Source organism: Psittacula echo (genome assembly GCF_963264785.1).
Source record: "Psittacula echo genome assembly, chromosome: 4".
NCBI lineage: Eukaryota > Metazoa > Chordata > Aves > Psittaciformes > Psittacidae > Psittacula > Psittacula echo.
The window spans coordinates 48,527,434-48,815,791 of record NC_137738.1 but is presented as its reverse complement, the minus strand read 5'-3'; the positions used below and the strand labels follow the sequence as shown (position 1 = coordinate 48,815,791).

General features: G+C 39.1%; 1 protein-coding gene across 12 annotated transcripts; it reads left to right on the top strand.

Moving 5' to 3' along the window:
* Nucleotides 1-89,514: 89,514 nt before the first annotated feature.
* On the top strand, nucleotides 89,515-218,735 carry EYA4 (EYA transcriptional coactivator and phosphatase 4; the record flags this gene model as incomplete). Of its 12 annotated transcripts, none has more annotated exons than XM_080615543.1 (19): nucleotides 89,515-89,547; nucleotides 148,421-148,470; nucleotides 170,764-170,888; nucleotides 172,087-172,155; nucleotides 177,192-177,284; nucleotides 182,543-182,609; nucleotides 184,542-184,684; nucleotides 184,827-184,970; nucleotides 185,920-185,999; nucleotides 186,378-186,543; nucleotides 193,840-193,976; nucleotides 195,464-195,547; nucleotides 204,655-204,744; nucleotides 210,605-210,663; nucleotides 210,773-210,933; nucleotides 213,464-213,578; nucleotides 214,447-214,568; nucleotides 216,901-217,001; nucleotides 218,655-218,735. In XM_080615543.1, the coding sequence occupies 19 exons, from the start codon at nucleotides 89,515-89,517 to the stop codon at nucleotides 218,733-218,735; spliced, it is 1,920 nt and encodes a 639-aa protein (XP_080471669.1). The 12 variants fall into 12 exon arrangements, with proteins under 12 accessions (XP_080471669.1, XP_080471670.1, XP_080471667.1 ...); XM_080615544.1 differs by lacking the exon at nucleotides 216,901-217,001 and adding an exon at nucleotides 216,761-216,861; XM_080615541.1 differs by having other exon boundaries at nucleotides 186,378-186,561.
* Between the last annotated feature and the right edge of the window lie 69,623 nt (nucleotides 218,736-288,358).

The window sequence follows — 288,358 nt, the reverse complement described above, 5'->3', positions numbered from 1 at the left end:
TTACCATTTCCAAAAGGGTAAAAGAGATCTAGGATCTTGAAGCCAGTGGTATATGGTTCCCAAACCAAATCTGACCGTGTATTTCAGTAGCTTCCATTGAAAACCTGATGGTCTCAAGGAGGCAATCTGCAAGCTGGCTCTTGTCGCAGGAACACAGTGGGGACACGCTCACACTCTAAATCCAGTCCTCTGACAGTGCAGCGTCCTTGTAGCTGATATCATGTCCTGTAAGACCTTTTTGGATCTGACCAAGTTCCCTCTCTCAGGTGCTGGTGCTTCTTTGGCTTCGGATGTTCTGAGTCACTGCCAGCTCTGTTTGGCGTAAATGCTGGTGAGCTGAAATCATGGCATTAAAGCACTCTATTATGCCTATAGCTGGTCAGGTTCTTCCCTTTCTTTTTTTTCTCACAGTAAAAATATTTATGTATGCAGTCAATACCAGAGAGATTTTTACTGTCAAAGGCAAATACTGTGAATACACTCACAAGTCCCAGTATCTGAAAAGGAACATTTTCACCAATGAAGAAGTGAAAATATTGATCAGTCATGCAGACTGTTTTCCTAAGCAGGAAATCAATATAGATTTTGGAGCATGAGTGTTTTCATTTGTTTCATTTATTTTTGAACTGTTCCTCCTAAGGCCAGAAAGGGTAATGTCAAAATTAATAAAAGTTCTGTTGTTAACCCAAGAGCTGTTAGATACTGTATCTTACTATATTTGGCATGATCCTCCTTCTGCACGGAGAAATAGCACGTTGTGTAAGCAAGACTAGCAGACTTCCTATTAGGGCAAGAGTGACTTGCTTGTTTGCTTTTCACACCAAGTGTCCAAAGGTGAAAGGATCACACACTTCTCAGTGCTCAGCATTCTAGATTAAATGAGGTAGAGTCCAAAGTATGACAGAAAGCATTTCAACAGCAAAGAAACTGCAAGAGACCAAGTGGCAATGTGAACAGGAAGAATTTTGTTACCAAGCATGTAAATATTGTATGATTTAATAATCCGGCCACTTTATCATATATGATAGCATGTTTTTGAGTTAGAACAATAGTGCCATGTATGATTTAAAAGTGTATGTCATGAGACATACACTCCCATACATTGAAGAAAGTGCAATTGTCAAGTATGTTACATTTTGCAGTCAAAACCAAAATGCTTTTTTCTTTTGCCATCTTGACGTCATGTGGGGATTAGGAAAGGACAATATTAAAATCAAAGCTTTTCAATGCCTGGGTAACTGAACCAGTTAGAATTAAAATCTGCAAAATTTCAATATAATGAAATCAATTTTGATTCAAGTCAGAATAAAAATTAAAATACATACTGCAAACTAAGTTGTCAAAAATGTCTTTAGGTCAAAGAAACTGTAGATATCAATTTCTTTCACTTCAGATATTAATCTGTATATTCTGATATAGAAAGTGTAAAATCAAAGATGTATTTTTGTGGTAAAACTCAAATGCACATATATCTTGTCTTTCACTTTGGAAACAAAATGTTTTTAAAATCAGCACATTCCTCAGAAACTTTTGATCCTGACAGAGCAGCGTATCTATTAAAGAATTTATAGCCAGAACCAGTATGTATGTAGCAATGCATAGCCAGAACACAAATTCAGTTGGCTTCATCTTTTGTCATATATATAGATATTTCTCCTTTCCGTAGCATATGTTTATGCCACTTTCTTTAACTTTGCAAGTGTTACATCCCAGTCCTGCCACTTGTTCCTTGTGAACATGTTATTGCACCTCTGTATCCTTTGAAGTCATATCTGTTTAATAGATTAGTCAAGCATATGTGACAAATAGATTTTCTTTGTGAAATACATTATCTAATAAACCTTTGATAGATGACAAAATCATTTGTGTATTTCTGGTTGGCTTCAGCCTTCCTCTGAGATCAGAAAAGGAATGTTTTGATAAAATAATCAATCAAATATAACTTTTTCTATTAAACTTTAATGTTTAGAGTGTGTATTGACCCTTACCACAGTAAAAGATAACAAAAAGTCTTTTCCTGGATTTTAAAAAATACTTTCAGCACCAAAGAACTGCATCCATTCAAAACCTTACACGACCATTTCTCATGGGCAATGAAAGTGTAATTACTGAAAGATTTGCATATTTGACAACTGCTACTGTGAATTCTTAGATGACCAGAGAATGGATAATGTAGAAGTTATTAAACAGAACTACTTGTAGGATAAATTAAACTATAAAGCTACTTCTTTCAATCTGAAACATAGCAGTTAACTTCAAAGAAAAAAGAAATGAGAAATTTTATTCTGTACGATATCATGATATTTGTATAGAGTAGGTTCTATATAGCTTCTATGAATTTGGGTCTATCAATGCAGATAGTTTCTGTATGTCCTTGATTAGATAAAATGTTTGTTTCTTGGAGGGATTTCTTTTTCTTCTTTGAGTAAAATGTACAGCTGTAAGGAACTTGGAGAGAGAAGTGCAGTACCCCCTCTGAAGCTTACAAAAGTCCAGTGCACCAGGAATGGGCAGATCCTTTACAGTGCTAGAAACTGGGAAGTTCTTTCTTGTTCCCAGGTATATTCAGTTCTACAAGCAGTGCTCCAAGCTTGTATCACAGTTGTGTGTGGGGTCCCTGGCTCCCTTGAGGGCCATGTCCTCTCCTGCCATGCAGGGCTGCAGTATCATTCCTTCTGCGCACCATGTGCAAGTGGTCTGCAGCTGGTTCCTTACCTATTGCTAAGTATATCTAGAACTGTACATGCAGGACAGGCATTGACTGTCTTCACTCTCAACAACAAAGTTCACTGTGCACATCTAAGCTGGTTGTCCTTTCCATTTATCTCGTCCTGAGAGAGCTGTTGCAGATAAGGAAAATGATTTACCTCTGCTTATTTATTTCTACTGCCTTTATAAGGAGGCATGACATAGGCTGCTGAGGGTTGGGCTCTACCAGCATTAACAATGCAATTGGAACAGACCAGGAGGCCAAAGCAACTTTGATGCTCTGACAGCAACATCAGCACTGCATGCAGGCCAAGGAGGGTTGCTTGAGCTCATGTTGGTAGTTCAGAGCTGTCTAAAGGACCACTCTGGAACAGCACCCTTATGCCCTCACTAGAGGTTGGAAAGCATTTTGGTCTTGGAAGTACAGCTTCTGGCCTCATTTTCCTCTAGAGGAGTCAAGTTTCAACTCACTCAAGCTGTTCTGCAAACCAAACCAAACCAAACCAGCATGCTGCTGCCTGAAACCAAAAAGATGACGTAGGTGCAGACTTAGCCAACCAACTTTCACATGTTTAAAGTTATGTGAGGTAAATCTTGATCAACAAATATACATTTGGGCCTTATCTACTCATAGATGCATTTTGAGACAATCAAAATTAAAGAGCACCACATTTTTTTTACTGTGGCCTGTCCTTGCCATGCTCAGCTGAGGGGATCTACAAGCAGATGTTTTTGGGGGACATTCAGGACTAGCAATATTCCTGAGGGTGAAAGAAAAGCAACCCAGAATTGAACAGACAATGCAGAGACAGTGATCTATTAAAAATGCCCCATTATACTTCAAAATACCTGTTCTCAGAAATCATCTGAGGGGAGGGAAAAATTTATATTCATAAATATGTATGGCACAGGGGCACTTAATTTAAGGCACAGAGGATCTCTGAGTAAAACATGAAATTTAGCAGAAGTTACATAAATCCTTAAGTAGCAGTTTTAATTTCTCGTTCATCCTTCTCCACTAAATAAAACATCTTAATGTAATTACAGCGAAGCTGTGAAAATAGTTTCTTGGAAGAAACAGACAGTTAAGGTAGTGATCTGCAGCCTTTATGTAGCCAGACTGTACTTTCTAAGCTTCTACTTTCTAAGCTTCTACTACCAGAGACTTTCTTGGAAACTGTGCATACATTTGTGTGCATGCATGCATAGCTGTGTGTAACAGAGCCTTGGATATTAGATTACATCTGCATATCCTTATCTATGTGCTATGGTCTCTCCATCTTTAAAGTAGGAAGATATATTCTTGTATCTCTTTCTAGTATAATTTGCAGGGCTGCTCAGGCTTAGGAGAAGACTTTGGTTCCATTTGAATAATATTTTTTTAATTAGAAAAGAAATCTCTGAGCAGAGTTCATTCTCTCTAGCAGGCAGATCTGCTATTTATACACACACACATACATTTCCCTTTATCTAACAAGTATGCCATGTTGTGGTCTCCAGCCACATGGCCCAGCCCAAAATTTTTAGAAGCCAAGGAAAAGACATTCTTTCATTTGGCAGCAGCAGGCTCAGGCTAAGACATAAAAGAAATAGTGAAAAAAAGCATTTCTTGTAGAATTCCTGGTCTTGCCTAAAGAAAGAAGTGCTAAATATTTCACAAGAAAGCCTGATCCTGCAATCTAATTTTAGACATGATGTAATAGGAGCGTGTACTAAACAGGAGAGAAGGGGGGGAATTAAGGACAAGGATAATAGTAATGAGTGAAGGCATTTCTCCAGTCTTATTATTTGTGCACATTGGTAGCTCTGATGAAGATGTAGTTATACATTTATTTATTTAGTACTTATTTTGTCATACGTACAAATAACCCATAGAGGCTATGCCTGCCGTTCTGAAGCTTACTTTCTACTTTCCTAAAGGATGGGTTTTTTACAGGTATAGAGCAGTAGATGGGTATGATACGTAAGGTTTGCTGGACATTGATGCTGACTTCCTCTGCCAGATCCTGTCCAGTGCCCACCATCCAATGTCAGCTATGTGCATGTGGCAGATCTGAAGCAGGAGGCAGAATGGGGCCAAGTATTCAGGAGAGCCTTTTTCTCCTCTTATTTGTTAAGTTACAAAGCACAGCCTTCAGCTTAGTCCAGGAGATGAGTACTGTGAGCAGGGATTGCAGAGGACTTCATAATGGGGTTTGGCCACCATAAATAAGCTGGCCTGAAAGCAGACAGGGAGTGGAGATTGTACGCTTTTGCAGTGCAACATCAGCACAGTGCCACTAGGACCCTTAGCAACCAGTAAGAGCACCATTTTCACATTTCCACTCCTTGGAGTGAATAATATCAGTTTCCACCTGCAAAATAAACCAGTTCTCTCTTCAAATGAGCCTATGTCCCTGCCCACGCTTACAGGGAGTGTATGCAATGGACTATGGCCTCAGCATGGCTCTCACTCTGTGGGAGATGTTGATTTGCACAGAAATCCATGAAATGGCATTCATTCTTCAAGTGGGTTTTGCAGTTCTCTGCAAGCCAAATCAAACATTAATAACATTCAATTAACATTTCCATATGTAGATATTTTTGTCAAGCCACATTCTCTTTCATTGTTATTTTTCAGTACCACTTTGGTCTCTCACATGTATACATACGGAGCAAAGTAAATAGCACTGTAACTTTATGAAATGTTACTTAACATTTATGAGTGTTTTTTAAAGTTTCTGATTTTGTTACTCTTGCCAGTACCAGTAAATGTGTTTGAAGTCCTTCACATGTTGCTTTGTTTATAGTAGAAACACCAGATTCTGCTGAGGAGCACATCTCCCTGTTAAAGAAAAAGAAGCTGAAGTTTTATTAAATAAAAGCCTTCAGAAGAGTCAGTTGCTTCATAACAGTTGTGTGCAAGAAAAAAAGAAAAAGAAGTTTGTGTCCATTTTCGTTAATGACCTCATGAGTTTTGCTAGTTAAAACTGAAAGCAAAGAAACCAGGACTGATGCTTAACTGGCAAGAAGCCAGTACAATGAAATTAATAACATATGTTGAAGAACCCATTTGTAACAATTTTTCCATTTAAAAAAGAAAAAAAAGTGGCAGCTTAAAACCACTGACAGGACTGTCTTTTCTTTTTTCCTTTCTTTCTCTTCTTCCCTTCCCCCTTCCCCTTTACTACATGGGACACTTTGGATTACATCCAACTGTGCGGTACCAAACTTGTCTCAGAGTTCAGATTAATGCTTTATGCAATTTTAAGTGATCCTCTTGCAGCTGCTGCTCAGGGGAATATTGTAGTGAACGTGTTTGTTCTGAGGACTCAGTGGCAAAACCACAGATGCAGCAGCCTCCCCTTGGCAAATAACAGATGTGGCATATGCTGTGTTCAGCCTATCCTCAGCATTTACCATACTCCTGAGCAATGTGTGGGGCACTGCCCCAGCTTGTTGCCATCCAAACAAAAATTCAGCTATAAAGCACTTGGCTTGTGAGGTTTTTGGCTTGATTGTTCTCTGGTCACATGCAAGTGAATCTTATTTACTGATACCTGCATTTCTGATGGAGAAGTGACGACCTTGGCCCCAGGAAGGTTGTTTCTGCTATTACCCTCTGAGATATTCACGTCCCTGTATTTTAGTTTTCTCTCAAAGGACAAAGCAATTTCTCTTGCTCAAGTTACTCATCAGGTTTTCTTCTGGGCTTCTGGGCTCTGCTGGGATTCTCCCATTAAGAGGGTTAAGTTCCTACAATAGGATGCACAAACCAATGATGGTTTGGTCATTAGAGCTGATGGGAGGAGAGCGCTGTGTTTTGAGAAATCATTGCTTGGGATACAGGAGACACCTTGGGTTTTCAGAGTGCCCAGTGAGTTGGAAAGGTACTTTACTTGGTAATTTTTAGCTTGGCACACAGAATGACAGAAAAGTAGAGATTCCCAGCTGTGGGATTGCAGCAAAATGCCTGGTGGGGAAACAGTGCCTGAAGGTAACTAGATTGCATGTGGGGAAGTAAATGAGTGAGCAGGGGAAGGGCAGGGAAAGAGGGAAGGGAAGGGAAGGGAAAGGAAGGGAAGGGAAGGGAAGGGAAGGGAAGGGAAGGGAAGGGAAGGGAAGGGAAGGGAGTGGGTGTCTAATGGCTTGTGAGTATTGAATGGTGCTAAAGACGGTTCAGGAGGCAAAGAAGCACCACCCGTCACCAAACAAGCAGAATAAGGAAAAAGAGTTAAAGTTGCCAGATACTACAAATAAAATTAAAGTTTCATAGGCAATTAGGGCTCATAGGGAGCTGGGAAAAAAATTAAGTCTTTGTAACAGTGGGCTGAATTCCTCTTTGTGCCATCTCACTGACTTCAGTGGATCATACAGGGTGGTACTGTGCTGAATTTGGCCCAAAAAATAAAAATACAGTTAAGCGCAGCTATCATGCTATGCCCTGACTTGGAAAGAAGTTGCAAGGATTGTGGATAGGAAAATCTTCAGTCATCAGTTCATTGTATGACTTCAGTAGAAAAGGAAAACAGGTGGAGCAGAGTGGGGGAAGAAGACTGAGTGTATGAATGAGGAGAGAAATCCAAATTAGTTCCAGTGTTCGGAGACTGTATGAGGTGCTAGCACCATTTCCTCTGCAAAACTGGACACTTTGGGTCTCCTCACAGAAAGTATACCATTGCTCTGGAGATGGGACAACACTCGGGAAACGTTTGATAGCCTAAAGCTGTTTTCCACCAGAGAAGGAAAAACAAGATAATAATGTGCATTGTTTTTATAACCGGTGGCCTGCATGGGCTTAGTTGACAACTACAACTATAATTTCTGATAGAAGGTAATAGACACAGCAGGTGTTCAAAATATACTTAACACCAAGAAAAATGGAAACTTTTTAAAATGTTTGGATGGTGAGAGGGTGTCTAGATCACAGGATAATAACAGCAATGACTAACCCAGCCATCTAATATTGTTTAATACTTGCACTGCACCCTGATCAAGGTGCCAGTCAGTTACAGTAATACCGCCGCACTGAGCCCTGCATGCAGAATTACAGAACGTGCCTGTATAGGCTGTAGACTACATTTTATTAAAAAGTGGCTGAAAATTTGGTGCAAATATGACAACACAGAGAAAAAAATAAGTGCATACAGAAATGTTAGAGCATAAACTGGAGGGTGGGTGGAGGATATTTTGAGAAGGTGTTGCTTTTCAAAAGAGGTAGGTAAGCCAGCTCAGGGTTTTTAGTTATGATGTATTTACGATGGTACATGCTATAGTGCCTAGGCATGGGAGGTCACCTTGTCTTCACTGTGACTTACCCATGCATATTCAGGTTTAAGCCACACACATTAATTTTGAACCTCCTTCTTATGTTATTTCATGGGTTTATTACTGAATGCCTGTTATTCTGTCTCAATCAAAGATCTGACTTCAGGAGGCAGGTTTTGCAGTTTTCCTTAGTAAGTTGAAAAATGTATTTCTAGGTGCACACGCATTATTATGTATGAGTTCTATGAAGATCTGTGAAAAATGAACCTCCTTTTCTTCCTGCACCAAAAAGAAAAGGAGGTTCTGTCAAACTGAAATAGAAACTTTGGGTTAAAATGACAAACAGGAAATTAAATAAATGATCATTTGTGTAAACACAAAGGTTTCACAAACCACAGTGAAACATCTTCAGATTAGTAAGCCCATTATTTGATTTCAGTTTAACTTTCATTCAGACTTAGTAGAAAAAAGTGGGGTTTGAAGAAAATTCAGTGTCTTAAAATTTTTTAACAAACCCCTATTTTCCGGCCAAAACTATTAATGGAATTAAATCTTGATTTGCAAATAAACTCAGACCCTCAAACTTCTTTTTCTCCCCAACAATTACTTAGATTCCTTTTCTCTCTAATTTGACTTAGAGTTTTTTAAGATAAAAATGATTCAATTCCTGATCTCATTCAAGCCAATAGCCAAAACCCCACTGACTGCAACATAGTCAGAATTTTGTGTATGCAGTGAATTACTCACAAGAGCTCTGCTCAGTCATTGTCTGAGAAAATTGAAAAATATTCAGAGAAAATGCAGGAGCAGCACCTGACTCCTAGTACTCAACTTCCAAAGTTAAATTAATCCAACTTTTAAAAGGAACACTGTAGAACAGTGTTTTCATATTCAAGGTAGTTAATTGGATGAAAATGAAACTGAGACTCCATTATTCTGCATTTTACTTGGGCAATTTTTAGCCCCTCTTTTTTTCCCTTTACTTGAAAAATGCATAACGTTAACTTATATTCACAGATTTGCAAATCTCTTTTTTATATAACCATTAAAACAGTTTTTCTTAGACTTCTGCACATTACATAAAACTGTTTTTATAACGGTAATTTATTAGGTTAAGTTGGAGAGCTTTTACTGCTCTTTATAGAAAACGACTGGGCTGATTTTGGATCTCTTTAATGTGGCCCATTAGATGTAGTAGCTCTGACATTTGAACTTACTTGGAATGTATGCCCAGTAGCTTGGTAATGTGCGAAGTATGCCAAAGAAGCACCATTCCCTTCAGAAAAAAGGGCATTGTGCTCCCCTACATTCTTGTGCTACTCATAGACCAAGAAGTAAGAATGACATGCCCATGGAAGAAAGGTCTGATGCCACAGAAGACAGTTTTTGTGGCCTTCTGTGCCAAGATAGGTCTGCAGGCTGCAGTAAAAAGGCTGGGTCAAATTAGGAAATTATCTGCTAAGAAAGGCTAAATTTTGCTATATGCTCAAAAAGGCTAAGATGCAAACCTGTAATCAGCTGCTAGAGATACAGTGGCTGGAAGAAAGTTTATATAAAAGCATTTTGCCACCTTCCCATAGAAATCTCCTATGCAAGGTTATGTTCTTTCCACCCCATCTATGGGATATTCTGCAAGAGACAACTCTACATCTGTCACCATGTAATTAATCTCACTAGACCCATAAGAAATTACACACTGATCAGATTAGAAAAGTAATTTAGGTCTCGTAAGTCATTGGCAAGCACTCTGTGAAATGACCCAGTCTTCCTTTCTTAGCATACATAATTTTAAGGACAGAATCCTATCTTTGCCTCAAATAATCAAGCCTGGTTCTATATAAATCCAGAATGAGGAGACATTTCCAAATCTAATTTTATTATTATTGTTAATTAAAGACAAGCAGCAATGTAATATGGAATCTTCCCTTATGGCCAAATCTAAAATGAAATGTTGAGGTGAAAAACATAATTATATGCAACTATCCACGACAGCAGAAGTCTTGCTTTGTGCCTCCAGGCAGGCGGTTTGGCATAGAAGGTATGCGTTCCTTCATTTCCTTCCTTTCAGGATAGAAAAGGGCTGAGAAGATTACTCATTCAGCATCTTGGTGATGAATCCCAGCACAAGACTGTCACAGGAATTAGAGGTCAGACTGGGACTGAATGAAAATCCTAATATGATTAGAGCTAACTACATTCTCTTTAACAGCTTGCATAAAACTTTTCCCCTTCAGGAATTTCTACAGTTTTGCAGTTTCCAACTTTCCTTGTCCTCTTTCAGTTGCTTGTGTGGCTATGCTTTAAAGTTGAATCACTGAGGTGATACTAGTTAAAAAACAAGCCCTTAATTTTAATGTTTACTAAGCAGTACTTGACTGTAGTCATCCGCTGCTCTTACCTTTTTGGGATCTGTTTGACCTGGGTATCAAAGACACAATATGCCATCACTGCCTGTGGTAGAAAACCATTTCAGAGCTAAAATTGGACAGGGAGCTGGAAAATGCAAATGCATAGCTGTACTTTCAGCTTTTGATTCCATGTGTACTGTGTTTAATGAGATGTTTGTGGGTTACTTTAGCTAGAGCTGAATTCTGGCTTGCACTTCTTTGTGGTCGGTGTTGCAAATAAGGAACCAAGCTCTCCAGAAGCAAAAGTCAGCACTGTACAGCATGCATGATCTAGCACTAGGCTTAAGTAATTTTAACTTTTGCTGAACTCTGTTAACCAGCCAATTTAGGGCAAAAGTGCTATAAATAATACAATTTGCAAGACATAAATCAAAGTTGCAAATACTCACTTTAACCATTGGCCTAACAAGGAATCAACGCTGCATACTGTAGCTGCGATGAATACCTAAATTAATAGGAATGCCCCTACAGTTCAGCCTTACAGACCAAGTTGCTTGGCAGGAACTGTAAAGCAAAGTGAAAGACTGAGATAAAATATAAGTATATTCATTCTCTTTGGCTTTTAAAATTGCTGAAAATATAAAAAGTGATAATGAACTTTATAAGCACTTCCCACAGTATTTCACAGTCTGTATTTCATTTTTTGTGCTATAGTGAGTCTTTTCAGTACCAAAGACTTGACTGCTTTCCACTGGTGATTTATTTGTTTTTAACATGAAATTCAGGACTTGACTAATCACCTCACCACATTTATTTCTTTTTAAACGCAGGTACCCTTTAAAGAGGCACAGCAAAATTTATCATAGAAGTTGTGAGTTTTGCTGCCTTTTAAAAGTGAAGACATGGGGTGAGGGTTTTTTCTCTAGACTGAAATTAAATAAATGCTTCATAAAAATATGGCTATTAAAGTGGAAAAAATGCAAGATTGTTTTTGTTTTGGTTTTTTGTTTGTTTTTTTCTTTTTAGGTCAGGAAGTCCTTAATTAAACATCATTATGCATCCTCTGAATTCCTTTTGAACTGAAACAGTGAAGGACCAACCTGTGTGAATGAGGATTAACACTGTCACTTTAGTGCCTGAAATGTTCACTACAGTTTTGGATGGAAAAGTCCTCTACAGTTATGGCACGTAGCATCAGTTTGATTTGATTCAGTCTGTAAAAGTTTACACTAATAAAAGTTGTAGTTGTAGCACAGTATTTATTAATACTGTGTTCACTCAGGTAGGCAGAGCTAATCACATTTCTTAAAGCAGCATCTTGCCTCCCAGAAGGTAAGTCTCTTTCTGCTGTCACAGAAATGGCCTGTCCATACAACCCTCTAATGTACCTGGGATGAATTCTGAGAGTTCAGACTTGTCCTTAAACCCTACAGCAGGGAAAGAAGCCAGGAAGAAACAATGCTATTTGGCAGCTCTGTTGCACAGTAAACAATTTATGCGATGGAGGGAGAAAATGGTGAGCAAAAGAACAGCTTCTGAACAAAAAACTATGAAAAAACAAACGTGAGGGATTTTCTCATTTGCACCTCTGAAGATTTATAAGGACTTGTGGCACCATTTCAACAAACCACTTTGGCATGGGGTCTCTTATAAGATGATAAGTTACCCTTTACACAGCAAAGCACTTGAGCGCATGCTTAACTTCAACCATGTTAAAGGGCTCCACTGAAGTCAAATGAATGTAAAATGATTTAGAGCGAGACTTAAAGTTAAGTCCATGCTTCATAGATTGATAGCATTTAAGGCCAGGAAGAATGATAATAATCATGTATCCTGAACTCCTTCATAACAAGACCGAAGAATTTTGCCAAGCATTCCAAATATGAAATCTACTGCTGCTTTCTGAACTGTAGCTGTGCTTTCAGAAAGACAGCCAACTTTGATTTAGAGACTTCACAGGAGAGAGAATGCATTGTATTCTTAGACAATATTTCTTTTCAGCAGTTAAGATGCTTCACTGACAAGAGCTGAGTGCTTCCATTCCTAATGATCTTTTCTGCTAAGTTAAAAAATCAGATTCTCCAGTTTTCTTTCTGGAGAAGTATCCTCAGGCCATCATTATACCACTTCTTAATCTGCACTGTTTAGTGACTAAATTAAGATGCTTTTCACTCTTACTTCTGTTGGTGAAGTTGTGTTTTGTAGGTCTTTTCCAAATATTTTCCAAACTGTCAACATCCTATTTAAATGTGTACATCAGAAGTGGGCAGAGACATCTTACTACTTGTCAGTACTGGTATGCCTTCATCATTACTCATAACTACCAATTTTGGTGTCATTCACAATGATTTTGTGTCTTCTTCTATACCCTTCAATCTTACTTAGCAACAAATCTATGCTACAAATGTGCCTATTTAATCTTTATTTATTATGTATATTAACTTTTTTGAGATACATTGCAGAGGACAGGAAGAGAGAATAATGTATGCTATGTTGTTTTGCATAGAAATAAAATTAACCAGTCCTCAGTGTAAAAGAGTCGATAAAATACACAACAAAAAGTAAAAATAGACCATAAAAACTCTTTCTTATTAATTAACAGTGTTGGTGGCAAATTTTTCATCCTAGAGTTAGTTATTCATGTGAACTGCTTTAACAGTACCTATTTCCTATGGCTTTCATCACATGAGAAAGTGAACTGTGTGATTGTGGGTGAGTTTTCCAGATTTAGAGGCTTTAGTTAATATCATGGAGAAGGGCTCTTAAAAATACGTGGAGATTTGAGAATCAGTTGATTTCACTGCAGATCACTGATTGAAATGAAACAATGTGACAATGTAGCAGCAAGAGATTAATTTTAGCTTAAGAAATATCTATGTCACAAGTGGTTAGTTTTTAATTACCTTTCTTAAATGTGATTATTTCCCAGCTGGCTGCTTTCCCCTTTCACTTTCTTTCTAAATTAGAATTATTGTCATTAGAAATTAAATGGACTTTTACATCATATGTGAAAAACAGGCTCAAACCTGACTGATTCAAGCCCATTTATGCAATCTTTCTTTAACTGCTGAATCTCGTCAGCTTCGATATATGAACAGTAAAAGCTCATTACTGGGTGAGATATTAAGTAAAGCACCTTCTAAATACAACCCTGACACCTGAGAGAAAGGAGTTTTATAGTCCCCCAAATCAATTGCCTGCTTGCACAAGTTGCTTTTCCCTCTTGTGTCTGAATTTTCAATTTATAAAACAAGAATAATAATCTTACCTCCTTTTATAAAGTGCCTTGAGCTCTGCCATGGAAAAGTGCTTTCTGAGAAGCAGAGTTATTATGCAGACCCTCTGTAGCTTCAGTCTTTTTGGAAGGTGGGTTTTCTTTGGGTAAGGACACGTATGTGGAGACAGGTCACTTCATCTTCAATTGAGCAACTTCTGGATGCTCCTGTGCATGTATCTCAGCCATGCAGAGGAAAGGTGGTCTAGGAAACCAGTCTGTAATCTAAAAGATGAATTAAAACACAGAAACAGCCATTTAGTTCCTTTTCCAGAAGGTCCAAAGGTGACAATGAGGGACTATGACAAGTTTGGCTTAGTTTTTTCATTCAAACCCCCCTCCATATCTAAGCAGCTCTGTTTTCAAATAGCAATTATTATTCACTGTGGGTGAAGGAAGAGGTATGAAGTAGGTGAACACTGGAGACTCACACAATGTCCAGAGAACTTTTATTGCTGGAGGAGCACAGGGTGGAAAGCAATAAAGATTGAAATCCTCAACTCTTACACAAACTTTAACTTACCAAGCATTACCTTTGTCATAACCACATAACCCCAAACTCCCTTCCTGCTTCCTGCTGTTCCTACAGCCTCCAGGACTTACGTGGTGCACTTTTTTATTATTTTTTTTTTTTAGAAACATATATCATAATGTGTTCTCTTTCTTTTTTTAATAAAAATATCAAAGGAATACTTATCAATGACTGAAGAGGGAGAGCTGCAGTAGAGTCTATTTTTTAACTGGAACATGCACCATGCTGTGACACACTCATCCAGGAGCAGGAAAAGATTGATGGCTAGACATGTGGAGAGAACTGCCACTGATTGAAATCAGACAACTGCAAGCTGTGAGGGAGATCTAGGGGAAACCATTTTAACCACAGTAGTCCAGTCTTAGCACACTTGGACGGGGTCTTTCCTCTGTCTGAAGTCTGCACTGCGGGACACAAAGAAACTAGGCAGTACAGTGAGGCCAAAGACAAAATATAAAACTATGACAACTTCAAGATATATGCGTACATCTCTATCTATCTCACCTCTGTAAATTATTTCCTTCACTAACAGATAATAGATCAGAAATTTCATTCCTCAAGTACCAGTCATCTTCTTACACCCTTCAGATTCTTTTGCAAAGACCAGAAGAAAGAAAAAGAAAAAAAAAGCTTTCAAGTAGGAAAAAAAAAAAAAGAACTGGAACAGTACTAGAAACCTGATTTTCAGAAGTGCTGAGCACCTGGAGTGTCAATTACAGTTACTGGGAGCTGGAGCTGTTCACCACGTCTAAAGACATCAGACTTTCTGCAGCACAAAATCATAAAGTATTTACTTAATTCCATTTTGGAAAGGTATCTTTAATTTGCTGAAAAACAGGGAGAAGTGAACAAAGTGATGTGGAAGGGTGTGTTCCCAGCACCTATCAGTGCGGCTGCCGGGGTGGGTGTTGGTAGCAATTGCACAGCCATGCACTTGCATCGAGACATTTTTATTTCATTACGGGTGTCAGTTTACAGCCATTAGCTAAGCAGATCGGCCTGGATCAAAATGCCTTCTTTTTGTGTACGTGCATGTGTCTTATCAGTAGATCTTGCTTCCATTATTCAAGTCTTTTAAAAAAAAAGAGAAAGAAGGAAGGAAGGAAAAAAAAAAAAAAAAAAAGGAAAGACAAGAAGAGAAAGGCTTTACATGCATTACGTTTTGTGGCTTGTCTCTGTCCTTTAGCCAGAACAGTCTGAAATAGGTTTTATTGGAAATCATTACTTAAATTCCAGGGTGGAGGAGAATATTGATCTCTTGTGCGTAATGGTTACCAGACTGCAGAAAGTAGCAGAGAGGGCTCCAAGCAGACCGACATGTCAGTGACAATTCATTTTTTTTACCAGTTCGGGTGCTGGTTTAATATCCTGCAAAAGGCTCTTAATGCCAGCCCTTTCACAGCATCTGTCCAGCTGCAGTGGCGGCAGCAGTGTGGGACTGCTCCTGGGGCTGTGGGCTGGCAGGCAAGTCGAAGACCTGCACATCCAGAGGCTGCTGGCGGAGCCGTGGCATTCCCCCTTCACCCTGCACGCGCTCACCAGCTGTCCCAACTTTCCAAGGCGCTCCTCAATTTTCTAAATATGTGCCATATAAAAATACAGTTTTGGACAGCGATGTGCTGAGGAGCCCCGTGCCTGCAGTGCATAATTCATTCATAGTGTCCGTAGCCCATTATTCCCACATTCCTCCCGCAGAGCTATCAATTTCATCGCTGGCCAAACTGGAACTTGAATCTTGGGAGAGCAGCGAAGTGGCAGTGGTGTGGGTATGCTGCTTTCCTTTTCCTCCCCCACCTCCCCCCTGCAAGAAATGTTAGATTTGTTTTGTGTTCGCAGGCATGAGTGACTTGGAAAGAGCCACATGAGTAACTCCAGATTCCCAGATTTGATAGATTTTAGAAGAATAAAAATCTGCGACTGTCTGCTAGATGCTGAACCACACAGAGAAAACTGTGATCTTCTTCCTCCCAAAATAAAACTGCCAGTTGTTCAATGCATCTCTCACCCATCAACTCTCATGGGAAAACATGGGAAATCAGCATTTTGCTAATGAGTTCTGCTCATCTCATAAAATGCATGCTGATTTCTATAGGTTTCCCTGTGTTTGCTAGTTCAGTAAGCAGAAACACAAAACTTTCCACAGATATCTGTGGCATTTAATTAACATAGTGACTCGGACACCTGCGCTGCAATGAGCTGTGGAGAGCGGTTTGTACTGCATTTAATCAAGCCAGCAGCCAGCGTGCTTGAGCGCACCCAGAAGGGTACCAACAAACTACAGTGTGAATTTGGCTCAAACCTCCTAGCATTTTTTTACCTTCTGAGCCATTTTGAAACTACCCTCAGAAACTGTCAGAGAAAGGCTAATCCATTGCACTGCAACAGCAAAGCAACAAAAGTCTGCTCATATGAAGGAAATTATGACAGATAGAAAGAGCTTTTAGGGACTAATGAAGGAGCTGACAAAGCAGTGGTATCATGGACTTCCAAGTCCATTATCTGTATCCAGATCTACTATCTGCTTGCTATGCTTAGCAAATAAAATCCTTCCCCTTCCTTTCCCTCCCTTCTGTTAAAAGAAGTCTTGGTAACTTAAAATAAATATTAAGTGAACTATTATGTTTAGCCGGGATTGGAAAATGAGTAACAGCAAATCTCATGTATTCAAAACCCATCTGGACACAGTGCTGGGCAATCAGCTGTAGCTGGCCCTGCTTGGGCAGGCAAGTTGGACCAGATGACCTCCAGAGGTGCCTTCCAATCTCAATCATGGAGATTTAGTCCATGCAGAATCTAGAAAGGGGAGTGAAATGTCTTCTAGCTGCAGCATGATGAAGGACAGTGCCTAAGCAACTAGCTTAGAGCAGAAATTCCCCTTCTAGATGGTAAAGTTAGCTGAGATGGATCTGGTTCCTGATGCCTTGCTTAAGAAAGCCAATTGCATGGAAGGTCCAGAGCAGAAATAAAAGCTGAACAATGATTTCTAAATTTCAGTCTGGCAAGACAGACTTTCACTAACACTGATCATCCACTATGAATATCTATAGGTTCTTGCTTGTCATTTTCCAAACCAGAAATTCAGCAAGTTAATGAAGCCTTTCCTGCTTTCCCCTGGCTTTTCTTAATTTTCTTCCTGGAACTGGGAGGTGTATAGAACATGTAAATGATACAGTAATCTTGTGAGAAGTCATATGACATTTCCAGGAACAGACATGTTACAAATTCACTACACTATTAGCGTCTATCTGTAGTCCTCTAAAAATCATTACAGCTCCTAAAGAATTCTAATTAGGCATGTCTGAAGCGCCAAATCCAGGTGGATTTTCACCCACTTCCAATAATATGGCAGCTCTGAGCCCTTGCTGAAATAGATCATATCTCTGGAATCTAGCTGTAACAGAGATCAGGTTCTGAGTTATCCCATAACCTCCTAAAATAAAGTTAAGTTGCTCTGATGCAGCCTGTTTTAAAGCTCTGTGGGTCTCACAGCTGTGTGCCTGTTAACATACACTCTAGTCGCTTTCATTCACTAGTTATGAAACATTGCATTTAAGCAGAGAGGAGAATGATAAGATGGGTCATACTTCTCTCTTTACCCTGCAACTATTCTTTTAAGACTTTCTGGGTTGTTTTTGTATTAACATGGTACTTTCCTGCACATACCTGTGGAATAAAGCTATATATCTGCGGAATAAAGCTATATATCATCAGCATCGGCTTCTCACATGGTGCAGTATGGGACCTCAACACTAAGTGTGAAAAGAAAACATTTCTATTCATAATTCGGAACACACAGTCATTCTTTTCTAAACAACTGTTCTGAGATATGTGGATTTTGAGGTGAGAAAAGTGCCATTTCCATAAAAAGGCCGTGTTAATTTTATACTCTGACTTCCCAGTTTCAAAACTGGACTGTATGTTTATACTAGCCATAAATGATTTAACAGGAAGAATACAACAGTCTTGTTTCACAGTCAACTGGTATAAGGACTCATTGTATTGTATAGATCCAAGTTAATGTAAGAAGACCCAGACTCTACTTAGAAAGTGGTAGATAAAACCACAAATAACACTGAAGTCATTGAGCTCTCTGGGACTGGGATTTCACACAATATATTCCTGATCCTCCAATTCAATAGATTTCAAACAAAGACAAGAGGATAGTCTTATAGCTGAATTCATTCCTTTGGTTTTTTTTAAGCTTGAGTAATTTCAAAATCAAAATCACTGCTCACAAGCTTAAAGCTAGGTGAGTTCTAAATACCTAGCTGCTCAGTCACAGTCTGGAATGTTAAGCAGGCTCTCACTTAAAAAATTTGTGAAGACAAATGGAGTCAATTAAGACTCAATTTGAAAGATCATTATTATTGCTATTGTTATTATTAAGGCAAAATAATGCGAAATCTGTGAAGTTTTGGGTTCTGCAACCAAGAACATTTTTATATAGAAGTTCTCTCAGGTAGAATAAATTACATAGGGGACTTTTTTTAGAAGGTCGCTGTCTGATCTCATTCTGCTTTTGCCTTGCCACAAGACGAACTGGATGTAGGCAGAAGCAACTTTAGTTTCTCAGTTCGCCAAGGATTTTGCCATTTAGAAGAAGCCATAGTGTTTTTTCCAGACATTCCTAGATTTGAAGGACACACATTTTTAAAGCCCACATGTATTAAAACTGATGACAAATCTACATAGATATACTATGAACACACCCATCATTGCTTGATAAAAGCAATTCAAAACCTGAAAAAAAAAAAAAATTATATTGGTTCCAAATAGTTTTGGTCAGGCCATAACCACAAATATGATCATACCTCTTTTTTTTTTTTTTTAATGAGAAACTATCCATTATGCTGGTATATGACATTCATTGGAGGTGAATCTTGAAAATTAAATCTTCACTGAAGAAATCATTTAAAGGAATGAAAGCTTGTAAAATATCTTGTCGTAGCAGAACTGCCTAAGAAGTGACAAAGGTTGCATGATTGTTTACATGTGCTGTTCACAGTGCTTTAATGAGGAACTGCAAGTGTTTGGAGGCTGTCAAAACACATTAAGCTGGTGTCCATTCTATCAGCCTAAACTGCACACCCTGCAGGGCTTCACAGCATGTGAGCCATTGTTTTACTTTCAGCTCTGTAACCATGTTATTATAATCCAAATTCCAGTAGGAATGACAATAATTGCAACAGGAGAAATAATTTCTCAGTGATTCTACTAAAAGAAAAGTCTATGGTAGGGCAAGTTAATTAGCATTTCCTGATGATAAGGCTCAAGCAGTGAGAAAAAGATAGTCTCCAAAGGATAAGTGCTTGAATAGGTAGAAACAAGCCTGGTGACATATTACCTGGGGATTTGGTTTTCAACTGAGCTCAGTAATGATTGTTATGGCTGTAATGTCATCACTCCAAATACCATTAACCATTTGATACAAAAAAGTCAAAGCACCTGTTAAAATATGATTTTTAGTGTCTCTAAATATCCAGCTTTATTACTGCTTTGTTATTGCCATGTGACAACCACTAGTTGAATCTGCAGCATTGTATGTATTAGCCTTATGAGTGGACCATCTCATATTCCCTTTGCTGCATATAAAAGTGGCTTAGAAATTCTTAGAAGATCCACTGGACAGGATCAGACTGCTGGAGTTCGCTAATGAAGAGTATCAAGATGTAATAACCTGTTGGATTTGCTGTGGTTTAAAAGAGTTAGCCAGTGAACTGTGCCAACATGGCAGCTCAGAATGGGAATTTTGCAACAGGCTTTTAATGGTTTTGCAAACTAATGAAAAAGGATATTGTTGAAGGTTATGTTGATTGCCATTTGTACATGTCCACCTCCTGGTTTCTCTTTATACTTCAGATCCATTCAGAATCAAAAGCTCTTTCAAATCCAAGAGGAAAAAGGAAATATTGATGAAAGATTAAAAATGATACAGTTATGAAATTAATATATAATGGAGATACTATCTCTTTTAGTCTTCCTAGATGCTGTTTCTTCAGTGTTAAGCACCATACTGCTTTCTTTGACTTGCATGTTTCCAGTGACTTTTTAAAATGTATCATACCTCTTAAAATGCAGGGATAGTTCAAAACCACAAAAGGAATGTTATTGTTATAATTCTGTTAAGTTGTGTGAGTAGTGTTAAAACTCCTACCACCAATATAATTTCAAGGATTATATACAAGTAATTAATGTTGTTAAGGGCATTGTTTTCAAAAGTAGCTTCAGAATTTGAACCCGTATAGCATGTGCATGCAACTGGTTTCTTGTCTCTGAAACAGGAAATTCCAGATCCTGGATACCCATTCCATCCATCTAAGCTTCTCTCGAGGCACACCTCCAACTAACTTCTTCATCTTCCCATGTATGCAAGCTTCTACTCCTATAAATCTCATTGCAGTTTTGACCTTTTCTTGGCAGAAGAACAGCAGAAAATGCTATGCAGAATGGTCTGCTCTTTGAAGCCCATTTTAGTGTGGAAAAAAAAAAGAGAACAGTGAAAAAGCCCCTGCACAAAATTCTTGTTGGCGAGAGAGCTCAGCATAGAGAACTGCTAAAGATGATAGAGAGGGATCCAGCCTAAGGTGACCTCCTAAGTTGGAGATCAGTATCTGACAGCTGTAAGAGTCTGGATATACTCCTCATCTCCCTATATAAAAAGAATGAGAGCCATCCTGGCAATGACAACCAGCCATCTCAATGCAACTCACAGCTCTCTCATCACCATGACATGCAGGAGAGACAATGCGACAGAAAAGTGCTGTGAAAGGAAATTATTTTTGAAAATACTTTCAAAACACTACTTTTTTGTTTGATTTCTTTTGTAGTCCCAGGTCTGAACAATTGCAAAAAGATTTCTATTTCTCTCCCAAAATTGAGTTAGGCTTTTGCATATAATGAAGTCCAAAGGATGTCACATGGGTATTGGATCCATTTCCAATATGCCTTTGTTATGTCACAGCAAGAGGAAAAGTTACCGTAACCAAGTACCCTTAACCTGTTGTGTCCAAATGTTGCTCGAATGACAGCTCTCGTCCCTCACTGACAAATGTATACAGGCCATAGAACCTGACTGCTCATTCTGTTCATGGTGAACCATCTGTATCCCTGAGCTCTTATATTCAGGATAAGGAAGAAGATTCCTTGAGAGAAAACATTTAGAAGGTGTTATACTACCACTGGGGCTAATATCAATATACAAAGGCATGTGATACACTGCCACTAACATATTGCCGTAAGCATGCTTCCCATCACACCACTTTTGACAAGACTTTTAATATATAACACTTTTACCCAGCTTGTGAGATAACACAGAAGGAAACTGTTGCCCACATTAGCCTTTTTGACCTTTGGCACAGTCATTGAAGTCTAAAATCTTTTTTAAAATCATGGCCAGTGTTGGACATCCCACTTTGAAAAGGATCTAACAAGTAGGCAATGGTTATAAGTGGCAAGCAAAGATAAGTACAAATACGGAAACAGTTTTGCGTAACAAAAGACTAAAGTTTATGACTGCTTGAGAGGATTCACACTGAAGATTTACAATGCAATGAATACGGAAGAGAAGTAAATCAGAAACCTATGTATCTATTCTCAAGATGGCACAACACAAGGAGACATGCTATGAAATTGAAAGGTGCCAAAAGAGAAAAAGACTCATTCTTCCAGCACAAATAAATAGTTTTATCATTCTGTTCAGTGGGAATAGAGCTGGTGCTTTATTTCCCTGTTACTCTGATAGATACCTCATAAAACATTACTGTGCTTATGGTAAAAGAACACATGGTGAAGCACACTGTCTCTTCCCTTAATATTTCTTCCACTGAAAAGAATCATGTGAAGAAATGACAAAGCACCAACTTTCAGATATTTTACTTTACAGACTTTTTTTCTTAGAGAAAGTTGGATTAACATATTTTAAAATATTGGGTTTTCCACAAGATGGCAAATGAAACATTGAGATAAAACAGTGAAAATAGTGTTTTCTTCCCCCAAAATTGTCACTATAAGAGTCCCATGGGAACAAAAGCGTTAAGTGAAAGTTGTTACCTTTGAAATGAAGACCTGAATGAAACAAAAATGATTCAAAATGGTTTTTAATAGAACAAGTAAAAAATTAAATAAGCTTCAAATGGGGATGTACAGTTTAGTAAGAAAATCATATGTAATTGACACAGTTACATTAGATGAGATAAAATTTTTATGGAAACCCTTTACACTGTAGGGTATAATCTGGGTATTACCTTCTGCTCAAGGTTAGGGAAAAATATCTCCTGTGCATGGCTTCTTTTACAGTACATGGATGGAGTTTTGATGCTGTCCAGCACAACTCTCATTGCTGTTTTGCTGTCTCTTTGTGAGAAATCATTATGGGCTACTTCTCATAATCTCAACCACAAACACTATGGCAGCTTCAACTAAACCCCCTAATTAAACTAAACTAATAAACAACTAGCTTATGTTGCTGCCTTTGTATTGTTAACTCTTTTATAGTATTTAATGGGGAGAAATAAGCCAAGATCTATATTTACAAGTCTTTTAAATGGTAGAACTATATTTTATTGCAAAGTTCTGATCCAAAACCATCTTGCTTAAAGAGTTTAATCTATTTGCCAAACAGACATTTGACAATCATTAGTTTTAATTCCCCCAAATGGTTTCTTTTGCAAGAAATCACAAGCAAATAAGATGCAAATTTTTCCATCAATTACACAACCTTGAGGCTACTATCATAAATTGATACTTGTTTGAGTGCTTGATACAGATTTAATAAAGGAACACCAATGAGTACAATAAATCTTAAAAATCATGTTCTGAGCTACTTACACAGGAATTAAAGTGACAAAAAAGGAAAGAGGTTCTGTCCCAAATTACCTTTTGATGTAAAGTTGGCTAAGGATTTGTATAAGTCATTAATTTTCTTCTCTCTGTGTTTTGGTGTGCTAGATAGGAAAACCTGAGCTGTCACCAGAGCTGGAGGTATCCCCAGGAACCGGCATAGGCATGTTGTCTAGCACCATGATATTAAGCAGTCAGGTCAAGATCCTGACCAACCATAAAAATATGCGTGTATAACAGGTCCTTTGTATCCAGTGAACAGGCTGATCCAAAGCCTGTGGAAATCCACCTGGTTTACTTGAGAGCTTGAGACTGAATACATGAGAGCAAGTTCTCATGAGCTCCCTAAAATTTTGCCTTATAAAGCCTGTCTTGCAGGTGAGAATCTTTAGGGAATGATGCTTGGAGATTTGATCAGCAACAGCTTTCATCAGATTTCCTAGATGTCAAAAGATTCTCGTGTGTGAAGTGGAATATCAGGGATTATGGGTTTGAAGAGCTCTCACTGACATCCCTGTCCACTTCACTATACGCTACACACTTCCCATCAAGTGGGGTCTCAGGAGAGCAAGTCATTGAGCTTGGCAACAGCATCATACAGAGAACTTCCTATAAAATGTGAATTGAATACAACCAAGTGAGTGTTCTCAGGAGTGAGATGGCACATGCCAAATACTTCTCATTCCCTTGCTGTTATGTGTGAGAACATTTTACTCTATTTTGCCTTTTTAAATGTATTTTGTCTTCAAGTCAGAAAAACACATCAGTTTCTAGCACTTCTCTTCTAGTGTTTTTTCATCATGTGGATTTGAAACTTCTTTTCTGTTGTTTCTAAATGGAATTTTTTATTTTTAAGAGGACCACATTTGGAAGAGATTTTTTTAGACATCTGAATTGACACGCAAGTCTAAAACCAGCTCTGCCTGTTTCTAAATGGGCTCCAGGTTGGAGAAGGTACTCCATTGCCTGCCTATGAACAGAACAGTGAAAGAAACAAAGCACTTTCTGGCTCAGCTTTTTCAGCCGAATCTTGGGTGTCTCTCTATTGCATACAGCCCTGCAGCAGAAGTGTCTGTGTGTTAGAAAACATTTTTCATCTTATGCATCACTGCCATTTTGGTGCTGTGATTCCTGATAGTCATCTAATCTTCTTCTACATTCACATCAACACAAATAATTTAAAATAATAATTTGAGGTGTTGGGGTTTTTAATAATTCTTCTGCTCCACAACTCCTGCCTCTCCTTTCCTCCACAATAGATGAATAAAGCAGATGTGTCAGTGAGCATTTTTAGCCAAACTCCTTGCTGAGTTCAGCCCAGGTGTCTGCCTAACAACGAGCAGAGCATTCCTTGTAGTGGCCTTGGTGTATTAGAAAAGGATTTACTGTCACCACTTTCCAAGCCGCATACCAAATCCTTATAAAATATTACAGCAAATAATAAAGGGACTGTCTCCTACATATCTCAGCTCAAAAGCAGCCACACAAAAGTAGCAGAATGTCTGAAAACGGAAAAGCCACTTCAGAGAACAATAGTTTCTGAGATATTTTTAAAACATCAATCAATGTCCACTTGTCACTGTCCATGCACAAACTATTTCTTGAGGTTATCACTGAAAGAGGAAAGTTAAAATGAGAGCTGATGGCAAGAAAAATAGGGAAACAACTGGTGGCTACAGAAATCTGCTTAGGACTGAAAACAAAGGCTAGCATTTATCAGACTCCTGTAGTCAAATAGAGAGCAAAGAGGAAAGGATAGTTCTGTGTGGATGGTGAAAGAAGGACTGAAGAGCTGGCAGTAGGGAAGAGTATTCCTGGGTAGTTTATAGCTGAGAGGGGAGCTCTATGTTTCGGGGTATGGGTAGCATCAGGTTTAGCAGGCAGGCAGAGATGAACCTAGATGCTTGTAAGCAAAATACTAACAGAAGACTTTTGTAGCTGGTGAATCAATGATCTCAGCTGGGCAGGTTTAGGCAGTGAAGAGCTGGAGGAAGTGACCCAAGGATTCAGCAGGTCTGACAATGGCAAATGTTCTGTGAGGACTGTGGGAAAGTAAAACAAAAGGGTCTCAGGTCAGGCACTCGGGGGAATTATAGGAAGAAGGGGAAAATACATGAGTGGACTTCACTTAAGTAGAGTCCTCTGGGATCTTTGATGCCTAACACATAGCATCTGATTTCCAGAACCATGGTGTTTTGCTTTGAAAGCAGCATGCATTTCTAAATGGTACAAATTAAAAATGAAAGCTCAAACTTGCAAAGGAGCACCTAATTTGAATATTTTAAGAAAGGGGGACAGAACTAATAAGGATAAAGGGCTTTACTCTTGGAGACACTGAGGCTCCATCGTTGCTGCCCTAAAAGGCACGGTGGCTTTCAGGGTTACCTTTCTGCGTCCACTGTTGCAGAACAGTGTGGCTCTTTTGTACTTCAGAGCATGATAGGACTCCATTGCATATTGAACGGAGGGATGCCTTGTTCAGTTTGTGGCAATGTGACCTGAACTGACACCTTGATGATTAGTGAGGTTCATATTATTGAACTCCTCAAGTGCACTCTGCAGTGTGCAGGGGGTAGGGAGCGTTCAGGCTGCACACATCTGTCTAGGTGATCAGAATGACCAATCTACTTTTATGAGATTCTTTTAAAACAAAGAATGATCTTTGTTAGACCCTGGGGGGCCCTTACCAGCAGCGTGAAGAGTACTTATTAACCATAAAACCATGTTCAAACTGATAATATTCAATACTCCTGCAGGGGAATGAAATTCACCAGGCTTGCCTGGGTAAAGGTAACTCTGTGATACACAACCAACAGACAGACGCATACCAGAGACTGTGGCCCCAGACTTTCCAGACATGACCACTACTCCTATATTGCTAGACTGGATGCATCAGGAGTGGCCTCCCCATGCAGTTTAGGCTAAACCTAGGTTCTGAACATTCTGTCAGTTAATTCCTCAACTTCACGCCTGCAGAATTTCACTAAAGGTATAGCTGATTTCAAAATAACTTCCATATTTTTGTGTGGCCTCCACACAGATTACAGTTGTGTTGTACCACAAGGGCTGGACACCTTACATTGACCCCCCTATATATGAAGGGAAGAGGTTTGGTCCTCTTGGGCAGCTATCTTTTTCTTTTTTTTTTATCCTTAGCTTTCAATGGTATCAGCATTGAGACAAAACCAGACATTTTTGAAAGCAATATGAAAAATTATGGCTTTTCACTAATGTGGGACACCACTCCCTTTATTTCCATGTGATCAGAATATTATTCTTTAGCTTAGAAAGAAGTGATCTTCCAAAGCAGGATGAGACATCAGGAAAAATATGCAGAAGACATAATGTTGCATCAGGAGCAAGATGAAAACAAAATAAAAGGAGGTCAGAAAGGAAATAGGGACAAGGGAGCAAGATGAAATGATTTTCAAAACCTTTCTAAATGTGTATGTCTATTTCACGCCAATATCAATGTGCTGACACTGGCATCAGAATTGTTTCTGTGACTCAATTTCACAAGGCGCTTAAGCTAGAAATGCCACAAAAAAGACATTAAGAATCATAGAACCATAGAATAATTTGATTTGGAAAAGACCTTTAAGATCGAGTCCAACCATCAACCCAGCACTGCCAACTCCACCGCTAAACCATGGGCACCACTAAATACTTCTGTGATTTTGACTCCACCACTCCCCTGAGCAGCCTGTTCCAATGCCTGACAACGCTCTCAGTGAAGAGATTTTTCCTAATATCCAATCTAAACCTCTCCTGGTGCAGCTTGAACCCACTTTCTCTTGTCCTATCACTTGTTACTTGGGAGAAGACACAGATCCCCACCTCACTATAACCTTCTTTCAGGTAGTTGTAGAGAGCAATAAGGTCCCCCTGAGCCTTCTCTTCTCCAGGCTAAACAACCCCAGCTGCCTCAGATGCTCCGCATAGGATTTGTGCTCTGTACCCTTCACCAGTTTCATTGCCCATCTTTAGACATGCTTCAGCACCTCAATGTCTTTCTTGTAGTGAGGGACCCCAAACTGACCACAGTACTTGAGATGCAGCCATACCAGTGCCGAGTACAAAGGGGCAGACTTGTGTCTGTCGCACTCTGCATTTCCTTCAAAAGTGATACTAACTTGAATGCATAAACCTGGGTCTGGTTTAGAGGGAAGGAAGGTGCAGCAAGGTGCAAAAAATTATTTGACCCATCCTACTTCATTTCGGATTATCAAGCCTCTTACACCTCTGGAGGAAGTCTCATTGTAGTCCTACTGAATACAAATGGTCCCTGGAAGGGATTGAGAACCAGACTCCAGAAAAAGCACATGACTTATATATATAAATAGGAATAGAGAGAAGCCTCAGTAGCCATCCTCCACAAATCTGCATGGAAAATGGTATAACTCTTCTTTTTCATAAGCTCAGAATAAAAAGCATAATGATATAATTTTACAGCATCTGGGAAAGTTTTTGTTATAGACAGATCTGTATTAAATGATTCCATTCAATCTGAACCAAACTTCTCTGGTGGGTTGGCAGTCCCAGAGTAGATTTGTCTGGGAGTTTGAGCTGGTTTTAACATTTTCTTTCCACACTGAGGTCCATGAAGGTAGGCAGGAGATAACACCTACAAATTCTCAGAGAAGGAAGGCAAATGATAGTGAAATTTCCCCTGTTGTATAACACTAGCACTGATGAAGTATAAATGTATGGATATCTGTGAGCCCTCCCTGACAAATAAAGAATTTAATCTGTACCACAATAACTAGCAGCTTGCTTTTCTGGGCGACCACAATACATGTCACAGTCAGAGTTGGAGGTGTCATATATAGGTTCTGTAGTTTATCTGCAGGGTTTAAAGGGCTATTGAAGATACTTAACAGCCTACAGTACTTTTTAAAACATTATAGAAAGCTGAGCAGAGGTGCATGATAAAATAAAATTGTTAGCACTTAAGGCGCATGTTTGTATACGTGGAAGAGTGTCTTCACAATCTGATTACTTAAAAAATCATAGTTACTATCAAATGTAAAAGTACCTATAATCATAAAATCTAAAGTCAGATATTGGAAGCTGCAACAGAAGTCAGGAGTGAGTGCCTGAATCTTAAGCAGATAAAGTCATTGACAGCTACAAAAAATGATTTAAATAAGTCTAGGATACCTCATTTAGTTGCCTTTGTGCAACTAGGAGATATCCATTTCAGTCTCTGAAATACTGGCTACTCTTAAAGCCAATTTCTGCATCAGACCTTCTTCAAAATGTGGACAATGAGTGCTATTGTGCAGTAACGACACAAAGCACACAGAGGGTGAAGGTGCACTTTCTATTTGTGTAATTGCCAAACAAAGCAATGGCAGTGAAGTAGTATAAATTAAAGCTATGAAATACCAAGAGTGGCAAATATAAGTGAAATAATTTATTAGTAATCACCATAATTAAAAATAGATTTGTGATGTAGGTTCCTCAGGGGGACTGCTGTGGTTAAAACATAAAAAAGAAATCTCTTCATGCCTAGCCATGAATGCAGTTCAGCTTGACAATGATTGAAGACTGTCATGTCATTATAATCCTAACCACAAGCTTCCTCTCTTGGCTGCATTACAGAAATCACAACCAGGATAAGTATTAACTACCTCTTTCCTTCATTTACAGGTTCTGCAAAGAGTTCAGTCTGAAAGCAACATCTACATTGTATTTCTAGCTGCTGGAGCTGGAAACTGAAACGCATGAATAGGAGATGCCACCACTGTGGCATCTACTGTACTGCTCTAGGAAAGACTAGAAGATTTGTGGGATTTATTCGGAAGAGTTTCTGGCAGAAGATCCACAAAGCAAGGGCTTATCTGTGCTTTGTCATGCTGGAGACCTGATTTTGGCTGGGATGATGTGGCTGTGTTACCCTCCGTGTTAGGGCATGAGCAGCAGTGTGGGACAGGGTGGCCCTGCAGAGATGCTGGGCCAGAACCTGGAAAGCTTGATCAAGCTGCCAAGGGGCAATCATGGGCCAGAGTGTGGCGTCACCCTGGCACACCACTAGTCTTCATAGCTGCAGTTTAGGAAAGAGAAAGAGAATTGAGGAAAAGTGCACTCCTCAGAAATAATGGAGAAGACAAATGCTTCACTGATGGGTGAAGCCAAACCTTCACTGATGGGTTAATTCTGCATTTCGTTTCAATGAGACAGAATTCAGGTGAGGTCCTCATCAGCCCTGGATGATCATAAAATCTTTTCCACAGACCTCTCCTTTCCCTCCAGAGGACTTCCCTCCCTACCTCACTTGTGCCCACATCACATAAAATCCCACCTTCTTCAGTGTGGTATTTTCAGATACCTAAAAGGTACTTTCTCTTTGTAAATGATCAGTATTTGGGTTAAGAATAATGAGGATTAATAATTTTATTCCTAAAGCACTCCCCCTGCTGATAGACTCTGAAAGAACTGTACTATATATTTAAGTATATGACGAAATGTAGGAAAATGTAAGAATGTTCACTGAAAAAACCTTGATAATCTGTAAGATCAATAAGACAAAGAAAAGAGACTGAATCCCAAGAAAAAAGAGCAAGGAACATGGTAGGAAGACATAAATACAAAATAATCATATTAAGAATTTGCTAGGAGACAAAAGAAGCGGGTCACATTCCTCAGTTAGGAACAAAAAGGGACCTGTGACTTCAGTGAAGAGCAGCTCCGGCAGCTCAGGTCCACTGCAGCACACTGCTCGCCACAGGAGAATGTCATTCCCCAAAATAGCAGTGCTTGGTAGAGGCTGCTGTATGGAAAGGGCTCAGGCTGGGGTAATTCAACAGGTAGGAGCCTCAGGGAGGATACTTTGAATGCTGCCAGTGCTCAGACTGTTCCCAGCTCCTAAAAGCCCTTCCCTGCCTACTCAAATCAAGCTGCTGCTTCTTAAGCAGTCCATGTAAAACAATCCCGTATTGCACTAATGGCCCAAAATGGGGGCTTGAGCAAGCACGTATGTTGACAGCTCTGAAATACAGAGAAAAGAGTGGAGAGTATGGGAGAGGTGCAGAAGGGGGATGTACTGACAATCATGATAAATGTTTGTGGCTTTTCTTTCATGCTTGGAAGTGTAACAAACACCAGGCTAAGCATTAGCAGGTAAGAATTCAGGCAATCTTTATTTAATGTTAAACTCCATGTGTAATACTATTGTGTGGTTTTATTATTACAATCTGTTCCTACCTTTTCCTCTCCTTGCCCCTACTCTCCCCAACTCCCAATGCAGTAAGACATTGAAACCATGGATGCCCTGTTTCTAATGAAACCCTTCTCTCAAATCCTTAGAAACAATTGTGCATTTTTAAACAGTTGTAAAAAATAGTCCTGGTAGTGTTGCTGAAAAGTCTATCCAGCTTTTATTTTCATGAGAACTATTTGCCATGATACACAACAGTCCTTTCTGTTGGTAGCCTTTCCAAAAAATGGAAGTGTCATGATGGTAAGTCATCAGAAAAAGAGTGAGAAGGTTTTTCCAGGGCATTAACCAGATAATATAGTCCACATGTAGCTCCACACATGAGCAAGCAATCCCATGGACTGGAGCAGGTCTACACACATGTGTAAATCGGGGCAGAATTGTTCTGTTTGCAAGATCTGAGCTCTGCTTCAATTCTGAAACAGAGTAAGATTCACATGGTTGTGATTCACACTGAATTTGAGCCTCAAATTTGAACATGCCAGCTTGTCATCAAGCTAGCTGCCTTTATTTTATTTTTGGCTTTTCCTTTGTCAGTGCAAGCTTCTTATATTTCAGACATACATATATTTTGCGAGGCAGCTCAGCCTGCTGAGCCAGGATCTTTCATCAAGGAAAGAAAAGTGCATTGCTTGATTCTTAGAGAAAGAAGAAAACATTGCTTGCTTTTTGGATTACATCCAAACTGTCTGTGACACCTTTAGATACCATACAAGTAGTGCAATTGGTCATAAACTAAACTATAAATGGGCTTTAAAATGCACACAGTCTGATTAGCATATGACCAAGTATAGTAGTCAATAGCAGTCAATAACACATCTTTATATGATTCTACAGCTCTAGTGGTCTCCAAGGAATCTGTTCCTGAATCTTCAGTGTTTTAAAAAGTAACGCATTCACTAGGTTTTACAGTATAATTCACATTTGGAGTGCAATATCCTTCCAAATTCTGTCCCCAAAACTCCTGGAAGTCATGGTTTGATGCTTTTTCAGCTTTGTTCCTCAGATCTTCAGAGGCAACAACCCTGCCACCACCAAAAATACCCCCAACCCAAAACTTTGACTCTATCTTTAAGATATTAAAAACAAGGAAACAAACCCAACAACAAACAGAAGCAAAAAAACAAAACCAGGCAATCATTACATATTTTCTCATAAGAAAGCTAAAGCAGCTCAGGTATATATGTCCACAATGATAGGTGAGTAAAAAGAATTCTGCATTACTTCTGTACTTTATCCTCCCACTATGGCAGAGGTTAACAATTCAGGCACTGTGCCACACTGTTGTGACTGCATGGCTTGAGGACAAGAGTAGGATCACATTTGGACAATCAGGATTAGAAGCTGAGAAACTCGCTACCATCTGTGGCAGCTGTGGAGACATGACCAGTAAGAGAAGCTGTATTTCTACTTCTCTTCCCTATGACAGCCCTTTGGAAATAAGTTTCAGTTAAGGACTGTGAACTTAATGTGTGGCCTTGCTATATTCCAGAGCTCCAACCTCTGCTAGGAGAGCTGGCCCAGTTTCCTCCAGGTGGTTTCCCAAGCTATACTGATCATGCAGGATTAGCCCTGGGGACCATTTCAGTGAATAGGAGTCATACAGTAGGATGCAAACATACATTTTTAAAATCACTTAAAATCTGAGTGAGGAAAACTGAAAATTTCATATGAAGTTGCAAACTGCTTCTCTGCAAAACTACTTCTATTAAATTTGTCCATTTCTCACAATTACAGTAGAAATAAAGAAAAGATCATGACCATTACGCCTTATCTTATTTATTTGAAATTTTATGAACATTCTTCATTATCGCTAGTAAACAGAGAACTAAGATCTTCAGGATACACTAATGTATTGATGACCACAGAAAAATTGAATAATCGAGAGCAGAATCTGACCTCTATTTCTACTTGTCAATAAAAATAATACAATAGGTACATGATAAAATGATAGCAGTTTGCTAATTTAACAATATATATATGAAATGTCATATGTGCTCAGCATATTCTGAACTATAAAATATTTTTAAATGCTTAAAGATAGAACTGTACAAGGTATTTCATGTAGCATTTTATGGCATACAAATATATCTTTTAATACATTAGCCAGAGAACCAAAGAAGTCTTTTGGCTTCATACAATGTGATCTTTTCATTAGATGCTTTTATAACATGGCAGTGATATTAGAACTTATCTCACTATAGCATAGTCCATTGCATGGCTCTTTTTCTCAACAGCTTCCTTATGTCTAGGTAATGGTTTGAAAACTTGGGATTACTTCCAAAAAACGTGAGCACAAGAGAGTTGTTCTAACGGAAAACGATTTTGTTAAGTAAAAAAGAATGTTTTTATAAATGTATAGTAACTGTAGACTTCTATAATTTATTTGTGTGTATATTAGTTCTGCTTGTGTGTACTGGATACTGTAGTGCACTTGATGAAATTCAGCTCCTTTACTGAAATCAACACAATGGGATAATTGTGAAAAGTTTTCAGAAAATTATATCATCTTAAACTCAATAAAAAGAACACCAGGATAAATCCAGCTCCCAATTAGATAATCTAAACTCTTTTCTGCTTTTTTTTTTTCTTACCTATTTTTCTTTGCCTTCCTTTCACTTCCCTTCCCTTCTCTTTCTTTCCTGTGACCTGATGGTAAATAGATTCACCAGCTCTGCAATTCCAGAAGGCATGACTTTTGGTCTGCCTGATGACATACAACTCTGTGTAGATGATGGTGAAACCTAAAGAGTACTTGAGCCGTATGCAGACATAAGCACTGCCAGTTACGGCTGAGTTATGTGACCATGTCTAATTTAAAAACAATAATGTAAACAAGAGCATGATTTGAACAAAGGAAGAATCAACAAAAACACGAACACCTCACAACTTCTAACCACAGCCACAAGACAGAATACAAATAGCAAGTCTGTACTTGGTTTGCTTCGTGTTTTACATTGAGAGCTTCACAGACATCATTTAGATTTTTCCAACTAGGAGAACGTATACATTCTTTTTTTAAGTGTATGCTTAGGATATTTATGGATACCACTTCCATACCAAGTCATAACAATATAGATCTTCCTCTGGCATGAAATGCTGTTTCACTGATTAAATGCCAAGTAACACTGGTGATTTTAAAGTCAGATATGGGATCTCTGCCACTGGTCACACAGCTTTCACATTTATTGGTATTCCAAATCAAGAAAATACACATTTGCACATCTGTTTAAAGCACAAAAATAATTGTTTCGTCTTTTATTTTCTTGAAGACTAAGGCTCAAGACGCAGTTAAGGCTCTGTGTTTGAAGTGTTTTCAAGCCTAGAAGAGTTAAAAGTTCATCTGACAGTAAACTGAGGACAGGTTTATAAAGATGAAAAAATGGGACATCATTTTGGTCAAGTTTGTGCTTCAGAAAGCAGAAATCTATGATATATGGCCTGGAATACGAGCTTAAATTGTTGTTATTCAGTTATAAGTTTCACAGTTTTGGCATCTCTGTCATTCACTCTTCCTTACAAGTTTATAACCTATAGGTTACAGAATTTACTGGTAGGCTGTGGAAGCCCTTCACTATGAAGAGTCCGTTCATCACTATCTCTGGGGCTAGAGAGGGAGGTGTCTAACTTCAGAACATAGAGTTCTCCTTTGAGCAAAGCAGAGCACGTGCTGTTAACTATTTAACTGTTACCCAAGTGAAATTCATATATTACAGTCTTAGAGTAAAAATAAAACATAACAACACAGTTGTAATTGTTATTTCTACAATAAAATTGTGGCTTATTTATAAATTGGGATTTTATTACCTACTGCAATTTATACCCACTTTATCTGGATGCTCATGGTGAGCAACAAATGATTGCTCACAATTTTTTTGGTGATTTTTCCATGAAAACATAACTGCATCTTAAAATATGGAAAAGTAATTTATAAGCAAAATGAAAAAAGCTTACATGGAAGATTACATAAAATACATCTGTCTTTTCAAACCGCTGAGATATATAAACAACTCATTAAAAACTGAAGAAGCCAAAGAAAAGGACAAAAGATCTTTTAATGAGAAGACATTTTGAACAGATATTTTTCTGTGTATAAAAAGACAGGATGTTACTTCATTCCTAGGAAGACAATCTCAAATGAACAGGGAAAATACCAGAAATTTCAGCAAGCACTGCCCTGAGAGGGCTTATGTTAAAGCTTAAAAAAGTAAAAAAATAGTTGTAAGGGGAGATGTCATTTTAAATAGAATCCAGGCTCTTATTTTTCCATTGCAAAGAGTTTTCTTTTATGTCAGATGAAATTTTAAGATCACCTCTGAATTTGCAACTGAACCCTTTACTGCCAAATCTGATTCCAATCCTTGACAAATCTGTTTCTGTAATATGGCCAGCAACGCACTAACTTCTAAAGGTAGCCAGACATATTGGCAAAAAATATGTGTGGTTAATCAACTAAAACTATGTAGTACTTTGGGAACAATCAATCAACTTCCAGAACCTTTAAGGCATGCAGTTGCTGTGAGGATATCCATGAGCAATGGTAATACTAACAGCTAATGTACACAGATGTTTTTGAGATGGTCTTGTCTTTATTTTTTATTTTCAAGATACCTAAGTATAGGCTTTACTGTTAAACAAAAATAAACCCACCACAAATAAATACCAGATAATAATACAAATATGGAGGGACAGTAGGTGTCACTTTCACCAAGTTAAAATAAGCACTGTCAAACATGAGGTTTGTTTTCAACCAGTGGTGGTGTCTCATTCACATGAGGACTTGGAGACTTAAAGAAGGACTTAGGTAGAAATGTAGATACCTGCATGCAGTATTCGGATTCTTAAAACTCACCTTGAGTTACTCCATGAGGCGTCATAGCTGGTAATTTGCAAGATGCCTATGCATTTAAAAACATTTATTCTGTCTATACACGGAAAATGTCTCATTTTTAACAAGCAAAGCTGAGCTGCTCACTTCCACATTCACACTTCAGCCTGCCTGGCATCCAGGTACCCTCTACTAAATTCCTTGAGGGGCTCATTAAAATACATTGCATAAAGTCATCCCTAAAGCACAGCAGTAAGGAAGAGTCACCCATAAAACACAGTAGCACTTTCTGTACTTCTTTAGAATAGCTGGAGGAGGACTCTCACCGCTCCCGTGTTCCATTTATACCGCAACACTGTGGTCTGAGCACTGACTGAAGAAATTTGTGATCAAGGTTCAGTTCCTGGCTTTTTCTCATGGGATTTTAACCCACATTTCCCTCTTCCTAACTTGACTCTTTATCCATCTGGTTGCTGGCTTTCACCCTGAGAGAGGTTTATGTACATACACTACATTAAACTATTCTTGGATAAAGTAGAAATCTTAGCACAGGAACCAAGAGAAACACAACAGCAGCATCCACTTGGGGACAGTATCCAGTTCACTGAGTGTTCTACCGAAAATTATGGAATTGCCTTTAATCTCCTTAAAAATGCTTTCAGAAATCTGTGATCAAAATAGACGTAATAGACCTGCCACATGAAATGGAAGCTCACATTTTTGTATTTAAACTACCGAAGTCCTGTTTCGGTCATCTGAGAATGAAAAAGTGTTTGGGTTTTACAGTTTTGCTGCCACAGATGAAAATAGCTGCTTTACAAATCTAGAATCCTGATTCTGATGGGGGCTACTTGCTCCATTGGTGACAAAACCTCAGAGATGGTCATGTCTTGAACGAGCAACATCTAGTTATTTTGGGTTTTCTTTTTTATTGGGATTAGTGGGTACTAGATTGTGCCTTGCAGGCAGCTGAACTAAGATGAACTAAGTATTTCTGTAAAAAATCTGTAAGGAAAGTGTGCCAAATAAATAGCTTTAATTTAGTCCATAAATGTGACAAGTTAGCATCACTGTTAACATGATTATTTCTTTAAAATCAGTTTAGGATTTTTCGAAAGCTATAATGGTCACTTATATCAAGGTGGGAGGTTGGGTTAGGCTTAAACTGAGTGCATTTTGGAAACACAACTTTCAGGAGATAGAACCCAATTGTTCTTTTTCAAGCATTTTTTTGTGCCACAGCTCCACTTGTTTCAGAAGTAACAGTTATAAATTTTAAAGATTTTCAGGTTATTGTCATTCATATTTCCTTGATAAAATGTAATAAAGCAAATTGGATTAGTCTGCCCTATAGACAGCTAGCATATTCTACAACCAATGCACTCATATTTACTTAAGGAGCAGTTCTTGTTTTCAGATGTATAAAAGCATTTTATAACCTTGTCTATTTTTTTAATTTTCTGTTAAAGGTCAACAGCAATTCTCTTGTACACAGAACATTTTGTGATCCCAAACCATTAACAGAATCTGTGTCTAGACTAAATATTACATTTTAAAGTAAAATAGTTCAGAAAATAGATACTCCTCGATTTAAGTACCCAGGCTTAAATTTTAGGGGTTTGTTTCCACTGCAGCAGATGATGATGTCATTGACACCTAAATCAGGACAGAAAAATGCCCATTTTGAGGTGTCAGTGACATCATAACTAATTCAGGGAGCACACTGCACCCAGAACTCCTAGGCCTGGCAAGAGAAAAGAACTGATGTCAAAACACACTTGCTTGTACAAAATGTACTCATCTGTAAGACAAAAACTACCTAATATCTCACAGTGAAGATCTTAAAAACATAAAATAAATAAATAAATAAATAAATAAAAAGGTCAAAAGAAGATTTTGCTGTTCACACAGAAGAGAGTTGAAAATATGTGTAAAGTGTATGTTTTTGGTATTTTGAAATGGTTTGCTTTTAACAATAGAACTGCACACTCATCACTGGTAATAGAATAAGTGTGGTTTGGGGATCTGTGTTATGCCAAGACTCATAGCATTTAATAAGAACTTTGTTCTGAAGCAATGGCAACAGCAAAAGGGAGCTGACATGCAGACAGTGGCGACTTCAGGCTTCTGAAATTTATGTGATCGCTTAGGAGCCGATGCTCCAAAACTCCCTTGTGACATCAAAACATCTGACCCACTAACCAGCTGCAAGACTTTCCTGGATTCCCATCAGCAGATGTACCTTCACAAGCTCTGGAGACCCCAGAGGATAGTAAACTCCCTTCCTGCCCAAGTCTTTTGCCCCTCTTACTGGGCTATGCTTCAGCTCTTTGTATACCAACAGACTGGTTTATATCTGTTACTACGTTTGTTCCGCGTCTCCTGGGAGGAAAAAATTCAAAAGCTGCTGGTTCATACAGTGGCTAGCTGGGATAGTGTGCCAAGTGGCAAACCAGCAATAACGTAAAGCAAAGGCACTGTTTTTCACCACTTTTCCACTTTTTTCCAGATGAGACCATCAGCAGGTCTCAACTTTCTTCTGATACTGCTATTTAAGATGCTTCCTGATTTGGATTCCAGATTCCTCCTATCTTAAGGATCTGTAGAGGTTCAGCCATTCCCTGTGCATGGTCCTGGCAGCTCAGCATGGCAAGAGCCTATCTTCCCAGCTGGATTGTAGTCTAATAGTTAAAAACTAAGGATAGTAGGCAATTATTTTCCAAATGCAATGTGCATTTTATACAGACTTAAATATTGTGTGATTATGCATTTAAATCCAAACATTTAATGATGTATATTATATATATTTTATCTATTAATTAATATATATATATATTCTCTGGTTTATGTGCCCATGCATACATTCACACATTTGCAAAGCACATGTTATGCGCACACGGGATGCTACTGCTTTCCACATTCAGTTTTAACCTGTCAGTCCCCAAATCCTGTTTGCAGTGGGAGATGATTTTCTACACAGCCACCTAGCCCTCAAGAAGGCTTGACATCTCTTAATCCAGCCACATCATTTGCTTTGTAAGACTCCCTGCACCTTACCCTTATGCCTCAAAACACTGGAAAAATCCTATGGTCACAGCTATAAAGGTCAGAATAGACAAGGAGAAGAAATTTAGGGTAATCTGAGAAAATTAAATTAAAAGTTAAAAGAGCCTCAGAAAAGTTTCAAGAGTGCCCCTGCTACTATTCTGTATGACTTGAATGTAAGGAAAGGACCAATATTACTTTGTTTTGCATGAGACTTAGACTTTGCTTTACATGAAATCCAGATGAAAACAGTAGGACTGAAAAGACCAGCAAAAGCTCTCCCAGCAGAGACCCAAGTGCTTCACAAGTAAATAGTGAGGAGAGACGCGAAGAAGAGGAAATGTTCTGATGAAGCATGAATGGAAAAAGAGTGGCAACAGCATCAACTGTTGAAGTACCAATTATATTCATGATGTAAGACCATATCCATCTGTCATTTCATTTAATGGCAGAAGGTGGGGGCAGTCCCTTCATGTCCAGTATGCATATTTCCGTGACCTTTAAAACCACTTCCGCAACTTCTTATAAACATGGATTACCAAACTGGCAACAAACTATAAAAGTAAATGCATTTACAATATGCCCTCTAGATAGCTTTACTGCCACGGAAATAGTTTTGCTGTGACTATGGGCTGTAGGAGCTAAGGCTGGGGAAACCACCCTTTGTTATGATAAAATCCAGCAGGTTTTAGCAAAATATTTTGCTTCTAACCTACAGCCATCTCACCTGTGAAGTGTGCTTATTAAGTTCCTTTCATGACCATAGGACCTGCAATTTATAAATGCTACAGGTGTGAAGCTATTGTGTGGCACTTTTAGGTTAGTGAAAGAACATTGTTATTCATGGGTGAAATATTCCATTTATTCAGTGGAAGAGGAGTAACGTTTGTGGGGGTGGAGAGTGCAAAGCTGATGAGAGACATAAATAGAAACAGACATCTATGGAACACCTCAGCCATTCCATTGTATTGCAGCTTCAAGTGTTTAAATCTCCCAGTAATGGCTGGGTGCTGGGATTTTTCCTCTAATGATACAGGCTTGCTGTATCTCCTATCACTAAACTATTTTTGAAAGTTTACCTAATCTTACTTAATTTTTATTGTGTAAGCATGATGGTGCCAGACCATACTAAACCAATGACTGCTTTCAGTTAGAGACCCATGTTCCTGTCATTGTGGATACTGTATAGCCTAGCCTTTCGCTGTGTTTATATGCAGTGCTTTCCTGTGGTCATCAGAGATGTCTATTCCAGACAAAAATGTCCTTCAGAAGTGGGATACCGGGATTTCTTGAAGTTAAAGGCAGGGCTTAAACTATTTAATAACATGTTTTTTTTCAGAATTTACAATTGTTGTACATTACTGTTACTGGAGAACACGACAATATTTTCTTCATTCTCTGGACTGTTTTCCATTAGCTATTCCCATTTTAGTTTTAAAGGGCTGACAAGGAAGAATTTGAAAACTAGGTTATTTTAATGCAATTAATGGGCCTCTGAATTTTATGATAGTTAAAGATATTTTTTAAAGGATACACTTAATTAATGATTTTCACTCTGAAGAAAGTTAAATAAACAGCTAAGTCTAAGTTAATGCATTAGTGTGACCATAACATTTTATAGCTGAACCCATCATGATCAGATAACACGGAAGTGAAGGTAACTATCTGGCAGGAACTATGATTTCATCCTGTGTTCTAGCAACATCTGCAACATCCTTGTTCCCTCCATTGCAGAGGCACTGGTTTCCTTGCATTTCTGTATTTCTATAGATTTTTGTATGACTAGACCGTCAGCTGCTCTTATTCACATAGAAGTATATCTGCAGAGAACTTACACAAGTGACTGAGAGTAGGCTTTGTAAATATATTATTTTAGAGCTATATACTTGGAGGTTGGTAGAGGACTTTTGGTGGAGAAACATATTGTTCCTCTTTCAGTGAGACACTGACAGTGCCTCTGACATCAAAACTAAGCTGTTTAGATAGAATATACGAATGTTTGCTGAATTTTTTGTCAGACCAGCAAGGTAAGAAATATATGTAGCAAAGGATACTCAGTCCTGTCAAAAACACTGAAAAGTGATTTTTAAAAAAATAAATTATATTTAATACCTCATTCTTCTGTTTTCTAATTTAGCTACAGGCACTTAGGAGTCTAATTTTTCAGCTCCAAAGTATGCTGCATTTTTAACTCAGTTGGAGGAGGGGAAGCCATCCTTTGTCCTTGTCCCATTTGTAGCTGTAATAATAGCTGAAGTACTGATACATCCCTCTCCAAAAAAGAATCAAAAAAAAAAAATGCATGCCAAATTAGATATAAGCAAACTATAGACAAACATCTAAGATGACTTAAGATCTAAGACATTTTTTTCTTCAAAGATAAGTTCATAAAAGTTATGGGAACTGCTTACAAACTGAATAACTGTAACACAGAAGATTACTTTGCTTACATCTCTTGTACATTACTGGCAGCTGCTGAGTAGACAGTAATATTGCTTTCTCATTAAGAACATTTAATGGACAATATTTTATCCCTGTGAAGCTAAGAGAAACTTGAGCAACATCTGAATTCACCTAGAACTGAAACTAAAGGGGACCTTGAATTGGCCAGGGCGCCAGCATATTTTCTGCTACATCATGAAATCTTTACAATTGTCACAGCCTCAACACCCCATTCACAAGACAGGGACATGATTAAGTACCAACTCAGAGAGACTAATACCTTCCATTCAGTCACCAGCACACCCCTCACAGCATTTGTAAGATCCTTAGCACTGGCGGGAGCAAATATTACTGATCAGCTTGCAAGATTTCAGCAAATCATCTGCAATAGCTAGGAGTAATGTTGGAAGCTACCAGTTACTATAACAGAAACAACAATGGCACACACGTCTGTTTTTTCACATAGTTTTTTCTGAACATTTCAATATATTACAGTACATTGTAAGCCTGAATCAAAAGACAAATGGAAGAGAAATTTGAATTCAGCTATACCGTTTCTTTCAGACACACATTACTTCAGGCATTTGAAGAAAGTGTAGAACAGCTTCCCCACCCACTTTCTCAAAGTGTAGGAGAAATTGCTCTCAAATGTTGGTTATAAACGTGTAATCTGAACTCCAGCCACTCGGCAGGGCTGCAGAAGAATTTACGATGTGCTAAATATTTCCTTTGTTCTTCCCAGTGGTAGCCTGCTGTAGCAATTAGAAAGCAACTGGCTGCACATGTAAATGGTGGCTGTTTTCTAAAGAATTGTTGATAACTGTTAAAAGCCTTCTTAAACAGGACTTGCTCTGTTAATACTGCAATACTTTATTTTTAAATGTATGTCTATATTAATTCTCCATTTTTTTTTCTCATCTTTTAATCTTGGCCATGTCCTCTAGGTACCTTACTACTGGGATACAAAGCAGACACAACCGTCTACTATTGCTGTCATTTAGCCATTGCTAACCTTAAAATACAGCCTCCCAGATTTCTTTACTGGGCAGCTAGGTAGCTTCCATAGGAATGATGTGTTCATGTAAATGATCCAAGCCATGACAATAACATGGATTTCCATTTCTGCATGAAAACAATACAAAATAAAATCCAATGTCAGTCCAGTTCTTACTCTCAAAGTAGCATTGTCCTAAGCTACTCTGCAGCACACTGAGAGCACAAGGTATCAACCCCCAAGATGGGAAATTTGAAGTAAGCCTGCTATAAAGGAAATTGCAAATAAATATGCATAGGAAAGACTGCAGATTTTGCAAAGGGGAAAGATGGCTTTGGTACATATCCCCTACCAACATCCATTGCCTTAGCCATGGCTAAAAGAATGCAGCAAGCAGGGCAAAGTAGACAGGCTGGTATAGCTGCCATATGCAGGAGCATGGGCCATGCTGAAGGTGCAGCCCACTAGCAAGAGGAGGCACCAACAAACAAACACACTAACAAGTGAGACCACAGCTCTTATGAGAATGAAAGTTCAGAGTGAAGAATATGTTAGTTATGCTGGGAGTAGCTTTAGCGAGCCTTTTGTGGCCTGTCACCTCCAGCCCAAGGCTCAGCATGCAGGTGCTGGCCAGGAGCCAAGGGCAAACCAATGACCTTTCTGCCTGTGCTGCCTCTGCAAAACAGATTGAGAGCAGTGAGGAAGCCAGAGGGAAAGCTTTCTCCATGTGCCAGCACCAGGATCTGTGGAATTTGGCCTTGGAATTCCTCTAGAGTTCTAACCAATACATCAAAGTCAGCTCCTTGGCACGTGCGTGCTATTGCTTAGCCCCATGGTTTCCCTAATCCTTGGGAGGGTATGTCATTGTTTCCCCTCCAAAGCCTGAGGGAAACACAGTTACCTTGTCAGAAAACAATAAGCATCCATTGGCATGTCAGCAAAACACCACCTCTGGCAGGTGGCCTTCCACGTAAACCACTGGACACAGAAGTTGAAAGCAAGCTTTCAAATATGGGCTTTGAAGACAGCAGAGTCTCCTCTGTGGTGGCCTTCACTCCATGGCAGCACCTGGCAATGTCTGGAATTAAGTTATTTATAGTCTATACAATGAGAAGTCAAGTGAGTTGGGCAGTTCAGGGTTTTGGTAATCGGATACAGAGTTTTCTGCTTTGGGCTGGCTGGGTCAGCCTCAGGCCAGGCTGGTGCCAATGAGTGGAAGTCATTGCAATCCGGCTGTTTCTCAGCAATATGTGTGAAATGGGCTTGGTTTGGGCACCCTTTCTTTGAAGGTTCTGCAGACAAACCAAGGAAGAGGGCAGACTGAAGAGTCTCTTTCCTGATTTTGACCCTCACAAGGCAGAGTGGAGATAGTCTGTTAAAGCCACCTTCGTCACCTTCCAAACCTTTTGGTGAGATATGTTTTCCAGAGCAGACCCGAATTGTGCTGAAGTTGGTAGAATGAAACCCAGCTTGTGCTACTGCCTCCTATACTACTACATTTTAAATGAAATCATGACTCTCCAGACTGGTATTTGCACTCACAATTATATTTATCTGCTATAAGAAAAAGGCTCTGGTATTTCAGACACAGCCCTACCATCCCTTCTTTCATTCAGTACAACCACCAGTCTCCTGCTTCAACTCTGAGCTTCTCATCACTGTTTTAAACTTGTATTACTTTCAATTTCTAGGGAAAATGAATAGCTTCTCAGACTAAATCATCACCAGTGCCTGTGTGAATGCTGAATATTTTTGTGGTTAGTTCCGCACAGGACTAAATGATTCATCACCCTGAGACTCCAGTCTCACAAGATGCCTTGAAACACAACCCATTGCCAGCTGCCACGTTACATGGAGAATCCTGATGATTCCATCTTTTTGCAATTTTAATAGTGAAATGAACAAGAACTCACTATTTGCTTCCTTTGGTGTCACCAGCCAAACATTGGTATGTGTCCCGAATTCAGTTTAATATTCTGCAATGTTGCTTACTCTTATATATATTAAAAAAAGATACAGCAAGTAACATGATGGGAAGAAATGGGAACAGGGAACAAAATTCAATGGGAATTGAAGAGAAAGGTAGCACTTAGCAGGTATGCTCACAAAGCATGGAATCAACACAGGGATCCAACAGGGTCTACTTTGATGTTCTGAGTGTTCATTTATTACTTGTTTCTTGGAGACGTATGCTTCTGTCTCAGCTTTATATTACAGCAGCACTGACATCACCATACATTCCCTCACTTTTTTTTTCTTGCTTTGACCTACTGAGAGGAACACTTTTCTGCAGGCTCTGTCAGTGTAAGAGGATATCACTTGTCTCCTGGACTGTAAGTTTCCATCAGACTGTAGCTGTAAATCTAAACACTAAACTGATTAATTTTTAGCACTATGTGTTATTGCAGAGCCAGCAGGGCCAAAAAACGATTGACTCGTTAGGTACCACAGACACCTTACAATATTCCTTGCTGCAAAGATCTTCCGATTCAAGTAGATAATACAGACCACAGATGCAAGGGAAAACAGAAGCAAAGTGAACATAGATAACTCACCTAAATTATAAAAAGAGCTCAGACTAACATTATAACCTGTGAGGATACATATTCATATCGAAAAATCTAAATAAGATCCTACACTTGGACATTTTTAGCAGGACTGCACAAAGATGCTTGGAAGACATTCTGAGTAAAAGGAAATAAGAAAACAAAATCGTTATATTTCATGTTATTTATTCCCTCTTAGACTGACAAATGTCTTATTTATATAAGCACTTTCTTACCCAAGGATTTCCAACAACTACCATTTAGTGCAGCCTCCTCATTCTCCAATGCAATGGATAAATACTGTTCTCAATTTACAAACTGAAGCACAGAAAGTCAAGGGACTGGCTCAGCATTCTTCTAACAGATCCAAGCTGAGACAAGACTCCAGGAGGAAAGACATGCAGTCTTGACTATTAGTTAGGTGACATTTGCTTTTCATTCTGCTGACCTATTTTGCTGGGGTCATCACGCTAGTGACTTAAAGTATGTTTCTGTAGGCTCAGAGAGGCAGGAAGAGTAGATGGAGAGGCATAAGTTATTGTCTTTCAGAATAAAGATAGGGCAGTGAAGAGATGACACAGACAACATGGATTCATGTGACAGCAGTGATTTAACAGTTTGTGCAATGAAAGAAAATTCTTGCCCATCAGCATTTTGAGGTAGCTCTGATCAAACATGACCATATATATTTTTACCTCACTGATCACTGCATTTAGAACATTAACAAGACACACTGCAATAAAATTAAAGTTCTCAAAGTGCTGTTAAATTTCACTCACTTGTACATCAGCTAAAGTGTCAGTAACTTGTGCCATCAGTCTCTGATTATTTTTATACTTTGTTTGACAGACACTTCTGGAAATGTCTTCTTGTTTTACGTCGTCAGCAGAGCTCCCAGGCTAAGTTCCTTACGTATCTTTCAATGCTGTTAAGCTGATTGGCATTTACTTGTACCCCCCTCACTATAAGAATCATGGGGTCTGACTTGCCAAGAATCACCTCTTTTTTTTCTTCTTTTGCTTTTGAACAGAACAGCTGCCCTCCGAACTTAAGCCCATCTGGTCTTGTTTGAAAAACGAAGGGGGAAAAATTAAAATCAGATCTCACTAATTAGAGGAAAATTGGATGTAAACAATTGAAAGGTCTTTTCATACTTATGGCCTGACATTTCCACAAAGAGCTTAATTGCTTGCATGGGCCTAAAGGGTTATGTTCTTTTTTTAAGTTGCATATGCTGTCTGCCAAATACTAGCTTGGACATGCTGTGAGTGATTTTTGGATCACCAGCAGCTCTTGCTATTTTAGGCTCTGTCACAGCTTGAAGTTGTAATTAATTCTGAGTATCCTGACAATCATAATTATGACAGTACTGGTTTCTGATAAGGCTCACTTAGGGGCTTTTTTTTTTCCTGTAGGGAAAGCTTTGGGTTTAGCATTAGGAAAAGAATGTCATACTGCAGACTATCACACTGCAATAAATTCTCAATTTAAAGAATAAACACCTGCCATAGAGTTAGGCAGGAAACACACTTCTTGTCCCATGAAACTTGTCAAGTTTTCATAAATGCTTCCACCATGAAATCAAGATTCTTTGAAGCTCCATTCATAAAATCAGATAAAGGAAAAGCCAGTCAAAAGTGACCATTTTGGATGCTCAAAATACATATGACAGACACTTTCAGTTCCTTTTATACTGTCCTCTTTACCTGACAGTGAACAGCCCTAAAAAACAGGCCACTACTTGTTCCATAAGAGTTTCCTGCTGTAACCATCTAGATTTATGCAATAAGTAAATACTAAATGAAGCAGAGCCTCTAGTCAGCGTCTTTGCTCAAGTCAGTATCTGATTAAGTTCATCTTTGGTATTCTTGGTTTCCTATCATTTTCTCTTCGCATCACTTCCTTCACTTTTCTCTCTAGTTTTAATTAAAAAAATCAAGTTTTTGACTAGAGGGACGCCCAAAATACTGCACTGAACTGGTGTGTTCCTATGGAAAGTTTCCATTCCCCTGAATATTTTTCTGTGGGATAAAAAAAAAAAAAAAAAAAAAGTTTTGCAAATTTATCATTTGTTCCCTGAAACTTAAAACCCATTGAATTCTTTTATTACAGATGAAAAACATAATGCTTACAGCTTCCAGCATGGATTACCTTCAGCTTTCACATCACTGGTAATTTGTAATAGCAATAATGGCAGCAGTATTTTCTCTTTCAGGTTTTTTTGAGACATTGAACTAAAATTTCACTGGGGCTGGTAGGGAGACAAGTATACAGTGAAAAGAAAATGTTTGCTGGACCTTTGAATTCACTTCTGGTGGCCCTGGGAAATAATGTCTCCCTAAGCTCTTATAGCCCTTGAAGACAGAACTTCACACTCCACACTAAGCACATGTCATGCTGTAGTTGCTGTTTTCTGAGATTTATCCTCCCACTTTAGCAGCTCCCATTAATAGCAGAAGTAATTTCATGGTTACAGAAAGGAGAATGTCCCCTCTGAAAAATATTGGTGTGTGTTATTTGTAATACAACACTCAAGACCAGCTTGTACCTTACAGGTTTTGGCTGATACAGAGTAGTTCAGGGCCTCAATACAAGGAGGGAAGCAGCTGAAGCAGTTTCCTAGGGCACGTATTCCTAACCCAGGGAGCAACGCAGTTACGTAAGAGAAGACATGCAGTTCTGTGCCACCCGCTGTCCTGGGAACCACAGTCCCTGTGTACACAGACAGCTCAGCTGGCCCGGTCTCCAAGACAGAAAAGTGATGTCTGCCTTCTCATCTGCTCCAGGGGTATTCCTTCCATCACTGGCATCAGGAGAAAGCCTTCTTTGTGCTTCTCCAGCACAGCAATGACAATTTTACCTGCATTCATAGTATCCTTTTGCTTTCCCTTGAGAAAGAATTGCCAGCCTTAAAACTAAAAATATAGGTCTACATCAGTATTTGTGCTGTATTTAGAGAGATCTTAAGAGAGCCTAAACCCTAAAATAATGCAAGTTGAAGAGGATGTCTTTTTTTTATTATTATTAATCAATAACCATAGAATTGTTTAGGTTGGAAAAGATCCGTGGCCCTAAGCACCACCTCTACATGTCTTTTAAATACCTCCAGGGATGGTAACTTAACCACTTCTCTGGGCAGCCAGTTCCAGTGCTTCACAACCCTTTCAGTGAACTGGATATTAGGTGCAACTTCAGGCCATTTCCCCTTCTATGTGAGTTTCTGCCTCCTCTTTCTTTGGGAAGAAAAGTCTGACAGTGTAAACTAAGCAGGTACTAAATGTACGGGTACTAAGTCTGCTGTTGGATGTACCCAGAAACCGTTTTCCACAGGACTAAGCAATTTGGTAATTTACTCATTTTTGAAGCTCAATGGGATTTACAAATTAGTTGTTGTCTCACTGAGCTTTCAAATGAGCTTTGCTTTGGTAGCCAGTTTTTTAATACCCTTATATTTTCAAGCCCAGTACACCAATGGCCAGAAAAGGTCTTAGTAGTGGTTAAAATATTTATGCAACTTCAGTTCTATCCTTTATCTGCCTATCTCAGGGGACAAGGCTATTGGCTGTCCTGGACTATCTGATTCCCTTCTATCAAAACAGCTCCAGTCTTTCAAATTAAGTCATCACTAGTAGTAAGACTGAAATTCAGGGCTGCCTTACTTGTCTCAGGTGGCTTGCCACCATGTGTGATTGTACTCACGCTTTCCTTTTCTTTAGACCAGTAAATTAAAATATCATTTTTCTCTCCCAGTATAGCTTCTGATCTGCCTGTTGTAACATTTTCCTGAGGATGCAGAGGAAAATACTGAACCCAGAGTGGGGAGTGCTCAAACCACTGAGCGACTAGTAACAAAGACGGAATGAGATGCATGATAGCCATCAGCTCTAAGCCTGTACTTGTTGAAATGCCTCTTTGATTATTCCAGTTTATTTCACTTATACTTTTTAGAGTGTGCCCTTGGTTAAGAAGCAAAATAGTGAAATTTTATAGAGGTCCTTCTGGGCTTAGTTCTGGGTACTTGTTCTCTTCTCCTCTCCTTCCCCACAGCTGCCCAGGTCCACCCAGTGTAAATGGGGCATCAGCAACTCATTTCATTCTGTTGTATTTTTACTTCAGCCTCAAAGTACCCCACTTTAAAAAGCCTAATACATATTCTTAAATCTCTAAGAAGTTACTGGCATGCTAAATACAACACACTGTAGGTCTTCCTTGCATATCTGTTTCGTCAAGTCTACCGATCACGCAGACCCTGAATGTGACTGTGCAAACATGACAGTGTAAAGCCTTTGGAGGCACCTCGCAAGTAACAGCGACAGATGTAAGAAAGAAGGTACTATACAAACAGGGCTCTGAGGGCAAACTTCTTGCTCTTGCTCTTTCCAGTATGTTGCAGGGTTTTGGGATTCCTGAAACACAGGGATTACTCCCAGTTCCTTCAATGAAGTCTTCAGGAAGGATGAAACAACTAATACTTGGTTGTCAAAAGAGGAAAAAGAAACAAGAAAAGATATATAAATGCCTCACTCCAGGGGGCGAGACTACAAATCCTGCTGCCCTGCATCTAGTGTAAGGCATCTGAGCCTTAGAAAGTACTGACACCTAAGATACACCACGTCCCAAGGCTTGCCCTGGTGCCTGCTCAGCATGCCAGCTGCTGTGAATTCCTCTGGGCACTGAGGCAGGCAGGCACATTATGCTTCTGGAGTGAGGTGCCTGCCTTACAGGCACCACCATGGAAAGAATTACAAGGCCAAAGTTTCTTTTCTGGCTTTGCTGTAGGATGCTTGAGATTAGGCAGAGCACTGTCCAGTGTTGCCAAAGAGCCCTTTGCAGACTTAGTACAATTTCCCTCCAGATGTGAATGTATAACAGGCGACTTAGGAGGTAACAGCTTAATTGTTCTTTACCTAGTAACCCTCTGTCCTGATCATTAAAGCATTTTATGTACTGTTCAGGGTTTGTACATTGTAGTAGCAATTATACTGAAATAGATAAAATAAAGCAGGCTGATAAACTTGATTGTTTGTTTTCCCTTAGTTGTCTTTCCAGACCTACTATAATTGTAATAACAGAAAGAGTAACAATAATGCAAGTTAACAGGGTTGTTGTTAAGGCATGGAGTGGATTCTGCTCATAGCTCACTACTGAATTCCTGTGTGTCCTAGGGCAAGGCTCCTAGTGCTTCTGGTCTCCTTTTGTAAAGTGAGAAGAACATTCCAGCTTTTACCGATTTTATCCATGTCTTGTCTTTTGAGAGGTATTGTGTTTTAATCTTCAGACCTGCCATGAAAGTCTTCCTTAAAACATTATCAAGGTCTGTTAGAACTCCATTTTACAGTGAAAAACCCACCAGTACTCCACTGTGATTCCATTTTATGTCCAAAAGCCAGGTGGTACGGACCCAGGTGTAAAGCCTTCCTTCTTCTTTAGAAAGATTCTGCTAAGTACATCCCACACCCTGTAATTGGTTATCATTTCTGTCTAAATAATGTTCAATCTACATGCAAAGTTGTGGAGAGATGTTAGCCAAGTGAAAAACCATGAAAGCATTAAAAAGAATACCTATTTATTTTATTAAATAAGTTCAACATAAATAAGTGGCCCCTCCAAAAAAACAAAAGAAACCAAACAAAACCCCAAGCATCAGTTGTATTAAAATTTAAATTCTCACAGGAATCTAGCCAGTCAATGAACCATCAAATCATTATTAGCCACATTATCACAAGTGTGCAAGATTCATAGACTTTAAATCTAAAAGTGACAATGAGATGATGACCCAAAAAGGACATAAATTATATAATTCCACGCATTTATAATCCATAATCAAAATAATGGTTTTGAGTACAGCATCCAGACCCGTTTAGAAAGGCATAAGGAGACAGTGCAGGTATTATTTCCTGTCTGAACTGGTTCCAGTGGCAACATCCCATACATTTGAAAATACGTGGGTTTTGACTTAAATGGATTTAAATTTTACCCATTTTTTCTCCCCACTTTTTTTTTTAATTTTTTTTTTTTTTTTTCCTACGAGAAGCAGTCAGTATCTAGAATTTCTTATTTCCCCCTGTAAAAGTGCCCAGGCACTGAACATCGACAGTATGAAGCACATCATCTCTGGTCTCCACAAATACTGAAAAACCAGTTAGGTTTTCTGCTGTGTACCTGGAAGAAGATCTGTTTCACACTAGTTCAGACTGTGCTAAAGTCCAAGGCTCTTGCAGAAAATGCCTTACATGAAGTCAAGGATAACAAAACAGTTATAAGATTTGAAAAGCAAGCAATAAGGAGGATCAAAAAGCCACAACTAAATAGGAATTCATAACTTGAATTTTATTAATAAGAAAAAATAGAGTAGAAAAATATTGCAAAAGAACCTGTGAATTCATTATTAAGCTCCATACTCCATTTATTCCTAAAGAAACAAATGACGTTGCCCTAAATAATTAAAATTGGTCAAGTGCACTTGAATATTTGGTAAGAAAATTAAAAACTTATTCCTCACATAAAGCTGACACCAGAAGGCATCCAGTTTGTTCTGTGAGGAGGGATCAATTACATGTTTATTTATAGCTTGTGAACTGGGATTACAAAACATGGGCCCATGACTTGCATAGGCTCCTAGTGCTTGCTGCTGGAGTATTGCGCAATGCTTCCATACAGCACTTGGTTGCTGTGCTTTCAGGATGAGACTGCAACTCCTCTTCTACGGCTGCCTCAAACAATAAAGATGCCCAAGCAAACCTGGTGTAATGGAGCATTTCAACTTCTCTCATCTTCTGAGAGCTAAAGTTAAAGGTCTAACTCAGCAGTTATTTCATCTGTTTATTCAGTTAGATTTTTTAACTGACTCTGCTTTTCTTCCATCTCCTTTAGTTTCCTGCCAATACACATTTTTCTTTTGTTGCGCCATGTAACAACTACTTTCTGAATCACCTGTAGATCATGTAGTCACAGAGCAGCATGGGGTAACAGCTCTTGCTCAAGACCCAGGTTCCTGAAACTCCTTGCTGGCTTTCACATATGATTTGCTTCCTGTTTGCACTTGGGAAATAGAGTCATGAAGAAGATGAAAGGCTGTGACTTAGTAGGGATGGACTACCTAAATGAGACCCTCTACTAAAAAGGGTCTTGATAAAGGCAAATTCCCAAACAGCATCCTGGTCCCTCCCTCTCATGTAACTTGATGAGACAAGGAATATCTGTAGAAATCCTGAGTTGAGTTTATTTCTCACGTCACCTGATGCTACCTCACTTGGTGCCTAGGCTTCTGTTATCACTGTGGTCTTGGGACCAGAGTCAGGGCCCAGCCAGTTAACATTAAACAATGGCCTTACTAAAGCTGCTGCTTTCCAGGAAGAAAAGGTTTGAGATATCACTGTATGTTTGTAAGAACACTGTTTTGCTGAGCCATGGTTTATCTAATTGAATGAGGAACTAAATGAACTACTCATTTAGTAGTCCTCACATCAGCAAAAGCCACATATTAAGAATTACCAAAATATATTTAAATACCTACATAGCAGCAACTAAACATATAATAAAAATACAACTGTTAAATATCACAGAAAGGATATATTGGAAAAAAAAAAAAAAAGAAAAAAAGAACTTGAAATTTGAATGAGCTTATGCTGTTTTCTAACCCAGGAACAAAAAAAAAACAAAGTAGTAATGAATGATCTTTGCATTCAGCCATGAAATACTACACCATCATAGATGTTTTTTTAACTGCTTTAGTCAACTCAGACAATCCTTCTAGGGGGAAAAATGTGAAGGTCATAAAAAAGTGTGTACCAGAATATTACATGTAGGTATTTAGAGCTGAATGAACTAAAAGCTTTCCCACTGGATTCATTTCCTCTCCAAAGTAGACCCTCCTAAAAGATGAGCCTGTATGATTAAAATATGGCCCAAGATTTTATATAGTAAGTCTTTACCACTTTACAGTAGCTAGCTCCAGGGCATATTTCAATTCCCATTCAAATGAGTCTTCATATTTACTTTAAGGGGAGATGGATTGAGCCTTCGAACAGCAGTTTCTGGCTCCATGTACACTTCTGTAAATCTACGCTTCCTGGATTAGATGAATTCATGGAATCTTTTCTACCATAATTTTTAAGTTTCTTTTATACTAAAATGAGGTAGTTTAATTCTCATTACAACGTTTGATTTCTCAAACCTGACATTTCTGTTATGTAGAACAAAATTTCATTTGGAAAGTTTTTTATTGGGACAATTTATAAAATTTTATTTCTTTACTGAAATAGTACTGCATGAAACAGAAATTTAATTTCTTATTTGACTTCAGTGTTTATTTATATTTTGCTTTACAAGTGTATAGCAACTGAATAGTCTGAGAGCCTACAAGAACAGTACATTATCTTTTAATGCCTGTAAATGCTATCCAAATATTCAGCATGAAGGTTATAGCAAATTCAAGCAAGAAATGTGAATGAAGCCTTATGCTTTATTGAATCTCATTTTGAAATTAATAAAAGTTTGAGATAGTAAATTTCAGAGCAATATCTTTTAAAATAATTTAAAGATTCAGATTAATTCTTTATCTGCGTGTTGATATATTTTAATCTGCTGTAGATATAATAATTAATCCCATTTTATTTCTTTTAAATGTCAAATTGCATTAAGCAGCACAAATTGTATGCATCATAGAAAATACAGCAAGAAAGAGATGATTGCACCTCACGTTTTACAAATATCTGTGATATTTAGCACCCCCAGGTATAATCTGCTATCCAATACAGTCATATGTTGTCATTAATGGATTTTGACTATACAAGCAATTTAGGCAACGCTACAGACTATTAAACTATCAGTATAAACCAGACTGAGCCATTTTCAACAATATATCAAAACTCCACGTTGAGATAGCTCATGCTTGGATTATGTCAAGGAATGTCTGGGAAGAGCATAGGCATGTTGGGGAGAATCATCATGGTATCCCTAGCAGAGCTGCTTTCCCAGCAGCTTCATGAAAACCTGTATTTTCAAAGCTGTTTGGTTGTACTGAAATGTTCAGTAGATGCAGATCAGCCCAGGGAAGGGATGTCAAAGGGGTTTTACTCTTCTATTCCTGTTAGGACCAACTGCCTCTGCTTTGTGATGTACTTGCTGTAATACATTGGTACAGCTTTTTTGTCAGAGTGGAATATTGTAGCTGCTGTTCAATATTGTTCTAAACATTTCTGCTTCTATAAAATTTGAAGAAGTTTTCTGACGTGCTCTGCTTTTGATAATTGGAAAAAATATGCAAGACTGATTACAGTACTTAGTTTTTAGATAAAGAGGGAAGGAAAGAGCACATACATATTTCTTCTTCAATCAGAAGTGGGCAGAATGTGTGATGGTCCCAGCCAGGTTCTTAATAAAACGAATGATGTCTGTGTTCCCAAGAGGATTCATGACACCACTTTGGAGTTTGCAGTCAGCAAGAAGCAGCTCATGTTGCACACCGCATGACACTGGAATATGACTTACAAACATCAGGAAGTCCCCAACGGCTGCAAATTTGGCAGCGCTGTCTGAATTGGCCCGTCATGATGTTCCTGAACCTTGTGAGCATACTTGGGCCCAGTTTCAAGTGGATAGTAGATCCCTGACTTTTGATTTAAGGCACTTCGCTGTTTAAAAGTACCTGGCAACTGAAATAATAGAGGTGTTGCCTGTGATGAAGCCTGAGGTGCATCAGCTAAGCAACAGGGAACTGAAACTTGTGCAATGCCTATCTGGTTTAAATAAGGCTATTAACATTCTTCACTAGAATTCATATGCACCCATTCATATTAAAAATCTAATAAAAATATTCAAACCACATCTGGGAACCAGTATTCTAGGTCGGCACCGCCATTGTAAATTTTCACAGCTAACTCACCAACTTCTCAAAAAGAGTTTCTAATGGGAATGTTGATAGGCCATTAGCTAAGTACAGTGGTGAGAATTGCACCGCTATAGTAAGAATGACCATGAGTCAGTTTAACAAATAATAAAATTCTAGTAAACAGATGAGGCTTTAAGCCTATTCATTAGGCTCACTATCTGATGAGTTAAACCAGACTGCTTATTTCTTGTTCGTAAACATCCCCAGGCAGTGGAAATCTGTCACGGATAAGGCTGGTGTGACAAAGTTTGTTTAGTTCTAGAATACAGTAGTCAGAAATATGCAAGAAGCCACATATGGTGACATAGTGCCCTTAAGTTTGTAAAGTCAGAGGGGAAATTTTCTGGTTAAAAATTCTGATGTTATAATAATGTGTGTTATCCTACTAAAAACTAGATATCTGTGGGACCAGCTCAGAACAATGGGACTGCTAAGAATATCATTACTAAAAAAGTGAAACCACTGTCTGGAATGGTCTCCGGCTGGAGGGTTTTGTGGTGGGAAAATATTTTAACGGGGTTTCCTATTAGTGTGATTATTCTTGAGATGTAACACTGGTATTGAAATACAGTGGAATGTTCACCATGTGCGTCTTTCTAATGGATGGTAAGTACTTCATGGTGATTTTATTTTTAAAAACCCTTCTTCCAGATTTTTGCTCTGTGTTACAACTAATAAATGAACGGGCTAGTACGGTTCACGCTTACGTGACTAGGGTGGCAAACATGTTACAGCACTGGATAAGCAGATTTGGGGAAAGAGGAAGACATCAGAGCTTATGATACATTCTGAGCCAGCAGCCTGCATAGTAGCTTATGGCATTGAAACCCAAGTTTAACCTCTGCCAACAGTTCACAACCAAACCTTCTCAGCCTCCAAACCCTGATAATTTCTAACTACTCACACAGGAAAGCATTTGCAGTACTGCCCTGAAAACAGATAAAATAAAGGCAAAATCTGGCAAAAGTAGGAGGTGAAAGAAGTTAACCGGCACATTTTTAATAGTTTCATTCTTCCGTCATGTAGTAGATAAGCTCATAGCAAACATATTCCACTAACAGGTTCATTTACACAGTAGTGCATTTAAACCCAGTTTTAGATAGAGTGGATTTTTATACAGATAGTGGATTTGTGTACAACGTAAAAAGTATATGCTACGATTTAGTATTTGGTGTGTTAATGAATGCTAAGATATTTGCATGTTACAATACCTTAATAGTCCACTACAATAAGACACCTTGCATACAATTTTATAGAATCATAGAATCATAGAATAGTTAGGGTTGGAAAGGACCTTAAGATCATCTAGTTCCAACCCCCCTGCCATGGGCAGGGATACCTCACACTAAACCATGTCACCCAAGGCCTCATCCAACCTGACCTTGAACACCGCCAAGGATGGAGCATTCACAACCTCCCTGGGCAACCCATTCCAGTGCCTCACCACCCGCTCAGTAAAGAATTTCTTCCTTATATCCAGTCTGAACTCCTGTTTAAGTTTGAATCCGTTACCCCTTGTCCTGTCACTACAGTCCCTGATGAAGAGTCCCTCCCCAGCATCCTTGTAGGCCCCCTTCAGATACTGGAAGGCTGCTATGAGGTCTCCACGCAGCCTTCTCTTCTCCAGGCTGAACAGCCCCAACTTTCTCATCCTGTCTCCATACGGGAGGTGCTCCAGTCCCCTGATCATCCTCGTGGCCCTCCTCTGGACCTGTTCCAACAGTTCCATGTCCTTTTTATGTTGAGGACACCAGAACTGCACACAATACTCCAAGTGAGGTCTCACGAGAGCAGAGTAGCAGCGCAGGATCACCTCCTTCGACCTGCTGGTCATGCTCCTCTTGATACAGCCCAGGATACGGTTGGCTTTCTGGGCTGCGAGCGCACACTGAAGCCGGCTCATGTTCATTTTCTCATTGGCCAACACCCCCAAGTCCTTCTCCGCAGGGCTGCTCTGAATCTCTTCTCTGCCCAACCTGTAGCTGTTCCTGGGATTGCTGTGACCCAGGTGTAGGACCTTGCACTTGGCATGGTTAAACTTCATCAGGTTGGCATCAGCCCACCTCACAAGCGTGTCGAGGTCCCTCTGGATGGCATCCCTTCCCTTCAGTGTATCAACCAAACCACACAGCTTGGTGTCATCGGCAAACTTGCTGAGGGCACACTCAATCCCACTGTCCATGTCACCGACAAAGATGTTGAACAAGACCGGTCCCAACACTGATCCCTGAGGGACACCACTCGTTACTGGTCTCCAGCCGGACATCGAGCCATTGACCACAACTCTTTGCGTGCGGCCATCCAGCCAGTTCTTTATCCACCGAGTGGTCCACCCATCAAATTGATGTCTCTCCAATTTAGAGACAAGGATGTCATGTGGGACAGTGTTGAAGGCTTTGCACAAGTCCCGGTAGATGACGTCAACTGCCCTGCCCCTGTCCATCAATTCTGTAGCCCCATCGTAGAAGGCCACCAAATTGGTCAGGCAGGATTTCCCCTTAGTGAAGCCATGCTGGCTGTCACCAACCACCTCCTTGTTTTTCATGTGCCTTAGCATGCCTTCCAGGAGAATCTGCTCCAAGAGTTTGCCAGGCACAGAGGTGAGACTGACTGGTCTGTAATTCCCCAGGTCATCCATTTTCCCCTTCTTAAAAATGGGGGTTATATTTCCCTTTTTCCAGTCATCAGGAACTTCACCTGACTGCCATGATTTTTCAAATATGATGGCCAGGGGCTTAGCAACTTCATTCGCCAGCTCCTTCAGGACCCGCTGATGGCTTTCGTCAGGTCCCGTGAACTTGTGTATGTTTAGATTTATAAGATGGTCTCGAACCAGATCCTCTCCTACAGTGGGCCTAGGGTCTTCATTCTCACAGTCCCTGCATCTGCCTTCCAAGATTTGGGTGGTGTGGTCAGAGCCTTTGCCAGTGAAGACTGAGGCAAAGAAGTCATTAAGAACCTCAGCCTTCTCCAAATCCAGGGTAGCAGGTTCTCCCAATATCTTCCGGAGGGGGCCTACATTGTCCCTAATCTGTCTTTTATTCACTATGTACCTATAGAATCCCTTCCTGTTATCCTTAACATCCCTAGCCAAGTTCAATTCTAACTGGGCCTTAGCTTTCCTCACCGGGTCCCCAGCTTCCCGGACAACATCCCTGTATTCTTCCCAGGTTGCCTATCCCTGCTTCCACCTTTTATAAGCCTCTTTTTTCCTTTGAATTTTCCTGAGCCACTCCTTATCCATCCAAGGAGGTCTCCTGGCCCTCCTGCTGCACTTCCTTCTAGTTGGGATGCAACACTCCTGAGCTTGGAGCAGGTGATCCTTGAATAACAACCAACAATAATAATAACAACAATAATAACAACCCCCTGCCCTCTAGGGCTGTATCCCATAGAACCTTACTAAGCAGGTTTCTGAAGAGGCCAAAGTCTGCTCTCTTGAAGTCCAGGGCAGTGAGCTTGCTGCACGCTCTTCCCACTGTCCTGAGGATCTCCAATTCGACCATCTCGTGATCGCTGCATCCAAGGCTGCCCTGGAGCATCACATTTCCAACGAGCCCTTCCCTGTTGGTGAGCACGAGGTCAAGCATGGCACCTCTCCTTGTTGAGTCCTCTATTACTTGCAGAAGGAAGTTGTCTTCCACACAGTCGAGGAACCTCCTGGATTCTTTGTGCCGGGCCGTACTGTCGCTCCAACAGATGTCAGGGTGGTTGAAGTCCCCCATGAGAACAAGGGCCTGCGAGCGTGAGGCTGTTCCTATCTGTCTGTAAAGTGCTTCATCCGCAGATTCCTCTTGATCAGGCGGTCTGTAACAGATCCCCACAGTAATGTCTCCCATTGCTGTTCTCCCTTTAACCCTGACCCACAAACTCTCTGTCAACTGCTCACCCATCCCCAGACAGAGTTCCATACTCTCCAGCCTATCCCTAACATAAATGGCAACTCACCCTCCCCGTCTGCCGGGCCTGTCTTTTCTAAACAGCCTGTAACCTGCCATGGCATAGGAGCCATCCCACCATGTTTCTGTGATGCCTATTATATCATACCCCTGTAGACATGCATACATCTCTAATTCCTCTTGTTTGTTCCCCATGCTACGGGCATTTGTACAGAGGCATCTAAGCCGAGCTCCAAATGAAGCTGGCTCATTGGCTGGAGTGGCTGGAATATCTCTGCATCGCTCCGAGCATTTATTATAGGTGCTGGCAACTGACTGGGTGTGATGGGATGAAACAATGCCCCTCTCCCCCAACACATCTAGTTTAAAGCAACCTTGATCAGTCTGGCAAGCCTCCTACCAAAACCACTCTTCCCCTTCTTTATCAGAGCAGCTCCACCAGCCCTCAGTAGACTAAAGCTAAAGCTTTCTAAAGGCTAAAGCTTTTTAATAATCTTGTATTTTTTCTAGCCCTGTGCTAAATACTTTTTCCTTGGATGGGAATGGCAAACTCACAATTGCCTCAGTGGAGATCTTAAGTTAAGCTGTTGCCCACTTTTACCGCTTGTTCTTCTTATAAAACCAGTCATAATTGCAGGCTATCTTAAGTACACTTCCAAGTCAGGCAAAGTGAAGGTCCTTGATGAAAAGAAGGTCCTCTTCAAATTGGGGATACGTCTGAGACAATGAAGCTGAGGTGTTCTGTCATCTTATCTTAGTGTTGTGTTTATAAGTGGTCCTCCTAGACTTTGCCTGGCATGGAAGTATACTTAAGATAGCTCATGATTATGATGGGCTTCAAGTTGTCTCTTGTTCTTTAGATTATAAACATGTCAGTCAGATAAGAGGATGAAACTTCTCAGTTCAGTATTACACAAATGCCACATGTATACTGCAGTTCCACACTTCTTTGGAGAACACAGAATTCATGCTGTTTTGTGTGAGTATAATCAGTTTCTGTCCTACAGAAACAAACCTAGACTGAAGAAATGATTCATGCAGATATTTTGCTACAGCTCTGGCTTTATTTGCATTTGCCTTTGATTTCATTATGTATACAATGCATGGAAGTATCTACAGCTATGTTAACTGAAATACATATTGAATTTGCACTACACATATGCTGATGCATCAATGGCATGGCACTTTCACAGGAAACTTAAGAAATACATGTTCCCTGGAATGTAACTAAGATTCTCTTTCTGCACTCAATTCTCCCTCTGCAAGCACATATTAATGAAATTGCCAATCATTGTCACTAGAACTCGTCTTTGTGGCTTAAGTGCTGTTTTCTAATGCAGAATCTATCTCCCTTCAGAACTCTTAGCAGTTTCAGACTTGCTTACTAGAAAGAAAGAAGAGCAATCCATGAGTGGTGAACCTTAACAACGCTAAGGATATACCTTTGAAGTTTGTTTTCACAGTTCCATCATATCATGAAGCTTCCCTTAATATATACATAACCATATGGTATTAGAAGGTATGTGAGAAGAATAAGGAAGAGGCGTTTATCATTTGTGTGCTTTCTTTAGTTGCATGATTTCAGTAGAAAAGGAGATCTATCATAGGAGCAATCTAATGCTCTTAACACTGAAGTGTACTGTAGCACATGGCACAAGCCAGGAAGTGCTGGCTGGTTCATCTATGTGTATGTAGTCTTATCCAATATATTTATGCTAGTAGTTGATGGCGATTGTAAAAGCAAAGGAAGCCTGAAGGGCTATGAGGCTTCAAGAGGGAATACAGAACAGAAGATATTTTTGCATTTGGGAAAAGGGAGGACCCAGCTTATTCTCTGAGCCTGAAAATTAAAAAAAAATAACCTAATAATCTAAGAATGAAAATTGCTACTTACTATACTTCTTACACTTAAGACACTTAAGATGCAGGATGCACCACAGGGCAAATACTGAGGAATTGTTTTACCCTAAGAAAGTATTTTAACTAGTTTATGTTTGCTTTCCTACACCCTTAAATTTGAAGCTCTGCAGGAAAGTTCTTTCCTTTTCATTAGACAGTCATATAACACCCAGTATAAAAAAAGTCCTGGCCTGGACTGATGCGTTTTATTTCCCAAAGCAAGAATAAATCTGGAAGTCTCTATTGTTTTCCGAAAGCATTAATTTGAGTTGTATAAATCTCTGTAATACATCTAAAGCTTTGATAAGGAAGCTAGGGAAAGGCAGCATCATTGTTTAGCATCATTTTAGCTGCCTCTGCAGGATCATGCTATTATCCCTGTGGGGACTTTACTGCCCACCTTTGCTTTTCCTTTCTTTAAAAACCTTTCCTCAGGACTTATGTAATATGTCACATTATTCTAATTGATGGAGTCTGACAGGATTCTTTTTAGAGCTTCTCAGTGCTCCTCTTTAATTAGTCAGAAAGACCACTGGTAAGTGACAGCAGTGTATTCTTCCAACAGGTTCCCAACCCCAGCTACTACAGGGCATGTAAGATGGGAACTGAGGGTAGCAATCAGTTTCTGGTTTCCAGAATACCATTGTCAGATGATAAACACCATTAGGTCATGAAGCCTGTATTAGCTGATGGAAGTTTTTGTTTATGTTGCTGCAAACTTACCCTTTTCTGACAGTAATTAACACACAGAACGAAACAACCAGTAAACTTCTAGATGTTTGAAAGATAATTTTTTTCTACATATATGTGGTTTTCTTCTTCCTCTTTTCTTGACTTTTGATGTGTGTTTTTTCATATATTTGGTATTCACAACTTGCCCAAGCACTAGGGCAAATACTAGCTTAGGATTCCTGGGGAGGTGGAAGAAGCTTTGCTGACAACATTCCCCACCTGCAGCTTCTGTAGACAGAGGATTTGCTTACAGCCTTATGATATGAAGTACCTGGGTTAAACAAAGCTCTATACCTCTGCAAGGTCTGTCAAACCCAGACTTTGTACAGTTCCCTGGAAAGAATCATTCATGCTTTATTTCCTTGGTTTCTGTAAGATAGTGATAGAAATATCTATGCACATTACAAGGAGTAAACTTTACGTCACTGACGTATGACTAAATGCCAGAGAAATATAAAAAAACTGTGAAGTACTCTTTTAATAAAATGCAGCTTCTAAACTGCCTCAAAATTCTAACTTAACTGTAAATATATATATAATTTAGGGAATTAAACATAATATGGACAATAAATATCTCAAGTATTTGTGCACAACCTACAGATGCGGTATTTGAAATACAAATATGATACATATTGAGTCATTTCAAACAGAACATGATCACAAGGGGAAAAGATATGGGCCAATGTCAACACCTTGTTATCTCGACATTATAAATGTCGCCAAACTCAGCTGTAACAAGAGCATAATTCCTCCTTCTATGGACATTTCTTGCAGACAATAATACAAGCTGCAACTTCTACAGAACCTCAGAAGCATTCAGACCAAGAACTCTTGTCCACTGACAATCTCATTTAAGTCTGTTCTTTAGGCCTGTTTTTCCATCCTTAAAATCTGTAAGAATTTAAATTGACAAGTACTTCCCAGAATTAAGTATACTTAAAAATTCCCAGAGATTATTGTTCCTTACTCTAATTTTCATCAAAATACAGGGGGAAAAATCCAGCACATTTCTACCTATAAAGGCTGAGAAACCTATTTTTGTGGTTCTTTTTTCTGGTGGAGGAAATCTGTCTCCTCTGTAGAGAACCAGCAGCACTCATCTTCTCTGACTGTCATTTGGCTGTGTGTCAAGGCAATGCTGCTTTGCTTTTCTAGATTGTTCTACTTGAGAATAGTTGATGAAACAAACCCTGACTCACAAGTTTCTAGTTTTAAAAAAATAGTAGTTACTTCAGCAGTACCTCACTCTTCCAGAAATCCTGTTTCACATTATGGTTTATCTACAGCAGTATGCATGACACCAAACAGGACAAATAAGAAGCTTCATGAATACCTGAGCAAATTGCTATTTCACTTGCCCTATGGTAATCTTTTCCTTATGAAACCCTTTCATCATAGCAAAAAGGTTTTTAAACTTTCGAGGAGGTGAATCTGATTCAAGTACATTCCTGCTTTTCTCCTGGCACTCTGATACAGATGCTATTATCATTCATCTTAAGAAGTGATCGACCAGGAAGAAATGTGAAAAAACATTTCTGCCACATCACCCAGAATCTGGTGGAGTGAAGGGCTCCAGCACTGGACCCTTCTCCCTTTCCAATTCATCAAACTAAATTAATCTCTGACTTTGTATAATGAACCGCATATTCACACAACTGACAAAGCATCTCTGCTTGCCTTAACTACTACAATGTTAGAGCAAAGCCATAATGCCATATATCTGAGCATCATAACTGTGGTTTATATTACCTAAGATATGCTTAAGACATGGAATTATTAATTTATCAACCTCACTTAGTAAGTAATATTAAACTCTACCAATAATAGAGTGAAGTTATTTTCGAAGTTGCTGCCTGTTTGCAAAAACAAAACCTAAAGAAAATTGATGCATGTTTAAAAACCAAAACCAAACATAAACAAACCCAAACCAAAAATATTATTAGCAGAATTCATGATGATGAGCAGCACTATAAGGGGTTTACTATTTGTTTACAAAGGTTGAGTAAACTGCCTGAGAGTTAATGCAGTCTTCATAAGCTTTAAGCAGTAAAATTTTTATTACACTTTGCACACTGCATACCTCTAAGATCCAATCTGAAGTTCATTTATCAACAACCAGTCCTGTGTAAACAACCAGTGGGGAAATCTGACTTGTTTTCACTTGTTATTGATGATCTTCCAAAACTCAGAAATTGCCTACTCTTCAATTTCCTACCACCGAATTGTTAGGTAATCACCTCATCAACAGTTCTCAACAAAAATAATTGTTTCCAGAGCAAAACTCTCCCCAGATTTTAGGTCCCTCTCTCTACTCCAGAAGTGTGAAAAATAAACAAATAAGTAAGTAAGCAAGTAAATAAATACATGCTTAGAATTTTTATACGCTTTTAGTAAATCAGAAGTAGAGAAAAGTTCTCCCAGAACAGGATATGGAACAGGGAAAACAAAACGTGGGGTTTTTTTCCCCTTGACACGAAGCTCGATCTTCAGTCTCATTTACACAGCAGTACAGGTCATTCAAATGCTAATAAGGTACTCACATTCACAGCCAATCCCAAGTGTAGTCAACTAATGCAAAAGGTGAAGAGGAAGAGAACTTTGTGTGTCTTTTAAAGAGGAGCTGTACTACAGGGCAAGGAGTGGAGATTTACATTAGCTGCTTTGTTTTCATCTGTGGTCTGCATCCCTTGTGTCCCTTTCCTCCACCCTCTCCTTTTCACTGTAATAGCAAAGATGCCTGAAACCAGAGCTGAAGTAACCCCTTCTAGGTCTTGGAACAACTTAGGAGCTGTGGCAAAACCTACACCATTTAGGTTTAATTCTTAAAAAAAAAAATAAAATTAATGTATTTTCTACCAGGAAAAGAAGAATATAATGTGAGGGGGTGAAGAAGGACAAAGGCTCGAGAGAACATGTTTACCTTGATAATCTTCTGCCTCATGTTTTAAACCACTCATGACTGCTTTGGAGGCTGTCGTCAAAAATGTCCTTTTCCTGTCTCGGAACTGCTGTTGCCCAACTGCAAACTAATGAGAGAAAAATGTGCATGTACCACTGTATCAATATTCAATCACACAGTGGAAGCTCTGTCTGACAATCTCTTCTCCCCAAAAAATGGAACGGAGAAGGCATGTAATCTTTATCTGTCTGATTTGGGAAAATCAGCTGACTGCTGCCTAAGTAGCTCTCAAAGTGCCTGATGTATCAATATTGTTCAGTTAGCTGAAGCAAGGCTAACAAAGCTAAATTCACACTAGCATCTTCTTATATTGCTTAAAATTCAGAGATGGCATTTCAGAAAGTACATCAAACGATTAGCTGCTTCTCAGCTGACAATGTGTTTCATCATATATGGAAGAGCGCTGAGGTTCTTAATGACTTCTTTGCCTCAGTCTTCACTGGAAAGGCTCTGACCACACCACCCAAGTCTTGCAAGGTGGACGCAGGGACTGTAAGAATGAAGACCCTAGGCCCACTGTAGGAGAGGATCTGGTTCGAGACCATCTTAAAAACCTAAACATACACAAGTCCATGGGACCTGACGAAATCCATCCGCGGGTCCTTAAGGAGCTGGCGAATGAAGTTGCTAAGCCACTGGCCATCATATTTGAAAAATCATGGCAGTCAGGTGAAGTTCCTGATGACTGGAAAAAGGGAAATATAACCCCCATTTTTAAGAAGGGGAAAATGGATGACCTGGGGAATTTCAGACCAGTCAGTCTCACCTCTGTGCCTGGCAAACTCTTGGAGCAAATTCTCCTGGAAGGCATGCTAAGGCACATGAAAAACAAGGAGGTGGTTGGTGACAGCCAGCATGGCTTCACTAAGGGGAAATCCTGCCTGACCAATTTGGTGGCAGGATTTTGACCTTCTATGATGGGGCTATGAAACTGATGGACAGGGGCAGAGCAGCTGACGTCATCTACCGGGACTTGTGCAAAGCGTTCGACACTGTCCCACACGACATCCTTGTCTCTAAATTGGAGAGACATCAATTTGATAGGTGGACCACTCGGTGGATAAAGAACTGGCTGGATGGCCGCACGCAAAGAGTTGTGGTCAATGGCTCGATGTCCAGCTGGAGACCAGTAACGAGTGGTGTCCCTCAGGGATCGGTGTTGGGACCGGTCTTGTTCAACATCTTTGTCGGTGACATGGACAGTGGGATTGAGTGCGCCCTCAGCAAGTTTGCCGATGACACCAAGCTGTGTGGTTTGGTTGATACGCCGGAGGGAAGGGATGCCATCCAGAGGGACCTCGACATGCTTGTGAGGTGGGCTGATGGCCAACCTGATGAAGTTTAACCATGCCAAGTGCAAGGTCCTACACCTGGGTCGGAGCAATCCCAGGCACAGCTACAGGTTGGGCAGAGAAGAGATTCAGAGCAGCCCTGCGGAGAAGGACTTGGGGGTGTTGGTCAATGAGAAAATGAACATGAGCCAGCTTCAGTGTGCGCTCGCAGCCCAGAAAGCCAACCGTATCCTGGGCTGCATCAAAAGGAGCATGACCAGCAGGTCGAAGGAGGTGATCCTGCGCCGCTACTCTGCTCTCGTGAGACCTCACTTGGAGTATTGTGTGCAGTTCTGGTGTCCTCAACATAAAAAGGACATGGAACTGTTGGAACAGGTCCAGAGGAGGGCCACGAGGATGATCAGGGGACTGGAGCACCTCCCGTATGGAGACAGGATGAGAAAGTTGGGGCTGTTCAGCCTGGAGAAGAGAAGGCTGCGTGGAGACCTCATAGCAGCCTTCCAGTATCTGAAGGGGGCCTACAAGGATGCTGGGGATGGACTCTTCATCAGGGACTGTAGTGACAGGACAAGGGGTAACGGATTCAAACTTAAACAGGAGTTCAGATTGGATATAAGGAAGAAATTCTTTACTGAGAGGGTGGTGAGGCACTGGAATGGGTTGCCAAGGGAAGTTGTGAATGCTCCATCCTTGGCGGTGTTCAAGGTCAGGTTGGATGAGGCTTTGGGTGGCATGGTTTCGTGTGAGGTTTCCCTGACCATTGCAGGGGGCAGGGGGGTTGGAACTAGGTGATCTTAAGGTCCTTTCCAACCCTAACTATTCTATGATTCTATGATATATGTAGTCTTGTGTAATTACAGTAGTAACATCTGCATGAAAGCTCCAGATACGCATCAAGGTATGCTTCAGTTAATATGAAAACTGAGTGCTTTTTTCCATCAACTTCAACTGGCACGTGAACATGCCAGAGGTAATAATATTAGTAATTTCTTTTGTGCGTTATACATAGGGCTAGCAGGCAAGATCTCTGGGGCAGGGACCATGCCTGCCTCTGTGTTTACAGAGTGCAGTGAGACCCCCCCAAGCAAAATGTATAGACTATGAGTAAATATTAATATGTAACCAAACACAGTAACTACATTAATAACTAATAATACATTACATAAATGGGCTACACCCATTGGAAGAATGCATCTTGCTGGATATCTTAAGATTTCAGTGAACAAAGAATGATTTAATGAGTTTCTCACAGCTGAGTACAAAACAGACCTCTAGAACTGCTGTTTAATGTCCTTGAAGTAACCTAAACAGTTAATTTTGAATTGATATCTCTGAGATTTGGGATGAGGTCTTCACAGATACTAATACCTGAAGAGTAAGGAATATCCCAACACAAGACAACATTGCTATACTTGCTGAAAATGAAGGATAATCATCCCTAAATTCTACGCCCAGCTTTCTGCCTATTACCATACTTACAGTGCTGCAACTAAACTAGCAGCTTAAATCTGTATATATTTTGTACCTGTAATTTACACGTTCAGAAATGTCCAAAGTCTTTGAATAGAACAGTTTAACAGCAGAAAGGAATTTGTACTTTGAAATAAAACAGGTTTTCTGAAAACCCTCTGACAATTTTTTTGAATCTCTGCTTTTCATTTTATAGTTTTTCTGTGTTTCCTTCCTCTATGGCACACCACCTACAAATAAATGAGTGAAATTGCCCAAGCTTCATTTAATCATATACTACTAGGAGAATCTAATTCAGTCATGCTTCTGGAAGAAACAAAGTTCTTTTTAGTGTAATAGTAATACATAATGTCATTTGTAGTGTCATTTGGCAACAACATTTTTAGTTTTACAAAAGATATGAAAAAGCTCATGGCCAATTATTCTTTACTGAATATATGTTATTATAATATAATGCAATAAGTAACAATATGATGTTACAGTGTAGTAAAAAGTTCTTGGCATGAATCTGTATTTGAGTTTATTGCATAATGAGCTCAATCCTGCTGACAATGACACTGATGAATGCTTTGGCATTGGTTTCACTGGAAACCTCAACATACCTGATAGGTGACTAATAAACACAAGTATTCTCATACACAGACCATTTCTGATCAGTGACAGTAAAATTATTGTATCATGTCTTTTGTTTATGTTACCTATATATGTAATCAAAAACTATTTTCAAAATGCTGGGATTTATGTCTCACGAATTTGAGGATGCTTACATAGATTTATAGAAATAGTATGTTGACCATCTCAAAGCTTTTCCATTGAAGAATGTTGCAAATGGATACAGATATGCAGAGAGAAGTCTTAAAAGATGGTACTCAGAAAGTGAGGAAAATACATCTAACATAAAACTGATTAAAAAGCAAATACAAAGAAATTACACTAAGCAGCTGAACAGATTTAAATGTTCACATTTTTATAAATCATCTAAGGATTGCTCTTTATTTTATTTATGATGAAAGTGTTTAACGGACAGAATAAGCACAGATGGATGTGGGGCACACTCTCAACCCTGCCCCAGTGCCGGAGGCTCTGGGGGTGAAGTAACAGCAGCCCTGACATCTCTCCCACCTCCCCAACAACTTGATAAATGTTGTCTCTGGAACAGGTCTAAGAGTGACTTTCAGGCTACACCTGCACTAGGAAATGGTCCGGAGAGTGCTCTTCTACGCTGAGGCCATCTGCCAGGGCAGTGTTTCTATAAAGCTAACTCTCATTATTAACTCTCTTATTCTCCAGCATAGGATGCCTGGAACAGACAAAGCACCAGGAATGTTCCTGGGCCCTGAACCACACCCTGAACAGCACCAGGACATTTTTCAGGAGAACACTAACTGGTGAGAGTAAAACCATGCCAAGAAGTAAGCTAACAGATCTGTGTGCTAGCCTTAATTAGTGCAGACATAGTTTTTGTATCCCACACTGACAGGGAACATGTGGTCCATTAAGAAAAGAAAAAAGTATGTCCCAGCATCTTCTCTGGATAGGGTTCATAAATAACTTAAATGAAACTTCGTGTAACCTCCACGAAACATGAAGGAATGATATCTTGCTGGAAGCAGAGTGACTCTCTCCCAAGAAGGAAAAAAAAGATCCTTATGTAATTGCAGGATACAAATTAGAATTATCAAGCACACCTCATTCTGCCTGCACAGCCAACTGAAAAATGCAGGTTGTCCTTTGCACTCAGCTAGCTCCGTTTCAAGTAAGCTTTAAAGGCAAAACTCGCACTAATTTCAGTGGGACTTTTGCCTGTGTATGGGATGCAGAACAGAGCCCTCTCCTGGTAAGCGCTGAAGATAAGTGAGAACACCCCTGGCATCGTATTTGGCACTGTCCGCAGCACATATCTATGTGATGAAGTATTGAACGTAGGCACTCGAAATAAAATATTAGAAAAGCTCAGCTATTTGGAGCCATGGAACCTTATGATTGAGGTCAGACTTGTTTGGATTAAAAAAAATATATGGAAATCTAAATAACACTGAAATTATGACATATTGAAAACTGAAACTAAAAAATAGGTTATATAACATACTTAAAGGCACAGTTGGCATTTCAAGATCACAATGACTGGCCAGTTGTAACCTGCTTTTGAACCCACAGCTGAACCCTGCATGTCGAATTACTGAAAAGGGTGGGTCACCTTCTTTTTAAACCTGAAATTTGATAACCAGGGCAAAAGAACCCTCATTCATTCTTTCTTTTTATGACTATAAAGCTGTAAAGCACCAATAATAACCTTAAGTATCAAAAAAACTTTGCCAAATTAACACACTTTTGGATTTCATACTTGAATCTGAAAATCAGAAACCATAATTCAAAGCCCTGTTTTTGTAAAACAAAATTTACAACAGGTACCTAAGCTGGATGTGGCATATGGTAGGCACTTTAATAAATCATGATAATGACACATTGCCAAAATAGTGTATGTCATTAGATTTTCTTGGAATAACTATGTATAATCCCTTTGCTTAAGCAACAACAAAACCTTTTTGTCACTGAGATCCAATGTAAAATATATTGGTTTCATTTCAAAATTACTTATAAAGGTTCTAAAGCCCATGTTGTTTATAGTAACATATGCAAACATGATTATCTGGAACCATATTTATGCCTGTAATCTCACTGGTTTTCATACGGTAGGTAGGGTTGGGTCTATATTATTTGCATGGAAGACCTCCAAGGAAATTCCAAGTTACTGTATAGATTGGTATTTGTGCAGGGCAACATTCTTCTGCTGACTCAGTATTGAACCAGCATAAAGTATATGATCACAAGGGTGATCATATAAGAGGTAAAACTGAGGATACCAAGCACTTGGGGTCATTAAACACCCTATGGTAGTTTTTGCAAGTGTAGGAGTGTCTGGCCAAATACCAATCTAGATAATTACATCCTGCCTACTTACATTCCCCTGTTGCTTTAAATGGATAAGGTATTATTCTTCTATTCTTGTGTAAAAGTGGATCCTACAGCCCTTCCTTGGGCTCTGTTAGGACTATTTCTAGAATGACCTTCTACATGAAGGGCTGTATATGGCCACACAGAGTAGTTTATATGACTCAGTATATTGTACTAGATTTTGGATTTGCTGCCTTCTGAAATCACTTCCATTGAGCTCACTGGAATTTACTTCAACCCAAAGACACCAATTTAATCTAAGTCATTACTTAATTCCTACCTGTAAAAGTCATATTTACAATAAATCACTGTGAAAAATTAGTGCATAGTTATGAGATCAGTTTCTGTAAGACTTCCTTCAGTTCACGTGATCCAGGCCAAATGCTCATTATTTTTGTGCATGACCCTGCCCACTCTCACTGAAATCAATAGCAAAATAGCAACACGGGTCAGTGACACCAAGGCCAGTGCCTTTAATGGGAGGCAGACTTGCCTTGGGTCTGTACCATGTAACAGCTATGTGATTGTCCCATCACTCTTCAACTTGAAACATGCTACACCAAACAAAGAACATACATGGTCTTTTCAAGTCAGATGTATCTTACATTTTAGGAGCGGGTGCAGCAGATAGTTAAAAGCTTGCTTTAAAGTGGTATGTCCATTAAAACAACCTATGTTATGAGGGGACAGAAATTTGCTTCACTGAAGTAAAGTGGAAGAAAAACAGACTTCAGAAAACCTTCATTATCCTGTTCGAGTACTGCACATTAGACCTCTCCTGCTCAGAAAAGTCCTCTAGAAAGGAAGGAGTTGTTAGCACGTTTCCCTACAGAAGGAGCCTGTTAGCAAGATGGGTACTGGCGTTAGTCACGATTCTTACTCTGAGGTGGGGCTGTCAATCGCAATTATTCCTGCAAATCCCAGTTTTTCCCCCTGCCAGTTTACTCTATAAACTCTGTTTCAAAGTTCACTTCATATTTCTGGCTTGTCCTACACTATGTCAGTTTGAAGGCAGGCTTTTGGGGGCTTTTTTAGTTTAAATGTTTTTCTAGCTGTATTTTTGTAGGTCAAAAGGCTTTTCCAAGTCTGTTCTCTTTCTGAGTGGCGACTCTCCCAAGACAGCAAATACAGGGTTTTTACGGACTTGTTTTCATGAAGATTTAGTCATCTTAAGTCTGAAATTATTTAGGAGAAAGATGACCATCTTAATACAATTCGTTAAATGCAAATTCGAAGGCAGACAGCTTGAGTGAAGTTATGCTTTAAACAGTATCACTCGATACAAAGTAAGCAAATAGAAGGCAGGTAGGAAAGAATCTTCACAAATCCATACCTTTTTTTTTCTCCTCATTTCATGTGACTTGCCTACCTCAAAAACTTCTGACATTCTGTACTTCTGAAAACCAAGACCTGCCTCTTCTGTCTTTCTCCAGGGTCTCCCTTTTGCTTCCTCTTTTGACTTACACCCTTTGGAGAGTGAAGTCACCTTGACAGAAAGAGGGTGATGCAGCCGCTTCAAACAAGAGCCACCCAATCCACTCAGTGAAATAATACTTAAGAGATAATACAAGGTGAAGGGTAAGAGTGTGAAATGTGACTAAGCAGTTAGGGAATTTCTTCCACTTCCCTACACTAGGTAGCAAAGAAGACCAAATGCAGCTGCTGAATTTCCAGCAGAAGAGATCGTTCAGTTTGAAAGCAGGTAAGGACTTCATGTACATCCACACTGACCAGCTTGAGGAAGAGACAAATGCATCCTATAAAAGGGTGCAGCAACAGGTCCTGTCCTGTAGTGCCTGGTCATGCTTGATTGTATGCTCCCAACCTTCCCAAAAAATCAGCATTACTTTACAATGTCGGTTTATTATAGGAGAAACAAAAGGAGAAAGTGAGGTGTGGACTTTAGTGCCTGCACTCGAGTGGACCAGCGTTAGACCTATGCCTCTCAGGGCTTTCTCCTTCTTTGCTCCCATCACTGCTGGGTATGGCTGCCAGGGAGTAGAGAAGGTGAACGGTCCAGGCCGGATGCAGCGGGCCGGCCGGTGGGCAGGGGTGCTTTGGGGGTGCGTGATGGCCGGGCCAGCCGTCCGTCCGCGGTGTGCCGGGGCCGGGACGGCGGAAGCGCACGCGTGCTGAGCGGTGCTGAGCGGCGCTGAGCGGCGCGGTAGCGGGATAGCCGGTCTCCTGCACCGAGCAGGGGCCGCCACAGAGCGCAGTCCCGGCACAAGTGCAAAGCTTCGTGTCCCGGGGCTGCGCTGCCTCCTCTGCTCCTCGCCCCTTACCTCCCCGCTCCCGGGACGACTTTTTTGAGAGGGAGGAGGTTACCTTTTCTTAGCAAAGCCCCGTCCCTTGCCAGGGGAACTTTCTACGTGCCTGTGCGTGAGAGGCAACTAGTTGCACTCGCTCAACTGCGAGTGTTTGACTTTTCCCCTACCAGCCTCCTCCTCCATCTAACACCCCACACACACCCCCCGCGTCTCTCCTCCCGTTTTGCTTCGAGTTGCACTTTATTTGTGTGTGGAGAAAAGACGGGGGGAACACGACTTGTAGAGGGGATGTCCTGTTTTTACCAGAGGGACAGTGCAAGAGGGGAACCTCGGCTCGGAGAAGGTACGAGAATAAATAAATAAGGAGCAGCCCGTAAATTAAAGGTAGCGGCATATCCCGGCAGCGAGAAGGTGAGTCTCTGCCCGGCTTCCCCGTTCACGAGCCTCCCTCCCACCCCTTCTGCTCAGGGGTGGAGGAAACTGGCTCCCTGTCGCGAGTGCATGCGTCCGTGGAGATGGGGGTGTGTGTGCATGTGCTTGTGTTTAGGCTTTATGTAGCGTTGTTTTCCTGTCGGTCCGATGACCAGAAAACAGAAAGTTGCTGTAAAACAAACGTGATGGGAAGGAACAGCGGAGCCGTCCATCTCAAACCAGAGCTGGGCTTTCACCGCCGACCCTGCACAAGTTTAGCTGCAGAAATCCCACCGGTCTCCGGTGCGGACGGTGTGACTTTCTGCCTCTCTCCAGGTGACAGTCCCTGCCGTGTTGCCCTCACTCCGCTTCGGCCGGCTGTTACCGTAGCTGCTGGGGTGAGCCCCGAGGCGGGCTGAAGCCGTGCCGGCTGCCATCGCATTGTTCCCCGCTTGCGCCTCCCGCCGACCCGGGTAGCGGCGGAAATGGGGGCCCCGGGCTGCGCCCCGCGAGCAGCTGGGGGTGCCAGCCCTCCTGGGCGAGGCAGGAGGCAGGCTGGGGCTGGGAGGGCTCCCCAAGCCGCCCTGCGACCACCCGCCCCTGTTAGGGCCAGAGCTGGGACCGGCTCGATCGGAGGTTGGGAGGAAACAAGTTTTCTGGCAGCGGGGAACCCCTGCGGCCTGAAAACAAGCAGGGATGGTAGCAAGCCCCTTCCTGAAACTCTCTTCTGCCAGTGAGGTTAGGGTTTGGGCAGAGCGGGGAGTCAGGCAGCTCGTCGGGGAGCCGCAGGCACCAGTGGCAGAGGAGATTGGTTCCGCCGCCCGCTCTTAGGCCCCGGTTTGCCCTGGGGGTCTGCCGTTGCTGCCTCTATCCTGCCTTGGGGCGTCTCGGGCGTGCGGTGTTCGGGGTGCCGCTGGACGGGATGGGGCAGGCTGCCTCCCGGCCGGCAACCCCACGGGGCTTCGGCAGCCACTGTTCCCACTGTCCGCGGGAGCGAGGACAGAGCTGCTGATTGTTTTTGTTCTTCGCCGTTTCCTCTCCCTGAGGGATCCCTCCTGGCCTTCCCCTCCCCCGCCCCAACTTGTTTTTTTCTTGCGGCTAAAAGACAAAACAGCGCGTTTTCGGGTCGTCCAACCTCGGGTCCCGGTCCCCGCTGCGCAAGAGGACGGAGGCGCAGGAAAGCCCCGGCGTGGGGGTCCCGCCGGCGATACGGGGTCCTGTGTTTTGATTTAAAAGCGTTTCCACGTGGGGAAGCCTCTGTGTGTGTGTGCGTGCGTGCGTGTGTGTACTTGATCCGTGAGGAGGTAACAGGATTCTCCGTGTTCAAACGCAGTGGGCTGTTGGCCATTAATTTGCCTCTCCGGCTGTCATTACAGACACTTTCCAAATCAGATACTGGCGGAAAACCGCCGGCTGGGTTTCTCCAGGCTCCGGCGGCGGTTCTCCCTGGGCCGCAGGGGCTCCACGCCGTACCCGGGCGGCGAGGGGTGCCCCGGGGCCTCCGTCCGGCACTCATCCGCGAGGAGCGACCCCGCCGCGGAGCGAGAGCGGGACCCCGGGGCAGGGCTGCTGCCACTCAGTACTTGGCATCTAAAGTTTCATTTACGTTTATGAAGCTGTCGCTGAGAGCCAAGTAGGTACTGCGCTGCCTTCCCGTTATCCTGCGGGCGGGATTTAAAGCGCGCACACGGAGGTGCACCTTCATCTCGCGACTGGGGATGTGAAGTACATAGCTGGTATTTGCACAAATCGTGGGAGGCAAGCTGTAGCAGACAAGGGAGTGCCTTGGCCGATTCGGGTTTAAGCACGAAGCCATGCTAAAACAGTAAGAAACCAGTATTTTCAATATTCTGAGTTTTGTTTTGCGTGTTTCACTTGCTGAGACTAGAAAGTATGTCTGGGATAAACTAATCAGCAGTTTAGGTTTGGAGTGAAGTATACAAAGCAAGCATCTTTTCTGTATGGTAAATATTCTTTTGGTCTGACCTCATTGTTTGTTTGTTATTTGAAGGGTGTACTTTGCATCAAAGCTCAGCTCATATCATTGTTTTAGTTACTTAACACTCAAAAGAGAAGTTTTGCAAAATTACAGTGGGTTTGACTTCTCCTACTAGTGTTTCTGAAAACGCTGCTGAATAACAAATGTTTGCATACGTCCGACATGTGTCATACTGTGAGTAAAGTGGAAATACAAATTGACATTTCTCTTTCCTCCTCGTGATTCTTCCTGTATGTTTGACATCTGCCATTAGCTGGGCTGCGTCTGAAACAGCTTTTCTTGCTTTCTTTTGAAAATTCTAGTATTCATATTGCAGAATGTTCGTCAATCAAATATAATAAAAACGAAAGAGCAGTGTGGTGGCTAATCTTTTATGTATCTTTTTTCCAGGTAATTCATGTGCATTTAGAATTTGATATGTCTATGTGGTTATACTAATAAATCTAGTTGAAGATTACTCTTGTTGTATTTGTACTTATTAATGGCTTCAGAACACTTTGCAATAGAAATCTGTTCTGCTCTATGGATAATGCCAATAGGGTAGATAAATTTGAAACAAGGAATTTAATAAGTAGAGAACATGTTAATTGCTTTTCCCAGTTAAAATGTTTCAAATAAGACAACTAGAAATACAGCTATAGATAGTGTCCTATTGCATATTTTTAGACTCTGATGCAAGCTTTGAGAGCTTCTCGTTAAACTTTATGCAACTTTTACCTTTCAGTCCTAGAGTTAATCAGTGTTAAACACTGACATTTGGTATGGAAGAGGTACCTGTCTATTTCCTTCATGACCTGGTGGTATTGCATGACATTCAGTGCAATCCTCTGGTGTTGAAATTTAAACTCCTTTTTCCTCTTTTAAATATGAAAGCCAATACAGAAAGAAGAAAGAAATTCCTGGAATTTCTGTCAAATGCCCTAGGACACAGCTACTATTTTTTTTTCTGTGTTATCTTTTTCGTTCTTGAAAGTAGAGATTTTATGAACTCAGGGTAAAACAGGTCTCCCTTTTTATAAGGAGAGTTTATTCAGCATACTTTTATATTGCAGCTGCTGATCATATTTCATTGAGCTGTTAAAGCACTTAAAACCTAAAATTAGGTACTGTCTGGTAGTAAATATTTCAAATCACCCCTTGAAGAAATAAATGGAGAAGACGTTTTGAAATATATCATTGAGCACAAATAATCGTGCTTTGCTTTTTCTCAAAATAATGCAATTACAGTCTAAACCACTGATTTCAACACAGTGTGGGGTTTTTTCCTTAGGTTTTCTTCATCTCCTGCACTTTTATTGTGATTTTATACTGACTTTATTTGATATCATAACTTGGTACTCTGTTCAAGTTACATTTACTGCGGCACCACTTGCATTAACAGGTGTCGAATTAACTTCTAAAATACCTGTACTTTTAACAAGTATTCTTCAGGTACTAAGAACTTATGTTCTTACTAAGTAAGTCAGTAAGCTCCCTTGCTTCCTGGTATGCATGTGTCTATGTTTTTTAATTGCAGAAGCTTTAACTTGCTTTTTTCCCAGATTTAAGATGAGTAAATTTACAGATTAGTATTTTTAATTTGTGAGTTTTTTTGTTGTGTGGCAGTTTCATATTTGTTTTTTAGTTGAACATGAGAATAGGTTTATTTGCTCGTCATTCATTTTTAGTGTTGTCAGGGTTTGCAAAAAGAATGCAAACGCAGCGGCATCTGTCAAGCTGATCAAGTATTTTTAAAGCTTCTTGAAAGTTCAGCACTAAACCAAGTCTCATAGCAGAAACACTCAGATGTCTTTGATTTTTACTTTGTACGTGAGAATCCAGTGTTATATCTGCTACCTAATGTATCTATAATCTTTTTGCCATTTTCTGTTAGAAAAACGGTATTTATGTTATGCAAGTAGAAGAAGAGTTTTGAGATTTGGTCACCGATTGAGAGGTTTACAAGTAAACTTAATATGTGCTATTTTTCTATTTTGGATTTAAATATTGTGTAAATGTGTGTCCAACTTAACCTTTTCTGTCATTGAAAAGTGCTAATTGATCTTGCTGGCCCTGACATAATAGTATAGTTTGATATTTGAAACCTTTCAGCTTTGCCATGGCCCTTTAATCACCCCTGAGATTTCAGGGTATGGTTATACTGAAGGCATAAACTGCTGCTCTTTTTAAAAAATTAAATAAAAATGGTTATTAAAAATAGATTATCTTTATGGTCTTTTAAAGTCAGTAGATGTTTTACCTATCAAAACCCCAGTCTTTACAATATACTTTAAAAACTTTCTGCTTTACTCAGATGTATTAGTTGACATTTTAGATGTTGCTTTACAGAAATCAGGTTTTTATGCGGTAATTTTTTTGGCCAAGTCCACACTTCTGTGTTGCAATGCTATTAAATTTGTCATTAAATCTGAAGTGCTTAAAGGAACTTGGATGCACTTTGTAGTGTGAAAGCTCAGATACGAGGAATGCTTATCTGTCAAGGAAAGAATAAAATTTTCTTGCGAAGGCAGTAAAACTTACATTTTTAGTCCACACTGGAGGTTTTAATGCTGCCAATTGCTTTTGGGATGCTTGTAATGCAGGACCTTGGTGAAAACTATTTTTAAAGCAGTTTTTTCTTTTTGTCTCTAAGCCTGAGAAACGCTTTGAATAGCTGGCCCGCCTTTTGCTTTAATGTTAAGCAGTAAAATTACTTTGATGATTGATTATCCTATATCAAAATGCATCACTGGGCAGTCTCACTCACAGGATTGTATATAGGCTAGTTGTCAGACTTTTGAGCAGAATGTCAAATGCTAATGGCTGTCTGAGGAATACTAAAGTTAAGCGTTTTATTAACTTAAACTAAACTAAAGCGTTCAATTTGTTTAAATTTTCTTCATGATAAGGGAAGATTGTAATGAGGAGTGATTATCTTCAGAACTTTCAGAGGTCCACATACTAGTGAGACTAGTATTTGGTCTTAAGGTATTAGACTCAGTTACTAGGCACTAAACTTTGAATTAGACTTCAATTACCATGGATTTGAACAGAAGGATTTTGAAGGTTTTCTGTACCTGAATTTCTTTGGAGGTATACATCCTTTTCCTAGAACTAGAGAAATAAATAAAATTATGGCTATTTTTCATTAAGCAGCTGTCCATGGAAGTACATTTTAGCGAGTGATGTTGCAGGACTGTGTAGGGCTGTTTAATTAGATGTAATTTAAGTGCTGTCTCTGAAGAACTCAGCCTGTTTGGGCTGGCTGGATATTGTGTTTTTACGCCATGGTTGCCTCCTATTGTGGCTGGACTGTACAGTTTGGCTGATCTGGAGCAGCAGATTGCAGAAAGACCTCCCAAGGCAACCTCCAAAATATTCACATGCAGAAGACTAATTGAAGTTAATATGCACTAGATTTTTTGCAACATTAAAATTTATTGCTATTGTGACATGACCAGTGTAAGTTGACATTGTCAGCAGTGTAAAATTATTGCTGCCTTTTTTTTAATTGTGTAGATACAGCAAGTAACTGTTATGCTCTTGACACATATATAATTAAACCACAAAACTGTACATTAAAATACCATAAAGAGTCTGATTTAGACCACAAAAGTAAAAGAAATACAGAGCTGAGTTTGCAACTTTTCAAATAATTCTCCTCTATGGCTCTGTGTATATAACTATTGAAATCAATGCTGATGCATGAGGTAATTGGAAACGTAAGTCGATGTTTTGTGCCAGATCCTTAGCTGTTGCAAATTGGACTAGGAATGTTGAAGTTACTGGAGTGGTCTCACATTATGCCAGATGAGTATCTAGTCCTCTATTCTTAGTGCAGCTTTTTTTTTGGGGGGGCGATGTTGTAGTATACTTTATATGTGTGAGATCACATGCACAGAGAAGTGATCCTGCAATACTTAGGAATACTTAGAAAAAACAAAGAAGGGTTAAGTGTAAATGTCCAAATAATATATTTGTGTTTTCTTCCATTTTAAGACGTGTTCATACTCCTATGTTAGAATATATCTTTCTAATTTTTTTACAGCATTTTACAAATGACCACAGAAATGCCTTTTACAGTAATTGTGTTCCTGAAAATGCTGCAGTTAGTTAGAAATATTGTTAACTGACTGTATTCTTTTAATTCCTTTAAGGCAACTTTGTTGCTTACAGAAATGAACAGTCAGATTGCCTTTGCTCATGGACATTTTGTGAATGCCAAGCCTATTCAATGAAAGGTGTGAAGTCTTTTACCATGTTAAATCCCACCTGGATGTTCCTTTTTTATTTATTGTAGTATATTCCCAGTGAATCACAGAAAAATTACTCCCAAGTGAGAGCAGCTAAACCAGCCTCCGTATGCTCCAGTTTATGCATCCTGATACATGCTATATGTGAGGTCTTTCTTCCAGCTCTCCTGAGTATCCCAATGTAGACGTGGTTTCACAAAACCAAGCACAGCTCAGGCAGATTATGTACATTTCCTTTGCCAAGTTGCAATGCAACTCAGACGCAACCTAATGTTCCTGGTGGTCTTAACACAGAGAACTAGGGAGCTGCAAACTAATAGGGCCAAATGGTATAGAGGTTTTACAAATGGAATAATTATGTTCTGGGAGAGGGTCTCCAAAATAAAATTTCCAGGTTACCCCAAGGCAAGATTTGGAACTGTGGTAGGTTTTCTGAGTGGAAAGATTAAAGTACTTTTCCACTCAGCCACCTATTTTTATGTTTATTCTAATCTAGTGTGATAGAGGGAGTTGATGTGGTGTTCGTTCAGTTGATTGCCCTTCAGACAAGCAATTTTTTGTGTTCAAAGCACCATCTGAATGCTGAGCTCTCTGTTCAGTAGTATGGCTGGGAATCACCTGCAGTAAGAGGTCTTTCAGCTAAAAAGACCGGATAATGTGTTTCCTAGCCATTTCTGGTAGCTAATTAGCTATGATTCAGCTTGTTTTCCAATTTTGCAATTAAATGATAGTCTAATCTCTCCAAGGGCTGAATAGTCAGATTTTTGGCTTAAGATGAATGAAACAAAAGGAGTTGCTCCTCCATAGTTGTGAAACTACCCATCATTTTGAGGTCTTGATTAGATCTGCATTGAAGAAAGTCCAGGATTGGAACTGCAGCTCAAGAGATGCTGTCAAATCAGAACTAAACTTGTAGCAGTTTGATTGTAAGGTCTGTAGGAAGAGGTCCATCATTTTGCTCTGTTTTTGCGTCGTTTGCTAGGGGCATTCATTCATATAAGCAGTAATAGCAGTAATCTGTGTGTGACCAACCATGTCTGATGTTCCTACGCCCATCTGTTTTCTGTGGCAGTGGATGGAAGAACATGAAGCTATGGTTTCATATTTGATGGCAGTGCTTCTTAAGCAGCCCCTTACCCTTCCTCTGCTGGCCACTCATTCAAGCTGGATCTGTTCCTTGTTGTGGTTCATGAACAGCTGTGCTGGCAAGGAGGCAAAGGTCGGAATGAGTGGCAGCACCCGTGCTGCCCAGCCTGGCACCGGCACTGCAGAAATAGCTGCAGAACCACAGTCTCCATTACCTAATCTGCCACCTCTGTTAACTTAAGTGCAGGGTCAAGTCTGTGGGATAAGCGAAATTTTTCAGAATGAAAACATTGTCTACAAAAATGACCCCTCGATCTTTAACCAAAAGGTTTGGTTGATCTGTTTATTTTTTCAGTGAAAACTAAAGTGGATGCCAGTAATTTGCAGGTATATATGCAGCTTAAAACAGTAGGGAAAGTTATGATATCTTTGGAAGGGACAGCCATGATGTTCACAAAGGAAGGCAGGAGTTCAGGAATGATACCAGACCACAGAACTTCTCCAGATCTGTGCATCATTGTCCAAAAGCTGGGCTCACAGGGGATGGGCAGAGCATTCTCTTAGCACTATTACTGGGGAAAGAAGTGGAATACTTTCTCAAAATTGGCCATTACTTAGCTGTCACTGTAGACAGCTTAATTTATGACGACTATTTTTTTTATTAGTCTCCACTGTCTCAAAGTATTAACTTACATGCTGTTGTGTTCTAAATGCCTTTTGTATGTTGTTCCTATATAACACTGAAATATGAATGCTGTACCACATCACAGGTTTATGAACACTTGAGCATGCTGTTCTAGCGATACTACTTCTGATGTGAGTACTAGTTTGATTTCTGGAGATGAGAGTAGTGATGTAATAAAGTTTTGGTTTTGATTAATAAACTTGAAAGATACAATATCAACTTGGCACAAATGAAATGGATTAAATGGCAAACTAAAGCATGGATTTCAAAAATCCTTGTTAATGTGTCTTTAGAGGACAATATTATAAAGAGGTTTTCAGGGCCTAGTTGTCAAATAAAAAACTGCTAATTATTTTACCTGTGACACAAAGATTGGTAAGTTCTACAAGAAGTAATGCCTTTGATTAGATCAATGGCTGACCTGATGAAAGAGATCTTTCTTCTTACAAACCTTCTTGTAATTCTGTCAGACTGTAATGCCTATAGTACTGCTACTACAAAGGCTGAGAGACGAGTAAACAATGAAGAGCAGATTGCTGAGTAGTCTGGCTTGTTAAGCAAGCTGAGAGCAAGCAAAAAGTATGTGCTTCGCTACAAGCCAGCGGTTTATTTGAAAAAGAAAAAAAACCAAACAACTGGATGCCATAGCAAATGATCAGCACGGTATCATAGCCAAAGAAAGGAGTAGTAATTTAAACAAAGTACTAGGCAGAGTAAGAGAGATTACATTACCTGTAGAGATAGCATGGATGCACCTCCTACTGGAAAACTGTGCCTTCTTTTAGCTTTAGAAAGGAAACTTGAAAAATTGGAGGAGTTTCAGATGTAAGACCAGAGGAGTAATTAAACAATCGGAAAACATGTCTTCCAGGGCACGAGCAGATTTTAGTTTACCAAAGGAGAAAGTAGCATTGTTCAATCACAGCTAATAAATACCTAAATCAGGGCAAGGAAATCTGGTAAAGGATCCATTGTCACAGCAAAAGTTGTTATAATTAAAATCTGGGAATACCTGTTTTTTCATGACTGGCATGCCTTGTGTGGCATGCTTTGTGCTGCCTCTTGGTTGAAGAGACTCGCCTGTGGGATGGCAATCTGTTCCATGGACATCGTGGCACTTAATGTTGGCAGCTTTGGCTGCATGTAGGGACTGTTTATGGGCCAGGAACTGAAATGAGTGCAGGCACCTCTTGTGAGGATCAGCATCATAAAAAATGTGGACTACAGAGCACTTTTAGTACAGGTTTTAGTGCTTTCCTTGGGCTGGACAAAGGCGGCACATAGGAATTTTGCTATTTATGATTTGTTGTGTTCTGATGGTTTCAGTTTAACTTGACATCCGTGGTGCAGCAGCGTTAGGCTTTGTGGTTAGTAATTGTCCTTCTGTTCCATCAGAAACTGCTGGAGCTGCATGGTGGCACCAGCAGGAGTTCCTTATTCCGGGACGGTTTTGCATTCACATTTTTTGTTTCCTGTTGTTCAGTAATTCCTTTAGAATGGAAAACTTTCCCGAATACAACATTTGGGAGTTACTGTCAACTTCAATTAAGAACAAGGTTGCACTTCTGCTACGAAACCAGAACCAAAGTACCCGTGTTTATTTGCAGTGGCTTTACTTTTATATTTATTTCTGGCACTGAAGAATGTTCCACTGAAGAGCTGTATGAGAAATACTTGCAGTAACAGTGATGGCAGCTGACAGCCAGGGGTGGGCAATGACACTGACAGCTGAAAAGGAAGGGCAAGCTACAAGCTTCCTCCTTCATCAGGATGTTTCTAGGAATCTTAGTGAGTATTTGAACTTCATCGTTAACTATCATTGCATACTCATAGTGCTGAATACCCTCTTCAAACTGGCATGGCTTTTAAAAACAAACAGGATGTATACATTCTATGCTGTCACGGCTTTCATTTTAACATGGGATTGGATTCATTGGGTTAATTTATCCAGCCTTGTAAAACTGCTGTTTGCTTTCAGCTGGAGGATGTGCTCATTTTTAGGTTCTCCTGAATTCTAAAATGATAAGTAGGGTTTCTCTTTCGTAAATAACCTTTATGGTTACCTTATGCTATTTCTGTATCACAAGGTGATTTTTTTTTTTTTTTTTAATGTGTTGAAGGTAAATTTGACATGTCTTTGGGGGAGAAGAAATAATAAATAATATTTTCAAGTTGACACTGTTTCTTTAAGTATTCTGGCTAACAAAGTGTAGTCTTTCTGTTTTCAGTGGCTTGTTTATAAAAAACTGAAATGTTTTATTTGGTTTGTTTTCAGCTATTTTCTACAAAAAACAAAAACAAAAAACAAACCCCACCAAAACCAACCAAACAAACCAAAACAAAACAGAAAGAAAATATCTCTGAAATTGACCAGAATATGCTATGGAATAAAACCCAGAATCCTCCCCCCTTGAAAAATCTAGTTGTTCAAAACACTGAAATGGCCAGTTAGTAGGAAAATAAACCTAAAGTTTTTATTAACGTTCTAAAAGAGCATGCTTCTATCTGTGACATCTTTGCATTACTTCTCCCTACCCCCCAACCCAGAACCATCTCCCATTTTGGTAAGGGTTGTGTGGGTTTCATCGGTCATGAATTTGAAAGCACTGTGTTTAATTTTTTGCAAATCAATTTTCCTATATTTTTAGGGGAGCACAGTGGGATTCTAGTTTAGATTTGTTTACACATGCAAGCCAGAAACAGGCTCAGCATTTGTTTTATTTGTTTCTGGCTGGAATAATCTGTAATTGATTAATCTGGAATGAGTCAGAAGAGCTCTGTGTAGCTGCATGCCTTATCTAAGCGTGAGTGAAGTGGTCTCTCGTGGTTGTGAAGCCAGCAAGCATCAGTAAATTCACAGCTCTGGTTTCAATCTCTGCAATTTCATGGCATATTGTGGAATGTTAGGAGAAGGGAGGAATTGTTGAATTTACAATTCTGTACCCTGAAATTCTTAAAACTAATCCTTCTTATTTGTTGCACAGGTATTGGATGGGAGTGATAAGAAGAGTAGGGGAGTCGATTTTAACCATATTTGGGTACCTGTAAAATTGGTACCCATTTTTGCCAAGACGAGTGCTGCACTGAAGTATTATTTTGCCTACAGTATATGAGACACAGTGCTTGCAGCTGTTGATTATTTCCCAAGAAGTATTTCTGTTTTCCTACTTCTTTTATTGTATGATAGTAATGGGACAGGTTTTTTGTGTCTGACATTGCACCTTGAAACTTACTCATTTCAGATGCATCATTTCTATATACACTGGAATATACAGTGTTCACCCAGTTTACACATATGCATGTTCTTATGCATATGCATGCTGGATGCTGTGCTGTGCTGGGAATGCTGACCAGGTTCTGAAGCGTGCCCAGTGCAGCCCATTCCATCTAGCCGGTGCGCTGTCACTCATATATTTGCTGTGAGAGCAAGGGCTCTTGTTTATGGAGGAAGCAGCTAGATCTGTTTGCTTTTCAGTGTATCGTGGAAATTCCTCCTGTATTCCTTCCCTGTAAATGAGTAGCAGGAGTGTGCTTGATTGCAGTCAGCAGGAAATCTGTCTTTGCTCAGAAGCTTACAGAAGTTGCGTGAGTTGTGCGAACTCCTAGCATAATTCTGCTGATTCAAAAAACGGAATAATGTGTCTTCTCTATTTAACCAAACGGTCTGCAAATGCAAATTCATGTAGGCACAGCACAAACCCCAGCGAAGGTGGTTTCCTTCCACCAGGGGCCGCTGGCCGTGCTTGGAGCTGAAAGGAGCAGTGCAGGGAGGGGGGCGGCCTGCACCACCCCCCCCATCCCCGACGGCGGGGCAGCGGCTCCCTCCGGGTAAGGAAGGATGGAGCTCGGCATCCTGGAAGTCACTCCAATATGTGGAGAAGTGGGACCTGGATGGGCTACAGAAGGTTCCAGAAGGCACTAAGCTCCTCTAAGGGTAAAATGCCCATCCTCAACAAGCTAAAAGTGGGCTGAGACCCAACTGATCTGAAGAGAGCCATGTCTAACCCACTAGAGATGTGGGCCTGAGATTAAAAGAAGGTATTGGAAGAGGAGGAAGGGAAAGACAGGTATTCCATATTCCCATTAATTCTGTAATCGGTGGAGCAAGATTTATTTCTACTGTCCAATACTGAGTTTTTCAAGAGAATCATTTCACTTGTCTTGGTACCAGTAGGTAGACACCTCAGCTAAGCCTAAACATGCATGAGAGATTCCCAAGCCACTTCTATTTCCTGCAGGAATCCTTATGGTTAAAAGGAATGTGAAAAGAGAAATTTGAGAGCTGAAAGGAGGTAGAAATCCTGTATATGTCTCTCCACCTACCAGTTTTTATCAGGAAAACAGTACATGTCCCTGGCAAGGTCATACTGTCAGAATGGTGTTGCTTGCCTTTTTAAGTGCTTGTTATGTTTATGGTGTTTAAAAGTTGTCATTTGCTGTCCCTTCAAGTTAGATATAGATAATAATCTTTCTTACTGTTTTTTCCACTAGTGAATAATGGTTTTTATTAGGGTTGGTGCTCCCTTCAAGAAGATACAGTGCTTGTATAAGAGAAGACACAAAAGCCAATGAAAAATTAGTTAATACAAATATAAGTACAAATATAAATTATTTCTAAAATTAGTCAGAAATATATCAAGTACTAGATTTTCTGAAGTTAGATTGAGAACTGAGTTTTCATTTTGCCTTACAGTGTAAGAAAGCTGGCATCTTTTTCTACCAAAGCATGACAGTGACCTCCAGTTTCTAGAAAGCCCTATGATTATAATTTTGCTTATTTTAAAGTGTTAAATTAGAATATTTTTCTTATTGACTTGCCTGCTAATAGTTTCACTTGAGTTTTGAAGAAAGCTAGGTTATAAAGCACATCAGTCTTATTCCCCATCTGGGGCATCTATCTTTCTTCTTTTCCAAAAGTGATACTATTAGGGCCTGAGAAAGCAGTATGTGTCTACTGCCTGCAATACGATTTTGGACTGTAGATACAGGCTAAATTGCAATTCTAATAAATCAGCATTTGGTTTCCTTTTAATTTAGGTTATATTTTATCTTTTTCACATAAGACTGCACATGATATATGTGCAGACAATTAGCAGAATGCTTTCCTAAGTAAGAAATGATTGTTAGGTGGTGCCTGTTTGTTACTGCCTGTACCCTCTCCTGTTCTTTCGAAGAAATCAGTTTCATGAGAAACAGCTAGCATAAAATTGTATCAATTACTGAGATTGCAGTTCGTATGCACTGATTCTTGAGCAATTAATATTCTCATTACCTGCCTTGCATAACCTCAGATGTGCCTCACTCTCCTCGGATGCATGGTTCTTTAGGAACGCTGCAAACCCAGAGAGAAGCTTGCCTGAGGCTGGGTGAGTTTAGACCCTGGAACTGGTCCCCATTTGTTGGCACTTTACTGCTGCACCTCCTGCATTTATTCTGTTGCAGTTATAAGCACTAAGTACTACTACTATCACACATTTCTGAAGTAGAGCACTAGAAAATGGGAATTTGCTCTATTTGTGACGACTTCTCACTTTACATTTTGACTCTCAACCTGTGGCTGTGATAGAAATGAAATCTTCTTTGTAGCTATGAGTTAATTATGTTAACCACAGCAGCATTCTTTCAGTTTATTCTCTAGGCTATTTACTGACACATTTCAAAATGTAAAAAACGATACTGTAAATTTAGGATGGAAGATTTGGGAGGGATTTTCCACCTCCTGTACTATATGCCAGAGCATGACTCTGATATAGCCTCAGTAGAAGTAGATGTTCTTCAGATGAAACAGAATAAAAAGAACCTGACAGTGTGCTCAAGGGGATTAACATGAAAAAAATTGTGGTAGAATCAGAGGACCCCCCCCGCCCCCATATTTCACCTAAGAAGACCAATTCCTTGTGGATCGAGAGAGGAGTTTCTTCCTAAGATTTTGGGTTAAAGTGAAAGGGAGGAAAATTTTTGTCTGATGGCTGAACTCCTCTTCTAGACGATGGATTCTTCCTGGAGCTCCATCTCTCCATCTGGATGACTGGAGGGCCTCAAGCAGCCTCTGAAGTTACCCTTTGGGAAATGTCTGTGCTTTAGGGCTGTCTTGAGCTTGTGAAAGTTGCAGCACAGGATCTTGCTAGGCATCCCATAGAAAATGGAACTGCCTCAGTCTGTTTGTTGAAATCCTCATTTTCTGGAGGAGTCATGGAGAGGGAGAAGATCACATCCTTGCTGTCCTGCATTTTTGTTTACAAAGCAGCGTGCAGGAATCGTCAAGTAGTTTCCTTTTTTTCTTTTTAACTTATGGGTGTATCTCTGGGAGGAAACACATGTTTCTCCTCATGGTCAAGTCCTGGAAGTTGCAGTTTAAATTTGATGAAGTGTTTTATTCCCCTAGATAAAAATAAATAAATAAAAAATCAGATTTAAATGCATTTGTTGATGAGGAAAGTCAGGAATTCTCCTAATTAAGACATTTCTTAGAAAGGTAAAATTTTTATCTGGGAGCATAAAACACTTCATCAGTTTTAAAGCCACATCTGCAAGGACTGGATCAAGAGCAGAAACAGGTACTTTTCTTCATTCGGGCTTGTCTGTGAGTTTAAGACTTTTAACAACAGTTTTAAAAATATTTAAACCCAGTTAGAAACACTTGCAATATAATGAGGATAAGAGTGCCCTCCCTCCCTCTGTTTTTAATCTAGTTCTCTTGATGGGATAAACTACAAGGTTGTATTGGTAACTGGATTATTGCCTCATAAAACAGCACGAGGTTACAATTATCCTTTAATTTTATATCTTTATTAGGGAGTAATGTTGGTCTTATTTAAATCACTGACTTCTCTAATGGTTTTTCTCCTCTTTTACAAATTTATAAAACTAAACCCTAAAGGATTTGGTCTTAGTGCAATTGGCATAACTGCCATTATAAAAATCATTGTGTTAGCAGTTGGTTATAATCAGAAGCTTTCACTGGGCCCAAAATGTAGCAGGATTTAGCTGTTGATAGGTATAATACTGATAAAATATTAATTCTGAATTTTATTTTAAAAAGTTAAATTTCCAGTAAGGGTATTCAGATTTTGAGGTAGTGTGAAGATGAACAGCCGTGCCCTAGAAACTGTTATAATTTAGCATGTTAACGCAAAAGATATATTTAACACACTGGGTACTTCTGCAGAGATTAAAACAACCTTGTCTTTGTCCTAAAATTCAGTAAAGTAAGTTTGAAAATTTGTGAAGGTCAGTCTTTTTCAGAAGGGGACTAATACAAATGGCATATCTAATGATGCATTCCAGTGGATACATACACCTGAATTTTGGACAGCACACATACTGTGCATGAATCATATGCAGTTCTTTATAAAACACCTGTTGGACCTACATGGTCAGGATGTATTTCAAATATTGATACACTTTATTTTTTTTAATGAAAAATGTGACATCCATCTGTTGATTTCAGTATGCTTTGGTTAAGATCCTGATAAATATGGAAAGAAATGTGAATATGGTTCTGTCTGTTGTGGCTCCGTAGTTAAGTAGTAGTTGAGTTTTACACAGAAAGTGAGGGATTTGTCGCTTTCTGTCACTGACAGTCAGAATTAGGGCATTTAATGTTTGAATACAAACCAGGTACTGACTTTCAGTCAGTAAACTTAAAAACTAGTCAAACAATTCATTCCAAAGTTTGTATTTTACTACCAAGTACTTGACTCTTTCTTTCTATAGGCAGTCTTACTAATGCAATAACATGCACATACTTCAAACTTTAGATTAAATTAAAGAAGATTTTATGTTTAAGTTATTCATGGAATATTTTAGGAATAATTGTGAAAATTTGCCTTTATGTTTGGAATTGCCTCCTTTGGCAGGGGCTGCCTCAGGAAATGCAGTGTAGAGCTGCGTTTTGTCAAAATACCAATTGTTCTTGGTAGGCTCCTCTCTGAAATTTACCTATAGTGAGTGTTTTAGAAAAGCCTCTCAATTTCCCTTTTCTCTCCAGTGGATGAAGACTGCAGGAAATTTTTACAAATACAAGGGTGTGGACCCCAGATTGACTCAAAAACCGTGGGAGGTGGTTACTGTTTTGGTAAACGCCTCATGAGTGAAGTTGTCAATGTCTTGGGACGGAGAGGACACTAAAGCTAATTTGAAAAACAGGAATTATTTTCAGCTTTCTGGTAAGGTGAAATATGTGCCACATGATTTGCTTGCAACTGGTATTTTCCTTATGTAACATCGTGGCAAAAATTAATAGAATGCGAATAAAAATACTTTTGCTACTTAGAGGGAAGGAAAACAGGAGGATGTAGTCCGGTGGTAGGAAAAATCCAGGTGAGACTGGAAAGAAAGACTGGGGCTGCAAGCGTGCGTGTGTCTATGTTATAGGAAATACACGATGCAAAACACAAGGGAAATTGGGGATTTATATTTTTTGAGCTAACAGAGGTATGGCAAGTAAAAGGCACTGCACACTAAGGAGGTAGACACAGGGGAACATAGGGTGCAATAGGTTGTAGCTGTGGTTCTTTTCAAATGTTCTGTGAGTACCAACAGAATTATACATTGTTGAACCTCAGAAAAGTAATGGTAACATTTATGCAGGGTGGAGGTAGCATGAAGTGTGTTTGCAGGTCAGAACTTAAAACAAAGATCTGTAATATGTCCAAGTTGTTGGATATACTCCCAGGTAATGGTTTCTTGGGCTTCTTGTTGATAAACAGTTCCGTGGCAATATTGATAAACAACTCCCAGTTGTTTGGGTTCCTTAATTTATGTTTTTACATACTGTTATATATTTTGTTTTCTTTTAAATGTGACACAAGCTTTGATTAATAATATTACGATTATTACATATGTGAAATATCCCTGGCACATGCTTTGTTCTAAGTTATGCAAATATGTGTAAATCCAGAGTGGATCTTTTCTGAGAATGGCGATTGTAATATAATTGTGTGGCTCTATATATAGTTAAGGTCACCGTAATCGTTTGTACACAGAGCTCTTAGAATTCTTCCATTGAAGATCTCAATATTTGATGGGAGTGATTCATCCTAAGAGAGAAGGCATAGACATAGTAGGTAATTAGGGTAATGTCTGTCATTTAGCACTTTGTAGGGAGCTGCTTGTTATAAACCACTTTGTATATTTTATTTAATCCTAAAGGAATTTAATGGACTTTAGAGAGGGGACTTCATGCTGATAATTGCATAATAACCTTTTTCTGCTAGACATTTAATGACTAAGAGGTTATCATTAAATGTGTATCAAGCAGTTTTGTTCGACCTTTCATAATTGTCTTTCTAGTATGTTCTCCCAAGGGTTATCTTTGGTGTCTGCTTAAACAACTGCCTGCATTAAACATTTTAGCTTTTTTATTGTTTTATTTTCATAACTGTTTTTCCTTGCAGGACTTGAATAATTATTATTTAAGTACTCCTGCTTCTACTGGTATATTTTAGATACCTTCCTAAAATAATACTGGAGGTGTTGAAACATTTTTTTATAAAATTAGGCTTCACAGAATCCAATGGGACTTTTGCTGTAAATTATAGTAAAACCACTGCCTCAGTTACCGTGTTTGTTTGTTGCAGATTTGCCTTAGAAGTGAGGCCCACAGACTAACATATTAATTTTTTATCCTCTTTTTAATTTAGACTACTGAGCTATAAATTGAAGGGAAGATAATTTCTGCTTGTGGGGGAAAAAAAAAGGTGAATAACCTCCATGGAAGACTCTCAGGATCTAAGTGAACAGTCAGTAAGTACAAATGTTGCTAAACGGAATGGAATAAACTGAATTCTGTTCAAGTTGTGTTCAAAGGGATTTTACTTCGGATTTGAGAATTATAGTGAGATCTGGGGAAATCTTCTGAGCTTCTAGATTCAAACATTTCCTTAGCTCATACACGAAATGAGTGAGTTTAATCTTTTTTACTTGTTGGAAGGTGAAAGATCATAGTTGTATAGGATTTTGCAGAAATAGAATTGTTGGAGGGTTGATGCATACGATTAAGGTACACTGGAAGAATAAAACATCGAAAACTTGCACAGTAGTATACCTTGTTCAAATAACTGTATCAAAATGTATATCCATAATGGTCTGTCAGTTTTGCCGAAGTAAGAGTTACCAAAACACAAACAAGAAGTTTCAAATGGTCAGGCTGTGGCAGATGACATACGTGAATTGTTTCAGGACTTTCCTGGATTTCAAGGGGATTGTGAGAGTTGGCAGTGTATCTCTCTGACGGTCATTCCTCTTTTCATTGATGAAATAGCTGCAAAAAATGGGGTGAATATTTCATCTCCTTTTTCCTGTCTAATTTTTACTTTTCTTTAAGGGTACAGTCTTCAGACTTCCTTACCACCAGGCGGCAGTTCTGAGGAGGCAGCATGATCTGATCAAATTTATAGTTGGCTGGGCTTGCCATCCTAAGTATTGGCTTTGGTTTTAACATCTTAATTTCTAGTGGTCACAGTACTGGTAGATTTTGCAAGTACCATGATCCCCAGGAGTCTCAGCTTGGGCTCAGTGTACTAAAGATCAACAAAGGGATTTCATATTTCTATTTCTGACATGCTGAAAAAGGTTATCCATGTATTAAACTAGTTTTAATGTCTTTTTTTAATAGCAGAGGCTTTTATAGGTAACACAAGTGCAAGGAACTGAGAAGAGTTGTGTGTATTTTTAAAATGTAAGTAATCTTCTTTAATAAGGAGTACTTTGCTCCTGACTGGATAGCTCATATCTGAGACTTTATCTTGGACTAGAGTTTTATTGCTCATTTAAAATGGCACAGAATTGGAAAGTCTTAACAGTGTAAAAGCTACATGGCTTCATAATTTAATAAAATTTTATAAAGGTCATAAAAGATTAAGCAGGAGTTCTTCTCTCATAGTCTGTGAAATAATTACTCTGGGCAGCGTACATGATAGGTTATTAATAGGAAGTAGACGAGCCAGTTTAGCCTAGTGCAAAAATGTGTTTTCATAGTAGTTAAGATGTTTTTACACCACTGGATGCCTGATAAATGCGTGCCTTAGTAGCCATTTTACTACTTTATCGTAGTCTAATTTCTGTAGTATTTTTCATAGTTACTACATAGCTTTATACTAATATGTGAAAACAGTCCGAAGTGGTATCTGTGCCATGTTGCATATTGAGATAGGATTTGCTGTCCTTGCACTATTGTTAGTGTCACAGAAAACTCTGATTCAAGACAAGAGTTTATTCTTACTCTTTGCTGAACAGTGGCAGAACTTCAATGTAATGGGTGGGAAGATTCCTGTTTCATCACTCCTTTCATACAGGTGGGCATCCAGACTAAGATCTCACTAAGGGTTGAGCACTGTCCTGGGAAAAGGAATTGTGGTGTGAGGCCCATTTGCCTAAAGCAGATACTGAACCTTTATTTCTTCACTTCAGAAGCAAATTTAAAAAAAAAAAAAATTAAAAAAAATCAAAAGAAAATAGTGTTTCTTGTTTAGTTCTTTAAAAGCTGCAGGGCAGGACTGTAGGCTAGAGATCCCAGGTAGAAGGTGGCATTCTCTAGCCAAAGCTTTGGTGGTTTAAGCTCTAGAAAAATACCAGGTTTATCTCCTACAGCCCTTCTGCTCGTACTGCCCTGGTGTTCTGTACTGGGTAATGTGTTTTATACTGGTTAGCTCTAGGCAGTTTCTGCCATCATGCAGGACTTCTGGGTCTTGACATGTTCAAAGAGCCTAGGTACTTCATTCTGGCTTCAAGATTCTTGGCTGGGAGCTGGGTGCATAAGATTTAGATCATGGAAATTCAAGGAGCCTAAGGATCTAGCTGCTGCTGTGAGCGTATTAGATTGTGTGAATAAGCATGAATGCGAGACCTGTGCTCAAACTTGTGCTGGCACCTTGCCCCGAATATTCTAGTCCTTGGTTACTTGAAAGACTGCCTGTCTGCAACTGAGATGGGTTAGAAGGTGCTTGCTGTTGGATGGTATGTTTGATGGACAGTTGAGATTTTTGAGTAGAGAGATTCCTTCATTGAATTTCCTGGGTCTGTTAAGAGGCTTCAATCCTTGGTAAAGGAGTCCAGGCACAGTTACTTAGGACAGTGAACAGGGTTAATTTTAAAGTTTTATTTTAAAGAAAAGAAATGAGGCTAATTTCTGTAAGTAGGTCATCCTCCTGAAGTCTGATGGTCTGTAGTGTAACGTTTATTCTGGCAGTCTTCTCCATAAACCTGAGATCACTATTACTGTTCTAACTCAAGTTTTTGTTGTTTACCCTGTCTCCTCTTAGAACAAATAATTTCTTCTGAGTGTATTTTATGATTCCTCTTTTTAAACTATATCACAGTCAGGTGAAATTCGTATGATCACAGCTATGAACAATTCCACAGCATTCCAGTTGCCATATAAGAAATAAACTCTTCTACTTTTGTCTCAGAGCAGTGACTGCATGACCACATGCTGCTTCAGAAATCTAAGTGTGCCCTGTTTAGAGGCTGTTCTCCAAGCCTCTAAAGAATTACATTTGACTGAAATGAGCAGCTGCTGTGTTTTCTGAGCTGCAGGATTGATTAGATGTAATGTATTCATCCTTTATTGCATTATGTCAGTAATTCATTTATTTTTCCAATTTTTTTCTTCTAGCAAATTCCTTGCCCGGCCACATTTTTAAATACTTAATGCACTGACTGACCAGAAGGCAGTGTCCTTGCCTGTTTGTTGTACTGTACAGCCTCCATACTGAGAAATCTGTTGTGCTCCCTTTCCTTTGCTTCTCACTCCCAGTCCCATGTGGCAGAGGTGGGGAATAATCTAGATCTAGATCATAGTGGTAAAGAGTCAGAATTAGAGTTTGTTTTCCTTTGGTTTTCCTGTCTTTACACACAACCACATTGATAAATAGCTATATTTTGAAGATCAGCAGGAAAATGATGCAAGTTACTACCAAACACAGAGGAATGCTGGGATTCATCAGGTGCAGCTGAGATCCAGTGGGTTCCTGCAGCTAGCATGAACAGGCTGGTCTGGGATATATCATGGTACTGTACTTCTCGGGGGGGGGGGGGTGTCCTGAAGAGCTCACAACTCTCTTTTTCTGTCCAATTCAGATGGAGAATATGCTTGTACATCCATGCATAGGAAGGAAATCTTTTGTTCATTGATAAAAAGTTCAATTGATAGTATTCTGAAAGAAAACCAAGGAAACAGTAAGACACGTATTTCACAGACAGAAGAAAATAACCAAATGGTCCTTTTTTTATGTTCTAGTGTGATGTCTGTCCCCATGTGCAGGCTGCTACTTGTTAAGTAAAAGAATACTTAAAGCCGTGTGAATTGGTTTTATGTGGACAGATGTGGCTAGGTAAATATGTAGTTTTAGTAACTGTAGTTTCCATAGACTTTATATACACTAAATTAAAAAAAAAAAAAACAACAGATAAAACGTATTAGGATTTTATGTTACTATTATTGCTACCCTTCAAAATATGCTGATTTATGCTAAATTCTAACTAGAAACACTTTTTTCAGAAGATGCATATTAAAGATTTTTCTGTTGAATTTTGAAATGGGGAAGAATTTGTATTTATGAAGAATCTAGCAATCAGAAGACAAAAGTTTTCTAAGACTGGTCTTGAAGATGGTAAATAAAATGATAAATGTTTAGCACCTTAATGGTCTTCTGTTGTGCCTTGATATAATAAACACAGGATTTTGAGAACTACAGTTTTACACTTTTTATTTTTTCTTCTTTTAGTCATTCTTTGCTGTTCAATCTGTATTAGTAGAAGTAAAATAACTTGGCCACTAACTTGCTAGTTTAGGGTTTCAAACGGCTTTATTAGAAACTGGTGTAATTTCATCCCTTGGCCCTTTTATGGCAGCAAGCATATTTAGAGTACTTCATTTTAACTTAGAATTAAACAATAGATTGCAATGCTGTGGGACAGGACACTAGCAGATGTGAGGCTAAACCTCAATGGACAGGTTTTCATTTTTGTGACATTTGGACAATCATCCTCATTGTGCCCTTGGTAAATCATTTGTTTTTCATCACATTATACAGGCTATCATATCTGTTACTTGCATTTATGCCCTAATTGCAGCTGGTCAGTCCCTGGCAACCTTTTTGGACAGTGTTGTTTCCCCATTTTTGTTTTGTTTTAACATGTGAAGGTGTCAGATGTGATCCCTTGCAGGTCAGTTTTCAGCTGTAGCTACTTCTCTGTCGCGCAAGCCCTGCGCCTGCAGCATTTAGTCTTCTCCGCTCTCGGGTGGGCAGCCTGTTTGCATGCTGGAAAATTTGGCTGAAGCTCATTTCAATTAAATGAAAAGTAGTTTAGACTCTTTTACTGAGTTTTCAGTGTCAGTCGTTCTTTAAAAGACTGTTCTGTATCACAGCATAGCATGTTGTGGTTCCTACCTCTCTTATACCAGACTTGGTATAGGTAGGACTTGGAATATTGCAGGCAATTCATCTTGTCAAATAGGTGATGTTGGTTAAAAGACACCTCTAGAGGGACCACATATTGGGATTTTAGGGATAAAACTAGTTGGGAAAATTGTTACTTCCATCAGCTGCCTGAACTTCCCTCAAAGTAGATACTGTCTTCTACACAGAGGACTCTAGGATTCCTGGAGCATAGAATTCTGTATTAATAATGATGTAATAGCTCTGATGCTATAAGGATATCAGAGGCAACTTCTATTTTATTATAACAGATAATACCACTAGAAAAAACTTGAGGGTACGAAAACTTCTTTTAAGGCCTTAAAACTGGGCCAACATGTAGACCTTCTCTGAAGTTTCAACAAGAGCTAATTCACCTAAGAAAATGTGTGTGTATATGCATGTATACCTAGTATTTGGAACAAGTGAGCCAGTCTAATTAGAAGCATTGCCTCTCCCTATAAATGACGCATCATCAGAATCTGACAGGCACATTTCAAGCTCTGCAGATGGATTTTGCTTGTAAGAGATGATACTTGTTCAAGCATTTAAAATGCCAAATTTATAAATGCTATACATTTAATTGATTTTAATATTGCATTTTAACTTGGAATTACTCATGACATTTCCAAGGATGTCCATGTTGGTCCTATCTATGAATGCAGAAATCAGTATATAATAATTTCCTTAGCACAGTGATTGTGTATCAGCTTAAGCATCTGATTTTGAGATTGTGCAGGTGATTTTAACATGTCCAGAAATATTTGCTTCTTCAGTAAAAAGAGGTTGTAGTTTCATAATACACAGAAAATATTTGATAGTATGACAGTGAATCACTCTTCCCTAGCCTTTTCATTTTGTAAGGCTAAAAACTTTGTGCTTTCATGTCTATTAAACTAATTATTATGACTGTTAAACTCATGTCTACATTTTCATGCAAAAATTATGGATTACTCTGAACATATATTTGGTTTATTCTCATTAGATTATTGTAGAAAGTCCAGATGCAGTATTGTGCTAAAGAATGTGTGGGACGTGATTAAGACCACTACAGTCAATGGTATTTCTCATGTGCTTTAAGTTAGGCATGTGCTTAAATACTTTTATGGAAAAAGCTTGGAAATACAGTACAAAATAAAAGCAATCATTTCAGAAATATTTTATTAGCAAATACTTCTGAATGATTTGTGGCTATGGCTAGTATTTTTTCAGCATCATATAACAGTCATGGTTTCTTTCTTCTCCCTGTAGTAACTTTTCTCTGAGCTCTACCCCAGTATATGGATATTTGACATGCAAGTCAACTTGTATTAGAAAAGACAAGAATGACAGGGTGAAGTGTGAAAATTTTAAAGAATAAAATGATGAAGAATTTAATTTTATATTTTATAAAGTATATCTTAAACACATTGAGCACATGCAGAGCCATTAAACCACAATCACATCCTTGTCCTCTTTTATGTTATGTTAAATCTCTAGAAACTTAAAAGAGGAAATGTTAGAAGTGTTGAAATGTTATGGCTACAGTGAATGTGAGTATTTTTGCCATAATATAACTGAAGACCAGAGCTGACTGAACAAGCCTTTTCTTAAATGTGGCAACAGACCTAGTTTACCATATCTCTCTCTTTGTCTATATATGTTAGCTGCATCCTGACATTAGTTTCATGATATTTAAGGCAAAATAAAACCAGAATGTTGTTGAACAGAGTTACTAATAAGCTCAGTGTCATTTGTCAGCTAACTACAGTGCTGAGAAGGACTGTGAAAAGATGTATAGTCCTTCCTGTACAGTTTAAGTAGCTGTACTTGAAACTGAAGAGTTTTTACAGAAAATTTACTTACCCTGGAAAACCTAGGCCACCTATAGTAAAATTCTTGTGTTTCAGTGGAGTCAAGAGGTTTTCCCATTTTCCAGGTGCATTGCCTAAAGAAAAAAAGAAAAAAAAAAAAAAAAAAAAGAGGATAAAAAAGGGGAAAAGGGGTCAGTGGAAGTCTAATGGTTTGCACAGATGCTTTTGGATAAGCCTGAGTCTCAAATGCAGTAGGACTTGCTGGCTGACCCAGGAGTGTTTATTTGCTGACACCACGAGATGATAGACCTGTATCTGGGTGATAAGCAGAGAGGACATTTCTTTCTGTGTTTAAGACTGATACAAGTTCTAATCTGAGAAGTCTAATGTGCTTTCCTCTAGTGAAAAAAAAAAGGGGGTATACAGAAATCTGAGCAATATTGTGGTCAGATATTCTTTGTAACATGAATTGGCACTGGTATGCACTGGAAAAAGCAAATCTTTACAGTAAATAACTACATTATAATAGTATTTTTTTAAACTGCTTAACAGGAATAAAAATAGCACTGTAACAAGGCCCAACATATTGTGGTATTATATGTGTATTACCAATGTAATACTATATAATCTTTTATAGTGCAAATCTTTGGTTAGTCTTGATTCTGTAAAACCATGTTTGGCATTAAATTAAATAAATTTGGTTCTGGGCCATGTGAATTTTTTTGATTATGTGATTCAGTCAAAGCATACATGGGAAAGAGCTAAGGCAAATCACACTTATTTCTGAAATGAAAAGAAATGGTTATCTTATTTCAATTAGCAATGCTGTTAAAAAGTTAGCACAGGTTTCCTTCTTTAAAAAAGTCAAACTATGATTGTAGTTCAGAAATAAGCAATGAGTAATGCGTGCTTAAAACGTTTTTAGGAATGCATTCTGTTTACTGACTCTGAGTAAATTGGATTTGTGCATTTATCAGCCCAAATAGGATTAAGTGTGAGAAGGAACTTGTTCACTAAATGGTAATCCTCCTAGTGGCTTTTGAGCAGTTAGAAAAACCTCTGCTTGCTCTTTTTTTCCCACCCACTGAAAGATTCTTACTCTCTTGTTAAAATTCTTCCTGTAGCCTGTTCTTTGAGTGCAGTACGTGGCTTTCCAGCAGTTCAGCAGTTTGCTTGACTGTAATACACTGTCATTTCCTTTCCTCCTTTTCAGCTTTTCTTTCAGATATGAAGTGAATTTTATAGTATGACGATTTTTGAAACAATTAAATGAACATAATTCTGCAATTAAATCTGTGGAGTATTTCTGTCCTTTCAGTGGGTTTTACCATCAGAGGGAGCAATGTGTTCTATACTTAACAGAGTTAGTTAACTTGTTCTCCTGTGTTTTACACTAATGACTATTATTAATTGCATTTATTTAAACAGTGTGGCAAGTATTGACCTTGATGGACCCTGACACATTATGACTACCTGAACTTCACTTGCTTACCTCCTGGGCACCACGGGCTGTTCCAGGATGCTTTTTTCTGGAACCATACTCAGTCAGCCTTTACTGTGTTGGACATGTGTCTGTTCTCAGGGAAGCACAGCAGATAGCAAGAGCAAATGCTGTGCATTGTCAGTCAGATGCTATATGTTTTTATATGTTCAGGAGCTTGAATCCAACCACAGTTTCCCTTTATATACATTTGTTTTTTGTGCATTGAGCTGCTGGTTATCATCTTCCATTATGTATCTATTGTCTACTTTTCAAGTGATTAAGTACTCAAACCAAGCTCAAGTGCCAGTCACCAGCACATTCACATGTTCAGTTTATGTTAAATAATCTTAAAAGCTGTATTTGTTTCTTTCTCTGTACATTCTCTTCCATGTAGTTGTAATGGTTCTTGCAGTGGTGCTACAGCTTTGATGAACTATGGCAATCCAGACATCCTGCTCTTTATCCTGTTATTTAACTCCTTGTCTATCATGTTGTCAAATTCATTCCCCAAGTTAAACAGTTTTGATAATGAGTTTTCATGGATTTTTAGTACTTCATTATAAAAGTAAGGATTAACCTGTAGCCCCTCTAATGTGGCACCTGGATCTAGAAGATTCATAAAAATTAAACTAATTTTATCCTTTTTTCCCCTAGCTTTGAAGGTGTAAGGGGTCTCATATCATCAATTTATTATTTCAAATGGAATATATTTACATGTTTATTAGTAAATGTAGCAATGAGAATTTAAACCATACTCTTCAGGGCATCACAAGTGAAAATTACAGGCTTCCAAGGAGTTTATACCGTTCTGCGTTTCATGAATTACTTGCTTTTAAGTCAAGGAATCCAGTGTTTAATTAACTGAAGGAAATTTTTACATTTTTCTTGCATGATGCTAAATTTCATCTGGAGATAACTGCAAAATTAAATTTGTAGAGGAAACAGTCTTTGTAGGACCAAGGGCAGTTACGTAGTGCATCATTGATTGATTGTTCATAAACTTTTCAGTTCTTTCTTGTTAGTACTAGAGTTCAATAGTGCTTAATTTTGGTAAAAGCAAACACAACAACATTGACATGAGTTTTCCAGTTAGAAATAATATCTAATTGTAATTTAAACAGGGTAGAATTAACTAACATTTTGAGAACTTTATTCTGAACTACTTACTGAAAATCTCTAAGTTCATATATAATCAGGTTTGAAGTGACTTATTTGTCTGCAGTTGAGAGGTTTGGAAGGTCTACAGACATGTTCTATATTTTTATTAAAATGCCTGTATATTGATAAAAGAAGATATAGAATTATTTGGAATATTGGAGTTTTACACTTTCTGTAGCTATACAGTTACAGTTAACATATTGATACTTCTTTTTTATGCCTACAAAAATTGAATACATATATAGAGCTTGATCCCAGCATAATTATTTCTGTGTGATGCAGCTGTAAAATTTACCAGTTGTTGAAATAGGATGTCAATAGGTTGTCAATAGGATGTCAAGCAGAGCTACTGTTCAAAGAGCTTACGTGAGCAGTTAAAAAAGACAGGAGAAAAAGAGGTATGTTTAGATCATACTAATTGCTACTTTTTTCTTCTCTGGTGTATGGGAAATGGTATATTTTGTCAGACAAGGAAATCTTGGTGTGGCCTACATGCTAAAATACATAATGATAAAAAGCAGAATATAATAGTCAGCGAGCTTGTACCACATATTCCTTCATGGAAGAATGAATTTCTCATGTTTTTGAAGAGTCCACTGTGCATCAAAAAGACCACTGTAAAATTTTGCATCTAAATACACTTGAATTTATAACTAATCTTATAGTAATACTCAGTGCTGCAGATATGACCTGACTCTGCATCTGCAAATCATGCTGTGAAATTTATCTAGTCTACCTATAGGAGTGCGAAGCGAGCAAATAACTGTAATTACTCCAGGGGCAATGCTTTATTATTTGCTCTCTGGATTCACCTGACATGACATGCATTGAAGAAGGAGGATGACAGCTGGTTGTAAAAGGGCTGGAGTGTGGTTTCTTTAAAATCATCAGTTACAGAAATCCATCTGGGATGTCCTAAGAGCAGGAGTTGATCTACTAGCTGTCCTCCTCTGGCTTCCAGCAGCCTCCAGGGACACTCTTGAGGCTTTTAGTGAATATGGGATGCAGTGTCTAACCAGGAACAATGTAGTATTTTGAAACCTCTGAAATTTTCAGCTGGGTGCTTCACAGTGCTCTGAAATTATACTTGCTGCTAGCATAGTTTCAGAAAAAGATGAGAAAAAAAAAATCAAAATTCACAATCCAGTCTAATCAAGGATGTATTTTTTTAAAATTATCAATAATGATTACACCATAAAACTCAGGAAAAGGGGGGAAAAAAGAAGTGGCACAGCTGACAATCCCCACTGGAAATCCCCCCTTTATTATGCTATGGAAAGGAACATTTCCCTTATTGGAGTTTGAAACTTTATTGCCTTTATTTGTAGCCAGGATCTTTCTTTTGACTTTCTTTGTCTTCTACCAGTTCAGCCATTCCCTGGCTAGCGAGAGGAAGAAAATACGGTAAAGTTTATTTTTCTTCATGAGTAGTAATTTAAGCTATTTTTCAAATGAAGAGAATCAGTTTGTGAGGTTTGACTGTGTGTGGTTTGCACAGTTTCCTTTCTGTTTCTGCGCAGCACTAGTTACCTGTCCCCTTGGACTGGAAGGATATAACTGGAGCCGTCACTGCTTATACATGGTAACTTTAGAATTATTTCTAGGCTAGGCTGTCCTGTAACTCTTAGCTAAAGTGGAAAGCATCAACAAGGTTGTTTATTTTATTGAAATACTGTGACAGCTTTCAATTGCTGTGACTTTTCCTCACCTTCTCTTTAGCAGCTGGGCTGTAGTAGCAATGGCACATGTTAATTCCTCTGAAGAGAAGGATTGCAGTGGATAGATCAGAAAGTGCAGAAGAATAATGCTAACATTGCCAGTTTAATGTGGAGTATTTTTCTCAACATACAGGAGGTGTGTATTGTCCACACCCCCATCTGTGTATGAAAAATATTCTATATGCTGTACTGTTGAGACACAGTGTTGTTTCTTCATTAATTACATTGAGACATAGAACATGGCTAAGTTTCATAGGTGAAAGGTGTATTACGTTAATATAATGTTTTAGCATTATATTAACGTATAATACTCATACTATCTGTAATACCTAGCTCAGTTCTTCTGAGAGATTTACATTTTCCCTGAGAAAATTTTCAGTTGAGGTTATGTGTGATATTCAGGCAAATTTTTAATTCTGAAAGAGAGCAAAAGATAGAAAATAGCACCCATTGGTAAAAGAATAGCCAGATGATGACTGTGAGGGAAGGATGTACAGCGATAGTGTATAGAGCAATGTAGAAAAGTGAAATGCAGCATGGCTGCCTGCTGGTGTGAATAATACAGATGTGGCTCTTTGGCTGTTGGTTTTGTAAGCCACTGTGTTTTCTTTTGATGTTTTACAGTTTACAATGCTTCTGTTGTATCAAAAGATCAAAGTTTCATGACTGATTAACTACTTGAAAAATGAATAAATGTCATCTAGGGGAGGCTCATGGAACATCCTCTGATGTTTGGAGATAACCTGATTTGCTCCCACTGCTTACTCATCCTTTACTACTGGTTGCTGGGAGAGAATGGTAGAGTCAGTCCCTGCTATTCTGCTGCTGCTCAGTGGCAGCTTTTAAGCTTAATATTAATAAAAAATTATTTCGGACAATCAAACTTTTATGAAAGTCTTGAAACTCATTGGGGCACAGACATTAGATTGTGCAGGGAATATTTATTTATTTTTTTACTATCCTTGTAGTTTATGAGACTCTTCTCTCAGGGGAGTGTCAGTAGTTTCCCTTGAAATTTGACTTTAGAAAATAGTCTTTAGCAGATGCCACAGTACAAAGCAGGCAGCAAAAGTTTGCGTGTAAAATCTGTCCATAACAATAAGATTTTTATGATGGTGATGAAGGTATCTGCAGTAATCTTGTCTCTGTTATGATTACTGCTACAGAGATGAGGCACTTGCATTTGGCTTCAATAAAGAGGTTACTATCATGTAAAGTCCAAAACCATGTTTTTGCCATTGTCTTCCATTTCTTGGTTTACAGGAAGGGCAGTCCAGATGGAGGAAGAGACTAATCTGTCATCTTCTTTACAAGTGTTAGGAATGTCACTTGGCAAATTTGCATATATAACTGCTCTGCTTTCTTAGAAGAATATGCCTGCATTTAAATTCAAGAAACCCAACTAGTGAGTTACCCAAGGCCAAACTAAGGTATGCTCGTGAGTTTGACATCCATGAGTTCCACTGGAACTTGGCTTCATTCCCAGGGCTTCCCATTTGACGTCATCTCAAACATACTATGAGGTTATAATGCCTTCTAAGTCATAAACTTAATGATGTCATATTAAAGGGGGAAAATAGAGAAAATATTCATCTTAGAAGAAACAGAAACTGTGGCTGTCTTGTAGATGGAAAGAAAATAATGGGATAAATTATACTGTCATTTCTGTAACTGACAGGACTATCCTGTGTTAATAAAAAGCAAATACTAAAAATGTAATAAAGTGTAGTAAAGGTGTTGTATAGCATGTAGCATTTGGCACTGCTTTCCACTGCAAGGATACATAAATGGGTAGATGCTCTGTGGGCTTGCAGCCATCCTTCAGCTTTTTTGTGCTTGTACTTCTCTTAGTTGCTGGAAGGAAGCTATTAATCACACATTATTTTAATGACAAGATGTACTAGAACACAAGAGAGAACTGCTGTGCTTCCTTTACCCAGTACCCACACTAGTGACCTGTAATAAAGGAGATGTGCATTTTCAGTGCAAAGAAATAGGGTTCTGTTATAGGGGATAATAATAAAAAACAAGGGGAATGCTATGTCTACTCCAGACAACCATCTTTCTATCCCCATCTACCTTAAGGGAATAGAATACAGTCATGTATGTAGTGAATTTCTTTGGTATGTAGTATTTCTTTAGTGATGCATTTAGGCTAGTGGGGATGTGGTTTTCCTTCTTATTTTTCTTCATACAGTACATGCTCACTTTGCTTAAAATACATTTGAGTAAATCTTCTGAGAGAAGGCAAAAACTTTTCCAGAATCTAGTTTATGATGAATAGCAGTCCAAGGTTCATTAGTAGTCTCATTGTATGCCTGCATATCCTGGATCCTGTTTCCAGTCGGTACGTTTTGAAAAAAATCCAACATCTGTCTAACTAGGAAGAGATTTATCATATAATTCTAGTAGATCATGACATCCATTTTCTGCACCTACAAAGAATCAAGTCCTTGAATTTTGACAACAATTAGATACTGTAAAGACTTACATTTTATTCATATGTACAGTCATCTCTTTTTATAATTATGGATAAATGACTGAGTCTTTAGATGTACTGAATATGAGCGAACCAAACATATTTAGCAGGAAATGTGTATTAAGTGGGAAGCATAACTGTTATTATGGCAGCAAATGTCTTCTAGTTGTGACAACAGTAGCTGTCATAGGACAAGGGGTAAAGGGTTAAAACTTAAACAGGGGAAGTTTAGATTGGATATAAGGAAGAAATTCTTTACTGAGAGGGTGGTGAGGCACTGGAATGGGTTACCCAGGGAGGTTGTGAATGCTCCATCCTTGGCGGTGTTCAAGGCCAGGTTGGATGAGGCCTTGGGTGGCACGGTTTAGTGTGGGGTGTCCCTGCCCATGGCAGGGGGGTTGGAGCTAGATGATCTTAAGGTCCTTTCCAGCCCTAACTATTCTATGATTCTGTTTAATTAGGCATATTATGAACTATTTTACATTGCCTATTATGGTATTGTACATTTTAAATCATTAAAGTTCTAGAATTTAAAACTATCCTACTTATTATGCAACATATACAATTTGAAATTATTGTTTTAGAAAGAAGTATTTTATACATTCGCCTACCATAAGTTAAAGACCTCCCTCCATTCATACAACACTAGACTTCTGAATAGTTCTGGTCATCTTTATTAAAATGTTATTACAGTCTATACTGACTAGCAGACTAAGTGCCTAAGACCAGTATTACTTTTTGGCTTGTGAGTTGCTGCTTTCCGGGGACTTAAGTAATTTGCAGATACTTTTTAAAGGAAAGAAATAATAGATTAAATGTAGGACCACCACAGTTTTACAGCAGATGCTGCCCTTTCTTGGAGTTACCTGCTTCATTTACAGGTACCTTGACATTGTTTGCTTGTACTCAATGGAAGGCCTGGTTTGAGGATTAAAGCTTCCTATTATAATGTGAAGAAATTTCACACTCTTGCTATCAGTGTAAATATTTTAATGTCAAATTTTAATATTTTAACTGTAAGATAAATAGTTTGAAGATTCTTCTTTTTAACAACTCAGTTTTAAGACCTGTTACATCTCCAGCTGTTTAAATACTGAAATATGTTAATATTTTAAATAATGAATTTTGATAAGCCAGTAAAAATCTACTAATTCAGAAGAAACTACTTGTCTTCCAGAACAAGAGTAAACAAAGTAACAAAATGCCTGGTAACCAGAACAAACCCTACAGACCCTCCACTGTATTATGCAGTGGGATTAATAGATGTGTGTGCACTTCATCTACCAGTGTTTTGTAGCTCATATTGGAAATGTCTGTCATTTGAGCAAATTCAGTCTGAGCATGAGAGAAAATCTGGCAATTTTTTGGGAGATTTGTTCAAGCTTGTTTGAGTTGTAATGGGTGTGTGTGTGTGTGTGTGTGTGTGCCCAGCAAAAATCTGTAAATTCCCACTCTGTGGGTATATCAGTTACTGAGAGAAACTGATACTGTGAGAGTATTATAGAGAATTATGAAGAAAAACAAAAATCCAACCCAGCTAATTCTGTACTTTTAATTAGTATGGCTATAGAAGGTCCTATATTAAAACTATTGTTGTCTTGAAGTGAGGAAGATCCCAAATCTAGCCTTTATCTCTTTGATCAAAGCTCTTATGGGCAGAGTAGTATTTTTAAACTCCATGATTCTCAGTATTCTGAATGGTTCTGCTACTATATACTTTTATCCAACTTAGTATTTTTATAATTTTTAAGTGATAGAAGTGATACTAGCATTTTTAAGGCAGAATATTAATGTGAACTAGATGAAGCGAAGTAACCTTTTTTACCAAGACAGTTACATGAAACTAAAGAAGAGGTGTCTGGTATTCCCATGCATACACAGAATTACTGTTCTTAAACTAGGTGTGAGTGCAGACCACAGGGTTTTCCTGTTGGCTGACAATCACAGGCAGATATGACAGCATATCGAAACTTGGTATTTTTCAGAACTTGCTAGTGGCCCTCAGTCCATCTAGCCCACGTGTGCCCAGTGAGCTTCCTGCTTTTGCTCAAAGCAGCTGCTGAGCAGCCTCACTTGCTGGTGGCGACCTTTTTCAGCTCCAGGTTTGTCAGAGAGCAGCATTGAATGGAAGGGAAAACACAGTTTTTGCTCTGCGGTGCTGCTAGTGAAACTGAAGGAATGACTTTCTTGAAGTCATCTTTTCTATGCATGATTAACACATACAGAGATCTTTCCTTCCTTGCTGCCTGTTTTTGCTGAATCTAGCTAGGTATGTGTCAGTAGCTCAGAACTGTGACAAACAGCCCTTTGGCCACCTGCCATTTATCCCCATTACATCAATATGCACGAAGCTGCCCATCTGCTGGAAAATAAAATAATGCAAATAAACAGTACTCTGCACTCTTTGAAGCACTTTCTGCAGTGAACAAGGCAAGTGAGATACTGAATGGGTCCCGGAATATCGTTATGCCCAGGTCTCCTTCGAGCCACGCTGCATTTTACAGTTGAGTGTGCTAGCTGTGCTATGTTTTAAGCAGTGATTCATATCTTAAAACTACAGAAGTACATAAATGAAAGCTTACGCTATGGAGCTAAATTCTTAGTTACTTTTACTCATGCATTTTATATCTGTTACACCCATTTCCTACGGTACCATAGATCTGATTCAGAAAAGCATGTAAGCATGTGCTTAATTAAGTACTTTCCTGAATAAGTATGCTTTTCTGAATCGGGGCCCATTAGAGTAACTGGCATGTGGGCTGTAATTTCCCAACTGGGACAGTCTGGGAGTGGATATTAGTAGACAAGCTACAGGGTTTTTTTTTCTGCTATTCCTACTTTGTGGAAGTCTCCTACTGCTCTAGATGGTTTCAGTCTTTGATAAGATGCATTCATCTGTGAGCTGAGTCAGGCTTTTTATTTATGGTATTCATCACTTAAATGCCTTTGTTTTGAATAAATACAGGTTGTAATTTCTAGAAGGTGTATTTGCTTTTCACCCTAGACAGCTAGATGCCATGGCAGCTGTTAAAGAAGTCAGTCTGGAAAACACTTTTGTACCCCTTGGTTTTGATATTTAGTGGGGTTTAGTTTTTATTTTTACAACAAAATTAATTTAGTTATTTTGAAGATCATGTGATTGACTGCCCGAAGTGTGTTCTTTGGCACAGACCCAGATTCCTGTTCTCTTTTGGAAATGTTACAGCTGCAATAAATTTGATTTCACCCTTGATAATTTCTATAATGTGTAGTAATAATGTATTGCTGATTTAGTGTTGTTGCCTTTCTACTAAGGAGAAAAAGGTCACAAATCACAAAATCACAAATTTTATTATATTTAGCACACTTAAGTAGTTGTATATACATAAAATTCAAAAACTTTCCAAGATTTGTTTGGTGTCTAGTTTTGGGAGCTTATTCAAATAACATAAACTCTGCAGTTTGCATATTATTTGTCACTTCTGGGAATTCTGGTAGGTTCCAGTGTTTCCTCTGAGGTCTCTGTTGAGTATTTAATAGAAAAAAAGCACAGGCATCAAGAAGCTTTGTCTCTGTATTCACAAAACACAAAATATTCTTCAAACTTGGCAATGTACTAAAAGATTACAAAATACATATATCAAAAAGGATCTTTGGATGAGTGGAAAGAAGTTAGCTTCCTATTTTGGTAAAGTAATTTAATTTTTTGGTTTTTTTTTTTTTTTTTCTTTTAAAGATGTTCTGTGGTCTGTTGTAGTTATGCTCATTTCATAGTCATTCCATTTCTTCCAAACTGTCTTTCATTTGAATTGTTAATAGCCTTTTTAACTATTTCATTGATTGGACAGATGCATCTTAATATTGTAGGCTTGTTTTTCCTTTTTATTGAAGAATGCTTAATACTTCATAAACCTTGCTTAAGTGATTCTCTTAGGAGAAAAACATAGCCTGGGAGCAGAAGGGGATAATGTAAAAGGGAGAGTGACCAAAACCCCACACCCAGATGCCTGTGTTCTGTGTGTTATAACACGGGATGTTTTCTGTGAAGGCTGACAGTACTTGCTGATTGAACAATACCATCTCTGTGCTTAGTCTCATTAAAGTGCATTTTTGACAGGTAAGATGGAGTATATCCTCCCCTCATTAGCAGCTGTTAATGTATGTGTTCAGACAGTGCTTTCCAGCCCTGTGGAAAACACATAGTTCACAGGTTTGACACAATCACCGATCTGTCTGCCATGCACATGTTACCAGCCCTGTGTGGTCACTGATCCTTTCTTTTCATATTTAAATTTATCCCTTGCTTTGGTTCCTCCCTTTTCATGATATTTCCACATTTCTACCTGTTTTACAGCTTTCCCAAGGAGGTAACTGCAGAGAGGATAGATGCAGATTCCCTATACAACTGTTAGGGCATGTGATGCTGTGAGGACACTGGAGTAGTAGACTTAGTTTTGTAAACTACATCTTGAGGTGCAAGAGCACTGAATATGAAGATGATCATGGGACATTATGAATGAACAGAACCAAGGAAAATAATTACTTCCTGTTGGGAAGTAATTTATAGTGTGATGGTAACTCTGCTGCTATTATTGCACCAATTTTATTTCTTTATTTCCCTCTTATGTAAGTAGAAAAATAAGGCAAAAGGCATAAAACAAAACTTTGAAGGGCATCTTTCCTCAGCTGCCCATTCAACCCTGCAGGTTCTGTGAAACCAGAACTTTCTTTTGCTTCATTAGCTGCAAAGGAATATCCTTCTTTTCTTTGTTGTTCAGAGCATGTTTTAAATAATTTAATAAGCACAAGTGATTAAGGCATTAAGAATTAAAGTAGCTTTAGAATCAGACTGTGGTAATGGAGAAGAACTGTCTAAGTTCCCAGCTCAGTAAAAAATGGGAAAACGCCATATTTACTCACCTAACTCCTGTAAAACTGGCAAGGGTTTGTTAGAAAGAACCTGACTGAAAAACATTCCTTTTAGGAAAAAGATTTCCCAAAGTACTGTAGTGGCTCTTGAATGAAATTTTCATGCTTACTCCTCTTTAAGTTCATGCTTAGAAAGTGGCACATATTTTTGGCAGCACATAGTTTATAAAAAGATTCTAAAATAAAAATATTCATCCTTATTTTTTTAAGACTTTGAGTTACCAGCGTCGCCCTAACGTACTCCCAACTCTTCATGAATAACTAAGTTTTCAGGTCCTTCATAGAACACCACTAAATAAGTAACAGAAATACTGTTGATGAAAATGCTGGCTTTATTATTCAGTGTGTGCAAGAAAAAAATGTATTTTGAGGGGAAATTTTTTACACCAAAATTTGTTTCACTTGGTATACAATGGCTGCTGAGCTATGTTCGGCTTATAAGATGAAATGTAAAACTAGTAAATATATATTAACTTCTTAGACGACGATGAATTGAGGTAATTTGTACAATTTTATGAGGATGTAATTAGAACCATGGAATTCCAGAAAATAAGAATTTACCTGACTTTTTCTCCATTTTTTGTGGGTAGTTTCTTCAACTGAGAAATACTAATTTTGATAAGGAGGTACATATTATACTGCTCAAAAGGTGATGTGTTACAAAGACCATAGTTATCTTGAGGAAGGGTTTGAAGTGTGAGGCTTGGGTTTGTTTTTTTTTAACTTTCCCTTATAGCATTAAAATAATGTTACTTTTTAGTATACTATTTGGGGCCTTTAGTTTCCCCACAAATCACAGATCAAGATAGAAAAGCAATGAAAGAATGTTGCTCCTATATTATATTAAAATTTTGAATTAGAGCATGATATTGTGAATTTTTACACCTATAGCCCACATCCCACATATTTATGGATATAAACCAGTTAGCTCTAGGGCTATAATTTTTCAGATAATCTGTGTAGATTTGGAAGCAGAGCAAAGCAGCTATTGGAGGAAATGTATATTCCTCTTTACCTCCTGCCCTCTCCCCTGTCTAGTGGAGAGGAGGGACCAGAGGCAGGTAAGACATTAGAGAAAAGATGATGAGCTTCTTCCTGTAAATGCATATAGCCAGACTGCTGCTAAATCAGAGTTTTGTGATAAACACATAGAAATACTGTTGAATCATCCCTTAAAGTGTATATATGTGTACACATACCTAAATCATAGCTGTCTAAACTCATTGCAAAATATCTATTTTTAATTATGAGCTATTTAATAATTAAATGATTAGGAGAAACCAATGCTTCACAATAATTAAAATGTAGCTCTAGCAAAAGAAGATGTTTTGATGTGCGGTGGAACCATGGGACTGCCAAAAATAAACAGTAACTTTGTTTTTCACATTTCAGGTAGTGGTTTGTTGGTGGAAGGCTACTCATATGGTGTTGAAGGACTGGCATATTAATTTTGCAGATAGTAAGAGAAGGTTAGAAAAGATTTATTGAACAAAGATGTTTATTTCTGTAGTCTTTAAAAAAAAGCTATATGAATGCTTTAAAAATTCATACAGATATTCTATTAATAAGAACATTATTTAGTATTATATACATTCATATAAAAAGTGGTTTCTTAAATTGCACAATAATGTTGAAATTTACTTTTTTTTTTAAAGTGGAACAGTTGCTTATTTTCAACAGTTTGTATAAGGATTTAAGAAGAATCTGTGATAACTGCAAGAATACCAAAGAAGTACCATTCCATGATGCCACACAGAGATAAAGCAAGGAATAAGAGCTTTCAGTTTTTGAGTATTAGATATTTCTGGCTTTGTGCAGCAGAGATGCAATGTCAAGAAGAATTGCAGCTAATAAGTGGGGGTTTTGAGGAGTGAAATTTTAGATGTTGTCATGTACTGCACCAGTCTCACTTCAGGTATTTATCTCACTTTTGCATATTGTCCTCAGCATTGAGGTTTTAACAGGAATGTCTTGTATGACTTTATGGGACACAGGGAGTTAAGACATTTGGGGGATATGTCTGTATATGTGTCTGTCTGTGGGGGTGTTTTAATTCCTCTGGGACATGAGAATTGAGCACCCTTTATATTAAATTTCTTGGTGCATAACAGATTAAGAACTTAAATATGTATATATCTGTTGCAAGCCATCCATTTGCTTCTTTTATTAGAGAATACCCTTCCAATTGTAAAAAAAAAAAAAAAAAAAAAAAAGGAGGAAAAGAAAAAAGGAAAAAAAGCCAGCTTGCCTAGGCACGTAACTGGGACAGCATTTCCCACCAGGTAGAAGGATTACAGCACACTATGACTTTTTTGGAAGTGCTTTGCTCCCTCCATGTATGATATGTGAAGCCCAAAAAGTAAATTAGGGCTCAGGATTCTTAGTTGGTTCTAAATACCTAAATCTTCTCTTCTAGATTTAGCCCTTGGTGCGTGGTTGGTTATGGTTTTGGTAACACTGCTAACTATTCAATAAGATTATCTGGTGATGAAGACAGCTACCAGATTTATCACCTGTAAGTGGGTGCTACTTTGCTTGTTACTGAACAGAAACAGGAGCAATGATGTTTCTTCCACTGACGGCGTTATTAACAGCACTCCTGTGGCAGAGTTTGGATAGTTTGAATGGGTCAGAGATACCTAAGGGAGGTGCAGCTTCCACATTCAAAGTATTCTGTGTGGTTTTGTATTATTTTAATCAAAAGTATCAGTACTAAAGTGTTTCCATTCTGAAGGATAACTTGCACCTGTATTTGGAGCAATCTCAGGGGTCAACAGAATTCTGCTTGAAGTGGGCAGTTTGATTGTGCCACCTTCTGTCTGATACATTCAAAGATCATTTGATGATCATGAACTTCAATGGATGTGATGCTTTTCATACAGTGTTCCGGGAAAGTAACAATATGCAGCAGATAGAGAACAGGCTGCTGGTCATGTCTTAGGCATATGTAGCTGCCTAAAAGTAGCACCATTAGCCCACAAATGCACGTACTGGCATGGTGCAGCCTTATAATTCAGCTTTATGCTTCTCTCATTTTTTCCTTACACTGCATATTTTAAAAAGGTCTGTGAGGTTTTCTGGAATGTAATCTGTCACTGTGAGATACAGTACACTGGAGAAATACCAGAGAAAATGCCTCTCCTCTATTTTGAACCTTTTTGTCACAGTATTTTATGTTGCTGCTTGGCGTCCTTTCTGCTCTTTGTTCTGTTTGCTCTATGGCTTATGAAACACCCTCATTAGCTCTTACTTTCTGGACTGTTCTAATAGTGCTGATTCACTGGGAGCTGATATTCCACTGTTGGTTTGCTTTTGTTTTTTTGTTTTTGGTTTGGTTTTTTTTCTTAGTTAACTAGCAAGACAGAACTTACATGGCACTATGAAAAGGGTAGTTGGAAGTATGGTACAGCCAGGTTCATCTTCTCCTGCTCCCAGTGACATTTTTTCTTTTTATTCGTCTGTCTCCTGGTTCTTTCAAGTCTTGAGACCCTGAATATGCAAAATTAAATAAATTTTCTGTAAACCTATCTGATATTTTACTTTTTTTTTTTTTTTTTTTTCTCTTTTTTTTTTTTTTCTGCCTTAGCTGCTTGGTGCTACAAGGAGGAAGTTGTTTAAAATATCCAGTATGTAGGATCCTCACAAATATTGAAGTTAGAGTTCTTTTTAACAAATTTGAAGCTGACCTTCTCATCCTTCCTCATGACATACAGAAACAGAGCTATACCTCTGTTTATACTTGAAGGTGCCTGTCTTGCCTTATCTGAATTATATTTCAGGTTGTGTGCCTTGCTCATGAAAAACCGCTATAAATCTGTTAGTACAGCTTTTCAGGTTAGGACTAAAATCTTGTAAATCTGTGTCATCATCAGCATCTTTTAAAGATGGCACAAATGGTGACATCTGGGAGCCAATTCATCATTTAATTAAATTATCCTGTAATGAAATCTGCCTTAATGAGATTAATTTTAATTATTAATCAGGAGCTGACATGGGCACAAGGCACCATAAATAATAAATGGAAGCTGTGTCTGCTCTTTTTCTAAGGAAGGACCTACTTTAGAAGAGCAGTGCTTTTCATGAAGCTGTGTTGCTTTTTTTTTGTGCTATCATGATCTCTATTTTGTTGATTTGGTTTTTGTTTCAAACTTTCAGGCAGAATATTAGCCCTGTTTCTACGGGTGAGTAATTATAGATGTTTTAATATTGCATTAGATTCAGTCATTACATAATCTGTCACCTCCAAAATTCCAGAAATAAATTCTGGTTCTGTTTTCATCTATAGCAATTAATTATTGTAAGTATACTTAGAGGTAATAAATGTAGGTATAATTTATTGAGGCTTCACCCAAAATGTGACAAGTCTGTGCTGTCACACCTATGTTTATATGCACACATGTGCTCACAATGGTGCAGCTTCTCGTATGTTCTGCTGTAATGTCCATCTTCATGTGGATTACGTTAGTGTTTGTGTTACAAGTGCTGTTTATAAGGATCTTTATTGTTTGGCCATAACAGGCTTTGCCTCCATTAACAAGCTGAACACCACCCTGCTCTCACTTGCCAAATGCAGCCTGGTTCCACAAGGCTGGAGATGGTTATTTGCTGCTCACAGAGTGATTATTTCTTTGGGGTCTTGGGCCATCCACCTTACCAGCCATCTGCATTTGTTTTGAAGGAACTGCCATTCGGTTTAGTTCTCATATTCTGTGAATATTTGTTTTCCATTCATTGTAACTTGTTGGAAAATCATTTTGCTTCAGAAAGAATAAGACCAAAGTTAGAACAAGAGCTGTCAATGCTGAGGAGTGTCAGAAACAACCTGCCACATACTGGGGTTCCCAAATGAATGCGGGTTTTGTAGGTTACCATTAGCCTGTTGGCCTGATAGCACAGCCCGTGTTTGGGCCTCATTAGAGGAGAGAAGGAGTAAGTACGTGAACAGACTTCTCTCCCTAAGCTGAGGGAATTCCTTCTTCTGCAGCCATCATGGGCTGGACTCAAAGTCCTTTTCAGAAGAATAGCCTCTTCTTCCAGCTTGTTGCACTAGTGAAGGAGTTTGGCAGTACCTGTGGCCCTTAAGTGCTGAAGGGAAGCCACTGGCACAGGAGGTAGAAATAAAAGGCATGGAAAACCAAAATACCTTTAAAGCAAGATCTTACCTCTGGTGAAATTAATAGGAATTTGGCATACGTTTCAGCACAGCCCAGATTTAAGCTCTGGTGTCCCATCAAAAGCTGTGTCTCTTGTCAAGCCAAAATGCTGTACTGCTAGCAACTGTCATCTTCAGTGGCATTACAGTAGTTGTCTTCCCAAGATAGGGAATTCTAGTGTCACCTTTATGTAACCTTTCCTTCATGCAAAACTGCACATTTACATTAGAACTATGTGGCTTTACTAAAAAAAGGTAAAGGGATTTGTATTCCAGCTCTCTATGCTGCTAGTTATGTGATCGGAAGTTGCTTTGTTTCTTCATCCCTCCCAAACATACATAAACATACAGTTACAGCAATTGGACATTATAATGGCATCATATCACTTGTAAGAAACAGTAGTAAAAGCAGAAATATTTAGAAATCATAGACTGAAATGATTTACTCTCATTTACAGTTTTAAGACAGTTGAAAAATCTTTGTAATGAGAATTGTTTGCATCCCAGATACTTTCTTGTCTGTGCCCCATAATATTCTCAGGTGCCAAGGATTTTGGAAAGGGCAGTTTTCATACTTTCAATAAATTCTTATCAACTTTCCATAGTTTCTTAGGGGATATTGTTGTTTGCATAATACAGCAATGTCTGGAGTGGTCTTTAAAGCCTATGCTATATGATAGAAGTAGTTATAAGATCCATATGGGATAATTCTAGTAAGTACAGTATACGATATGACTCAGTAATTTTTTGTAAGATGTTAATAAAAAATAGAAATGTATCTCAGCCTAAAAGGGATTTTTGGCTCATTTAAAGTAAGTCCTAAAAATGCTGGAGGAAAAATCACCAAAGCTTGAGGCGTGCTAAACTCCTGATGTATTTCTTTGCTATTTTTTTACTAAAATGAGAAGATTCAAATTTGCTGTCATAATCTCACCAATTTTTTTCAGTATATGTGACATACAGTATCTGCTTTGGTATAAATAATTCAAAATGAGCTTTTGTTCCAGTATGGAGGGTCTTAGCCTCTTTTATGCAGTGGTAAGCAAGACAACAAAGGGTTCACATGCCTCACTGTTGTTGTAGAATTCTATGAAGAGATGCCGATCTGGCAGATCATAAGGCATGCTGTAATGTTCTGCATGAAACTGCTTTTGAGGGTACTTGACAGACTAGGAAGGAGAGGGTAGGTTCTCACATGAGTAAAGTTCTACTTAGAAGATAGGAAAAAATGCGTGAAATGGTCAAAAGGCATTTAATGATACAATAAAAAAAGGGGTTTTTTTTCTTTTTTTTTTTTTATTTCATTTTAATATCAGTTAGAAAAGTTAACATTTAAAGGTGAAAGGGTTGAAGAACGTTTTAGGAAATGTGTGTGATTTCCCTGTTCTTATATGTTTTCAGCATCTGCTGAAGGTGGGATATTATGCTCGATGTATTTTATTTTTTTTATCTTGAACATTTCTACTGATGTTTTTAAGCAAAGAATTACTGACTGTAGAAAAATCTATGTTATCTTGGATCATGTCTGTGAAGCTCATTGAGCTTAGTGCAGTAGTGTGACCTCAAAAACAGACTGCAGGGATGTTCTAGGACTGCAGTGTGACCCAGTCTGCTAGCACAGGGTGTACTAATGTGGGATCTGCATGTGCCTCCAAGCAGAATACCTGATGCCTTACTAAAGGGGCACATTTCACTTTGTTTTGAGCCACTGAGCTCAGTCCTGTAATCTCCCTGGTACTACTGGCCAGTCATTGTGTTCTTTTAAAATGCAGGATACTCCATTCTGTATTATCAGCCAGGTTTATTATTCTGCATTTGTTGGGTTCCTGCATACATCTCTGCCTTGCAATTAAACTTCAAGTTGGCTTTGTTCTTCAGGAGCTGATCCAAAGCGCACTGATGCTTAGAGGAGTCTTCCAAGTAACTGCTGTAGGCTTTGGAACAAGTTGAGTATTATAACACAGGCTGGAAACATTCAAAGAAGAGTCAGTATTTCATGCACGCACACACACACTTTTAGATGTGTTCAAAGGATTTATAATCCAAGGGCTATGGAGAATATTTTGCTCAACAGCTGCACATAAAATAATGCTCTTCAGTCAGAAAAGAGAAAACTCACTCCTGGTATGGTGGCCTGGCTGATAATTAAGAAATCTGGTTTTGGAGGTGGGTGTGCACCTGGGTGTGTATGTGTTTGAAAAGTTGTCTCCTGATCCAATGCATTTCGAGCTTTTGGGGAGAATTATTGCAAGATTTCAGTGATCTGTGGATTTATTTTAAACGTCTTACTTTTGTGTCCAGCTTCTCCCAGATGCATTCAATAGATGATGGATTTGAGGGTAATACTGGCTAGTTTTTATGTATTTAACAATCCATCCCATTCTTTCTTCAAGCACATACTGAGATCTGGACAAATGTTTAATATCATTATTAAGTTGCAAAATTAAACCTTGGCCAGTTGGACATTATCTGCTTGGAAGAGCACAGGTCTGTAGAACATTCTGGTAGTCTTGGGCAGGACAGTCATAATATTGTGTGGTCCCTTAATTGCTTTGGCTCGAAGTCAAAACAATCCCCATGGCATTAACTTGGCCTTTCCTTAACTCCTGAGAAGTGTCTACTCCCTACAGTTTGTGTGTGCATTCGGACTTGTCCCCATACACTTTTTTCCATGTTCCAAAGTCCCACTTGGCTCCCACTGAGTTTAAAATATGTCATTTGAAACCGTGTTTACATTAGGCTTGTCACCCTTGCATACTGATCTGCTTTTGATCTCATTGGGTCTGTGCCTGTTCCATAATTGGTTTGTCCACATTTCCTAATGTATAAATGGATAAGGAGATTTTAGGTGAGATATTTAACTTGCCAAGAAATTCAAATTTGTAAGTTCAGCCAATCTAGATATCCACCCACTTTCTGATGTATACATGTGAATGTAAATTGGTTTCTGTCACTTCAATTTGCATACCAAAGAGCCAGAAGAAGGTGTAAGTTACTATAGGATTGGATAACTAACTTATTAATGTGTGCTCCTTTCAGTTGCATTGCCTGTTTAGCCTTTCTCCTGACTGTTCAGTGTGTCAGCAACACCCTTAGAAGCTCACATACATTTAATAATTCAAATTCAGAGATCATACATATAAAGATGTAATCTACAATTTCTGAATGACTGTGGATATGAATTTGCCTATTTTATGATTCTAGATTCATTCATTTCAGTCATAAGGCCAGTTCCACCATCCCAAGAATCAAGAGACTAAAAATGAAGCTTAACAAGGACGAACATGTGCTAGAATCTTCAGAGCATTCTGAGTCTGGCCAGAGAGATCTTCTCTTGACTTTCGTGGTGAAAGATCAGCCCTTCAAATAATAGTCTTCTTGCTCTTGTTTCAGATTTCTTAGATTTAATTGAAGTCATTCTACTTCCCAGAGTTGCCTAGTCTCAGTCAAAGTGTTTTAAACACCAATTGTAACCATGATTTCAACCACCTGTCAGGAAAAACCTAACTCTCTATCTTGCTTTTTTTGAGGATTTTAAAATTTTATTCTGTTTAGAAACCTTGTTATTGACAGTATAACCATGAAGTGTGGATCTGCCTTGCATGACACCTGAAAACCCAGTAGTTTTATGGGCTTACTCCACTTCTGAATCTCAGTTTATATTTCATTAAAAATAAGGATACCACATTTGTTACTTCATAGAAATTCAAATTTGAGCTCATTATTTGGATCAACCTGCAGTTTGGATGCAAATCAGAATTCCACCCCAATTCAGAAAAACAACATTTAATTTCTTTTATTGAAATAAACCAGCTTTAAATAGTTTGAACACATACGAAAAATATATTCACACAAGTCCAAAGGTTTTATTATACAAGAGAATTATTAATCACAGTTACTAAGTGAACAAGTCATCACATGGGGAAAGATTTCCAAAGCGTCTGGATCATAAGCATGTTGAAAGGTATACAGGAAGATTTTCATGTGTTATAAATTAAATTAATTGCTAACCTCTGAAAAAATGAGCTTGAATTGACAATTAGGTTTCTTCCTGCTCAGACACCATTGAAGTTCTGTGTACCAGAAACCTTCAAAAATTAGTTTAACTAGTAAAGCTCAGCTTCTATTGTTTGATTAGTTATATGGATTGGAAAAGAGAAAATTTACTTCTTTTGCATTTGAATTCTTTTACATCAGAGGTAGAAAAACTTTATTTCCTTTGATAAGAAAATGGAAACTTAAAACATCTAGGAAAACTTGTTTCTGTGTGGTTAGAAACAAAATATTTATCTGAAAAACGTATCATAGAATCATAGAATAGTTAGGGTTGGAAAGGACCTTAAGATCATCTGGTTCCAGCCCCCCTGCAATGGGCAGGGACACTAAACCATGCCACCCAAGGCCTCATCCAACCTGGCCTTGAACACCGCCAAGGATGGAGCATTCACAACCTCCCTTGGCAACCCATTCCAGTGCCTCACCACCCTAACAGTAAAGAATTTCTTCCTTAGATCCAATCTAAACTTCCCCTGTTTAAGTTTTAACCCGTTACCCCTTGTCCTGTCACTAGAGTCCCTGGTGAATAGTCCATCCTAAGCATCCTTGTAGGCCCCTTTCAAATACTGGAAGGCTGCTATGAGGTCTCCATGCAGCCTTCTCTTCTCCAGGCTGAACAGCTCCAACTTTCTCAGCCTATCTTCATACAGGAGATGCTCTACTTCCCGATCATCCTCATGGCCCTCCTCTGGACCTGTTCCAACAGTTCCATGTCCTTTTTATGTTGAGGACACCAGAACTGCACACAATACTCCAAGTGAGGTCTCACAAGAGCAGAGTAGAGGGGCAGAATCACCTCCTTCGACCTGCTGGTCACACTCCTTTTGATGCAGCCCAGGATACGGTTGGCTTTCTGGGCTGCGAGTGCACACTGAAGCCAGCTCATGTTCATTTTCTCGTTGACCAACACCCCCAAGTCCTTCTCCGCAGGGCTGCTCTGAATCTCTTCTCTGCCCAACCTGTAGCTGTGCCTGGGATTGCTGTGACCCAGGTGTAGGACCTTGCACTTGGCATGGTTAAACTTCATCAGGTTGGCATCAGCCCACCTCACAAGCGTGTCGAGGTCCCTCTGGATGGCATCCCTTCCCTCCAGCATATCAACCGAACCACACAGCTTGGTGTCATCGGCAAACTTGCTGAGGGCGCACTCAATCCCACTGTCCATGTCACCGACAAAGATGTTGAACAAGACTGGTCCCAACACCGATCCCTGAGGGACACCACTCGTTACTGGTCTCCAGCTGGACATCGAGCCATTGACCACAACTCTTTGCGTGCGGCCATCCAGCCAGTTCAACACTTTATCCACTGTATATTATAAGCCAATTATCTATTGGGTAGAGTATGGTTTTGTAGTTCCCTTCTTAATCTTTCGTTACACTTAAAAAGTTTTTCTTCCTAGTTATATCTGAGATTAAAATAGAAGGTTTTGTTTATACATTTAATAATGACTCAATAACACTACTTTTAAAAAATCCTATTCACTCTAATTGTAGAAAACTTTGGTGTTACTATAGAGTCATATAATTACAATCTAAAAATGCTTAAAAGTGAATACAAATTATTTAAATAAAAGAAAATACCAGTCCTTTAAAATGTGGCTTCTCTGACAGTTTTTATATATGGTGGACACACGTATTTTGCAATGTTTTGGTGGTACCTGTAATTATTTCTGTATCTTTCCAGATACTATAATAACACTTCAGAGAAGCTGTCTCTTTAGCAAGACAATCTTGTAAAAGGATAGCCATATTCACCACATCTTCGAATAGTTTGCATGACTGATATCAAGGCCTGCTTTCCTCCTCAGCAGAATTTTCAGTGTTACCCTGGTAGGCTTTCAGACCATCTTTTTAAAGCTGGAGAGGCACTGAATCACATGAATCAGCTCGTGAGCCAGCTTTTCATAACCTGGTAACGTTAGAACCTTATGCAACTTAAACATCAAGTCAAAAGGTGAAAGATGCTTCTGGATAACTAGTTGTATGTCATAATGATTATCCTCATTTATGCTCAAGGTTAGTAGTCACAATCTTCGGTCCTAATTTTTCCATATAGATGAAATTAGTTGTATAACCTTGTATTTAACCTAGCAGTCACCACAAAAATTCTGTTTTAGTGACTGAAAAATCAAAAATTTGGAAGATTTTATGCCCAAAAATCCCAGCTAAATTTTAAAAACTTTGCAGACTATAACATTTTCGTGATATTCATGGTCTGCTTTTTTACTGTTAGCGCAGCTCCTTTTTATATGTATCCTTCTCATTTTAAAATCCATTTAAGTTGAATTAGCCATCTGAATTTGCTCTCTGACCTTCAGAAAATGGCTTTTGTTTAAACTTAATTTTGCTGAAGAACTCAGCTGATCTATTGAACTCTGAAATCTAAGTATTCATGTAATATTTTACCATAAAAATAGAGATGTAATGAAAAATTCCATTTTCCATCTTCACCATCAAGGGCCCCCATTTCCTCTTTATCTGTGCTGCTGAGGTTCAGGTGATAAAGATTCAGAAAAAGCAAGACATAGAGTTTGCTTCATGCAGAAGGAAGCTATGTGATCTTTCCACATAGTGTCAAATGGAAGGCATTAGTTAATGTTTTCCAAGTGCTCAAGGCTAATTGTTCATTCACGCATGTTCTTCTGAAACACACCATCAGATCTTTTTTATATTTGATTTCCTATATTTTGTCAAGACGGTAGCTTTCCAAGCTACTTGTCCCTGTCTCCACCCCACTCCCTGTTTTCTCGCTCCCCACTCCCCCCCCTCCCAAATTCCTCTTTGAGTTGCTTAGTTTATTCTTAAACTTGGTGCACCTCCAGGTCCTATTTGTATTCCTTTCCCAATAACCAACTTGGAGACAATGTGTCCCTCTGAGCTTGGAAACTGATTTAGTAATCTGTGATCATCACTCCCTTTTTGTCTATGTGGTAAATCTTATTACAGAAACAAGAAGTTTAGATTTCATTTAACTGAAAAACTGAAGTATCAGCCTCAAGGTTCCCAGTGTTAACTTTCTTTTTCACTAAAGCAAAATCTTTGGTTACACTACAAAACAGTCAGTTTGAATATGATAAAAGGAGAGTCCACACAACTGCATTGAGCATCTAACTTTACATAGGTATTTAGTGACTCAAAATTCAAGTTCATCCAACCTAATCATAATTCCCATTGAGGAAACAAAGAGGAACCCAAATTGGAAGTCAGTCTATGAAGAGATGTGGCCTCTGCAGCAGTGAATCAGGTCTTCTTTTGCTCATGCAGAAGTAGTCTCCTGCTGAAAGAGTCCTTGGAGTGAACTGGGAAGTGGATTAGTCAGAAGAAATGGTGTAGAGTTGTACTGTAGTTCCCTAAAATGTGAGTAGACCCCTCTGCCTTGCCCTCTCCTTCTCTTACACTGTTTACATAGGTAACAGCATTGGTACTCTAGAAGAGAGCATAAATGATCTCACACAAAATATACAGTAAGGTTACCTAGTGGTCAGTTTTGAGTCTCCCTCAATCTACCTGTGCTGACACAAGGAAGAAGGGAGGAAGGAAAATTCATGCTCTATGTTAATTTATGTCTGCTCAACCTGCCATGGATTTGGAAGAACTTCAGATATGAGAAATGGAAACTAATAAAGACATTTAAAACCCCAACCCTCCTTTATGGACTGCAACAAATACAGTTGACAGGCGAGTGTAGTAATGCATAAGCAGTAATGACTGGGATAGCGACTGTAAGTCAACTGCTGCAATTTAGGGAGTATTAAGAGAAATTGAAATATATTTCAAACTAATAAAAAGAATACTTTTCTACCAACACATAATAAAGATTTAGAGTTCATTGCCCCTGGAGGACACAGATGACTGTATGACTGAAATTATTTCATTAAAAATAAGACCATCGATAAATATTAAGTAGTTTTGCTTTGGTCAGATAGAAATATTTGTAATTTACACACTTAACAAATCCATATAGTATATAGGTATGGCTGAGCTCCCTATCCTGGCAGATTGTTCCATAACTTCATTGGACAGTGGAGTGACTGTTGAATCTACTTGAAAAACCATCAGTAATGTCCCCTTCCATAAATATGTCATTGTATCCTGTATAACCCAAATATTTAATCTGGTAATCTAATTCGTAGTAGAGACTGGAGGCAGAGATACCATGGCTGATATCTTCTAAACTGAGCTCTCAGCCAACCTTGCAGCGCAACACTCACTGGGAAAACAACAAACCAAACCAAACCAGATTCCCTCTTCTACTGCCAGTTGTCCCTGCTTCCCTCTCAAACAGACACTCTTCTCAGAAGGACTTCACTTGTGACTCTGTTTCTGCCCTGCCCTTCTGGACAGGCACAGCCAGGCACTTACTTAATTTTTAAAAATACCCTTGGGAGGTTGTTGGAAACTTCTTTTTATCCCTCAGTACTTCTAATGCAGAGCTCGTGCGCTCACAGGAGGGGCAGAAAGCAAAACTCGAGTTTGATATAGTAGCATGGTACTCTGTCTAGGGCTGGCACCTGCCTCTGTCCATATATGATGGTTTTGGGCCAAATCAGCATAAACCTTGCATACATGGTTTTGCCAGTCAGTAATGCCATGCACTCTGAATATGAGATGCAGTTTTTTCTTGTGGTGGAATAGTTGTGTTTTATTTTAGCTAGATATTTTAGTTACCAACTTGCATATTTCATCACTCTGCTGTGCACCTCAAGGTATTTAAAATACTCCTTAGTATTTTCCAAGATTCCTTTGAACTCTTGCTAAAACTGAAGATATTTATAACGGATTTATTTTGAATTAACATATGTGTGCTTGAATTGTTTCAAATCTCTGAAGCAATGTTTTCATCCACTATTTTTTTTTTCTTTAATACTATCTGAAGGTGTTGGTACATATCTAGAAATATGTGTGAGAAGTAAGCCTCATTTTTAATTGCACACATTACAGTGTGATGCTTTTTTCCTTGAAAACGATGCAGTATTAGAAATCTGGAAAAGACAATAGACCTGAAATCCCTGGCAGAAACTTAACAACGCTTTTTCGATTCAGGTTCCATCCGTGTGGTGATTTACACATATGCCTAACTCCACACTGTGAATTAAACACCTCTTAAAGCCGTGAAACATATCACATGTGAAGAAATAAGCACAAGCATATGCTTTTAAAAGGTTATGTTGAATACTTCTATTGGCATAGAAACTAATATTTGGAAAGAAATACCTTGCGTAAATGTGTTTCTCCAAAACACTTTTTTGCATCCTAACAATTATCAAAATACAGTTGTTTCTGTCCAAGAGAGAAGAAAATTGCTTTGGCATACTACAAGGAAATACCATTAATGGCTTTTTGTCTGTCTTCTATTAGGGTTTGGTGCTTGGTTCCCAGTTCAGACGGAAATTTTGTTTACCTGCAAAAGTTATTAGTTTGGATTCTTTCATTTTGTGTGTATTTCAGTTAACTTCTTTTTCCACAGAAAAAACATTGAAGCTCTTACATTTTATTCTGAGTTTTGAAAAGGTACTGTTTGATTATTGGAAATGATCAACAGCCCAGTTGGAGAAGCAGAATACAATGTTCCCTATTTAGGCCATAATGTAAATTTTTAGAGGTCTGTTTTAGGAAAATAAATCTATAGGTATACAAGCAAAAAACCCACCTCGCTATAGGCTTTTCAAATTACTGCTTTTTTTTGTTACCAGTTTTGAATCGCTGTTTAATCAATTTCTCATGACAGTGACAAAAACCTGATTCTATTAAAGCTTCTGAATCATGTTACAAAATACTTTGTGCTATTTTAGTCCTCATCTACATACGTAATTGTAAATATCATGTAAAACCAACCTATCTTCAGTTCTGTACTTCTGTCTAGGTAACAGAGATCATCACAATGTAAACCAAGTAAGTCTTCCAAATGCTTATGCTGATGCTGAGAAATTGGTTATGATGATGAAGGATGTTCGCTCTGCAGCACTAGTCACTTGTAAAATGATCCACCTTTGAAGTTGTGGTAAAAACTCTGAAACACTATATTTTTGAGTAAGGTGGTGTTGAAATCTATATCCTGATCCAAATTTTGCTCTCACAAGAGTGAAGCCTCATTGACTGTAGCAGAATTGCAAGTTTGATGACAAGAAAACCAGATGCAGTGAATTAAAACTTTATACATAGAAAATTAATTCTTTGCTCATAGTAAGTAAAAAAATACAGCAACTATGTTATGCATAGTTTTAGATTGCAGTAAAGGAGAGTATTGTCACAAGTGGACTTTAACACCATTGTATTTCCAATTGTAAATCTGCACATCAGAAAACCACTGAAGGATTCTTGCTTATGAAGAAATGTAGATTTTTAAAGTGTTTTACAGTTTTTGAAAGCTTGTAGAGTTTACTAAGTAATCAGTTTAATGCACTGATATTTTGGCAAAGCTATCTCTGGAAGCTAAAACCCACATTCTACTCTTGATTATTGTGGTGCGTTCTGCACACCTCTAGAGAACAGAACGTACCCCTATGATTTTCTGTGTTGCAGAGGACTACAAACATAACTTAGGCTTTGGGATGCAATAGCTTAAAGAAAAAGGTGAATTTAATGGAATTACAAGGAGGAAGGGCTGTATTTTGGTTAAGCAGTAAGCTGTCACTGGAGGAAAAAGGAATAAAAGCCTATAGTGTAGCAGAGCAGAAAAGGAGCGAGCTGCTGAAAGCTGGATAATTTGGAGATAAAGAGATGTCACTTCCTCCCTTTGCCAGGCTGTGAAATTCTCTGTAATTCCCATTGGTAAAGCTGCCAGCACAAACAAAGGAAAAAATGGAAACTTTTGTGCAAGTCCTCCTTTGATGAGTAGAAGAAAATACACATTCAAAGGAACAAATTTATCAGCACCATGTTTGATGCAAACATTTTGGAAGCATTATTTGGAAAAAGCACGGAGATCTTACCCACATCAGAAAGTACATAAGAAATTTGATAATTAATTATGGTAAAAGACTTTTAGAATTCTGTTTCTAAGGAATTATTTCAGCAACAGATGCATGCCGTAAAAATGTGGAATGCTGACTTGTCTAACAGTTACAGTGTCTGGCTGTGTGATACCTGAGGATTTTTGTTAACTAGCTGTTAGTCTCTTTAGATTAAGAGATCAAGAGATCAATAGTGTGGCACAGCAGTACTTTGAGCATATGGATACTTTATTAACACATTGGTGACACATTGCATAAAAGCAATTGTACAGAAAGAGCTATTAAAACCTTGTACAAAAAATATTTTTATTATTTTTTGATTTATCTTTTATTGCAAATGTTGAAGGGCATTGATAGTACAGTGTCTCAGAATGGCCTGAGAATAGCTGTTTCCAATAAAGGCTGAGCTAACTGACCCTGGTAAGCCTGGTATCTCCCTGCAATGTCCATAAGTAGGCACGGAGAAGCCCAAGAATTTTCACCATAATAACGTATGTAACTCACGTGTGCTGTTAATTTTTACTTATGGCTCCCTTTCAAGGTTTTTATACAGGGAAAACCATTTCTTTATGAAGTGGCTGGCTTCTCTAAATTTATGAAAGATACACTTCATTCACTCACAACCAGAGATTTTCTTTGGTTTTGTTTGAGGGAATTACTGTACAGGCAATTATAAGCTTAGAAATTTTGTTATTTCTGTTTATTTTGTAATTTCTTGTTTGTACCAGTGTATTTTTAATGCATGTGTAAAATTCATCATGTTGCATTGAAAGTTTATATTTTTTAAAAAAGGATGGTGGAATTTTTCTTACATACTTACGTATCAGTCTTAATAAAGGGGTCACCTCACTTAAACTGCTGATTTTGTTAATTCCTTAAAGTGATATCCTAAAAGAGATTATTTGCCAGAAAAAAACCCCCAAACTCTCATATATGGATTATCTTTTGGGGGGTAAGTCAGCTATTCCTTAATTCCCGTGTCTCACAAGTCAGAACCTAAACACCATCTTTTTCCCTCATGCAAAAAGCACGTCTACCACACTAAGTTTTGCTCCAGGCACAAATAAACAATATGAGTCCTATCCCTGTGCCCAGAAAGGTCAGGATCTGTTGCTGCTGATCCTGCTTTTGCCTGCCCCAGCACAAAAGTGCTGCCTTGAAGTGGTTTTCATACCACAGCTTAAGAATTCCTGCTTTGGTTGTCTTGGGCCTGATACTGCTCTAGCTTTCTGGTGAGGAGGTCCCTGGTAATTACAGAGGTGCTAGTCAGCTTCCAAAATAAACACTTAAGTTAAAGCAAGGATAGATTCCTTGTTTCATATGAAAAATCTAATATGCCATTCCTCAGAACATTGTTTCTGAGTATGTACAATGAAACAGCTACATGTGTACTAAGGGAGGTGGGAAGAGGGAGAAGAGTTGCAGAAGCAGAACAAAAGCAGAAAGCAGTGCTCAGTGCAAGCAGTGAGGAGTATTGCACCCGTATGAAAAAAAAAACCAGAAATATAAATGGACAGCATTTCCTTTACTCAAACTGGACGTTACCTGGAATAGGAGGCTTGACTAAGAGCAGTCACATGCTCAAACGCTCTTGCAGAGTGTTTTGAACACATAATAGCTAAAATGATTGAAATTGCTGTCTGCTAATCAGAAGTTCAAGTCAAAAACTCCCAATAGTTTGACCTCTTCTTTCCCTTGCAGTTTGCAAGGTCTGCTTCAAAAATTTAAATTCCTTCCCAACTTTCACAAAACTGTAATTCTCTCCTGTACTTATTTAAATAAACTTTTTATTTGGCCATAAAATAAACTTGGAAGATTATACTAGAGTAGATTCTCTGGAGCCATAAGTAAAACTAGATTTTAAGCTTTCAGTGTTAAGATCATATTTGTGCCTAGCACTGATCACTGACACATTACTCATGTTGACTGGAGCCCTAGAAAATGCAGTAATAAAAGTTCATAGTAATTAGCGAGGACTTGAATTAATATTGTTATAAATTATTTTTACCTTGGATGCCTTTGAAAGATATGGTGCTGCTTGACAACTTCTCTTTAAGCAGTAATTGTATGAAAACTCTTTTTGTAAAGGTTGTACCTTGAACTTGGTGTGCATTTTGAAAAGTTCATAATTTTATTTATTTGTTTTAAATCAGAATTAATATCAGAGACACTTAACATGGTAGGGGAAATAAGATGTAAATGAGTACTTCTTGGGGAAAAAAAAAATTCATTGAAACCAGTGGAAGAACTCAAGATGGAGATGTTAAGGCAGAAAATACTGTGTTGCCAGATATGACAATTTTAATGTGTTTATGGCATTAATATTTGAAGTGAAAGGCTTAGTATTTCAACTTAAAGGCATGAGGGTGTATACTTGCATTTTACGAAGTTACATGTAAGACTACAGAAATAAATTGGAAAATGTGACTGCTGAGAAAACACAAATGAAATTAAGAAGACCTCAAAACATAAAAAAAAAAGCAATTGATGTTTTAAAGCCTTTTCAGGAATGTGATTTGTGAGTATGTGTGTGTAGCTGTTATTTATATTTACAATGTGAAGTTCTTATTTATGTTTATAAGCTTTTTCAGTTTTCATTGTTTGAAAATCTGATATACTCAGATGTCTTTTTTTTTTTTTTGTTTACTTAGAATTTAGCCAGCTTCCATTCGGTTTTCAAATTTATTTCTTTTACTTGAGATTTAATCAAACAGTTTTTAGTTTTGGTAGCAGTTTCAGTAATGTAAAAAGTGCACATCCTGAAGCCCAGCTGTCCTCTGCTGTTTTGTTGTTGTCTGTATCTGAGAAGCTGCTCTCTGTGAGGCGGAGGGAGTAAGGAGAGGGAAGGTGATGGGAATTGCAATGAAACCGCAGACTGCTCAAAGGAGCTGCAGACTGGTGAATGCCTAGGCAGAACGTAACACAGCATTAGTGATGGCTGAAGAGTCTAATAAATACGGTATCACATATTGATGGAAGTATTATAATAGTAATGATTTTATTTGCCTCACTCCATTGATTCTACAGACAAGCGGTGGAACACATAGGACGCACTCATGAAGTGAAACTGAAGGATAGTTTGTCTTCCAATAAAGCCTAATGGATTAGATTCATCTCAGAGAAAACAAACAAAACAAACATTACCACACAACAAAGCCATCTTAGAAGGGGTTGTAATTTTAAATTCAATTTAAATTTATTGAAAAAGCACAGCAGTTCAGATCTGAGCATTTATTCCTTCTGGCAGTTTTGTAACTAAAAATGCAAACTAACAAAAAAAGGTAAAAGCAGTTGAGTGAGTTCTGGGACAAAAGCTGGTTTGGTTGCAGCACCATTATACCATTATCCATTACATAGATAAAGGTTGACACCCCCAGGGCCTGCCGTGACCTGCCAGAGCCAGTCAGCCAGCCAGGGTAATGCGAGGCCCCAGGGGGGAGAGTCACAGTCCTCTCGGATCAAAGCACCTCCAGACCCTCTTTGAATGCAAGATCAGAGTCCACTAAAACATCTATTTGGCATTGAATTTGATCTCCGGTTATGAAACTGTTGACCAACCCAAAATCTTACAGGCAGCCTTTTCTTAAAGTGTCTCTACCTCTTACATTCTTTTCTTCTTCTTTAGCCATTTTTATAACTGTATTGCTTGAAAAACAGACTGACTGAAAATGTGGAGTGGTTATGTTGGCTCTCCGAATGTATTAGACAAGGTTGCTCAATGGCAACAAAATGAGCTGCTACAGTTTGTTTTTCCTCTAAGGTACCTTGAGGAGTACTTCACATCGTATGGTGAAATCTGAAGGAACAGTAACAAAACCAGCAACTGTGAAAATGCGTTGAAGGGAAGTTTGTGTTCCCATTAGTATCCTAAAAAGAGATTACTGCTTATATAAATACAGCATTTTCCCCTTTTTCCAATTTTCTACATAGAGGCAAAAGAAAAGAAAGGTAGAGAAATCTTTCGTACCTCCACTTCTATCTTTATTAGTCAGCAAAGCTGTAGATATAAAGGTAGCTGTAGCTTATGTCCTGCGTAGTTTGTTAGTTTGTGGTGCTACTTAAAACGTAAAGGCATGCTGCCAAGCTTTTCTTTTTGGTTTAGTGTTTCTCAGTATTGCAGGCAAAGAGTGAACAACAGCATATAAAGAAAACTGTAGAATGTGAAAAATAACATCTGAATTAATTTGTTTTCAATACTGTGGGCCTAAACCAAACACTTCTGGTTGCATTTCATGCTTTCATATTTTCTCAAATGACTACAATTTTTATCACTAATGTCTGCTATTTTCCTTTCTGTCACATTTGTGTCCTTAGGACGATAGTGTAAATACAGGGCTGGAAGAAGCTTCTGATTCACGTGTCCATAGAAAACATCTCCTCCTTGGTAATCTCAGTTTGCAGACTGAGAAGTTCCATCAGTCACAGGGATGCTGTGGCAGTGGTTTCTCCTGTCAGCCTGAAAATGGAGCTGGTGCAGTAGATGTAATAATTTTCTGTGATCATCTCTTGACACCATTGCTGCATGCACAGAATTATGGCATGAAATTCTTTTTATCGCCACTATGCGATAAAGACCTTTGAAAGTGTATGGTACTGTACTCTGCCTCCAGGTATTCAGGCCTGAGAAACTATTAAACCGTCTTGTTTCACTGGGAAAAGGAGGAAGGCTGATGGTCATTTCTTTGGTCCTTGAATTTTTGGGAACAGAGATGTGTTAGTCTGTGACAGAAGACAGGAGGGCAAAGGTAAAGTGGTGGCAAGGGGTGGCAAACAATCTGCTCTGGTTAAGCTGCTGAACGAGGAGCTCCTGCGTATGGAGGTGTGCAAAGGGGGTGATGGCATGCTCCTTAACTGCTTGTGGAGTCTAGAACCAGGCTGGTTTTCTTCTCCCTGATACCTGGTAGAAGAAGAAACAAATTTTGTCCCTTATCTGTTAATGTGAAGATTCTCTGCAGTACACTGTGCAGTGTTTAAAGATTTGAGCCTTAAAGATCACTGTTCATATATTGTCCCATGGCTTTCAGTCTTCCCTTGGCAGCATTTTCTGCAATGGATTTTTCCTTTGTTTCCTTTTTTTTTTTTTTTTATTTTTGGTGGTGAAATACCAATTGCTTGCAAGCAGTCTCGCATTAGCAACCTTCCACATCTGACGTATTGGTTGTTTCAGCAGTTAAGAAAGAGGTTATACCTAATGCTAATGTCAAAACCAACATCTGAAAGCTGATTATGCTCTCTCCCCAGTACTTTATATATGCTTTAGTGGGTTTTCATTGTCAAAGAGGTGGGCCTTTATTGTGCCACATAATGCAGTAAAATGAGGATTACTTGGATTTCAGTGCATGAGATAATAGCAGCTGACGGGCACCTGTTCAGGGAAGTATATAGTATTTCTAAGCACAAGTATTTTATAAAAATTAAGTGAGACTTCATACAAAAAAACCCAACCCTTTTGTACTTAAGCTTTATAAACAGGTTTAAGAAAAAAAAAAAAAAAGGCTTCAGGGAATCTGGATGCTTGTGTTTGTTAGTGGCCCTTACAGTCCTGAGAGTCCATTCTAATAGTAAAGTGTGGGACCCATCAAATGATGGCACAAATGTCCTAATCTGAACTGACATGGCTTTCTAGCCCAGTTCATCAATCATGTTTTATTAGCTTTAACAGAGCCAAGCTGCTATCTGTCATTTCTATGCTGTAGTGGTGACAAAAACTGGTGCTGAAAATGTGCTGCAGGTGTAACTTTCACTCAAAGAGCATTTCTGAGCAGCAGTCAAGTTATTGTTTGCATGGGGAGAGAGTGCCATCTTCAGTTTCACCTCTCCACATGAAACAAGTCAGAACTTCCTAGTGCTACTCGGTGGCTAAGAAGTGAGGAAAAAGCATCAGAAACTGGGAAGCGGTTCTCAATTCTGATTTTTGTTAGGCTTTGGACTTACATATTAAAATGCTAAACACCATGTTCTTGTCTTCATTACAAGATAGCATAATTTAGGTATGTCTGTTGTGATGAGTAATTTCCAGTTAAAAAAAGTAAGGTTGGGGTCTGTTCTTTTGTTTTGTAGCGCTGTATGAAGAAAATAATAACTGCCAGTTGAATTGCAAACCTCTTGTAGCCAGTAGCACACTGGATGCATAAAAAATGAGTGCTAGGAGTCTGCTGTGTATTTACTGGGTTTTGTTAGAGCTGCCAATTCCATGGATTCTTTAAACCCTGAATTGCCTCGGTGTTTGCATTGGGGTCCTGGCAGTTGACCCTCATTTTTCTTGGCTCTGTGTCATTTTGCAGCAGAGCTCAAGGAGACTCCTCATCTCTTGTTTCCAACATGTTAACATATTCAAGTAAATATTATCTGGCATAGGCATATGCATTATCCTTTTGGGGAGTAATTTTAAAAGTTTTTAAGTACAGCTCAAACAATGGCATCCATCTTCCACCTGAATTTCTTTTATTCACAAGGTGAATGCTGCTGGCAAATTCTTTCTTTGATCTTTAAAAAGACTTTATTTAGTCAAAATTCACAGACAAGATTAGCACTTACAAGTATCCGTATTCCTTGCAGAATGTATGCCCAGGTACGTCTTTTCTGTATATTTTAACACTTAACAGGACTTCGCACAATAAGGAGCAGATGTGTCACAGCGACAGCAGGCGAGCAGGGACCAGGAAGGTGGTTTCATTAAAAGAGCCTTGGGATAAATGCAGCACATTAGATACCCACTGAAAGATAGGAGCTGTTGATGGGGTGACCTCTGAATGCAAGTCATCTTACTATAAACAGAAGGGTGTGGAAAGCCATTGGACAGAGCCAAGCTTGTTTACTACCCAGATCTCCTCTTAGTTAACTTAGGTAACCAGACTGTGCTAGGCTCTGTGTGACAGTTCAGGGAAGAACAAAGTGTCTTCAGTATTTCTCAGTTTAAAAACTCTTAGCTGACTGCTACAAAAGTATTTTGGTCCTGAAAATCTGTCTGCACACCTGAGCTGCTGTACATCGGAAGTTAATTTGTGTGAAACATAAGAGATCCTGGAAACTGACTTTGCACGCTTGGGGAATTCTGTTCTTCAGAGACAACTAAGGTAAGGTTCTGATGGATTTTAATTTGCAATAGTGATATAAATGTTGTTTAGTGATAAAACGGGAAATATAAGTGGATATTAATTCCACAGTTGGATTCTGCTCTGAAAAGGAGATTTGGTTTTCACTCCTGTAGTAGCAGTTTCAAACTTGGTTTTGGAACAACATATTTGTTCATAGTGGCTCTAGGGCACAGGAGTTTAGGTGGATCACAGGCCTGAATCCATCAAGTTCTTTCAGGAACAGCTTTTTCTTACCACAGGAGGTTGCTTGTTAAGAACTGTCAGAAATAAAATGCGTCATTCTGTAATTATCTGTGAGCGTCACGTTTTGTCAAATCTGTGAGCAGTTTGCTGTTGTGTTACTTAATAACATTTTTGTAAGAGACATCTAAGGCCCATATGCTGAGACAGGTGTCTAAACATAAACTGAGTTCAAATTAATTAGACCTAAAGTAAAAAATTGTGGATAGAAATAAAGTGAATTTGACTTATTAATACTTCATTTGAGTTCATTTAGTCCATTTCTAACTTGGTTAGACATAAGTTTGGAACAAATAACGCTAACCTGTAATTTCATTTAAGCATCAACCCCACCTCTTTAAAGTTCACTTTAACTTTCTCTGTAATGTTATCTCTCAGTTGGCAATATGAGTTTGTATTTGAGTCTTACTTCATTGTGAATTTGTTTCAAACTTTTTAATGCAATTTGCAATTGCATAGACCATTCTTTGAGAATAAATTCTGATTAAAACCTTACTTCTTCAGGGAGTTGGCACGTGTGTGCTGCTGAAATGTATTGTTTTCTTTACCTTGGGATCCGCATAGCAGGCAAGCGTAGCAATGCTGCTGCCGTGCTGCATTCAGAGGGCCACGATGGGAGCTGGCATAATGATTACTGCTTCTTAAATGTCTGCTTCATTCAGGGAAACTTGGAAGGGGTTGACTCTGGGAATGCTGTTTTATTATCCTAGCACAGCAAGCAAAGTCCCATGGAAGAAAGAGCAACTCAGTTTGATCCAGCTGTAAACTGCTATAGGGAACTATAGTGTGTAGGGAACCTGTTTGGAAGAAAGGTATGATAAATTATTACAGTCAATAAGTTCTTTGATTTTGTGTCTAGGGTATGGTGATCAGCAAGCAGCAGGATTCAGTTACATGTTTTTTTTCTTGGACTGTTCACTATTTTCTCAAATACATTTCAGCTAAACAGCTTTTAACTGTCTCACTACATTTTGTGCCATTGTAATTTCTTCTACAGTGAACCAAATGTAATTTCAAAAATGGTATATAAAGCAAGAATTAAATTTTAATCCTGGGATTAAATTAAATTGAATTCCTGAATTCGTGAATTAAAAAGATAATGCTTGCCAAAGCATTTTTCCAGGATAATTTCAGGTTTATTTAAGTGCTTAGTATAGCTTGCTAAATGGTAAGGAAAATTAAGTAGCATCAACCTTGTATGAAAGTGGTTAATATCAACTGAAAGAACTTGAATTTGTCTTTGGGGAAATAGCTGTATGTTTTTGTGGTCATGGAAGCATGTTAGAGTGTGCATACAGGAAAGCTAATTAATCTGTTACAGAAATCAGAAGCCAATGTTATTTTCTAGTAGCATTTTGATAAAATGTCTGAGTATACTGGAATATAAAGGAAGCAAAGGAAAAACCACTATGTACTGTCTCATTTACATGCTCACCTATCTTTTTAATCTCTTGGTTTCTGTTGTTTTCTTTGCAAGTAGCGATACTTTAATTTTATTGAAGTTATGTTTACTTAGGGAGATTATAGGAAATAAGTAGCACTTTAGTCAGTTTTAAACTTTAAATTGTAAAATTTCTTTAGTAAATATTATTTGCAAGGGATTAAAATTTTAACATGATGTATTATTTCAGTATTTTTCAATAAAATGAGCATGGGTCTATGACATTTATGTATAAAAGGCATTTGAGCAGTTTGTAGAATTTAATGCTGTAGTTAACATGCTGCTCACTTTCTAGTTTCATTTTATGAATTCTTTTAAGTTATTCTGCTGAAAAAAAAAAAAAAAGCACTTTTCCGTAATAGCTTAACAGGAAATATAACGTCTATGTGGTTTATTTCTCTGCTTTATGAAATATTTAATCATTACCCTGAATTATTAAGTGATTAAAAAGTATTCAATTAGAAATAAAGATCTGTGGGAAAATTAAGATTTTATTTAAAGCAAATTTTAAATGTAATCCCATTGTAGCCCCAAAACAATGTAGTTAAAAATACATATTGAAGAACCTGAATTGGTTTAAAAAAATATAATAATTTTATTGTTTGCATAGGATTCAACAAAAAGTGGTAGGTGGTATCCCAGAAGAGTAGAATTTACATGTTCTTTTAGCTAGAGATAATTCAAAATTTGCTTCCTAAATATTGAAGCAAAGCTCTTCGTGTATTCTCATAATAAATCTTCAATTGTTCTTCAAAATTAATTTCAGGAATATTTAAAGGTCATTAACTGAGCTTTACAATTATATAACTGTGGCTGATCATCTGGTATAACTGATAACCTTTGTAGGGTAAAATTATCTGAGGTGATTTAATACAAACAGGGATTCTGTATGTATTATATATCTTTATTTGCACACATGCACAAAAACATATTCTTGTGTATTTACATGCATGTTTGAATAGTTCTTTTTATCAAGGGTTTTCGCCTGGATAAAAAGAATTATCTCACAGGAGATTTTTGCTGTACTTAAAGTATTTGTACTGCTATTCCAGGTGAGCTCTGCATTCAATTAGAGTTGCAGCTAAGAACCAAACGTACATGTTGCTCTAAACGTTCAAAATGTTAGCTCCACTGAAGCACAATTTAACTTGATTGATACTTGGATTTTAAAGCAAATAAGGACTAATTTTTGCCTGTGGCAAAACATCTTTGAAGTTTCATGCCTGTGTTGAGGCTGGATTAGTTAAGCAGTGGGACTGGGGCTGGGACTGTGACCCTGTTGTGCTTGGCAGGTTGTGATAAATGGGGGAATCTTTCTTAACCTCATGGCCGAAACATTCCAGGATCAGGTTGGGGAGACGGGACAGAAGGGAGGAAGGGTCAAAAGATGCAGGAGACTGGGCACGTTAAAAAGAAGACAAAGGACACTTGCTTGTTTTTCTGAAATAGGGGCAAACACGCAGACTCTTGTAGGAGAAAGCACTGCAAATGTATTGCAATATTCTTTATTGTTATTTCTGACCATTGACCTTGGTAGATGAAATTCATCCTTCACTATGAAGCTGTCTTTTTTTTGTTTTGTTTTGAATGCTTTCAAAGTTTAGAGAATCTTGGTTCTTACATTTTCCTCAACTAAAGAATTTTTTTTATTTAATGCTTGAGATGTGTGTATAAAACCATCCAAAATAAATTGGAAGAATTCCTTATGCCAAGTAATTGCCTGTTAGCTAAAGAATTTACTGGAGGACTGCAAATATAAACAAAATGGTATGAATCTGAAAAAAACCAACAAACCCAACCCATCAGTTAATTGCCTCTGGAAAGCCAGTTCAACTGCTTTGTTTATAAAAATTGTAAAAAGTAAAAGATACTTTTAAATCTCTTTAAATTGTATATTTTAATATAGTAGTATTAGTAAAAACTCTGAAAAAGTACTTGGATATGCTAAAGTAGTATACTGGGATAAACCAGTGAAATTTTCAAACCTGAAAAAAGAGGCAAAATGGACTTATATGTGAGCTGAAATATGATCTGTCAAGAGGCACTTCCTTGTGGCATGTAAGGGCTGTACTGCCTCTGATATTGTCCCCATTGACTAATAACGAAAAAATATTGCTGGATGATGGTTTGAGATTTATTTACATACATTATACTGTAAATGCAGCTATGCTAGCTAATGTTAAGAATTAGAGCACAAAACAAATTTTAAAAAAAGGAAAATATTTTTAAAGTGTTTTCTAATTGTGGCTGGCTTTGGCATTAGTGTACAAACAAACATGCATCTCTGTGTATAGAAAAAATTAATGATTCATTCTTTTATGATAAATTTCTCTGACATTTTCACACTGTGTTATTAATAGGATTTTTATTGAATGCTGTGTTGCAAATGCTTGTGAGCTTTACCTGTTCAGTAATATTTCAATAATTAAATGTAAATCATACATATACAAACTAGTCTCACGAAATAGGATTTTGCTTCTGTGCTGCTTACTACTATATAGTAGCAATGTGTACATTATGTGTATTATACTTCCCTATGTATTTATTAAAAAGTATTTTACCTGTGGATTGCCTCAGATAAATTCTTCACTTTATTTGTACTCTGAAAAAAAGCTCAACCAAACCAAACCAAAAAACTCATTTCTTAGCAGCATTTTCTTCAATTTTATTGAACTGTTCTAGAGACACTGAAAACTAAATTAACTAGAAGCAAATTGAATTTGTTTACATGACATCACAAAAGCATGTGAAGAGGTCTTTAAATTGTATCTATTTGTGAGATTTTATACCGCAACATTGTGTGTCATTTTATCTTTCCTCTAACAAATTATTTTTTCATGAGCTAGACACCATCTGGGCCATAAAGAACTGATTATTTTATTTTGACCAGCAAGTAGTTTGAGCTACAAAGAATTTTTTGCATCCTTACTCTAATAGAAGTAGGTTGCCAGAGATGTTGGATGTCTGATGTAGTTTATTAATGTTACAACAGCTGCTAGAAATTATTCCTACAATGCTAAACAAATTAGCTTCAGTAATGAAGAAGAACAGAAATGTATGAAACTGAAGAAAAAGAACAGCTGTTCGCTGTAGATGTACAGGTGACTTACTTGGCAATTTTCAAGGTGGAATATAATGTGCAGCTGTTTATTACCTTCTGCTTCCACTTTTTTCCTCAGTTTTGCGCACACTTTTTATTTTTTTTTTTTTTTTTAATTTGTATGCTTAAGTAGGTGGTTTTATTGGAATAGCCTCAGTGCATTGTACAAAAAATACTAGTATTGTACAATTAGTGGATGACTTCATCTTGGGCCATTTTCATATACCAAGTTATTTGTTCATGTTCAGATTCATAGATGTTATCTGTCGAAACATCAGATGTTTATGGCTGAATATCTTCAATCTGCTACAAGGAGAAAAAATACCGTGGAATAGCAGAACAGGTTATTTTGTTGGTCGTTTGTGTGTTGGTTTTTTTTTGTTGTTGTTGGTTTGGTTTGATTTGGGTTTTTTGTGTGTTTTTTGTTTGTTTATTTGTCTTTAATTTAATTTAATACTGTTTTAACATGGCCTCCATCTAACTCCCATCTTCCGTAATGCCTACATTACTAGGACTCTGTGAGCTGATAATGGGTAGGCAGGTGCTGAGTTGAAATCGTGGTCATGTTACCTTCTCATATTACCTTGTTCATCCTCCCTTCAACCTGTCTTTTGCTCTGTCCACCTGTTGCTTTTTGGCATTTAATTGAGCCTCCTGTCCTAGAAAGACATATTCACATACTAATTTCATTCTGAATTGTTTAATTGAAGATAATGGGCCAAACCACCATGTTCTTATTTAGACTTAACCTTAGATCTTCGTAGGCTTCTCGTAGCGTGACAACTTCAGCTCAGGAAGTATCTTTTGGTAAAGAACTGGATACAGCATAACCTCAGATAGCTGTTGCTGTTAACCCTCAGTGCTGTTGAAGCATGACCATGGCACTGATGGAAGCCCCATGCAATCCTAGGCAGGACTGGATCATATTCTAAAGTTATTGCGTTAGTCACAAATTGCCTGTTTGCATTCCGAGACCTCAGTATATGTGCTCAGCATGGAGGTACGCTTACCTTTCCAGATTGTGAAAGGAGGGGAATGAATGACTGGTGTGCCCTCTGACCAAAAAAACCCCCAAAACAAACAAACAAACAAACAAAAACCCAAAACCATCAACATTTAGAGCAATAATTTTCCTTTTTCTTTCTGTCAAACATGCTGGACTTCAACTGGGGCTGAAAAAGCCCACAGTCTGGAGTGATCCTTGTCTGTAGCTACAGTCAAGTCTCCCCTTTTCTGAAGCCTGATCACAGCAAAACTACGCTGTGGACACTTGAAGATCATTTAATTGAAGTTGTCATTTTAGTCCACATACAGTCTGGATTCAGATCAGGATGTAGAACTGAATTGCTTTAACAGAGAAGTTAGATGATCTTTTTTGATCTGTGAATAAATCAGTTATATTTTATCATCTTGATGGTGCTCTCTTGCATACGGGACTATCCACTGAATACAGTTGTCTTTCCTGAGAGATGAAGGATCCAAAAGACGCAGAAGTGACATGAATCCTTCTTAATAGATAGTTTCATCATCTGTGGTGAGGATGAGGACTTGATGGATGGGTGATCATGTTGTTTACTGCTCTTGGGTATCAGTATACTCCTAAGTAGAAACTAGGAGAGCAGAACAGAAAGGAGGAGATGACCAACAGGGTGATTTGTATTTTCTCCAAGTGAGGGCTGGAAAAGCTGTGATGAGTGTTTTTAGATCTTAAAGGAGAAAGGTAATTTTTCTGATAAGGCAAATGTGTCAGGAGAGAAGTTGCCCTTTGTTACTGGGGAGATCTGTAGGTAAGCTCTTGGGTGAGCTAAGGGAGAGCTAGATCCCAGTAAGTCACCAGCATTTTCAGAACAGAGAAGCGTCTTGTGGCAGAGATACTTGACTTGTGGTAGAGAAATCAGCACTAGCAGTAGAAATGCACTGTACTTTTGCTTGTACAAGATGGTTTCCACATGAAAAGAAAACAGCATATTTTATTATGCTTTATGGCACAGTACTATATGCCTTTAACAAAATAGCTTGAAGTATTTGCATGATGTATTTGCAACATGGCCAAGTTAACACAGCCATAGGAACATTAACTTTTGAACTTCCTGACTTTCATTGCTTTAAATTTCAGCTTCAAAGTTTACTTTTTTTTTTCCCTTGCATTTGTTGGCCCTGGTTAGTTTTGAAAAGCGGGAGGAAAGAAAATCAGTTCAGGTTTTCTCAGGGGGCACTGAATTCTATGCATGGAATGGGAGATGACTTGCTGTTCCTTTGAATATTAAATGATAACTGCAGAGCAGTTTAGATAACACCTAATTTGCTTATGATTTTTCTGAGGAGCTGGGGGATCACAAGATTAATGCTAGAAATCGTTGCACAGTGTGGCTCTTTTCCTACATCCCTCTATGATTTTCTCCTGAAAAGAGATCAATGGTATCTGGGAATGCTGAGATTTTAAAAGCAAACACTTAAAACTAGTAACAGTTGTGTGATTGCAACAAATCTGGAGGAGATCATGGGACCATAACTGGAGTGAAAACAGTAAACATTTTTTCCATGTCTAGATTAAGAACAGTATCTCCTAAGTGATTTCCAGTTCGGAGATCCCAGGGAGGCACCAAGGGTATGCTTGCCGATTCAGATGCACTGAGACATACTGCTGACTTGAAAAGGCAAAAAAAGTGCCAAGAGCTTGTCTTTGGGAGGGGAAGGAAGGTGTGTGTGGGGAGGAAAGGGTATTAGAGAGAAAGGGAGGGAGAGAGAGAAAAAGAATGAGAGATTTCCAGTGCTTGTGCTTTAGTATTTCTTCCTGAATCTGACTTGGGCAATAAATGAGCTCCAGGCTGGTGGAGTTTCGCTGCCTTTGCAACTGCTGAATGGGGAGCTAACTCCTTTTCTTTCTTTCTTTCTGGGAAGTGAGCCAGGCTGATGGCCCATCCTCCCACCAAGGCAGGGGAAAGTGTTCTGTGAGCTCTGAGCTATTAGGTAACCCAGGCTGAAACAAAAAGTCCTATTGTGGTGTGGCATTTGCCCTGCCTGCCCCACCAGCTAAAGGAAAGCATATTTCCTTCTTGCATCGTACACAAACAAACAAAAAGAGAAAAAGAATGCCAATTTTTCCCACAGTGCATGTAAAAATGCATTTCAAAATGTAGCGCATAGTACCTTACAGGTTCCAGTTGCTTAAAATATGACTTGACTGTCATACCCTCCAATATTTTTAAAAGTACGCTTATGCCAAAGACAATTTAAAATGTGTTTTAAAAATGTTTGCAGGTATAAAGGACTTGAAAGAAGCTTAAAGCTCTGAACTGAGTGAACCCATGAATCACGCTGCAAAAACAAACATGTAGGAAACCCTTCCACTATCCAGAATGTACCAAGTTAAGTTTTGTCCCAAAAGATAGCATACAAATGAGAAGACAGAGGAGTTAAAGTTGTCTCAGATGTTATCAGTTTGTGTCATAGATACACCTTAATGCCACCTCCTTCTGTAAAACTTTTCAATAGAAACACAGCTTTATATTGGATAAATTTTTTCTGATTGAAGTAGCACAGAGGCTTGTGCCAATGATAAGACTGTGCAGTATTCCTGAAAGAAACAATCATTATGGTCTCCCTGTAAGTATCAAAAAGGCATTTACCTGGATTGATTAAACCCCCTGGTTACTTTACTGTTTGTGTACCGTGCACAGCGGCAAGAGCTCTAGAGTGTCACTGCTCGTCGTTCCAGCCTGGTGAGATAAGATCTAGGGAAACACGGGACTGCTTTGCAGCCTCTTGGCTTATCTGAAGGCTGGTTTCTGTCAAAGTTTCATCCACACTATTCTCTGCAAAGGTTTATGCAGAAAATGTAAGATGTTGTGGGAGTGATGAAGAGTGTCATCTCAAAAAGTGAAAGCATACATACTGGTATGTGCTTTATAAGTGATAGCAACTTCTGAAAATGAATAGTCAAAGACTGGTTCAAAGGAGCTGAAGCTCTAAAGCGTGAAACTTTAGCAGCAACCGTCTCTCCTCATGCTGTACTCAGTGTTGCAGACAAAGAGAATTTCATGGAAGATTTAGTGAGACTCACAGGCTGTGTGGTGGCAGTGGGCAGTCCCTCACTCTCTGGCAGCACCAGTTCCACTTCCTCAGTGTTTTCTCCACTACCTGTCCTCTTCAGCAGTCAGCAGAGAGTAGCAGTCATTATTCACAATTCATTTTGGCCTAATTCCTCTCTGTCTGAAGTAGATGCCTACTCCAGGCCTGGTGAAATACATCTGTAACTTTCTGTTAGATGTAAAGGAAGCCTGGGTGACAAGCCTATGTAGATTTAGATGCCTAAACTGAAGGTATTTCATACTGGATGTATCCCTTCTGGATTATTTTTCATTGGAAGTTAGATCCATGCCATGTAGTGTTGCAGCCCGGAGATACTCCTGTATTAGTCTGGGGAGAGGTGCAGAAGACAGGAGGGTAGCAGTGATACATTTCATCATGAATATGTCTATCTTAGGAAAGATGTGCATGGAAAACAGAACAAAATGATAATGGAATAGGAACGGCTTCCCCTGTTCCCATTCCTTCCCCTTACACCTGTGCTATGCTGTGTGGTTGAAGCCCTCACATAGTATCTGCAGTGTTGTTATTCCTTACATTTCTAAAGGCATGGAAAAATGTCTTGAAATATGAAGTCTCATCTACTGTGCTACATAAAACATAAACATCAACTTCAGCAATATGCTTCCATACTCAAAACTTGTAAAAAATTTGCATTTCAATTTCATTAAAAAATTTTAATATATTCAAAACTTGATCTGTTTTTATAAGAGTTGTCAATTTGAGTCGACGGCATAACAATTTCATTAATAAGAAAATAGAAGACTATTGAATAGCTAAACCTAGTGCAGGTGATGACTGGAAAACTTATTTTCACTGAAGATAAGTTCATATAAACTTATAAAAAAAACCCCAAAAAAACAAACGAAAAGCAAAACAACTTTAATAGTGAGTTTGAAATTAAGTTGATTCCTATAGCATGTTTTTCTTCATTCTTCCACTGTGATTAAAACTCACATATTCAGATCTGCCAAGATATGATAAATCTACTTCAGGATGTGATTCAGTTAAGATACAGCTATGTACAGTCTCTGCACTGTGAAAAATCAGGGGAAAAAATCAATTTGCTAGTGCTTCAAGGTCTTCACTCAACGGTAGCATCAGTGTTTGGATTTTTAGCTAAGTCAGAAACCTACTTAAAACTCGATGGTAACTATATAATATTACATTTTCATACTTATTTTAATTTCATTTCGTATTACATTTTCATGCAAACTGTTGATACATAATTATATATAAATTTACATAATTATATGTTTATTATTATTATTACTTTTAAGTAACTGAAACCCTTATGAGATCTATGGAAGTGTAGCATAATAATGATTCACTGGGAAGAATTTGGAATTTGGGATTATTTAGAATTCTTTTCAGATCTTTCTCTAGGTGTCTTCAGCATTTGTTTTATTTGCAGGATCTTCCCTGAGATTTTGTCTTGATGGGCCATATATAGCTATAGTATTATTTGAATTTAGCAATCAAAAACCTGCTTCATTCTCAATAATTTTTGTGTATTTTAAAAATAATCAGTTTAAAAGTATATGTATTTTCAGAATGGCTACAATTTTTTTACTAAATCCTGGCACTGTATCTTGAAACTATCCCTTGCCCTGTGTTTGTAGATCAAGATAACGTCATTATTTGTTTTATGGTAGCCATGAAAAGTGTCATGGTAGCAAAGAAAATCTTTATTATGCTAAGCATTGTGCAGGCAGTCTTGGTGCTAAGGTTTTTGTTGTCAAGATGGTTATAAAACTATGTAAACAGTGTCAAGGTCAGCATCTGAAAGATGTTTGAAGGAGAAGTTTTCTTTACTACTCGTAGCAGTGTTACAGACATCCTGAACCATATTCTTCTCATATATTTCCATCAAATTGTTCCACCAAATGCCCCGTCCTCTCCTGGGGCCACTACACAAACATGTCCCTTCTCTGTGCATCGAGTAGAAGCTTTCACCAGGGTAATTTGCTGTCATTTGCATCCAGGTTCTGCAGATCAATCAGAAGTGGTATTAGCACAGGCTGAGGAAGCACATAGACATGCTTTGAGATGTCTTAGTGTCTGCAAAATGTTCTCTTCCCTCTTCTTTCCCGTTTCATTCTTGTCTCCTTAGTGTTAGAGCTTCCATAGCTGCACCATGCAGAGCTACTTCCTCCAAGCCCAAAGCATTGCAGGCTGTACTCAACTCTGTTGCATGCCTACCAATCTGGGAGGGATGCCCAAGGCCATATTTGATGCAGTAGATGGGGGAGCTCAGAAAATTCATTGCCAGAATACTTTACTGATGATGTTGCAAGATTTTTCAGCTGTGCTTATTTTAAGTGTTAGAAGGGATTTCTCACCTGTGTTGCATTATGAGTTTAATACCATGAGCATGTGTACGATAACACCTCATAGAGCAGGACCAGTTCATGGTTTAGCATGTAGTGTAATAACGTCCAATAAAATCACGTTAAAATGATGTTAATGTTGCAAAGGAAAACATCAGAAGCAAGGAAATGCCAGAATTAATATGGCCTGTGGAAACCCAGTCTCTTACGCATTATGGTACAGATCGTATTGCATGACATACTAGGCTTTCGAGGGGACGTCTCCTTTTTTCAGTGAATGTGCAGTTAGATTTTTCTTTTAATGTTCCTCAGTCTATAGTTGTTAAACACGAAGCATCCAAAGTCCATAAAATCATTTGTCATGTAAATATTTCTAGTATACCTGAATCAAAGTTCTTTGGTGCTTAATAAATGCATCTTTTTCACAGTACCGTCATAGTATGACACTTATAACTGTGTTCATATTTGAAATCTGATGAACCAAGGCAAAGATTAAGGCATATGTTTAAAATGTTGACTATGTTTTTCCCAATTTGAGTCAAATCAGACCTTTCCATTTCTGGATAACCATAACATTTATACATCATCTTCTAAGTTCAAAGTATAGTTTCCCAGCTTGGGTCACTTGTTAGATGTCCAGTGCAGTGGAGTAGCAGAACTAGGCAATTACTCTGGGCAGACTGGTCACTGAAGACTTTACTAGTGAGTTTCACAGATACCTGATGCATGCTCAGGCTTGTGTTTGTGGTGTTGGTCCCAAATCTAATTAGAGGAGAGCAAACTGTGCTGTGCTGTCCCATCCCAGCCAGTCCCAGTACTCTTCCACTGTCTGCACCCCACCTGTACATCTGCCACATTTTTCTCACCTGGCTTCTGCTCTCCTCTAATTTTGCGGTGTTCAGATCCCATTCTTTTATCCCCAGTTTCTGTTCACAGTATCACAGTATGCTAGAGATTGGAAGGGACCTCAAAAGATCATCTAGTCCAGTCCCCCTGCCAGAGCAGGAACACCTAGATGACGTTACACAGGAATGTGTCCAGGCGGGTTTTGAATGTCTCCAGAGAAGGAGACTCCACAACCCCCCTGGGCAGCCTGTTCCAGTGTTCTGTCACCCTCACTGAGAAGAAGTTTCTTCTCAAGTTTAAGTGGAACCTCTTGTTTTCCAGTTTGTACCCATTACCCCTTGTCCTGTCATTGTTTGCCACTGAGAAGAGCCTGGCTCCATCCTCGTGACACTCCCCCTTTATATATTTATATACACTAATAAGGTCACCCCTCAGTCTCCTCTTCTCCAAACTATAGAGACCCAGCTCCCTCAGCCTTTCCTCATAAGGGAGATGCTCCACTCCCTTAATCATCTTAGTTGCCCTGCGCTGGACTCTCTCCAGCAGGTCCCTGTCCTTCTTGAACTGAGGGACAGGACACAATATTCCAGATGTGGTCTCACCAGGGCAGAGTAGAGGGGAAGGAGGACCTCTCTCAACCTACTGACCACGCTCCTTCTAATACACCCCAGGATGCCATTGGCCTTCTTGGCCACAAGGGCACAGTGTTGGCTCATGCTCATCCTGCCGTCCAATAGGACCCCCAGGTCCCTCTCCCCTACACTGCTCTCTTACAGGTCATTCCCCAACCTATACTGGAACCTGGGGTTGTTCCTGCCCAGATGCAGGACTCTACACTTTCCCTTGTTATATTTCATCAAGTTATTCCCTGCCCAACTCTCCAGCCAGTCCAGGTCCCGCTGGATGGCAGCACAGCCTTCTGGCGTGTCAGCCACTCCTCCCAGCTTAGTGTCATCAGCAAACTTGCTGATAGTACACTCAATTTCCTCATCTAAATCATTGATGAATATATTAAACAATACTGGTCCCAGTACTGACCCTTGAGGCACTCCACTAGATACAGGCCTCCAACTAGACTCCGTCCCATACACTACAACTCTCTGGCTTCTGTCCTTCAGCCAGTTTGCAGTCCACCTCACTACCTGATCATCCAGACCACACTTCCTCAATTTAGCTATGAGGATGCTGTGGGAGACTGTGTCAAATGCTTTGCTGAAGTCAAAGTAGACCACATCCACCGCTCTGCCATCATCCATCCACCGTGTTATTTCCTCATAAAAGGCTATGAGGTTGGTCAAGCATGACTTCCCCTTGGTAAAGCCATGTTGACTGCCCCTCATAACCCTCTTATCCTTGATATGCCTTAAGATGGCACCAAGGATAAGGTGTTCCATCACTTTCCCAGTGTTCCATCTTCCTGTTCCTGTTTTTCCGCTGTTCCTCTCTGCATTTGAGTTCAGAGGGCTGTTCTGTTTTGGGGTATTACCTGGGTACCTACAAGGTGGGAGATGAGGCTGACAATGCAAGGAGGGACGAATTCACTAATGCCACTCCCTTTCTTGATGTCCCTGGTGCTCCTGGCACTCAGAAGTAATCCTAAGTCTTACTCAGTGCCAGCCTCTTTGAGATGGAGAGTATTCAGTGCAGATAGGGTCTTCAAAAGTTCAGAAGCCAGAGTACAACAAGAGTCCTCTTGTTGGTGTGAAAACAGGGCTTTTAGAAGCTTATGAAGTGAAAAGATTTGGGCACCATTTCACAGAGATTGTGATTCCTGAGTATCAGTACAGCTTGGACTCCCTCCACTTCCAGCTTTGGAATTCTGCTTCCAGCAGCACAGTGGCATGACTTCTAAAATATGAACACAACAGCATGTTCTCTCAAAAATTTGGATCTAAGGACTTTAAGCTGAAGCATTTCAAACATTTTGGAGTAGGCAGCCAGGGTAGGGGATTCCAGTGCAGTCTGACAAAATTCAAACCCAACTGAAACTGATACCTTGCCACTCTTGTGGATGGTTCTCAACATACATATAAATAAAATGATGAGAAAACCTGTGCAAATAGAGGGGGGAAAAAGTAGAATAGAGCAAGAGTAAAGAAAAAGGTTCTTTTTATTGCATCTAACATGAGAATGTAAGTAAATGTGGTGTTTAAAGTATTTTGAAAACAGTCAGCAAGGCAGATTAAGAAGGAAAACAGCACATCTTAAGACAAAGGAAACAATATTTCATCTTTGATCAAAAGTTTTCGTAGTGATTTTCTGTTCCCCTTCAAGCGTGGTGTAATTTTAGGAATAACAAAATGTGTATTGCTACTTGAGTAGCCTTAAAGACCAGTGGTGTTCATTCCATATGCTGACTTGAAAGAAAATCACATGCCTGTTCCTCCTTTAAGAAATACCTTTTTTATTTATTAAATCTTTTCTCTCAAAGAGGGACCCTAAAGATACACAGTGAAGTTTACATTTAGTCTCAGAGGAAAAGACAAGTCTGTACCATGTGCTTATGCTGCACATTTCCTCAGAGAATGATCATCTATATACCAAGCTGAAAACCTGAAATATTCCTATTAAAAAAAAAAAAAAGCCAAACAAAACAACCAAACCTTGTTTTCATTGCAATATTCTTGACTACAGTACTTTTTCTTTTTTGTCCCAAGTTTGTAGCATTTCACAGGTGGTGAGTCTTTTTGGTACAATTGGTCCATGGCTTTTCTGCTACTCCCTGTTAAGGTATACCAAAATTTGTCTTTTTTTGCACAGGCAGAGTATAATCTTTCAGACCATTACTTTGTAAAGTTGGTAAAGGCAAGATGCAGTAGTAGTGGGAGTAGGGATAGGACAACTCATCTGTAAGTACTTAGCTATTGCATAACTGAGAGAACTCATCTTTGCCCATAAAAAAAAAAAGGCTCTTATATATTGTGTGTTAAAAGTACTGAGATAGCATTAGTATATGTTTGGATTATCTTTGGGCTTCTGTGGTAACTCCCACCACTGGCCCTGCCATCACTTTGCAAAATCAGGGTGTTGGGATGTGCTGGATCAGTGTCAGACTCTCCAGCATCTGGCTGAAGACAGTGGCTGAGCTTTCCTAACCTGAAAGTTCGTAACCTGAACTTTACTAATTTTCCTAACCAGCTTAAATGTGACAGGTAACATGTCTATTGGTGGCAAACACACAAATGGCAAAGGAATTGGAAAGAAAGGTATAAATGCCAGTAAATTTAACAGCAAAGAGATAACAGAAATAGCCTGGAAGTGAGTATATGCTAACGGGGCAAAGAAAAAGGAGCTTTCCTAGGATTTAAATAAGTTAGATGTATTTACATTTTTAATTAATTTTAATTATGTAATTTAATCATATGTAATGTCTTTATATTTTATAATTAGAGCTTATACTTCTAAATACATTATATTTTTAATTATTTTCAATTATATTTCATGTGTAAAATTGAAAGATTCTTTTTCTGGCCAAGTCCCCCTGTAACTCTGTTGAGACAATCTGCTTCTGAATGCACACTTCCTCTCAAGGAATGTTTCAATTCCAGTCTTTCTGAATGATTTTGAATTTGGTTTTTGAACAGTTGCCTGTGATGTTGACACTTGGTATACTAATTTGAATGAGTATTTCTCCTGTTTGTATATTAACAGACACTGTGGGAGTTTTTCTTGATATTTGATCATTTGCTTGGATCTCAAGGATTTTACTGTATTTCAGATCTAATATTACTTTAGTAACAATGTAATGAATGTAAAGGTATAGCAATGAAGCTTGCATATAAATGTTTATGAAATAGTGCCTGTGAGTTTTGGAGTTTGTGAGCCTTCACTTTCATGCTGAGTTGCTGCACCTTCACACCTCTGTAGCACATTTCAACTACCAAGTCCATCGAGTAGCACAGTAAGAACAGTGAAGAAACAATCCAAGAAGAGCAAAACTAGTGGTGATGAAACAGAATGTTTGAGGGAGATATCTATAGAAATCTGTTTAATTGTTGAAAGTCTTGGTCAAAGTTTTAAGTGCAATTTTATATATATATGTATGTATATATATTTTACTAAGGGTGATCTTGCACACTCATTCCTATCTGTTACAGGGAGGTTGGAACTAGATGATCTTTAATGCCCCTTCCAGCCCAAGCCATTCTATGGTTCTATGTTTTTTTCAGTATCTAGAATGCAAGTGAACAACAAAAATGACCATCTGTTGAACCATGCTTGTACTCAGACATCCGTGAGTTGTGCTGCGTGGCATTCAGCTGCAGTATTTAGGGAAAATACTAAGCATTAGCCTAATCCTTTTTCTGTTGGAGTTGGTGAGTATTTTGCAGATGACTTCAATAGAAGTGAGTTAGAGTTGCAATTTTTTTGTTTGAAATGCTTTTAAAGTAGCAAAAAGGCATAGAAGAAGTCATGATGCAAAGTATTAACAAAAATTGTCATTTAACACTTACAAAGAACATGGGCATGTTCTTTATATTGTGGCAGTCACATCAAGGGAGTCTGAGTGACTAGGATGTTTCTAGGTAGCTTTAAACAATGGAGTTTTGAAACCTCCCACAGAGCCCTGGATTCTGCATTAGCACGCAGTTGAGGAAAGTGTTTTTTTTCTCTGCTGAAAGTACAAGAAATTTATATTTCCAAAAGGTACAATTAAATTTTTGCAGGATATCTTGAAGATCCCAAAGAGATACCTAGTCTGCAAGAGGACATTTTTCTCTTTTTATTTGAAAGTGTTGGATTTTTGTCAGCTTTAATTAGCCTATAGCAATGTGTTGTAAAGATTAAATTGGGAGTTGAAATACCTTTTATGTAATTATATATTGGAATTATGAATGAAAACGGTGTATGAGTTCATTGATGCAATAGGAAAATACAGTTAATGTACAGTTAGCAGATTCACAAAATGAAAATTAATGTATGAGTTATTTAGCTAATGTTGCGCTTTGCCCCAGAATCTGGTGTTTATTATTGCGAGCTTTAGCAGGAAACAGAAGCTCTATCAATTGGGAAAACATTTCTTCACTGAGCTGAGAACAGTATGGCTTTCTCGTTTCGAAGTGGGGAACCTGATTCTTTGGTTTCTTTGTTCCCCGTTAGACTACTCCCAAGCTATTTTAGCCGAACATTTTACATACTAATGGAGCCTGGGGAAGTGTAGTTGGCAGCTGTTCATGGGATAATAATGAAACACACTGTTTAGTACTGCATACTGCTGCTGTAAAATGCGGGAAGTATTTTATAGAGATCATGGTGAGCAGAGCTGGATCCACTTTAAGCGCTCTAAGTGCGTGAACTGTGAGCGAGGAAGTTGTGTTTCAAGTGAAAGTAACTGGCACTCATTTGCTTTTGCAGGTAAAGAAACCGTGTACAGAATCAGATGCTTCAGAGCCGCAGAATCCCAGGTATGGTACAAGAGGGCAAACACTGACTCACTGCAGCGTGGTGGCAGGGTGCGAGGCGGACCTCTGCTGCAGCTACATAGCAACAGAGCATGAGAGACATGTTTTATAAAGGATGGATGGATGGATCAATTTTAATTGATTTCACTCTGGAAGGGTTTTTTTCCCCCCTTTTTCCTAGTTAAAGATGAGGGCTAGCATCTAGGTTTTCGAGGTTTGGATGGTGCCATAGCACTGGATTGTCATTCTCATTTTAAAAAAATGCAAACTATTAAATATTGTAGGGAAAACTGTGTAATCAAATCTCACTTTCTTTTTTTTTATCCCTTTTCTGCATACCTGAGTCTTGAAGTTTATTGATAATGTAGTTTATTTTCAGTGTCGGCAATTCAGTCTTTATTGGGGAAAATCCAACTTTATCAAAACTTCTTAGTTTTCACCTATAAAAACATGCCACTATGTTCGTAAGTTGGGACAAGGCCATACATACTTTAAAAAGAAACTTTTCAAACATAGTCTTTTTTAATTTCATGTACATGGGTAAAAGGAAATGGATTTAACTTCTCTGTTTTCCACATGTATATATGTGTACGAATAATGTTGAGCAGGTGAAGCAGTAATTGGTTTAGATTTGCCATTAAGCATACATCTGGCTGTTAATTAGTAAGCTATTGAGGTACAACGTATTATTTTCTTCAGTTTCCAGTGGTTAGGAGTGCTTTTTGTCTATCTTCATCTTGCTTTTGTTTAGAAGACCTATTTCAGTTTCACTGAAACTCAGATGCTTTAATTGTGAGTGGAGAGCCCCAAACCAAATCTGACATCACACTAACATTGTGATTAAAGCTCAGAAAAGCAAAATAATACAAGGTTTGCCTCCCTATCCCATCCTTCACCATGTCTTTGTGCCTCTGTTGCAGTAGGACCCTCTGGGTGTCACCTGCAATGTCCAAGGCCAGTGTAGTATCTATGGCTTGAGCTGTGCTGTGCACCATCTGCATTTCTTTGATTAGCTTATATCAGTTGTTATCACAGCCTTTCATTTAGTTCTCTAATAACTGAATGTATATAAGGGAATACAACATTTGATGTCCAGATACATTTCCAGTGAATTCAAGAGCAGTTTTGCCCTGGACTTCAGTGGAGTCATGTTTTGCCAGTCAGTCCTTGTTTAATAACTTCTAAATGAAAAAATGTATCTGCTGTGGTGCTGCTTTGGATTAAAATTTATTATAAGGGGCAAGCTCTTTCCAAATACTTTGATGGCATGGAGAATGTTCATTTAGCAAAACACTTGTGCATAGATTTAAGTGTCTTACTTGTCCAAATAAGACTGGTTTATCTCAGGTCTTTAAAAATTATGAAGTCCATAGTTTGATTAATTTCATCAGAGTATGATATTGCAACAAACCTGAGGACCCGGAATACAATGTACTGTCACTACTTCTGCATATCATAGAATCATAGAATCAACTAGGTTGGAAAAGACCTTTAAGGTCATAAAGTCCAACTATTATCCCAGGACCGCCAAGCCCACCTCTACATGTTTATGTATCAAAGTGAGAAACACTATTTTGAACATCTCCTTTGCGTTATCCTTTTAGGCAGGGGATATTATCAGACAGCATATATAATAGTTATAACTGAACTAAGCCCTCTCAGAGTGGCTCCACAAGGGAAAAAAAGAAAATAGAGTTTTATAGAATGTTCTCAAATTCAGAATCCTGACATACAGGCTTCTGCCAATTATAAGTGTTAAGGAAACACACTGAAATCCCAATCACAGTTAGTTAGGAAAACCCTTTTGCAAGTTCTTTCATAGTCATTTGTGGTTATTATGACCTGTAGTTAAATTCTTCATGCCAACTCTGAGGAATAGGATACTTTTTTCCTCCTGAGTGCTAAAGGGAACTCAGATTACAAATAGTCAACCTGGAGGCTAAATCTGGTAGTTTAATTTTATTTTTTTTTAAGGGTGTTTTCCATCAGAGATGCTTTTCATTTTGAGCTCCACAGCCATGGTCTGAGGCTATATCAGATACAGTTGGAATTAATGTTCCTGAACTGAGTGGGTGCAGTGCTGTGCGTAGAGCCTGCAGTGGGATTGTCTTTGGTCAGATCTGAATCCACGATTTGACTTTGGTTTTGTGGGGTAATCCCTGTCAGAGCTTTGTCTGGAGCGGCGCTAGAGGGCACCGCGCGGCACGTAAAACTTGAGAGCCTGGAGCAAGGTAATTCTTCTCTAAACAAGGCTTAAGTGAAAACATTGCACATAAAATGAAACATCAGCACAAAAATGAATGCTGGAGACACATAGCCTTACAGAATAGCTGCTGGCTTGGGACCTAAGGCCAATATCATTCATTTATTTAGCTAGCTTTATAGTCTGTTGGTTTTGGATTTGAAACTATTACAGTAAATGCAGATGGAAAGTGTTTTTACAGTAGGGAAGTAATTAAATTGGGTGTGGGAACTTTGTCAGGAGAATTCTTGGAGTGACATGTGTGTATCAGCAGATTCTTTGTCTTGCTTGGCCTTGGTTTGTCTTTTAGAAAGAAACATTCAAACTGCAGATGTGACTAGTAAATTTCTTTTTAAGGGTATTTACTGATCTATGCAGTATATCAAAAAATGTGTTCCAGAAGTATCCAGCTATACATGCAGTAAAAATCAACCTTGCCAGCACTTATTTATAGAAAATGGTTATATCAACAGGTAAACTGCACAGAGAGGGAATCATAGTTAATTGAAGTCATGGTGGATAGGTGAATTGTTAACACAAAAGGAAATATGCATAACTTTTCAGTATCTCTCTCACAAATTTTGATTCAGATATGATTTTGTCTTACAAATTCTGTCAGACATTCTTGGGACTTATTTACCAAATCCCTATGAACTGGTTGTACTTTTATTCCCAGATGTTTAGTTATTATCCCTAAATTGTGGTATTATACTGAATCATGGTCGTTTTGTGCCTGTGTCAGTATTATGGCATTTTTTCTTCATAATTTTGTAATAAAAATCAAATTCATTCTCAAGTCTGGGTAGCCATCCAGTCATGCAAAATGCTTACACCTTCCTGGAGCCGATGGTGTGTGAGACAGAGGCAGTAAACAGTTGGGACTTGCCAGCTGTCTTACTACAGATCTGGACAAGACGGGCAACATGCATGGGTGGTGGTCCAGCATGCTGGCCCTGCATCAAATTCACTACTGAGTTTAGGAAGACAAATTCCTGTGTACAGAGGCTATAAACATACATTGCTATTAATTTTCTTGTATGATGGATATACGCTTAAATGGTACAAATTCCAAGCATGCTGAATGGCTCCAGCATGAAATTTAATGTTGTACAAGAATTGCTGAAATCTAGTAGATTTACCTTGTTTGCAGTTATTAATGAGCTCCCTTTTTATATGGATAATTAAATAAGCCATTTTAATTCTAATTTTTGTTACCTGAAAATTTGCAAACTGCATTTATAGCCTCATCCCTCTCCTTTCCACTCCCCCCCACCCCGACCTTAATGTGGAAAGGAGTTAAACACTAGAATTATATGTGATTCTGAATTCTGGTAAAATGATAAATACCAGGTTCCAGCCTTCTGCTCACACTCAGCTACAGCATGTTTGCTTCAGCCATGTATCCCAGGGCAGCATCTTCCTTTACAACAACAGACTGCTCAATAAGTATGTGTCTGCTACCCCCAAATCCTCCTTCCCTTTCCCACCAGGCCTGCCAGAGGCTCTGCTGTATGACCAAAGTTACATCAGGAATCGAGATCTGACAATAAATATGGGTTTTCTGGGCTATAAAATGGAACAGGGAGGAGAGAAATGAGGGAAAGGAGAGGAAGTCCCTGCAAATTGAAATTTTGCATGGTCTTCTGCTGCTTCTTCAAAGTCTGCTGACTGCGAAGGGGGCAGAGGGGGAAATCATGCGTATTTACCCTTTGGAGAGGATAGAAGAGTCTGCAGAAGAATGAGAAGATTTTACTGACAGCTGAGACACAGTTTCTTTTTTTTTCCTGGAAAATGGCCATACATTTCATATACTTTTCCTCTTTAAACCATAATCTTTAAATTATGAAGATGATATCTATGGGGGAGAAAGGGAAAACTTGAAATTTCTGACAAGTATTTTTTGTAAGCTTGGGGTGAAAATTAGCTGACTAACTTGTGAAAATATATCGTGGTGCCAAACAGATATCGCTTTTGTATTCACAGAAAGGCAATGGACCTTTTTATTGGTAAGTTAAAGCAGGTCCTACAGAGTAAGAAGCCCTCTATTCTTGTTGAATACTTTTTACTATAAACCTGTGGATCTAGTATCTCAAGCTATATCCATTCTTCCTGTCTTGTCTTGTCCTTTATATACTTTTTCTTTATTATTTCTAAAAGCAAAAGAAAGAGAAAATAAGCCACTCTTCAGAAAATCCTCTCTTTTAAAGCTTTATCAGATGCTGTAAGAAGAGTGTAATCAGAGCCATTATAGCTATTGCATTAATACCAGCTAGACAAAGTTCCTGTGTATTACTGAACTACATACTCACTGGTGATGATCACTAGTAAATACTGAATCATATGTACAGACACAGTTGCCAGATAAACAGGCTGTCCAAAAGAGCACAGAGGGACTTTTTAGTGTGTTTAAAAAAGTCTCCAATATTTCAATTCAATATGGGTTTCAGTGAGGCCTTTAGCATAGATTACAGCTGTTCATCAGATGATTGCTGTCCTCTTCTTCCACACCCACATTGCTTAGAAGTGCACTGGATATTAAGATTTAAAAGATGAATTCCTATTTCTGTTTCTTCATCTTAAAAGTCTTTCTTAAAACTTCTGAATGAGAAATAGACTTTCACATTTTCTCACTGGTCTCATTTTGATGGTTTTATCTTGTTCAGGATGTAGAGTGCGTGTACATGTCCAGAGACAATTACTGTCGTTAATGCATTCGCAAGTAAATAGATGGTGTTGAATGTCAGTGAGAGCTACCTCAGTTTTCATATTCAGTTACTTGACCAAGGTTTGTTTTCTCTTCAATTTGGGAACACTGTTGTGAATACAGTGTTCACTATACTTACTGTATCTGAGCTATGCTAATACTACATGAGTGCACTACTGAACAGTGCTTCCATGGCCATCTGTATGTTTAACAAAAATGAAAGGGAAAATAACATGTGTCTTCTGCATTTTATGCTAGACAACAGAGCGTCAAAACCCTCTCATTCTTAGCAGCTTGGACTGTGTAAAATACCCCTGAGATTTCTTTTTCACTGACTAATTCCCTCAACAAACCCTTTGAGGTCTTATCTCAGGGTGATGATAATAAAGCTTGATCCTTTCAGTCGTGTATTTGCTTTATTTTAATATCATGTAATTATCTGTATTTACCAGATCTCACATTGTAACTTCTCCACTCAAACCCAAGCTTTACTGGCATCTGACTGATTCTGTGATGAAGCTGTAATGCCTTTCCCATGATAGTTTGAACACAGTCGACCCTCTGCATACCAGTTCTGCATACCATACTAGGAGTGTGAGACCAGCACTACCTTCCCATTCATTTGCAATTCTAGAGAGAAACAACGAATAATTGTTGTTACATGGTGAAGAGGAGCTTTACAATTGAGCTGCCAAGCAAGAAAAGCAAGCAATAGCTATGGAAATTGTCATTAAGGTTACAGCATTTATAATAGAAAAACAAAACATAGTATTAGCTATGGAGTAAAAATGGGGAAGTTCAGACTACCAAGCTTTCATGTGTTGTTTTGTCACATTACACTCCCTCATTTTCTTCTCATCCACATCTTAAAAGTTCTTTTAGAAGGTAAGAGTTTGTTGTCTGTGAGCCATATGTAGTTTGTCTTGGCTAGAGGATAATTTAAATGCTTTTCTGTGTCAGGAGTAGCGTAGCTCCACTGTTTCTCACACTAAGGAATCTGTGGATAAATGGGCTTCATTTAAAGAAATGAGATATTGAGAGGACTCTGATTTAGACTCTGAAGGTGAGATTAATCTCATGCTGAAGTAGATGTGTAAAGCAGGCACTTCTGAGATGCCATTTATCTGATGTTTCTGTTGATTGTGAAGACAGCGTACTGTATACCTCTTCTCCTAAGCAACCATGCAGACTCCACCAGAAATCACCTGGTGCACTGCTGATATATTACACGAAGACCAGCTAGTTCCACAGTGTGAGCATTTGGAGTGGAATGGAAGCATTTAGTTTGATTTTACAGATTCTGCTTTTCTGCAAAACTGTTCATTTCCAGAAGGGAATACATGCAAAAGTATTTTTCTCTAGCCAGGAAAAAACACTTTGTGACTAACTGCTAGTATTTCAACTTTGCTATGAAAAGACAGAGTAAATAAAGTTGAAATTGAAAGATTGCCACCAGTAATTTTGGAAACTTCAAGAAAAAATCCAGTTAACAGGAGGGATAGTATATGTTTGTTATAACATTCATGTCACTGAGGCCACTATAGTTATAAACACTTGACCTAAGAGAAATGTTTGGCAGGATCATGCCCAGACTTCTCAGTCAGGACAGTGGCTGGCAAAAAAGGAATCACAATTTTCCAATTTTAAAATAACTATGTTGTGGAATAAGATTTCTTATAAAGGCTGCATTCTGGGACACACAGGCTTAGCCTGAGAGAGAATGTTTTATACAAATCTGCTACTTATTAAGGGTTTGGTGCATTTATTTAGACTGCATGACTCGTAGGCAGTTGAAGTCAAATCAGAATAACATAGTTAGTGAAATGACTATGCAGATACATCTAACTGAATGCCATACAGCATCCATGACAATTGCACGACAGTTGCTACAAGGAGTATGTTGCCTTACTATCCACGTTTTATTTTCAGTCATGTACTTTTCAGGCAGCATAAGTCTTTCCTATTTTTAGAGCTGGCTGTGTGGTATCTCTCTGCCTGCTCTATGCTGATGTTCTCATTTGTTAACTTTAGAAACTCAGTCTTCTGATTACCAAAGGCCTATTGAAGCTGGTCACTGTCTGCCCATTGGTTTTTGTTGGCTCTGGATCAAGCCCCCAAAGAGTTCTAAAAATATATATGATATGTTTACAGAAATTACAATAATCTATTTAGAGTGCAAACACATGGTAACTGATGACATCACAGGGAAGTATTTGAATGGTTTATGTTAACAGATCCCTGCGGCTTTAACAATATAATTAATGTATTTTTTATATTTAAGGTCTGTTACAAATTCCTGGGTTTTTTGTTAACATCATGAGTAACATATTTTCTGTTATATTATTAATAATTTCTCTGTATGTTACCAAGCCAGATCATGTCAGTGTTAAGATTTGCATTAACCTGAATCAGTGTTGGGTCAGACTTTGGAATAAGAAGTTTTGAACCCTTTTTGGAAGTTTGTATCACCTTATTAAAAAAAAAAAAACCAAAAAACTAAACAAAACAAAAAATTAGATAAGCAAGATTTTAACAGAAGTATTTGTAGAATTAATTTGGGTATTTTGGATTTACCCTTAAGTGTCTGTACATAGTCTTTTTGTCCAGCATCACATACTATGAAAGATAAGACCTTTCTAGTATAGATTTGTGCTATTGGGATTCAAGAACCAACCACCACTAATGATTTAAAGTGTATTTCAAAAATAGAAGAAAATCAAATGCTTCTGTAAATGAGATAAAGATCTCTGAGAAAGAGAGAAGCATGCTACTCTTAACAGTTCTCAGTTTATTGTTGTCTGTTTAGGAATATGTCCTATTTATGAGAAAGAGTGGATAATACAAAATAATATGCAAGTGCCTGCTGGAGTCTATTAATTTAAATTTAAAGGATTTATTTTATTTGCTGTCCCATTAGAAACAGGCTGGCATTCCAGTTTGCTTAGGTGTATTTTGAAAATTATTAAAATCGTATTGAATAATGGCTTAAACCACCTACTCTTAAAATATTTAATGACTGCTTATTTTTTCCTAGTTTTCACTCAACAAATCAAAGATATAGGAATTAAAAAGTAGTTGATATTTTATATATTTATTCACTGTATATAGCCTTATGTCTTAAATATCTTAAGTAAACGTCCAAAACATTAAGCTGTTATGAAAGCCTTTCCACTTGGTGCAAGTATTATGTATTTCTTGGAGTATGGATTAAACCAGGGTATCCTGTAACCAGCACACATAAATCTTGTCCCTTTTGCTATCCTAGACTGAGCTCTGTGAAAATTTCCCATTGTCTTGAGTAATTACTAGCTTACTCACTACTATTACATGAAAAAAGGTGGCATCTCCCAGGATATTGCTATGTACCCATCTCTATCCATGCCTTCCACATGTCTTTCTTCAGAGAAAGGAAGTTTTCTTATGTTTGTGGCTAATTGTGAGGAGGACTGGGACCACCCCATATATTTTTATAATTAATAGTTTTGACATAATTGTGAATTCCAAGGTGTCTTTTTGAGCCTGTGAATTTCCAAAGTGATTTTTGAGCCTGCTTAAGGGTGCAAGTTACTCAGCAGGCCCCAGCCATGAAAACATCCTCACTCATAGACAATGGGATGAGGAGTGCCTTTCAGTCTAAATGCATGCTAGTGCACTTCATAAGTTCTGAGAAAAGCTTGCAAATATGGAGCTGCATCAATATGCATTAATGGTGGTTCAGTACCAAGAGAACCATAAATAACTAAAATCAGAAAAGAGACTAGTGAAGAACTGAAGAGAACACACCAAAAATTTCCAAAATTTCATGTGTAAGAAGCACACTAAAAACAACTTGCTCACAGTAATAGCTTTCCACCAGAAATGGCAACCTATAAGCAAAAGTGTACGCTGGCAATTTAACATGACTATTATAAGTAAAGATTCTTGAAAGCACATTGAAATAATCAATGTAATCCAATAGTCAGTATTTCAGAACAACTGGTTAGGAGCACAGGTACAGCAGTGCGTGGTGCAGTTCTTCCATCTGTATCTCCGACCCGCTTTATTATTCCTTTTATACATGGGTGCTGTTGCATAGTATAACTTGGGCAACTACAGCTATTTTTGCACCAGGCAGAAATGATGACAATATGTGTTCTACTGTCTTTACTAGTTGATAAACAGATGGCAGAATGTAACATATATGTTGACGGCAGCAGTTAAATGCAATTTTGAGTCCATTTGCAAGTCTGTTGTCACTGTCCCCGATCCACTTTCTCGAGCTGGAGATGCAGGTGTATGGAGCTGTCCCAGGGCTTAGCATGCACTTGGTTGTTACTCATCTATTTTGGATGGATCAGATACCAGTGTGGGTGAGTGGATGAATGTCCTCCTTGCCTGCCTGTGACAGTTTACTTCTGTCAGAACATGATGCGAGCACAACATTAAGCCTGAGCTATAACCAGTTGCATGTAAGTTCACTTTTATGTCTGTTCTTCATGCTGTATTATAGACCAGGCAGCATTCACTAGAAAGTGCTCTTGGATTGCCAGCAGTTCCAAGATGTCAGTCTGGCAGTCACTGGGCTGCCTGCAATGAATTTCTGTGTGAGGTGAGTATATTGCAAAGTGGGTAGGCAAAGTCCAAGTGATTGACCTTTAAAATATGAGCGTTCATTATACTTCCCTTTCCTGCTCTGTTCTTCCTCCTTATACATACCCCCTACCACATTTTGACTAGTTCTGTTGATCTACTAAGTCATGGTACTTTTTAGTACGCACCTAGTCTTCCTGATTTCAAAGAGAGAGAGAAGGAGTGCTTGTATTTCTGTACTAATAATTGTAGCAATCAGAATTCAATATTTTTTAACCTTCAGTAATGTCTTGGGTAAATACTATTTTTGAGTAAAAGGAGATAACCTAAGATTATACCTGCAAGTATTTTGACTTAATCCGCTAGCTTCTTAGAGCCTTATCCTAATTCTGAACTGGATTTTGATTCCTAAAATGACAGTGTTGGTTCTTCAAGTGCAGCACATACAATTACAGTGAGAAGGAGCTCTGTTTCTTTCTTTCCTCCTTGGTCTATCTTTTGCTCTGTCATACCACATTACAGCAGTACATAGGAGAGCTAATTCAGACTCTCTTCCAGCTTCTTTGACCTCTTGGATAGTCCAGATATATTTTACCATTGGTGAGTTTGAGTAGTAAAAGTACTTGGTTCCACCTACTTTGCACTTCAAATCCACTTGAATAGATTCCTACAAGAATACAGTCATTAAAAAAACCTGTCCGTATAGATCCAAATCCCCTGTTCTGAGATTGGTACAGTTAATTTTTAAAGGGTTCCCTTTTTTCCCCCTAATATTTTTAAGTGTAATTTCTTGGCTAGATATTTCGCAACTTCTTCAGACACGTTTTAAATATCATCAGTCAGTTTATGTACTTGATAAGCATTTAACTAACACCATGCAGTTAGTATGCTGTGCTAGTATTCAACATGCCAAAAATCACCTCTGCCATCCTACTAGATCCTTATCAGTCACTAAAAAGAAAATGTAGGAAACAAGAATAGAATGAGCAACAATAATATCATATAAAAAGAGACCACATGCAAATAAACTAATTGCAAGTTTGCTTTTTGCTTTCTAACATCTGCATCTGCCACACATCACACCCATGAGTGTCAAAACTGTTTTTACTTTTTGTATTTCAGACGTGGTCTCTATGTTAAGGTAGCTTTATCAGGGAGTTACTCTGTACCTCAGCTCTCTCCACACACAGCTTGGTCTGAGCACCAGTCGTTGTCCTCCTCTGGGAGCACCAGTCAGAGGATCCAGATGACAAGTGGAGAAAAGAGCCTCCACCCTAAGCAGCATCTGGCTCTTTGGCAGATTTGTCAAGCACTTCTGCTAATGGGTTTGGATTTGCCCAGGGGTCTTTTATGTGGTTACATTGCAGATGGTCTGTCTGTTCTATCTGCTCCTTTTGAATGTTTTTATTGAAAAAAAAAAAAAGGGCAAAAACTTTCATCCGATCCTCAGAATTTACACACTCCTTTCTAGCTGATAACCCTCTTTATGGGTCCCATCAGATGCCTGTGCAGGCTCTTTTCTGTTAGAAATCACAAAGCTTTCCATATATCCAAATGTGTGCCTTGAGTTTTGTTGGCAATTCATGGACTTAGTTCTCCGGTTTAGCTGCCAAGTGATATAATTTGCTGTGATATGAGCCCATATTATTGTAAAATTTCCTTGGGAATTACTTTATGTTGTTTGTAGAGCAGAGGTAAGTTTACCTTCCCTTGAAGCATGAAATACACTTGCCTTCCACTAGCCATCCACCTTTGAAAACCTAAGTTCAAATCTGGATTTGTTAAATGTGAAAATGAGTATCATAGTCTCAATCTAATTCATAGCGGATTCTTGTCTGCCATTTAAGAGAGGCCCAGGACTGAAGTAGCAAGTCTGTGGGAAGGTATGTTTGGCACATCTATGGAGAAAGGCATATGTAGTGCCCAAATAAATAAAACAATTCCAGGGATCAACTTTTTAGCAGAATTGTTTATTGTGTGGTGCAAGCGCAGAAGAGAGCAGAGAGTGAGAATGCACTGTTTGGTGTATTTAATATTAGTACTGTTTCAATTTACAGCTGAATCTCGATCACTTTAATTTTTAAGGGTTTTGGGGATTTTATCTGCTTTTCAGTGTAGAAGCAACTGGCAGGTGACTAGACATAAGGTCATGTTTTATTCCTATGTTATTTCAGGCTTATGTCTTATTTTCCTTCTAATTATGTAGATGAAATTAAATAGAAAAAGACCTCAAAACCCTATGCTGTCAAAGACGCAGTGCTTTTCATGACTTTCTCAAAACAGCACCTGAGAAGCGTGTTCATCCCCCTTAGTATTTCTTTATTATACCATGTTTCATAACACTAATATTTCAAAATTTGCTCAGAAACAAAAATAATTGAGTTATAAAAACCAACCATGGTATTATTAATATCTCCTACCGTAGTGCCCTGTCTCACAAACCAGTGGTTCTTGACCACTGGGAATCTGTGCTAAAAGTTATCTTATGTCCACAGTATAGATGTGTGTGAACATAAAAACCAACAGCACTGTAGGGTTGGTTTCCTCCTCAGGACTTGGGCAGAAGTGGATATTTAATGATTTTTAAAGGCTAGGCAGTATGTCAGAAGTCACAGCGAGGTCAAACCATTTGGTGTAAGGCAGGCTTTTAGAAGAGGGAGCTATACAGGGCAGTCTCCAACAGACAGGCTATTTTCCACTTCTGCCTTGTACAGAGACAGTGAGGGGCTGGTGCCGTGGCTCTGCCTGTGCTCTACTCCTGTGGCTGTGCCTGGGCAGGCAGGTGTCCCCCTGCCCAGCTGGGATATCAGTGTGCTGGCTGAGTTGGAAGTGTTATACAGGTTTGCAGCTGGTACCTGCTTCCTGTGGCTCAAGGGGATAATTCAGGGGAGACTGTGCCCCAGAGTCCTTGGTGACACATATTTATTGACTCTTAGAAAAATCACCTACTTCACTCCAAATTAAATAGCTACATAAAAAACTGTGTGTATGCTTTGAGTCTCAAATTATAAAATGACTTGGGGAAATCAAACAGTAAAGCAAAACGAAACGTAATCATTTGGTATCAATTGTAAAGGGCAGACAGCATGAGTACATTTATCAGGCATCATTCTCTCTCTTGCTCAGGATAGCAGAAATTGTTTTGAATGTAATTAATTACTAAAAGTGAATGCAGTACTCTCCCAGTTCTTTCAGGTGTACAGGTAATAAAGTCTCCTGGACTTAATAAGAATGATCAGATGCTGAATTAGTTAAAGCATTAGAAAGTGAGAAAATTGCGTATATTTATTTCATATTCAAAACCTAGCTCATTGTTGTGACTGTTATTAGAGAACAGAAATAACTACTTTTGACACAAACTGTTTTTGAGCCAAACATCATGTGCTCAACGTGAGGTAAACTACAGAATATTTGTCTTGGGAGCCAAGGTTCAGATCAGGTTTAACTTTTAGTAGGACTTTCACTGTTAAAAGTGAGATGGGTTAATCCTTCCCATGTTAAGCTTGCTTGTCAGTAGCTCTCTGTATTTTGTAGTTAAAAACAAACAAGCAAACAAACAAACAAAACCCCCCAGGTAATATTCAGAATGTTTGCATTAACATGTGAAGCTTGAATGGAACATGAAAACTACACGGTTTTGGCAGCTCCTGTGTTCTGCCTGATCTGTCGTCATAACTCATCCTTTCCGAGGTTGGATGAAGTTTTTGCAAGACCCTGTGCTGGTGGCTAAAGAAATTACAGCACACCTGAAAGAGCTTCTTTTCCCTTGAGCAGTCCCTGATGGAAAAGAGCCACGTGCCAGGACTCTGAAATTCCTAGCAGATTTTTCAGATAGGACTCGGAGCAGTTCTGCAGAAGTTGTGGCATGGGAGGGAAGGCCACAGTCTTGTTATTTGCATGTCAGCCATCCCCACAGAAATGTTTGTTATTTGTTTATGACACAGCTCATCATGTTGTAAGAACCACAGAATTTGCAAGTGCCAGTCACATCTGGAAGTGATCAGAAGTGGAAATGGGAGCTATTGGGTGAACTACTCTTTGAAAATGTGGCCCTGTGATCTGAGGACTTGTTTAGATCTTAAGTATCTGTAAACTGGTAGTTTGTATTTCATGTAAGTTGGATAGTTGACAGCTCATTGTGGAATGACAGTGTCATTATTGCTTTTGATTTATTTAAATGATCACATAATGACTTCAAAACCTACTTTAGTCACCTTTTTTTAAGTAGCAGGTTAAACATGATTTTAATCTCCTCTGTACCTTTATATGTTTTCTGTTCACAGCAGGACTAGAACCCTGTAGTGCAGCCTGTGGGCAGCACGCCTGAGCTTGTGGCAGCGTGGGGAATATGCCACTGCCCAAGCTGTGGCATGGGATCATTGCCGCTGTCCTAGGCATGGGTTTGGTGTGTGCCAGCTGGTGCCTGTCAGGCATGCTCCGGTACAGCCCAGGTTCAGGATGGACCAGCCTGTACCTGGGCTAAGAGAACTGAGCTCCCTTCTGTTATCTCTGCTATTCCATCAATCCCTGATCCTTGCCACTTCTTAGATTAGATATTCTCTGTCTGGCTCCTGGAGTGGTTTTCTCCAACCAGCTTCTTTTTTCTTTGAGGAGACGGGAAATATCTGTTCAGACACCGCATTACCTCTTTCCAGATACTTCCTCCAGTGTCTGGAGCACACACCCGGAGCTAAAACCGTATCACATCAAACCTGTGGCTATCACATTTAGACAGCCCAGAAAAGAGATCTCAAAGGCTGGGATCCAGCTGGCCAGAAGGTATTGCTCTGCATAGCTTTGCTTTTTTTGTGTGTGCATCAGTTTATTACATCAGAATATAATAGTTTCCCATATAAAACTATTCTTTGTCTTTATCAAATCAAACCAATCCCAAGCTGCAGAGTGGGGAAGTGAGGTGGAAGGGAGCCATATGGAAAAAAGGCTTCCCATTATCTACCTTTTCAGTGACAGCCTGCCCGTTTTGCTAGTGTAGACCTGTGTCTTGTAACTGAAGAAATCTCCTGAGCATAAAGAGGGTGAGCTGGAAGTTTATGCTGAGGTAAATAATTTAATGTATTCCCCACCTTTTGTGTGTCTTGATTTTTATCTGTTCATTTTAATACTTACTGGCTTTGGACAAATGGAATACATGTCCAAAAGGAGAATCCAGAAATGGCTTCTAGAAGTTATTCTATGCTTTATCCGCAAGTATGGAAATCTAAATTAATTTTACTTGTCTTTTAATTGTGTCAGGGAAACAACATTCATTCCCAATGGCATTCATTCTCAATAAAAGTCAGAAAGCAGTGAGAAAATAATGTAATGTGGATTTGTGGCCAACTGAATTGCAGTAGAATAGACAGTTTTCTGTGGTTTTCTGGAAACCACATTAAATGACATTAAACTGAAATAAAATGTCTCAGTCAATCAGAAACCAGAGAAACCATACAGTTACTGACTTTTAAGCAAATAATAGTTTTCAGCAATTATACAGCATGACAATCCAAGCTCTCTGAATTCATTGCTGTGTTTAGTCATCACCAGAGCAAACCTAACCTTTTCACCTTCATTTTATTCCTTAGGCAAGAAAAGAAAATGTCAGTTTTTCTTTTCCAGCAAAAATAAATTTGAATTTGTAAGCAATTATTTTTCACAGTATTTAGCCAGATTTTTTCAGTAGACCCATGAAGAAGAAATCCATGTATCCCTTTAAATAAAACTATATCCGCTTATTACTATAGCAGTGGCCATATACTAGAATAACAAAAGCTGTGGCCTTTGCCGTTTGCTCCTGCAGTTAGAAAAGAGGGAGGCATAGATTTAATGAAGACAAAAATTACCTGGCAACTTGGTGTCAGGAAGTACAGAGAATCTGAAGGTCCGAAAAGGAAGGTGGTAGCAGAAGTTTACCTGGGAAATAGGAAGCGGCAGTGGGGAGGAAACTGCAGTGCTGTTGAAACAAATGTCCTTTTTCTCTAGCTGTGAATGTCACAAGGAAGCATGCTCCAGTGTTGGCCTTTGTCACCAAACCTGCTTGCCCACGTTCTCACCTGACCCCTCTGCACCAAGTGTATCCCAAGCACTGACACTGACTGCCTGTCAGACAGCTCCTTTAAAATAATACTGTCTGCATAAAGGTTTTTTGTTCCTAGAATTAGAGCTTGAATAGCCAAGAGAAGGACAATAGGCATGAAAGAAAAACTGAGATACAACCACAGCCAGTGCCACTTTATGTCCCAAAGGGTCACCTAAGGAGTCCCATCCTCTGCAAGATAAGCAGTGTTGTTGAGATCAAAATGACTATTAAACAATATCAGTCATTTTTGAGTTTTCCTCAAATTATTGTTACTTTTTATTAGAAGGACCTTCTCCACAGTGCAATTATTGCAGTCCCTGGGTAAAGGTTATTTCCCTGTGAGCTTGAAGTCATATTCTGGGAAGCTGCATGATGATATTCAAGCTTGTAACGAATCATCCATGTTCATAAGAAGCCTGGTATAGTCCTTACCGTACACTTACAGTTCTACAAAGGTGAGCCTCGTGATATTTTTATTATTTATTACCTATGTGATATTTTTTGACATAGAAAAACTCTAATATTTTAATTCTTTTTTTCATTAAGGTCCTCTCTCTTTGATATCCTCTCTCTGACATTAGTTGTAGATTGACAGAGAAGTATTTTTCTTGGAATACCAATGTGACATTAGTTTTGATTTTCTCTTCTTTAATATGAAAGTTGATGCCCTACTTTCAAAACCATGAGAAATAGAAAATATACATCTAGAATCCATCTTCCATCCCCAGATGGTTGCAAAATGTTTAGCACTTATTTTCTGGATTGTTGAAGGAATAAAATAAAACTTGGACGAGCATTTTCTGGTTTTGTCCCTATAGCATGACGGTTTTTACTGCTTCTTAGCACTGCATCAGATCACTTTACAAGTTAAAAAATGAGGCCTTAAGGAGAGTGGAAAGGAGGTCTTGCTAGTGTCCAGCAGTATTATTTGTTTTTAACTCTCTGGCAAGCTCCCAGAACTCACATGGTGGAGAGGCGTGCTTTTGTGAGACTGCCTAGAATAGCGAACGATCTGCTATTTTGGCCATCTATTAAGCTCAAGAAGAAGGAGAGATTGATGAGCCTGGGAGAATAAGAGGGGCAGTCATCTCAATGGAACAAATTTATATCATTGTTTTTGCTGTTTCTTCATTATCTTTTACAGTAGCAAAAAAATCACAAAGGCAGCGTAAAAGCACATGAAAAAGAAAACATTATTAACCTGCATTTTTTGGTTATTGTAATGATTCAAAACGTTACTCATTTGAGGAGTGTTCTTAGGCTGTGTGTTATGTTGCATATTTGTGGAAGTTGAAAAAGATTTTTTGTGTATTCGTGTGTTTATTATACGTGTGTGTGTGGATATTTAGCACCAGAAAGTCATTAAAAGTTTGCATGTAGCTGTGTGTTAATGTACATATATTTATATGCATGTGTATATCCTCTGGAAACCTGTCCATCATTCAGAATACCTCGCTCCCTTCTATATTGCTACCCACTGGAGTCTTTGAGAACTGTTAAAGGGTTGGTGTAACTTGTTCTTAATTGCATTATTTACCATTTGTGTAGGTGCAAGTAAACATGAAAAATCCTTTGCCTAACTGTGAATGTAATGTCTAAAATACTGATTTCTAAAAATAACGTAGAAAAAAACCTCTATAAATGTATCTGTTGTTATTGATTTAAACTTCGTTGCAGATTTTACGTAGATTTGATCAGACTGAAGAAATCTGTGTATGTGCATCCATTCTAATTTTTTGTCAGAGTGGAAGGCTTGTATGAGCCAGTTCAGACTATGTATGGAAGGGAGGTGGGCTCACTAGCCATGTTCAGAACATGACTGAAAGACCTGGCTAAAACAATTTCTGTGGGAAATGGAAAAAACCCACCCCACTTCTCTTCAGAACTGTAGTTGACCGGAGAGCTGAGCTGGCAGCAGTAGGAGGCAGATTTAGTGGAGTCTGAGCAGCTCTGTTACCCAGCTTTCATATTGCTCTGAGAGTTAATTTTAAATAAAGGGAAATTCCATGTTTGTGTAATTTCAGAAGCTCCAAGGTAGCTCACATCTTACTTGGACAAGGTTTCAGGTTTCGGTTTAAAAGTTTGGGATATGTGAGAACTGTTACAACAGGAGGGATAGAAGAAAAGCAGGGGGGAAAATAACCAGAGAGAATGTGCATTTTTTCCACACTGAAGTTTAGTAAAGATTCTGCTAAAGAAAATTATGTGGAGAATTTCCTATCAAATAATTTTAAAAAGAAAAATCCTGTAAAAACCTTTTAAAAAGTTTGATTAATTTGTAAACTGAATAAAATTATGCAATTTTAAATAACCTTTAGCTAATCCTCCTCTCAATTCTGTTTCATTTTGGATTTGCTGCCAGTTCTGTACAGTGAGGAATCAGTATCTGTGAAATGTTCTGGTTAGACTAGAATTTGAAATACTTATTTTCACATTAGAATATTTATCCTTTTATAAACCTTTGATAAATGGTTTCATACTTTCAGTCCAGCAAAAAAGTGAACTACAATAAAAGTGGATTATGTGGTAAAAAGTTTACATTTTAAAATATGATCTCTTTAAAGAAGAAAATTATCTAAATATTATCTACTTGCAGAATTCGTGAATAATAAATGGAGTTTTGAGTTGTGTAAGGACCCAGCCCTTAGTCTGCATTTATAGTAGTTTAATTGGAAATGTAAATGGAATAACAAAGTTATAACAACTCAAATTTTCTTGAAATAGATTTTAATTTTGCTACAGAAAAACAGAGCACAAATGTGATTGTAATGAAAGAAAAAAAACCCCAGGAATCTTAAAAACACAACCCTAGAAGCAAGGTTTGAGCTTTTTACTTTTAATATAATACAAGCAAAAGCTATACAGAAATACAGTGATACACTTGTCAAATTGGGCCATCATAATTAGCCATAACCATTAAACCTTCCTGTGCAAGGTTGGGTTATGATGCTGGGCTGTGCACTTTGGTGTTCTGGAGTGCATCATCAGTTCTCTTTGGCTGCCTGTGTAAAGATGGAGTGGGGGGAGTTTCTCTCTTTGGATGCTGTTCCTTAACCAATTTCTGAACATAGGTTAACCCTTGAAAAGATGTCACTTCAGCTCAGGAAACAAAATGTGCTCTAAAGTACAAGGCCCAGGATTCTTGCGCAGCCATCTTTTTGATACAAATGCTGTTCAATTTGGTAGGATTGTCCACATCAAGGTTGGAGTTAAAGCCCACAGGGATCTGGGAGACTGTTCTGTGAAATGGGACATTTTAGAGATTTTTCCAGTAAGCCTCTAAAATGATCCAGTTTTCAAGGACTTAAAGCATAGCCAAAGCAGAATAAAAGACAAAACATTTTGCCAGATTTCAGGATTTTGCTCAGGAGCTTGAAAGCCTGCTAATGTTATTCAAAAAAAGAGTCAAGAGAAAACGAAAACATCTTCTTACCAAGTAATCCATTTCCTCTCAAAAGTTATCCTTTGCTACAACTTAGCATTTTAATCAATTACTGTAAAAAGTAGCTTGAGACAATGTTAGAGGGGGAAAACTGAATCTCAAACAGTTACGTGCCTGGCAGAAGGACAAAAAAATGCAAAATAAAACTGTACAATGTAGGTTTTTAAGCGGCTTTAACAGCAAACTTTATTCTGTTTAAATTGAAACGCACTGCATTTACCAGAAAACAGTCTTCAATAAATAACTGGATAAACTTAGAAGTATTAATTGGTCCTTCGGAGATCACTCTTTTTGACTTTTTTTAGAGCAGGAAAACGCATACTGAACCCAAACCTGCTTCTGATTAACTCAATGAAAGCAGGACTCTGATAAACATTTAGTTTGACAAAATGAATTCAAGATGTTGGAATTATTTCATCCATTTTATTAAGCATTTTTCCTGAATCCTCCATTCACTGAAACTGTTAAGATTTTAGCAGGGCTGTTACATCTTCCTGAGAATTTTTAGGCTAAAGGTAAGCCAAATACATCCAGAAATGTGAATTGAATGACATCTGTTACACAGAAGGTCACATGTGCACTTCAATAAATAAATCACATGGGGATATATTAAAATAATCCCCTTGCTTGTTCACACAGTATAGAGCACCCAGGATAAGTATAATGTATGCACATGGTTTTGTGAAACTTTTTGTTGGTTTGGATATCATTTTATCCTTACTAGACTTCCAATAAGTGCAAGATGTCTTTTACTCATTAAGAGAAAATGTGTATTTGTAAATACACTACTTTTAAAATGATATTAGTTCATTAACTTGCTGTGTCTGTGGACTGGGATGCCATGTGCTTTAGAAAACAAATGTAAGGCAAATAAAATACTTTTCTGCACAAAAGGTTTCCTGCTGGTGTGGATCAAAAACTATTCCTTTTACAAAGTTTGACTCTTGTATTCTTTGCCAAGCAAATGAGAATCAGTGGATTTCATTTTCTGATGAACAAAATCTGATCCGAGTAAAAAAATCTGACTCATTTGAGTGTGAAAAGTGCTTAAGATGGATACTTCTTAAATACACTAGCTAGGTAAATCGACGATTTTGCTTATGAAACATTGCTGAAGCATTTACATCTGTGGCCATGATATATGCCTGTCTGAAAAGAAATTATTGTAATTGTCATGCTAAACAAAAAATAAAGCACTTGTGAACTTTTTAAGCTAGAACTGCCCATTAGGTATTTGTGGGGAAATCGTATTGAACAGGAAATCATGACATTGAAACTGCTAAGTGAACACGTGGGCAGTATTACACTGTATATGCAATGAAACACTGTTTATTTTGTGTAGCATTCTCCTGCTCCCTTAAACACATGCAAAATGGAAACTCACAGACTTTTTTTAACCTTTAGTTGTTATCCTTGTACAGGAACTACTAAACAAAAACTGATGGACTTGTAAACCGCTTGATTGCATTTTGTTTCATCTAACATAGATCACATTTCCAGTAGACAATAAATACAATACACTGCTGACAAATGTGTAGAAATGTGTGTACAATTAGGTAAAGAAACCCAGGTCAAAGTAGTTCAGATCTCAGTTTATGCCTCTCTGCATTTCCTTGAATATGGCTATAAAATTCTTACCTGCCATTGCATGGCTTCCTGAAATAGCAGTTTTCCCAGCTCATCTAGACTGCTGCTGGGAGGCTGCCCTGACAGTGGAGTATCAGTGCATCTCAGCTTTGATTTGAGTGTTTACCAGAGTAAATGAGATTCTTTGCTTCATGTGCCTTTGGGTAAGGCCTTGGTGCATTTTCCAGTGCATTTTGCTACGTTTCCTGGGACATATTCAAGACATTAAAGCTCTGAATTTGTGTCTTGGGTTAAGTGAATGCAATGATAGGCAATGAAGGAGATCAATGAAATTTGGAGTACAAAATGGGAGACTTTTTCATTAAGTGGGTTTTATTTCTTTTCGTTATCTTGGAGGAAGATACTAGATTTAGACAACAGGCCTGTATTTGATTGAAAGATGCTGGAGTTTGGAGAGGGGTTGGGTGTTTTGGGGTTTTTTTTTTGTCCCAAGAGGAGGATGTGTGCAGCATGGAAGATAGGTAATTTCAAAGTGAAATGTGAAACTTGCTATACATAAGTAAGATCTGGTTGTTGCGTTAACAGTTTGCCACTGGTTTTCCTGGTCAGAATATAAATATACAGGAACAGTTATTCTTACTGAACTATCCCAACTGCTCATCCCTTTCCTAGCCATTTCGATCTTCTACAATGTAACTGGGCTTTTACAGCTCTGTAAGACAATCTTTCTGTTGGCCTTTGTAGTATACATATGGTAAATTGTTCTCCTGTTGCAGATGGGCTGGCAACTTTACTTATACATAGCAGAAATGTTTCTTTGGGGAAAAAATCTGTGTAATTATTTCATAAATGAAGCAAGGAATAGTCAAGCACTCATTGCAAATTGGATTGCAATTACCAGTCTAACAAGAAATGCTCCTTGTCTACTTCACCTGCATTGTCTGAGAAAGGCAGGTATGTTGTCACTGAATGAAAGCTGTCCACAGTCTCCCAGTACAACTGTGGCACTGAAATCCATTGCAGTCTAAATACACTTGAAATTTTGCAAGTCTCCTAGAAATGTCTCAGAAGAAAAAAGACACCAAGTGAGCTATTGAGAAATATGCTTGTGTAAGAGTGAAAAATCTTTCTGTACTGTTCATTCATATAGATGATCTGTTCCTATGTTTTGGTGTGGATGCAGTGACTGCTGGTAGTTGGAATACAGATAATGGGAGACAGAAATTCCTTTTCTGACATTTTGTGTAATAACTGACTTTTTACTTAATTTCACTTAATTTTGTTTTCATCTAAGAAGTGTCTCTGTTTTTCTGTAAGAAATACCTACATGCATGCATTTATCTATTTATTCCTCCAGGTGTCCTTCTGTTTATACACACTCCCTCATGCACATCTTTTACAAGCTTTTTGAGCAGTTTCATAAGCCTGTGTCATTTACTTCATAATCCCTAAAAGGAAAGTGAAAAATATGAGTGTTGTTGCTACTCACATCAAATTTTTGGCTTGTTTTCTAAGGTTTGGTAAAGGGCAAAGATGGTCTTTAAGGAACTTATATTGATATGTTAATCTGGCTGCACTACAAATTCTCCCAAGTAAAAAAAAGTGTTATCAAAAAAGCAGATGATTACAGATACCATCACAATGTGTTTAAATACTGTCACCTTCTTCTTTAACAGGTCTATGGAAATGCAAGATCTAGCCAGTCCTCATAATCTTGTTGGAAGTAGTGATGCGCCGGGTAGTTCCAAACTGGATAAACCTAATCTCAGTAGCACATCAGTTACAACAAATGGAACAGGAGGTAAGTATAAGACACTGCTGGCACATTGAAAGTTTTGAGCTAGTTTTCAGTCATAAGACATTTTTAAGTATAAATTCAAGGATGAACGCAAACACAGTGTAAGCACAACAAGAATTATGGTAAGATGGCAGCCATACCCGTGTAAATCTGCTAATTCCAACAGCACTTTTTTGACTGGCACCAGTTGAAGCAAGAGGCAGAACTGTGCAAAAGTGAAACAATGAAAATCTTGAAATGGTTGATTAGAACAAAGTATTAAAAGTTTGGTTAAACCTGCTGGTAACTTGAAACATATAATTTTCTACATAATACTTCACTGCTGGATAATAATTTACTCTTATACCCTGAGCTACAAACATTTAGGTTAATTTACAATCTCTGTCAAAAGAAGTACATCAAAATTAGGCTTAGGTAATATTTTTACATGATGAACATGCTAATTCCATTTCTTTGCAAATAATGAAAGTTTATCATGAAGAGATTTTTAGGTTTTCCACAAAAGTAACTGATCATTACTGCTGTATCTATTACTGTAGGGACAGCACTACCACGCAGCTATAACACTGATGTTCCAGTGCTTTCAGATAACAGATTCTGCCTTAAATGAATTGAATCAGTGGGAGACAGGAGACCAGGTTCTGAGATGGCGTCCTGTTCCCATTTGTGTCAATGAGAGAGACACCATGGATACAAGTCAAGCTAAAGTTTCAGACCTCTTTTTTTTGGGTTGTGTATGTTTCTGTCTATTTTAACAGTTGGCACCAAGAAATTTTGTTTTCAGTTTGCTCTTTCTGGCCACAATGTAAAGCTTTTTTTTTTTTTTTTTGACTTATTCCTATTGAAAAAAAAAAGAAGTCAATGTCAGTAAAAAGTGCCTGTGCGTGTGGGAATAACAGAGCTCTGAAAGAAGGGCTGAACCATTAAGGTTCAACCTATTTGTATTTTTAAATGCAATCCTTATTCTGGCATAAAAGGAAGGGAAGACTTCAGGCGTATCATTAACGAACACCAATAACTAGATGCCTCTATATTATACTTGCATAAACAAACCAGTTAAAATAATACTCATAAAACCATACAATGCAGTTAAAAGACTTGGCTCAAGCTGCAAAACCAACTTACTTGCCTTGAAGACTACTCACATACACTGAACAGACATTGGGAGAATGAACTGTTGTTATACCATTCCTGTTCTCAGGAGACAACATGACTGTGTTAAATACTGCAGACTGGTTGCTGAGTTGCAGTACTCCCTCTTCTGCAACAAGTATGGGAGACTCTGGTACAGTGCATGCGTGTGCTGGTGTGCCTTCGTGACTGCTGTGTAACATCTCTCTTGGTTTGCTCTGTTCTTTTGTTATGTGGTTTGAATATTTTCATAGTGTTTTTTTCCCCAACCCTTTTTTTCCACCCCTTCTCAGAGGCATTTCCCACAACCAAAAAACTGGGAGGAAGTTGCAATAAATGGTTATCTTACCATACTTTGAAAGTCATTTGGTGAGAAAGAATTTAACCCACTTAAAATTAGCTTAACTGTCTACATGCTCTGAGAAACAGGGAGATCCCCATGGTGATCAGCATTGCTGGGAACTCCCAGTAGTCAGCATTGCTGGAAATCAGTCCAATGGATTTTTCACAGAATGCCCATTTGTTTTTCTTGAATTTTTAGGTAAAACATTGCATGATTACTTGAGCACAAATCAAGATTGACATTATTGTTACTACTCCTCCTCTTTCATGATTAATTAATGCTTATGTCTAGTGTGCTACTTTATGTAACTTGCAACTTTACAAACATCTGGCCAAATTTTCCAAGCTGTTGTTTTCATTTATGAGGTTCTGGTCATGTATTATTAATTTTTATCAGTTATAACGATTAATCATTATATACATGATGCTGTTGCAGTACATATAGGATTAACTATAGATGTAACCATCCATCATTATGACCCTCTACAGGCTATTACACAGGTGCTTAAACTGTGCAGGTTAGACTAAAGTTAGAAAGATCTCAAACACTTTCCCTCAGAATTAGCTTGCCACTTGTAAAACACAGATAATTTACAGAGAGAATTTACACCAAAAAAAAGTTCAGACTTGAACACAAAAGATAGTTTGTTAGAATAATCAATTTCTTGTGAATGCTTCTGCTCAGTTACAAGAGTTTAAGGAAGGACTGAACTAACTTAGTCTCTTACCAGAGTTAAGTGTTCAGCACATTCACATAATGTTGAAGGTAATAATTTAAGTACTAATTATCAGTAGTGAGGACATCTAATGAGAAAGTCCTTGCATTACTTGCATTAAATCTAATTTTCCATAGGTGTGCTTCTGGTTGATTATGTACCTAGGAAAACCCTTAAGGCTCTCTAAAAGAAAGAGGAAAATCATTCCTATGACAAGCTTTGGTTTAGTGATTTATGTGAGCTTTCAGTAACACTTGTTGCTCTAATAGCTATTCCATTTGCTTGTCATGCTTCATGCATAGTAGTAGCATCTCTTGCCCCTAAAAGTCTTCGTTCATTTTCAGTCCTTAATATACAGAGGTTCTTTAGGTTAAAAAAAAAAACCCAGGTTGGTAAAGTAAAAGTCAAGTTGAGCTGTTAAGTCCTTTCATTAGGTAAAGAATATGTATTGTAGAAGCTGCTGACTGGGTGGGAGCTGTATTCTGAGTTCATCTTAGAATAATTAAGTTTGGAAGGAATTCCTGGAGGTCAGCTGGGCCAACCCCTGCTCTGAGCAGGTCCGATTTTGCTGTTAGGTTATGATGCTCAAGAGAGTCTCTAGCCGAGTGTTGGAATATCTCCAAGGTGAAGGTGTCATTGCACTTGTCCCAGGGCCTGAGTACTCACATGGCGAAGAATTTTCCTCTAATTGGATTTTCCCCTTGCTTCAGCTTGTGTCTGTTGCCTTCTGTCATCTCAAAGGGCATCTTTTGAGAAGAGTGTGCTTTTGTTCTTTGTCATCTTTGGTCTGTCCCATTAGATAGCTGCAGGCAGTAATTAACTCTCCCCTCAGCCTTTTCTTCCCAGGACAGAACAAGTCTGTCTTTTTCTGCCTGTCCTTGTACATCATATGTCCCAGCCCCTGACAGTCATGGTAGCTTTACTCTGTTGACATGTGCAGTCTTCACTGGTAGAAACACTCGAATGTATTTCCAGCTTGAGACTGCTTTTCATTTAATTTTACTGTTTCAGAATATTAAAAAAAAAAAACCAACAAAAAAAACCAAAAAAACCCCACACCTAATTCACACTTCAGAAAATAGAATATTAAATGTACAGTCTTTAAAGTATTCATCAAAAATGCTGATTGAAACTCTTAGTATTTGCATTATGTCTACAGCAGTTGCAATAGTAGTATCAGAACCATGCGTTTATGAAACATAAGGATAATTCTGTGTGTGATTTTTCCCCTTTTGATTTAATGACATGCAACATAAAGAAAGAAAGGTAATAGTCCAAATCTCTAGCTACACTGAGGAAAGACCTTGATGAATTCATTACTGTGATAAAATCTGAATGTAATGAAGTAGAACTGTTTAAAGTCAAGAACATATAAATACTTTGTACACGTATTTTTCAACAAAGAACAGCGCCAGTATGATGGCTTTCCTCAAGTTAAGTACACGAGAGAGTTTCCTTTGGTTTTGATCCTTTTTTGTTTGACAGGGAAAGAAAAAGTTGGTGACTATTTGTACTGATGGAGGTGCAGTGCAACTGGCATTAACCAGAGCTAGACACAACTCTAAAGTAAACATTTCGATTAATTACTGAAGTTTTTGTTAAATATAACAGTTAGGCACATACTGGAGTGTCTGGGTGCAGTACTGAACACAGGTTTGTAGCTGCAGTGGGCAATAGTGGAATACCTTCTTGAATAGAGAGAGATAAAAGTACTAAAAGTTTTTTTCATGTAGGTAAATGGCCATTCTACAGGGAAAAGAAACATGCATCTTAGAAAGTAAAATATTACCAAAAATCTTCAGACGGAAAAATACAGAACTTCCCAACTTAGTATGATTTTTTCTTTCATTCTTTTGCTGAAGTATGTGCAGACACCTGTATATAGGAATCAGAAAACAAATTAATTTAATTACTGTTCATGCTTCATGCAACAGTACATATTCCACATGGCTGAGAGGCCTGAGTTTCAGTGGAGGCACTAACTTTGTTAAGCTTTTTGTTTATGTAAATTTCATTGGTGAATGACTGCTCATTTTATGTAATAGTTGTCACAGCTTTTTTTTTTTTTTATGAGGAGATAATAACAAAATGATAAGGAGTGCACAACAGCTTGAAAAAATGTGGCTGGAATTCTTCCCTGATGATTCATATCGAATTAACATCCTGCTGCTTGCAGGGAGAATATATGGGTGTGTCAGTTTTGTTAAGAGAAACAATAATGGAAAAAAGTTTACATTTAAAAGACACACATTCAGATATTTTTCAATATCGCACAGTAAATGGGAAGATGCAATTGTATAACTTGTGTAAGGAGGTATTACTTGGTTTGATTATCACTGCAGGGCACTCTGCCTGTCACAGTGACAAATGCATCCCAATTTCTCGTATGTTCCCTACTTAATCTAAACAGGCACCCCTTTGAATTCAGCATAGGTCACTTGTCCAATTGAAGACATCTGCAGCATCCCACATGATGTACTGATGTACTTAAGCAGTGTGGCTGGAAACTGGGTGTGATGTTGTAGGAGAGGTAGCTCATGCAAGGCCATTCACAGGTAGCTATATTGATAGCTCTGCAGTGCCTAGTGAGCTCCGTGACATGGGAGAATAGCAGAATGGTTGTGTAGGTGTTCTGGACATTTCTCCCATTAGACAACAAAATCCTTTATTTAGCTCATCCACCACCTGTTCTTCTACAGACTGCAAGAGGGAGGGTGAACCGTGGGCAGCTTGGGCTGTACTTGTACTTGATTACCCTCTAGAAGTACCTTTCTTTCTTGACTGAACATAAAGGGATATTAGTACGCACCGTTTGTATGGCTAAATTAGGTGACTTGAATCTGAGCCATAGTTTTTAAATACATTGCCAGCTCAGAACATGAAATTCACCCTCTTCCCTTACTATTTCCAGTAAAGTAAAATGTGGATACAGTGATGTTGACAGGTGAGAACTTTGTTCAGCTTAGCTGATGTCCCACAGAGGCATCATGAAACTACCTGGCAGAAAATGTGTTTGCTTGGCTTATATTAGACCTGCTGGAGGGCTCTGCCAGCCCGGCTGTCACAGCAAAGGCTTCTCCACAAATCCCAGGCTGTGTCCTTGGAATTTTGATACCTAGCATATAACCTTGGTGGTGGCTCTCGCAGGTCCTCTTTGCCTCTTCAGTATGCACCCCAGGACAGTGACCTGTCCTTTGGTATCTATAAGCAAGTTGCTGATACATATGTGCTAAAGCCTCACACATACTCCTAACTGACCTTCACAAAGCAATCATGGTAATTTGCCAGTCAAACATCTCATAAAAGCTGTGGTGTATTCTGTACAGCTCTTTCTTACTACATCAGTTAGAAGGGTGGTTCCCAAACTCTATTGCAAAAGTACATCCCAGATGGTCTGTTCATGTAACATATTAAACTATAAAATCCAGATTGCCTCTGTGGTGATTTCAGTACTAACTTGGATGGTTAGAGTACATAATGATCTGAAAGGAATAGTTTGAGTTCAGAGTGGACCCAAATGCTTGGTAACCTCTGAGTTAGAAGCTGACTTGTCATGGTTATTTGTGCCCTACTTGAGTACTTTCACTTTTTTTTGTTTTCTTCTAAACTTTCCTCTTCATTTATGGAAAACTGCTTGCTGGTGACCTACCTAAAAAAACCCCCACAGACTCTGTAAAAGGGGAAGGGAGAAGGCAGAATGCTGGCACTGTTAAAGTAATTTGCTTCCATATGAGCATGAAACCATATTATTATTGTTTCACTTGTCAAGCAGAACTATTTTTGTTATGTGCTACATCCCTTGACAACTAATGTTTCCTTCCGTTCTGCTACTCTTAGGGAATTGTTAGAATCAATTAGATTTAGGTTGAAATCTCCCCAGAAGATATTCCAGTTGCTAAAACCAATAGATAGATGAACTCACAAATAAAAAGCTATGTAAATGCATGACCATTCCAGACAGAGCAAGTGTAGATTGTCTCAATATGGTGGTAGAGTGAAGGCTGAAGCTGTTGCACCGCATGCTTGTTCTAGCTGGATTGCTGCTAGTGAGACTGGCATGAGGACTCCAGTATAAATATAGAAGTAAAATCTCATATCTACTTATTCTTCTATGTAGTGTCTCTTCTTGCAGTCAAAACAGAACCCATGAACAGCAGTGAAACAACAACAACAACTGGAGATGGATCGCTTGACACTTTTACTGGGTCAGGTAAAGCCATAATTAAGATCACATATTGTTAGATGCACATTAATATAGCATTTAATAACTTTCACTAATGAACATTTCACTGCATGGAAGTAATCTTTAAATAACTGTAATAAAGTAACATTTTAATACATAATAATATTTTTTTCATTTTTGTAATTGAAAATTGCAATTTTCATGAGCTGTGATCTTAAAGAAGCTTTAATGATGCATAAAATGATTACTGTATGCAAAAATCTCATAGTAATAATGTTACTGTACTTCAGATTTTTTCTCAGTGTTAGTCTTGTCCAGTCTTAGGAAGCAAAAAAATTTATTGTATCTGTAATAGCCATTCTAATTTGTAAAATTTAAAATCTTATTTCAACGCTAACCTTTCTATTCTTATGAGCAGTTAAATACCGACCAGATTGCCAGAAGCTACTTTCTTTCCATAAAAATAAAGTCTATATCTTATTCTAAATAATCATAAGGTTCAGTTGCTTCTTAAAAAAATCAAATAAACAGCAATTTTTAAGTAGATTCATATAAATTACGAAATGATGCTGACCTGTGAAAAAGTACAAGTAATCTGCATTCTAATCGTTAAGCTGAGTCCTGCTAATAATAGTATTAACAAGGAGAAGGGCGAGAATAAGTTTTGCATCTGAAAATACTAGTTCAGTGATGGCCTGACTGAAATGTCACTGAAGCGAGGAATTGCCACTCCACACTGATACTATTATTACTTTGCTAGACTTAGGTAGTCAAGTACTATTTAAAATATTTTGGAAATCACAATGTTTCTGTGCAATTTCAAAAATTGAGAGTATGTTTCTGGAATTGTTTTTTAGGTATTAGTAAATGCAGATATACTCTGAAGTTGGTTATTCATAGAAGTATTTATAACAAATCTAGTGCCTGAAGAAAAGGTCTTTTGTGACATGTAAAGCAAGAGTGTACAGTTTCTGATTAGAAGAACTGAAAGTGTTTTCCTCATGATTATACTGAAAGGAACCCCATCAGCTTTAAGTCCAACGAGTTCCATAAAAAATTAATAGTCTTGACTAAAAATTAGCTTTTCTTTTTCACTCTGTTGTTACTCTATCCTAAAATTTTATTAGTAATAATTACAGATTATAAATTGTCCAACCATATATATGGTTTTTTCATTGTTGGTGAAATTTTATCAGTTTCTACCATGTATTTAAGACATGTGAGTTGGATTCCATGTGCAGAAGAGAGCTAAAACATTTTCATGAAAGGGTACCAAAAATTGCAGCCTCCAGTTCAGGTTTAGATAGCCAAGTAACAGCTTAATATCCCCAGGTGCCACTCACCCGTTAACTTCCACTGACTTAAAAAACAGTGTTGAGGAGAGCTCTATACAGGCCCACCTCTCAAGCATGTCAAAGTCTCTCTGGATGGCATCCCTTCCCTCCAGCATGTTGACCACACCACACAGCTTAGTGTTGACAAATTTGCTGATGGTGCCCCAATCCCACTATCACCAAAAAAGATGCTGAACAGGACTGGTCCCAATACAGACCTCTGAGGAGCACCACTTGTGACGGGTCTTCATATCTCTCTCTTGGTGCTAAGATGCATTTGAGAGTCTACCACATAAAAATTCTCTCCTTCATATGTCCTACCCATTAAAATTGATTTCTGTGCTCCAAGGGCAGTCAAAACCCATGATATGTCCTGGAGCTGAGCAGAAGGTTGAACAAGCCCTGTGGGGTGTAAGTAGCCAGCTCTGTCCCTAGTGACCAGCTGTAACACACAGAAAGTGATAGTCAAACAGACTGTGTGAGGTGTAGGGCAGGAGAGAGAGATTAAGCGTCACAGGTAACTGTGATTAACCCCAATTTTTGATTGAAAAATTGAACACTAAAGCACATTGATCTCTTGGATTTAGAGTGACAGTTACCACGGTGGCTTTGCTCAGCTCACTGGGAAAGCTCCTCGTCAGGGTTGCAGCTCATGTGTTGCAGCTCACGCTCAGGGCTCCGGTTCCTCTGTCCTGCAGAGCCGCCCCTGGGAGAAACTGTGCCTCTTAGCAAAGGTTAGCCAGGCGGAGAGTCACGTTGCACACCCCTCTTCCTCCTCCTTTTCCTTCAAAGAATGACAGTTGGTAATTAATATTGGTATGTTCTATTTGAATCTTTGTGGTCCTGCAGCAGCCCCTGGTTGGGGTGGGTATACACAGGATGTGGAAAGCTGGACAGCCTTGAACTGAGCATTTTCATACTCTGTGAATTTGCTGCAGCTGCTGTACTGTGAGTGCATGCATTCCTGTGTTTATATTGCTTTCAATAGTGTATTAATTTCAGAACTGTTTATCATTTTAATGCAGCACAGAGAGACATTTGAAGTTCTCATCATCCTTTTTACTTAGTATTTATTACCCACAAAAAGGATATGAAAAACAATTTCTGAAGGCTATAAAGGCATAGTTAGGAAACACCACTGCTGTATAACCTATGCGTGATCCCCTTGTGTGTAGACATTTTACTTTGTTATTTAAACGCGATCCTTTTAACCTAACCTCTTTGCAAAGAATTTTCCAGACGCATAACAAAAAATACAGACCTCCAGCCTGTGTTAATATACTGAACTCTACATATGGCTTCAGAACAGTTTATGGTCATTTAAATTCTCCACAGCCACCTTGGCCAGTTGAGCTAACAGAGTGGCTGGGAAAAGCAGGCTGTTGGCTTCTTGTCCATTCTGTGAATCGGCATTAGTGGGGACTGGAATATGCCCCTGGTGCCATAATGAGACTTAAGAAATAAGGGGTCTTAAACCTGCCCTGAAGAGCATTCCCCTGGTAAATTCAGTTAGTGAAATATTGGAAATATTGGAGTTTTTTTGAGAAGGAACAGCTTTGACTTTGTTTTTAATATAAGCAACATAAACCAATGTTTAGCCCCATTCGTATAAATGGCAATATAAAGTGGCACAGTTACAAAAAACTGTCTGCCTCCATCATGTCCTCCATCTCCAGTAGTCCTCTGAAATAGATGCTGTCTGACAGTGAAAGTTGTTTAAGTTTGGTAACTCTTAGATTTAACAGTCTGATCTAGGAGATACAGGCTCTGCTCAGTCATCATGTTCTGTTATGGTAGGTCTTACATTGCGTGTTTCTCAAACATCTCACAGCCTAAAATTTAGCGCACAAATTGATGGGACAAGCTACCAGAGAAAGTGAAAGGAACAAAAGTTTTAGTTATTAAAGTACACAGTTTACTTTGAAGGCATTTACATATTTTTCTCTCCCTTCCCTACAACTGGTAGTATCATCAGGGAAAATGAAAGAAAAAGGGGAAATTCAAAGCCAGACAACTATTTTATTTTCTTGTCTGAATTTATAAAATAAGGTATATGCAGAAAGAATAAGAAAGCAATCAGGACAGTTTTTGCTGGAAAAACAACCACTAGGTTTTGATAGCTAAAGTGATTTAAATGAACAGTAATTAATTTTTGTTGTTTACATCAGGTGTGGTGGAAAGGTAAATGTGCTTTAACCAAACTGATTAATCAAGTGGGCTGTCATCCAGCAAATGATCAGGCAAAAAATGGAGCAGTATGGGCAAAAAGGAACCGATAAGCTAGTAATGCATCACAAAAGTTCCTTGCCCTGAGAATCACCAAGGTCACTCTGCTAGCTATTGCTTTTCTTTAGAAAGGTCATAGGGATACAACAGGGAAGACTAATTATTCTTCAAGCCTTAAATATCTAAGAGCACTTTTTAGAGTTCTATGGACTGATCATGTTGCTAGATACAGCTTTGTCTAAGTCTGAGAATAAGCATACGCACACCCAGTTGATCACTCTCTGGATTGAGTTTAAATCACAGAAAGGCATCAAAAAAAAAAAAAAAAAAAAAAAAAATTAATCACACAAAATTAAATTCAGCAGATTTCCAGCACAGAGAAACCCTCTATATCTTTTTAATCAGCAACTCTTTCATTAAATCTAGTGGCACATGTTCCAAAAATTATTACCTAATTCTTATTTTCAAGCCATGATCAGCTGCACATTTAAAAAAGATATTTTTTTTTCTTCTACTGTATTTTCTTTTTAAGTCCTACGTGATCTAAATGCATTTAAACTAGCTTTAAAATATGAAGTTCTACATATGTTCAAAGCAATAGATCTCAAAGACATTAATTAGGCCTGGAGGTAGAAATATATCATGTTTCATAAAATAGTTAGGAACCTAAACCTATTTGTCACTTATATAATTCTGAAAGTTCATTTCTGCTACCATTATGAACAGCTCAGGAAGAGGGTACACTTTGAAGTACAAGTATGATTGATTAGACTAAAGAAATTCCAGTGCTTCGTTGTGTACTACTTTAATCTTTTGAAAAGTGAATGAACAGCAGATGGCCTAATAACGACACTCTGTATGTTTTCCCAGTATGGATTTGCTCTGAAGGGATTGGTTCAACACTTTAGAGTACATATATTTGGAATACATCTGTCTTAGTCAAGACAGATGGCTAAAGGAAACTTCCAAACACTTGGAATTAATCCAGCGTGAGCACCGCTTCTGAATGAAATTTTAATGGGAGATGACTATTGTTCTGTTAGCTTTCTTGGAAGAATGCATCTGTGAATAGTACAGACATACACAATTTTGATGGCTACTGAACAGGACTGTTTCATGGTTACTTTTGAAATAAAATTATTGTTGTTACTGGACATGTTCTAATTGCCTGTTGATAATGAATGCTATTCATTTTCTAGTAGTCATTTGTTTTCTGGTATCTTCCATCACCCAAGCTGACTAAAATTAACCACATCCATATAAAACTTATTTTTCCTATCCAGTATTAAAATTAAACTTGTTAATGTGACACTTTAAAAGTATATGTATGTTATTTCAATCCTGTGCAATACCATATGTTAAATTGCAAGATTCTTTTTAGCTACCAGTTTTAATAAAACCTTGCAAATTTGAAAGACCTATGGTGTGTGCATAGCAGATGATGCATGAAATGTGTGTCTCTGCAGTATATTCAGAAACACGTCAAGTCAAGCTGAAAAAGCACAACACACCCATCCCAGCTAAAGATTTCTGTACAGTGGTGAATGGTTTGGTGGGGTTTTAATTTTTGTGTTAAGGTGTTGTAGTCCAGGTAACATCTACTCTGTTGAAAAGCTGTCCATTTCAATAAGCTTCTCTGCTAATGTTGCCGCATTGGTATGCAGACTGGCTGTATTGGTCTCATGATGTTTCTAACTGCTGTACTCTTTGTTTTCTGTTTTGCAGTAATAACAAGTAGTGGCTACAGCCCAAGATCAGCGCACCAATACTCTCCACAGATATATCCCTCCAAGTTAGTGTCTGCACCTCTTCTAGTCTTTTATAGGGAATTGACCTTGGCTGTAGGCAGTTCTGTGGTTTGTTGCAAACAAGTGCTCCTTAGCAGAAGAAACAGAGAGAAAGGAAAATACTTAAGCCTCAGTACTGACTCCAGTACTAGCTCCTCTCCAAACTTTTTTCCCTCATGTGGCTGCAGAGTAAGAGCCTGCTCTATGCAGTGTTGCTGCATAAGAAATACCCTTGGATAACTGCGCACACAGAAGGAAAAAATCAAAGTATTATGTTCTCAGACATCAGCACCTTTACAGTATTGGCAATGTATTACAGACTTTGAAGAAGACAGTGTATGTGTAGAAATCACAATTGCATGTGCAAGATGCATACTGAGGGGTGACCCGCTCACAGACCCTCCCAGCGCCACTACTGCCAAAGGCTTCCAAACATTCCACAGTCATGAACCACATTTTCCTTCTCCTTCTCTAATATCATAAGCAAATTAAAAAGCAAATAAATTGGATTAGTTTTTAATCTCTTTTTTTTTTCTTTTGCCTTTTTTTTTTTCTTTTTCATTTTTAAGCCAATGGGTGTTGTTAGGACTAGAGAATTTATTTCTCTTTTTTGAGGAAACCAGACTCTTGGGCAATCACATGAATCCATTAGGAAAAAGCACTGAAGATCTTATATGGAACTGCTGCAGTTGGCAGTTTATTAATTTGCTTGTCCTACAGTCAGTGTTGTGCACAAGGGTGCTTGATTCCAGTGTGCTATCTATTTGTTTCTATGTATGTGATACAGCTACCTGTGTGATTTTGATACAGAGAAAATATCAAAAATGTTATTGATTGGGCTTGTTCAAGTTTCTTTAAACAAGTTTGCATTCGTATCATGGTAGCCAATATTTATTGATACAGAAAGTAGGTGCCTGAGCTAAGAACAGCCCTCATTCCACTTAAAACAGGTTTTGGCAAACTATATCAGATACTTTTGGCCAAATACATTACAAAGTTTAATAGAATTTTTAATCTACTGTTATAATTTATTGGCATCTAAATTAATGAGTAATCCTTTTCTGGTAATAACTGCTGCCAACTGTACTGAGCTAATTAGAAAGAAAAAATAATAAAAAAATTTAGAATCAAATTCAGTCATGGCTTTTAATAACCGGGTTTCAGTTAGCGTAATTCTGCAGAACGTGTTTATTCAACTCTTGGTCCATAGAGTCTTATTTAACTTACAAAACAATCCAAGACAAATGTTTCTCAGTATGTTTCTGCAACTCTGCAGGGCAAATTTTTTTATTTTATTTTATTCAATCTCTCTATAAAACCCCAGTGTTCATAAATAAAGGAACATTTTTATTTCCATTCTCTTTCCCTACACCGTATTTTCCAAACTTTTAAAGCCCATCTGGTTACCAAAGTGTTGCCAGCAGTATTTTTCATACCACTCTCAATGGGCACAATCCATCTTCTAGCGAAGCCATAGGCTAGATGTCTATTGAAGCAGACCTGGATGCAGACGACACAATGTAGTAGCTTTAATGTTCATCTCTGTATTTCCTTTATTCTTCCAGTCCAGGTTTCCTCCTTCTGGATTATAAAAGCATGGGGGCTTTCCTGATCTAAGCGTGCTGATCTTGGCTGAAAGGGGTCAGATATATAAAAAGCCATACACAGCAGTGGCACAGTCCACCTAGAGCTGAGTAGCTAGAGAATTAAGTTGTAGTGATGGGACAGCATAAAATGCTTATCGTGCCCTGGGGAATGTGAGCTGGAATGGTTTTCAGATTATTTCAGTGGGGGATGGAATAAATCCCAGAAGAGGAACAGTTGGCAGAGTAATGAACTGCCTTTGGACATCTTTAAACCTTTTTCTTTACTTTATTGCTTGAATCAACATACAGAGTATTTGTTGCCACAGTAATGCTATTTTTCCTGATATTTAGGCCCTATCCACACATTCTTTCTACACCAGCAGCTCAAACAATGTCTGCCTATGCTGGACAAACCCAGTATTCAGGAATGCAGCAGCCAGCGGTCTATACAGCGTACTCACAGACAGGACAGCCGTACAGCTTACCCACTTACGGTATTTGACCTCTTATTACTTCACTTTACATAGAAGTAAGAGCAATGCCGGAATGAATGGCTTTTGCTTTCTTTTTTATTTTATTTTCCCAACCATAAGAAAATATTTGAAAGAATCAGTTGAAAATTAATTTCTTATACAGATTTGGGTGTAATGTTGCCAGGCATCAAGACGGAAAGTGGGCTCTCGCAGACCCAATCACCACTGCAGAGCGGGTGCCTCAGTTACAGCCCAGGGTTTTCCACCCCACAGCCAGGCCAAACACCCTACTCTTACCAGATGCCAGGTGAGTAGCCACCACTGTCATGGCTCATCCCATCCTGCTGCTGCCAACAGCTCTCTCTTTCCTCATATTTACGATATATTTTCCATTCATTTTTGTGAGCTCCAGCAACTATGCTTATCATTGGCAGCTACTTTTACCTCTAAAATTTAAAGCTAAATATTTTTTTCCAGTACTAATAAGCATATATGTATTCATTTTGGTCATCGGTTAATTTAGATCTGACCATGCAATGCAGTCATTATTTTAGGGGGTGAAATCACATGGCAGGACTAGAAGCATTTGTTGTACTTAATAGCGTACACAAGTCACTTTTCCTTGTTTCCATGTTTCTGAGTATGCCATTATTTGATACTTATTTCTCTTTGGATTAACATATTTTTTTAGTATTTCTCTTTAATTCAGATTTATTATTTCATTTATTATTCAATTATTGATTCATTTATTACCCTTTGATCATTGATAATCTATTTGGATAATTTTTAAGCTTCTTATACAATGATTGATCTTTTAAATATTACAAATTGCATTATGACTCATCTGACTTATGTTGGAAACAAGGACATGCCTCATTACAGATTGATTAAAAACACATGGATCATTACAATATTCTGTTAAAAGTTTTTTTGTTTCATAAATGGACAAACACCTTAGACCTTAGAAATTAAGGCAATATTCAAGGAGACATGAGACACTGCAATAAATTGAAAATGCTTTCTTGATTGGTTTAATGACTTACTGCCAATACCTTCCCTGCATGATGTGAAGAGGAATGTATGTCTGTATGTGTGGAAGTAGTATTTCATTTCTTTTACAGTTTCATTACAATATTTTATCATTTAAACACAAGTTGTTTGTTCTTCTGATTTGTCTTTATCTTAACATGGAATATTGTATTTAGAATTTTATTTTGATTCACAAGCAAATTCTTACAGTTAATTGTATTTTTTAGGTTCTAGTTTTACACCATCATCCACTATTTATGCAAACAATTCTGTTTCAAATTCTACAAACTTCAGTAGTTCACAACAGGTATGAATATTACTATTACGGTTTGTTGATTACAGCAGGATTTATATAACTCATAGGGATAGCATGTTATTTTAACTTTGTTCTGTTATGTTGAACTAGACTCACTGTGGTACAATGGTATTTTCTACGAGTGATCAAATGCAGTGGAAGCCTAGTTGCATCTTTTGCCATTTAAATATTCAGCAGCCTCCCTGTAGTCTTTTAGTCAATATCCTTAAATTGAAAAATCTTCAATATCTTTAAATTAAAAAAAAATCTAAACTAACCCCCAAAAACTCTTGCAAAAGTCATATGATTGCACACTTAGAAATACTTAATGGAAAAAAAATCACTCCTTACTATAACTAATCAAGAACTCTGCTGCATTTGCTGTTTCAGGATTATCCATCATACACAGCTTTTGGCCAAAATCAATATGCACAGTATTACTCAGCATCAACATATGGTGCATATATGACCTCAAACAACACGGCTGATGGCACTTCTTCATCATCATCAACCTACCAGTTACAGGACTCTCTCTCTGGCCTGACTAGTCAACCAGGTACAGATCTGCATTCAGGTGAAAAGAATTTTTGTATTTTACTCTGTGCTTTTATAAAGACAAGATTTCCATGTCCATCTTGTTTGAATACCAGCCAAAATAAGTTGTCTGTTTGTTTTAGTTAGGAAACTTGTTTGTTAGTTAAAAAAACCTTTTGCAGACTGAGACTGTTGTGGAAGGAGTAGGCCTGAAGAAAGTTACAGCAGTCTGGTAGGGATCTGTTAGTACCAAAAAACAACTGTATGGTAACAAACATTTAGCAAATTTTGAAAGAAAAATTCAGTAAGCTCTTCTATTACTGAAAGTAATTATACATTCCTGTATCCACCTCCATGTTCTGAAGTATTGCTGTAAAGAATTTAAAACAAGATACTTTTTTTTATTTAATTATGTCCCAATTGTGCTACCAACAATACATGGGCTTTATTCACATGTATATAAGCCATGCGTGGTAATTCACTAATTTAGGTAACTAGAGATAGAGTAATCGGTTATTAGCATGAGTCCCTTTAAAAAAAAGAGGAAATAATTGAAGTTGCAAAAACGAGGTTCTCAGGAGACATCAGGAGACTCAATTTGCCTGTCCAACTGTGCCCCCTTGTGCACATCCACTGCAACACAGTGTGTTGCTCCACAGGTCTGTTCCGAAGGCTCCACTGCTGGGTAGTGGCAGCATTTCATTTTTTCTTATTATCGCTATAACCCAGTTCCCATTCATTTACCTGCTTCATTTTCTGTGTTCTGCAAACATTAATGTTAATATGGATTTCTTTATTTTTTTTGTTTCATGATGGAATTCTGAGTTGCTGAACATCTCACCAGTTTGTCCACGTTTAATATAAATGGGAGTAAAGGAAAAGAAAAGTAGAATTGTACATTTTAAATTACGCATAGTGTCGTGCACAGCTATGCAGATCTTGGTAGGCTAGTTTAGGAATTCACAGCAACAGTCAATCCTATCTGTAATAACAGTATCCTTACTGGGTGAACAAAGCCTGCTTTTTCATGCTTACTTTCCAGTATTGTTTGAAGTATATAGGAAGTTCTTAAAGATCTAGCTCAGTATTATGTCCCATAGTGAGAACTTAAGTAGCCTACTAAGGCTGTGCATAGCATCGATAGAAGAGGTTATCAATTGCCAGCTGCCTGGCTCAGTGCTTCTAGAGCAGTCTCTTGCAGGGACACAGACTCTGCTGGTGCAGCATAGTTACTTGTCTGCGTTTCCCACAGACTGTAAGCTTTTCTAAAAAACTTAACAAACTGGGTTTTGGATTAGGCTCTGAATAGATATATGCTTTAATTACAAAATCAACTCATGGCATAAATCTTCCTAATTATCATCCAGATAACTGCACCATCTCACTGGGAAGTGGAGTAGAAAAACTTATGTATTGTAATAACGAATTTGGACAAAGGAAGGGTGATACTGTGTAGAAAAGTATAAGCAAGGCCTCTTACTTCATATAAGCTGTTTATAGTCACTAAAAATATTGGGATTTTAGTTGCGTGAGTTGAAATCTTTCCTATACAACTGTTTTCCTCAGGCTGATATTTAAAGTGTGTGTGTGTTTGTGCGTGTGTGCATACACCCGTGTCCATGTTTGTGGTATGGTATGGAATGGTTATAGGGGATACACATTCCCTTGTTTCTTGATGGAAGTGTAAACCTTTATTCAGTAATCTCAGAATGCAAATTGAGGGAGAAAATGCTAAGATGTAACTTGAAATCCAGTGAAATTTCAACAGTTGCAGGACATCTGTAACAGACACAGATTGTATGCAAAGTATTTTTAAAAGAGGGTGAAGAGTACTCACAAGTGATGTTTTGATAACTGTGCAAGTCCTATGCACTTTTCCGTGCTCTTTTGTTATTCCTCCATATTCTTATTTGAGAAAATCAGGAAATTGTCTCTCCCTTGTGTATCTGTGTTTCCTAGAAATGCTGTATAAGTTTATCATGTATTACAAAGCTCCCTTAGTACCGAATAGCATTGGCAAAGAAAAGGAATCTTGCATAGTTAGAACAGGTTGAAAATTTGCTGAAGGCTTCACATCTGGGAAACAGAAAGGATTTTTCTTGTTTGTGGATTGCTTAAGCACATGAACTCTTTCCCTGTTAAGTAGGTTGTGCATCTGAACTTACCAATCTGCCCACACACTCCTTATTTCTGTGAAGCGTTGCACTGATCATGCGACCCTCTGCTGAGCGAAACACCCACTTTGTGAATATATGACATGCCTGCGCCCTTCCGTGTCACTGTAAAAATAAATCTCCAACCGTGGGGTGCAGTGTCTTGAAGATCACTTCAGATACAGTAGATAATAACTGCAGAGCTTCAGCACTCACTGTGTTCCCTTGCTGTCTAACACGCCTTTATTGCTTGGTCCTTGAGACTTATTCCAACTAAAATCTATGATTAAACACAGCAAGGCACTTTTTTGCCATCTCTGCTAGCTGTTAATCCAGATAACTAATTAAAGCCTGTAGTATTTTCCACACATACAGGATTTCTTGTTTTCCTAATAAAGCCTCCTCAGTTCAAGAGTTAATATCAGTTACAATTTTATTTCTTGACCAAGTAAAAAAAATGAGATGAAAATTGAAATAGACTTTGCCTTCCTCCTACTCATAGCAAGCTATAATTCATTACAAGCCAGGAAAAAAATGCTTGTAATGTTTAAGCTGTCTTCTGGCTGCTCTGTCTGATAAGGTTATGTAACAAAAGTCAATCCATAAGGACTGTATGAAGGGGCTCAGAAGTTCATCCATCCCACAACCTCCTTAATCATGCCACAGCTTGTATTGTGCCTGTCCTATATTAAGATTTTTGAAAATGCAGTTATTACCACGGAGTATCTGTGAGACAAATAGGTTATCTCCAAGGGCAGTTCACCACAAATTGGATGTCAGATGAATCCTGAGATGAGGTCTCAGGAGATGAGTACATTTGATGAGTATGTGATTACATTTAACCTAGGGCAGACAAAATTCTAGAGAAAAGAGGCCTGAGTAAAAGCTTCAGATTTAGGCACCTCAATTTCATATGTCCAGAGTTAGGCAAGGTGAATCACTCATGAGTTATTAGCTCCAATTTGGTTGCTGGGATGCAGGAGAGTTTGGTCTCTCTTAATTTGATACCCACAACGAAGTCACACTCTGCAGCTTCTCCAGGAGATATGCTTCTATATGCAGACCTTGCCCACACCTCTTTTCTTCTGGACAACTGTGTTTTAACAGGGAGGAGGGGACGTTCACATAAATCTAGAGGTGGGGAAAAACCTTCTTTATATGAAAGACCACCTAAATTTGTAATGCTGGTGCTGTAACTCCTTGTTCTCTAGCTGGAACTAGGTGTAGGGTCTCCATGGCATGGAAGGCTTCATGCTAGACCTGAACCAGTGTACAAATATCTGTTATAAAGTGGTTATTCCATGTTCTGGTTTTAACATTTTCCTCTTGCTTTATTGGATCTCTGATGCTGCTCATAGTTCCAGTGGGAGGAGGCTATGAAGGGTATTTATTAGGCATGTGTTCAATCCTGGAAAAGCTAAAAAATTTCAAACATCGCAATGAAAATTTCTAATACGAGCTGCAGAAAGAACTCTTCATGAGGGTAATGTTTTCAGTACTCTGGTACTAGAGTGTCTCATAGTCTTTAATGCTACATAGTTGGATTTTTAATGCATTTTCCTTTTATCAGCATTGACCTCATTTATAAAGCAAACAGAAGGTAAGAAAATGCAGTTGCTCCTTTAGCCTGCTGTTGGTAAAAAGCAAATCAAGCAATTAAACCTACAGTTGTTCAAAAAAACATGCACTACTGACTTCTGCAGTTCTAAAATAGGTGCATACCTTGCATTCAAGTAAGAGACAGCTGCTCATTCTGATTTAGAGATTAGTGTAATGAAATAAAGTTGGCTTTAAATATCTAGAACTTACAAGGAATGGTGATTAGTTACAGTACTGATTAATAGATAATTATGCAATCATATACAGCATTGACCCAAGCAGAAGCCTGAGGCAACTGGTAATGGCTAATGCTAAATGAAAATTCACTACTTGGATACTTTCAGAGAAGATTGAGAACAGAGCTTTTTTTATATATATTTTATTTTTGGTAGATTAGAGTAAACACAGTCATTGAGAACAGATGTTTTAATACATTACTGTAGAAATGAGCCTTGATTTTGTTGTAAAATGGTGAAATGTTATAAATATGAAGACCTTTGTGGTAAGAATGTAAACATTCATCTTATTTAATTTTTGCCTTTTCATTTCTGGGGTTTTGGTTTGGGACATTTTTTCCACTCTTGTCAGAAAAATTTAGGAAATTACATTTTCATACAGAACTCTCACACATTCAGAGCTTCTTTTGAAACCAGTGTAACCTTGTACTGCACAAGTATTCTAGTTATGAACCATCTTTTTGTACATTTGTTCATTTACTGAAGTATATTTTACTGTTAATCTTATGGGGAAGGAACTAAGTTAATGTGACCTTATTGATCACTCCACTGCCTGCAGTATCCTTACTGACATCAACACTGTGCTGGGAATAGAAATGATTAGTCAACAAGAACTCTGCTCTCTCTCTGCTCTGTGGACAAGAGAAAATACGATAGGAATATTCTTCATTAGATATTATTGTGACTTAATTTTCCCATCATTTCTTGGCAAATAAGAGTTTCAACTGAAAGAGAAACTACAACAAAATGCATATGATCCTTATCTAGTTCATAACAGACCTATCTAAAATGGTATCTGGAATAAAATCACAAACTGTGGGTTTGAAAAACTCTTCTTAGCTGCTGCCTGAAAGTGCGGCTCTGTTCTGCTCGAGCAGAGAAGCACGTTGGTTTTACAACATAGAAGAAGCCATCACCTGGTTTGGGAAAAAAGTAATAGTATCTTCTTCCAGGCCATAGCAGAATAATTTGAGTACTTTCCCAGAAGTGAGCAAGACAATTTTGATTTCCTTCTGTTTTATGGAGGATTCATCACCTTCCACTCGGGGTTATAGGGATGTGGATTCTGGGCCATGAAAATATGTCTTTGTACTTCATATAAATTAGTCATTCAGTCAAATAAACAAGGGTACCCTGGAGAAGCAGTGCAGTCTAGCTATGTCCTTCTCCAGGTAAATAACCAATTTGGTCCTAACCAATACATTCAGGAACTAGCTTTCTTTTTATTCTCCCCTTTCCTTGAATCTTGAATTCTTTCCTCACAAGGTCTAGAGCTCCCATTCAGGAATGTGACATTACAGTCTTAAATTTTATTCTTCCAAGAAAAACAGCAGTATTTTTCCAGTCAAGATATATAAATATATCTCCTAGTGTATTTATTTTAATAATCTTCTGTATGTGGATCACTGTGCGGTATAAATAAATGATGGAATAGATTAAGAATTTAACTATTGTGTTACATTATGCACAGACTCTTAACTGAGACTGCAGTCTATTTTTTCTTCTTAGAGCCTTCTAGACCAGAATGTTTTTTTTCTGTGTTGTTGAGGGAGAATGAGGTGAATGACTCAGGGGGGATCACAGAAACATTCAATGCTGGAAGGGACCTCTGTGGGTCTTTTGATCTAACCTGCTAGTGGACAAGCCAACTTAGATCATGTTGCTCAGGGCTGTGTTCAATAGAGTTTTGAGTATCTCCAAGGATGGAGAATGCACAGCATCTCTGGGCGTCTGTCCCAGGGCCTGACCACTCTCACAGTGAAGGAGTTTTTATCTTGTGTCTAACAGGAATATCCTTGCTGTGATTTCTGTTGCATCTTCTGTCCTTTTCTCTGCATACCTTTCTGAAGAGTCACTCAGCCTTTCTTCCTGCGTGCTCAGCCTCTTCCCTGCCCTCACCTGAACTAACTCCAGTTTGTCAATATCTTCCTTCTACTTGGAGACTCAAAACTACACGTTTCTCCAGATGTGGTCTTGCAAGTTCAGAAGGGAGCAGAAAAAACATTCTCTTTGATCTGCTGGCCACTTAGTGATGTTCTTTAGTAAAAATAAAAAATGCTCCGATTCCAGTTCAAAATCAGATGCATCATAGATGATTCTTGGAAAGTGTTTGTACTAAGTGTTAATTTATTCTGTAGATGTGCCATCATGAGCACTTCTAACAAATATTACCAAAGTGGCCCAGAAATGCACAATTACATGCAGCACAAGGACTCCCTTGAATCAAACTCTGTAGTAGATGTCAGATCAAGCTGTGGCCTTTCCTTCTTCAATAGAGAAAAATCAAATCATTAATAGGATCAATGATGAAGGAAGATTTATGTCATTTAGCACTTGGAGACCTAGCCAAACTGCATTTATGTCTAGCAGTTTTAAAGGAACACTGAAGGTACTGTGTTGTGAATAAAAGCTTGTTTTCCATTTACTGAGTTGTGGCATAAAAGTAATTTGTAAAGAGAAGTTCCATGTCGTCCTTTGGGAGATACCTTCTTCATTCTGTCTGACTTACACATAGCTACTGGTTCTAACCACCTCTAAAGCACACTATTACCAGCAAAGGCAAAGTAGATTAAATAGGTAAGTCAGGGATTGGCCTAAGTGTTAAGAGCAGCTGTGCCATTCCAGATCAAAGGTCCTTTCAGCACATCATCTCTCTGGCAGCAGACAATAGCTAATGCTTAGAGAAAGATGATCAGTCATACTTGTATGACTTCACCCTCTTTCGGGTAGCAACTGGAATATTGCATTTAATATTATGACTTTTCTCTGACAATTTATGGGCAGAGGTAAGGGCTAAAGAAAAAAGTGAGGTGTACTTAAGAGCAGGTGAAATGGGAGGAGGAGATGAAGCAGGAAGGTGAAGGGCTGTTCTAGTGTGTGGAATAGTGCCAAAGGGTGTTCTGGTAAAAGTAACGCAGGTCTTGGACGAAGTATAGCTGAACTCCAAACATGGGGAATGAACTACTTTAAAAGGCATTTTGTGTTTTGAGAAGTCATTAATGTAACTCCTAAAATATATCTTCTTTGGATACATCAATATTTTGCATGGGCTTATGTGTATTTGTATATAGATCTGCACATGCATATGTGTCATTTTAATCTTTCTCATATTTTGCTACAGTTTACAGTGTTTCCTAGGTAAAGAGAAAAGTGTATGTGGCATCTGCAGATTCCATCTACATAAGACAAACCACATTATTACTCATTTTATACAACTCTTTTTGGTGCATCTTGTGGTTGAGTTTGCATATAGACGTGTCTGGCTTTGAGAAAAAAGGTTTATTATTTAACATGCAGCACTAATTTTGCCATGAATGGTTGACTTTACAGGGGAGTTTGACACAGTGCAGAGCCCTTCCACACCAATCAAAGATCTTGATGAGAGAACATGTAGAAGTTCTGGGTCAAAGTCTCGGGGTAGAGGGCGAAAGAATAATCCATCACCCCCTCCGGACAGTGACTTGGAGGTATGCCTGCGGTAATTGATGAATGGTAATGTGGAGGTTTCTTCTGATGAAAAGTAAATTCTGAAAACTACAGCTGTGGAAATAGCTTAAAGTATTTTAGAAAACATCATGGACTCAGTCTCACTAACTGACTATGACAGATATTAGTTGCTGGTTTAACATATATGTATAGTGATACGTTACTGTTCTGTATGACAAAGTTATGCAGAAAAGTAAATGTGATTCAGCCTTCCACTTTTTAGCTCTAAGATTGTGTGTCTTTCAGTTTCTCATGCAGTAGAACCACAAAATTTTGAGACTTCTGTGTGCAAAATTGTCACATTTTCATTTTTTCGAAAAGGAAATCTCTTGCATATCGCTCAGCTTAATCACATGTGTTTATGAATGCAGTGCAAATGTACAGGAACTTCTGGCCATAGCCGTTCAAATATTTGGGTACAAGTTTGTCCTTGTGCTTATAAGTAATGTCAGTGAATTTCAGTGAGGCGCCTTACATCAGTGAAGTTATAACTGTCATTAAGTATGTGCAAGATCAGTGCCTTCATGAAGAAATGTATCCGCCTAATACAGATGATTTCAAACACAGGTGACCTCTTAGCAACAGAGTAATTATAATCATATTACTCCTGTGCTAGCAGTGAGATGCCTTACAGTGACAAGAGCAGGAGGAGGAAACAGAGTGCCTGTGTATGTATGAAACACTAGGTTTGGCATTAGTGAAGCATGCTGCACGGGTGTCCCCTGCTGCCTTGCCAGCCCCACTGCTCTGTCTTGGACCAATGCTGGGTGCAGCAGAAGACAAGACTGTCGCTGGGACTTGGCTGTCCATGCAGCCACTCCTGGGGTGGCAGGGTGGGCTGCCATGATAGGCACTGAATGTAAATGCAATGGCTTTTCTATAGAAACTGAAACATTCTGTGCTTTTCAAAGGATTTAACTTTTCCAGTGAAAAGACTCTTAACTTCTTACATTTCAGTTTTCCTGTCTATTTTATAGTTTACCACTGAAAATGAACCCCTTATAAATATAGGTTTTTTTCCTATTTTTTTTTAGTAAGCATAATCCGTTTTATCCTACAGTATTATTTAAATTCTGTATGACATTATATGTGACATATAACACTTTTACCCAAGATTTTATTTTAGCTATACAGTAGAAATAAAGACCTTGAATCAATAAGACATGGAGAAGTATCTGAGAGTACTGTTTATCCTTAAGTTAACAATTATGTTTGACCCCCATCACATTTCTGAAATCTATGTTTATACAACTTTTTTGAAAAGCTTTTTAGAGGACAAATAAGAAATGGTTAAAGACTTTAAAAGTTACTCTCCTTCTGACTTTTTACCATGCATGATACATGGTTTTTGCTGATTTTCAGAGAAAACTTGCTGGGTTAAGTGGTTGATTTTTAGCCTCCTGGGTGGGATGGTGGTGGGACTTTGATGTTATTTGTTTCATAATATTATCCCCATTTCTGTTTTCAGCGTGTATTTGTTTGGGATTTGGATGAAACAATCATAGTTTTTCATTCGCTGCTAACAGGATCCTATGCACAGAAGTATGGCAAGGTATGTGAGCTGTGAATTCCATGTCAATTCATTGTATCAAAGCTACCTAGCCTGCATATGTATGTGTGTTTCACCTTCTGTGTTAATCATGGCTTGGGTGAAGTTAGAAGGAAAGTGTACAGTAAACACAATTTTCAGAAGGTTAATGTGAACAAGTCAAGGATTAAACAAGACTCAGACCCTCAGCACAATATATGAGGTAAGGCTGAAGTAGATGCTGCAAATAAGGGAAGAGTTTACAGAGGAATAAGGATGAGGGTCCTGAGGTACATTGGAAGAGATTACAGGGAGATAATAGATACAATGGCAAATGGAAATAACTGACAGTATCTGGATGCGTAGAGCAAGAATTAAGAAATAAATGGAAAAAGAGATGAATTTATGTGGAAATTGATGAATCAGGGCACATAAGTAAGAAACTGACCTGTTTCAGTGCCAGCTACAGATGTTACTCTTTAACTCACAAGCTTTTTTGTTGAATCTTTGGTTCCCCTGCCTGGCTCTGGGGTGAGTAATGCTGGGAAGTGAATCCTCTCCCAGGCAGACAGTTGTACACATTGTCTCCCCTTTGATGAGACCCGCAAGGAGTCAGGTCACAGAGCAGGGAGCAAGAGAGCTGAAAGAAGAGTGAGGGAGGCAGAGAGAAGCTATTGCAGCCTACAGGAGGAGGACTGAGGTCTGCTGCTGAGTCAGCAGCCAGCCCCATGGGGCTGGTGATGGGAGCCTAGGGAATGGCTGCTCTGGCAGGAGGAGAAGAGACTGGTGGGAAGACCAGGGCATAGCAGCAGGAACAGACTGCTGGGAGGGGTAGAGCTAAAGGCCTGGATAAAATTAAAAACTAGGGCAAATATATGGAAGGAAAAAAATAGATAAGGGGAATGTTGATACGTACATGCGTGTTTTTCTAGGTGTTGCACCATTCAAGTGAAACTAATTAAATGGTATTTAAGTACATAACCATTTCCTTACCGTGTCAGATAAAGGGCTTATTTAGCATATTTTCTGCCATTTATCCCAGCAGAATCAGATGCTTGAGAAAAGGATGTGAGAAACAGTACATTAAAGAAATGTTTTCCACACCCACCTCCCCAGCCAGCAGGCTAGAAATGTCCAAAGCCAGAACCTGTGGATTATAAACATGGATGGGCCAGTCCTCCATGTTTTAATTATTTATTTATTAAAAGAGAAACTTAATAGGAAAACTCAAAGGCCCCAGACAAAAAGCTGAATTTCTGGAATGCTAAGATAAGGGTTGTTATTCATATCTTGTAAAAAACAGCCTTGCTTTTTTGGCAGCTCCACAGTGCACATTTCAGTACACTGTCAGAAACTCCTTTTCTGCTGTTTTCCAAACACTGACTTTTTCAAACTGTGACTTTTTCAAAACCATTCCTATCTTATAATTACTAAAACAAGAGAGAACCCTAGCCAAACGTGAACATTTATATTACTGTGAGTGTAGCCTATAGACTGCCACAGAACTTGCTGAATTGCCTCAGTGATGCAGCCATTTCATTAATCCTTTTTTGATTGTGCCCTTGGGATGTTTACATCTGATGCTCCATCTCAGATAATAAATAATTAAAGTCAAAGTCAAATTTAATACAAAGTTTTAGAAATCAGACCACATTTTGTAGCTCACAAAAATCTATGGATAACTTTGAAAACTATCTTAGAGAAATGAAATTCCTCTTGTTTCCCACTTTATGAGTAAAAATATTTGGGGAAAAAAAAAATCACAACCACTGTTCTTAAGAACACATGCTGCTAAAATTGACTGTCCATTCAGAATCCAGTAATGGCATATTAACAGCCAGTAGTACTGACAGCAGATAAAGTTGGATCTCAGATAAAGAGTATCTCTAAGGGCAAGTGAAATTAATGTAATTATACTACTGAGATCAGCATCAGTAAACAAATGACATGAACAACTATGAGCAAAAGCAGAGGAATTCTTAAGTATAATCCATCTTTTTTATTTATTTTTTTTATACTGATAGGTGACATCCAGACAAGTTGGGAAATCTGCTCATTTCCAGACACTGTATAATAGAAGTAGGAGATTTTTCTTTCCTACAGTGACTACCTTTGCCATATTTATAGAGAACTTGTTAGGAAGGTAGTGAATCTCAAATATATATATTGCTGACTGCAAAGAGGCAAGGAACACAAGGAAAGCTTATGATGGGTAGGCTTTAACTTTTGTATGTCATTGAAGTGTCGCTTAAACTTAAGGCAAGATGTGTCTAAGCTTAAGTGCCTGAGAGGTTAGACATGGAGGAAGGGAAAGATATCACAGATGTATCTCAGTCAGTCTCTGTTGCATGATCTCTTTACCAGATGTGGCCCTTATCTTTTCTGCGTGTGATTTCCATCTGTAAACAAGGTCTTAATCCAGACTGGAGTTTGGATTGTTACAAAAATTAGATTGCTATGACAGTAAATAGTCCATGAATTGTGAGGTTCTCAGTGGAAGTCTTGTGAACACATAGGTATTGCAAAAGTGTCAAGAGAATTGTTTATCATGGAAAAGTGTCATAAAATTGTTACTTCACAATGAAAAACAAGAAAATCATGATACCAAATAATTGCAGTGATTTGCTCTCTGCTTTTAAAAAATAAAAATAAAGGTGTATAATGTCACAGAGATGCTCAGCTGTGCATACTGTGTTCTTCTATATGCATTTTGTGAGCCCATTTTGTATAACATTATCAGGTTACTCCCAAAATAGAAATCACATACACACACACACACACACACACAAAAGTCGCAGGAAAAGCGACTAAATGAGATCAGTGAGTCTTTAATGTGAACATTGGTTTAAGGGAAGGCATCTTCTTTGGCTACGTGTGCTCACTTTGTATTTTCAAGGAGTGTGATGGTGGGTTTAGAGCTAATATGAATATACAGACAGGCAAGGACATTCACCTTCAGTTCTTTTCCATCTACTGCTTGACATGTAAACATTAATTCCATTTTTCCTCTAGCATTTCACCCTGTATCTTGCAGTAACTGGGTGAAAACAAATTAGTCTTTTAATCTCCCTGCTTTGCTGTAATTCAGGCTGCAAAGGGAATGCAGTGAGGGGAGGTGGCCATCATGTTGTTATGGCCAGGTGGCAGGACCAACGTATGAGTGCGGGGACACTTGACAGCTGCATTGCTACCATAAGACAAATAGTTTCTCTTTCAAAAGATTTCTACAGTGGAGTAAAAGAGAAACAGGAAAGGCAAACCAACATCCCCATAGTCAATGGGGGCATATGTTGGCAGATGTTAGTGGGAAGGTCTGTATCCGATAGGCAAATTTTAGTTCATATATTTGTCAAGATAAAACAGATTTCTGATTTATGCCTGAGGGTTTCTGAAGTTGAGAATGGACACTCTCCTTGGTGTATACTTGTCCAGCACTTTTCATGGTGTGATGATTATTTGATTTCAGAATCATATAGGGCTGTTACAATAACCGTGTTAAAAACAAAACTGTTGATTTGTTGAAGGATTTAACTTGTTGGTTGCAGCTGTAAGCATCTCATTTAAAACACAGGGCAAATTGCTACTTGTCTGGGCAGCGGAAGAGTATAGCTTTAAACTCCACTGCAGTTGAGAGATTTGCCAGAAGTTGGTCAATGCATCACTTTGATATTTGAAATATAAAACTTACCCAGAGGGATATTCTATGGCTTGCTGTTTTCTACCTGTGGGTGTTTCTGTCTGCCTTTTGTATAGTGGTTATTTTATTGGGCTGGTCAGAACTATCATAAAAAGAGAATAAAAATGACACTACACCTGTGTTAGGTGTCAAGGAAGCCATGCTGCCTCCCAGCAGTAAGAGCACATCTCAGAGTTGTTCAGGTCATTTGCTCATCTGCTCTGTACATCATAAAACCAGTATGTTTCTATTTTTAATTATTTACTGCAGTGCCAAATTATGAAGATTGGCATTTGAGCTGTTAAGTTTATGACTTGTGTGGCTGATGATGGTTTTTGCAGCTGAGCACCAGTTGGCAGATATGGTTTTCTACAATGCTGAGCTCTTAAGTGAGGATTTGTTGATGTGACAGGACATGTGTTAGGAGATGTCATCATCTGTTAAGAGTTTATGAGGTACATTCTTATTCACTGTGAACAGTGTGTATTCTTTGTTCCATTGCATTCCTGTTATCCTTGCTGATTTAAGGCTGATTAAGCTGGAGTTTTGTCTACCTCCAAGCATTTTATATTCCATTCATTTCTCCCAGGTCGATCCAGAGGGCAAGGATGTCCAGATAAATGCTGTGATTCAAGGTGCAACTGGATAAAAAAGGAAGTCCCTTGTAACCTTTGAAGGGGAAGAATGTGATTTCCAAGTGCAAAAATCAAAACAAATCCATACCTGATGTTTGCAGTTGGAAATTTTGATAGCATTGCTAATGACAGTAAGCTGTTGGGGAGGTGACATTAACCTTGTACACTTGTCTGGAAACGGCTTAGTAGCTTTTTATTGCTAACTCTCTGCTTGTCCATTCATTAAACAGAAAAACTTTGTCACCATTATCACCTATAATGACATTCCCAAATTCACTCATAAAAATGCTTTTGTCTGCCTGTATTAATGGAGTTATCTCTCATGACCTCCAGTTGTCCTCTCAATCAAGTCCCTCATTGAGACCTCTGAGTCCATTTTCCTACCAATTTCTAGAGAGAGTGGAACAGAAATTCCCTGTGGAATAGAAGCGTTGTCCTTCATCAGCAGCTAGATATAGTTACCGAGAAGAGATGTATTCTGTTCCTCCATTGTTCTCATGAACATGGGAACACTTGTTCTTATAAAAGAGTGAGAGCTGAATATAAATCTGAGATTCCTATAATGTAGGGAAGTATTTTTAAGCTAAAAATATCGGTACGTAAGCATCTTCCACTTTTTTCCAGAGGTCAGTTTTGTTGTATGTCTGTTCAGGACAGCCACACATTGAATATTTATTCTTACAATATTTTTTATATATTTTGTTTGTTTTCTTGCTTATTTTTAAGGTTTCATGCATACAAATTCCTGTCACAATGAATTTACCTGGTAGTCTATCTGTTTGTTTTCTCAGGTTTTATAAAAACCAGTTTGGTGTGTTTGCATTTTTTCTTCCAAGAAATTAGATTATTTTGAACATCTTGTGCTGAAACCTGACCTTCCAAGACAGTATTAAATAGGTTTCTTCCTCTAATGGACATTGAACTTTCGGGGTTTTGTTCCAAGTCACTTTCCTGTTGGACAAAACGTTTAAATATTGGTCCTCCTAGGGTATTTTTATCTAGTCTCCCAGGAGGCATTCCAGTGGATGGACCAGTCTAGTACAGAAGTCCACAGACAGACAGTCTGGCTCCAGTTTAGTGCCTTCGTACAAAAGTAACTAAAGTAATTTGTATTTCAGTATACAGAAGTGCTGTAGCTGGTTGTGATTCTTTTGCACACTGGTGATATCTGGCTAAAATCATTCCTCTGAGGGCCAAAGAGTTCTTTATTCTGCAAATTATCTGAGGAACACTTCCAGGTTTATTTTTTTATTATTGTTTTCTCTTTTGTGTATTCTTCTGCAGAGTAGCACAAAATACATTTTGGCAGAAGTTCAGTCTGTCTCTTACTCAGTCTCTCAATTTGCTGTGCTCAAATCTGTATCAGCTGCACATATTTCTTGCTTTCTTTTCAACACTCTGTGCTTTGTGCCACTTGAGCTAGTCTGCAACTTCTGCTTCAACTTGAAAGACAGGAAAACGCTGATTGGGGTGTTCCTCCACACTGCGCAAACATTATAAAACCACGAGACCCTGACAAATCTGGTTTCTCTATTTTTGTATGTGAAGGAATGAGCTTAACATGGAAGAATCTGGAACGTGATGTTTAATTCTTGTTAAACAGTTGCAGTGCAAGTTTTGGCCAATTTATTAAAGGAAGAATTGTCCATGTTTTGAAAACTCAATTCCAATAACTATTCTTAGCAGAAGTTATTGTGTGAGATTGCAGAATGATTCCACAGTAAGCTGAAATGAATTCTCTTTGTTCTATTTTATTTTACATATAATACCTAGCAATATCCTACACATGGCTTTTTCAAAACAGGAGCATAGGAAATCTCATTTTAACAGTAATAAAGTCAGGCATAGTTGGTTACAAAAATACGACTAATAAGAAAATCATAAAAGCTTTGTCACATTTATGTCTTTCAACTATACTAGGCAAGGCAGGAAATTGTGATACATAGTTGGTAGTTTCTGTAAAAATAAATTGGATTATAATGGAATATGTTATAGCAAATTTCCACATGTAAGTCTGCTTCTACCCAGGAAGGGGACAAAAGAGGCTGAGAATCAAAAGTCTGAGATTCCAGTGCTGGAAACACTCCAGTGAATAACTTAACTCACATAAATAATAATGAGTTACCACCTGTGCACAAAGTTATGCACATGCCTTAGTGTTCATAGGATTGAGGTAAAGAAGCATATTGCAAATACTCTTTATTATATTGTGTCTAGAAAGAAAAAAATATGATTTACTGTGCACAGAAAAAAAAAAAAACCACAAGAAAAAGGAGAGAGAAACGCGTTTGTATGTGATGACACTTTGATAAAAGCATTATGGCTTGATGAAGAATCTCTTATGAGTCCAGAGTATTTTGATGATTTGTGTTCTAATATCTTACATGATTTTTGCAAATCTGTTAACATGTCTTCCTTAATCATCCCCTTGGAAAAGTGACCTTTGCACTTGCTGCTGCCTTCAGCCACATGACTTTCAGACCCCATGAACATGACTGCAGAAGATAGGGGATACAATTGTGTTATTAGGCACTGCATTTGTTTTTTACTTCTGAAAAGCAGTCAAGACCAGTTCAAGGGTCAGCAAAAAATATTTCCTTTCATTGCCAGACAGTTGGGTCTAACTTTGGATCATTACCATTTCATGTACACTATTCTCCCTTCAAGTTTGACTTTTTTACGAGCAAGGGTCAAAATATGTCTGTGTCTCAGATTTTACCATTAGTGTTTAAGTGCTCAAGGGTAGAAACCATCTTTTATTCTGTCATTGCGAAGCCCTGAAGTAGGGGACGTCTGATCCTGATTGGGAAGCCTTTGATCCTAATACTAACAAATGAGCTTTTGAGGTTTTGTGTGATTTTGTTGCCAGATGCTGGTAAACTTTTAGACTTTTAATTTAAAGGTATTTAAGAAGGGATTTCTGAAAGCTTTCTATTGTCAATCAGAGTTTGAATGATGAAATACAGATTATTTTTTTTTTTTTATTTTAATGAGAAGAGGATCACATCTAGTACCTAGGGAAGGCCTACAAGAGAAGTGGAGAGGGACATTTGCAAGGGCCTGTAGTCAAAGGACAAGGGGTAATGGCTGTAAACTGAAAGAGGATATATTTAGATTAGATATTAGGAAGAAGATCTTTACTGTGAGGGTGGTGAGACACTAAAACAAGTTTCCCAGAGAAGCTGTGGCTGCCCCATCCCTGGCAGTGTTCAAGGCCAGGCTGGATGGAGCTTTGAGCAGCCTGGGCTAGTGGAAATCGTCTGTGCCAACGGCAGGGGGGTTGGAACTGGATGATCTTTAAGATCCATTCAAACCCAAAGCATTCTGTGATTCTAGGATTCTATTTTAAAAGTCCATTGCAGTATGTTAAGCAGAAAATGTTAGCTGAACTCCACAAGCTCAGGCAAATGATAATACTAGTTTTACCAGGTGTTAGCTAAGCATCAGGAGCTGTCCGTGTGCTATGTTATTCTAGAACAAATGTGAGGTAATGCAAATTGGCTTAACCTCTTTCCTAGCAAGCTTCGCAAGTTTAAATTAATTATCTCACATTTACCGTACACTAAATGGTCTCTTATAAACTGTTATTGCAGATCCGTAGATTTGTGCTGTCATGCCAAGGTGATCTGATAATGTGGAAGCTGACCTATGAACAAATGCAACAGTTTAAATTACCTTCATCCAGGAACAAGAATCCTGTATTCCACCAGAAATGAAAGGATGATCTGTAGCAAATGAACTTACGTATCCTTTCCCATTTCTGTGGACCACCTAAAGAATTGTGCCCTAGATTGCAAGCACATGGAAGAATACTAAGAAAAACACTTACAGGCACTTTGTTGAATTGATACTTGCAATAAAATCATAAAGGAGAGCACTGAAATTCATTAGTGACTGCCTGCATGAAAGAAGGGTCAGTGTTGAAACAGAGAAGGACTATGTGCAAGGTTTGAAGAGACATACTAGAGTGACAAAGTGTGGGAATGAAGTGATGTAGGCCTAAACATAGGCAACGCAGTGATGATTTATCCAAAGTGAAACTCAATTTGGGGAAATGGGCATAGGTTCAGAGTACCATTTGTATTTTTATAAAGCAGAGACATTAGAAATTGAAAAGGCCTCTTAAATCACACTTTCAAATCACAGTTTAGGATAATTGCTCACAAAGTAGACAGTTGGTAGATTACTACCTTTCCTAGTCCAATTTAGCATAACCTTGGTGAGGACTTCTGTGTGCCCGGAAGTTGGGAAGAAAAGCCCAGCGATCAAAGGAATTGTGCAGCAGACTGAATGTCACATGAAGTAACTTTGTTTCTGCCTCTGCTGCTGCCTGTGGATTGGGTCAGAAAAATTAGTTACTGCTCCGTGACTCAGCTTTTGTCTGCCCACAAATTGACAGACAAGATATTTACATATTTATATAAAAGGCTCAGGGGTGAAAATTTTGGTGTACTGTTATAATAATAAATACTGATTTTCTTATGTATGTCTTTTGTAAGAAGTTCCTTCCCTGTTTACAGCCTTCTTCATGCAGGTTTACGTACCGCCACGAGGTTTTCCCATGTCAGTTTAGCCCAGTTACAAATGCTTCAACAGTTACTTGATGTTTCAACATCCCCAGCTGACCTAAATGTTCTCACACACGTTCAGCGGTCTATTCTTGTAGCATTGTATTAATACAGCTTAGTACTGAAAGGATTTTTGGGGAAATTTCTTGCGGTGTTAATTTTTCAAAGCACTTTCTATACAGCAGTTTTTGAAGTAATTCTAATATAACATTAAGTTATTTAACTAGTTAACTGTGCTTTCTGTTTTTTAAGGATCCACCAATGGCAGTGACTCTTGGACTGCGAATGGAAGAAATGATTTTTAACCTTGCTGACACTCATTTATTTTTTAATGATTTAGAGGTAAGATCAATGGAGCATGAACACTGTTACTCCTGAGTTTTTAACATACTAGTTTTTCTGTGCATTACTGTTTGTTGTATATGACATTTTTTGCCTATCTAGATTTTGGGATTGTCATACTTTAATCAGAGAGGTTAGCTAAGTGGCAGTGACTTCCTATTGCACCAGCATCCTTCCATTAAACTGTGTGAGAGAGGGAATCTGCAAACTACCTTTTCCTCTCTTTGTCGTATGGCTGTTTTTTCCATTTTAATTGATTTAGAGCTGTGTACTGTCATTTCCAGGAGAGGAACATACGTGCCTCACATTCTTTCTCTTGAAGTTCTCTACATTTGCCTTCAGTGGGTGTCATTATTTGACCAAAAGAGAGTTTGTTCTTCTCTCCGCATACCTGAGTAGGCTTTTGGCCACAGGTGCCCTCCTCCTTCCCGCTCCCCCTTTTCTTGCTCAAATGTAAACTATTCTTCATTTGCCTCAAAGACTGCAGCATCAGAGAGTCGGGGGTTTTCAGGCCATCCCCTGATCTAAATCAGTTGTTTTCTTACTGGATCCCAGAGTTCCTTCTGTGGACAGACATTTTGCCACTAATGGGAGTTGGAAGACTTTGAGGTTTGGTTTAAAATGCCAGAGAAAGGTTTCTTGTGAGTGAAAAGAAAAAATAAGGGTAAGTGAGATTTTTCCATTCACTGGGAATGTATGCATTTATTTTGTTCCTCTGTAACTGTAGGCAATAAGAAAAGCAGAATTATCAGGCTGCAGTTGTCTTTGTCATCCTTTGCACACCTCATTTATTGTTAGCTTTCTTTAAGTTAAGAAACTGGGATCTACTTCACCCTATACCTGAGCTGCATTTCCTCCTTCCAGCAGCAAAAACATAAGAAAGCAAAGCCCTGGACATGCCTTTACCAGCCAGTGTTTTATTGCAGCCCTAGTGAGTCATCACTTGACAATGCAAGTGCGTTCAGTGAATGTTCTCTTTCTGGTGCCCTGTACCAGAGATACAGTCCAAATCAATTTTTCAAAGCATTGTTTAAATTTCTGTTTAGCAGACCTTTGCCCCTGTGTGTTCAGATTTCATGTGGCACTCAATGAAGTTTAAGCCATTCGGTAGCATATGCCCAGAGTTCTTCAATCTTGTGCTGAGTTCAAGTGGAAAAGTTCAGCAAAATGGAGCTTTGCCCTCTTTCCATACATCTTTATTCTTGCTAATGGCCAATGAAGCTTCATTCCTTTCTCTCAGTATTTATTTTCTTTGTAGATCTCAGGTTTAGCTGTCATAGGTGGATCATCACATTTTGATATTCTTCATAGGGTGGTTTTAATATCCTGTCCAAAAAATCGTACTCCAGCTCATTCCAGAGTCTGAACAGTATCCAAACAGTTTTCAGTTTCAAATAAATCAAAAAATACTACTTCAGGACTCTCTGGGAGAATCTCATAACTCAATCAATTTGATTTGATTAAAACCAATTTCTATATGCAATTAGGTATTTTCTATCCCAGAATTCATCTTTGTTTCTTAACCAACCATCTTACAAGATTACTAAAATTCTGATCTTCTTGTTCTGAAACGAGCTGTATGCACACATTCTGGGATATGCAAGAAGACCAACAATTTTCTGTCATCTTAGAAAATAAGACATAATTGCATGGCATCCTGTGCCGAATTACACAGAGGCATCTTTTAATATGCAAATGGATGAATCTGTCTGTTTAATTACGTTTGCAGAGCACATGGCCATTACTGAATATTACAGTGTGTCTTCACAATGACAATGTAATCAGTTCTGAGTATTCCCCGATTCTGACTTGGGTGTCTCTCTCTCATCTCTCTCCCTCTTTCCATCTGTCCGTCTGTCTTCCTATGACCATCCTTCCCCAGGAGATGAATGCTGAGTTGCTGATGGTCATGGCCATCAAGACACGAGACCTTCAGTTGTTACTGAGGAAGTGAGACAGGCTTTTATTCACTAGACAGATTGCATGTCTTTTAATCATCTCACTTTTTAAATGCTGAGCCATCAGGTCCCATCCCTTCTGTCTTGCTTTCACCTTCATCCCACAATAAACCTTGTGGCTCTGGACATGAAAAGTGTAAGGTACTGATGAAGCTATATTCCTGTAATACGGACTTCAGTAACTACATCCTCTAAGCAGTCTTTTCCCCCTCTCTTCCTTGGTTGGAAACACCGCATACCAGGGTCTAGTAATAATAACCAAGTTATTGCAGTTATCACATATAAAAATAAAGTTTTCCTTCCTCTATGCAAATCTGTCTCACTACAATGACTGCTGATGCAGAAATTCCAATCTGCTGAGACGTTCCCTGCTGACCCAGTAACCCATGTTCTAATCAGCCAAGCTGCACTTTTATTTCAGGCTAGGCTGTTTTCCAGCTATTTCATTCTCAGTGTATAAATTTTAGTTAGCTTGAGAAGTATTGCTTGGGAGGGCAGTTGGTGTTTTGCCACAAAAATAGGAGTCCGGTGCTCTAGAAAGTTCATGTGCCTAAACAGTGCTTAGAGATGGGACTCAGTTCTGTTACAATATCTAGACTAATGCATTCTCTTCTCAATCAGGTAAGGGATGAAATGAAGCTTTTCACCCTGAGTATTAATTTTAAGACAGCTTTCAGAAATGTTGGTAGGGAATACTGTGCACGCAAAAAAAAAACCCAGTTCCTACAAATTGCAAGTAGGAATTTGGACATGAGTCTTCCAACTCCATTATACCCCTCCATTTTCAGGAACAATGATGAAAAGAGTATTCAAACAAACTGAATCCCATGTCTGTTTTTATGATAATTCTACCCTATTTCAAATAAGATTTTATCATCCTTTGTTTTTCCCCATTAGAAATAAAAATGAGAAATAAAAAATAGGATTTGGATAAGTCTCAGAATTTGTGAGTCAGGTAAACTAGTTTTAACAGAGACTGAAACACATACATTAAAAGAAGTGTACAGCCTGAGAAAGCATAGTGCTGAATATACCCTCAGTAATAACATTTTTGTGTTCAGTGTGGTGAGTCAGTATTTTTACTGGATAATGAAATTACTGTCCTTTCCAGGAGGATAATTTTTATGGATGATTTGTTGATTCTGTACTCTCCAATTTCCAGGCTCTAAAAATTGCTGCAAAGTATTGCCTGCGCTCAGATATAATTTAAATTAGTATTGCTTCAAGCAAAAGGCAGTTATTGTACCTAGATTCCTGAACTCTCAGTAATAGGAAATATATTTTATCTTTCTTAGTTTTGACCTTGCACTGACAGTGAGCCTCTGTGACCTGAGTGTAACCAGTATGTAGCTGATGTGAAAAGTATTTTACCTTAACATTTAAAGTGATGGAGAGGTTGCTTGCTTTCCTTCCTCCCCACAACTGTTTGGTATCTTTTGCAAGCAAAGTCCAATGTAGTGTTGTGCCACCAATTTGCTGTTTCTTTGGGGAAAAGTAGAGAACTATCTCAAATCTGCTCAAACAATTTGCTTTTTCTTTTTTTTCCTGAAAGTTCCTGATTTTGTAAAATGTAAACATTTTATTTGAAGTACATAAGTAAAAAAGAAAACAAAATAAAGCAAAGTGAAGCAAAGAGTGAAGGGCACATGAGTTTGTTGCTCGTTGGCAAATGTGTATTGCAAGTATATGGTGAGGTGAGCCATAGATCCAAGAGGAGAGGAAGGGGGAAAAGGAGAAAGCTGGAGAGTGCTATCAGGTTTGATCCTCTTCTAAGCTTAGCCTTCTTGCAGGGACAAGAGGAAAGTAATCAGAAAATTGCATGTTCCCCTCAATCTCCTGTTCCTAGAGTCAATGCACAAACTGTCAGATAAAACAAATAAAAGTAAACAGCTAAGCCTTTGCCACCCACTCATATTTAACTTAATAATGAAACTATCAGCAGAACAGCAGAACAGAATCTGGAATTTTTAATGCTGGAACAATGTAGCTGAAAGGCTTAACAAAGCTCAAACAGCAGCAAACACTCCTTTATCCATCAGGACTTCTGTCTGCCCTCCATTTAATTAGTACACCTTCAAATCCACAACACTGATTTTTAAACTTTTCGAGTTATTGTATGCTTTGACCAGTTCCAGGGAAATCTGTGAAGGTGATCTGCAAGCCGGATACTGCTCAGATACCGCAAAATGTAGACTTAGAATTTGTCCTGGTGGGGCTTTTTGTCTGATCTTTGAGTTCCTGCCCTACACTGGGTGGAGTATAGTTGCATCTTTTTTTTCCTTGAAGTGTAAATAATAAATAAGGATAAAGAAATTAATTTTTATTTCAGCTGCCACTTGCCCTTTTCTTTCTCTTTTCTTCTGCTATACACATCCAAAAGCAGCTTTTTTAAAATTTTCTACAGCTCAAAATAATCTCCTCAGACAAGCCAACAAATTTTATTTCTCCAGTGGGGAGAAGTATGCTTCATTTCTGTTCCTCGAACACAGATCTTTCATGCCTGTCTTAACAGATTAAGCCAGATGAGCAGAGTTTGGCCACTCATTGTTTTAGTCTTGGCACAAAATTTTTAATTATAATTACTTGTACAATGTAATGAAATTATATCTTTGAAACTGAAATTATATGTATTTATTTTATACAAAAATTGCTAATTAATTTTTTTAACAACTTCATGTGTGCAGAAGTCTGCTTTTATTCAGTGCAAAACAAACAAAACAGAAAGAAGAAATGTCAGTTCCCAAAATTTACACTCTAAGAACTGGTGGCATATGCATTTGGAAATCACTTCTTTGTTCAGATTTGTCCTTTATCTGAGCAACTTAACACTGGTGTGAGACTGAGACTGGAAACTCAGAACTGCATACTCCAACATGTCACAGAGAGTCTGAGTTAAGTGCTGCTTGTCAGCAACTTTGTTTGACATAGATGACTCAGACGATTCTTTATTTGAGGCACAGAACTGGGCATTTTGAAAGCTCAGCCTCATTTTGTCCTAATGAAGAGATTAAATTATTGAAAAACATTTGTTGGGTAGTAATTTTTAAATGCATCCTTGAATTTTTTCATAAATAGGATTATGTTAACAACAATTATTTTAAATATTAAAAATTACATACAGCAAAATAAAATCTGTGAACACTGAGTTTCAGGTGCATCTTTGGGTTAAGATGTTTATTCTAGCAGCTACAGAAAACAGTCATACAATGCCTGTTCATATTTACCATTGTGTGGTGGCTTGACTTATTTATTTATTTGTGCTTCCCCCACATTTTCCTATCTTTGTGCCATAACCACGCTGCAGAAAAGGATATTTGTTAGCTATCCAATTATAAAATGAGGGGAGTTCAGTTTTCCAGTGTACCTCAGTTCCCCAGAGGTTCTTCCATCTCCTCTGAAACCAGGAAGTTCTCCAGGACTGCTTGATTATCTGTGATTTTCCAGCCCAAGGCATTTGGATAAATCTCTAAAAGAATTTGATAAGCATCCAAACTCCTGGAGACTTAACAGAAGTTGTATACTTGTTGAGGTTCATCATCGCTAGCTTTTAGGAAGTGGGGAAATAAGGTTTAGCTGACTTTGTAGTATTGGTATGCCAGAGAAACTATAAATGAGATTTGCAATTGTTGGTATTTTTCAGTTAAAATAATTTTAATCTAAAACTCACACTAAAATTACATATTGCTTTTCTAAAGGCCTATTTCAGCTAATAATTTACACAGTGTAGGAGTTGAAGGTTGTATTTTTTTAAGAAATTAATGGTGATAGGAAGCTGTAGGTGTACATACGCTGCCATCTTCTGGTGTACTTAGCGACTTGCACCGATCATTTCTTCAGCATGGGTACTAAGCATATGGTGAGCATACTCTCTTATAGTTTATCATTTGAATTTTTTTCAACAGGAGTGTGATCAAGTTCATATAGATGATGTTTCTTCTGATGATAATGGACAAGACCTAAGGTAAGCAGCATTTGTTTTGTTGGTTTTTTTTTTTCTTCAAAGATTAAATAAATTGAGCATTTACAGGAATACATTGTATTTATTTTTACTGTATTTTGGGTGTTTGCAGTACCTACAGTTTTGCAACTGATGGCTTCCATGCAGCTGCAAGTAGTGCAAACCTTTGTCTGCCAACAGGTGTAAGAGGAGGGGTTGACTGGATGAGGAAGCTGGCTTTCCGTTACAGAAGAGTAAAAGAGTTGTATAATACTTACAAGAACAACATAGGAGGTGAGTTTAAGTGTCAAAACTAATTCAGAATGCTGATTAGGTTAAACTGTATGGCAGTGAACTCCCACAGAGGGAATGTGCCTTGGAAGCCATAGAGTGAATGGAAAGTGATGTGACTGGACCTTGGGCTGTTGAAAGCTACTGTGATGGCAGAGCCAACATTGTGCTGTTGTGAAGGAGAACCAGAGATGGGAAAACTGAGCAGACCTCCATATTGCTTTCACAGAGCTCATTTTTCTTCTTCAGACCAAGCTTGGATATATTCACGTTACTGAGTGCTTGAGCCACTTTTTCTACCTCAAACATGCAGTTATTCTAGGAAAGAGGCTGTATAGCTTCTGCAGTACAAATTATTTGTGGCTGGCCTTTTCCATCCTATAATTTCACGATCTGGTTTGTAGCAGCACAATATTCTGCTAAACTCTCTGCTGGGTACTTTCTTGTCTCTTTTTACCAGTGGATGAAATAAATTCTGGCACTCCCATGCCACTAGCCCGTTTTGTTGACTCTGTAGCTTACACAGTTAATTAATTGTGTTAGCAAGAAATACAAATCTCATTTGGGCCGAGAGCTTTCCTGCATTTGTGGACTCACTGATGTCCATGACCACAGGCGTGCAGGAAATCAAACAGCAAAACTGAAAGAATCTGTCCTGAAGAATCCAATGTGAATTGCAGGGACAGCCATCCTTCGTCTGAGGAGGGCAGTATGTGGACTGACTCCCTCAAGGAGAGACTGAGAACAGGGAATACTTACAGAGTAGAAGAAGAGAAGACAGAATAGTCTTCAGGCAACTTCAGGCTACAGCCACAGCTGAGGATAAGCTGAGCCCAACCCAGCCAGGAAAGAGTCCAAGTGAACACTTTCCCATTCTATAACATGGGCTTTTTCAACTCATCTGAAATGTTTTTCAGAGGAACCTAAACCTCAAAGTAAAGCTCACCTTCAGTAAAAGCAGTCAGTTTGGTGGGGGTTTAGCACTTCCTGCAGTCTCTCAGAAATGGCAAAACCATACAACTAAAATGGGCAATGACTTAGTCCTTACTTGAGTTATGTAAATCTGCAATATATATTTTCAGTCTGAGTAGTTCAGAGTCTTTACTTGACAAAGGAAGGAGGAATAGGATCAAAGAGTGATAGCAAATGGTTGGCTTTCTCTTGCCCTGCCTTGCCCTTCTTTGATATCATGAATAGAGTTTTTATATATTAATACCTCTGGAAACAGTATTAACGAAAATGTCATAGTGTTTTAGTATATCTCCTGGTGCATCTAAGATTCTGAAGTTTTTGGATTTCATAAAACTTTTAACACTAGTGAGAGCACAAGTCCGAGAGCACAAGTCCAAGAGCACAGCAAAAGGAAACGCACTAGGAGGAACAATCATTGCAAAGGCAGAGTGCAAATATGGTTCATTGTATCAAGGTTTTTATCTTCATCCACAAATCCTGCTTCTGAAATAGATTTCATCCGTAGTGGGCATGTTTCTTCATTCATCCTCTACTTAGCTTTTTAATAATCTTTTTTATAACACATATATCTATGTATCTCAAAATAGCTGTTAGAAGGCAACAGAAAGCTAGACCTAACTAGGCATTTTTAGGTTGCTTCATTTCAGGTTTTTTTAAGACAGTCATCACCACTTCTTGTCAACATAGGGTGTGAAAGAGAAGAGGGATGCGAAAGCTCATGAAGCCTGCTTCCCTGCTCTTCCAGGATCAGATCTAATTCTAAAATACCTTGGTTCAAAAAAATTCATGTCTCAACATTTACAGGCTGGGTATTTTTTTAAATCTGACTGTTCATAACCCAACAGGAGATTTTAAGGTGCTTTTAAGGACTGACTGAGATATGAGAATATAAAATGTGCAACCATTTCAGGACTGTAAATGCTATCAAAGGAGCTATCACTAGTAACTACAACAGGACATGAAGATCAAGTCATCAGCAAACAAATGTATTTCCAGATGTATTAACCTGAGTTTCACCTATATACAGTCACAAGCAGGGCAGTTTTAAATGTATGCAGATACTGCAAAGGCAAGTTTATTCTAATGTCTTCTTTTGTCTCTGCCTATGCTCCCGATGGCATAGATCTTTTCAGCTTTACCTTTTTCCTTTTCCTCCACATCCCACCAGGGGGATGGAGAGAGAGAGTGGCTTCATGGTATTTAGTTGCTGGCTGGGGTTTAAACCATGACACTGACAGTAAGATGTATGTGAAGAATAGGTTTTAAAAATATGTGTTTCTGAAAGGTATACTTCGAAATGTAGTAAAATAGCCTGAATAGACAAAAAAAAATTCAGATGACTGATTATTAGTATCTGCAATATTGTCTGACATTGCTTGATACAGTGGAGTGCAAATGAAAAGAGAGCAATTTACTGATTCTTGAAGAAAACAGATTTTCTCTTTGTGTTTTCAAGTTCTAATGGAGTTCAAAATATAAACAGTAACCCTAAAATCTATGCATTCCAGCTAATACAGAATTTAATTTTTTTTTTTTCTTTTCTTGCTTTTTTACATAAAAGGACTCCTGGGGCCCGCTAAAAGAGATGCATGGTTGCAATTAAGAGCAGAGATTGAAGCTCTGACAGACTCCTGGCTAACAAATGCACTTAAATCATTATCAATTATCAGCACAAGGTATGTATTTGAGTCTACTGTAAAAAAGTTGCTAGTTTTGGAACAGGTTGCCCAGAGAAGCTGTGGCTGCCCCATCCCTGTAAGTGTTCAAGGCCAGGTTGGACGGGGCTTTTAGTAACCTGGTCTAGTGGAAGGTGTCCCTGACCATGGCAGGCAGGGGTGTTGGAATTAGATGATCTTTTAAGGTCCCTTCCAACCCAAACCTTTCTGTAATTCTATGAAGTCACAACTATTTGCTTTCAGCTCCGTATTCACACCATGGTCATGCTAACATTCCAGCCTGTCAGCACATACAGTAGCAAGGCTCTGAGTTTTCTGCTGTGTAACTGCTAGCACAGCTTGGCTATTCAGGTTTTCATCTTCAGCATTCAATGCTAGCTTATTAACATTATTATTCTTGTCTCTTCCTCCACCCTTGAAACATGAAGCAAGTGATGTCATTGTGCTGAAATATGTATTGGTTGTGTGTTTCCTCTCTAGACAGGACTAACAAATTATGGTTTTGCATTCTCCTAATCCTTTTATTTCACTGGTAGCTACTGCCAATTAATTGCCAGCATGAAAATGATGCTTTCAAAGCACTTGAGTGCCTATTTTCAGAGGTATTGAGTGATCTTAGTTGTCTATATTTTAGGGCCTGGTTTTTGTTTTTGTTTTTTTCCTTTTATAAACCAGGATGGAATATTTCCTATGAATCAGGTCTGCATAATCTTTTAAAGGATTTTGTCAAAATTTTCTGGAAGTGATGGTGCTGAGTAAAAGTAAATGTTGAGGATTCCTGAATATGCTCTCCACAACTGGTTTACCTCCTCAGCACTTGGGTAACAGTTTTAGACTATTTAAACTTAAACTGTTTTTCTCATTTTAGGAGTAACTGTGTAAATGTGTTGGTAACAACAACCCAGCTTATCCCAGCACTTGCAAAAGTTCTACTATACAGTTTAGGAGGAGCTTTCCCTATTGAAAATATTTACAGTGCAACCAAAATAGGTAAGAAAATTATTCTTTCACCCATTCTGATTACACTGCATTACCAATATATTTTTGCCAGCAGTGGATGAATTCCAAGACACTTCTCTGACACAGTGTTAATTATAGGATTTATGAATTGCATATGTTCAGATGTGTTTATGTCGATAAATTCCAAATTCACCTTATTTTCAATGATACCTGAAGGAATAAAGGTCTCCAAACTGATTTAAAGCCTCAGAAACTCCTAAACATGGTGCAGAAAACAAAAAGTGTGCAGAAAAGAATGAAGAAAAGTGTTTTGTGAATTCAAATATAAGCAGAAATTCTTTAAAATGGCCTTTGCTCTGACCTTGAGCTCTATGTAAGCTAGGCCTCTGCTTCACAAGGTTTTCCTGGAAGCATAGTACATCAGTGATGGTAGTGACAACTGTTGCCAACAGAAGCTGTGTTGATGGATGCTGCAAGGGCATTTCCCTATTCTACTGATAACTGTGTACCTCTTGTGTGTTACAGTTTGGAAATTTACGGCTTCTGGAAATTGCATCCAAAATTTTCTTGTAAACCAAGAAAAGTTACCATTCCTGTGAAATGTGACTCAGCCTACAATGACTGATAATTTTGGCAGATTTCATGACTTACCAATTATTATTTCAGGAATGCTTAATTTCTGTACCTATGACATGTACCTGTATAACATATACTGTGACACTTCATTGACAAAAGCATTACAATATACATTACAATATATTTCCAAAATTATTTTAACAAGTGAAAAAACTGCATATTCTAAGAGTGTCAGGAAAAACTATCACTCAGTGATTCTTTAATTAGGTATAGCTGTCCTCTAGACAGAAAGCCTCAAATACTTTAAAAACTTAAATCAAGGCACAAAGTATCCCAAATGCCACATGGTACTGTGCAGCCTCTGGAATGAATGTCATCTGTCACACAGCCTGTACATGTTGGATTCAATCACTGAGATTGCACTTGGACCAAAGGAACGAGCATTAACAAATAGTGCCAACAGCACAGAAGGGGGTGGTGAAGTGAAGCACAGTCTCTGGAGGCGCTGTCGAAGTAATTCTGCACCAGGAATTCCTTCTGGGAACAGTGTGGCCGCTGTTACACCCCTGTCGGGAGCACAGCAAACTCTGGGGTACAAGATCTCTCTCTATTTTTCATCTCAGTGATCTCTGCACTGTGTTGAGCACAGGACTATAATTGCAGCTCTTGCTTGCACACACTGAAATCTTGTCCTCACTCAACAGTTATTACTCACGATGCTTTTCCTAATCATAAGCCCTTTTTTGTGGGCCAGCTTTTAAAAAGCAAGAGGAGAGCAGTAAAAATGGGAGATCTAGAAATCATGCGCTGTGAGAAGAGTTTAAAAACCTGGGGTGGGGATAGACATAATAACAAACAAGGTAAAAAGCTCTTGCAGAGGGGAAAGAAATAATGTTTCTTTACATTGATGGAAGGTCTCACAATAGGTGATGATTTCTTTGCAATAGCGCATGTGCAGGTTGCATGTCAAAGGGAAACCTCCTAATGGAAAAGGGTTAATTAAATATGGAGATCACGTGTGCAAACAGTGAAATCATTAGGACAGTTTGAGGGTCAATATCACAATCATTTGTTTATAAAACTGAACCTGTATACAATTAGAAGGTTGGTAGATGACTTCGCTTGGTCCGTTTCAGTCCTGTTTTTTGTTGTTACTGGTTTAGCCTGCTTGCTTCCACGTTTCTTCAAAAGAGTCAAATGCTTCATGAAGTTCTCCCAGGACTGTGTTGTTAAATTTTATTTTGCTTGTCCCTTGTGCTTTGAACAGTTTCTCCATTGCTACATCACCCATTGTTGCAGATAAATTAGAATTAAGACTTCTGCTTTCCTTGAAAAAATGCTACTGCAATAATAGGGAAATATTTAAATTCCATTCTTCATTTACTGAGCTATTACTTTTTACAGTGCTGCTGATTCCTTTATCTTAGTGGCTTTCCTGTAACTATTAAGAAAGGGATTTAGTTTTACCTGGAGCATCTTAGCGTCACTAAGGAGATTAATTGCTTCTTACTAGTTTTGGCTCTAAATCCCAGGGCTGGAAACTTAAAAAAAGTAGTAGTAACAATGTCTTACCACTGCACTAATCCTTTGTAAGTCTTCACCATAACTCACTTGATAGCTTGAATAAGTAGTGCATTGTTTTTCAGGCAAAGAGAGCTGTTTTGAGCGTATAGTGTCCAGATTTGGCACTAACATAACTTATGTTGTGATTGGAGATGGACGAGATGAGGAACATGCAGCTAATCAGGTAACTTCACTCTGAACTCTTATCTCATTTATCTTCCAGGGAAAGAAAGTTGCTTTGAACGAATAATGCAAAGGTTTGGCAGAAAAGTAGTATATGTTGTAATTGGGGATGGTGTAGAAGAAGAACAGGCAGCAAAAAAGGTAACCTGTCTTCTGAAATGTTGGTGTGATACCTAGCTACTAATGCAAGCCTTTCTGTTTGCATTTCTGTCAGTGTTACACAATTGCAGAATGACAAATACTTTCGGCCCTCAGATGCAAGGCAACAAGAGCATGATGAGATCAAAACTTAGCGTAATCTAATGAACCATTTGGATTCAGCGTTTGCTTCACTTCATTTTAGAAAGAAAAAAAAAGCATAATTATTGTAAAAATAAATGGAAAATTATTGCAGCTAAAATGTCTGACACTTCAAGCAAATTAAAGATAAACAGAAGAGACAAAAAGGGCTATTTTATTATAGTTGTGTGGTGTTTTTTCTTTAAATGGTGAAATCATAGAGGTTTTAAGAGAGGAGTTATGGAGAATGTGGAAAAATATCTGAAGGATTGTGCAATTTTTTTTGCTAACATAGATGAAGATCTGTAGTTTGCTGGACCCCAAATATGATGAACGTATAATTTGATTCAAGAAAGATATATCTGCAAAAGAAAAACTAACAAAACATAGAGATTGTGCACCAAACCTGTGTTGCTAAAAAAAGAACTGTTTCCTTAGAAATATTCAATTTTTTCATGATAATAATACAACTCAAAATTTCACCAGATATTCAGAAACAGGTGAAATAGGTAATTTCCACCATGCTTCCCTGTTTGACCCCTGGAAGTGTGTAGAAACTGAAAATTTTGTCTCACAATGTCTGTGCAGGACAAGTGATGTAAATATTGTTGTCCTAGGAGTAGCAGAATAAAGTTCCTTTTTAGTATTGTAGCTAGAATAGAAACAAAATGAAAATAAACCAAAATGCTCATTCCAAATGGTTCCTTATTATAGGTGCTGTCCTGGTGATGGGTCTTTTATAGTTTGTGCTAAACAGAAGTGGTTGGATTGTGTACTTTCCAGTTTGGCATGCTTTTTTCTTAATATTTGCTATATTGCATGGATAGATACAGAATTCAAAGAGATGGATGAATATAGCACACTACAAATAGATCTGAATACAACATGAAAGAATGCTTTTTTTCTGTTCTGATGATTTGATGAAGGAGAATAGTGCATATACCTGCATCTCTCATAGACAGTGATGCTTTCTGTGACACAAATTATCATTTTCTAAACCAGAAATGTTTCTTTTTCTGAACCAGAAATCTTTTATCCAAAGAGATTCCTTCCTCTCCCCACCCCCCACCACCCTCCCCAGATAAAGTAAAAAGTAATACAACTCTTTTTCAAAGAGTTGCGTGTGAAGCTCTTTTAATGAAAGTATCATGGACCTTTAAATGACGGTTTGCTATTTTGCAAAGTCTAATAAATGGAGCAGAACGGGATTTCCTATTAATGCTCCTTGGTATGGGTTTGCATGCTAACAGTAAGCAAATAGTCCTTATTAAGCAAGAGGCTCTTCCCCAAAAAAACTGTTAAGAAAGACTATCTAATTATTTTAACTTCAGTTGAACTATAAAGCTCAGATCTATTTTAGTCTGATTTTTGTCAGTACTTTACTAGCAAAAATCAATCCAGAAATGCAGTGGTGTAAAATATGTGGTGGTAATCTGACTAGCCTCATGCGTCACATATCACCCTGTGTCACAGTGTTCATCTTTCCTGACCTTTTCTCCCCTCTAACAAACACAGCACAACATGCCTTTCTGGAGGATATCCAGTCATTCGGACCTCTTGGCTCTCCATCAAGCACTGGAACTAGAGTATTTGTAACTGTGTTCTAAAGTTGGCGATCCTTTTTTTTTATATATATATATATATATTACAAGTACACTGAATTTTTATGTGTGATTCAATGCCTCTGGCTTTACACATATGAATTGTCTTAAGAAGGGAAGAAATACTTGGAATTAAAAATTCCAAACTGAAGAATTCAGATTGCTGAATGGAGTTGAAATGTTAGTGCTACGTAAGGAAGCTCTATGGTCTTATATATGCAACTTTTTTAAATGAATTGAAACTGTGGAAGTTGCTGATACACACCAAGTGAGCCCTGACAGGAATGAACAAAGGACTCAAACTGGCAAAGCACCAACACCCATTTTCCAGCCAACAAGGTGGTGTTCAACAACATTCCTCAAAATGGGATATATTCTCAGCACTGAGGTTTGAACCAGACTTTAGCCTACCTAACCCAGAAAATCTGAATTGGAATGCACTCAGACTGTATAATGACAATCCTGTCTAGACCTGTAATTTGTGTAAATTATTGATGAAAATAATTTACTGTGACTTTATTAGCAGCTGATTTTGGAAGTGGATGCAATTTTTCTTTCTTTTTGGGGGGTAGGGGAGGGAGAGGGTTATATAATATTGTCTCTTTTATAAGTTTGGCAAACAGAATGTGCATAATGATGTGTTGTGCCTTAAAGAGAAGACTGTGTTTGTGTGTTATAATGTAATTTTGGTTAAAAACTATGTAGATAAACAAAAAAAACCAACCTTTGTGATAATTTTTGACATGACCAAATTTGAAATTCAGAGAAAACAAAGAGCAGGGCTGCACTTAAATGCTTTGGCATTTAAGCATTTGTTGCAGTAAGAAAAAATAATAAAGGAAAGTTTGTGTTTTTATTTGGATTCTGAATAATTCCACTGATTGTTTGAGGAAAGTTAAGAGTATGTTGGGAGGTTGATACTGGGGACCGCTACCTTGAAAGCTAAAAAAAAACTGTTCAACACCTTCAACATCATTTCTTGATTGTATGACAAGAAACTAAGAGCCATATTCACAGATAACTTATTCCACTGAAAGCCATATAGTGAGTGCATCAGCTGTGCAAAACAGAACAAATTTACACCCAGCAGACAGAGTTTGCAGGTGGTATTACTGGAAGGTGAAAATGTGGAGTTAAGCCCAAATAGGGAATAAAACACAAGTTTGTGAGGAGTAAAAAATTACTAAAGATTCCCTCAGCAGTCAGATGAACAAATGATACTACACTTAGCATATTCATGATCTACATAAGTTGCTGAAATTGCTGGTATGGTAACATTGGCCATTTCAGGAGCACAGTCCACTTTGTTAAATACAGCAGCATTTCAGTAACTTTTCCATTCTGTTTCACATTTATGTGTCTTCCATTTTGGGTCAATGGGATTTTCCTCACCCATTTTTGATTGCACAACAGGATTACACAGGAACAACCCTAAATGTTTTTTGAATCATAAATTACAATAGCATGTCAGGCATATGAGCAGATGGTAAGGAGAGGATTTTTACAAAGAAATACTGAGAAATATAGTAACTAAATTTTCATAATTTCTATTAAAAATTACAGTCCATACCATGATAATTACCTTGCGAGTTTTGAACATGCTACCTTCCAACTTTGGAAAATGAGCAAGGTCTACATTGCACACAGGGGCTCCATGTGCAGCTTGAGCACTCTGAAACAACAGCAAGTAGTTTGTCTCTCATGGCAGAAAATGGAAACTGCTTTTTGTACATGGAGACACCTGAGGTTGCCTTTTCTCTGACCATGTAAAAAGGTGTGTGCAAGAGAAAATGTTAAATGTAAACTCCAGGATGCCTACACAAGCACAGTAGTCAGCACTGAGGTGAAGATCTTCCTTCTCTGTGCTGTGAAGCCACCGTATGTCTAGTTACCAGGTAGTAACTTCATTAAACTTTGTAGGTTATATGAAAGTTAGTTGGTAGGTGAAAGCCTGGAGCCACTGAAAGTCCAAGGCAAAAATAAATTCATAAAAATGGGATTTCTTTGATATGTTGGAATTGGACATGCAAGTCACCACACAACAAACTGGTTATAATTAATTATCACGGGGCAGTTTAAAGCCGTCACATGACACTTGCCATGTATGAAATCATTACACACTATTTGGGTGAAGGATTTGCATATCTAAAAAGTAAACATGAGGCATACCTTCTTTGCATTCACATTGCCCATCTAGTCAAGTTTGGTCTGGAAGTACATTTTTCATAAAAAGCTGTAGTACCAGGATGTTGTAGTTTTTCGGGTGGGAAAAGAGTATTGCTACTGGAATAAGAAAAAAGTTCAAACAAAGCCCTTCTCAGCTTCCAGCATCATAACACTGCATGAGAATCTTTCCCTCTTTTTTTCTTTTTTTTTTTTTTTTTTTGGCAATTCATAGTGTTATTTAAATGCATGAAGCAGTTTTGTTTCTCTAAATTATTTGTTCAGCTTGTTCAGCTTTTCAGTGTTCTTTTCCTAATCATATGTAAGAACAAAAAATAGCCCAGCAATCACTGTCAGTTCTCATAAAAGGTTTGTAGTGCCTTCGTTGGAGTTGTGCTTAGATCTCTGTGGCTCAGTTAATATACTGGACTCCTAGAGAGGAGAGGGAGGCAAAAGCGGGGGAAGTTTTGCAGAGCATGACAAAGTTCTGCTACCATAGAAGAAGTTAATTATAAAAATAAATAATCGACAAGAACTTACATCCAAAGAAAATTCAAGGATTTAGCTCCAAAGCCTTCTTCACAGTACTAGAATTATAAGAGAAAATTTCAGAGCACAAGTAATTTCCTGCTAAGCAAATGGTGTACACTCCTACCTTTTACAGAGAAATTGCTCTGATACATTTTCCTGCATAAAAAATACAGAGGAGAAAATAACCAAGGCAGAGACATAGTCATGCCAGACTGTTCCAGATGGGCCTAAGCAGATTAAACGGAAGGCTGGTCATTTTGACATTGAGTGCATTTTAATTCAACAGCATATTAGTCAGAGACTGCTGTCCTTTCAGCATCTCTCAACAATGAAGATTGATCACAATGTCATGTTTCCAAGTATTTTGGCCAAACGAAGTATAGAATATAATGCCTTTTGCTGATACTCTAGCAGTTCTCAGTCAGTTACAGAACTTGACCACTCATTAGGCATTTGAGTGGTCAGCTTGCAGAATACAAATACTGTGTGATAGCAGTCACAAAACAGTACCTTAAATTGATGTAACTCTGAGCAGTTCAGTGTAACAGTAAAAGAGGGCAGGAAAAGCTAAAAATTTTGCTTATTTTTAGATGCCTGTTGAGATTGTGCACAAAGATATAGGCAGTAATTAGCTCCCAGATGTGTGTCCAGTAGAACCCAGTGTGAGAAGCAGTGTTTGCATCTAAAGCAGTTGTGGAGTATGTTCCAGTGCAAGCACTGACAAGAGAGATGAGGCTAAATCAAAATCCTGTATACAACTATACTTCATCTCAGGGCAGATGAAGTCCTGCAGCCAAACAGAATTGCAGAGTTTATGGAGAATATGGACTTCGCCCGTGATACGAAGACTAGATTTTAGCTGTGAGGTTGTATCCAGATCTAGGGTTTAGGTTCAAAAATCGTCTCTGCTTTACAGGATTGACACTAGGCATATGCTCAAAATAAATATGGTATTTAGTATCTCTGAAGAGGAGCTGAACTGACATGAGCCAAAATCCCAGCAATAGCAGCATTTTGGAGGTATAGTTGAAACCAAGGGTCTCTGTCTTGTATTAGCAGATTATAGTTTATTAGGGCCTACATAATTTAAGAAAATGTAAATTAAAAATAAAAGCTTGTAAAATTATGTACAACTTTACTATTTCTCAATAAATACACTTGGAAATGTCATTTTCTGTGCTATATGATGTTGTAAGATGTTTGGTTTGTAGCCGAAACCGTCTGTACACAATGTCTCTTAAAGGAGATGGGTGTGACCTTGGACTCTTTTTAAGTAAGTCTGCACTGTCTTTGTGGTTCATGCCTGAAGCAGCCCTCTGCCCATGTGGTTTGGTAGAGACTGGCTCACCTGCATACTGTTTGCAGATTGCAGCCACTGGAAGCAACGTCCCTCTGCTCTGCATCAAGGTTTCCTCACCAAGAACAGTAGATAACCTTGCTTCAAGAACAGTAGGTAACCTTGCTCCAGATGCCACGTGAGGGACAGCTAACACCTTTGTTTCCATGTCCTTGGGCCAAAATACAAACCAAACCAATTCAATAGTCTAGACATCTAGTATATTCATTTAAATTCCCTTACCATTCACTTACTAATGTTATGCTTTTCAAGAAATAGACTGGGCTACTGAAGGACAAGCAGCCATTCCATTTGAAGCTCAGCCTCACCAAACTTTGTGTCTTTGGGAGCAGTGCATCATGTCCTAGTGAGGTGCTGACCTTGGTTTCAGGGAAACAATTCCCTTCAGAGTCTGACTGTGCAGGCTTTAAGGCAAAAGTGGGACCACAGGACTATCAGCATACTTAGATGTGACCTTATCATCTAGGGAACACAGCAAGTGGCAGAGCCTTGGTAACCACAGTGCTTCAGCCACAAGAGACAGCTTGTCAATAGCGTAATTTTCCCGAAGAGTTAGATGAAAGCATGTCTGTTACAAATATAACTGTTCTGTATGTACATCTGCCTTCTATTCCAATTTTAGGAACAAAAAGGAAGATACATCAAAAATGTAAAGAAGGCCCATCTACTGAACAGACAGCCCATAACAAAAAGTAGTTTTAACACTGTCTCCCAGAGGGGTTTGCATGTGACTCTAAAGAAGAGGAAACATTCAGTACCATTTCAGGAGACTGAGGTAAAAGGCAATCAGAAAGTGGTTTTACTCCCCATTAAAACTGTGGGAGATTTCAGAACTTTTCCCTTTTCATATCAGAATGAAAAATGAGATATTGGGGGGGGTTATTTAAAAGCTTTTGTCTGGATTATAGCACAGCATTATTACCTTCATTCCTGGGAAGGTAATTCTGAGAAATTTCTGAGAAACTCAATGCTCTAAATGTCAATATGTCCTGTACATGACAGTTCACAGTGCTAAACTGAACTGAAAAAAAATATTCTACTGAAAGCATTTATGGATGGAGAAATAACTCTACCTCATTTGGGTGCAAAAATACCTCTTCCTCATTATCCATTGCCTATACAGAACCCCAAGGAAAACAAACCAGAAATTCAAAATGGAATTATTTATGTGTCTCTTCTGTTGTTTGCCAAAGTATTATTATCTCTAGGGGATGCGCAATTAAGGTTGACTTAGAATCATAGAATCATAGAATAGTTAGGGTTGGAAAGGACCTTAAGATCATCTAGTTCCAGCCGCCCTGCAATGGGCAGGGACACCTCACACTAAACCATGGCACCCAAGGCCTCATCCAACCTGGCCTTGAACACCACCAAAGATGGAGCATTCACAACCTCCCTGGGCAACCCATTCCAGTGCCTCACCACCCTTACAGTAAAGAATTTATCCCTTATATCCAATCTAAACTTCCCCTGTTTAAGTTTGAACCCGTTACCCCTTGTCCTGTCACTACAGTCCCTGATGAATAGTCCATCGCCAGCATCCTTGTAGGCCCCCTTCAGATACTGGAAGGCTGCTATGAGGTCTCCACGCAGCCTTCTCTTCTCCAGGCTCAACAGCCCCAACTCTCTCAGCCTATCTTCATACGGGAGGTGCTCCAGTCCCCTGTTGTTCCAACAGTTCCATGTCCTTTTTATGTTGAGGACACCAGAACTGCACACAATACTCCAAGTGAGGTCTCACGAGAGCAGAGTAGAGGGACAGGATCACCTCCTTCGACCTGCTGGTCACGCTTCTTTTGATGCAGCCCAGGATACGGTTGGCTTTCTGGGCTGCGAGTGCACACTGAAGTTGACTCATGTTCATTTTCTCATTGACCAACACCCCCAAGTCCTTCTCCGCAGGGCTGCTCTGAATCTCTTCTCTGCCCAACCTGTAGCTGTGCCTGGGATTGCTCTGACCCAGGTGTAGGACCTTGCACTTGGCATGGTTAAACTTCATAAGGTTGGCATCAGCCCACCTCACAAGCATGTCGACTTGTTTGATCCATTTTCTTTTTTCCAAACAAATAATGGATTCAGAAACATTTTGCAGATGTTTATAAATTTGGGGAATTGTTTCAGTTTCCAAAAGCCCAGGAAGTAGGAGGAATGCTGAGAAAGTCAACACATCTCAATAGTTTGTTTTTACATGCTAGTTTCTCTACAAATTTCAAGGCTTGATTTTTCAAGAATTTCTAACTTGAAACTATTAATAAAAGATGAAGAAGTAATTAGAAGTAATTATTTTTCTTCTGGTTGGGAAGAAAAGGAAGAAAGAAAAATTTCACGAATTGATTTTCAAGTGGACAAGCAAAGAAGATCCTTTGTTGCACAAAGCACCATTTCTCTAATTTGTCACATGAATTAGCTATCAATCATCTATCTAAACACGGGTTATTAGAAATCCACATATGCACTTCAGTAAGCATGAAGCAAGAGAACAGAGAAGCATGAAGGACAGGATTTAAATGAACTATATCACATCAGGGAGTCAGGCTGAGAATGGAGGTTAATTAGACTTGATTTTTCTGCTGTGCTCTCAGTATCTGGGAGAATGAAGTGTTGCAGAGGAGTGGCAAATAGAAAGTGATTCACATTTCCTAGGCTACTACACAACCTTCACCAGGAAGTACATGCTTTTTTTACATGAAAACAACAACGAGCTATTTGGAAAATGTTAGAAACTGTGAAACTGAATGTGTTTTGGGACTATGCAAAGCAATGTCAATGAATGGAACATTTCTAGTTCTGTTTAGAGAAAGTAAATCAGCCAGAAAAAAAGTCTGAGCCATTGCAGGAGTCCAGTGACTATGGCCCTCAGCTGGCATATCAAGCCCCTGTTCTTTGCTTTCAGCTTGCCTGGTTAGGATTCTTGGTTTCTAGCTTTCTGACTCAAAAAGATCCTAGTTTGGTCCAATAGTAAAGAGGAATGTTTCTGAAATCAGAAAAAAAAAAAAAAAAAAAAAGTGAAAAGGAAGAAGAAATGAAAAAAAACCCCCAAAACCCCAAATCCCTCCTTACCCAGCACTAAAATCACTATGCCCATTGTGAAGGGTTCTGGAAAAAGAAATGTTCCCAGAAAGGGTTTAGCAACTGAGAAGCTGTGGTTAGCTGGTCAGTTGGATGCAAAGTGAGGCAGGACAGAGAAGACAGTGGAAAAGCCAGCAACCAGGAAGAGCATTTTCCCTGGGCAGCGTGTGTATCTCTCCTTGTTTCACAGCACACCTCATTTGTGTTCATTGTGCTCTAAACTTCTAGCCGATAGAGGTACTCTCATCAACTGTCCCACCAACACTGGTCCATGGGTTTTTGCAGGCTGGTCTCTTTGCTTTCTTGTTTCTCTCTGGTTTGACACCTTTTTCTTACTTCAGTGCAGCTGTAGCCCCTCACTATCTGTGAATTTGCTTTGATCCCAAGTAGCCTTTCAAGGGTACCCATTCCTTACAGCTTTTGCTGGAAACAGAAAGAAGGCTCCAGCAATGTTGAGCTACAGAGGCCACAGAGGTGAGCAAGTCCCCACAGGTCTGCCTCCATGCCTGAATGGGATAATGGGCTTGTAGGAAAACAAGACACACACACAGGACCAGCCGTATGCAGCAGCCCTGCCAGCCCTGCCTATCTCCCTTTAGTAGGTAGGGCTACAAATACTTTCCTCTGCCACTGTTCACAGCCAGCAGATGCAGAAAACTGGCAGCAAAGGCTTGAGCCTTTGAATGAAATGAAGGGGTTTGTGGAACAAGCACTCAGAATGGATGTGTCCCTTTGTGGAGCTGAGAGTGAGGTATTGAGTACAGTTTTCAGGGTTAGTGTAAGATCATGTCTAGTATTGTGAGCCTCGATAGCAAGCAAAATGGCACTAAGCAGCAGGACTTCTTTGAAAGGGTTATTCTGGGTATAGTGGGTCAGCCTTGGCTGGCAAGTGAAATCCCATCCAGCTCACTTCTCCCCTGTGTGGGATGAAGAAAGCAGGAAGAACATTAATGAGAAAGCTTGTGGGTGAAGATGAAGACAAGCAGACTGCTTAGCAGTTACTGCCATGGGGAAAAGAGACTCCACCTGGAGGAGATTACTTTATTGCTGATTAAAATAACTATCTAATCACTGCATTTGGTAGTGGGAGGCAAAGAGGCAAACACTAAACCAGCACCTTTCCTCCCCCTGTTCCCTTGCCCAGCTTCACTCCTTCACTGCCAACTCTACATCCCCTGGACAGATAGGGCAGGATAGGGGAATATGGTAGCTATAGTCAGTGAGTACACTCTGGTCCCTCTCTGCTGCTCCTTCCTCCACATACTCCTCCCCTGCTCCAGTGTCGTCTCCTTTCCACGGACTGCAGTTCCTTCAGGAAGTGTCATAGGGTCCTCCACAAGCTGCAGTGTGGATATCTGCTCCTCCATGGAGCTCATCATCCTCATCATCATCATCATCTGGCCTTCGTGCACTCTGCTCCTTCTCACTCTCTGTTCCCTCCTCTTCCGCCTGAAGTGATTTCCAGCCTTTCTCGCACACGCTTTCCCAGAGGTGCTGTCACCGTGGCTGCAGGGCTCTGCCATGCCCTGTGGTGGGTCAGTGGGAGCTGGCTGGGATGGGCCATGTCCAGCATGGGGCAGTCCTGACTGCCCCCCCCCAAGCTCCTGAGTAATTGCACCCAAATGGGGTGGAAAGGAAAGTATGTCTTAAAAAAACCCATGCAATATCAAATCTCTCATTCTGCATGATTTTCATGAATGGTGGAAGCCCAGTGGAAGAGGACAAGTCTGAGCAGGAGGAGACATACAGACCTAACTGCAAGCAGAAGAACAGAGGGGAGACACAGGGTTTTCTTCTGCTGTCCATATTACCCAGAGCCCATGAAGAGGCCCCAGCACATCTTAAACCTGATGCTGGAGAGCTGCCAGATGAGGTCTCAGCAAGTCTAACTCCTCATGTCTGGCTGAGACAGGCATGGACTTATCTTTTCACCTCCTGCCCACTTGTCACATCCCATCTCCAGCCCTAGCCCCAGCACCACTCCCAGCCCCTGAGTAGCCAGCTTGCAGAGGAGAGCGTTGTGTGCTTAAAGACCCCAGGCAGGTCCCATTGAAATTCCCACATGCACAAGATGATCCTTGTTCCCAAAATGATCCTCGTGCCCTGCACCACCTCTGAATGTTAGGACCCGAGTGTTTAGCAAAGAAGCCAGCAGGCCATTTGAAAGGTGCCACCCGAGTGCATAAAAGCCATCCCAGCCATTTGGCAGCTGAGCTGTTTGCTCCTAGCAACCGATGAAAGCATGGCAACTCACAGCCTCATGATGTCTGCCACATGCAGACAAATAAATTAATTTTCTAGGAAATAGTTAGCTCTTATGGTGAAACTTCAGTAACAGCTGCAGCTGATTTAATCCATTGCCATTACAACACGCTAATGGGCTAAAAGGATGGTTTAATTTATTTATCTGTGTGTATATATACATGTATTATTTTTCTCCTGGAATAAACAGTTTAATTGGTGGGAACAGACAATAGTGAATAGGGACTGAAATGGCTATCTTCTGAGTGTGGTTTTTAGCAACATATAATATTATCTTTCACCCATAAAGAGAGCTGACAAGTGAGTGCATATTGCTCTGTGAAACTTGCTTCAGGATAAAAGCTGTTGTTTCTTGGAGGCAAGATCTCTCCTGGCCCTGCATGGCTGTGTGCCACCTCCTTCATGCAGTCCTGACCTGTCACCCTCAGGCTGCACTTTGCATATGAAAGGTTTTGGACTTGACTGGAGGTGCTGCTCAAGATTCCAGCTTAGTCCCTCTGTACACAAGTCACTCCTGTTAGCAGGAAACAAAATAGAAACAATTAGATGCTTTCTTGTTCCTGTTTTAGCTGCACAGTATGGCAGCTGCTAATGTAGCTTAGTTTATCCCTAACGGTGCCTGATCCCATCCCGTTTATTCAGGAGCCCTATTTAGGGAGGGCAAGGTCTTCACAGGCTATCCCTACCTCCCTCACCAGCATGCCCAGGAGCAGCTCTTCTGCCAGGGCAAGGCTCCAAGGTTCCATACTGGGGAGGTTTGGTGCTATGAGCAGCCTATAATGCCATCTTTACAAGAGTAAAGATAGAGCGCTATCTTTCTCTCATGGAAATCTTTAAATTTGATTCAGTTTTATGGTAGAAGCCATGACTGGAGCATGTGCTATAGCTCATAGTGCTATAGTATAGGAACCCATGCAAAGGTGTGTTTAACAGAAACTCTTAATGACATCTGTGCCTCAGGATCACCCATACTTAAAGCAAAACAAAACAAGGAGAAAAAAAATGGAGCAGGGAGAAGAATGGAGCCAAGTGTGTGGGGCTGCTCTGCTCAAACAGCTCAAAGGCACAATGATTTATGAAATGCAATCCTATTCTCAACAATCACCACAGGCCACTGACACATGGCAGCTGATGGAGGTAAGGTAATTAGCAAACCCCAACTTCTCATGTTACTCACTGGGAGCTAAAATGCAGGTTTTATTGCAAACACTGAATAGTTTTGATGAAGACCATATTCATGTTCAACACTGACCCTCCTGGTGACTACAATAGAGGCTGCATAGCCATCCGGCTCACCTGGCCAGTTGAGGGGAAAGAGCTGAACCTGCCCAGGTCCGTTCTCAAGGTGGGCACTCACCCCACTCACCTCTCACCTTGCTCACCACAACCTTGCTCACCACTATCCCAGTGGGAAGAAGGCAACGGCCCAGGCAGCGTCACAAGGAGTGCAGCTCCAGTGCTTTACTGGTTATCTCTGAGTTGTATTCACACCCTTCTTAGCCTACGTTGGTTCTCAGTGGAACAAGGGTCTTAGCTGGGAGGAACCTATTCACAGAGGAAAAATCACTTTGGGGCCTCAAGAAGTCAAAAACCACTCAGCCTAAAGGGTACCCAAGCACTGCTAGTGTCTTTATTTTTTCACTTTACCTAAATGCTCACAGTGAGTTTTCTTCTGGTTAAACTGCAGTTCCTTAAAAGCAGTTTCTTTATAATGGAAAGGCTGACTCAACCTTCACTCTAATAACCAGGAAAACACAACAGTAAAATGAAACAACAAATCATTGCTCTGACAGTAATGAGGCGCTTGCTTAGACATTTATCTGTCCTTTTACAGGGCAGTAATTTTATGGTTGAAAAGACCTGGTTTTAAACTTCATGTGCGGGAAGAAATTGCCAAGCCCAGGCCAAAATTGCCTTATTTAGCAGATGGTAACATTGTACATAACTAATGCATTCATTTTCATTCTTAAAAACTAGTAAATGCAGCTTATTTGAATTTCCTTCTGAAAACTAAATTTATTAGCTACAAAACACAGAGACTGTGCCAACAGTTTCAAGGAGATCATATCGTATATTCCTCCCATTTTCTAACTGTTTTCCACCAAAATCATCACCTGGGTAGCTCTTCCCCTCTCTATAGGAAACTTCAGAGTGGGTGACAGCTTTCTCCTGTCCCTTTTATTCCTCCATATGTTTTCATGGTAAAGGTTTATATCCTTCACCTCGATTTAAAATGCAGAAAGACTGCCACTTGTTTGCTGAAAATGACTTTAAATTCATCAGCTTTCCCAAACCTAATAAAGTGGCATGTTTACAATGTTAAAGGAAATCAGGTGTTTTAATGTTAAATGAAAAAAATCCATATTTATGTAGTGTTATAATAATACCATTTGCCTGGCCTTTCTCAGTCTATTCATCACAAAGAAATCTCCCCACAAGTTGCTGTGGAGCCTGCGTGCTGGAATGCCATGCAATAATAATCCCAAATTCACCATAAATAATGTATTACAGCAGCCTCCCCCCTTGCTGATGGCAGCCGCAGCAGCAGGGCACATGTGGGGAAAGAGTGAGTCCCCAGACACATGGCAATGAGGAAGGAGCAAAGGAAACCAGGTGGGTACCACTGCTACAGCCCCCTTGTGCTGCTCACGCAAATCCCATTCATGCTACTGGTTCCAACACACAAGTGCTGCTGGTCCTACTGCACAGAGCTGGAAGTAGAGAACCTGAACTCTCGCAGGGCTCCTAGGTCACAGCTGCTGATGCCTCTTCATTTTGAAGGCCATCCTCGAGTGCTGCCATAGAAGCAGGGGCAGCGTGCACAAGTGGACTGTAACATATTTTTTAGCATTCAGCCATGCTGTTCACCCAGCTCCATGTGCACTGCCAGCCATTTTGTTACCTAAGTCCATGGTGATAAACAGTATTGCCCCAAGTGAAAAGTTCCACGCTGCTTTAAATCCTCCCTTTAAAGGATAGAAACCTGGCCCATCCTGGGCAGTGATGCAGGCGACGGGAACCTCTAGTTTTATGAGAAGAAAGTTTTTTAATCTCCTAATCTGGTTTGTAAATTCTGTGGTCAGGTGTGCACCTCTCAGAAAAAAAATTAGGAGGATTCAGTCATTTCCATTAAAGTGGATAACAGCAGAGTCCCTTTGGCAAGTAATATTTGCCAAGCTGTGTTTTATGTGTGGTTTGCCTAGCCAGCTCCTACCTCACTGCAGCTGGGCTGAACACACTGTGCTCTGGATGTAGCTCTGCAAAAGAAATACCTTGTTTACCTCTTACATGTCACTTGTTCCCACAGTCTGAAATACACCATCGCCTGTCACCCTGTTCACAGAGGTCTGCTCAGAGGTGTTAATGGCATGGGCAAGTTTAGCCTTTGCTGGCACATTTACTTACTTTTGGGTCCCAGCATGGTTATTCTCACAAATCCTGGAGAAAAGAACAGTCAGGTAGACAGGTAGAATCTTAATGGCTGGATTTTAAGAAACAAAAATCTTCCTTTCCTTTCTTTCCTCTCCCTTTCTATTAAATTACCCTAAAAAAATAAATCCTTTAGTTTGCCCAACAAGCTGAAGCCCTTTGCGGAACTCCCCAGCAAGAGATGTGGTGCTCTACTGCTGAGCAAGCCTAGGGAGAGAGCTTTCAGAGAGACACAGCTTGCTTCTTCCCTGCTGAGTGGGAGGGCACTGTTATTTTGTTCTAACACATAGGCAACTGAGGCACTAGGTGATTTATGGTGGCATAGCATGAGAGGGTATGAATCGTAAGTCCCAGACTAAACTCAACTCTCTGCCCTTACCTGTTGCGAAATCCAGTATCTATTCTTCTCTAGCCAAGGCCCCATGTGACTTGTTTGTCTTTCTTGAACTTTGATATTCTGCTCCATGTGCAGAGATTGGCATAGGTCTATAATAAAAACATTCTGATTTTAAGACGAATTAATGAAAGAGATACTGAATTTCTATCTAGTAATTCGACCACTTTCATAGAGGTATGTAGAATACGTATCTTTAATTGGTAGTCATCTCTTGTCCCCACTCCTGCTGTACCACCATCAGACTCTACTGTGTGGTTTTATGCTAGAAAACATCTGGAGAGCATGTGTTCCCTTGCTTCCTTCATCTGGCCAAATTTCAATCTTCCTTGTAACTCCAGTGCTGAACTTGAGTATCTTTACTTGCACCTGTAGATCTCAGAGCCAGCAACTCCTGCACTCAAATATACAAAGCTACAGACACTTGACACACAGACTTCTGGGGTTAATAAGGAAATCTTGTCTCTACTATGAAGACTCTACAATTGTGATCTCTGTGGTGATACGGTAGCACCAGATGTGATAACACAGATCTCTGTGGTGCTGCAATACACAGAACACCTTTCTGTGTACAGAAAAGAAGCACTGGACAATGTCTCCTTTTAAACAGCTTTAAGAGGATGAGGTATATAGAGAAGTGGATGACATTGTTTTGGCATATTTCTGAATTAAAAGAAGGGAAACCTCTTTATCTCTGGTAACCACTGATTTCAATATTGAGATGTATTATGAGAAACATTTTGTCATGATAAATCATCACATTGTTCTCCTAGCCTTGTAACTTGAAGTCTTTTTTGCCATTAAACTTTCTTGACTTTCACAGTAGTAAACTGACAATCGGTCTTTCTGACGCTTTTTTACATAGAGAGGCAATGCTTCCAGAGCTTTTATCACCGTGGATTTCAGGATAACGTAATGAATAGAAGAAGCCAAAACTCTTGTCTCACTGTTGGGATTTATTAGAACAGTCAGGAAGAAAACAAATGTGTTGACATTTGCTTCGTTAAAAACAGCAAACTGAGTAACAGAGCATGCAGACTCTGTAACGTGATCCTGGCTAATATGCTTCTTTCCTGTTTCCCCACCTTTGTACTTAATCCAGAGTTCCCCACTGGTTTTCAGTGTGTAGATTATTTCCCAATGCAGAGATTTTCTCATGATCAGCTTAGCTTTCACCTTTTCTTTTACCTTTTCTTTCTCCTTTCACAGCAGCCTACTGCTACGTAACATTAATGTCTGATTTGGAAAAGCCAAATTCAGTCATGTGTGTTTGGCTTTTTCAGTGCAGTAAAGCTGACCAAAGAAAAGAAGACTGCTTTGTTGTCTACGGATGTAAGCAGAAGGTTATCACCATCAGCAGTCCCAAACCTGTAGCTGTGGGAATGGCTGTTCTCCGCTTGTCTAGTTGCAGCTATTTCTTCAGATAAATTGACCTGCTCTGCAAAAGACTATTTCTGTTACTGCTACTAAAACCACAGAAATCATTACATCAATTGTCCATGGAAAAAGCCACCTCTAATGAGAGACAAAACCCAGCAATAAGTAAAAGGCTGCTTTGGTAGCTAAACCCTAAGACCAGCAATACTGAGAGCTGCACTCCCTTGCCAGCTCCTTGCAGTGTGCTGTGTCTCAGATGTTCGAAGCTTGTCCCAACTTGGGGGATTTTCTGCTTCAAGGCTCTCTGGATGCTTTCACAAGTGGAAGTCGTTTCAGTCTTTCAAAGTTATTCAGGAGAACATAGGCAGGTGCTATGTGTTTTATGAAAAGCCATATCAGATCTGATTAGACCAGCTCTCCATCACATCTAGCCTGTTTCTGACAGGGACCAGCACCAGGTTATTTCAAGGAAAAAGGAAAAACTTTCAGGACAGATGAAGAGGCTGCTCCCCATGTTGAACAAGTTTATTCCAGTCTTTCTGCAGCTACTGGTTTAAGAAAGCAACTTGTATAACTACCAGCAATGAGGGGTTTGATGACATTATTATTCAACATCTAAAACTGTAGTCTTTTCTGAAACTTATCATGCTCTTTCCCTCAAAACTGTGTTTGGCAGTCAAAATTACAGGTCAGTTACAACTGTTTTGAAAACACATCTCTCTGTTCTGTATTTGTTCTCCTGATTTTATTTGCGATTGCCTGCACAATATTATGGGGAAGGAAGAATTGTGGAATATAGGGAAAGCAAAATAACAATAATTATTGTCTACTTCTATCAAGTGGACAGGGCACGTCAGAAAAGGGTAGTAGTACTTGGCAATGACACTGTATTTTTCCTGACCCCTTCTTCCTACTCCCACCTTTTATGAGGTTAACTATCTGTGTACTCGGTAGTGCATAGCTGTGCATTCAGCAAAGATGCCTGAGATAGCTGAAACAATATTTGAGTATTTCACTGTTTCTTGCCCCTTGCTGATGGAGTATCTCTGTTCATATAGTATTTTTATATTTTATGATTTATTTTGCTGCTAATCCCTGATGTACTTTCTAGTCTGTTTTATAACTATCGTACATTAAAAATTATCTTTCTCCTACTTAATTTTAGCCAAGCACTTGCATTATTTCAGAATTATTGTTTTAAAAACAATGCTAACCATTACTTTCTATTGGCATGTGTATTAGCTGCTTTCAGTCAATAGAGAACAATGCATCCAGGGATTTAAACAGAATTCCAGCTGTCTGACAATGGCCCTTGCATCTAAGTTAGAGGGGCATCAAGGAATAACTTTTTCATGATGATTGAGCAAGTTTGGGCATTGAGGAATTAAAATTCCATTTACCTCAGAATTAGTCCACCTATGGGACTAGTTGGACATCTCCCTAGGATGTGGCAATAATTTTTTGGAGGCCATTTGAAGAGAAGGTTATGCTGCACGGCCCATTTAATGAGAGGTAGTGAGTGTCTGAGAGTTACTTGAGAAAACTTCCTGAAATTGCTATCTCTGAAGCTGACAGGCATCCAGTAAGCTGAGAACACATGTGTAACATTACCGAAGTGTCAGCTCCATAGCATGCTATCTGTAGTGAAGTTTTCTCAGAGTTGTGTAAGCAGTCTTGTGATTTGCTTGAGAGATGAAGGGAGACATGTGCACTGTAACATTTGGCCTTGACCGGAAGAAGATGACTTCAGTGATGGTAGACAATCCAATAAGTACATTTGTTGTTACAGTATGCCTTTCAGCCAGGCAAATGCTTCTGCTGTGAGCCAAATTTATGTCTCAGACAAATCGCATAATTTATCAGAAAAACAGACCAGACCTATTGTTGCCTACAAAAGCAACAGAAAGAGCCTTCGGAGATGACAGGAATGTGGTCCAAAGAGTTTGCACTGTGTGGGGCTTTTCCAGCTCTCAATGTGTAAGAACAGGCGGAGATAAATGGGCAGATTGGGATCTCTGTAACTTTATCACCCTGTGCTTAACAAGGCAATGAGTTGGCCACAGAGACATTCCCAGGAGACATTCCATAAGATCTCTGGAGCCAGAACTTGATTTTCAAAGAAGCTAGGAGAAAAGCACAGTATTTTCACTGAATGAGTTTCCTTTCTACTGAGGTCATAGCATATTGAGAGTGGGTAATTCAGCTATCCGAAAAAGGTTTCTGCGTTCTCCCAGGCTTAAAAAAAAGAACCAGTATTCCCATGCTCTTCCTCCTAGAGAGGCTTTGTGCAAAACAAATTGTCAGCAACCTTAAGAAAGCCGTGGCCCTGTCCTCTTTTAGATGCCTGTTTGAGGTCACAAATTTTCTGTGTATTGATTCATTCTAGGAGTAGTAAGTTAAATGGAGCTGGTGGGCCAGTCTCATAGGTATCTGATACCCGAAAATTCCTTGGACCTCAGCCATTTAAATAGTAGACTTAGTCATAGCATTATTCACAGTAGTTGACGGTCTCCAAGAGGCTTTGCCAGTGCCATTACATCTTTCAGCATACCTCAATTCAATTGATCGAGTGCATCTGTTGGGCTGAGGAGAGATGGGAGGCTAGATGTATTAATTTGTTCCCTGAAAAATAGGGTACTACTGAATGCCTCTCTTAAAATTTATAGCTATAGAGACTTCTTGAAGTCTTTTCTGCTACTCAGTATTTTGGTAAAACTGGTGTAATTAACAGCAAAAAAGTGTGGACTACAGTGTTGCTATGGCAATCCTTCCAGGGTTCCTTTAAAAAATTCCAAGCTTTCGCCATGTTTTCCCATTGCCCATTTTATTTTGGGAGCAGATCGAAACTTACTGGTAAGAGCAGAAATATAAATGTTCTGAAACATAGGATAGAATTTGTAGGATACAACAAACTTTTCAATAGCTACCTCAATGGAAGACCTTCATACATGTTTCAGATGAATGTTTTACGGGTCCCTGGATCCTTCGGCCTCACCACTATTCAGTGCCTGACAGAAACAGGTTGACACAAATGGCAAGCAGATTACAGCTTTTCATTTTGGAAGTAGAACCAATCTTAATAACATGATGCTCTGGCTGAGGATTTTGTCAAATGCTTCATCACCTCAGACACCAAAAAAACATTAATGGAAGCACTGACTGATGTACTCATTCACTTTCTGGGCAGACTAGTAGTCTTGAGCACGTTAACGTTGTTAGCGTTTGTCAGAAAATGCCAGTGGTCTTTCTCATAGGTGATGTGGACTATCTGTGGAATAGTCTTGAAAAGTCTGGGGGGAAAAAAGGGACTGATAAAAAAGACAAATCCAGAGATAAATTTCCTACTTTTGAAAATAATTCAAAGGAGCAAGGAAAGACCTTTGCAGAAACCATTTTTTTTGTTGGTTTTGTTAAATAAAAGAGAAACTAGAGGGTCTCAAGGACCCTCCCACCTCTATCTTGGGAGTTCTTGGGACTGGGTCAGTGCAGGGGAAGAGATGTGACATGGGACTGACTAAGGGAGGAGAGAAAAAGAAGTTGGGAAACATGGCCCCTCCACACTGCTGAATAGATCCAGGTGAACAAACGGCTCTGGAGGTGAAACTCGAGGAAGAAGTACATACAAGAGCTGAGGCAGGGCTGGAGGCTGCTGGTATGGATCAGGGCTTGAAATCTGCAAAGTAGTTATTGCAGCAGCACTTGGGGTATGAGCTGTTCCTGAACTGCTGTGCTACTGGAAAGCAGTTTTCTTCTCTAGCCATAGGCTGGTGTTGACATGGAGAATGCAACCTCCCTTTCTGCCTCACACTGAATCCTCCCAGAAAAGAATCAGATATTTATCCTATCACTCAGCATCCTGGTAGCTACCACTCTGGTAGCAGATAAACCATCACAGGTGAACAGCTGCGTGATGGTTTGTGCCTAGAACAGTGAAGCCCTGGAATATTTACAGAACACTATTTGCAGACATTTCCTCTTTTTTTTCATATAGGCTGATCCCAAGTAGATTTTGCTGTGATTGCAGAAACTGTGATTCTCAATACCTTAGCTGTGGGAAGGTTTGGATGGGGATGTGAAACTTTTGCTGCTCAAGCATCTATCTGGTTGTATACAGTACATACAACCGGTTGTATTTTGCCTGCTGCAAAACACAGGAGGTACTGCTTGTGTACCCACCTGCCTTGCACTAACTTCTCATTTTTCTGTACCCTGTGCAGCAGCAATTGCTGTCTTCAGCTCACCAGCTGAACAGAGTTTAGAAAGCTGTCTGCATTGGTCCAATGATCTATACCTCAGGGAGACCAGTGTCACCAACACAGAGCTCAGAAGCAGTGATTTTAGCCTGTTTTAGTGCCTGCTTAAGTCCTGACCCAGCTGGCTGTTAAGTGTAAAGAGCAGGGAGCAGAGGGTGCCTGTGCTCAAGCAACCAGCTCACCCCTATCTCACAGGCAGTGGCAGCAGGGTGGGCAGGTAGCCTAAGGGATGTTGCTGCTGCTCCCAAGCCTCCAGCTACCATGTTTCTCCTCCAGTGCCAGACTATCACGCACGGGTTGTACAAACGCACAGCTGAGCATCTTTCAGGAGAGATCAAGACAAATACCTCTTGTGATCTTTGGTTGTGCTCAAGGCCTTCTTGCTCTGGCTGCTGTTTGAGGCTGCGTGGCAGCCGTTGGTGGGGAGACACTGCCACCTCCTGACACTTGGAGGCTCTGTATCAGCGCCTCCTGAGGATACTGCAGGGAAAGCAGCGGAAAGTGCCTGGAACCCCAAGGCTGGTTCACGTTTTGGATGCAGAAGAGTTTTGGAGAGCTGGCTACAGGCAGCCTAGCAGCCAGTGGTGCGAGGTCACGCTCCCTGCTGCCGAGGCGTCACCGTCGGATGTAGAAGTTAGCACAGTGAGCCAGAGATTATACAGGGAAACAAGCCCAAATTCAGCAGGTGGAACTGAGTGGGCTGCCACAGGCTGTAGGTGGCACCAGTAACAGCAGGAAGACAGGAATCAGTAAATTGCCTGTGCCTCTTCCTGCTCAAGCCCTCTTAACCACACACCTGGACCACTTTTCTGAAGGAGGAAGGCATTTAAGGGAGGCAATGCCATAATTATCTCCTCCAAAACGACTCTAATATGTGCTAGAAATCAGCAGAAATTCATGCACCTTTACATTTAGCTGTTAAAAATACCATTATCAATCAAGGAAACCAAAACTTGGGAGGTAAAGATGTGAAAAATTTCTTCACGGAAAGTGTTGTCAGGCACTGGAACAGGCTGCCCAGGGAAGTGATGGAGTCACCATCCCTGGAGGTATTTAAAAGACATGTAGATGTGGAGTTAGGGCCATGTTTTAGTGGTGGACTTGGCAGTGCTAGGTTAATAGTTCTACTCGATGATCTTAAGGGTCTTTTCCAACCTAAACGATTCTCCGGTTCTTTTTTTCCGGATTTTCCTGTGCTTGCAGCCTCTGTGCCTGTCGCTGTTCTAACATATCGGGCCGTCTGCGGGACGCTGGTAGAAGTGCAGCTCGGTACTAAGCCGAAGGCCAGTAATTCCCGGCCAGAACACCAGGGGTCATTCCACTCTTTATGTCCACCTAAAAGCAGATTCTCAGCACAACAGCGCTTGCAACACCTCTCCCTTTCTCCTCTTCCTTCCGACTGCCTACAATAAACCTGAACTGCAAATACGGTTGTGTTTAGACAGGAAAGTGGTGGGAATTTCGTCTGAGTAAAGACAGGAGGATCTGTCCCGGTGGAAAGGCTTTTGAGTGGTTTACAGTATTTGCCTGTAATTGTACACATTCCTTGAACAAATCACATCCACTCATTTATTATCCATGCTAAACAACGCAGTAGGTCTCATACACAGGTGTGTCACTCACCCTGCTCCAGGCTAGAGACATCCACAATGGAATGTAATTTTTCCACCCAGAGATTAGTTGTGTTAATGCAACGTCAGAGGTGACCAGTTTGGGGAGATGAGGAGAGAACGGGATATGGGAGGAAAAATAAGCTGAACAAAATGTTCACACAAACTTGGAACAAAATTACCACGAACAGGTGTTTTCTTTCTCCCCAACATGTACAAAAAGGTGATGGATTTTTTTTTTTTTTTTTTTTTTTTTAATAATAATTCTTATTTCAGATTTAAGTAATTCTCTAGCTGGTGATGGTTTGATCTAGAAGGGATGGAAATCAATGGGAACTTTCCCTGGGCTTTGGATCATGCCACATGTGTCAGCTGGTTTTATTTGTCACAGGAGTAGTAATGAGGAATAGATTGTTTGAGGCTCAAATACCTAGGGCTTTGCTTCTTGTTAAAGCAGATTACACATCTAATAAATGTGCACCTCCTGTCAACTACCATGAGTGTTTTCCATGTCAAATGCAAGGTGTTTGAGGCCCAGAATCCCAAAGGAACAGAGGTGCAAGTTTAGGGGAAGGAAAAAGCTGCACACACACATTGTGTGCTGCTTTTCTATGGCTGCAAATATCATCTCATACATGAGCAATGCAGTACACAGGATTGATGTGAGTTGGGCAAAGAACTGAGCGCTAAAGCCCAACCATACCCATCAGGAATTTAACCCCTTCTTTCCTGATCTTCCTCTGTACTTCACCAGGAAAGTGTAGGTCACTCTTCTTGTGCATCTCTTTTTTTTTTTATCCCCCAGCTTGAATGGCTGGAAAGAGAGAGAGATCCTGAGTTACCAATGTATATCAACACATTGAGTTTTGCTGTTCTCACAACCCTAACGTTTATTTGTTATAACAGGCTCTGGTACCTCAGTCCATGTCTGTCCAGCACTTACACAGATAATGTAGCCTGAAGCCTTTAATGGATGCCTAAGATTACACCATGTCGGCACTCACTCCCTGGCTTGTCTGAAAGTTTTTCGTCATCTTGGCCAAAAGTTTCTATTCTCTTCAGCCCCCAGAAACATCAGGCAACCCCTGTGCAATTTATTGCAGTTTATAGTTTCTCCACATGGACGTCACTTCCAAAATATTCATTACAAAAATTAGTCATTTACAATAAATGTTACATTTTTACAAGAAAATTCAGCTATTATTTATTAACCATCTGGAGTTTTTCAGCACCACTTCATAATGGAGATGAGCCTGAACACCTGATCTAAACCCTCTTCTGACTTTTGGAGAATTTCAGATCCAAGTTCTTGAGAGCTGGGATTGTCTTCATTTTGAGTCTTCTACAGCTCTGAGCACATTGTTGGCACTTAAGAAATAAACAATAGTAATCCAAATCTGGACCAGAAATTAATGGGTAGAGTGTATCTGTACTTCATAAAAAATATATACATCTTTCACCTTACCTATGTTACATCAAATACAATGCCTTCTTTCTATTGTAACCATAAATGTTTGCAATGAGAAAATACAACCTCCAGCCCATAGCTCACAGGTTTCCAGGGAAAGGCACCATCTATCACGGTAGCTCCAGCCATAATCCAGGAGTATGAATTGGGGTGATGAGGTGGCTTTCAGACAAGCGCTGCAGGGCAATGATAACTTGAAATATGGCAGCACCTACTGCAAAGCCCACTGGTGCTGGGGCCCAGCTTTTGGCTAGGTACATCTGGCAGGGAAGGAGCAAGCTGCATATGGTGGCACAACAGAAATATGAACTAGTGGCTGTGTCTCACCACAGAAACTGAAACAGTTGTCTTCCAATTCTCAGCTCTCAGAAAGGACAGAGAAGGTGGCTTACCCAGGCTGGATTTACAGGCTTTGCATCAGCACTCTCAAGATAATGAGCACTTCATATAAGGAAAGGGATCTTAGGAGCTTCCTCTGACAAAGTTATCACCTGCCAAATGCGGTGATGTTTCTACTAACATCACTGCTGCTTTACACACAGTGGACCTGGGGTTTAGGCTGCTGTCTGGAAATGTTCAGATTTGTAAACTACAAGAAGAATGATTGAAAAACACCTCAAATCATCCTCCCTCAGGAAAGAAAAGTGCCCATATTTAACAAGGACAGTCCTGAATGCAGTAGAACAGTAGCATTTATTGTAATCTGTATTGCTTTGGTCCAAAAGCTATACTATGTTTTCCTTAGCATCTGCTTTTGAATATTTGGCCTTTTATGTACCTCACAGTGGAAATGAAGAAACGGTGAAAACTTCTGGCAGTTTGCAGAGAACAGAAGGAGAGAACATAGATGGAAAACGCTCCAGCAGAGGTGGAGTAATGGCAACTGATATACAAGGGGAAGTCACAGGAAACAATGCAATCTAACTTGTTCCAGCTGCCTGAGCAATCACAGGGACAGTGCCAGATGTAATATAGCTCCGGTTAGCATGAGCTGAAATGTGGGATAGCCTCCAAAAACAAGGACAGAGAGAAGTAGCGACTTGTTTGTGAACAAAAGACCTAAACTACTTGGTTGCTAAAATACACTCAAAGGAGGTATCCCTCTCTTTGCCACATGTGCAAATTGCATCTAATCTGGAGGAAACACAAACGAAAAAAAAGGTGATCCAGTTTGTGGTTGTGCTGATTTCATATGATAAATATTGGAGGCTGTGCTAAATGGGGAGGAGAGCTTGGGGAGTGTTATTTCAGTTGTGCAGCAATTGCGTCCAGTGTTTTAACAAACTACTGCTGCTCTGCTTGAGAAACTGCATTTTTAAAATGTGAATCAACCAGGATGATTCATAAGAAGAGTGCAGCTCTGAGATCCCCTCTGTTAGATGTAGGGTACATTGGTGGTCATTTCAATCCCTGATTACGCTGCAGAATGGAGAGCCTGAGTTACCTTGGGACTTGTTACCTAAGGTACAAATGGCCAAGGGCTATGGTAACTGAGCCCAGCCTATGTGGCCAAGAAGGAAAACAGTCTTATTCTGAGCTCCCTTCTACTGGGAGTTCTATCTCAAATCACTTTATGCTATGTTCAGTCATACCTCTGACTGCTGAGTTTACATTTCCCCCGGGCCATTTAAACAATGAAGAAAACCCAGAAGGACCACGTAGATCAAATTGCCTCATCTGTCCCATCGCCTGCTTGCTTTCCCCAACTTGAAAGAGTATGGGCAGAGTACAAAGCAGACAGGAGAAGCATAAATGTGAGTGTTTCTCCAGAAATGTTTTGAGGAAAAGCCCTGCAGTAAGGAAGGATCATTCTGCCTTGGTTTCCACAGCACATTAAGATGTATCTTCAATATATCTTTCCATTTTTAGCTTGCTTTTTTGTTTGTTTTACTGTTTTCCCCATGAGGGCAGGATCCAGCTGTCAAATTTGCTTGAAGTAGAAAGTCGATCTGTATAATGTGGTTTGAGTGAAAGGTTGTTGGTTTGGCTCCATTGTAATTCAAAGCAATTTGGCAGTGCTTGCCATTATTGGTCTGTATGAAAATGAGAAAGTAGGAGGAAATAGGAAGCATTATTGTCCCCATTTTACAGAAAGAAAGGAAGACATGGGGAACTCAGAAAATTTACTTACTCCAGGGTCTTGGTCCAGCTCCATTCTTTCTCTGAGACAGAAGTCACAGCTCTGAGGAGGGTGGCAGGTGCTGCACTATCATGTGCCTGCCACTCATCACTGTTCTCAGCTAGGAAAACAGGGCGGGACCAGATCGCTCAGCTTTGCAAGACAGTGAAAAAAACCCAAAAAAGCAGAGTTAATCCTTCAATGTAACAACAGAGCAGGCTTCAGCAGCAAAATCTCTACTCCGTTCTTGGTTTCTGAGCATTGCTGTGGTTGTCCTTCCTGCAAATATGATCAATTATCATATACTTGTTAATATTTATAGATGCCGCCACATAATGTAGATATGGCTGTTACTTCCCCCACAGCCACAGTCTATTTGAAGGATAAAAGCTGTTGCTTTCTTACAATCAAAATGCCATCAGTCTTACGAGTATCAGATCTGAGTTGAGTTCTTGTCACAGAAATGCTTTACATTTATCACCTGGCATGTGCCACCTCTGTGCCCTTTTTCAAAGGGACACCACTTCTGTGGAAATATTAATAAATGACAAATTGCATTTGTGTAATCTTGTGAGATGTTTTGACTACTATAGTTGTTCCATAGCAGTTCATTAAAGGACACATAAAGTATTTAAGTTTACATTTTATAAAAAGATCAGGAATGCCCTGGCTGATAGCTTTCTTTCTACTGAGCATCTGTTTCCTATTTTTTTAACGGCTTACAGCAGTGGTTGGCCAGTTCTGTACTAATAGTTGATGTTAACTGAATCAAAACATTGTAATTTTTTAACAAAGGTTAGAGAGTGTCCTTCTAACACAGCTTCCTATGGCTGCAACCAGCAATATCTGTGCATCAACATCTGGCTTCGAAATATTAAAAATTATAAACAGTTCTAGATACAATCCATCTGGCCTTCCAAAATTCTACATCTGCATAATTTTGCTTTCCTTTTAAAAACCAAACACAGACTAACTTTAGCCCTGCTACATTACTGAAGAATCTTCCTTCTTCTAAGTGTGGGGCAAAGCCCATGGTCAAGTTTTGTTGGAAGCATCCGTCTGTATCTGGCCAACTGTTGTGTCTAATATTGGACGTATTAGTAAGTGATAAGCAGAAATTCTTTTCTTTATTAGCATATGGTATCTGATTGAACCAGAGGGGCGGCTGCAATGGAGAAATCGTGGTGAACTAAAGCAGCAGTGATGTTTGCAGCGCTGGCTGCGATCAGGGTTTTGAAAGCTGTTTTCTTGCTGCCCATCTGCGTTGTGTCAGTCCCCTCAAAGACAGCACCCAGCCTGCAGGATTGCTGCCCAGAGCAAATGCAGTCATGGTTTGTGATTCACTACTTTGCTCCAATGTCACAGGCTTTCTCAAGCAGCATACTCCTTGGCTCTAGCACCCTACAGACAGGTCTGCAACACTGCAAGGGTCAGAGCAGTGAAAGGGGGACCACCCCTCATCCTTTTGGCCAGAGATACTTCCTGTGGGATGGCTGCTGCTGCTGTGACTAAACAACACCAGACTACTTCCTCTGGCTTGTCTCCCCTTCCTTTTCATTTTCCATGCCAATTCAAAGAGATCTGTACTGTTGAGACCATGACTGCTTCACCCAGATGGAAAGATGATTTGTATTTCATGCACACAGAGAAATAACAAGTCATTCTTACTCAGATAACTTTATGCAGAATATGAAATGTCATTGGTTTTTTTGGCTTTTAATTAATGATGCTACTTAGTGTTCAGTGTTATGTATATAAAGGAATACTGAAATTAATAATAACATATGGAAATTAATAGAAGTGTGGGAGGTAAGTATTCCGAGTTCAGTCAAAGTCAGAAGTTCATCTTATCATTTTTTTTGTGCCTCTCAAGGCTCTAATTTGCAATGAAACAGTATTTTTCCCTGAGCTTTTCAAAAACTGAACAGGTTCCAGTAAGCTCTGACGACAGGACACTGAGCAGGCCTTTCACCCCGAGCTGGAGTGCTCCAGCTTAAAGCTGAAGAGGTAATCAAGACTGGAATTAACACTTATTTCACTCTTCCAAGATTTTACTGGCTCTAATAAGAACATAACAGGAACGCAGAGCATTTTTCAGACTAGGAGCATGTCCCAGAGAAGTCACTGCAAGGATCTGTACTTTGACTTGGCCTTTGGTTCACAGATACCTAGGCACCCCATGGTCTGTTGCATGATTTGCCAATCAGAAATACATCCAGGATCATGGCCATACCTGGATAGGATGGTTGGTAACAGCAGCCCCACTCACCTGCAGCAGCCAGTGGAAAACCAAGATAGAGAAGGCAACTCTTCCCTTTCTTGAATGAGATCTGAAGCAGATCCCTTTTTTCACTGTTCACAGCTAGAGCTTCTTTTGCTTTCCATACATATTTTGAAAGAAATTGAACCAAAGCTTACTTTCATTCTGAGATATGTGATATTTTAGTCTTGATTACAATTATTTTATTTTCAATCTAAGCAGTCAAAATAGAGTTTGCTCCTCAGTGAAAGAACTTTTCAGGAAAATGTAGGTATTATATTGGGTTTCTTAATGACCCTGAGCTACCAAAGTCACAAAAGACAACCATCGCAGCAGTATCACTGTGCCACACTGAAGTTTAATTAATTTCATCATTTGATAAACACACATAATTTTTAGGATGGCAAGTAAGATCATCATAAGCATCATCTCTTGTATTCACCTCATACAATGAACATTTTTTCACTGTTAATCTTCGAAGTCTTTCCTTCTCCTCTTCACTACTTTCATTTTACCCATGTTCTTTTGTCTTCCCTTTTCCCAAAAAAGAACATTTTCCTCCATTGAAAACCCAGTAATTTTACTGTGATAAGGGCAAGTCATTATACAAAGATGGGCATGGCCCTTTTGCTTCCTATCATCATCTGAGGAAAAAGAGTTCTGAAGATATCTGAATTAATTTAGTATTGTCTGTGAAGGAAATCAGAACCAAATTATGTTCTGTTTTTTTGGGGCAGGAGGGAGGAGACACCCAGAATGCTCTTAAGTTGTGACTGCTGCTTCTGAACACCCGCTATCCTGCCTCACTCCCATTGCTCAGAGGTGCACAGGGCTCCACTCTCTCTGGTTTGGCTGGGCAGCCATTTCAATGGAAGAAAAATTTCTTTTCCTGAGCAAAACTCCTGTGGGTATGAGAAGCTAGTGAGGAGTGTGACAGCTGTTGTCAGCCCCATCAGGGAAAGATGCTTGGAGTCCCTAAAAGGGGGTTACTGAGGGCTGAAGCTGGGCATGAAGCTACAAGATGAGTCAGGATTCAGAAGAAGCCAGAATCTTAAGCAGTTATTTCATTGTTGATGTGAATCTGCAGAGCTTCTCTTCCCAGGTGAAAAGCAAAGGTTTCACCTTGTGATTCCTGAGAAATAACATTGCAGTGGTGAAAGCAGTTCTTGCCCTGACAGTTAGTTGTTGGAAAGAAAAGATTCGGAGACAGCATTTTGGGTATCCTAATACTTCTGTGTTTTAAATATAGGTAAAATTATTAAAAACAAAATTAATAAAGGATTGAATTTAATAACCTATTCTTACCCCTACAGTTTGCATCACAGATACCTTTGTCTATTTGGCATGATTTCAACAAAACATGGTTGACCTGCATAGAGGCATATGCCTTGTGTTGAGGCAGAGGGAGTACTGCCTGGACACTTAGATAAAACTGAATTAATTTGAGATTAAGTTTGGCCAACTTTATGGTCATTATTTTTTTCTGTTGAATAAATTTGCTACCATCAGTGTTCACAGAGAAAAGGATGTAAAGGGAGTATTAGATGTTTTATTTGATATCAGAGAATAATCAAGTACACTGCATATTTGATTGTGTCTAACGTGGAAAGAGGAGTCTGAGAGTTATTTGTTGAATCAAGATAGTGAAACTTTGTCATGATCTCTGTAAGAATAAATGTTACCAGCACTGCTTAAATACATTGAAGAAACTGTGTATGAGGCATAAATGATTGTATAACTAAATGCCGTAAACAAGCTAAGAAAATAAAATAGCTTCAGCAAAATAAATTGGTTTTCCTAGGCAGCTCACAAAAAGGAAAAGAACCAAATCAGATGATTTGCTGTTACTTAATCTCTTGCTCTTATAAGGTTTTTTTTCCTTTATTAAACAGAAACTGTTTTGGGGTTTTTTTTCTGTTAAGACTAACAGCAATAGTATGATTTCCGCAGTAAGGAAGCAAATCCATTTTGCCAGAGTAATGCTGTAAGAACTTATCCGTGCTCTCTGACAAGTAGATAGCATTAGCATTTATGTTTCCTATCTGATAGCATTGTTTTATTATGAAATTCTTGTTTCTTTGGAAGGTTTCTTGGTCTGACCTCAGGATCCCTGAAGAGTGATGGCCTAAAATAATTTCAAATAAGGCTCTCTGAAAATAAAAGCAAGCAATAAGAAAATCATACTGGCTTCAAATTAATCTGCTCAAATGTCCAAGTTACTGCAAATCAATTCTAAATCTTGCAGAAGCATTTAAAAAAAAAAAAATACCTCTTTAGTTGTAAATCTCACAGTCTGCTTTCAGTCATACTTTGGTAAGTAACTAAAGGCTTCCCTTCCCTTTCTGATATATGTTAATATATGTCAGAAAAGAAAAAGTATTTCCAAGCTATAACTCAGAGGAAGAGGATATATATGCGAATATACAATTCAGTTGTTTGAAGAATTTATAGATGCTTATGGGTATGAACACTCAAGCCAATAGTAAGAACTAAAGGCCTCAATTATTCAGTGATGCACTTAGTTAAGCCCTTCAGTTCCCACTTAGTAACAAATTTCTGTCCATTCCATTTGTATTGCATGTTCCTTCAATTGTACAAATTCAGTCTTACAATAAAGGAATGAATTTCCTGTTCTGGGTAAATATGTAACCTGTTAAGGATCATTTACACTTGTAAATTAGCTTGGCACAAATGCAGGTGGAAAACTAAACTGCGTAACTATTTCTGTGTAATTCCACCTGTAGATATTGTTACTGCTCATTAAAATGGTCCACTCATGGGATTATTCAGGAATGTTGATCCAGAATTGCTTCTTTGCGAAAAGAAGCTCAGATGCAATACCATGTTTGGAAAAGTCCTTCCGATCTATATTCAAATCACATAGACTAGAAGAGGAGTCAAAACAGCCAGAAAAACTGATGTGCATATTGTTATAGGCTGACAGAAAATTATTGAAAGTTGCCCAAAGCTCAGCCAAGCCTTGATTCTTTAATTCCAAAGCATAACACTCATTTTTGCAGATTTACTACAGTGAGTGTGTACCAGTGATGAGATCATGAGATCAGAACTATGATTCATTGAAACCAGCTCTGCTCTCACCTTCTCGCATGTTACCTCTCCTCAGGATAGCTAAGAGAGGCTGATGAGAATGTAAAGTGCTTGTACCTCACGCACAGAAATTATGTTGACCACTATATTACTTGACAGTTGGATTGAGTGCACCCTCAGCAAGTTTGCCAATGACACTAAGTTCATCATGTGGTTCGGCTGATATGCTGAAGGTAAGAGATGCCATCCAGAGGGACCTTGACATGCTTGAGAGGTAGGCCAATGCCAACCTCTTGAAGTTCAACAAAACAAAATCCAAGGTCCTGCATCTGGGTCGGGGCAATCCCAAGCACAGGCTGGGTAGAGAATGGATTGAGAGCAGCCCTGAGGAGAAGGACTTGGGGATGTTGGTTGATGAAAAGCTCAACATGACCTGGCAGTATGTGCTTGCAACCCAGAAAGCCAACGATATCCTGGGCTGCATTAGAAGGAGCATGACCAGGAAGAATGTCAAGGGAGGTGATTCACCCCCTCTATTCCACTCTTGTAAGTCCCCACCTGGAGTATTGCTTTCAGCTCCGGGGACCCCAACACAAGAGGGACATGAATATGCTCAAGTGAGTCTAGAGAAGGGCCATGAAGATAATCAGAGGACTAGACTAGAGTGCTTCTCCCATGAAGACAGGTGGAGAGAGCTGTGGTTTGTTCATCCTGGAGAAGATAAGGCTCTGGGGAGACCTTGTAACAGTCTTCCAATAACTAAAGAGAGTCTACAAGAAATCTGGACGGGGACTTTTTACAAGGGGATGTAGTGACAGGACATGATGGAATGGCTTTAAGCTGACAGAGGGTAGATTCAAATTAGATATTAGGAAGAAATTCTTCACTATGAGGGTGTTGACACTGCTACCGGTTTCCCAGAGAAGTTGTGGATGTCCCATTCCTTGAAGTATTCAGCACCAGGTTGGATAGGGCTTTGAGCAACCTTGTCTAGTGGAAGGTGTCCCTTATATGATCTATATATGATATATATATATGATCTTTTAAGGTCCCTATATGATCTTTTAAGGTCCCTTCCAACCCTGATTGGGTTTTGATTTTGATCTATATTTGATTCTATTATTAATCAAATGTTCCAATTTAATCTGATGTTTACAGGCAATTGCTTAGAGATGAAGTGGGAATTCCATTGCAACACTCAACAAGTGTCCCATCTTGTCCAGAGGGAGGGCTTCCTAATCCTTCCCCCTGAACACTGGAGACAGATCTTGTCCTAGGGCAGGACAGCTGAATTAGATCAGCTCTCTGTGGTGTGAAAAGAGCTGCTGAGATTTCATGCTGATGAATCTCAATCGTGTGCCTGTGGTCAACCCCCAGACCAGATGAATAAATGATCCCTTCTGGCCTTAACCACTGAGAAACTATGCAGTTCTCAAAATGCTCCTTTTCTTACAGGGAACCCAGAGCATGATGGGTTACAGTGTCTTCTGCAGCTCATTCAAAATGCTAACACCAATTGTGTGCCTGTCCTGGTGACTGCATTGTTTGCAGACATCTAGTTAACTATTAAGAAGTACTGCAGAGTTGCAGGACTCTGATGACTGTGGAGGAACAAGCGTTGAATTGAATGTATTATAAGACCATGAAGTAACTACTGGCAGTTAAGGCTTTACAGCTTATTGCTGGTCACATGTACCCTTCTGCCCATTTCAGGCAGGAAGAGTAACAGGAACATTTGTGTGTTTGCTTCTGTAAAGACAAAAAACTCTTTGTAAAAATGTAAAATCTGGAAACAAGCTGGCTGGTGAGATCTTAAAATACTGGCTGGAAATCAAACACAAGAAAGGTATTGGTGAAGGCCATGTCATACACAAAGAGGAACACAGTGATATTCAGCTTTGGAACTTTCCTTGGGCTATGGAAACAAATCAAGCTTCATTTAGTCAAAATATCTTCACAACTAGACAGAGTTCTGCTTTGGTTTTGTATATTAAATGTAAACATCGATGCAAAAGGGCATTGATTACTAAATGAAGCTGTACATCTTTTGTACAAAAAGACTATATTTTCCTAAGGCCTATCCGAATCACATCATTCAACAACACCCTTTGCAAATAGTGTCTTCTCATAAAATAGGATCCAATATATTTGTATGGTTGCTCTTGCTTAAGAAGCTGCTTGGCCCTACAAAGTAGAAAGCAACAGACTTAAAACTAAGAGTTGTACTATAAATTGACCTTGACCTCTAAAGGTGAAATTCATCATTAGCTTAACTTCTCTGGAAAACATGCTCACACCAACTATTGCTTCAATTGCTGAGTGCTTGCCTAGGCTAAGACTGTGGCAAATCTTTAAACCACAATAAGGTGACTCTAGGATTATCACATAGGAAAATATATGCCCAAAATGTCATCTTCAGTCTCCATTAAGAAAGAGTTAAACAAAATATTTGAATGAAAAGTTTAATAACAAAAGACATTTATGATGTTTACTTAAATTTTCTGGACCATTAAGTCTAAATGACATGAGTTATTGGATGCTATATCTTGCCAAAAAATCTTTTTCACCAATCTAAGTTTTACTACATGTTGAGCTGCCAGCATCACTATCATGAAAAAGAAAAAAAAAAAAATAAAAAATCTGTGGTCAAATCCTAGTTTTCCCAGTGAAATCCAGATTCACAATAGCCATTCATGCCAGAAAGTACCTTTTGAAGTTTACATTAACATGGATATTTATTTATTTTTCCTCTGTAACAATGACAGTGGTTGAGATAAACTGTTTAATTCTAAATAGAAAACACATCTGCTGTTTCTGCATTGTTTGTGGTTGCTGGAGGGGTGACAATTTAAACCAAGTAGCACACATGACATTTTAAGTGAGATGTTGTATGAGGATTTGCAGCTGCTGCACTTTCCTATTTTCCTTTTGCCTGACAGCACTGCTCCATTGCAGGGCCTGTAAACCTTTCCATGCCCAACACAGCTCTCAAAGGGAAAGTTTATACATATCTTTGCATATGTGCATGCATACATGCATACACGGGATATTTTTGACTGCTTGTTTTAATTTCTTCTGAGCAGAAGAGCATTTTCTACACTGACAGGAATCTCAGCAGTCAGCACAGGCTGAGATTATTGAACTAAGCCAGACTTTGCCAATGGCTAGGTGATGAGCAGGCATCTCAGAGCTCTAAATGCAACCTGCAGTTGAGTTCTGACCTGCTGGCACTGGAAGTTATGGCCCACCTGGGGATCCAGAGTGTTTGAAGTACCCCTAGGCAGTGATTTGTTTGGCTCTGGAGAGCTGTGAGGCCAGCCCTGGGTTGGCCCCATTTTCTCCAGCAACATCCCCATTATCTCAAGGCTGTTGAACAGTGTTAAACAAACAAAGTACTGTGGAATTGGACTGAGCAAGGTAATCAGAGGTTAGAAAGGCTGTCCCCGCTTCAGCCAGGGCAACTGTGAGAATGAACACAAGCGCTGCACCGGTCCCCGATAGCATCCCCTTTTGCCTGTGGAAGCTTTAACATGGGGCATTATGTATCCCCATCACAGTTAAACACTGTCTGAGTAACAGACTTAATTCCTGATCAACTGGCTTTGAAGTGTAAACCCTATTTGCAAAGGTGGGAGCCTCTGAAATGTGTGCTGCAGTGCTGACACCTAAACTAGGGTTCAACTATAATTTTTGGATCCCTGTAGTGGTTTAGTTGCAAGGACACACTGATACTTTAGGTTTAATTGACTTGGCCCTATATAAATGGGGTTTACATTTCTAAAGCATTCTGATAGTTTGGAAATTTTGCCTGCTCACTGAGACAGTGGAACTCCCAATTTCCTTCACTCCAGTGTTTCTACACTGCTTTAGATTTTAGAAAATGCTGGGGTTTGACAGTGCAGCAGTGCAATACATTAACCATAAAAACAGTGTGGGCTGATATTTACTCCTGATATTTTACTGGAGAGACTAAATAGCTCCTGAGTGGTACAAAAAATCTTGGGCGAGCATCTGAAGGAGGGGTAGGGCCCTGTAGGCAGCCTCCACTGCATTTCTGCTGATTTTTAATTTTCAGTTCAAAGAAGGGAGCTGATAGTTCACCTTTCCCTAGCTTGCTAGAAAATGTCTTCCTCTTTTCCTTCTTGAAAAGTCGTGCCTTGTATCTGAATGGAAAGTTATGACGTTTTCTCCACTATTGTGGGATATTGTGGTTCTTCCTCTCCGTTGTCCCAGCACAGCAAGAGATTCTCTTTGGAGCTTATGAAATGCCTCGAACAGAGCAAATTATTTCCCTTAGGAGGGACTAGATTACAACAAACTACAGATATTAAAAGAAAAAAATCCCATGCAGAAGCCTCGGTACCAATCTCCAGGTCATCTTCCCCCACAGCCGTCTTCGCATCATACAAACTGAACTTTGTCCCGCACTACTAATATGCCCAGTCCCGTTCTCAGAAACAAAGCATAAACACACCCAGCCAAGCTCAAGTTTAATAGAAATGTGCTGCTTTTTCCTCCAGTTACAGTTGTGAGAAATTTTGTGTTTTAAGAGGGAGGACAGGGAAATCTGTTTCCAGGTTAAGCCTCGCTAGAGCTACGCAGGTGAGGAGGAGAGAGGACAGATCTGGGGTGGGGTGTGTGCACACACTTGCTTTCAAGAGCTGTTAGCAAGCTGCATGCCAACAGGGATGCACAGGCCCATGTGCTTTTGCTTGGTCACAGCGTGTCTGGGTTTTTTTTGTAACACTGGCCCCCACGCAGCAGCCACAGAGAGCAAGGCCATGGTTTGCTGTCAGTTCAGGGAATCACTGGGCTGCCAAAGAAACCACATAACAACTATCCAGCAGATGAACTCAAATAATGCCACAGCACTTGGGTGGCCATATTTATACTGGGCTAGCCAGGAATGTCAGGATTTCAGCATTCACAAAAAATGCACTTCTGGCACAAACTATCTCTGTCATTTCAGCTCCACTCCTCAGTCTCAAATGATCCATATTGTTAGGAGACCATCAGTGTCTGGACTAGCATATGTTTCCCCACTCCATAGGTTTCGGGAATAAAGAAGTGAGCCCTACCCAACCATCCTCCTTGACAGTTCTGCTTTCCTCTAAGTAAGCAATAGCAAACATGGAGATGGGAGAGATACATCTGAACTCATGCAATCTGTCACTGCACAGCATATCCCAAGCACAGGCTTTTTACCCTTGGATCTATCCCATCTCTGTCTGCACAGCCATATTTCAAGGATTTGTCATGGGTCACATCTGCCAGCAATCATGTGGAAGAAACAGAAAAAGAGCTAATGCGCATTAGCTCCACTCTCTTCTTCCTGCAGCCCTCCTGTGCGCTTGACAAACTCCCATTCCAAAGGCAATCAGCCTAATCCCAACCCCAGAAAACTGACTGGAAAGCTGCACAAGCTTCCGACTTTGTCCCACAGAAACCTGTAGTCCCACTTACACCAGAGGAGGTGAGGAGCCGAAGCACAGCCCCACAGCTCCCCAAAAACCTCAGTCCAGCAAGGAGGCTCCGAGCAAGGTCACCATGAAAATTGCCTTGCGACTCAGAAGTGTTGTCTAGGAAGAACTGTAGGGGATATCAGACTTGTTCAGGATTCCTGGGCATCTGGCAGGCCGAGGGAAGCAGATCTGTACTTCCTCCTACCTAACTGCTTCAGAGCCCTGTGCCTCCTTGTCAGTGCAAGAGCAGATCAGCTGCATTAGACCTCCCTGTGACTCCAACAGCTCTCAGCAGTATTGATTTAATTGCACCTGAGCTATACAGCTCGTTAATACCCAAGCACAAAGTCTGGTATACTTTGAAAGCCTCAGATTTAGTGCATGTGTACAACCTACCTGCAGATCAGACATCTCCTAAGAGAAGCATTTTCTTCTGTATATGGTTCCTAGGACAGGAAATCCCAGGTAGGAATACAGAAGCCCTGATTATAGCTAAAATGGATGAGTAAAGATAAATTTGACAGAGTAGTGGCATCAGCCTTTCAGAAGCAAAGGTAGCTGAGAGTGTTCTTGTGGATCTTCCAGTCTCAATGCCCTGTCCAGTTGGACTATGGACTGCTTTTTCAGAATTATTTCCCTTCTTTGTGCTGTCCATACACTAGTACTAAGGGACAAAATAACCAAGGAAGATTTGTAGGAAAAGAAAAAAAACTAAAATCCTGCTTTGAAGTAACTACAAACTTACATATTGGAGTACCAGAATCGAGCACTTACAAGTTAGGATCAGTTCAGTCTTTGTAAGTGTAGTTCTATTCTCACATAATACTAGCTCCATAAAAGAGTTCTGATGTTCCCTATGATCATTTAGGAGCATTAACCACATCTGGAGAAATCTTTCACTGCAAATTTTTCTAAAGTATTGTAGGACTTGGTAGGATCTTTTCCTATGTATGATCAATGAACCACTGAAACCAGCTGGTGCTGACACAAACATATTTTTAAACCTGGAGACCTGACACAGAAAAACATCTCTCTTCAGCCAAGGCAATGGGCCAGGTGTTTCAGATACAAGATTTGCCAAAGTTCTTTAGCTGAAATGAGAGCAAGACCAGTGAAATATTCAATCTGTTCTCAGGATTTTAGTGTTCCTTTTACAGGTTTTTTCAGTTCTTTGTTCTTTGATTCAGCAAATTCAGTGCAGAAGAAAGGCTTGTGCAATTTCCATTGAACACCTTCCTCAAAACAAAGAGCAGTATCTTGAAAAAGCATCAAAGCTTATTGAAACATTCATGCCAAAGCATTATTTTCTACTATGATGTTCCATAAATATGCTATGGACAGGAAATATTGAACATAAATAATAAAGAAACAAACATCACTGTCAAAATCCCAGTGATGGGACACTGATCCCAACTCTATTCACGTTAGTGGAAAGTTTGCCAGACATTTCCAGGGCAATCTAGATTTCATCTGTTTCATGAGGTGTTAGTCCTGAACTATGAAAGACGAGGAATGGCAGATGAAAATCAGGGATACCTATATGCTGTTTGGTGTTTATGTATGTCGTTCTGGAAAATAGGGTAAGGATGGGAACGCTGATTGACTCAAGCCAACCATGTTCACCATAAGCCAGCTGAGGTGTATCAGTGGTAACAGTCACAAATCAGCCACCCACTGACAACTGACAACACAATTTTTAATTTGTGCAGTTTATCCTTTCAAGACGGCTTCTTTCAGTCAGGAGCGGTATATTCGAAGAGCTAGTGGGCAAGATGTTAAAAATAGGGTCAGAAACACAATGCAGGAAGTCCATTAAAAATCAGTCCCCAAGAGCATTCAGAGGCTGTACACTCTACCCAGCCCCATAGGCTACTTCACCTGTGCAATTCAAGTTTCTCTAAAGAGAGCTGCACCACCAGCAATGCATGTGGTATGCGAAGCTGGAAAATTCTGAAACATTTGAACTGCTATTAAATCTCTGCTAATATTTAGATTAAAACCCCTTTGAGGTATGGAGAATCTCCTGCTGTATGTATGCAGTGCCTAGGAAAACTTGGGGGGTAGTCAAGAGAAGACTGAGTCTATGACGACTTCTCTGAGTCTATTTCAGTGAGAATTTCAGTTTCTATTTCTGTTGATCCTACATCTAATGAGGGTGACTCAGACTATGCTGAAAAAAAAGCCTAGGAGCAAACTGGTTATCCATGGTCTTTTCCATATATAGGTAGGACACTAATATGACCTAAATTTTACTAACTCCTCTGAGTAAAGAGGTATCAAATAGAGTGGCTGCATGGCACCAGGATTAGCCACAGGAGCTGCCTCCATATGCTGCTTTTATTTTCCCAGGACCCTGTAAATTTGAAGCTAAGCCAGAAATAGCTATTGCCTCTGCACTGGATCCACAGTGCTAGTGAGAGCAGAGAAAGCCTTGGACTTTCTTTGTGCTGTTGCTCTGGTGTAAGCAGATTTCATGCAGTTAGTGTCCCAGGTAACTTGACCAGGATACAAAAAAACCCTCCAGCCTTCACACTCAGCCTCCCTGATTTGGAACTGTGAAAGTGGATTGCTGCTCCATGTCACAGAGGGTGTAAAGAGTAAGTACAATCATGCCTGGCCAACTCCTCCATGCCTGCTGCTTATGTTGCACAAAGAGAGCCTTGCTGAAGTGGTGCAGCATCTGCAGCCCCAAATAAATGGGAGCTGAAGACATGCTAGGGAGCAGGCAGGGCTCCTTAACCCTCAGCTTTTCAGCCTACTACAGCGAGCTCCAAGAATTATTCCAATAAATCCAAATGGTTGCAATCTCTTCTCACCCTAATACCTCCCCCTTTAGAGCATATCTTCTGGGCCAGCAGTGTGGAAATACACTCCTTAAAGTCACATCAGTTGTTCTAGTGCTTTCACAATTGTCTCAGAAGTGGTAATCCCCCTCTTACAGATGATGAGGTGTCTAAGTGGTACTATATGATTAGGAGGATTACAGCATCCAAGAAGTTTGTAAGCCTTAGATTTTCTAAAGCTCTTCAGTTTTACCTATGCCTGCCTCTACTCATTTCAGATGGTAGTGTGCTTTTAGGCTTGGCAGGTTGAGTTGCTGTGGTGGGATTCAATGACAGTTGCAGTGTCATCTGATCAGATTATCCCCAGTTCTGTCTAATTACCCCTTGTTCTGATTTTTTACATGGTACATTACACTGCAGAAGCTGTAGAGTCAGTTGGATTCAAAAGGTATATGCAAGTGTTTGGATATGCCCAGAGAAGCTGTGGCATCCCCACCCCTGACAATGTTCAAGGCCAGATTGGATGGGGCTTTGAGCAACCTGATCTAGTAGAAGGTGTCCCTGCCCATGGCAAGGGGGTTGGAGCTATATGATCTTTAAGGTCCCTTCCAACCCAAACCATTCTATGAGTCTGTGATACTATTTGCATGGATATGTGTGTGCAGTTAGTTATATCCATACTCCCAGATCTAGGCACTGTCATGAAGATTAAAGGGGAGACAAGGCTCCCAGTGGTGGAGCTAGCTACCCATTCCTTTTTGCCTGATCTGAATTATATCACAGCAAAACCAAGAAAATTCCCTCACACCAAGGTATTTTTTATGATAACTACAGAAATTTTAATCTACAGTATACATTTCCAGTCAATGGAAGGCATTTGCTACTGGATGGATGCAGCTGCCAGATAGAAACAATGACACATGAAGGTCCAGGAGAAGACTTTAAATTCTAACAGAACATGCCCAGGAAATACCAATCAATTCATATAGTAACTGATCATCTCCACCCTTAAAAATTCGAGCTAACAGCTGTACACTGTCTCTTCTTCCAGAAATGAATCCAGAACCCTTTTGACCTGGTGTACACTATTCATTTCTATTGTAGATTTTGGCAGTTTGCTTCATCCTTTTAATTATACCTTCTGAGCAATGAAAGTCACCCTGAATAGTTTACAGCCCGTGCCTCATCTGCAAACTGTAACCTCTTTCTCTGGAATTAGCAACAAGTCATACAACTTTTTATTTGAAACAACCCATTCCTTTTCTGGTGTATACTGTACTGTATTTCCTGCAAATTCCTATCCCTTCCAGCTGCAGTAGAACTTCAGTCTCCATTGACTTGAACCCAATGAAGGTTTTTATTCAATAGTTCCTAGATTTTTGAGGTCTGAAGAAGAAATTACAGTGTCTAGCCCAACCCCTTGTAAAATTAAATCCATAACAGTTCATTTAGCTACTGAAATGAGAAACCTAATACATTGCACTGACTGGAATGTGTATTCTTCTATTTTTACTTAAAGTTGGTATGAAATACAATGGTCATGATTGCATTCCTCAGTTTCTTACTGCCTTTACATGCCTGTAAATGACTCCACAAGGTTTTAGGCAAGGAAGAATCAGACCAAAATGGTCAAATAGCTGCAATCTTTCCTGATCAGTTTTCATATATTGTTGTGGGGTCACAACAGCTCCATGCAACACTACAGTCTTGGGGAAGAGTGGCTGGAAAACTGCTCAGTGGAAAAGGACCTGGGGTTGTTGGTCAACAACCTGATGAACATGAGCCAGCTTGTGCCCAGTCAGCCAAGAAGGCCAACAGCATCCTGGCTTTTATCAGCAATAGCTTGGTCAGCAGGGCCAGGGCAGCGATCTGGATGGATGTATCCCTTCACTGGGCACTAGTGAGGCTGCACCTCGAATACCATGTTCAGTTCTGGGTCCCTCACTAAAGGAGAGACTTTGAGGTGCTGGAGCAGGTCCAGAGAAGGGCAGTGAAACTAGTGAAGGGTCTGGAGCACAAGACTTATGAGGAGTGACAGAGGGAACTGGGGTTGTTTAGTCTGGGGAAGAGAAGGCTCAGGGAGAACCTTATCACTCTCTACAACTACTTGAAAGGAGGATGGAGTGAGGTGGGGATCAGTCTCTTCTCCCAAGTAACAAGTGATAGGACAAAAGTAAATAATCTCATGTTGTGTCAGTGGAGGCTTAGATTGGATGTTATGGAAAATCTCTTCACTAAAAGGGTTGTTAAGCATTGGAACAGGCTGCCCAGGGAAGTGGTTGAGTCACCATCCCTAGAGGTATTTAAAAGACATGATGTGGTGCTTAGAGACATGGTTTAGTGGTGGACTTAACAGTGCAAAGTTAATGATTGGATATGATGATCTTAAAGGTCTTTTCCAACTAAAATGATTCTATGACTCTATGATTCTATGCATAATGACTTAATTATTTCTTATTTTGGGCTTCAGTAGTATTTTGCTGCAATCTGTATGTACTTTCTGGAAAAAAAAATAAATAATTGCATAATAAATATTAATATCATACTGATAAATGTTATTATCATACCCAGAGGGCTCATCAGTATGGTCAAGTGAGAGTATTGCACAATCTATTTCTATATCTGAAATACACGCTTGCCCTAATTCATTTAGGAGCTTGGAGTTGGCAGCATTTTGGTATTGGTTGAGGCATAAAAATTTTTAGAATTGTCTATCCAAAGTTGTAGAAATCTGACACGGAAGTGGCTTAGTCATGCAGTATTAGAGCATTTTCTTCCCTGGAGGAAGCATCAAACAGAATATAATACCATTTAAAGATTCTGTAGAACGTCCTTTCGAAATCCTGCTATTTCTTCTTTTTCTCTAGTATTGATCCGAACTGTTCCCCCCTTTTAAAATATCATGTGATTAAAACAGAAATTAAAAGAATTATACAGTATTAAATTATTATAGACTGACTCTTGCCCTCTATCCTACTTGTTGTAAGCTCTGTTATGCAACCAAGTGTAGTGACATAAATAGGATATAGGACCTCTTTATCTTTTTTGGAAGAAGTTATAGTGTATTCAAAAGATTTTTGGTATGTGTGTTACTTTATCTTCATTGTAAAAACAACTTGGATGTGGGCTTGGGGGGAAATTTATAGTCTCTCCATGACACAATTAAATTACAAATGTCTCATTAGAGACTGCCAGTGTACCTCAGATAATGACTCTAAAACATTCATCTCAAAGCTCATTTCCAGACTGTTTTTCTTTTGATCTCATTGTATTTGAGGACAGTACTAACTTTTATGAATATGTTTTTAAGGGGCACTGTCCTTTAGGGCACACCATAAATACTGGTGTACTTGGAGTAAAAGCTGTTTAGAGTCCAGAGAGCAGCAGCTGCAGAAGGGAAACATAAAATCAAAAAACCTAACTAAGCCCAGTTATGAAAACTTTTATCAAGTACATGATCAAGAGAAATAACTCTTCAATATACAGATACTTTACTCATTGCAAAGTACAATTAAATCACAATTTCAGGTGATGAAACAAATAAAACAATATATTTGCTTTGATTCACTTCACATAGGATGTTTGACACCAGTTATTTCCAATATTGACAAAGCTTTATAAAGTAGCTACTCTTCGCAAATGCTTTCTTATGTTTTGGCTTTTTGTCTTAGGCACAAATAACACACTTGATTATTCACTGAAAAAGTGAATATTAATGAATTGGAAGTTATCTCTTTTTCCCGAACTCTGACATTATGCAATGAGTCTAAACATCTAACTAGATAGACTTAAATTGCTTGTTGATCTTTTTTTTTTTAGTTCTTACAAAATATCACAAAGCTATATTATTCTGTCTTTCAAGAATTCCAGGACATGGATAAATCAGATCAATGTGTCCTTTATATGAAAGCTCAAGAAAGAATTTCTGGTCTTCTTCATGTAAAACATCCTTTTTACAATAAACGATACCTTGTTTGTAAAAAATTAACTACTGTTTAATGTTGAGTAGAGGTAACCTACTTAAATTTAGTTCTTTTTAATGACTGCACTGGTAAGCGAAGACACTGGTCATACTGAGCTGTTTTCCCTTTATGTGTCTATCCAAAGGGAACATATAATTTGTATAAAAAGGAAGCTTCTGTAGTTTACCTGACAAGTGGAAGAGGCTCTTTATCTCCTAAGACCTCTGCTCCCTTCCTGCCTGACATCAAAGCCTTGAGTCTGGTTGTAGTGTATTTCTATTAACTCCTAGAAAGAAGACGTAGCAGTCAACAAGCATATAAAAGAGCCTTCTCCCTCAGTCGTCCAAAAAAATGATACCCCTTTACTTTTGTCGTGGTCTCATGAGGTACAAATAGAAGAGCGTTTGGCTCTTCTCCTGATTCTGACTTTCAGTAAACTGGATGATACCATGCACACTTCCCACTTCAAAGAATTGGTTATAGTACAATCTATGTCATTATTCGTTTCCTGAAACAATGATTAATGAATGAGAGGAACGCTATGTGCTAAAAAAACCTGCCAGGGCACATACAGCTGTTAAGATTATGATGTCTCAGTTTTGTTTGAAATTTTCCCTGTGTTCATACACTCTTCAGTATTCATGGACTAGAAATTTTAGTAAAATTTCCTACTGTTAACTCCAGGTATCAGTTATTTTCTGAGGAAGATTAACTATAACTGTGAAACAATAGGCACTGCATTTTGCAATGGCTTGCGACCTCTATTTTTCATCCATCTCTTTTATTTCCCAGAACACAACAAGACACAAATGTTCAACCAGTGTGCCAGCAGGAGAGAGCGTCAGCATTGCTTGAACTTATTCAGAGTGCACAGATATGAAAACAGAAATACAGATATGTGTGAGTGGGGAAATGATTCATGAATTCCTAATATGCAGCACTCCACTATTCAGTAACTGTTCATTTCTAGTGCACTCAAGGCCATATGGCTGTGGAGAAGAGCTGATATGTGTGAGCATTAAACTCAGAAATCAGCAGGAATACAGAAGGAAATAAAGGTATTTCAGTCTCGTCTTCATCTGTGAACCTGATGCATGAATACTAGAAGCCAGAAATACAGTATCATTATCTCTTAGCAAAAGATAGCTTTTCCTCCCCTACATTTGGTAACTCCAAGGGAGGTTGCATGTGCTCTATCAGATTGTGGCTAGTAGTGACAAGTGTGATATAGCAGTAGCCTTTATTAAGGAAGTTAGGAATGTTTAAAAGTGTTTAAATGTTTAAAATGTTTAAATGTTTAAAAGGCATTTAAAATATCCCGAAGGCAAGCTAAGAGAAATGGCTTTTTGGATGCTTCGGAGCAGACACTCCAAACAGCTCAGTATCTAACAGGTCCTTCTTAGACACTTAAGGGCAAGACTGGACTTTCAAGAGTACTAAACTCCACAGCTTGATTACTGTGATCGGGAGCCCAGCACAGCTGGAAGCTGGACTTTAATTTTTCAGTCCTGGATTCCTTCGCAAGGCCAATCTTGAAATCTCAGGGAAATCTTTTCCTAATTTGTTTTAAATAAAAAACTCCACTGAGTTTCCTGGAAGTCTGGCAGGTCTCACACCGTAACAGTAGATAGCTAACATCCCTGAAGGTCAGGTCAGGTCTGTCTCTGTAAAGTAAAACTAGATGAACTGAGAGTTACCTGTACTACCCATGGCAGTCTGATTACCTGAATATTCTATTTAAATATTCAGATACAAGAGAAAAATCATCATTTAAATAAAAGAAAGATTTATACGGCTATAAGTGAAACCATTCTTCTGGAATGAATATGATCCTAAAGTTTAGAAATCCTCAGGCTGTTCTCTAAACAAAGATGTGGGAAACTATTACTGTTTATATTAAATATTCCCATGTGGATCTTTTGGTCCTTGTGGAATATGAATGGCAAACTCTTGTAAAATCCCTACTGGAGCTGTCAACACTTTCTATATGAGGCATCCCAGATACAGAGAGGAGTGGAGCATGCATGTGGGTGGGACATACCTGTTTCCTTAGGAACTGCTCACCCCTCTGGTGGCACACAGGCTTTCAGAAGCTATGAGGGTATCAGAGCAAAGACACTAAAGTGACTTTTCATAGGGGAGCAGGTGATATGCTCTTCGTTATTTCCAGCTTTGTGAAACAGGGTCTTTCATAGAACTACTCCTGATTTAGAGCAGAGGAATTTGAGACTAAAAGGATAGTCTTGCGCCACAGAGTGACTCCCTGTTCTCACAAGTCCCCTCTCCTAAAGTCAGAGCACACACTTATCAGATTTAAACCTTCTTGTTTTTATCTTCTGACTTCATGGAAACTTGACCCAGAAACCACCTTCTGCCTTGAAGCCTAAATGTTTATAACCATTTTTCCTTGTGACAGTTTTTCCCATCTGCTTAAGCTTATTCTCTGCTTAGTTTTTCTTCCTATCTTTGTCCTTAGTATCTGTGGCAAGTAACCTTTTCCTCCCTCAGGTTTCATTGTATTGCTGAACCATGCCATGTTCTTCTGCTCTCTTTTTCTACGACAGGATTGCCGGTGGGCTGTATGATAGGCCTGATCAATGAGCTCTTATCACTCCATGAGCTCTTCTTTGCTCTTATCTCCTGTGTGTGAGTTGGGTCACAGATAGTCAAAAAAGATGGGTTCAAAGTACACCAGATGATCTCCTGCCACTACCTTGGAGAAGGCCAGTCCGTACCAGAAACACTTCAACCGATAAACTGCAAGCTTGCATTCTCATGGTCAAGACCCCATTACAATTTACACAGTATTTTTTTTTTTAATTCTTCTATTATTTCCAGATGATGAGACCTGACTTTATCACTTGTAGCACTTATACAATTAAGTGAGAGGTGAATCAGGGCCAGGTTGTTTGCCAAAAAAACAAGTAAAACCCAAACACTTCATGTCACTGTTTATTTTCACACTCCTCTTGAAGAAATATCTAGGGTAGCTACACCAGACTTTGATTTCAAGGTGTCTTGGATAAGGCTCATGCTTAAGCTACCTTATTTATACCTTTTTGAATGATTTTTCCAGAAGTATTTGTAGCCCAAAGTATACTTACCCATGAGAATTAAAACAAAAATCAAAAAAAAAAAAATGTTGTTTCTGTTTATAAAGAAATGAAGCTGTAATCATACTGTGCATATCTGATCGCTATAATGGAGACATTAACTTTGTTTCGCACCTACACAAAGAAAAGTTATTATTTTGTAGAGCTACAGTGAAAAAGTTGCTCCCTTGAAAACAATGACAGAATTCCCACTGAGTTCCATGGACTAGGATTTCTTCCATAGATTCTGATTTACTACTTCCCTGCATCCATTGTATGCCACAGTAGCTTTACTGAAATTACTGGAACTCCCTTCTCATGAAAGCAGTGAAATCAGAAAAAAAAAAAATCTGAATACAGAGAATTGTAATAATTTTTACTGGAATAAAGAGATTGCAAATTAGGGATAACTGTTCTGGTAAATATTAGTTAACTGAGATGTTCTCAACTGGCTGCTAAACAGTTGCATACTGCTATAAAATCCAAATATAAATACATTTCATGTATTCATGCCATTTTTTAAAACTGGAAGCTTGCATAGACAAAACAGGGAAACTGCAGAGACTTACATCACTGCTAAATGAGTTTCTCTTTAAAAGATGCTCAATGTGTTTTAGACCAAGAGCTAAATTGTGCCCCTTGATATACACATGCAAATTCCATTAAAGTAGTTGGAACTTCATTTTCATATTTGTGGGAATGATTTGGCAGTTTAAAGGCAATTCTGGGAGCACTGCCTGCTAGGGCTGCTCAAGAACTTGCCAGTGAAAATGCTTTTTTTGTTTTATTTTCTTGTCAAAAACTGTTGATTTGTCAAAACTAAACATTTCTGCACAAATATGTATAGTGTACTTGACAATGATTGCATTTCTGGTCAAGGAAAAAGAGAAAGCTAATGTCCACAGCACATATAACAAGTACTTACTTAGGCCAAAAGGAAGGCTGGTGTTCATATTTATGTTTCTCCATACATACTCCTTTCTTTCCTGGTCCAATATGCATCCCTTAACCAGGATAAGTCATCATCAGTCCCTTTCATTGGAACTATTTTACATAGTTCTATAAATTCAATATTAAATCAGCAAAGAGACTACCTAATCATCACTTCCACATCTGGTAGTTTTGTGTTACTGTCAGGAAAAGCAACTACTTGAACCTCTTCACCCTTCTAGGAAATTGTCCTCTCAACAGGCACTGTTGTTCTTTTATTGAAAAAGGCATTGCCTTATCCAATGCCTGCCACAAAAGGAGTAGTGTGAAAACTTTTGAGTCATCAGAAATGATCATGAGATGGAGTATTTGTTTTCCTGGAAATTCTACTCACCCCCCATAAAAATAATAGTGAAATACTACTTTGTTTTGTTTTTACTTTGAAAATGCTTATTTTTGCCTGTATCAATAACTTTTGATATATTTACTTCCCACCTCTAGTATTTCAGAAACAGAATTGATACTTAATTAAGCACTCAGCTTTCAAGGTATGTAGGCATGCAAATTAAGCAACAAACCTTTTGTGTGCATACATATAAGTCCCACAGCAGGAGAGATACCATGCTTCTGCTGTCCTGTTTACCAAAGCAGCTGACAATTTAGGTGGAAGCACAAGCTGAGAAGAGAAGAATTTAACACTAATAGTGCATATTATGGATGGATTACCTGGCTGGCCTTTGGAAAGCAGCATGTTAGAATCCAGCACAACTTGTCAGAAGTTAACAGTTGGACTTGATGATCTTAAAGGTCCTTTCTAACGTAATAGATTCTATGATTCAAAGCAGCCAGTAAGTTGAAATATAAGTCCATCCCCATGTCAAGGAGTGAGGCTAAAACAATGCTTACATGCTGGTCCTTGCTATAGGGATTTTTCCAGCATGTGAGCCCTAGGGTGGTGATTTCATACCCCGCAAGTGGGAACCCCCTTAGGGCAAGTGCAGCAGAGGCTGATATGAGACATGAATATCATTGCACGTAGCAATACTTCTTTGACATGAGAAATGCTGGTGCAATCAAACATGCTTCCCACTTCCCAGTTCTGGCAGCCCTGTGAGCAGGCTGTGCTGGATAGCAAACAGTGGGGACAGGGCTTAAAAGATGAACAAACTTAGTGCTAGCTGTTTGCACAGGCTGAATTTCACTCCATGCCATTAAAAGTAGCACTGGTGACTTTTGACTATCATTAACCCCTTTACCAGTCACTCCTTAACTCTTTTTTTTTTTTTTGACAAATCCCTACTCCTTGTAAATGAAGTTCAAATCAAACATTTTTCCCCCTCATTTTTCTCAGAATTGCTATCTTGCTTTGGAGTGATGGAGCTGCCTTTGTTTTATTTTGAACTTTCCTTTCCTTCCCTTCCCTTCCCCTTCCCCTTCCCATTTCCCCTTCTCCTTCCCCTTTCCCCTTCCCTTTCCCCTTCCCCTTCCCTTTCCCCTTCCCCTTCCCTTTCCCCTTCCCCTTCCATTTCCCCTTCCCTTTCCCTTTCCCCTTCCCCTTCCATTTCCCTTTCCCTTTCCCTTTCCCTTTCCCTTTCCCTTTCCCCTTCCCTTTCCCTTTCCCTTTCCCTTTCCCTTTCCCTTTCCCCTTCCCCTTCCCTTTCCCCTTCCCTTTCCCTTTCCCCTTCCCCTTCCCCTTCCCTTTCCCCTTCCCCTTCCATTTCCCCTTCCCTTTCCCTTTCCCCTTCCCTTTCCCCTTCCCCTTCCCCTTCCCTTATCCCTTCCCTTTCCCTTTCCCTTTCCTCTTCCCTTTCCCTTTCCCTTTCCCTTTCCCCTTCCACTTCCCTTTCCCCTTCCCTTTCCCCTTCCCTTTCCCTTTCCCCTTCCCCTTCCCCTTCCCTTTCCCCTTCCCCTTCCATTTCCCCTTCCCTTTCCCTTTCCCCTTCCCTTTCCCCTTCCCCTTCCCCTTCCCTTATCCCTTCCCTTTCCCTTTCCCTTTCCTCTTCCCTTTCCCTTTCCCTTTCCCCTTCCACTTCCCTTTCCCCTTCCCTTTCCCTTTCCCTTTCCCTTTCCCCTTCCCTTTCCCTTTCCCTTTCCCCTTCCCTTTCCCCTTCCCTTTCCCTTTCCCTTTCCCCTTCCCTTTCCCTTTCCCCTTCCCCTTCCCTTTCCCTTTCCCTTTCCCTTTCCCTTTCCCTTTCCCTTTCCCCTTCCCTTTCCCTTCCCCTTTCCCTTTCCCTTTCCCTTTCCCCTTCCCCTTCCCTTTCCCCTTCCCCTTCCCTTTCCCCTTCCCCTTCCCCTTCCCTTTCCCCTTCCCCTTCCATTTCCCCTTCCCTTTCCCTTTCCCCTTCCCTTTCCCCTTCCCCTTCCCCTTCCCTTATCCCTTCCCTTTCCCTTTCCCTTTCCTCTTCCCTTTCCCTTTCCCTTTCCCTTTCCCCTTCCACTTCCCTTTCCCCTTCCCTTTCCCTTTCCCTTTCCCTTTCCCCTTCCCCTTTCCCTTTCCCCTTCCCCTTTCCCTTTCCCCTTCCCCTTTCCCTTTCCCCTTCCCTTTCCCTTTCCTTTTCCTTTCCCTTTCCCCTTCCCTTTCCCTTTCCTTTTCCTTTCCCTTTCCCTTTCCCCTTCCCTTTCCCTTTCCCCTTCCCTTTCCCCTTCCACTTCCTTTTCCCCTTCCCTTTCCCTTTCCCCTTCCCTTTCCCCTTCCACTTCCTTTTCCCCTTCCCTTTCCCTTTCCCCTTCCCCTTCCCTTTCCCTTCCCCCTTCCCTTTCCCCTTCCCTTTCACTTTCCCCTTACCTTTCCCTTTCCCCTTCCCTTTCGCTTTCCCCTTCCCTTTCCCTTTCCCCTTCCCTTTACCTTTCCCCTTTCCCTTTCCCTTTCCCCTTCCCTTTCGCTTTCCCCTTCCCTTTACCTTTCCCCTTTCCCTTTCGCCTCCGCTTTCTGTTTCCCCTTCCCTTTCCCTTTCCCCTTCCATTCCCTTTCCTTCTCTTTCCCTTTCTCTTCCCTTTCCACTTCCTTTCCCTTCCCTTTCACCTTCCCTTTCCCATTCCCTTCCCTTTCCCCTTCCCTTCCCTTTCCTCTTCTCTTCCCTTTCCTCTTCCTTCCCTTCCCTTTCCCTTCCCTTCCCTTCCTTTCCCTTCCCTTCCCTTCCCTTCCCTTCCCTTCCCTTCCCTTCCCTTCCCTTCCCTTCCCTTCCCTTCCCTTCCCTTCCCTTCCCTTCCCTTCCCTTCCCTTCCCTTCCCTTCCCTTCCCCTTCCCCTTCCCCTTCCCCTTCCCCTTCCCTTTACCCTTACCTTCCCTTTCCCATTCCCTTCCCTTTCCCATTCCCTTCCCTTTCTCCTTCCCTTCTCCCTTCCCTTTCCCCTTCCCTTCTCCCTTCCCTCCTCCCTTCCCTTTCCCCTTCCCCTTCCCTTTCCCTTTCCTTTTCCTTTCCCCTTCCCTTTCCCTTTCCCTTTCCCTTTCCCTTTCCTTTCCCCTTCCCTTTCCCTTTCCCTTTCCCTTTCCTTTCCTCCTTCCCTTTCCCTTTCCCTTTCCCTTTCCTTCCCTTCCCTTCCCTTTTGCCTTCCCTTACCTTTCCCCTTCCCTTCCATTTCCCCTTCCCTTCCCTTTCCCCTTCCCTTCTCCCTTCCCTTCTTCCTTCCCTTCCCCCTTCCCTTTCCCCTTCCCTTTCCCCCTCCCTTCTCCCTTCCCTTCCCCTTCCCTTTCCCCTTCCCTTCCCTTTCCTTTTCCCCTTCCCTTTCCCTTTCCCTTTCCCTTTCCCTTTCCTTCCCTTCCCTTCCCTTTCGCCTTCCCTTCCCTTTCCCCTTCCCTTCCCTTCCATTTCCCCTTCCTTTCCCCTTCCTTTCCCCTTCCCTTCTCCCTTCCCTTCCCTTTCGCCTTCCCTTCCCTTTCCCCTTCCCTTCCCTTCCATTTCCCCTTCCTTTCCCCTTCCTTTCCCCTTCCCTTCTCCCTTCCCTTCCCCTTCCCTTTCCCCTTCCCTTTCCCCCTCCCTTCTCCCTTCCCTTCCCCCTTCCCTTTCCCCTTCCCTTTCCCCCTCCCTTCTCCCTTCCCTTCCCCCTTCCCTTTCCCCTTCCCTTTCCCCCTCCCTTCTCCCTTCCCTTCCCCCTTCCCTTTCCCCTTCCCTTTCCCCCTCCCTTCTCCCTTCCCTTCCCCCTTCCCTTTCCCCTTCCCTTTCCCCCTCCCTTCTCCCTTCCCTTTCCCCCTCCCTTCTCCCTTCCCTTCCCCTTCCCTTTCCCCTTCCCTTCCCATTCCCTTCCCCCTTCCCTTTCCCTTTCCCTTTCCTTTTCCTTTTCCTTTCCCTTTCCCTTTCCCTTTCCTTTCCCTTCCCTTCCCTTTCCCCTTCCCTTCCCTTCCATTTCCCCTTCCCTTTCCCCTTCCCTTCTCCCTTCCCTTCCCCCTCCCTTTCCCCTTCCCTTTCCCCCTCCCTTCTCCCTTCCCTTCCCCCTTCCCTTTCCCCTTCCCTTCCCCCTCCCTTTTTCCTTCCCCCTTCCCTTTCCCCTTCCCTTCCCCCTCCCTTTCCCCTTCCCCCTTCCCTTTCCCCTTCCCTTCCCTGTCCCTTTTCTCTTCCCCCTTCCCTTTCCCCTTCCCTTCTCCCTCCCTTTCCCCTTCCCTTTCCCCTTCCCTTCCCCCTCCCTTTCCCCTTCCCTCTTCCTTTCCCTTTCCTTTTCCCTTCCCTTCCCTTCCCTTCCCTTCCCTTCCCTTCCCTTCCCTTCCCTTCCCTTCCCTTCCCTTTCACCTTGCCTTCCCTTTCCCCTTCCCTCTTCCCTTCCCTTTCCCTTTCCCTTTCCTTTTCCCTTTCCTTTCCCTTCCCTTCCCTTCCCTTCCCTTCCCTTCCCTTCCCTTCCCTTCCCTTCCCTTCCCTTCCCTTCCCTTCCCTTCCCTTCCCTTCCCTTCCCTTCCCTTCCCTTCCCTTTCACATTGCCTTCCCTTTCCCCTTGCCTTCCCTTTCCCCTGCCCTTCCCTTTCCCTTTCCCTTTCCCTCCACCTTACTTTCTTCTCCCTTTCCCTTCCCCTTTTCCTTTCCCTTTCTTTCTTTCCTCTTTCCCTTTCTTTCTTTCCTCTTTCTCTTTCCATTTCCCTTTTCCTTCCCCTTTTTTTCCTTTTTTTTCCTTTCCCCTTTTCCCTTTGCCTTGCCTCGCCTCTGCCTTGCCTTTGCCTTGCCTCGCCTCGCCTCGCCTTGCCTCGCCTCCACTTCTAATCAAACTCCAGAGCTTGTAGGGAAACGCTTTTCCTTTGAGCTGGGCCTCTTCCTATCTTATCAAATAATATTAGCTTACACTCCATTTATACCACATAGAGCCTTAGAAACTCTCATAGCTTTTAACCTGTCATGTAGATTAAGACCTCATTAAATTTTATACTATTTTCAGCATAATCATGTTACCTAATGCTAAAGATTTTGGGGTTACATAATCAGTACTGATACAGAATGAAAGCAGAGGGATCTTTCATCATACGGCTCTTTGTGGCTTCATTTGCTAGAAAGATAATTTACTGTCTGGTAAATTCTGTTCAGTCTAGTCTGTGTTTCCGCATGTGCCTTGTCTGAAAGAAGCATACCTTACATTTCTCCTCACAAACTAATTGCATGACCTGCAGTTCTGGATTTGAATGAACATGTCCATGCCCATTGATTAAACACAGATATTTGAAAATCAGTAAAGTGTGTACATACAGACAGGAAAGCACATGAACGTGTTTGCAGAAAAAGCTGTTCAGAGAGAACAACTGGAACCTGAAGGGGGAATATGCTCTTCTCCTACACAGTTGAAGTAGGCTAAACATTATAAAATGCTGTTACTCTAGTTTTAATGGTAAGAAACAGAAGTACAAAATGTTTTGTTCTCATCATGTAGGAGATCAGTGACAAACTCCTATCACAGCTAATACCTCTGCTACTTGTCTTGTCTTTGATCTCTACTGTCCTGGCAACATTTACAGTCCACTTTCACAGATATAGAAAATAATGAGAGAGAAAAAAAGAGGCCTCAGTCTTACACAGGACAAGTCCCTTGAGAATATGAGCATCACGCAACAGTTTTGTATGTGCCCTAATAACAAGCCCCTTAACTAAGATGTAACCTATTGCTGATGTACAGATGGGGATCGCGGAGGCAGAGACTGTGAGCAGGAGCTGCCCATGGAAGTTGAGGAAGTGCAGAAGTTTAATGCAAGTTTTTCCCAGGTCTGACCTGGAATTCTGTCATTGGATTCACCCCTTCTGTCTTGGGCACTTAGCTAATTATCCACATGTCCTCATCAGGGCATTACAAGGCCTCCCTACAGGAGAGCATCTTATTAGCAATCACATTTATGAATTTCTCCACTTATTTTGTTTCACTTTTAAAATTACTCTTGCTCTTCCAAGGGATTAGGCCACATAACAACATCATATAATTTTCCTCTTGAAAGTACACTTCGCTGGGTTGAGGGACTTGTTCAGGGGCCAGAACGGGTGGGAGAAGACCAACTGGAATGCCAGCTCTCTCCCAGCACTTGGTGCAATCCCCTTGCTGGTGGAGGCAGGGGGAACACCTCTCTTGACCTACCTGCCTCCTCAGAGCCTCATCTCCTTCCTTGCTGCCCACCCACCAGGGATTAGCAGGTCTTGGACTGGGCAGGATGAGGCCCTCCCTCCACTGAGCCCTGATACCCACTCAAAGGACTTCCCCATGTCACGTCTGTTGTAAACTCCACCATGCTTTTCCTGTGTCTGCACAACATCTCAGCTCATTAAGAAGACACAAGATAGCAGAAGGCCCGATACCGCGCATTTTGGATCCCCCAAGCCCAGGAGATCCTCCTTCCCGTACCACACATGGGACCCTTAACTTTAACCCAGCCGTGCCTTTTGTCTGAAGGGGAGAGACTATTTATGAGGAGTCATACAAAATAAACATGAAGAGTTCACCATAAAATATGACAACCACTTTAAATAATGTTGACTTAATTAAACTTTAAACTTTATTTATATATTTTATGGCCGTAGTGTGAGCTCTTCTCGGATGTTTACTTCAGTGAAAAATCCATCATGTGAGGGCCTTGAAAGGAATTAATCCCCTTACCCCTGGCACAGAGCTCAGCTCCAACAATTCAGATCTAAATATTTAGTGATGGATGATACATGTTTATAGAACAGAGGGCAGCATGACATTTAAATGGGATCCGGGGTTGCTATAGTGAGCGAACATTGTTGAAAAGAAACTGGAAGCTGAAGCCATGCCAATTATCGGAAGCCAATAAGTCAGCCCCTTTTTGCCTGATTTTTCCCTTCCATCTATCCCTTCTGGGTTTTTGAAAGCTTCTTCACAGAGGGTTACAAGCAATTTTCAGAAGGAAATGTTCTGCTGACTCTTGTACATTTGGTAGTGCATCCCATGGTTAAACTAATAGCCTCGTTGGGTGTCAGCCAAAGGTTACAGGCCTCTCAAAATATTCTCGGAAAAAAAAAGAGTTTATCACTGAACTGAAGTTTCTCATTAGTAACCCTCTGTTGTCTAATCTGTGAAATTACATGATTAACTCTTTTGCAGAGACAGCTTCAGCCAGAGTTTGCAATCCCACAGGAAGTTATTAAAAGTATCACCGAGATAATTTCCCTGCTTTGTACTTGGCCCTTAGGGTAAAGGAAATACATCATTAGATGAGTACTTTATAATAAAGCTATAGATCACTAACAATTATTAAATGGCTGTCAAGAATGATTATTATTTTAAAAGTCGAGCATTGTACGATTTGAAAAACAAATAAAAAACCTTGAAAGAAATTACTTCCTTTGTTTTTATATAGAAATTAGAAACATGCCTTTCCCCCCATTCTCTTTGAAGTGATTATTGGAATATAATCTTTCTCTGTACACAGCCATCTTACCTTCAACATTTCTTTCTGCAAATTTAAAAGTACTCTTACAGAAAGCAGCCGGTTGCTATTGAGAGAATATTCCTAGGTGATCTAGAGGATAGCAGGGTTTGTTTGCATGCACTGAGAATAACACCTTAATGCATTAGCCCTGAACCCCTGATGCTACAAGTCATTTAAGCAGAGGTGGTGGTCTTCACTCAGAAGCAATCCTTGCTTTTGGTGAAAGTTGAACTCAGGGCTAATTGGGACACAGAAAATACTCCCATCATGTGTTTTAACTGAAGTCACTTGCAGATGTTTTCCATGATTTGTTGCACTTGGTTTTGGCTTTCTAATGTGTTCCTCCCAGATCAATGGGTGGTTTAGTTCGCATCTTTTGGGAGGAGAGGTAAAAGTTCAGATCTTTATTAGCTTCCCCAGCTAGTTACAAAAGCTTTTTCTTTTTTTCCTTGTTTTTTTTTTTTTTTTTTGTAACCATTAGTGAAAGAGTAGAGTGGTGCAAAGGAGATGTGAGCCCCAGTCGGTGACACACTTACCCTGCAGAGACAGCCTTGGGTTGTGTAAAAGACAAATGGTTGTGAGAGGTTTGACAGAGGTAAAGTGTTTGGAAGCAAGAGCCAACAAGCACTCTGTTGGTCCTCAAATCATATCCAGCCAAACAAAAATATCATCTGCACATCCAGGAAAGGAAGACTGCTACCAGACACCTGTAAGAAAGCTTATTTGTGGACCTGTGAAAGAGCCAGATCTTTCAAGCAAGTTGTTTTTAGAAATCAACCACGCAGCCTAAAGTGTACTGTAGGACCATCCTTGCAGGACAGCTTTTGTGATTTCATCACATTACAATGCCTCAATATGACTAATGCACCCATTTGGTACAATCTAAAAGTTAAGAAACAGTGCTTTGAATCATAAGAGCTGAAATCTAGTTTCAGCTGCATAAACATGCTAACAGGTCAAGAGGTTTGCTCTTGCTAGGCTGCTTTTCTTTTTTTCCTTTTCCTAATACTTCTTCCTGACCTTAAATAAGCCATGATCTCCAAGGAGAGAAGTCAGTTGACTGTATAAACACAATATATGTTTATGCATTTTCAATATAAGTGCAGTTTCTGAAGAAGGAAGGACTTAGAGCTACCTTGTTGCTCACAAGCCTTTTTAATTCTGTATCACTTGCACTGGTTACAACTGGCATCCTCTTTAAGTGTTTAGAATAAATTTCTCTTCAATTTGTTCTTTCTTTTTTTTTTTTTTTTTTTTTTTAAGTGATCTGAGAACAGCCTGGATTAATCCTTAATGCTCTTAATGCTTAACCTAAGATCTACATGTCTAAATCTTTACGAAAAGCTTAAGCTGAAGGGGAGGAGAGTTTGTCTAAATTGGCATATACATACGATAATATTCATCTTATTCTAGTTATAGTTTCTAAAAATAAATATGACCGGAAGCCATTCTGAAGTGCAAGATAGGATAACAATCTGTGCAACCTTCCATGATCTGCATGTGACAGAGAAGCATTTTTTAATGTATTTTGTAGTAAAGAAAAAAAAAAAGACTGATAAAATTTTCCCTAATGTTTGTTAATCAATTAAAAAGAGACAACCAATTCTTTCCTCAAAACTTCAGGCACAAAAAGTTCTGGTATACATTCAGACTCATGGTGCTTAAATAAATGCAACCTAAATCTTTTGAGGTTTGTTTATGACCACTGTAAGACCTGAGTTTTAACATGAGGTGCCAAACCTTTTGAAGATCCACAGTGAAGAAGGTTTTACTGTGGGATCTGCAAAAGGTAGGTATGAAAATCAATCTTATAGCCAAATAGGAATAGTTTAAGCTGTTTGTACAGGAATCCATGTTTCCATGAGAAAACTTTCAGGGGTCCGCAAACTGGAAAATATTGAAAATATTGATATGTGTGCTACATGCATACTTTCAGAATGGAAAAGCATTACAAAACAAAACTCACAAATGTTCATTGAGAATGTCTCACTTGTATTTTACTTTGAACTGTGATTTTATAATATAGATGTCTGAATTTGTAGAAGATAACCAAGCATGCACTCCAGAGCTGATTAGGAAAACAATATCAACGCAGTTCTGCCTTGGGATATGAATGCAGAGTACAATTTTCTTTCTGTAGATTCTCATTCTTGGGAGATGAATTCTGGTTGATGCTAATGACGAAACACTGATTTATACAATTAGAGGGATCTGCAACTGTATATGACAGAATCAATGCAATTGGTGACCAATAAAATGCCAGCTCTTGCAGGAATGGGTTCGCCTTTATGACATGGAATGGCAAGTACTAAATGTAATTTTATCAACCAGTGAAAGGTTATGCTTCGTATGTATGCATGGCATTTGCAAAAAGTGATATTATCTGTTTCTTCTGCTGGAAGAGGAGGAAAGCTCTTCTCTGACAGGGATGGAGGTTTCCAAACGCATCTCCTTTCCCTGTCAGCAAGTAGCTGTTCTGCATCTCTGGAGGCAGCAAGAATGCAGTGGGTCCCAGCTTAGGGTCAAGCGCCCATCCTCTAATCACACTGCTTTACCTAAACATGAAAATGTTGAAAGCACAGCAAAGGCTCATTCCCTAAAGCATTAACATTCTCGCTTCCACAGAGGTGTTTCTTCTCTGCTAGCAGGTACTCAGCACTTTCTAATGTCATAATTTGAGCAAGACTTCAAAAATGAAGAGCAGTGGAGTAGGATGATTCAAAGAAATAACAACTAGCACAGATGTGCAAAAAGACTACACCTCGCTGAGCACTTCTTTTACGCTTTTGGGCTTTCCAGACTACCCATTTTTAAAGCAAAAGTATCAGTTTACTTCTGCACTTTGTTGCCAAATCATAAAGTCACGCAAAGTATTATCATTGCTTGTATTCAGATTTGTAGTTATTCTTACACTTCTTATGTGGGGAAAATCCATTATTCATAATACTATGTTTAAGTTGGTAAAGCACCAGACTCACAGATGATTAGTGATAGTTGATGAAATGAACTTTCTCTAAAGTTCAGGGGTCTTGCATTATATAAAATAGAATTTCTAAAATCAGCGCCTTTGATGTCTTCCCAGTAAAAATATTTTACTCACAATTAAGTACTTGGGACAAAAGTCTGGGAGAAGGGGGAGAGAGAAAGGGGAGGGGAGATGTGGTTAAAGGCAATCCTCAGCAAGACAACTTGAAAATATGACTATGATTTCTCAATAGCTGCTACTGAATTTCCGGTTTACATGAATTTGCCAACTCTATTTTCTTTGGGTCAGATCTTGCTTGTATTGCTCACACAAGTATTCTTATTGACTACCGCTGAGAATAAAACAACCAAAATTTTGCTTACTCTTTCTGTTTTGCCAATTCCCTCAGGATCAGTTCAAATAAACTAGGGTCCTGTGTTACTGGGTCAGTTAACGGGCTGTGAAACTTTACTAATGTTTATGTTATCTAAAATTTTTCAGAAGAAACACTTGTGTTATTTCCCTTGGTTCTCTCAGAACAAAAACAAGAAAACAAGAAATGTATGTCTGCATTTACAGACACACTGCATTTACAGACGCATGCTACCCATGGGCCAGGCTAATCTGTGTGCCGTGATTAGCCCAGCTCAAACAGATGCTGCCTCTGCAGTTCCTGCCACTTGCTGCCATAATTTTGTTTGTAGTTTAATAGATTTTCTTTTTTCTCTTTTGTTTATTCTTTGGCTAAATTTTTCATTTTCAGTGCAAAAGCCAGCCATGGCCTATCTGAAGGCTAACTATGCTGACTGCCACAAAGATGCAATAATTTGAGCTTTTGCGATGATACAGCCTCACAGTGCCTTGAATACCTATCATTTGCATTTATACCAGAATCTGTATGTGTATCTGTATTATCAAAGCTCTTTTTCTATTTCTGTATTCTCTATTTCACACATAACATCAGTCTCAGATAGTTCTGGCTATAATGCTGAATCTTTGAGGTAAAAAATGAACATGCAAGGACATAATGTATAGCCTTCACTGCAAAGTAAACTAGGAGCAGGCATGATGGATGAGTTAGAGTGTAAGACTGCAGAAAACTCTGAGGGAGGGAGCTGCGTGAGATTCCTGGCATGTGGGTGCTCTTTCTAGCACTTCTGTGAGCCCCCTTGGACTCCCACATTATTTTAAATCTTACTTTGCATGGAGCTTGGGCTAGCTCTCACTCTAGAAGCATAAGGTAGCATCAAGGACACACAACTTCCAGTGCACATCTTAAGTGACACTATGATGTAATTTTTTTCCCCTCAGTATCGCCATTTTTTTCCAGTGCACTGTACAAAATTTTCAGCCCCTGCTGATTCTTTACTAAAAAGTTTTGATTTTTTTTCTAAAGCCTGAATGTTTTCAATGGGTTGTAAAAACTCAGCAGCAGGAACTCTTCCTCCTTAGGTAGATACAGTGCTGAACTGGCTAAGACATAAATTTATATTCAGAGATATTCATCACTACCCACAATTAGATCAGATCAAGGACTTTGACCTTTACTTGAACATTCAGCCTTGCCCTTGTATCTCTTGGCTATTGAGTAGGTCTGCTGCAAACAAATGCACATCTGGAAGAAAGACTCTTTTCTTCGGGTGGTAGGAAGTTTCCCCCTGACATCACACAAATGGCCACGTGGACATTGTCAAAATCCCACAGAATTTGTCCTGCAGAAGGAATGAGTTCAACTCTCAATCTTTTGCCTGGGGAGCTCTTACTGAGCTTGGGGCAAAATAGGTTTCAGTGTATAAACAAAAAGTTTGACCTGCTGGCTTGTGTAAACAGATCAGTTCATCAGAGAAGTGATGCAGGTTTCAGTAGGAAACAGGTTACCCCCTGCACGACTGGGACAGACAGATTCTGCCTTGCTGCCCTGCTCCTGGCTGAGCAAGTTACAAAGCCCTTGAGATACTTCCTCCTTCAGGTCTTCTGGTGCAGTGGGAGTGAGGGGGAAATGGGACTCTCTACGGGTGTCTCTGGATCTGCAGGCACCAACTGACTAATGGCAGGGCAGGGGAATAACCTCAGGGTATCAGGGTACTTGGCTTTCAGCACACTCAGAGGGAAGTGGTCACAGAAGATGGAAGAGGGGGAGTACCTGTTGCCAAATGGCTGTGATTACAACAGTGGCAAACTTCCAGGAAAATGCAGCCTTGGTTCTGTTTTATCATGATCTTTTGTAAATTGCTATTAAGAAGTATTTTCCAACAATCTCATTTTTATTAGCCGTTTGTGCCCATTATAGTTTTCTGGTTGCAAGTTTGTTATGGCTGTAACATAAATAAAGTTCTAAAAATGTCTCATTTGAGGAATTGCAGAGTTGGGCATGCCATTTAGACACAGATAAAAGCAGATGTAAAGGGCTTTCTTTGTAATGGGTCTATTTTATATTTAATAGAACTGTCATATAAACCCAGACTACCATTTAAAATGTAGTTTCTAGTCTATAAAATAAACACCATTTCTAATATTGCTGTTGGCTTTCACCTATGGGATACCATTCATTAAAAGCTCTATAAAGCATTTGCTTGGGGTTACTATATGATTTACAATCTAGAAGCCACTCCAGGCAACAGATGTGTTTCTCTCCCATCTTAGGAATCAGTTCTTCAAAATATTAATGGTCAACCTGGGAGGATCATCCAGCCAGATGGGACTGGTATGAACAACAGTGCAGTGCTGGTGGAGAGTGGTACACCTCCTAAGGCAGGGGCTCTGCTAGGTACAGATGCCTCCTTCAGAAAGAGTAAGCCTGAGAAAAACTTCTGCATTTGGTTCTCTGTACTGAAGTTTCCAAGATAAGTGTTACTATAAAAAGAAAGGTATCTGGCTCAGGTCTCTGTGGGGCAGGACTGCCTGTGCTGGGCTTAGGGATGAGCTTGTTTGATTGACCAAGATAGGTAATGACCCTCTGGAGTAGCTCACTGCTCTTCTTTGGCTACAGAAATAAGCATCTGGGTGAGATGGCTGAAATAAGGTAGAAGCACTTGAGCACCGGTTCTGCATTACTGACCTAATATGAAGTTCCAAGGTAGCGTAGGGACATAGCCCCTGACAAGGTTCCCATTTTCGTCGCAGGATGAAATGCCCTTTTCTAATTGGACTTCTGATTCAGAAATCCTAAAGTGATGAGGATGCTTAGAACCTCTTGGACCCAATGTTCTTTTGAGCCAGATCGTCTGTGTGCAGTTGCTTCTCTCTCAACTTCTGCTCCTAATAACTTTTTCTACAGTCTTCTATGGGAGGAACCCTGGGGAAGAGAGAAGCGATCTGTCCCCACTCCATGTGGAAAGGCCCAATTAATTCCGAATGGCTGTGAGCTGGCAGACGCTGACACCATGTCCCTTGTCACTTTGCAGCAGAAAGCAAATACCTACACTGAGACACCTGGAAAATGCAGTGCCCTGTGGGGACAACACACCTCTTTGCTGGCCTTAAGAGGGATGTTACTGTAATCAGAGGTGAAGCTATGCATCTCCTGTTAAAGTTACTGAAGTATCTAACTCTGCCTCTGACTGCTTATAGATCTCTCAGAATTTAAGTGACTGTACTGCTACATTCCATGCCTCGGGCTGGTCTTTGTTTAATGGAGCAAAATACTCCAGCCATTTCTGAGGCAGGCACTGGGGATGGCGGGCGAATGTGTTGTTTCATTCTTTCTTTCTTTTTGTTTTTTAATGTTGGCAACCTCTTCTCCAAATGCCCCTAACTTTCTAGAAGGCAATTCAGACTTGGTAGGGAAGGGGGGTCTTTTTTGCCTATCAGGTGTGCACCATTTTCTGTTTCTCCTCAAATTCTGACTGGATTCTATTGCTTTGAAAAATAAGACTAAGTGTACTGAACAGAGACGTTGATTTTAGCAGCTAAAATTTTCTCAGAAATCTATTCTCACTATGTATTCTTGATCTCTTCACACCAAAATGTACACATAAAGACCAGCTGCCTCATGCACTTTGCCCAGGAATACCAGGAACTTGCCCAGCAATGCTGCTCTGTGTCTGGTGTGACAAAAAAATAAGCAGAAAAATTAAGACTTGGGTATTTCACACCAGGCCCTGAAGATGAGTGGAAACTCCTGAGTTTCATCCCCTGGAGTCTCAGTTCGCTGACAGTGTTTGCTGAGTGACTCACTGGAGTGTTACAATAATTTAATATTTGTGGGGCAATAAGCAGTCAAAATAAACACTTAAGCTAATTAATAAAGAAAGTCTGAGGGAAAAAGTCATTATTACATTTCTGTAAGTGTACTCGGTGTATTCAGAAGTGGAGTAAAACAAGAAGACCATTCGCTTAACCTTAGACACTTCACAGCAACCCATGTGTTATGATACAAGTTGTTTTCAGCTCCCTTTAAAGTAGGTGATGATCTCAAGTGGCCAGAGTCACCCTTTGGAGGTATGTTTCTCCTCCAACTAGAGAAGGAGCCTATGGTGACCAGGCACTTCTCTGGAGTACCTGAAGTGGGTAAGATGAGCTCAGGATGCAGCAGCTGCTCTCCTGGCTCTTCTAACATTCCACAGTTGCAGGGGAAAAGCCTGGGCAGTGGTGCTCACTACCAAGCGAGAGGGAGACAAAACCGGTTTCCAGCAGTGGTATCCATCCTGCTATAACTTTTAACCTCTTATCTTGGGAAGAATCTTCCAATGCTATTTCTTCAAAAATGATATTTATATTACAGAAACTCCTGAAAGCCTCCAGCTTGGTTACAGCAAGCATCGAACAGAGTTATGAATTATTTTCCATCACAGATGGCTGCATATAATTTTGAATCTATACTTGGATTAAGAGTCTTCAGCAAAAATGGCCTAAATTATACTATATCTAATGCCATGAAAGCTCAGAAAATTTAGTGGTGTGGATCTTCACAAAATCAGACCACTTTTAGTAATAATTGTATATGCCAGGAAAAGAAGCACATGGCACAGTTTTGGCATAGCTGTAAGTTGCATTGCAGTTAATGCACCGTTAAAAGCCTCACTTGAGTTCTAACGTAGGACTGCCTGGCAATCAGGAGAAATCATGCAGAAGCCAAAGCATTCCTGAAACTGGGGAGAGCTGTAACTACTTCCTTATGACCCATCTCCAAACTGCACTCTGTGCCAGAGTGGAGCTCTGGCACAGAAGAGAGTCTGGCCTATAGCGTGTAAATAAATAACAAACGAGCAAGTCGAAGTCAAGGCAGAGATGAATGAAGTGGTTCACACAGCACGGCTATAGCTTTACACTGTCTCCAGGCTATCGAAAGCAAGTCATCATACTTTGGTTCAGGTTCTCAAAATCATTTTTAGTGCCATAAAGGGTGACATTTTATTTTTTTTTTAATGAAAGCCCAAATTCTGGACCTGTCTTCTGAAGATATATAGAGCCAAGAGGAACAGTGCTTTTCAACAAAAGCATTAGTAAGTGATCGTCACTACATGGATAGTGTAGTTTTGGGCTGAAAGCAAAGTATAATTCATTTAAAATTAAGAGCTTAATCTTTAAATTGATTAATACACTTCAAAACCAGCCTGCATATTGGATTTTTATAAAACTCATATGAAAGTTCATTTTCTATCTAAAGAGATCAGTATCCAGTCAGCAGGATTGCAGCAACATTTATAAAAAGGCAGGTTTTGAACCACTTACAAATTGAAGTTGTCAATTTGTTCTTATGGATGATATGAATTTAATGCTATATTCAAAAATCAAGTTCTCAGACCAATGGAGTTGGGGTGTTTAACTTTTGCTTGCCAGCAACGTGCAAACTAGGTCCAGACACCTGCTGTAATCTCACCAGCATGTCCACGGAGGGATGATGATCAAGGATTACACTTCAAAATGTTATGAGCAGGCTGAAGAAGATGGCTGGGAACAGATGGCAGATAGTTCTGATGGCAGATGCCTGGTATCATTCCATGTGGAAAGAGGGAATATGTGTAACAGTCTAGGAAGGTGGGTGGTGGATTCATCTTTATAAGAAAAAGTGAATTTAAGTCTGTGTCACCTCAGTAAAAAATTACTGTGAGAACATGCCATGTCTTTTGGTTCTGTCTGAAAGAGCACCATGGGGGGTTATGATGCTCCATTGAGCATTTAGACATTGTAACAGGCTGTGAAAAAAAGGATTGACTGAGTCTTGCTGGGAGCTTGCAGGAAAGGATCAGGATGAGAAGGCGAAATGGGGCAAGTTGTGTATCTGTAGCAGAAGCTCAGCAAGAGCAGCTACCTACAGCAGCAAGAAGAGCAAGCCTAGATACTTCATCTATAGCTTCTGGGTTTTTTCAAGCCCTTGTGTGCTGGAATGTGCCACTGCAGGACCAGAAATCTGGGCCCCAGCTCCTCCACTGAGGAGTTCACTTTGGTGTCCCTCTGGCTTCTCATCCTATGTCTCCTTACTGTGGAAAACTGGCATGCAGATGGGAGGCTGCAAGAACAGGGCTGATCTTGCCCAAGCCTTGCCATCCCAACTGGGAAACAAACTATCAGGGAACGGACTCAGTCCTTGAACTTAAAACTGACCAAATAACATACAAAGAGCTGCACGGAACTGCAGAAAGCATAAATGTGTGCCACCTACTAGTCCAGACCCCAAATAACTGAGACCCTGAAATGCCAGCAAGTTATTCCACTTTGATGGCTGAACAACAAAATAACTGAATGAGAGAAAAGTACAATGGACCATGTTTACAGATCTTCACCTAGCAAGCCAAAGATGAACAATACATATCCAGCCTCTATCAGGCAAAGGCAGTGGTGAAATCTGAATGACTGAAGCGTTGGGTCAGAAAGGGATATCCGCATAGAGAGATCAGCAAGGCAGCGTGTGTCTGCTCAGGACACTGCCAAGTCAATCTGTTGAGGAAGATGGCTAGGAGGATCCCAAGATCACGATGCTCAGAAGAGACCTTCCAGCTCTTTCCTCAGCTCCTGCAGCCTAATGGCAGCTCAGTGGCAGGGGCTGCCATGAAGATACTATGGGATGAGTTAAGAAGGAAGGGGACCTCAAGAAATGCTCTGGTCCCACCTGCTGATAAAAGCTGGCTCACCGGAGATGCAGACTAGGCTTCTGGGTCTGCTCAGACTGCAGAAAATACTGTCTCCTTCTAGAGAGGACATGCAAACTGCTGTCACTGGGGAAAGATGTGGATGGTCTGGAAAAGAAAACAAAAGAAAAAAAAACCAGCTGGCAAGGATGAGCCAATGGACGGACTGGTAAATTCAGGGGGAAAGGGAATTGCCCCCTGATTAGCAGATTGAAACATTCACCAGCACATATTTTGTGTGTTTGCCAAAGCATTACAAACTCCTCTCCCAGGCTGGGTGGAAGGTAGAGAGTTTATATTTTTCACCTTGCCTTTTCTTGAGGAAGACAAGTGAAATTAGGAAGAAGCCTAAAAAGACCCTCCTCTGTGGGCTGAGTAGTAAGGATGACTGAAAGCCTGGGCTGGGAGATGATGTCTGCTTACCAGAAATAATGAGAATAATGAAACACTAATCTGACTGGTCTGTACAGATGGATTTCCAGCATAACAGAGCAATGAAATAGCACATTCCCCAAGGGGAGCTCCTGAGCAATGAAGCATAATACTTCCCTGAGAGTTAAACCTCAGTATGGCTGTTTGCTGTGAAAATACTGCACTGCTGAAATTACACACACAGACATACATGTATACTGACACTGGAAGAAAAGCTATGTTGGCATTTATAAGATTGTAAGGTCAAAGTTAATTTTGCCAGATTTACTAATTGTTTTCAAACTGTGTCTTTTGTTCAAGTTGATTTAAAAGTAAACTGACTTACTGTGATTTGGTTTTAAATACTTTTTGGTATCAGTCATTCTGAATTATAAATAGCTTCATCCTTTTTCCTTCTTATCAAACTTTGACGTATGCAAGATAATAAGAGGGATTTTAGAAATATTGATGCAAACCAGCTACCCCTGAATCATATTAAGTCAATAGCCCCTGAGAGCTAATGTTCAGATCACCGAGGGAGTGTGTAGCAGGGGGGTGGGGAAGGGAGGGAGAGACTTTTATGGATTTTGAGCCTGAACCAATTCATTATTCACTCTATTTAAAATTGTCAAAGACAATTTTTCTAAGCATGTATCCATTTCCTTTCTGTTTAGAGAGGTATATAGCAGTATGACTACAAGTGAGCAGAGTTAAAAGAAGATAGGCATGGCTTAATGCATGCTGTAAGTGGATTGCTGTCATCACTAAAGCTAAACTAGGGATACAAGGAGGAGGATGAGATTTCATACTAACATTTGTCCATGCTTGTGTTTCTGCAGGTATTTCTGTGCTCTGCTTTGTTCCCTGAGATAATGATGGCTTTATTCTCAAGATAAAGATTTGATAGATTTGCATTCCTGCAAGAAATCTTCCAGGGACTGGATCAGGTCCTCCCTGTGGACTCATGTTCTTGTCCTTAGAAATACTACATCAGATTAACAGGAAAGGGTGGCAAATAGGCAGGAGAATTCCAGACTCCCATTTGGGGGTTTGTATTGTGTTTTCTCTGAACTAGGTTGGCCCCAATCCTTCAATCATTAATTATGCAACTAAATTTTGCACACATGAGCATGATCACTGACTTCAGTAGGGATGCTCCCATTGGTAAAACAGTTCATATAACTTAAGTTTTGAAAGGACAGAATACTGTGTAAAATGGTTGTTTTCCACATCTCTGTCCTCTCTGTGTTTTCAAGTCATGGGCTGTCATTTTATTGGCATGTCAAGCTTTTCCTTGGAGAACTAATAGAGCCAGGAGACAGCAAGTTGGTTCTTGTTTATTGCAAAAAGGTGTGATGCATCTTTTGCAGAAATGTAGTCTGCAAGACATGTGAAATAATCTCCTATCCTACCTCAGCACTATGGTCTCAGTTGGAGGTCCAGTTCTGGGCTTCATATTTCGAGAAAGCTACAAATCCAGTCAATAGAGAGTCCAGAAGTGAGCAAGTAAAATCATCAGAAGTCTAGAAGACATCACCATGAATGCAGAGCATGTGGAGGTAGCTTGAAAGGATTTTGCTTAATCTAGAGAAGACAGAGAGAAACATGGCAACAGTCTGCAATTATGTAAGGCGCTCTCAGAAAGAGGAAAGGCTTAAATCTGTTCACCATGTCCATATAACAAAAAGAGATGATCTTCACTTGCAAAATGGGAGACTGATAATATCCCTTAATATTTTAATAACTTTCTAGTTTTAGAAATAGGACAGCAGTCAGATTTTATGCCAGGAGAAGAATGGAGATGGTGGAATCTTTTTCAATGAAGGCCTTCAGACAAACATCCCCAACTCTGAATAGCCAAACCCGTGTAGCGGTAGAAGGCCTCGTGAGGTCTTCTCCAGCCCTATCTTCTGTTAACGTAATCAACAGAATTCACAGCTACCTTCTAAGGTCAGGACGTTCATTACTGGGAGTAGATAAAAGGCAAAAAGGACCAAGACATTGTTTTCAGAAGTCAAATGGAGCTTATAAAGCATTGATAATGTTCTCTTTTGATTAGCGAAAGATGAAGAAACAACTTGAAAAAAATAGCACAAAACCGTAATATCACCCTTTCAGGGAAGGATTTTATTCGTGTTCCTGCATCCTTTCATCATTTTCCTCTTAATTGGATTTTATCTCAAGGTGGAAAAATAGAAATGACATCACCAAGATAACATTAAAGCAGCTTCTTGCTTCAAACCCCTTTTACCAAAATAATTTAAAACCTATTATTTTTAACAATGATGTTTATAATGATGAAATTTATAATCTTTGCCATGTCCAAAACACTAATAGCAGACCTGAGAACATGCAATACCCACTTCCATGTTACACTAATTTGACAGAAACATCTTGCAAATTCTAGTGGAGCTCTTTAAAAAGTGAACAGAAATGGAATCTGATGACATCCAAGTAATCTACTTAGGTTGCCAAGGCTGCAGAAGATACTTTTGATAGAAATCTGAGACGGAGTGTGTATATAAAAATACTGAAATGAAAATGTAGTTTTCCTTTGTTTTCACATGAAACAGCAGCTCCATGTTTATGGAGCAGGTTTGCAAAAAAACTGTAAAAAACTAGGGAGAGAAATTAATGCAACAGACGATAAAGAAATGGAGCTGTCTTCTCCCATAAAAAAAAAGGGGGGGGGGGAAAAAGTTCAGCATGGATCCATATGGTGTGAGATTTCTCTTCTGTGACATTTTTATTAAGGTTATGTATATGACCGTTCATCTTCATTCTGCTGGTGCTAATTGCTGTCTATTGGACCCTTCGCTACTGTGTACAGAGAACACATGCTTCCCCTCGACACTGCCATCACTGCGAGTGCACTGGATTGTTCTGCTGTCCTCAGATAGGAACCTGCTGCTGCTGCCTGACCGCAACAGCTGGGAATATTCTGCTTTTAAAAGCTTATCTTGTTGATACTTGAGTTGAGCTATTACACAGTGGAACAAGCAAACAGAATGAATGGACCCTCTGCGGGCAACTTATGGTAACAAAAAAGCTTCCATGTGCTTTTGAATGTGTCTCTTGTCTTGGAATTGACAGTGATGTTTAGCATAGATGTTTCCTGCGAAGAAAACGTGATGGGATAGAGCCAGGAACAGTCTAAAAAGAAACATGCACAGAAGACGTGTTCAGCACTTAAGCTTCTTTGCAACTCTAAGCAACATTTAGAGATCAGTTTTGTAAAGGTTTGCTCATGTGAGCTGCCCTGCTGAATGCAAAGGGCTGCTTTTTTTTCTAGAATGGCTAATTTGATTAAGAATTACTTTTAGGTACAAAATGAGTATGTAAAGTGTATTTCCTCAATCTTCTATGGAACTTTTAAGCAATCAACCTGAGAATAAAGTTATTTTTTTATCCATGCACACATATATATATTGCATGTATAAGCAGATCAGAGCAAAGAAAAAAAATATTCACATATTATGGATGGACCACCCAGAGAAATATGGAAATATATTAATTTTATTCTATCACTTGGAGTCTAATTTAACAAAACATCTAATAGTGTCATGAATTTTTCTATCACGAAGGAAGTGTTACAATTATCTAATCTGATTTCCTGCATAATGCAGATTGTAGGATTTCCCCAAGCAATTCTGACTTGCACATCCATGCACTTTAATTCAAACTGTAAAAGTTAGTAACAGCAATAATTATCAGACTTAGGTTCATGATTAGTCAATCTTAAACTGTTACCTTCTTAACACATTCCCTTTTGTGAATGGTGCTGTGCTTCACCGTCCCCCGAACTATACACCAGTCTGACTATAGACTCCACATGACCTCCAGGCAGGAAAATCTCTCTTCTGAAGCCTTAATGGAGGTGTTGTCTGAGCAAGCACAGACCCTGAGTGACATGTGCATTATTCTGTGTGTGGATGAACATCTGAACATTTGGCTCTCAGGCCACACTGGACAATCTGTGAGAGTTGAACTTGACACCTCAGTCAGACTTGTGACTTTGGTCTCACAGCGATGACGATTCTTGCTATATGACTGCTGTTTTAACCCATTAACCTTAGTTAAGCGGCCCATTCTAGTTGTCATAGGTGACCTGTGGATATACAGTTCTTTTCCCTGCATTCTTGCTGGTGTTTTTGGCTTAAGGAAAAGCTGTTCTCTTACCCTTCCCCACCGCTTCTGCCTTCTACCACTTTGTCTTTGTGCTTATGCAACAGTTTACAGGGTTATGAATTAAAGGGATGAAGCTTAGAAGTAAATCCAACTATCTTCCTGTTTTATTAAAGAAGTGAGAAACCTTCTTCAAGGGGCATTGATACATTCAGAAAACAACGATAATTTGGAATAAATATGGATGGAATTCCTATTTTCTGCTTTTATGAGTGTATGGAAAATTGAAAATTTTTTGCATTTTAAAAAGAATAACTTCAGTAGGTGTACAGGCTGCTTTAGCTTCCTGGCATTACTTAGTCACTTTCTAAATATTATATTTAGTTCATGTTTAAAATGAAACTGTTTCCAAAGAAAGTGCAGAGAAGACAGAATTTTGAAAACATGATATCATCCCACGGGTTTTTTTTCTTAACTAAAAAAATTACTTTAATTAAATGAAAAAATATTAATTTTTCTTGACACCTTTTCTGAAAAGAACCTATTTGGCTAGCTTTATTGGTTGTTACAAACGCATACATATCTATAGTTTGGCTGGAGTTTACTTAACAAGTTACGTTGAGGAGAAGATCTCACTTACTGGTCAGAGGAATAAATTTCCAAAGGATATCAAGGTTATTAAGAACTCCAGAAATCGCTACCAAAACAAAACCAAAAAAAAAAAAAAAAAAAGGCAACAAAACCAACATACGATTCATTTTAACTGAGATATGAATCTGCCTCTGGTCAAAAGACTTCCTTTTCGCTGAGTGCTTTTCCTTGTGGCACATTTTGATTTTGAGGTTGTGATGCTGCCTGAATGGGGCTAGATGCGGCAGCCCGCTCTTTTTTTTTTTGCCAAAACCCAGTTGGTTTATGTGCTGTGCATCTTCAGGTTTGACCCAGAGTGTGCTACATTTTAGATGGCCAGGGAAACTGGTTCTTGTTTTTATTTAACTGGATTTAACTGGATTTAACTGGATGAAATTGTTTGCTGTTTTTCTCGGACAATGCTACGTAATCTTTAATTTTTTGTGGCTGCAAATGCACCTAAAAGTTGATCTTGAGTAATATTTTGTTGTTCTTTTATTCTCCTTTCTTTCTTGTCCCTACCACAATTCTGTCTTTTATTCTTTTTTGATCACTTCTTACCCCACGGGCTTCTAGCATGACAAGTTAAATTATTTTTTGTTCCCATGTACAGGAAAACAAGGATGCTGTCCTTACTCAAGGAAGGGAGGACCAGACAACGGATTTGGATAAATGCCTTGCCAGCTTTCAAATGTCTTGTAAAATTCTATTAATGTTTCTCTGCCATGCATGAGGCTTGCATCAAGTGGCTTTTTCAACAGCATCACTATAGACAACCATTTATCAGGTGTGTATTGTATGGCAGTGCGGTGTTTGGAAATTCCATTTGCCATATGTTATTCATGATCCTTGCTCACAGCCTTCATTTGTCAGGGGATTTAGATCTCAGCTGTGTTTAGTTTTTGGGGCTTGAGAACAAGTTGACCCACAGGCAGACACCTAATGATATAATTTGTTCAGTGCAAAAGGTTTGACTGCCCTCTATCAACCTTTATGCAG